Source organism: Sarcophilus harrisii, chromosome 1 (assembly GCF_902635505.1).
Source record: "Sarcophilus harrisii chromosome 1, mSarHar1.11, whole genome shotgun sequence".
Lineage (NCBI taxonomy): Eukaryota > Metazoa > Chordata > Mammalia > Dasyuromorphia > Dasyuridae > Sarcophilus > Sarcophilus harrisii.
Window position 1 is genome coordinate 17,454,568 of NC_045426.1, and position 266,493 is coordinate 17,721,060.

At 37.2% G+C, this 266,493-nt stretch overlaps 1 protein-coding gene and 1 pseudogene across 2 annotated transcripts; one reads left to right on the forward strand and one right to left on the reverse strand.

Moving 5' to 3' along the window:
• The first annotated feature begins 42,976 nt into the window (after window positions 1-42,976).
• On the forward strand, window positions 42,977-200,037 carry NPSR1 (neuropeptide S receptor 1). Of its 2 annotated transcripts, XM_003762318.2 has the most exons (9): window positions 42,977-43,126; window positions 59,926-60,058; window positions 162,723-162,826; window positions 167,385-167,478; window positions 169,665-169,866; window positions 185,113-185,189; window positions 190,124-190,210; window positions 196,131-196,311; window positions 197,528-200,037. In XM_003762318.2, the coding sequence occupies exons 1-9, from the start codon at window positions 42,977-42,979 to the stop codon at window positions 197,610-197,612; spliced, it is 1,113 nt and encodes a 370-aa protein (XP_003762366.1). In that variant the 3' UTR covers window positions 197,613-200,037. The 2 variants fall into 2 exon arrangements, with proteins under 2 accessions (XP_003762366.1, XP_012398985.1); XM_012543531.2 differs by lacking the exons at window positions 162,723-162,826; window positions 167,385-167,478.
• Window positions 200,038-257,387: 57,350 nt separating this feature from the next.
• Window positions 257,388-258,063, reverse strand: LOC100920706 (annotated as a pseudogene).
• Window positions 258,064-266,493: the final 8,430 nt, after the last annotated feature.

The window sequence follows — 266,493 nt, forward strand, 5'->3', positions numbered from 1 at the left end:
GAAATCTGGCTCTGTATGAATTATTCTCAATTCAAATGACATCTCTGCCTGGATTTAGAAAGAAGGAAAGAAGGAAAGAAGGAAAGAGGGAAGGAAGGAAGGAAGGAAGGAAGGACGGACAAGAAGGTCCAGTACAAAGTTTCGATGCCCCAACATGTGGGGAAAAGGGCACAGAAAATATTCAAAGGTAGGATTTGAACCCAGATTCTCTGACATTAAAGTCAGTCCTGTTTCCATTGTACCACACTGCCTCTTAATTGTTTGTTACCTAAGCTTTATGCTCATAAGAGAGATGAGAGACATGGATGCTAACCCTGCAAAGAAGACAAAGAAGGATTATTCATACAAGTGGAGGAAAACCAAGAGATTCTAGTTGGATGAACTTTGCCAAATATTGAAGAAAAAGAGATAAATGAGGACTTTTAGCAGCAAAGAACTCCCTGATGACCTTGGTGAAAGAAGGCACATTGAGATGGCTGGAGCAGAAGACAAAATACAAGGGGATGAAGACTGAATGGAGGATGAAAAACTGGAGACAATGAATACAGTCAGGTTTCCTAGAAGGATGAATATAAAAGGGAAGAGTGATATCACAGGGGCTTCTTTTTTAAAGAATAAAAATCTTGTCATATTTTAGACATCTGGGGAAGAGCCAGGAGCCAGGAAGGGTAAAGAAATATTGAAAACTAAGCAGGCAGAAGCGTTCATTTGTGGGGCATGTTTCTGGGGAAAATGAGACAATAGATGACCAAGGGCACAGATAAGTTGGGTGACATTGGCAAGAAGAAGGGCCACCTCTTCTGAAACTAGAGCAAGGAAGAGAGAATGGGAATGATCCTGTGGTTACCAGAGGCACTTAGAAATTTTTCCAATAAAAAAACAAACTTCTTTAATCAGAAGGAGGGAGGAATGATGGGGGCAAAGTTAGATGAGAAGATTTGGAACACATGTTGTGGAAAGTATGATAGCCATTACATCAGGAGTCAAAGTATTGGTGAGAACAGAGAGGACCTAATAGAGATTAGATCATTAAAAAGTTATACTAGTCCCTAGCCACACAGACGTGACTTTCTCTGATGGATTTCATCAGCATCAGTGATAAAGCAGAATTGGAGCTTGGGGGAAAAAAAAAAACAATTAACAGGGATGAGACAGAGGACCAGGGATCTTAGAATAGAAGGCTGTGAAATGTGGAGCTGCTCATCTCTAGAGTCAAGTTTTGAGGAGAAGGACATGAAGCTAAAGCAAGGATTTGAGAAAAGCAAGTCTGATGGAGTGACAGGAAATTGCAGGGAGGATAAATAATAGGTATTGGAGGGATAAGAAATGGGGAGCAAACAAAAGATAAAAGGATAAGAGGAACATCAGAGTTATTGATTGTAGAGTTAAACACTTGTGGAAGAGAACGAGATTCACCATATAACTGTCTCTGTGAGCAGCTAAGATGAAATGAAAGTATAGATCATGGGAATTGAGTAGGTCCTGAACTGAGATAGAAAGATATTTGAAACAACATTATGTAAAAGAAAGCAGATGGGTAAGTAGGGATGAGTAGAAGTATTATATATTTAGAAGCTATATTCATAGGAAAGCAGGGAGACCACTGGGGTGAAGGACAAAGAAAGCAAAAACGGAAGTGATTTAGTCATCAGAATATATTGCAGATAATCAGTACAAAATGCGAAACAAGATGATGAGTTCAGGAAACATCACAAGTGTGGCACAGAAACAGAATATGGTAATATGTGTGTGGCAGGGACTTTTTAAATCTACCTCTAATGTGATATCCACAATTACTACAGTAGATAATAAGATTACTCAATAAATGTGCTGAACTGTTATCCAGAAATCTTAGGAAATCTAATTAATTTTAATATTTCTTTGCAGAAAGTCTGAAATGGACTTTTCTCAAAGAATACTTATAAGCATTCTATTGAGATTTCTAAAATGTTTTGAACAAATTACACAGACTTGCTGACATTTATAAAATAAATCCTGTCAAAATATCTTTTTTAACAATTGTTGTTGGCTAATAACAAGCATGGGATGACCAATCATGATTATTAAAGATATCATATATTCCCTTTATAAAAGCAAAAGACCTTTTTAAGGTTTTTACATGAGTTTCTTATTTATTATTCTTGAAAAAACAGGAAGTTTTTTAACAGAATGTACATAACAGGATGCAGTGTGAACTTCACAATCTGTGCCCTTTTCTGTCAAATGCTTCACTTTAATTTTTTCTCTACCTATTTTGTGATTTTAAAAAACTACATAGTCAGTGGGAACAATAATACAGTTCACAGTCCCTGGGAACTGTAGACTAGGGCTCCAGATTTTATTTACTATTGATGAATCATTTTGGTCATGTCTGATTCAGTGACCTTATTTGGGGTTTTCTTGGCAAAGATACTGGAGATGTCTGTTATAACTATCTCCAACTCATTTTACAAATGAGGAAACTGAGGTCAGAATGTGACTTATTCAGAGTCAGATAACCAGAAAATAAGTTTTCCTAACTCTAAGTCCAACACTCTATCGACCCCACCACCTAGCTGCTTCCCACGCTATTTCCATTAACTTCTAAAAACCTATTAAAAAGCTGGTTTTATTGGCTATTTTTTATGCTCTAAGTTTTGCCTGAGTTTATTCTCATTTTCTCATTGTCTTTTTTTTAAAACAAGGATGATGATAAGCTAAAGAAAATCTAGAGAGAACAGCAACCAAGATGAAGGGATTTAAGTTCACACCTTATAAACAGCAGTTTAAGAAGCTAGAAATGATTACTATGGAGAAAATAAGAATCAGAGAAGAGAAGATAACTATCTTCAAAATCTCATGTGGTAAAGGGTATGGCCCAAGACAGGACTTCCCAGGACCTGTGGGAAGAAATTGCAAATGTAAGCGCCTTATAAAAGAAAACTTGCTAATAAATTAATTTTTAAAATTTTGAATGGCCTTCCTCAGGAAGCAATATGTTTTACCTCCTTACACATCTTCAAGAAATGAATGGTAAATGTCATTCTTTTCTAGCTATACGTTGAGCTGAATGGCTGCTGAAATCCTTGACAACACTGGAAATGAAATAATATTTGTAAAGCTTTTATTTAGCACAATGCCTAGCACCTAGTAGGGATTCAATAAATTTTTATTTCCTTCCCCTCCTCCACTTTTTGAAGTTCTGTGCAAACTTAAGAAAGATACTTAACCAAGACAAGCAAGTTTTATCCTTTGTAAAATGACAGATGAGACTGAAGAAACTGAGATTCATTTGAACTATAAAATCATGATTGTGATTGATGAAGATTGTGATATTGATGGCAATGGTAATTGGCAAAAATGGTGATAGTATGGTGGGGATAGGGAAGGAATGATGCTGACATCATTAAGGCAGATCCCAGCTCCCCAAAATACATTCTGAAGCTTATGACTTCTGTAGAAACAATCTCACTCCTCTTTAAATGATTTTCAAGAAACTTATGTTCCTTCTTAATTAGAAATTCATTGCTTGCCACCCTTCCCCTTTGTCTTTGAGATCTAGTACAATTCCTAAAGCTTTTAAGATGAAGGAAAGACACCAATATTTTGTGACATAGTCTGTGAATTGTTCTGATTCAGGGAAAATTCTCTCTAAAGATTTCCTTTTTTCTGAAAGCCTTATTGTCTGAGAACGAAAATCCTTTCCATAAAGGAAAGACAGTTCCTAACTCATTCATCATGAAGAGACAAAATACAAATACTGATTACTTAAATATAAAGCAAGTGCTCATTTTTAAAGTTGTATAAAGCAGACTAGGGTGCACAATGCTGATAATTGTTTCTAAAGAGAAAAGACACCAGTGAATGGATGAGCTCCCAGTTTCTCATTTTTGAGGGTTTTTTTAAACCCAAGTAAATAGCGAAATGGAAGCTGAATGTAAATCTTAAAAACATGGCTCATCAAAGAATAAGAAGATATAAGAACATGACAGTTAGTAATAACAATAAGAATTTACGGTTCTTCTAAGACAGAATATTGTCAGTGAAATGTGTTTTGATGATAAAAAGAACGTTAAGGAGGGCATCTGGATGCTGCAGTGGATAGAGCACCAGCCCTGATATCAGGAGGACCTGAATTTAAATCCAGCCTCAGATACTTAATACTTCCTAGCTGTGTGACCCTGAACAAGTTACTTAACCCCAATTGCGTCAACAACAGCAACAACAACAACAACAACAAACCAGAAAAGAACATCCACAAAGATATAGAGTTGGAACTTTGGAACCAACTAGTTTTGTTACTTAGACAAATAGCAACATATCTACTCCCATCATTTAGATGAGCTGAGAGTCATCAGGTCTTTAACCAATACTGGTTAACGTGGAAACGTCAACATCTGCCCTCTCACTGAATCTTAAGGTCCTCATAGTCTTAGCAATTTGCCAGTATCTATGTCCTTCAGACTTCCAGATACTAGCCAACATGCCCGAGGGAGTATTTTGGCCCTGATACTACTCTCAAAGGAATTAGGAACTTTTCCATCTGTCTTGAAACAGAACTCTCAAAAAATTATCTATTCCAATTAGAGTGTTAAGAAAAAACTATACTTCTATTTCTATTTTTCTCTCCAAGATCAGCATTTGTTTACACATGCATATAAATACCTTTTCCTTCATTCATTCCCCATAGAAATTTTAATATCTTGATTTCCTTTGAAGAGAATATATGAGGATTGATAGTTACACAAATAGCTTACAAGTCTTCCTTTAATATCTCATTAGTCTCATTTGAGACTACAATTCATCAAGTTGTGAAGGTTTCATGGAAAATCCTAATGGCAGACTGTGTCTACACTAAAAATCTTGTCCAGATATATAGAGAAAGGTTCATCAGTGGAAGGTTGGGAATTGACTAAAAAATTCTTTGACCACAGCAACACATATCAGTAAAAATAAAGAATATTTTCACTGCTATGCAATATTTGCCACTTCCATAATTAAGGGGTATCAAGTGGTGGAAATTGCTGTTTGCTCTTCATTCTCAAAGATGAAGAGGTCCATAACATCAGGGAGATGATGCCATGAGATGCAAGTGAATTGGATTGGAGGGAAGGAGGGCTATGCAAAGTCACCAGTCTCACTTTTTCCCTCCAGACTCATCTGGGTCAGTGACAAGATGTAGTGCTAAGTCACATGCTTACTGAATTTTTAGATGTGGACCATTTACAAACATATTTGTCTAACAGATTGCCATCAATTAGCAATAATTTATTCAGGACATATTATGTATCACTTGCTGTGTTGGATACTGAGGATACAAGGACAATGAATGAAAACCATATTCTAATGAGAGGAACAACGTAGATAAGTAAATTTATATGTGGAATATAAAGAGAGTAATCACAAAAATAATTAAACTCAAATTATTTTCAATGAACCCAAGATGGCCATGGCTACTAAAGCTTATTTTTAATGCTAGTTAAAAATCCTGGTGAGATTATAGGAATGCAAATCAAGAAACACAACCATCAAGTTAATATAATCTTTATGTCAGGGTTACATTTGGTTTCAATAAAATATGAAAAAACTCAGAATTCTCTTGAGAACCTGGGAAGTTTGGTTTTTTTTAAGGATCATCAACATTTAAGTTGACATCTTCTGGTCTTACAAAAACAGGTGTAAAGAAGAAAAAAGTATGAACTGAGCACTGAAGTCATTGAGGAACAAAGGAAAATATCCTGAGGTTCCATGGAAAATAATCAACAGGATTTTGTTAGGTGGCAAATTTAGATAGAAATTCAAAGGAAGATGATAAATTTATGAGTGATGATGGTAAATAGTAATATTGTAAATGGAAAGGGAGTCAAAGAATATTCTGAGTCCCCAACCATGAATGGGGCACCTGGAAGTATGACAAAAAGTATAACCAATACTGGAAAGGGTAATCAGGGAAGCTGTGCTATCAGGAGGCAGAGAAGTCTACGTGAGTTTCAGAAATTGGAAAAAGTGAAAAAATTGCAGTTTAAAATGAAAATAAGTTTATTAATTATGGAGAAGGCATCCCATAGGGAATGGTATAAAATAAGGCATATTTGGAAGGGAATATGAGGCAAAGTGGATTCAGGTGAATGAGAACAAGCAGCTGACAATGGGAAATGGGGGTTGTACAACTACCGGCAGGAGTGTGGAATCACTGGGATGGGGAGAATAGGAGAGGTGGGAGTATGTTATGCATTCAGTAATATGTAAAGACAAAGAATTTATAATAGTGGAGATAACAAATTAACAATTCCCTTTTCTAGATGGTATGGTCTTACTGGTATTATGAAAATGTTCAAATGGCATCTTGGAGTGCCATAGCCAGTCACTCCAAAAGGTCAGTCTAGACATCTCTAATTGAATGCAGAGAGAGATCGCCTTGCCACCACCTGGCCCAATTGCCTAAATTAGTATTCATAGAATCTGAATCAAGCACAGAAAGCTATCTTCTACTTGTCTCTGCTGCTAATGTTTATGAGAATGGAAGCCCTTCCCACCCTTAAATCGAGTTGAGCACACACATGGACTCTTTATATTCTTATCAGGATATCTGAAAGAAGGGACAAAAGTCAAAATAGGATCATTATGTTTCTGAGACCTGTTTTCAATGTGGTTCTATCCTCTAATCCACATTTGTGGCTCAAATACTCCCTAAATCTATATGATGTCTCAGTACTCATCACATAGCTTCAGTTGAGTTGTTCCACACTGACTCTCATGGATAATATACTGATATTGTATTCAATTCCAGGGCTCTCCCATCCCCTGTTCATCACTAACACTCTCTGTTATCCATGCCCAAGTGAACTCCTTTAGGCAGATATGCGGCACAGTAGACAGGTAGATGGCAGGGGGTACAGTGTACTCCACTTGAAATCAGAAAGCAGACTTCAGACACTAGCTGTGGGGTCCTAGATGAATTGTCTCTTTATTGATTTTAACTTCAGGTTCCTCAATTGCAAAAAGGGGCAGGGGGGGAGGAGGTGTATCTCCCAGGGGTGTTGTAAGGATAAAATGAAATACTATTTCTAAAGCACTTAGCAAATCTTAAAGTGCCAGATCAATGACAGTTCTTGTTATTATCATTAACATCCCAGCTTTTTCTTATCTACCAAGTCCTCTGAGCTAACCTCTCATGAGAAATCTTGAGATTTCACATGTATAATGGAAAGGTCAGAGTGGATGATCTCTCTGGTCCTTTCTAGTTCAAACTCTATGAACTAGAACTGATAAAAGGACAAAGGGCCAAAATAATCCACAAACCAAATGATTAGATTTTGGAAAACCAAAGTGTAACTGGATTTAGCTTCTAGATTATGTACAGTTAGAATTATCTAAAAAGAATTGTGTCATTTGAGGGGATTAAACACCAACAATATATAGCAAAACCTTGAAGTATTAAATTACTGTAACACCTGATTCAGCTCCTGCTGGAGCCGCCAGCCAGGCTTCCTGATGGCAGCACTTGTTGGAAACTTGTTTTTTTATAAACGAATTTTGTGTTTTCACATATCAACACATTTTGAAGGGATAAACAATATATTTCCACCAAATAAGTAACATTTTCTAAATATTCTTTAAAGTAATGCTTAAGTTTAATTTTTAGTAAAATAAAATTCAATTCAAGAAGGAAAAATCTTATTATCTCTAATTTAAACAAATTCATCATGGGATCATAGAGGGTAAGTTGAAAGGAATCTCAGGGACTAGTCTGACCCCATTATTTGACAAACCAGTAAACTGAGGCCCAGGATTGTTAAATGATTTAGGATCATAATATCATAGCCCTAGAGCAGGATACCTCACAGGTCATCTGCTCTGACACTCTTATTTTCCAGATGAAAAAATTAAGGCCTACCTACAGTTGATATGCATAAATTCATAATTGAGATTATGTAACCCAGACTAAGGCAATACCATTACCTACTGTATATTAACAGGGTTCAATACTTTAATTTAAAAATATTCTCAAGTGATGATCTTGCAGGTTGATACCCAAGCCAATAAAATGATGACAAATATCACAGTCAGATCAGTATTTCAAACATATTACCTTCTGTCCTACAAACATATTTCTGTATTACCTTCTACAAACATATTTCCTTCTGTCAGCCCATCTGTCCCGGAAAATGGCAGCAACAAAACTAGATTATTCCATAGCTTAAGCTACATTTAAGGAGTAAATATGGCACTTTCAGAAAGTTAACATCCATTCTGAAACCTGAGTTTTGATAGTAAATTATGTGTATGTAAGGGAATTCAAATACACAAGGAAAAGGCCCATAAGTACAGAAAGGTTGACCGATAGTTTTTTTATGAAGACCAAAAATAAAAAAATAAAAAATGGAAATAAAAGATTGGTTGGAAAGCTGAAAAACAAATGTGGTATATGGATGCAATAAAATATTATTGTACCATTTAAAATAAATAAAGAATTAAGAGAAACTTGGGAAGATAGAGAGCAACAGTGACTACAGTGCTGGGACCTGATACCAGTTTAAAGATTGACTCTGATACTTACTACCTGCATGATCACAGGAAAGTCACCTGATATTTTGTGCCTCAGCTTCCTTATATATAAAATGAAAGTGCTGTTTAGTGGCTTCCCAAGTCCCTTCCAGCTTGAATCCCATGTGTCTATGATTTTTGAACTGTTGTAAAAACAAACAGGAGGACTATTTATACAATGAGTACAACAATGAGAAGGAAAGCAACTTTGAAAAGCTTCTGAGGTCTGACCCATGTAGTGACTCACATTGACATCAGAACACTGACGTCAGCATTGCTGAACTATAAGTATGTAAGGAGGCATATATTATTAGCCAATGGATTGGTTTGCTTAATCTGATAATAATTCTTTGTTACTAGAGAGATTTGGGGGTAGAGGGATCATTGTCAAGTGGCAATAATATCAAAAAAATCAGTAAATGATCTATTTTTCAATAAATTACTGCTACATGGGATAGAAGAGAGAAAAAAATTTAAAAAAAAAAGATTCCTAGTGTACCAAGAAACAAGCGAGTCAATTATTACAAGTCATCTTTGCTCCTAAAAGGGATAAATGACCATTTCCAAAAGCCCTGACATAATTTTAGGAAATAACTTACTTGGTGACGGTACCTTATTAAAAAGAAAATAAATAGTGAGAGGCTCAGGGAGCTTAAACACACTTATTAATTACCCAGTGAAGACATTTCAATGTTTAATTGGGAATCATTTATATTAAGGTGATAACTCTTATGAAGATCTGTCAAAATGAAGCATAACATTTAAATAAATTCTCCACATTCCCTTTTCTTGGGTTCTGTGCTCAAAGCTCATTTGATACTCTGACGTCCATTTTTGTACTTACCTATCTTCTTATTCAACTCAAGAATAATCTCATTTTACATGACTTCTTTATCCCTCGGGCATCCTTATTATCTAAGTGCATCATGGAGTGACCAGTTAGGATTGCCTGCACTGTCAAACGGGATATATACTACACAACAGCTAGAACATAAACTTTCAGTAGAATAAGCCAAGCAACTAATTTATGTGAGTCTTGGGGGAAATAAGGTAAATAGTTCTCCAGGGTGGAACTGTTTAAAGTGGGAAATAAATCTGTGAGCTTGGAGTAAACATTATAATAAATCCTGAAGTGAACCCATTCCCCTCAGCAAGTATGGAATAAAGGCACTTAGCCATTAAGGCCTTGGCTAAGTCAAACAGAAGCACCGTCTATCAAATTACATACATTTCAGATGTCAGTGACTGTTCCTCAGGCTAACAGGTACAGCCTGCCCCTTGGAGGACAATAATTCTGGATCACTGAATGAAGCCAGATTAATGAACATAAAATCTCTCGAAGCGTCAACTTGGGAGAAAAATGTGGATGAATTTTTTTTTTTTGATTGGAAGTAGAAAACTGAACAACATTTACCAGATTTAAAAGGGAATTAAAATAGATACATTTGTCTTAACATAATTTTTACTAAAATATTATTTTATTGGTTTACAAATGCAAATATGAAATATGTGTTATCTGGTTCACTCATAAAATTATCATGTCTCACATGCTTTTGTGAGTTATAAACACCTAGTTGGGAATGGAAGGATAAATTTGTGAGATGGCATGTGTGTGTTTTATTACTTCTGGTGGCTGATAAAAACAACAACAAAAAATCTTCAGAAGAACTTTTTGTACAAAGTAAACCAATGCTAACAATATTAAAAAGGAAGCAATAACGTAGGAGAAAAATTTACATTCAAGGGTTCTGATAAAGAGCTCATTTCTAAAATATATAGACAATTAACTCAAATAAGAATAAAAGCCATTCTCCAACTGATAAATGGTCAAAGGATATGAAGAGTCAATTTTCAGATGAAGAAACTGAAACATTAGTAGTCATATGAAAAGGTGCTCTACATCACTAATGATCAGGGAAATGTAAATTAAGACAGCTCTGAGGTATCACTACACACCTCTCAGATTGCTAAGATGATAGTAAAAGATAATGGATATTGGAGGGGATGTGGGAAAACTGGGACACTGATACATTGCTGGTGGAACTGTGAACAGATACAGCCATTCTGGAGAACAATTTGGAGCTATGCTCAAAAAGTTATCAAACTGTGCATACCCTTTGATCCAGTAATATTACTCTTGGGCTTATATCCCAAAGAGATCTTAAAGAAGGGAAAAGGCCCCACATGTGGCAAAATGTTTGTGGGAGCCCTCGTTGTAATGAAAAGGAACTGGAAACTTGAGTGAATGCCCATCAGCTGGGGAATGGCTGGATAAGTTATGCTATATGAATGTTATGGTATATTATTGTTCTACAAGAAATGATCAGCAGGATGATTTCAGAGAATCCTAGAAAGACTTACATGAACTGATGCTGAGTGAAATGAGCAGAACTAGGAGATAATTATACACAGCAATAAGACTATATGATGATCAATTCTGATGGACGTGGTTCTTTCCAACAATGAGATGATTCAGGCCTGTTCCAATTGTTCAGTGATGGAGAGAGCCATATATACCCAGAGAGAGGACTATGAGAACTGAGTGTGGACCACAACATAGCATTTCCACTCTTTCTGTTATTGTTTGCTTGCATTTTAGTTTTCCTTCTCAGTTTTTTTTCTTTCTAGATCCGATTTTTCTTGTGCAGCAAGATAATGGTATAAATACATATAGATATCTTGGATTTAACATATATTTTAACATATTTAACGTGTATGGGACTACCAGCCATCTAGGGGAGGGGGTGGAGGGAAGGAGGGGAAAATTTGGAAGAGAAAGTTTTGCAAGAGTCAATGTTGAAAAATTACCCATGCATATGTATTGTAAATAAAAAGCTATAATAAAATAAAAAACATACATTTGAACACTTGCAGTCTAGGGGAGGGTATAGTGGAAAGGGAGGAATGCAATGCAGGGTTTTGTCGGAATGAATGTTGAAAATTATCCGGGTATATATTTTGAAAATAAAAAAGCTTCAATTTTTTAAAAAAGGAAATGGATTGAATTTGATCTTTGGATCTTTCTTGTAGATTGCCACATATATTCACAGGAATATGTTAATTCTTAATTAAAGTCAGATTAAAATTATAGCCTTGTCTCATTACAAGGAAATATAGGAAGTCCATTCTATAAATAAAGCTTCATTCAAAAGCTTTTAGTGAATAAATACAGTAAATAAGCAGATGACAAAGGCAGCTCTCCCCAAGAGTTAGCAAGACACAGCATAGAGCTAACAAAAAATAGACAATGAATTAAAGGCCTGTTTTTAAAGAAGGAAAGGAAAGAAAAAGATTGCTAGAATAAGCAACACAAATGGTGCCATATTTGTATATATGTCTGTTAATCAATGAGTATTTATTAAGCACCTATGGTGTGCCAAGCATAGATATCCAGGGAATAAAAATATGGCAAATAAAATGTTCCCTATTCTTTTTTTATTTTTAACCTTTTATTGGCATGTTTTATTTTTATTTTCCAAATATTTAGAAATTATTCCTACTTCCTGAAAATTTTCTTATAACAAAACAGAACAACTAAGTAAAATGAATAATGCACAGTGACCCTGCCTTAGCTTTGTACTGTTTAACAATTATGAACTCAAATAAAAGCATAGATGTTATGTTTATTCAAATGACAGTTAATGCAAAGCTGGGAGAGACAATTAACATACTGGCCAATAGAGGAACTTGATGGGAAAGAGCAGCAGCTAGAATCTAATAAGATGAAAAAATTAAAGAGAACATGAGGAAAAACATGTGGTTGGATATATTTTTTTTCCTATTGGGGGTAATTAATAGGGCTAAATGTAAAGTATTCAAAAATCAGCTTTTCAAGTAGTCAGGGTTAGACAGCAGTTGTTCTGATAAATATCTAGGGTTTTAATGGACATCGAGTTTGACCTCAATCAGCAGTTTTGTGTAGCAGCCAAAAGAAAACTTGATTGGATTTTAGCCTGGATGAAAAGAGGCAAAGTTTCCAGGAACATGAAGGTGATCATGACACTATTTTTTCCTACTAAGATCTCAATTGGAACACTATATTTTATTTCTGGAAACTTTGATTTCAGAGTGTCATTGAAATATATGGAGGACAACAAATTTGGCAAGAGCTTAAGTCCATATCTTAGTGACATCAACTGAAAAATGGAACCTTTAATAAAGTAATATGATAGTTGTCTTCAAGTCTTAAAAGGGCTGTTATATGAGGGAGTGGCCAGGCTTATTCGATTTGGCCCAAAAGGGTAGAATCAAGAGCAAACTTGGGCTTGATACCAGGAAAAATGGCCTAGAATATTGTGAGAAAAACCCAAGTCCAAATTTGTCCTCAGACATAATATCGGTGCAGCCCTGTAGAAGTCACTTAACTTATTTGCCTCAGTTTCTTTATCTATAAGATGAGAATGATAATAGCATCTACATTACAGAGTTGTTATGAGAATCAGATAAGGTAATTTGAATAATGCCTGGTACATATATAAATGTTAGTGATTGTTGTTTTGTTGTTATTATTATTATTATAATTGTCAAAAATAAATGAGCTGCCTTAAGAGGTGATGAATTCCACATCCTCTAAAGTCTTCAGCTTGAATCTGGTCAAGAACTTTTTTTTTTACTGATTTCAGACTTTACTTTTTTTTGCCTTTTTGTTAACAATCGATGTGTCATTTACCCTCTGTGGTCCTTCCCCACCACTTTTTTTTAATCATCTGTGATACATCAAATAAGGCTGAAAGTAGCTTAGCAATCCTATTTGCCAATTCTTTCTTTTTTAAAAGAACTCTTTATATATGTGATACTAGGCCTTTTAAATATGGATTGGACCACATGGTCACTGAGGTCCCTACCAACATAATTTCTGTGATTATAATTCTTTACTTTATCAGAAACATTTAAGAGCTAAGTTTTGAATATGTCTAAACCACTCACTGTCAATGTCATGATATACCTGACAAACTCTTATATAACTTTGGGCGTGGGGAGTGATAGTGTGAGGAATGAGGTAAATCCCTATTCTAGGACCTGTTAACCCTCTTTACTAGTGCACATAGAAACTATATATCCAGACTCTATAAGTGTCTTCTATTTATGCTTTCTTTGACCCTACACTCAATACAAGGGATATAGAAAAAGGAATTACCATGATTTTTCACTCCTACTTAATAATTTCTCTGATACTTTATTGGCTCTTCTTGGCTTCCATCAAGAGCTCAAAATATGAGGTGTCTGAGGCTAACTCACCTTCACTACCTCAGAAAGCAAGAAATGAGCCAAATAAAGAAAAATAAAAGCAAAAAAAGAGTGGAAAAAATCTGTATAGAAAAACTATAAGGGAGATGAAAGAATAAAGCAAGAAGAAAATCTAACAGAATTGCATCCATATTTAGCTTATGCAATGCAAGGAAGAAATTTTGTTGTCAATTTTTCCCCAGTATAATAATGTAAGCTTTTTGAGGAAGATTGTTTTATTTATTTTTTAATTTGTTCTTAGCCCTTGTATAGTTTGTACAGTTCAGGCTTAATAAATATTTGTTTACTTGGTGAAATAGTGTGGAGTGAAATAAAACAAAATAAATATAACAGAAGAAAGGAATAATTATGCAAAAACTGCTCAAAATGCCCTAATAAAGAATGGAATTTCTACAAGAAACCATAAAGTGGTTGAAAAGGTTAAATAAAATTATTGAAGAGAAACATATAGCTTTTGACAGAGAATATAGTTTGCATGTTTTTTAGAGCAAAGTCAGTAAATAGAAAAATTGGAGCAACATACATAGAAAAACAAGTTAAGAAATCAATAAAGCAATCTAATCCTTATAAAGAAAACAAAAATTCACATATCATTGTTCAGAAAATTGTAAAACACATTTGCCCACTACTGGAACTTAAGAACAATTTGTAAATCAACAGAATCTCAAAGGCACTAGTAGTAATGAATTTTACATTTGTTTCATTGAGAGATATAAATACCAAGGTCCAGAAGTTCTACATTATAGAAGTTGTTTATCCCTAGATTTGGAAGAGGACCAATGACATCATGGGGTGATGAATTAGATTATGATAGAGTTATACAAAGTTGTCAGCCTCAAACTCGAGTAGTAAAACAAAAGTCAAGATGAGTAACAATGCAAATGAGAATATATTACAAGTTGGCAGGATGTTCATTTACCAAGAAATATAGTCTGTATCCAGCAAGACTTCTAAACTTAAAAAAAATGAAAAGAAATCCTGGAATGTAATAATCAAACCAAAACAAACAAGAAAGAAAAATGGTTTGCATAGAATTTTTCCTGGGGTGTGTTCTTTTCCACTGAAAGAGGATCATAAAGTTTACAGTATTTGAGATATTTTATAATCCCCCTGGTAATTTTGTTGCTTTCTCCTGTTTCCACTTCTCAGAATTCTAGAAAAATTAAAACTATGCCCAGTTTTTCCTCACTCCAGAAGAACCCATTTCTGTGGCCTCTCACTTTCTCCAGGGGTTCTGGTGGGGTTAGAAAGCAGGATAAAAGGAATATAATGAGTTATAGATATGTAGTTTATTACATCCTTTTCTTTCTTTATTCTTTTCCTTTTTCTTTCCTTCCTTTCTTTTCTTTCTTCTTTCCTTCTGTCTCACCTATTCTATCATTATTTTAACATTTCTTTTCTTTTCTTATTCTTCCATTCATATTAGAATTAAGTATATCAACAAATATTTCTTTTTAAAATGTACTAAATGAGACAGGCGAAAGAAGCCCAACATTTTTTTTTCTTTTAGAATTGAGCAGGACATTATTTACAAAGCATCCTCTTAACACAGTCCTTGGCACATAGTAGGTGTTTAGAAGATGCTAATTTTCTCTACTATAATTCCTAAACATATATAGTATTTCTCTGTTTTATTTTTCTTTTCAAGAGCTAACCTGCTTGGGAAGAAAAGAAACTAAGTAGTAAGCTATAGAGTCAAATAAATTGCCAAGGCAACTGGAAGGAACATTATTATTCTGTCTTGTCTTACTCTTCATGAACACATTTGGGGTTTTCTTGGAAAAGACACTGGATTGATTTTCCCCAAGGAGAGTCTGTCCAAAATGCTAGACAGTTTCTTTTCACTCTTTTCATATTTTATAGATAGGAATGAAGCACTTTGTAAGTCCATTTGTAACTTTTCACTTTTGAAACTTAATTGGCATATTCTTATTTCAATCCCACATGCCTTAGATAATGTATTTTCTTATCTTTTATATATGTTGTTATTGATCATTTTACAAATGAAGTAACTGAAGCAAACAAGATTAAGTGACTTGCCCACATTCACACAGCTAAGTGTGTGAGGCCAGATCTGAATTCAAGAAGATGAGTTTTCTCTATCCATTGTGCCACTTAGTTGTCCTGGAAGAAACATTAGAGGTCATCGAATCCCATTTTCCTCATTCTAAGTATGAGAAAACTAAGCCACAGAGAGCTAAAGATTTCTTTTTATCTGGTCCAAATCTAGTCCAAATCCAGTGGATTAAAGCCAACAGCAATTAAATAACTTGCATAGTAAGTGTCTTAATCCTGATTTAAGTCAGATCTTTCTAACTCCAGGTTCAAAGTATATAAGAGTTTAAGGAGGATGAGTACCTCTGGTATGAGAACTTGCTGAGCCCTTTTCAGAACTATTCATCCATCTTTGGTATCTGTCTGGCACTTGACTCATACCTGTGACTCCAAAAAGCTACATCACATGCAGTAGTTATGCCCCAGTGAGCCATTTTGCACATAGGCTTAATCAGATTATAACCAACAGATCTCAAACCTGTTGGTGAGTTGGGAGTGTCTACCTTGTGCATATGAAGACTTCCCCAGGAAGAATAGGAGGATGACAACAATTTATTTGAGCAGCCATGAAGTTGGATGAGACAAAGGCTGTCAAGTAATTAGAGGATAGTCAAACATGGAAGGTATAGAGGTCATCCATTGCATCCTGACTCATCAATTATTTTGACTTTTGTTTTACCACTAGACTTCAATGACACTGAAAGAAAAAGTAAGTCTGGAGTCTCCTTAAATCCAGTTTACTTATGAATCGACATCACCCTGTGATCTCATCGGTCCTCTTTGAAAACAAAGGAGAGAAACAACAAAAAGTCCAAATCCCTCATTTTGTGGGTAAGAAAAATGAAACTGAGGTCATGATGTAGAGATTAACAGAACTGAAATAATAGCCATAATATAGTAAGCATTTATATGACACTTTGTAGGATGCAAAATACTTTACAAATATCACTTGTATTTCACAACATCCCTAGGGAATAAATGCTAAAATTATATAGATGAGGAAACTGAATTGGGCAGTTTAGTGATCACCCCAGGGTCACACAGTTAAAACGTGTCTGAGGCAGAATTTAATCTCAGATGAAGGAGGAAGAGGAAGAGAGAAGAAAGAGGATGTCTTATTATCATAATCATTTATTTAGAGCTCTTTGAAGTTTAGCAAGAGCCTATGCATATTATTTTATTTGTTCCTCACAAGAATGCTATGAGGCAAGTGCTATTATTATCCTGGTTTTTACAAATGAATAAAGTAAGGCTGAAAGGGATTATATGATTTGCTCAAGATCTCATACTTCATTTCTAAGATGGGGTTTCATTATTTTTATGGTTTTCTATACTGAGTGGGGTTTGCCTGTACTAAGTAACTGTCCACTCACTATGATGAAAAAAGGATTCTTGTTCCAGTACAATCTGGACTGACTGATTTCTGGGATTCCTCACAAATCTAAGAATTTGTGATTCTGTGGTCAGAAAATTGTTTATCACAATTCAACAGACTTGAGTTAGCTTGTGATGACTTTTGAGCTTTTCTTTGGATTGAGTTAGTTTACGATGAGCCTTGAACTTTCCTTTGGATTGAGAGTGCTAAATCCCTACTCCACCTCTCTTTTTCAATTAATGCCTTCTATTCAATAAATTGCCATGGTCATTTCTATGCTAACACTCTTATAATTCAATAGCCACCCAGTTTTTGATAGTAATAATGATAATTCCTTATTTTAATGTACTTCTGGCAGTACTAGAGTGATCAGGATTCAAATTCCCTTCGGTCTTATCTTGTACATATCCATGATTTTCCATAAAGAGTATATCCAAAATTCTAGACAGCTTTCTTTCAGTCTTTTCAAATTTTATAAATAGGAAGGAACCATTTGGTCTGTCCATTTGTCAGCTTCCACTTTTGAAAGCTGCATAGTATATTCTTATTATCAATCCCAAATGTCTTTGATAATGTCTTTGCTTACTTTCTCCTATATGTCATTATTTATCATATATTGCCTTATATGATGTATCTAGAAAACTACCAATTCCCAGAAAACATCAGTTGTCTCCCATTGCCTTTCTGGGAAAGTTCAAATTAATTTACCTGGTACTCACAGTCCTCCACAATCTTTATTTACATCATATTTACAGTTAGGGACTAGTTTGGGGAGCAAATTAAACTAGGTGCTACCTTGTGTAGGAGTATTTCTGTGTATATATTGCTGATGTAAGTCATGTGTAGTCCACAATGGTTTGTCCAAATGTGACTCACAATAAGGCAGGAATAAATCTCTCTAGTCTCCTCTACCTATTCTATCCAAAAAATACTTGGCCAGGAAGGAAGTGGATTTTGGTACCATATGGCAGGCTACCCTACTTTTTTCAAAGAGGAGGTACTGGGCTAGAATTCATATGTGTGTGTGTGCAATGTATCCAGACATACAAATGTACACAAATGTCTATATACACATATACACACACACACACACACATATATATATATATATATATATATATATATATCCATGTGTGTGATTTGAATTTAGGTGTGTATACATTATATATATGTATGTATACACATACATACCTATGTATATTTGCATATCAAATCCCTGAGTGATGTTACTGTAGGTGACATAATTTTTAGGTGTAAGCTGAGCTCCTGACTACTATCTCTTTTTTTGCTGAGGTAATTGGGGCTAAGTGACTTTCCCAGAATTACACAGCAAGGATGTGTTAAGTGTCTGAGATCAGATTTGAACTTGGGTCCTCCTGACTTCGGGGCTGGTGTTCTATCCACTGCACCACCTAGCTGCCCCCTGACTACTACCTCTTAATGGGGAAAAATACCCCTAAACTATAAGGCTTGATTCTCTTTTCACCAAAAACCAGTTACACAAAGATAATATTACTCAAACCCAAAGTTAATAGCAAACAAGAATAAGAGTAACCGTACAGATGAGACTATGCCAGACAATATACAGAGTGAATGAGTTATTCTAATTGGAGTGAGATATCTTATTCAAACAAAATATACAACCCCAGACTTCGCCAAAAGAGGAAATTACCTAAAATCTCTAGTAAAGTAAGCTATGGATAGAGACAAGATTGAAGTGCTAGCTCCCCTGCATATCGAATCTTCTTTTCACACAGAGTATGATGGAAACAGTGAATAGTATTTTGAGAACATTGACTTCAAGAGGGAAGTCCTTCAATTGACCTTTATAAAGAATGTTGATGATCCCAAGAAAACCTTTAAGGAAGTAATTCAAAAAACAGGTTATCATGTTTGAAGGAATTGTTCCTATCTGCCCATTCTGCCTGCAAAGTCGTCATATGCTTAAGATAGACACTCCCTGACTCACATTCATGGGTTGGCCATAAAATGATGATTTTGTCATCCGCCCCCCTTTAGGCCACAATAACCCATAAAAAAGCAAAGAATAATATAATAGTTCTTTGACTACTTCACCCCTTCCACTTTCATAGTGATGGTGGCAGAGTGGTAGATAATAATTTATAAAATAATTCGATAATAATTTATAAAATGATATGATTTTGTGTGTTTCTCTCTATTAGTTGCAGTTCCCAAAAGATGATGCAAAGCAAAATTTTTAGGGGTAAGGAAATAAAACTCCTGCTACACTAGAGCTCGATTATACTCAGTCTACATTATGATACCCAATTCTGGATGCCACATTTCAATAAAGACATTAGTATGCTGGAAAACATTCAGAGTAGGGATACCAGAATTGTGAAGGGCATTATAGAAATACAAAACAAAGGGGGCTCTAAGTGAAAATAATCATTAATGACTGGAATTGTGAGGGAAAGCTTTGGGGAAGAGATTGTATTTAAAGTTGCAACCTGTCCTGAAGGACAGATTTTAATTCAACTAAAGAAGAGCATGGAGGGTATTCTGGGAACATTGGAACAAATAAGTGATTTACATAAATGCTGGGAGTTTAGAGAAGAATGATAATTGTATATTCCTGAAGGAATCCAGATTTTGTTCTCATGTAGTGCAGAAGTGGGCAGATCCATTACCAAGGTATATCCATGACAGATGAGGTTGAGCCAAGTCAGTGATTCTACTGATCCATGAATTAAAGGATGCTATCACTTCCTCAGTTTACAAAACATCCATAGCTCTTCTTCCTGGGGGAAACCAAAATTTAGGTAATATTGAACACTCACTGCCTTCCTTTCTTAATAGAAGGAAGCAGTGTGATATAGTGGGAAGGATACCAGATTTGTAGTTAAGAAAAGCTGTTTGGATCCTGGCTTAGCCACTTATGTCATGTATGACTTTGGATAAGTCATTTTGCCTCATCTACAAAGTGATAACTTTAGGCTAAAAAAACCTCTAAGGTCCTTTTGATTTCTAAATCTTTGATTCTATAAAATAGGAGAGCCATGAAGGACTGCAAGTTGCTTTTTTATTTCATCATCTGCCATGGCTCGTTGACCCATCATCATGGGTCATGTCTAGTCTCAAGACAAGATAATAATCTCACAGATTTAGAGACAGAGTTTATGGCAGAAGCTAATTAGAATAATGCTGTCCTTAAAGGAAATGGAAATTGAGGCCAGAAGAGGCTCTGCTTTTTACAAGATCACCAAGCCATCAGAAGAACCAAAATTCAACTTCATTCTTGGATACCTTCTCTCCCTGTGGCTTCTATTACACTTTTCTCTCCTGGTTCTTGTACCTATCTGGTTCCTCCATTTCATTCTCCTTTGCAGGCTCATTCTTCACTCCCCCTTGCATCAGTGCTCTTTGATCTGAGGTCTCTCTTTGCTCTCTATTCTCTTCTTAGAGTATCTCCTGACCAACTTTAAGTAATAAAAGATGCCAAGCATACAGTGATTTAAGGTTTCCAAAGTACTTGAAATGTGTTATCTTCTGACAACTGGATGATACGATGAAGGCAGACAGGTTAAACCAGATGGAGGATAAATGATGGGCCTCAAACCCATGAGGGGGTGTCTATCTTAAGCCCATGAAGACTTCACAGGCAGAATGGGCCAATAGGAACAATTTGTTCAAACAGCCGTGGAGGCAGCTAAAGAAGAAACTATGAGCAAGCCTCCAGCTGAGTCAGGTATTGAAGATGCCAAAGCCATCCACGGCATCCTGAGCCATCGCCAGCTATCTTAATTTTTTCTTGTCACTGGTCTTTGATGACTCTGAAAGAGTGAGGTTGATGACTTTAAGCAATTCTGCCTTGATTAAATCCAAAGCACATGACTAATGTTCATTGAGTTGTAATACTTTAAAATGAGGTTGTACTCTGAGGTACCACTACACACCTGTCAGATTGGCTAGGATGACAGGAAAAGATAATGCTGAATGTTGGAGGGGATGTGGGAAAACTAGGACACTGATACATCGTTGGTAGAATTGTGAAAGGATTCAACTATTCTAGAGAACAATTAGGAACTATACTCAATAAGTTATCAAATTGTGCATAGCCTTTGATCCAGCAGTGTTACTGCTGGGCTTATATCCCAAAGAGATTTTAAAGAACAGAAAGGGACCTGTATGTACAAGAATGTTTGTGGCAGCTTTTTGTAGTGACAATTGGAGAATGGCTGAATAAGTTATGGTATATGAATGTTATGGGATATTATTATTCTGTAAATAGCGACCAGCAGGATGATTTCAGAGAGGCTTGGAGAAACCTACATGAACTGATGCTGAGTGAAATGAGCAGAACCAGGAGATCATTATATATTTCATCAACGAGACTATATGAAGAACAATTCTGATGGACGTGGCCATCTTCAGCAATGAGAGGATCCAAATCAGTTCCAATGGATCAGTGATGAACAGAACCAGCTCCACCCAGAGAAAGAACACTGGGAAATGAGTGTGAATCACAACATAGCATTTGCACTCTTTCTGTTATTGTTTACTTGCAATTCTGTTTTTCTTCCCAGATTATTTTTACTTTCTTTCTAAATCCAGTTTCTTTGTGTGCAACAAGATAACGTTATAAATATGTATATATATATATATATATATATATGTGTGTGTGTGTGTGTGTATTGTATTTAACATATACTTTAACACGTTTAACATGTATAGGACTGTCTGCAATCTAGGGGAGGGGGGTAGAAGGAAGGAAGAGAAAAGTTGGAACAAAAGTTTTTGCAAGGGTCAATGTTGAAAAATTACCCATGCATATGTTTTGTCAAGAAAAAACTAAAAGTATAATAATAATAACAAGATTGTATTAGTCATTGTGGTGGGGGGAGGGGTCTCAGAGATAGTTTGTAATTGTAAATTTGCAAATACATACTATCCTAAACAATGAGTTAACTGTTTTCTAGTGAAAGGTAAAGCTGAAGAGTAGGAAATTTTAGACTCCCTGGTAATCACAAAGAACATGACACTCAGCCTTCTCCCCTGAGATGGACAGTCCCAAATCACTGGGGTGAATGGATGGAGATTGTCAGTGTTACCCAGCTGCTCAAACTCCTTTGAAATGATTTCAAACTCCAATCTAGCTAAATCATTTTCTTTTATTTTTTAATCATTCCTCACAATCCTATGTAGGCTTCGGATGCTCTGGGCATTAGTATTCATAAAACATATTTTGATATGACAGAATTTTATATTTTATATAAATTTGATATTTATTTTTCTTCACTGCCCTTTTATGCATTTTCTGATTATGCCATTTAGAATCTAAATTGGTGGACTGGTTCCCTGTGCATCAACATTGTTTTCTTTAGGCAACTTCTTTTTCTCCACTTAGGGATTGTTTCCACTGCGCTTTCAGAATTTCTTTTTTGAGAGTTTTACCATTTGTTCTCACTTTCCTTGGAGAATTTTAGACTATGGGATGCTACTTGCCCTTTCTTTGAGCACTTTGCTATCTGCCCTCCTAGACATTTAGTATACCTTATACTCTGCCCTGCTTATCCTTTCATCTATCACAAAATCTAAGATAAGAGTTCTCATTTTCCCCAAGTTTTCCATCATTCTATCCCACTGAGATTCAGGACCATAGTAATGTTTCACCTCATTAGTTTCTCTACATTTTGAAGTATAAGACTCTTTCTTGGGCTACTTCCCAACACACACAGGCTGAATCCCTAGAGGATGACAACTACTTTGTATTCTAGGAATACCTTTGTGGATGACTACCTTACTATTTTAAGTCACAAGCTCCTACATGTATACTTCCCATTAAAGTCATCCTATATCTAACTTTGAGCAGTTATCCACTAATATAGTAAGAAGTTAGTACAGTAAATCATTATCTCATAAACCAGGAGCTATGATTTATTAATTCTCTGTAAGTGCCTATTAAGTGATTTCATTTTATTTTCCCACAAATTACAAATCATCATAAATATATGATACTTATATCACATTTTGACATTTGTACGGCATTTTACAAATTTCATCTAACTTGAATCTCCCGACTATTCCAAGGTTGATTATTGTTATTGTCGTCTAGTCATTTGAGTCATATTGAGTCATGTGTGACTCCATTTGGTGTTTTCTTGTCCTTTTCTTCTCCAGCTCATTTTGCATATGAAAAACTCAATCAAACAGGATTAAGTGACTTGTTCCCTCAATCACATAGTCACTAAGTGTCTGAGGTCACCTAGATGATTCTATAAATATTCTTGCTTCTTGTTAAAAGTTGAAAAAACTCAAGGTTAGAGAAATTCACTTAGGGTATTCACTTAGGGTACTATGCTAAGGGAAAATTTGAACCCAGATCCTTGTGGCTACAAGTCTAGTGTCTTCTCTATTCTGTCACAGTGCTAAGAAGTTCCTTCCAGCTTTGAAATGGCTGATTCTGTTTTCTAACTCTTGGTCACAAAATAGTTGAGAGCTATTTTTTTTCTCTTTCATTAATTCTAAGGTTCTCTGAACCGATAAATTAGTCACAGTTAAGTGTCTATTGGACTATATAAGCCTCAGGGGAATGGGACAACAATTGTTGAAAGCCTTTAGAAAAAAAAATTTTTTAAGTGTTATCAAAGTCTGTAGTTAATAAGTCCTTCAGTTATACAATAAAAGTATATTGTAAAAATCATTATTACTTAAAAACATTCCCTCTGTCCTATGCAACAATTTAATGAGAAAGAAGTCCTATCTCTTCAGACCCAAGCGGACCTATACAATAGGCACCCTTGCCAAGTCCATTCCCCTGATCAATCTGGGAATTATAGAACAGTAGCTATGTTTCATCCACCACAGCTGGGCTTCTGGAGATTTTCTACCGGGTCTTCACCAACAGTTTCTTCCATGTCTCATATCTGAAGTACCTATATTGTTAAATGGCAAGACAGGATCTATGGCAATGTGGCCCTGGACCACTGAGCCAGCCATGAAGTATGGTTGCTCTCACTGCAAATCCAGTGGGGTGGAAAATTCATTTTCCCCAAGCTGCTACTGGATTTGGAGCTAAAACAGGCTGCCACAAGAAGAGAAAGAAACAAAAATAATATCAACCTTCCCTAGATGACAATTCAGCAAGAACTTATTCTGGATGAATAGCAATGTTAAGGATGCCCCCTAAGAACCAGCTATGCAGATATCTCAAGCATAATACTTCTCTTGGAACAAATGCTCTGAGTCCAAGTTGTGAAGTGGTAAACCGAACATGTGGCTACAAACAATTACTTCTTTCCCTTTCTCTACAATTAATCTCCCATGATGCCCCTTCATATTCCTAGATGCTCAATTTACTAATGTAAATTACAGGGGAGAGAGTACTGGACTTGGAGTGAAGACTCTACTTCCAATCTGACCTCAGCAGCCCTGGATAGGTTAGCTTTTCAGCCTTTCATCTATAAAATGGAAATAATAACAGTATTTAATCCAAAGGGTTGTTGTGGGGATCAAAAGAGGTGACAAGTGTAAAGTGCTTAAAATACAGTATAATTCAGAGCTATTACAATTTGGAGTCAGGAAAGTCCCTCAAGAAAGAGATCACTACTGAGCACAGAGCTTTGTCATGGTCATCCAGGGGAAAGTAGGAAATGATCCTGCAAAGGAGTCTGAAGAGGAGGAGCTAGACAGATAGGAAAACCGAGAGACAGCAATGCCATAAAAGCCACAGGAAGAGAAAGTCTCCAAGAAAAATGAAGTTGAACAACAATACTATATGATGATCAGTTCTCATGGATGTGACTCTCTTCACCAATGAGATGATCCAAACCAATTACATTTGTTCAGTAATGAAGAGAACCAGCTATACCCAGAGAGAGAACTATGGGAAATTAGCATGAACCCCAACATAGCATTTCTACTCTTTCTGTTATTGTTTGCTTGCATTTTTGTTTTTCTTCTAAGGTTTTTTTTTTCTTTCTTTCTAGATCAGATTTTTCTTGTGCAGCAAGACAACTGTATAAATATGTACACATATATTGTATTTAACATATACTTTAAGGTATTTAACATGTATTGGATGACCTGCCATCTAGGGAAGAGGGTGGGAGTAAGGAGGGGAAATTTGGAAAAGAAGGTTTTGCAAGGGTCAATCTTTTTGGTTTGTTTATTATAGCTTTTTATTTACAAGATATATGCATGGGTGATTTTACAGCATTGACAATTACAAAACCTTTTGTTCCAACTTTTTCCCCTCCTTCCCCCCACCCTCTCCCCCAGATGGCAGGTTGACCAATACATGTAAAATATGTTAAAGTATAAGTTAAATACAATATATGTATACATGTCCATACAGTTATTTAGCTGTACAAAAAGAATCAGACTTTGAAATAGTGTACAATTAACCTGTGAAGGAAATCAAAAATGCAGGTGCACAAAAATAGAAGGATTGAGAATTCTATGTAGTGGTTCACACTCATTTCCCAGAGTTCTTTCCCTGGGTGTAGCTGGTTCAATTCATTACTGCTCTATTGGAACTAGTTTGGTTCATCTCATTGCTGGAGATGGCCACGTCCATCAGAATTGATCATCATATAGTATTGTTGTTGAAGTATACAATGATCTCCTGCCTGGTCCTGCTCATTTCACTCAGCATCAGTTCATGTAAGTCTCTCCAGGCCTTTCTGAAATCCTCCTGCTGGTCATTTTTTACAGAGCAATAATATTCCATAATATTCATATACCACAATTTATTCAGCCATTCTCCAATTGATGGGCATTCACTCAGTTTCCAATTTCTGGCCACTACAAAGAGACCTGCCACAAACATTCTGCAAGGGTCAATGTTGAAAAACTACTCATGCGTATGTTTTCTAAATAAAAAATTAAAATAAAAAATAAATGAATTTAAAAATTAAAAAGAAAAAGAGAAAAATGAAGTTGAATCTTGCTTCTTTTGATCTCTTGGTGACATTAGGCAAAATTTTAACTTCTCTAGTCCTCAATTTCCTTTTATGTAAAGAAGGATGTTGTATTTCATGGCCTCCATGAATGTCCTTTTACTTCACAGAACCAAAATTTTTAAAATGGAGTGAACCTTGGAGGTCATTTAGTTTAAATCTATCACTTTATAGATATAGTAATGTGATTTACCCAGAATCACACATGAGGTTAAGAGAATGAGGTAGGATTCACATCCTCTTAGCCCAAATCCACTCCTTTTACCCTGTACCACACTGCTTCCTTCTTTGAGATGGTGACATAAAGAAAGGCATTGAGTGTTCAGAATAACATGATTTTTGGACAAAAGGACTAACAGAAGAAGCAGGGATGTTTTGCTAACTTGAAGCTTTGGCGAAATTACCCACATAATTGAACTCACAGATACATGGTAGAATTTATGTGCAATTTGTGTTGATGTGTATGAGAATAAAAGTGGAATTGTCAGTTTGTTGTCAAACAAAAAGTAGCACAGGGGATTTCTTCTGCCCTTAATGATGATTGAGTTAGCCTCATTCAGCACTGTTGCAGCCTAGTGGAATAGTCTTGCTATAGTCTGTCTGATCAATTTTGTGCTATGGAAATTAAATGAACCCCAAAATCAAATTTACTGAAGAACACACAATTATGTCCCTCTTCTAAATTCTCATTGTTTATCTAAAAACCTCACTTTTCAATCAATCATTTTTCGGTATTCATTTGATTTTTTCAATCATTATATTGTTACCACACTTTATTGTCATGTCTCCTCAACTATATTGTAAGTTCCCTAGGCTATCCTTCTATGGATTCTCCAAGCCCCTGCAGCTTGTTTTACTGTACCTTGTACCTAGCAACCGTTCAATAACTGCTTGAAGATTGATTTTCTGTTTACAGCAATAGTGCGTTGCAATTCAAAACAACAATTATTTATTGAGTGCCTATAGTGTGAGCTGCATTGCAGGGGACAAAAATAAAATTTAAAGCATAGACTCTGTCTTAATTGGAATTTAAAGACAGAAAATGCCATAGTCAGAGAATCTCTGAATCAGATTCATCCTCAGAGACCACTTAGTCCTACTAATACCTAAACAAGGATCCCCTCTCCAACCCATCCAACAATGTTCAAACTAGATCATACAGACTTTGTACATACAAGTGAGGGCAAGATCACTCTCTCAAGATAGTCCTTTTCCTTTTAGATCACTCAAATTATTGGAAGAAGGTTTTTTTTGGTCTAAATTTGATGTTTTACAACTTTCATCCATATTGCTAGTAATACTGCTGAAAGCCAATAATATTCTACAAAAATAGATATCATTTGAATTCCTCATGATAGCCTACCAAGTATTTGAAAACATCTTTCATGCCCCTCACCTTGAGCCTTTTCTTCTGTAGATGGAACATCTCTAATTCTTTCAGGTAACTGATATATGATAAGAGTGAAGCCCTTCATTATCCTAATATACCTACTCTGATCCCTGTTTTCTTATTATTTTTTCCTTATTCATTTTTAGGATTCATTTCAAAAATAATTTGAATTTCAATTCCATTTAAAGTAACTACTGATAGTATAAAATATTTAGGAATCTAAAAATAATTTGAATTTCAAATTCTTTTCTTTCCTTCCAACTCTATCCTACCCATTGTGAAGGCAAGGAATGTGATATCAGTAATGCACATAAAATCATACAAAATTTTTTGCATATTAGCCACACTGCAAAATAAAAGGCAAGAAAAATTATGCTTCAATCTGCATTTGAACTCCATCACTTTGTTCTCTGGAGGTGGATAGCATTTTTCATCTTAAGTCTTTTTTAATTCTCTGGAATCATTGTATTTCTGAGAATTGCAGTCATTCCTAGTTAATCATCTTTACAACTTTGCATTACTATGTGTAATATTCTGGTTCTTCTCACTTTACTTTGCATCAATTTATATATTTTTCCAGGTTTTTCTGAAACCCTAATTTCTTATACTACAACATACTGCATCACAATCACAGATCACAATGTGTTAAGCCATTCTCCAATTTTTGAGCCATTTTTCAAATTCCAATTCTTTGTTATCACAAAAAAGAGTTATCATAAATATTTTTACACATAGTTATTTTTCCTTTTTTGATCTATTAGGGATACAGGCCTAATAGTGTTATTGTTGAGTTCTCAGAGAATATGCACAATTTGATTGCTTTATGTGCACAGTTTCAAATTGCTTTCCGGAATGGTTGAATCAGTTCACAATTCCAACAGCCATGCATTAGTGTCTCAATTTTTCCACATTCCTACTGAAATTTATCCCTTCCTTCTTCTGTCATATTAGCCAATATTATAAGCATAACACAGAACTTCAGAGCTGTTTTCATTTGCATTTCTTTCATCATTAGTAATTTAGAGCATTTTATGTCACTATAGATGGCTTGGATTTCTTCTTCTAAAAACTGAAACTTCATCAACTTTGATCATTTATAAATTGGGGACTGAGTTCATTCTCATAACCTTTACTAAGTTTTCTATATATTTGAGATATCAGAGAAACTTGTAAAAAAATTTCCACTTTGTGCTTTCTTTCTAATCTTGACTGAAAAGGTTTTGTTTGTGACAAAACTTTTAAGTTTCATGTAAACAAAATACTCTATTTTACTTCACATGATCTTCTCTGTTTCTTGTTTGAACAAAAATCTTCCCTTAACCATAGCTCTGATAAATTTTCCATGATCTCTCAATTTGCTTATCTTATCATCCTTTATTTTTATTTCTGTACCAAATCTGACTTTATCTAGGTATACAATGTGAGATGTTGACCTGTATCTAGTTTTTGCCAAACTGTTTTCTGGTTTTCTGAGCAATTTTTGTCAAATAATGAGCTATTGTTCCAAGTGTCTGGATTTGAGGGGTTGTCAAATACTAGATTACTTTAGGCATTTACTACTGTGCATTGTGTAATTAATCTATTCCACTTACCCACTACTATACTTCTTAGCTGGTACCAGATTGTTTTGATACATGGTATTTGAATTTGAGATATGGTACTAGTAGGCCACTTTCCTTCGATTCCCTAGATATCCTTTACCTTTTTTCCCAAATGAATTTTGAAATTTTTTTTTTTTGCTCTATAAAATAATTTTAGTAGTTTGATTTGTAGGGTATTGATTAAGTAATTTCAGTAGAATTGTCATTTTTATTATATTAGTTCCGTTTATCTGTGAATAATTAATAGCTCATTCATATTCATATATTTCCTGAGTTTGTCTTGGCAATAAGACTTCTAGATATTTTAAATTGTCTAAGTTATTTTAATGGATTTTCTCATTCTCTTTTTTTATGCTCAACTTTGTTTGTAATGTACAGAAATGCTGATGATTTATGTGAGTTTATTTTATATCCTGTAACTCTGATAATATTAATTCTTTCAACTAGTTTTTTGGTTGATTCTTTAGGATTCTTTACATATACCATTATAGCGTTTGCAAAGAGTGATAGTGGTGTTTTCTCATTTTCTATTCTAATTCATTCAATTTCTTTTTCTTCTCTTATTGCTATAGCTAGAATTCCAGACATGTATTCAATAATAGTGGTGATTATTGGTATTTGTGCTGGAAAGGCTTTTAACTTATCTCCATTACAGATAACTCTTGCTGATGGTTGTAAATAGCCACTACTCATCATTTTCATAAAAGATTTAAAGGGGCAAAGTCAGAGAGAAGCCAGAAAATTCCTTGAGCTCCCTTCAATTTCTCTTGGCAATACATTAAATCTATTCCCTTAAAGAATTCTGGAGTAACAGAATCCACAGGAGGATGGAGTGAAACAATTTTCCAACAAAAGATAACTTAGAAGGACTTCAGGAAAGGTACTTCTCACGAGTAAAAATGAGGGGAACCCAGTATTGATAGTGTCTGGCTAGACAGAGGAAAACTAATAGCCACATCACAGATCAGCAATGTGGGCCACACAACCCTAGCTTAGCAGGACAGCCTTGAGACCTTCAGTTTCACCTCAGCAGACAAATTGCACAATTCCAGAAATCAAGGTACAATAGGCATGACTGTTCTGGGCCTTTTTAGAGCAGCAAGCAAGTCAACAATTCCAGAGGCCACAACACTGAAAGTCATGACCAGAACCACAGCATCCAATGCGAAAATTTTGGGACAGTGCCCCATGTGCCCTGGGAGTAGATGTCAATTTTTTTAAATTAGCAAAAAACAAACAAAAAAAGTCCTGACCATTGAAAATTATTATGGTGAAAAGGAATACAAAAATTCGGAAGAGGACAACAATTTGAAAATGTCTACATGCAAAGCCTCAAAGGGGAATATGAATTGGTCTCAGTCCCAAAAAGTATTCTTGGAAGAGCTCAAAACTTTTAAAAATCAAGTAACAGAGGTAGAAGAAAAGTTAAGAAAAGAAATGAAAGTAATGTGTGAGAATTCTTTTTTTAAAAAAGTTAATAGCTTGGAAAAGGAAGCACAAGAATTGACTCAAGAAAATAATGCCTTAAAAATTAGAACTAACCAAACAGAAAAGGAGATACAAAAGCTACCTGAAGAAAATAATTCCCTAAAAATTAAAATTGGAAAAGTGAGAGCTAATGGTTCTATAAGACATCAAAAGTCAGTCAAACAAAATCAAAAGAATGAAAATGAAAGATAATATAAAATCCTCTTTAGAAAAACAATGGACCTAGAAAATAAAGCCAGGAGAGAGAAATTAAGGATTATTGGATTATCTGAAAGCCATGATCAAAAAAAGGAGCCTAAACAGGATCAAGTAAAATTTTTCTGATGTCTTAGAACTAGAAAGTAAAATAGTCAGTGAAAGAATCTACTGAACATCTTCTCAAAAAGATATCAAAATGAAAACTCTGAGGAAAATTGGAGCAAAATTCCAGAACTGTCATGTCAAGGAGATAATTCTGTAAGCAACCACAAATAATTCAAATACCAAGGAGCTACAATAAAATTATACAGGATTTAGCAATTTCTATATTAAAAGATCAAAGGGGTTAAAATATGATATTTTGGAAGACAATGGAGCTTTACAAAACACTGATGAGGAAAAACAGGGTGAAAAGGAAGGGAGAGAGAGAAAAAATAAACAGGGGGAAATAGAACAGAAGGAAATACACAATTATCCTAAGAGTGAATGTGAATGGGATAAAGTGGAAGCAGATCACAGAGTAGATTATAAAACAGAACCCTACAATATCTTTTTTATAACATATTGCTTATATCATATATGTTTACAAGAAGCATATTTGAAGCAGAGAGACGCATACACAGAGTAAAAGTTAAAAGGTTGGAGCAAAAACTATTATGCTTCAGCTGATGTAAAAAAAAAAAAAGCAAGAATATCAATCCTTATATCAAAGGGGAAAAAAGCAAAAATAGATCTAGTTAAAAGAGACAAAGAAAGAAATTACATCTTACTTTTTTAAAAAGCACTATAAACAATGAAGTAATATCAATACTAAACATAGATGCATCAAGTGGTACAGAATCCAAATTCTTGAAAAAGTTAAGTGAATTATGGGAAGAAATAGAAAGCAAAAGTATATTAATGGAAGAACTTAAGCTCTCCCTCTCAGAACTAGATAAATCTAACCACAAAATAAGAAAAAAGTTAAGGAGGTGAATAGAATTTTAGAAAAGTTAGATATGATCAACCTCTGAAGAAAAATTGAATGGGGATGGAAAACAATATATCTTTCTCTCAGGGGTACATGGCACTTGCACACAAAAAATTCACTATATATCATAGCATAAAAACCTCACAGTCAAATACAGAAAGGCAAAAATGTTAAAAACAACCTTTTCAGATTATGATGCAATAAAAATTACATGTAACAAATGACTATGGAAATATTGAATAACAAATAACTGGAAACTAATTCTAAAGAATGAGTGTATAAAACAACACATCATAGAAGCAGTCATTTCATCAAGGGAATAAGGTAAGAGTATGTGATGCAGGCAAAGCTTTTATTATGTGAAATTTTATATCTGTAATTGCTTACATGAATAAAATAGAGAAAGATTAGATAAGATTTGGGTATGCAACTAAAGAAAAAACAGAAAAATTCCCAATTAAATACCATATTAGAAACTAAAAAAAAAAATCAAAGGAAGAATTAATAAAATTGAAAGTAAGAAAACCATTCAAGTAATAAATAAAACCAAAAACTGGTTTATTAAAAACACAATAAAATCATTAAAATTTAAGAAGAAGAAAATAAAATAAATAGTATCAAAATGAAAAGAGTTAATTCAACACCAATGAAGCAGAAATTGAAAAATATTTCCCTCAACTGTATATTTATCAATCCATCAATCTAACTGAAATGGATGAATATTTACAAAATTATAAATTGCCCATTTTAACAGAACTTAAAATAAAATGATTAAATAATTACATTTTATTTTTATTATTTAATCTGTATTCACACATAATCATTTCTTCTCTGGGTATGGATAGGACTTTTCATCATAAGTCCTTCAGAATAGTCATGGCTCATTGTACTGCTGACAATAACAAAATCATTTACAGCTGGTCATCCCAGAACATTGCTATTACTTTGTATACAGTATAGTTCACTTTACTTGAGTTTATGGAGGACTTTCTAGGGTTTTTTTTTTCCTGAGAGCATCCTGATCATCATTTCCCATAGAACAATAATATTCCATGACAATCACATAGCACAATTTATTGAGTGACTCCTCAATTAATGGTCATTTCCTCAATTTCCTTTTTTTTTGTCCTGAGAACAAGAGTTGTTACAAATATTTTTGTACATGCAGACCCTTTTCCTTTTCTTTAATGACTCCATTTTAGTAAAAAGAAATTGAACAAACCATCAACACATTCCCTAAGAACAAATTCTTCTGAGCCAGATGAATGGACAAGTGAATTCTACTAAATATTTAAGAGCAAAACGATTTGGAAAAATAGATGTAAGAAGCAATTCTACTAAATTCAATATATCATACAGATGCGGTGCTGATACCTAAACCAGGAAAAGCCAAAAAAAAGAAAGAAAATTATAGGCCAATTTCTCTAATGTATATTGATGCAAAAATTTCAAAATATTAGCAGAGATTACAGCAATTTATCCCCAGAATAATATATTATGCTCAGAAGAATTTATACCAGGAATGCAAGTTTGGTTCAGTATTGGGAAAACTATTAGCATAAGTCACATATCTCAATAGATGCAGAAAAAGCTTTTGACAAAATACAGTACCTGGTCCTATTAAAAACACTAAGGAGCACAGGAATAAATTGGGTTTTCCTTAATATGATAAGCAAATTATCTAAAGAAATCAACAAGCATTATATGTAATGGGGAGAAACTAGAAGCCTTTCCAATAAGATCAGGGTGAAACAAAGATATCCATTATTACCATTATCATTCAATGTTGTACTACAAATGTTAGCTTTTGCAATAAAAGAAGAGAGACAAATCAAAGGAATTTGAATGGATAATGAGGAAATATAATTATCACTCTTTGCAGATGATATGATAGTATACTTAGAGAATTCTAGAAAATCAATTTTAAAACTCCTTGAAATAATTAACAACTTTAGTAGTCACAGATATAAAATAAATCCACATAAATCATCAGCATTTCTATCTATTACCAACAAGACCAGAAACAAGAGTAAAAAGAGAAATTTCATTTAAAATAGCTGTAGACAATATAAATTAAGAATCTGCAGGAATTATATGAATGTAATTACAAAACATGTTGCACACAAATAAAATAGAATTTAAACAATTGGAAAAGTATTAATTGTTTATGGGTAGGTTAAAATAAAATAATAAAAAGGACAATTCTATCTAAATTAATTTACTTATTCAGTGCCATTCTTGCTTTCAATTTTATCTTATCTCTCCTTTGATTTTCAGGATTTTTAATTGAATGCCAAATCCATCAATATATTAATTTAAGCATTTAAAGATATACATTTCCCCCTAAACATAGTTTTGGTTGCATCCTACAAATTTTGGCGTGTTGTCTCATTGTTATTATTCTCTTTAATGAAAACATTGATTTTTTTTTGGTGGTTTGTTGTTTACCTCATTCATTCTTTAGGATTAGTTTCTAATTTAGTTCCTTATTAGTTTTGTTCTCTTTCAATGAGTAATTTTATTGAGAATCATTTTTTATGTTATGATCTAAAAATGCTATATTTAATCTTTCTGCTACTCTGCATTTGGCTGTGAGGTTTTTCTACCCCAATACTTGTTCAATTTTTCTGTTGCTGCCATGTGCCACTGAAAAAAATAACATACTCCTTTCTATTTTCATTTATTTTTCTTCAGCAATGAAGAGGTAAAAGTTAAGGTCCCCACTGGTAGAGTTTTTCTTATTTCATTCTATAATTAATTTTATTTTTCTTTAAAGAATTTGACTGTCCTTTCATTTGGCACATGTATATTTAATTACTTTCTTGTCTAACATACCTTTAATTGTTGTTATTCAATTGTTTCAATTTTGGTGACTCCAACTCTTGGTGGCTCCATTTGTTGTTTTCTAACAACCATTTCCTCCTCCAGTTCATTTTATAGACAAGGAAAGTGAAGCAAACAGAGGTAAGTAACTTGTCTAACTCAGGAAGAGGAGCCATCTTAACTCCATGTCCAGTACTCTATCCATTGAACCTCCTAGTTGCCTCATGTAGTGTCACTGATTATCTCATTTAATTATGTCTATTTGTACTTTTTCTTTGTCTGAGATCACAATTGCTTTCTGTCTTTTTTTTTCCATCTCAGTTGAAGCACAATAGATTGTCTTCCAGGATCTTATTTTATCTCTGTGTGTGTCTTTCTGTTCCAAATGTGTCCGTTGTAAACAACATTGTCGAATTTTGGTTTCTAATTCATTCTGCTACCCTCTTCTGTTTCATAGGCAAGTTTATCATATCCTCATTCACATGTTGATTATTAATTATGTATTTTTTAAATTTTTTTTATTTAATAGCCTTTTATTTACAGGATATATACATGGGTAACTTTACAGCATTAACAATTGCCAAACCTCTTGTTCCAATTTTTCACCTCTTACCCCCCCACCCCCTCCCCTAGATGGCAGGATGACCAGTAGATGTTAAATATATTAAAATATAAATTAGATACACAATAAGTATACATGACCAAAACGTTATTTTGCTGTACAAAAAGAATCAGACTCTGAAATATTGTACAATTAGCTTGTGAAGGAAATCAAAAATGCAGGTGTGCATAAATATAGGGATTGGGAATTCAATGTAATGGTTTTTAGTACTCTGGGAGATGACTATTAATTATGTATTTTCCTCAATCCTATTTTCCTTTGGTTATTCTTTCCTTTTCTGTTTATTCTGTCCCTTCTCAAAAGTTTTTTTTTTGCTTTTTACCACAACCTTTCTTAATTTTCCCTCCCTTCTATCAACACTTCCTCTCTCCTCTATCACTGGACCAATTGTTAGGAGAGTCAGGTTCAGTCATTATCTGCCACATATACCCTTATTTCGTCTTCCATTGTAAAAGCTCTTCCTTATGCATCTCTTTAATGTAAGAGAATTTCCTTCATTCTTCCTCTTTCTTCCCCTTCTCTCAATCATCCTTATTTCTTATTCCCTCATCTTTTTTTTAATCATCCTGTCATAGTTAACTTAAATATCTAAACTGCTGTTTAGATAGATACATAGATATGCCTTCAAACAACCTTAATAATGATAAAGTTCTTAGGAGTAATAAGTATCATATTCCCATATACGGATGTATACAGCTCAAGCTTATTGAGTTACTTTTGATTTCTCTTCAATATTTATCTTTTTATGTCTTTCTTGAGTCTTCTTGCATTTGAAATACAAATTTTCTATTCAGCTCTGGTCTTCTCATTAGAAATGCTTGAAAGTGCTCTATTTCATTAAATATCCACTTTGTATTCAGTTTTGCTGGAGAGCTGGCACTTGCTGGTAATCCTAGTTTCTTTGGCTTCCAGAATATAATATTCCAAGCCTTGCAACTCGAATATAAAAGCTGCTAAATCTTGTGTTATCTTTCTCATTGTTTCTTTCTGGATGCCTGTAATATTTTCTCCTTGAGGGGAGGGAGAATTCTGGAATTTGTCTATAATATTCCGGGAGTTTTCATTTGGGGATCTTTTTCAGGAGGTGATCAGTGGAATTTTTCAATCTATTTTACCTTCTAAATCTAACAAATCTAGAAAGTTGTCTTAATTTCTTTTCTTTTTACCTTCTTCTTAGTTATTTATTTATAACAAATACAAAATAGAAAAATAGGAAGAGAAAGATGATCCAGAAAAAGAAAAAAACACATTGAAACACATTGTCATGTACACAGCAGAACACAGGGGGAAATTCAAAATAGCAAATACAATAAAAGACATATTTAGAACTGTTGATCTTTTCTTTGTTTCCTTGCATATTTTCATTTGTTCTTTGCTGTGCACTTTTTACTTGATTCTTTTTTTCCCTTTTCCTTTCCCTAATCTTCCCCGAGTAGGCTACAGTTAAGCATGGGCATATTTATAAACACATAAATATATTGGTGCTTAACACATTTATACATATACATATGCACATACATCTAATACAATATTAATATGCCAAATATATAATGTAGATTTCTCTCTTGCTAGAATCTTTTTAAAGTTTGACTTTGTCTGAGATCAATGATTACCTACTTCTACTTTTTTTTCCTAATAAATTCTACTCCAGGTCATTGTTATTGTTTGCATATATCTCCTATTTCCTATTCCTGCTAATTCTTCTATTTTACTTCTATCCCTTAACTTGCATTGCTATTACTTAACCTCCTTGTTTTGTTGTTTCTGGGTTTCATAACTTCACTAGTTTCTGCTGGCCCAATTCTAATTTTGAAAGAGTCAAAACTCAAATTCAAAACTCTGAATCTCCTATTTCAGTTGATTGGCTTTCTTATGATAATCTTTTTGTTTTTCTTGAATTGTTACTTATTTTTTAGTTTTTCCTCAATCTTTTTCATTTGATTTTTAAAGTATTTTTTTTTAGTTCTGTGAATTATTTTTGGGTACATTAAACACTACTTTTAGGAGGTAGGAGATACTTTTGTTTGAATATTCTCCTCCAAAAATGAACCTCAGTGTTCCCTTTTCCCATAGTAACTTTCTATGACAGTTCTTTCTCCTTTGCCTGCTTATTTTTTAAAAAGAGCTTTTTATTGTAATCACCTCTAGTATTCTGGGGAGGGGTAGATCATGTCTCTGCCTTCAATTCAGTTCCCCCCTCTGTTCTGAAATCCTAAACCAAGAACTCTTTCCTCCTGTAAATGTCTGCAGCCAGCAGCTACTCTGACTCAGTGCTTCTGCAATCACCTGGTGTGTACTGGTTCCTTCTTACCCAGACTTCATTTCAACAAAACATCTGGCTCATTCTAGCCAAGGTTCCTTTAACCTTCGCAGACTCAGGCCCCTGACTTCCCACACTGACTGAAAGATGAAAGTTCCTGCCATTTAGATTGATACTACCTCCAAACCTAGCTAGCCCCAAGGTTCCCCACTAGCTATTTCAATGAAGCTACCCTGGAGGTGTTTACACTTCACATTAGCCAAACTGTATCCAAAGTTTTTCTTTAGATCTGGTGGTTCCAGGAAGGCTACTACTCCGATTCAAATCTTATTTCTTTTTTCACAAATCTACATTCACCTTCAGGTACATTTTTGTTTTATTTGTAGGAAAAATCTGGAGAGCTTATAGTTTTCTGACCTACTCTGCCATCCTTCTAGAATCTTCTGCTTAATAATTTCTAGAAAAATGATGTCTAGACTCTTTTGAATCATGGCTTTCAGGTATTCCAATAATTCTTAAGTTATCTGTCCTTGATATATTTTCCATGTTGTTTTTCCAATAAAATATTTCATATTTTCTTCCATTTTTCATATTTTAATTTTGTGTGATTGCTTCTTGATGTCTGATGGAATCATTAACTTACACTTATTTAATTCTAATTTTGAAGGAATTATTTTCTTCAGTAAAGTTATATACTTCTCTTTCCATTTGGCCATATCTTCTTTTTAAGAAATTCTTCTCTTCAGTGAATTTTTGTGCTGTTTTTACCATTTGGTCAATTCTGTTTTTAAGGTGTTATTTTCTTCTGTGTTTTGTGGTTCTTTTACTGAGCTGTTGATTTCTTTTCATGATTTTCTTGCATCATCCTCAATTCCTCCCAACTTTCTTCTATCTCTCTTATTTCATTTTTAACATCCTTTTGGATTTCTTCTAGAAATTCTTGCCATTCTTGTGTCCAATTAACATTTTTCTTTCAGAGTTTGCTTGCAGCTATCTTTACATCCATGTCTTCTAAGTTTTTGTCTTGATCTTCCACATCACAAGTAGTAGCTTTTATTGTCAAGTTCAGGTTCCCTTTTTGTTGTTGTTGTTGTTGTTGTTGTTGTTGTTGTTGTTGTTGTTGTTGTTGTTGTTGTTGTTGTTTCAACAAATTATTTCCTTTTAACTTTTTGTTAAAGTTGGGCTTTTGGGATAGAGGGAGTATTGCCCCAAGTTTCAAGTTTTTCACGCTGATGATTTCAGAGCTAATTCTATGTGTCTGTAAATTTTCAATGCTTATAATTTGGCGTGATCTAAAGGGAGGTGTGGTCATTTCTCTCCTGGTCTTGCTTTGATCTTTACCCAGAAGAGGTTCTAGCTTCCTTATTACCACAATGACCAGTGCTCTTCTTCACCCTAGAACTGCAATCCAAAACTGCCAATAGGCAATGTAGGCCCTGCACCCAGAAGCATTAAATGGTCTCTTATAATCTTTTTCTGACCAGTTGTTAATTCTCCTTTCCAACTGTGAGCTGAGAGAGCCTGATATTGCTGCTGCTGTTGCAGATGATCCCAGTATGAGCTACACTATAGCCAGACCTAGATCCCAGGTCACAGATCTCTACTGCCAATGTCCTAATTTATCTTAAGATGGAAAAATGTCTGACCTCACCTTTTGCTCTTCTTTCTGTCCAAAATCTCATTTCAGGGAAATAATGGGAAAGTTCAGTTAATTTGTATACTACCATCTTCCTGTGAATATTAATATAGTTAGGATTAATACTAATGATATACTAATGTTCTTGCTGCGAAAGTCATGTAATGTACTTAATGAGAGTGCTGGGCTTGTAGACACAAAAAACTGAGTTCAAATCAGACTTCAAGACATTTACTAGTTTGTGACTCTGTGGAAGACATTTACGCTGTTTACCTCAGTTTCCTTATCTGTAAGCTGAGATGGAGAAGAAAATGGCAAAGTACTTCACTATTTTTGCCAAGAAAACCCCAAATTGATTCATGAAGAGTCAGACATGATTGAAACAACTGTACAGTAACAATAACAGCAATATCCTTCCTACACTGTAACAACCACAAATGAACATTATACTTTTTCCAAGGAAACTTTCCAAATACAGTAAATTGTTATCTCTCTGGCCCTAGAAACTCCTTCTGGATATTAATCTAATCTTTTTTTAACAAATTGTTATCCTTCAATGGATGAAGGGAAAGCAAAAGATACCATTAGAAGAATATATTAAGTCATTCAGTTAGAAGATGAAAATGAATGCTGAAGTAAGAAATAGGCCATAAGACTACCAGAAAGGCATAGCAGAACACTTTGGAGGAAATTCAGTTATTTATACATCTTATAGAGCTCTTCCTATGCTAAAAGCAGAGTAGCTGATAAACTTTTTACATGCCTCAATGAAAATGTAAGTCATCAAAAAGTGAAGAAAATAACATGAGAAATGCAATTCTGACGTGATGCTAACCAATGAGGAAGGAAGGGAATCAAACTTTATTAAGCACCTGCTACAGGCCAGGTATTGTGCTAAGGATTTTAGAAATATTATCTAATTTAAAGCTCATAATAACTGTGGAAGGTAGATGCTACTATTTTCCCTTTTACACCTGAAAAAACTGAGGAAGACAGAGATCTAGTTATCTACCCAGGATCACAAAGTAGGTGTCACTGCATGTTACACAATCAACTCTGAGAGAAAAAAAGGAGAACAGAAAGGCAACCTTCAGTTTTTCCTACACACATAAAATTGTGATTCTTTACACAAATGTATATTGTTTCTTATTTTGGTTTGGTTTGGTCTTACATTATACTTATGCTTTACCCTGTGTTTCCACAAAGTTAATAGTCATCATTCAGCCATTTCAGTCATGTCCTGTTCTGCATGACCTCATTTTGGGTCTTCTTGGCAAAGATATTACAGTGCTTTGCCATTTTCTTCTCCAGTTTTTTTTACAGATGAGGAACTGAGGCAAAGAGATTTAAATGACTTGCCCAGGGTCACATAGCTAGTAAGTATCTGAGCTCAGATTTGAATTTACAACAATGAATCCTGACTCTAGTCCCAGAACTCTATCCACTGCACCATCTAGCTGCCCAAGGAGTTAAGCACCTATATTCAATCTGTAGGCTGAGATGAGGTTATAGATACTCTTGTGTCTGAATGATAATATTGATATTTTCATATTATATTAATACATAATTAATGATATAATATACATATAATATAATTAATAACAAAATACAATAATCATATAATTAATAATGTAATATGATGATATAATTAATATTAATAATATTAATTGGAGAACACATTGTTTAAACGCCTACTATTTACAGAGTCCTCCCTGTGCCTACCATTAAAGGGCAAAGTTTGGCTAACAGTCAGGCCATATTTGATAGGAGCGTACACTCTCATAGACTGCGAGGTCTCCTCCAGAGATGACTCACACATAGTGTCACAAGTACAGCAGCCTTTGGGCTAAGGTGGAAGGTATCAATTGAGATTATCTAAAGAAGATTCCTGGAAGGGAGCATTTAAGCTATTTTTGAAGGCTTGAAAGTTCATCAGATTAAGGGAAGAAAAGGAGAACAATTTATGCCCAAGGTACAGCATGAACAAAAACACAGTGCTGTGAGGGCTCAGGACTTCGAATTGGGTGCAGTTTGGTAAGAGTGTGAAACATGTAGAGGGAGTAATGCAAGATTATGTTGGAAAAACAGAGTCGCAATGAGTTGTAAAGGCCTTAAATGCCAAGTAAAAAGTTGGAATTTGACTCAAGAATAAAATTGAAGCAGAGTTGTATGGTCTGATTATAGAAATAAAAACTGATCGTGATCACACTGATCTAGAAGTTATATTTTAAGATAGTACAGGATGGAGATAGGAAGGCCTATGATATCGTATTTGGGCCTAATCTACATACTTTTCACTGGTCCATTAGCCCAAAGAAGCTGTCTTTTTCAAGAGAGATCAATCCTTGCTCTTTCAGTTAGTCTTACAGAGTTGCCTGAGGCATAGAGAGCTTATGTGGCTTGTCTGGGATCCCAGTCAGGAAAGTCTTAATCTCATGGCTTTCTGGCTCCCAAGCCACATGTCTATGCATGAAGCTATGTTGCTCTTCAAAGTGAGAAGAATTCATGCATTATGGTCCTGTTTGCAATGAGACTATTAAGATTTTGGCTCAAGGTCAGCAAATTCTTCCAAATCATGAGAGTAAAGTGGAATAAGCTGCCTCTAGAAGTAATGAGCTCCCTGTCATGAGGGTTTGAAAGCAAAGGTTGCATGACAGTGATTGAATGTGATGTGGAAGGATCTGTTCAGATGACTGGCTTCTGACTGGCTTCTTATTTCATAAGACCATGGATTAAACCTAGAAGGAATCTCAGATGCCTAGAGTATTTCCCTCATTTTACACATGGGGAAACTGGGGATGAAGTGACTTGGCCAGGATTACACAGGCTTTGAACTCAGACTCTCTGATTCCAAATCCTAAATTTCTTCTCATACTATGTAATTCATTCTGAATTCTGAATTAAGACCTTTAAAGTTCTCTAGGGCCTTTAAGGTAAAAGCCAGGCTGATCTAGGGCAGCCAGATGGTATAATTGATAGAATCCCAGGTCTGACATCATGAGTTCAAATCATACACTTATCAGCTATGTGATTCTGGGAAGGTCACTTCAGCCTGTGTGCCTCAATTTCCTCACCTGTAATATGAGCTGGTGGAGGAAATGGCAAACCACTCCAATATCTTTGAAGAGAAGATCCCAAAAGGGGTCAGAATGAGTCAGCCATGTCTAAAATGATTGAACAACAATAGACTGAATCATAACTATCCAAAAACCCCCCCTCAAAAAAAAACACCTGTGCTGGCTATTCATGGATTTGTGACATCTCAGATCAAGGTCTAACACCGGGCAGCACTCAGATCCCAGCTCAAAGAAATACATGATTTGAAGGGTTTAAGGCAGCCAGTGATCCTTATTCCTTCCAAAGCCCCAATTCTGATGATATCTATAATTGGAAAACTTGAGGAGGGACAGGGACCACACGGCAGAAAGCAGAGAAATGATCCTAGACATTTCCTAGAAGAGAGATCTGTACCTTGTCATGTCCAAAGTACCCGGGTGAATGAGGGCTGAAAGTACTGTCTGAGATGAGAGGACCAGGGGAAGAAGGGAGTGGGTGGTAGAAGAGCTGGGATTCTAAAGAACTAGGGGCTCTGCTGGCAGGAGGAGCACATCAGCCCCCAATTCTGTGGCATCAGAAGCCCCCTCAATGAGGAGGTAGGTGCCAGAGGAAAGCTTTCTCTCCAGCTCTGTCTCTGCTCACTCATCTCTGCTCAAGCCCTGTGGCTGCCTCTGGTACACACTGGAGACAACGCGAGCTGGAACGTGCTGATGTGCTCTTCGGGAGAAAGCCAGGCAGAGCTGACCTTGGTCCTGACCAACTGCAAGCCAGTAGGGACAGGGGCGTTCGTAGGGGTTCTCCTGCAAGATGCAAGTCAATGCCACAGAGGGCAGCGGGGCTGCCAATGGGACCATGGATCCGCTGGATTCCAACCCCTTGGAAACTTGTTCAGAGACTGTGACCTATCCTGAAGTGCTGGAGGAAGAGGAGTGGGGTTCCTTCTACTACTCCTTTAAGGTAAGTGAGCTGCTTTTCCATCTGAAGAAGATGAAGAATCTTTATGCTCATCTGACACTGTCTTTTGAGAGTAATTCACAGCACAAAGAAAATGATTAAATGTTTAGCAAAGGCTTCTCAAGTCCCAGCCACCCTAAAATTCAGAAATTAGACAGGGCATTTCCAAAGCTCAGGGACCTGCAGGGCTTAAATAGTAGAGAGGAACCTGTAGTTTCACCCACTGTGAAACTCACTTTCACTCACCCTGGGTTCCTGTGAGTACAGACAGGCAGGCTTGCACTCTTGTCCCACTGTTAAAGTCAATTGAGAGTCAACTTGGGAACTGATCTCTTTACATCCTCTTCTTTCTTCAAACACACAAAATATGTTTTTTTTTTCCTTTCTTTTGTAGTAGTGCTCTGCATGTCATCCTTAATGAGGGAATTGTGTTTTCCTAAATTTTAAATTGGGATGAAGGAGATGGGAGGCTTAGTTTCAGTAAAAAGAGGGATGAAAGGGCAAGGGTAGACCTTTGAGTTCAGTGCTACTTTTTTTAGATCTTTAATTAAGCCTCTGTTGTGATGCTTTGGGGTCATGGCTTTGACTGGGAAGTCTGAGAGTCAGCACAAGGCAGAGAGCTCTGGCACTAGCTGCCCCGCTTGAGAGTTGAGTGACATGGGGCAAGTCACTGCAACTCTCCTAATTCTAGTTTTTGACCTAAAAGATGGGATTATTATACCTGCCTTATTCAGACAGCTATGTGAGGCTCAAGGTGCAAATGAACATGAAAACCTTCTGCAAAGTGACAAAGTTCTATAGGGGAAAAGTATCATATTATAAAGGATGTCAGGGTGCTACATGTGGCCTCTCAGGGGTGTCTGTGTGTTAAATACCTGAAAATAGCTCCCCATGTGCCTTGCATATGGACACTCCTTTATTGAACTGGGCTGAATAGATACTGACAAAACAAATCTTCTCCACCATGAGTTCTATTGTCAATAGAAAACATCTTCTCCATGTGACTCACAGGTAAACATCACAAACTTCAGAGCATGTCTCTCTCTTCTCTTTCTTTCCATCTCTCTCTCTGTCTGAATCTGTTTCTCTGTGTGTGCCTTTCTGTCTTTCTATTTCTCTCTGTGTCTCTGTGTGTCTGTCTTTCTCTGTCTCTCTCTGTATCTCTCTGCCTTTCTCTGTTTCTCTGTGTGTCTTCTCACTTTCTCCGTGTCTGTCTGTTTGTCTCTGTCACTCTCTTTCACTCTCTTAATCCATCAGCCTCTGAAGAGATTGTGAAACACCACAGAATCACAGATCTCAAACTAAAAAGAGCTTCAGAAGCTCTCTAGTCCAATCTTCCTTTGACAGACAAAGAAACTGAGACTTGGGGAGGAACAGGTTGTTGTCCAAAGTCACTATGAAATCATAGGAGCAGGGAATCTGGAAGTCATCCAACATGACAGAGGTCATCCAGTCCAATTAACTCATTATACAAATAGGGAAACTGAGACTTTGAAGAGGCAGAATGACTTGGACAAAATCACATAACTAACAAGTGTCTGAAACAGGATCTGAAATCCTATTTTCCTGACTCTGAGGCCAGCCTTGAGTTCGCTATCCCAGTCTGCCCATTATAATTGTCATTTTCTTCTCCAACAAAGTGGAGGTGGGGGTGAGAAGAAGGAAGGGAGATGCTTTCAAAGAAATTTAGAAGCTTTGGATTCCCCAGCCTTCTGGAAAGAACTTTTAAATATCTATTTGATATCTTTTGTGAGATGTTGAGTTTGTATCATATTTACTCTGTACTTCAAGGTGAATTTCTTCCTCTTAGACTCAGCTCACAATCCTCCCCAGGCCCTCCCCAGGGAAGGAGAAACTGTGAGATTCAAACAGCTTTCTCTATAATGATTCATGAATATGAAGGGGGCCACTTGGAAGCACCCCCCGGCTTTGGAGTATCTCAGTGCACACACATGAGCATCTGGCAGCTGCCTCTGGGAAAGGCAATGAGAATTCCAATCTTGGTTTGTTGCCTTATCCTGGTAACTGAGTAATTGTGTCATTAAGACAATCGCTGATTACAAATGATGAGCTTCTGGTTCAGACACGAGGAGCCATGCAACCTGTAAGCAGATTTCTGGCCCACCCCTTTTCCCTCTCCCCCCAGAGAAGCTGCCAGTGCAGAATCCCCCATGATATTTATGGAACATGATAGCCAACAGAACGAAGAGAGACTGGCCATTGTAAATGCAACATTAATGAAGGAGAAATCAGGCCCTCTGAGAGCCATGCAATAATCACTCTGAATGTAAAATCCTATTTCCCTGTTTCTAGAAAATGAAAATAATGTTGGAGAGGAGGGGGTGGGCTTTAATATCAGAATAAACCAGCAAACGCCTGCTGGCTTTTCCTGTGGGCATAATCTCTGAAATCACTCACATAAACCTGACCCTCTTCCCACCTCTTCCCCAAGTGCAGGAGTTTTTGCTCCAAAATAATGAGGTGGGAGGAGGGACAGAACACATCTGACCACTTGGATGCTGAGCCCACATTAATCTTTAAAATTAGTGTCCTTGATTACTAAAAAGCTCCATGGCTACCTGAGAATTACACAGAAATCAGAGTGGCAGGAGATGTGGTGGTAAGATAGATTTAGATGGCCCCACATTTTTTTCTGTCCTTTTTTAAGGAAAAAATTTCCCCCCCCAGATCCCTTAAAAAGTGAAGAATGATGCTGGAGACTCTGGGCCCATATTTGAATCTTTTTTTTAATGTAGATTCGAAGTAGTCTTTCACCATGCCTTTCACTGAACCACCCTATAGGACCAGCAATGAGACTTTCTGCTTTATTAAAGAATTGGGGATAACAAGCTTTGGGTTGGTTTCTCATTCTCAGAAACTTAGCAAAGAGGCCTACTGGAATACATCTCAGTCAGTCTTTTTCAGTTCTGTCTTCTGTGAGAATCTCAGGAGGATGGGTGCTGTCCTTTAGCCTTGTCTTTGGGTTCAAATGATCAATCATCTTCGTGAAGAGGGTGACCTTCCACCTCCCATTGCCACACTCTTGCCTCATCTTTAAGGAACTAGGAAGAGAAAGGTTGGTGAGAGAAATTGGACAATTGCTTTACTTAGGGGAATCATAGAAGACCCTGTGGTCCTAGTGATGCTGAAAAAATGATTTATGAATCTTACATAATATAGTTTGGATAATGTGGCTCATGTATAAGTGAAAAAGAGAAAAAGAATAAAGTTCCAAGAAGGATTTGGGGGAGATTTAAGCCTCATTTTGGAAGGACCAGGCAGTTTATGTAGTTCTAGCTTATTTCCTCAAAGCCAATGATGGTGAAATGTGTCAGTATGAGAATCCTGATACTTGCCCATTCCTTGGACGTTCCTTCTCAGCACTAAACAGCTTCATTTCCCACTGGCCAAACCTTGAGTTGCAATTTTTTTTCATGAAATAAGCAATTCCAAGGGTAACAAGAAGGTGGCAGAAATACTAAGGGGGCAGTAATCGAGTACTGCTTTGGGATTTAACCCTTCATCTTTGGCAGAACAAGAAAAATGTATTCCATTTCCCACAAAGGGCTTTGAAGGTTGTGACAAAGATGAGAAATAATTTTTAATGTTCCAAACAAGGCAGTGCCCTATTCTTCTTCCCTAGATCACTCAGGGAAGCAGACAGCTGAAGCCCCCATGGTCTCCCTGGGAAACCGGGGGCTGATGGTTCAAAAAAAAGGAAAATCAGTGCATCCCAGGAAGCAGGAAAGGGATTAGGTGAGGAAGTCTTTCCTTTGATTTCTTTTCACCATGAAGAAGGAACACATGAGGAGAAAAATGCACAAGTAAATGAATATAGTTATCCCCACAAGGAGCAATCACAGAAAGCAGATTGAAACACAAAACAGAAAGTCCCTCCCACTGTTCAAATATTCTAATCTTACTTGGGAATATCTTTGGCTGTTTTAAAAACTACCTTTGAATTTAGGGATTTTTACCATTTCCCATAAAGAAGCTTGAGGGAAACAGGAAAAAGTGGACATGGAGCCCTAGATTCATCTTTGTTCAAGCCAAGAGAGAGGTCTTCTGTAGAGGAAGGTAGTAGTGTACTACAGACTATTAATAAGTGGTGCAGTGAGATGCAGAAGACCAAAGTTCAAATATCACCCAGGTTATTTTTTAAATGTCATCCTGGACAAGTCACTTTACTTCTCTGAGACTCAGTTTCCCTAACTATAAAATGAAGGTTTCAACTAAATAATTTAAATCTTTCTTCTAGCTCTTAATCTATGAACCTTTTCTTTCTAAACAAGTAAGAACATTACTTGTTAACGTGAATAGAGGTTACCAGTTATATCTATAACTCATTCTCCTGACTTTAGGATTTGAAATAACCTTGGAAAATTCACAAAATTATAAGTTTGCAGTTGGAAGGTACTTTAGGTACTAATTTTACCCTGTTATTTTATTTGTGGGGCAAACAAGTCCCTGAAGTAATTAGCCAGCAATTTCCCTTCCATGGCTCTTTGTGGTTTCTTCGGTGACTCTCCAATCTGTACATGTTTTGATAATTGGGCAGAAACTCCAGACAAATCTAAGCCCAGTCTTACCTCCTACCTCTTCTTTATCCCCTCAATTATCCCCTAAGCCCAAATGGGGTTCTTTGACCTGGAATACACTACCCTGAGGACTCTTGAGGGCATGGTGATCCATTTGGGCACAGATATGGGAATCTTTTCCCACAGCTTCACCCAAGCACATTCTCCTGAACCATGGATCAGAAAGTAGATCATTTCCAATGACTTACGAACAGGTCTGAGAGGTAGCACTGGGTTGTGGATAAGGGGTTGAATTAAGAAGATATGATTCCAAAACTATGTCCAAGACAAATTAGTTGTATGATTCGAGGAAAGGCATTTAAATTCTCAATATTTTAGGTCACTCTCTAAAATGAGAAAGTGATGTTTTGCTTTGATTCAGGTAGATCCTATAATAATGAAATTGCTGGTCTCAAAAACAAAATTGGGGGGGGGAGAGAGAAGGCATCTTCTCATTCTTTATGGAATTTGAGAACTAGAAGGACCCTTGGAAGCAAAGAAATATATTTTCTTGGTAATTAATCATTTTATTAATAATCTAGCATTTTATTAATGAAAATATCAGTGACATTTTTAGATGCCAAAACTCAATTATAGAGGTGGGGTCACAGTTTAGAAAAGTGATTTTTCCTGGTCATGTTAGGTTGACACATAATGATAGGTGGATCTATTTTAATGAGGAACTGGAAAGTTAGCATCCTATCACTCTTGGAGAAAGTGACTACCTCTACCCAAGGACCACCCACAACCTTTAATAACTGCAACAGAGGATCTACCCCTAACTTGAGTGGGACACAATGGGTAGGAATTTCTTTCAGAATAAAAGTCTGATGAGATGAAATATCAATACCCATCAGCCCAATCCTTGAGAGATTGGACTTCAGACCAAAAACTAGGACAGGGAAAAAACGTTTGAATTTCCTCCAATTTTAATAATTTAGTATTAACATTAGACATAATCATTTTCCTCAGTACCAAGAGAGAACCTACTACCTTCCAAAGCAGTGCAAATCATTTGTGTACCATTTCTAATTGTGCAGATTTTTTTTCTGGAATCAAACCTAAATTCTCTTCTTTGTGATTTCTACCCATTTCTACTGACTTTTCTCTTTAGGAGAAATCTAAAAGAAATTGTCGTGGGTGGTATCAGTTCAGTTGTGTGATTTCCCCCCAGGATTCTGCACAAGGAATAGGAATGGAAAATTTAGGTGGGATAAAGGGAAGAACATTTGTATTGGGGAACAATAGAAATTCATTATCAGGAGGATAAGGGATTCAACAGCTTCAGAAAATGAAACATTTAAATTGTCAATCATAAGATCCAGGCTTAGAGGAAGTTCTGTGTGAGTGAGTCATTAAAGAGAATGTGAAAGATAGAGATAGAAGTTTGTGGTCAGGGACCAACAACCACCACATGACCGGTGCAGTGTGGAAACTAGGGGAGAATGGAAAAGTCCAGGAAATTGAGAATGACAGCAGCAGCAGAAATAAGACATCCATTTGGGACGAGCTAAATCACAACACAATGCCCAAGAGAAGCCCAAGCTAGGAATAGTGCCAAACAGGGAACTGGGGCCAGAATGAGTATGTTGATGACATCACCAAATGACAACAGCTGGGATGCAAGGAAACAAAGAAGATGATAGATAGAATTTGAAAGAGTTTAAAAGAGCCAATTGGTAAATATTCAATATAAACATTTATTTACATCTTGGAAATCAGCAAATACTACAAATCAGGGCTTGGTTTAGTGTTAATTGTCTAATCTTAATAGTAGAAAAATATTAATAAAGCAGATTAGATTGTGTATATTGTATATGTACTTTTTGTAGAGCCAGTTATTTAAAATTTTCCAGCACATACTAGTCAGCATTTCAGTGCCCTCTAATCTTTATGGAGAGAAGAAATCTAACTCTCCTTGTAAGCTTTATTTGTTTTCTCCACTCTTTAAGTTATACTGACATAAGAATCAGGAAGTGAAGTATCAAATTAAAATATTAGTTTATGTAATTGTTTGCTTCCTGAGATGTTGGCCTTGAGTTATTGAAGAAATATTCATTTCTACTTCTTGGCATGGGCAATGGGAGAGATTCTATATGAAAATGGCTCTATTTATGGACCCATAACTTTGGGGAAAAGGCAGGGTCTCTTTAATCTTAGGATTAAATAAGTTCTCAAAATACCATGTCCTCTATCTGCCTTGCAAAGGACCTATGGGTCAAGTTCAATAACCTTAGGCAGTACCTCTGCTAAATGATGGCAAATCTGAATAATGGCTCACAGGAGATCTCTAAGCAGAGTCAAGATGGCAAAGTAGAAACAATTCATCTGAACTCTTCCAAAATTCCCCTCAAAACAACTTGAAAATAATGTCTCAAATCAAGGCTTTGAGGAAGTGTAAACAAAAGGTCCAGGTGAGCCAATTTTCTAGCCCAAGGCAGCCTAGGGCAGGAGCAGGAAAAGTCTGTCTTACAGATTGGTGGAGGGCCTGAAGTACAGTTCATGCAGAGATAAGTTGCAACAGTGGAAGCAGCAGTTTGGGGAGCTCTTAGTCCAGAGACAACATAATGTGGGGTCTAACAAGTGATTAAAAGGAGATTACAGGGGATCTTTTGCTGGCACCAGGTGCAGGACCCTATTGCATTACCCATACACTGTTTCAGGTTGCAGTCCCACCACAAAGCAGAGCACCAGTGCTTGCAGCTTCAGGGAAGCAGGGACTCTGGTGACAATTCAATGGCAGAGAAGAGTGCTTGTGGTTGCTTATAAGGGAGCAGGAGACCCGGTATTAGATTTAAGGCAGAAAGGAGCACTTATCTTTGCAGCTGCAGGAGACCTAGTCGTAATTCTAGGGTCAAGAGCTCTAGAGCTTACAGCTGCAGGAATCAGAGGACTTGGTCACAGTTCCAAGGTCAGAAAGAGAATTAGCTCTTGCAGCTGCAGAGGAACAAAGTCCTTTCCTCAGTAAAGGCCAGGGCACAAGCCAATGACCACCCTTCTCCTCAGATCACAGCACAATGAAAGTACTAAAAACCTTGAGATCCCCAAACTATCTCTGAGAAGAGCAGCATGAAAAATGTGAAGGACAGTGCCCCTGCACCCCCAGAGCATAGCCCAACTGGAATATAAAATTAAAAATCAAGAAATAGACAAAAAACAAGAAAACTTTTTTTTGGTCCAGATGAATGATTTAATTAATGTGAGTAACTCTCAGATGAAGAATTTCCCTCTACTAACACAGGAATTATTATTACTACTTTCTTCCTTCTTTCCTTCCTTCCTTCCTTCCTTCCATCCTTCTTTCATTCTTTCCTTCCTTCCTTCTTTTATTCCTTTCTTCCTTTCTTCTTTCCTTCCCTCCATCTCTCTCTCCCTCCTTCCCTTCTTTCTTCCTTCTTTCTTTCCCTCCTTTTCTTCCTTCCTTCTTTATCCTTTCTTTCTTAACTTCTTTCTTTCTCAATTAAGTACCAGAATGGATAGAGCACTAACCTGGAGTCAAAAAGATAAGTTGAAATCCAGCCTCAGATACTCACTAGTTTTATATTTCTAGGCAACTTATTTCACTTCTTTCAGCCTCAATTTCCTCATCTGTAAAATGTGAATAATGATAGCACCTACTTACCCTAGGTAGGGTTATGGTGAAGGATAAATGAGATATTCAAATACTTAGCATAGTGTTTGGTATATAGTAGGTGTTTAATAAAGCAGTTTTCCCCTTCCTTTTCAAATTGCATTAGCTCAACCTTCTCAGAATAACGTTTTTAAATGTATAAAATAAAATACATAAAATTACAAAGGAAGCCAAAGGTTTGTAAAAATAAAGTGGTATCGTTTCTATCCAAATTCACAACCCCCTTGAAACCTAACTACAAATCCCTACACATACCCCCTGAAATCTATCTACAGGGTATCTGTGCATTCTAAGATAAAAATCACTATTCTAAAGCATGATTTCACTTCCTTTTTATGTTTTGAGTATTTTTTTACATTCACATTAATTTAGCTTTTGAGTTATGAGCTGTCTCTTTCCAACCCTTCCAGCTCCACATTAGAAAAGGCCAATATTTGATTTAGATATATATAAGTAGAGCCATATAATACAGATTTCCATATATCAATTCTTTTTGGAGGTAGATGGCATTTTCCTTCTGAAGTCCTTTCTGGATGATTTGAATGATCATTTTACTTAAAATATCTTAGTCATTTACATTTACTCTTTGAACAATGTCCCTCTTACTGTATACAACATTCTTGGTTCAGCTCATTTCATTCTGCATTATTTTATACAAACCTATTCTTTTTTTTTTTTCTAAAATCAACCTCACCATTTCTTAAAGCACAGTAGTATCTCATCACAATCATATACCACAACTTGTTGGGCCATTCCCCAATTGATGATCATTGCTTCACTTTTCAATTCTTTGTCACCATATAAAGAGCTGCTATAAAAATTTTAGGACATAAGTTCTTTTCCTTTCCCCCTGATCATCTTGGGAAACTGTTTCTGGGTCAAAAAGTATATAGTTTTATAACTCTTTGAGCATAACTCCAACTTGCTCTCCAAAATGATTCAATTGCTTCAACAATTCTACCAACAGCATATTAGTGCCCCGATCTGTCTACACTCCTGCCAACATTAATCTTTTTCTTCTTTTATAATTTTAGCCAGTCTGATAGGTTTGAGATGATAGGTATGAGATGAGAGTTGTGTTCATTTGCATTTCTCTAATCAAAAATGATTTAGAACATTTTTTCATATGAGTTTCATGTAATTTTCCCTTCAATAATTTTAGATGAAGTTTGTGGGTGGGTAGCATCTGTTAAGTGTCAAATTATAAATTCACTCAGAAAAACAAGCTAATGGCCGAAGAAAATTTGTACAACACTTATTGACAATTTCATTTTACTGGAAGCAAGTGAGGCTCCTCTGTATAGCACTTTTCAGAATAACAGCAATAATAATAATAACAATGATTATAGCACCAAGATTATAAGTCTATGAATTAAGGTTGTAAAGAGAATAATAAGATGTACTTTTCCCTTTTAGGTTGTTGCTTGTGTGGGCCCCAATAAAAGGCAATAAATGTTCTCTACTGTGGAAACTTTGTTGACTTTATAAAAACAAAAACAGCTTGAGGTAGATTTTGGAGTTAGATCTGGAATCAGTTAGCTCATACTCTCAAAACAAGCCCTGGAGTTCTAGAATGTACATCTGACAACTTACATCAGCTTTGTATACTGCTTGCTACCACTGGTAAATTAATTACTTTGGTGAGGAAGAAGCACAGTGACCTTTAGATTATTGGTAGTGTACAATATATACAGTGCTGACAACTGTAATCAGAAAACAAGACAAAACGAAAAAATACAAAACAGAATGAATAAGGATGGTGATCAAACTTGGTTCTGGAGAAAATTTTAGATTATACAGACTCTTTTGCGGGGTGGGAAACAATGACAGTAGAATGTTGTATTTATTGTTGCATAGGATTGACATCATAAATGGTTTTGTTCAATTACTTTCATTTTTCTCTTTTTAATATCTTTGTCATAAAGATGTTTCACATGGTAGGAGATGAGGGAGGGATATATTCAGAAACAAAGGTAAAAAACAAGAGATCAATAAAATATGGTTTAAAATGATTTAATGTTATAAATGAGAAACTTCCCCAATGACATATTCTGATGCTTTATTGTACAATGGAAGTGACTCTTGGTTCTCAAAAGCTCTGCTGGGAAAACACAGACTATATTGAATCCTGTTGAGTTGCGGAGGTGGGATCTGTACCCTAACCTCAATGAATATAATTGTCAGTCCATAAAGTTTTACTGCATACTTCTATTTGCTGGGCAGTGTACTGGAGATTCAAACTAAGAAAAAAGACATTCCCTATCCTTGAGAAGTTCACAGTCTAATAATTATGTTTTTTTTAAAAAAAGCTACAATCAGGATAAATATAAAGTAAGCCACAGAGGAAAGGTACTGGAATTAAGAGATATTGGAGAAGGTTTTTTGTAGAAGATGGGATTTGTTATGGTACTTGAAGGAAACTAGAAAAGCCAAAAAGTAGAGAAGTGAAAGGAGAGCATTTCAGATTTGGGAGACAGACAGAGAAATTGTCCAGAGTTAGGTGATAAATTGTCTTATTCAAGGAACAAGAAAGCTGCTGTGACAGAGGATATGTGATATTATTAAATGTACATGAAAGGTAATACATAGCAAAATATTATTAAATATAATCATTTATAAACCATGATATAGTTTTAAATTCTTAAACACCATAGTTCATGCCTTGTGATCTATTCACGAAGTGAGAAACTCTTTAGGTGAAGAACATCAGCTTTTGGTTGATTGGCTGTCCATATAAGCTAACCATATTGCTGGGCATTTCCAATAGGTGGATGAATTTCAGTGAAACTTTCTAGTGGTGGAAGAATTTGAGGCATAATTTATGCAACCATGGCTCAATCATTTATTTAAGTTAAAATCTTTGTTTGTTTATGTTTTGATGCCTAACTGGAAGATTCTAATGATTCCAGGCTTCTATGATGGAGAGAGTTTTGGTGATTCTAGATCCAAAGAGATCACTGAAGGAAAAATAAGAGAATCTTGAAGATAGAAGAATATGTTAAGGTTTATTTGATCCTAGATTTAGAGCTGAAAGGGAACTCAATGGCCATTGAGACCAGCTCCTTCTATAGGTAAAGAAATGGAGGCAGAGAAATTTAAATGACTCTCCCAGGATCCCACAGCTAACAAATGTTTAAGGTGGGACTTGAATCCAGGCCTTCTGCATTCCAAAATCCATGCTTTCTCCACTACATCCAACTGTCTGTCCTCTGCCTAGCCTGTTTCCTTCCCCATCATGAACCCTACGGGATTTCTATAATCCCCACTTTAATATCTCCAGTAACAAGACACTCCCCAAAACAACCCATTCTCTTTCTGGCTACTGATGATTCAGTGATTCAGAATATTTTCCTTTTGTTAAACTAATGGCTTAATCCCTCTAAGTTTCTGCTATCAGTCCCAGCACTTCTTCCCCCTTCCCCCAGATCAAGGAAAGCAGAATAAATTTAATCCTGTATTCACAGAGTAAGTGGCTTGTCCCACTCCCTATCCCCCAGGATTCTCTTTTCCCAGCTAAAATGTCATAGTGTAGTAGAAAGAGTTTTAGTCTGGAGTCAGAGATTCTGGCTTCATATCTTACCTTTGCTGTTTCTTACTTGTGTGATGATCAGCAATTTACTTGACCTTTCTGGGTCTCAGTTCCTCCTCTGTACAATGAAGGAATAGAAGTAGTGTCTGAGGTACTTTCTAGTTCTAGATCTCTGATCCTAGGATCACTGGCAGCTTTGTGGCTAACTGGACAGAGTACTGAGCCTCAAGTCAATGAGACTTGAGTTCAAATCCAGATCCAGTCACTGGTGGCTGTGTGATCCTGGGCAAGTACTTAGCCTCTTTTTCCTCAATTTCCTCGTATGTTAAATAGGAATGATAATAATAATAGCATCTACTACCTACAGTTGTCATGATCAAATGACATGATATTTGTGAAGCTCTTTGAAAACCTTTAAAGCTCCATATAAATGCTAGTTATTATTACCTATGAGATCCACATCTTTTAATATTTCCCTCACATTGTACTGTAATAAATAAATACATAAAATTCAAGAATGAGTCAGAAAAACCTAGGTTTGAATATTGTGTTGTCTGATATTTATTAGTTACATAGCTATAAATATCTGGATTGATTCTCAATTTCATTTCTTCTAAGATGATGATGATGATGGAGATGATAGTGGTGATGGTAATGATGAAGATGAAGATGATGATGTCATCTGTAGGCCCTACTACACAGGCTTGTTGTGAGGCTCAGAAGTATATAAAGTATTTTGCAAACTTGAGTAACTTAGGAAAATATTAGCTATTGGTAGCAAGCACTTCCTGGTTTTCCCTGGTCACCCTCTTTGGGGAGAAGGCTTTGACAGGGTCATGATTGACAGTGAAACCTGAGTTTCAAGGAAAGATCCAGTGCTTTTCAGGACAGCTCTATAATGGAATTTTAACATCAAAATAAAGACTGAAAATGAGATTCTCCTTGCTCCGGTGAAACTTCAGCCTTTCACTAATAATCTGCACAGGATGCAAATGAATGAGTCTCATAATCCCTTGTCTCTGAAAGAAATTGAACCTATCTAAAAGAAAGTAAGCTGAGAATAATAAGAGTTTTAATAAAATCTTAGCACAGGACCTACAGTACTGGTGCTGAGCTGCTTCAAGCTACTGGCAAATCCCATCTAGAAAATCAGTTAGGAGAAATATTTCATAACTATTTCTTCCAATCTAGTCTGAAAAATAAATTGAAGAGGTCATTGAGTGTCCTCCTTTAGACATAGCCCTAGAAATAGAGCCTCTGGTTTCCAACTATGACAAATCATGCTAACACAGGAAGATGAAGTCATTCAGTAAAGAAGCCTGTTTAATTCTTTTCAGCATCCTCAAGAACCTTTGTTCTCTTAGTGCAAAATAAATTCCATTTCAACAGATTTCAAGCCATTTTTCCAATTCCTTGATTTAAACTAGAATGTAGTTGTATTAAATGCCCCCCCAAGAAATGGGGGTAGAACTTCAACATCTTGGGTATATATCATGATCCTAAAAAGATTTGCTACAATGGTCTAGAGCAGTGGTTCTCAAACTTTTGTTTTCAGTATCTTTATCCTATTAAAAATGATTGAGGATCTCTCCAAAGCGGTTTTGTTTATCTGGGTTATATTTATAGACATTTACCACATTGGAAATAAAAACTATTTTTGAATTTGTAGACCCTCTAAAAGGGTTTCAGAGATCCCCAGGATTCTCTAGACCATACTTTGAGAACCACTGGTCTAGAGTCAAGCAGGCAACATGGATTGCACAGGCCTTGGGATGGCATAGCATCTTTTGAGAGTCCTGAGATGATCATAGAATTGGAGCTTTAAGACCAAAAAAGAAATGGATCTTAGACACAATATCGATCAACCCCGTCACTTTATGTATGAGGAAACTAAGAACTAGGAAAGAGAAATAACTTAGCTATTTTGAGGCAAAGTCAGACTTTACATAGAGTTCCTACAATGTCAAGTCTAGTCTAACCCATTTGGTACCAAAGAGCACTCTAATGGTAATTAACAATTCTGGTTCATAGTAAACCATTGCTCTGGGTCTGGTGAAAGTTTAGTTTTTATTCAAAAGTCAGAAAGCCAGCTGTCCTGGCTTATGGGCTGCCCCCGACTGCAGAGGTGAAAGTCAGAAGCCTCTCTGGCTTCAAAGGGGTCCTCTTTGGCTCTGGTGCACATCAACAATTAGAGTTGGGTCAGGAGATGCAGGGGCAGCCTTCCTTGAAAATCCAGGCTTGTGCCTTGGCAAGGTAAGGATTTGGATGGCCTGCTATAGGGAGATTATCCAGTACCAACAATGCAAGAAGGCCTTTGATGCATTTATATATTCCAGCATCCCCAAACAAAAATAACTCAGGGTCTGCCTTAGCTAAGAGCCAGAATTCAGTGGGTCTGATGTAAAGGAATGAAAACAACAGCCTGTCTTCCATATTACTTATCCATCAAGTCCTGAGACCTGGATTTATGAGCAGTCTGTCCCTTTTCCCCCACAGAGCAAATGCTAGCACAGACTCTCTCTCAAGTTCCTAAGAATTTGGCCTTCTCCATAGTATAAGAAATGTGAACAGCCTCCATCTCAAAAGAAGCTCAGAGAGGCCTATTCAACTAAAATGGATATTGGCTCCCTGATGATATGAGCTCTCTCAAGGACAGTACAAGTAGGCTGGCTGACCTGCCAAAGGCTTTCCTAGTTTGCTTTCCTTTTCCTAAAAGATGAAGCAATAAACATTGATGTTCCTTTTATGAAACACTCCATCTCCCAATGTACGTCTCCCAACGTTTTACCTTTCCACTGATTATTCCCAGTACCTCGAATGATTGGGCTTTCCTGGTTTCTTTTAACATTGCTCAAATCCATCTGCTGTCTAAAGCCTTTCTCTTCCCTCTTGTTCCCTTCTCACCCCCATATCTTCTTTTAGAAATAATAGAAATCATAATAATAACAGTATTTATATGAATACACACATATACACACATATATGTATTATATGTATATAGATGTTATAACATATATAATATGTATATACACAAAGCATTGTATATCTATTTTCTTATTTGACATCTTGATAGGTGAAGAAGTGTTATTCTTTACCCCATTTTACAGATGAGAAAATTGAAGCTGACAGAGATTAAATTTTACACAGTGCATATACATACATAGTGGTTTCCATCCGGTTACCTCCATGGGAATGGGAGCTGCTTGAGGTCAGGGACCATATTTTTGCCTATCTTTATGCATTTTGGATAGTGTTTGACACATAGTAAACACTTAACAAATGCATGTTGATTTGCTGATTTAGACCTAATTGCTATTTGTGGAAAAACTCCACACTAAATGGTCTGCAAAATCCAAACAAAATTCTGGAATTCCAGATTAGATTTTCAAATCCATTAAACAGAATTTGATATATTCAAAATGGCTTCAAGCATATTTAATAGAATTCTGACAGAAGGATAAGAAAAGATTATACTAAAATCAGCAAACATTCATTAAGCACCTACTACATGCACTGTGCTGAACACTGGGGATTCCGGGGAAAGGACCTGACTTTAAGAAGCTCACCTTCTAGTAGTGGGAGGTAACAGAGAGAGAATATAGTATATATATATATATATATATATATATATATATATATATATTTTCTTTCTGCTTCAATTATTTCTTCTGTAAATTGGAGTTTCGAGTTTCACTTCTAGGTATATATCAGATGCATAACATGGAGCAATAATAACAATTACCATCATAATAATAACAATGTAGTAACTTTGGTGCTGTTGTGGAGTCATTTTAGATTCTGCATGACCCCATTTGGTGTTTGTCTTGACAAAGATACCAAAACTTGACTTGCCATTTCTTTCTCCAGCTCCTTTTACACTGAGATAAACAGGATTAAGTGACTAGTCCAGGGTCACCCAGCTAGTGCCTAAGGCCTTATTTAAACTCAGAAGAGATGTCTTTCAGATTATTGGTAGAGTACCCCCTACCTGCTTCATGTGGGACTTACTAAGCAGTCAAAAATTTGCTAAGCAATATACATACTTTATCTTAATGAAATCTCATAAAATCTCTGTGTAGTAGGCATTAGATTAATTACTACCCATGTTTTTTACATTTTAGGACACTTGGATTTAGAAATGTTAAATGATTTGCTCATATTCACTTGGCTAGCAAATGTCAGAGGCAGGATTTAAATCCAGAACTTGTTAATTCCAAGTTTTCTTGAGAAGAGGGGTTATGCCTTATGCATCTTTATTTCTTTTCTCGTACCTAGCACATAATCATGAAACTGGTATTTAATAAAGAACTATTGAGTCTAATAATAATAATTAGTATACTAATGATAATATTTGAGTTTTATAAATATCTATTGAGTCTAATAATAATAATAATCAAGTCTAATAATAATAATAATAACAACAACAACATTTGAGTTTAATATATAGCTACTGAGTAAATGGCTGAATGGATAACCATTGTGCAGTAGAGAAGATTCTGGAATTGAACTGGAATCCTGGGTTAAAATCTAAGTTATACCTCTGATTTCCTATATGATCTAGGGCCAGTTACTCAATCTCTTTACGTCTCTATTTTCTCACATGTAAATAAAATGAATGGGAATAAAAAATTAAAAAAGCATTGTAAGTACTTCCTATGGGCCAAATGTAAAGGCTGGACCAGATGATCACTAAAGCCCCTCTGGTTTGAATTTTATAATTAATCACAGAATATAACTATAGTACCAGCATTTTGGTGGAATATTTAAAGGGGCATATTTTGGAAGCACATAAGGCTGAAACCACATCTTAGAAAAAATACTGTGGTTCAAATATATTCCAAATGAACCAATACTGCTATTAATTGAATCCATCTGTTTTCTTGGTAATGAGAAGGGTTTTTTCAAGTTCTATGGTTCCATTGCAAACACATATTCTGCCTCTTTTTTGTCATAAGTGGCTGAGGATCTTCTCACCACTCAGCCTTAAATAAGGATTGCCTCATCTGTATTCAATTTCTCTTCTGTCCATGGGTTCATTCACCTCTTCCTGGTGTGTTTCTTACAGACAGAGCAGCTGGTAACCCTTTGGATCCTCTTTGTCTTCACCATTGCGGGGAATGCTTTCGTGCTGTTCTCTACCTGGAAGAGGAAGAGGAAGTCACGAATGACCTTTTTTGTGACCCAGTTAGCAATCGCAGGTGAGCCATTGAGAGGGTGGGAGTGGAGAAATACTGGATGGGATATCCCACTGATTCCCCACTTCATCTTATCTGTACCAATGGAGGAAGACATGGCACAAATGACCCAAGATAGTACATAATGCAAAAGTCATTTTCGTTCCATTTAAACTCCCTTTCCTGGTCCTCAATAATCCAAGTTCAACTTGTCCAACTTTGTTTTACACGATCTTTCATGTGAATTATTCACATGAATTAATTTACACTGAATTATTCATCCTTCTCTATTCTCTCCAGCTGTTAATATCCCCTTTCAACTGCCTGCTGTTTCTGTTCTCTCCCTGATCAAACATTCTTGTTCCTTTCACTCCCTACCATGTGCTATACTTATTTGTATCTAAAATATATTATCCCAGTAGAAAATATGTCTTGAAGACAAAAAGTAGGCAATTGCCTCCTCACTTCCACCACTTAGAATCCCTTGTTTCCTTCAAAATTCTATCTACTTCCATTCAGGGGTTCTTAACCTTTTTGGCATGACATGTTCCTGTCCCCCTTTGGCAGTTTGCAGAAGCCTGTGGTTGACTTCTCAGAATAATGTTTGTAAATCCATAAAATAAAATCTGTTAAATTGGAATAAAAATATATTTTTCCTTATCCAATTTCACAGACTCCCTAAAATCTACTCCTGGACTTCTTGGGAGCTCAAGTACCCCAAGTTAAGAACTCGGCACTACATTAAAGCTTCAGAAAAGATGTGTGCCGGGACTCACAAGGATTGTGAGAGTTTCACTATTCACACCATGAAATTTCGTACCAGTCTCTCTCAGGAGTTTCCCATAAAGCAGTTCTCTGTATTAATTAAATTACATGCCCAGTCCCTAGCTCCTTTTAAAATGATTACCATTAAGGCATTGGCATATAAATGGACTGTACTATCCCTTTGTTAATGAGTTGTCTACTCAGAATTCAAAGAGAAACAGCAAGTCTGTGCAATAATTACTGAGATTGAGTGTGACTCAACCAAGTTCCAAGATAAATGATTAATTCTTTTGACTATGACAAACTGTTGTATATTTGAGAAACATGGACACCAGAACTATTGTATATTTATGAGAGATATGAAATATAGAGGGTTATAAACTGATTATAATATAATTAATCATAAGCTAAGATGAAGTCACTTAGAGAGATTCAAAAGACTAAAATTAGGAAGAGAAAGTATACACTCCAGAACTGCATCAGCTATGCTTAAAGCTGAAAGTGACATATGCTACAACTGCTGTTAAGGAGTAAGTATCTTATCAGAGGAACAGTTGAGAAGGAAAGAAAACACTCGGTGGGCTAATTGGTTTGACTAAGATGCCCAATGAGGTATTACTCAAGTACATCACGGATCAATTTAGATTAGCAATGGAAGCATTTATTCAACCCAGAAGATGTATTCATCAAGGAACCTTTATGGACAGTTTCTGAGACAGAAAGGACACCAAAGTTTTCAATTCCAGAATTTGAATTATCTTAATAGGTTTTCCTCTCCTGACTGCTTCATTGGCAAGTTTCTAAAAAGTGTGTCTGCTCTCTTCTTAGATACTGAGCACATTCGTGGGAGATTGTGGCCCAGGATTGTGTGTAGATTGTGATGGTTTTATTTTTCATGCATTTGTTTTAATATATGAGCAGCTATCATAATATGATTATTTCTTTTGCCCTGTTGCTAAGTAAATGTTTATTTAAAAAAAAATCTAAAAGTATCACTATGGTGAATGACTGCTTGTATAAATAAAAATTCATTATTGGGGGCTGAAGAGCAAGAGTAATGATTTAGGTAAGTGGATTCGCCAAAAAATAGGGTTATCTCTAGACCCTAAGAAAATTCAGTATAGCCATGTGATGATGGTTATTCTCTAGGAACCAAGATCTGCCAGTGTGATGACATGTTGGAGTGAATGAGCTAACTGAGAGAATAAATAAATGTTCACGTGCCAGTGTAGAAGTTAGAGGTGGTACAATGCGAATGGCATCCCCATCCCATTACATAAATATGAACATTAACATACACTTTAAAATCAATTAGCTTACAATCTAATGAGGGGATATGATTTACGTTGACAAAGTGAGATATCAAAATTTACAAAAAATGTGTAAAAATAAATGCAATTCTTAATCTCAAACAGCTCACAGTCTAAATAAAAGGAAGACAACATGCAGACAATTATGAACTAGAGAGATATATACAGGGTGCATTGAAGGCAATCCCAGAGGAAGGCTTACAATTTAATGGGGAAATATGATTGAAAACAAAAAATATTTATGACAGTGAGATCTCAAAAGGACAGAGATAAGATTTAAAGAAAATAAGAATGGAAATATTCAGCTAGTAAATTAGCCTTTATTAAGCAAATTTTTCAAGAACTGTGCTAGGCACTGGGAATACAAAAAAAGTGCAAAAATAAATACAGTCCTTAATCTCAAATAGCTCACAGACAACATGCAGACAATTATGAACCAGAAAGATATGTATGAAGTAAATTGAAGGTAATCTCAGAGGAAGGGCACTAAGATTAAGGAGGAAAAGGACTTTGTGTGAAAAGTGAGGTTTTGGCTGAGACTCAAAAGACATTAGGACAGCCACGAGGGGGACATGAGGAGGGAGAGCATTTTGACCATGAAAAAAGAGTCCCCTATTCCAGAAACAACAGGGAGCCGAGTATCAATAGGACAAAGAGTATGTAAAAAGGCATAGGATATAAAAAGACTGGAAAAATAGGAAGGGCATAAGTTATGAATGACTTTTCAAATCCAATAAAGGATTTTATAGTTGATTTTACAGATGATTGGCAGCTAATGGACTTTAATAAATAAGGATGACAAAATAAGATGAGTTAAATTTGGGGAAATCAAATTGACATGGGAGTGAAAGATGGTGGCCAAGTGGAAGATCTGAAGCAGAGAGATCAACTAGAAATCTAATGCAATAGTCCAAGCAAGAGATGATAGGGGTCTGCAGTAGGGTTGTAAAAGTGACAGAGGAGATATGTACAAGGGGACATATACAAGAAATACTATGAACATAGAAATGACATGAATTAAGCACTGATTAGATATAGTGGGTGAGAGTGAGAATTTATATCTAAGCAGTGAGATCAGGTGCTTTGGAGGATGGAAATATTATCTAAACAAACAGTGGAGGGCTTAGAGGAGGGAAGGATAACAAATTCAGTTTGGGGTATTTTGAGTTTAAGTGTCTTTAACAATACATTCGTAGATGGGTAGTAGAAAGTTGGAGATGGGAGACTGGAGTTTTAGAGAAGTTCTCAGCAAGTAGATTTGAGAATCATCTTCATAGAGATGAAATAGAGAGATGGTACAAAAAAGGGAGAAGACCAACCAGGACAGATCCCTACAATGTTTAGAGGGAATGAACTTAATGGAGATCCATCAAAGAGTTAGAAGAGTAATGAGATATGCAGAGGGAGAAACAAGATAGAGTAGTACCTCAAACATTTAGAAAGAAGAGAGTATCAAAGAAAAAAGGTTGATTGAGAGGATCGAGGAGTACAGAAAGGGCAAGAAAGCAAGCAATAGATATCCAGAAACAATTGAATAATATAAAAAATTGAACAATAGAAAATCAGAAATGATGGAAAGGGGACAATCTGCTGGAAAAGATCAAATCATGTTTGCTTATAGAGAGGTTTGCTTTGGAAAGGAGAAATCCACATATTCATGTAAAACAGGTGAAGGAGAATATAATGACAGAAGGCATCTGAGTGTTGAGTGATAAGATGAGTTGAGATTACGAAGGATAAGAAGATGGATCTCTCTTAAATGACCTCAAATTTTCCAATTAAATATGAAGCAAAGTTATTATTGAAGTGAGTGAAGGGACAGAGAGACAGACACACAGACAGATGACAGGCAGAGAGAGAGACAGAGAGACAGACAAACAGAAGAGAGAGGGGGAGGGAGGGAGAGAAGGAAAGAGAGAAGGAGGGAGGAAGGATGGATGAAAGGAAAAGAGAAAGAGAGAAAGGAAGAGACTCACAGAGAAAGATATAGATATATCAAATGTGTATATCTCTAAAAGAGATATACACACACCTTAGAGATGTACATAGAGATAGATCTGAGAGATGAGAGATACAGATATTCCTATTTAAATTAGTTATTCTTGGTTAATTGATACTGAGTTTGGTTGTTCCTTCCAGCTGAAGAAGCATACAGGATGTAATACTTTCTAAAATTGTTTTTCCAGTGCCTTACCTATACCTGACAGATGGTAGTCGTTTAATCATTATTCGTTTAATTGAGCCAAATTGAATTGATAGAAGACAGAGGACTTAATGGGAACAGGACTGCTTTTCTCTCTAAAGTAACCAGTGACCTCTTAACTGTCATATCTGATGGTCTTTTCTCAGCCCTAATTCCTTTCAACTTCTGCTCTTTCTGTGATATTCATTACTCTCTCTTCCTGGGTATTATTTCCTCTCTGGTGTTGCAGAATATTATTCTCTCCTGGCTTACCTGCTGTCCTTATGACTATATCTTCTCATTTCCTTTATTGGCTCATCATGTTCCCTCCAAATGTGAATATTTCCCAGGGTTTTGTCCCAAACTCTCTTCTCTTCCCCCTCCATAATATTAGGTAAATGGACGTTAAGGGACCCATGGTTAAATTTCACATAAACTTGGTTGAGGGAACATCTGTAACATTTGCTCAAAATTTTTTTTTCTTTCATTTAGAAATATTCTGAGAAGGGGTGCATAGCCTTTGCCATATTTCCATAGGGGTCCACAACACACACAAAAATTGCCTCTACTTTTTCTTCTCTCTTTCCCCCCTCTTCCCTGCTCTGTCTCTCTGTCTGTCTGTCTGTGTCTCTATCTCTCTCTGTGTCCATCCATCTCGGTTTCTCTATCTCTCTGTCTCTATTTCTGTCTCTCACTATGTTTCTGCTTCTCTGTCTGTCTCTCTCTCTTTCTGTCTCTGTCTCTCCCTCCCTCTCTCCCTCCCCCCCTCCTCATTTCCTCAGAGTTTAACAACCATCTCTATACAGATGACTCCAAGATCTATCCCCTAATACCTACCCCTAAATCAACAATTGCTTTAAGAATGTTTCAAATTGTATGTACCACAGACATCTTAAAATCAACACATCTAGTATTGAACTTATTATCTTTACCCTTCAACTCTCTGCTCTTCTAAGATACAACCATATTTCCAATGTCTCGGGTTCATAATCTCAACATTTTCCTCAATTCTGTACTCTTTCCCAAGCCAAAGATTCAAATCTTTGCCATAGCTTGCATTTTTCCCTCCCATTTGTCACAATGAATTCTTCCTCTCTCATCTGATCATCTTTTACATAGATTATATCAACAGCTTCCTTACTGGTCTCCCTGCCTTGTCTCCCTCCCAGTTCCATTCCATTCTACACACCATTGTCAAACTCATTGTTCTTAGCAGAAGAACTGGCTCCCCAACTCAAATAACTCCAATGGCAACCTCTTTACTATAGAATAATATACAAATTATCCTGCATAGGACCATAGACTGGTCCTAACCTGTTTCTCCAATCTTAGTGGATGCTACTTCTTCTTTCCCATCTACTACCCAGTCACACCAGCCCTCTCCATGTTCCTTATTCATAACACTACATTTCTTGTCTCTAAACCTTTGTATTGGCTATTTTCTGTCCCTACATTATACTTCCTTCTTACCTCTGCCTCACAGAGACTTTTTATTTTTTTTAAGTATACAATTGTTGGTGCAATGGATCGAAGGTGGACACACATCTGTTATCAGGCACTTACTGACTGTGTTACCTGGGCCAGTCCCTTAGCATTTCTTTGCCTCAGTTCCTTCAGTTGTAAAATGGGGACAATAATAGTATTTATTTTCTATGCTTGTTATAAGGATAAAATGAGATGATATTTTGTAAAACACTTAGCACATTGCCTGGCACATAGTAGGTGCTATATAAGTACTTTATTCCTCTCTCTTCTCTTTAGATATAGCCCAGGCACCATCATGTGCATGAAGGTTTTCCCAACTGGCAATGCTGTCCTTCTTATACTATTTAATATTATAAACTTTGTTTTCTTAAAAATATTTTTTTTATTTTTAACATTCTTTTCTTTTAAATTTTGAGTTTCAAGTTCTCTTCCTCTCCATCCTTTCCTTGTGCTCTAAGAAGGCAAACAATATAGTATCAATTATACATGTGAAATCATACAAAATGTATGTACATATTGGCCATATTACAAAAAAATAAAGTGAGAAAATTTTCTCTCAGTTTACACTAACTTCATCAGCTCTCTCTTAGACATGGATAATATTTTTTTTAAATCATGAGTTCTTTGGAATTGTCTTGGATCATTGTATTGATCAGAATAGCTAAGTCTTTCACAGTTGATCATCATCACAACTTTGCTGTTACTGTGTACAATGATCTCCAGGTTCCTCTCACTTCATTTTGCATCAGTTCACATAAGGCTTGCCATTTCCCCCCTGAAACTTCCCCCATAACGTTTATGGCATAATAGTACTCCCTCACAATCACATGCCACAACTTGTTCAGTCATTTCCAAATTGATGCACATCCCCTTGATTTCTGATTCTCTGTTATCACAAGAGCTTCATATCTTCAAATATTTTTCTTCATATAGTTTTTTTTTCCTTTTTCAATGATCTGTTTGGGATACATTTGTAGTGGTATTGATGGATCACAGAGTATGTTTTATGGCCCCCTGAACATAGAATGCTCAGACTAGTTCACTATTCTACCAACAATTCATTAATATACATATTCTCTCTTATCCCCTCCGGCATTTGTACTTCTGATAGATATGAGGTGGTATTCAGATTTGTCATAGTTGGAATTTCTTTAATTAGAGAACTTTTTTCTTACAACTGTAGGTAGTTTTTATTTTCTGAAAAACACTTGTTCATATCCTTTTACCATTTACCAGTTGGAGAGTGGCTCCTATTTTATAAATTTGACTCAATTCTCTGTATATTGATAAATAAGGTCTTTATCATACAATTTGCTGTAAAAATTTTTATATTACTTTTTCTTCTAACATACCTTTTAATAAAATATAGCTACATTGATAACCTCTTTTAATTAGGTATATTTTTGCTTTTTCTTTGTCTGAGATCATAGTTGCTATCTTTTCCTTTTTTTACCTCAACTGCATCATATTAGATTCTACTGTAACCCTTTATTTTAACTGTCTCTGTCTTTATGAATCAAGTGGGTCTCTTGAAACCAATATATTATTGAATTTTTGTTTTTAATACATTCTACTATCCATTTCCATTTTATGTGGAATTCATCTATTCATTAAATATCCCCCTTGAAGGATTAATCTTCTTTTCATAATACTTTGTATCACTCTTATTCTTTTCCAACTTCCCCCCACAATTCTTATCTCTTTCCCTAACTCTTCCAAGAATTCTTGTTGGGCTTGGGTCCAATTTGCATTTTTTCTTTGAGACTTTGGTCACTTTTTCATTGTCTTCTGTATTTGTATCCTGGTCTTCCATGCCACTGTACAGTGTTCAAGGAAGAGCAGCATTTCTGGCGTAAGATAATGGTTAGTACTAATGCTATTTATGGTAGTGGTAGCAGTAGGAGTAAGTAGTAGGAATAGGATATTTTTGAATTGTATTTGAGGGACTTAAAATTTAGATGATTTCATTAGGGTCTCAGATTTCTTTCCAAAAAAGATGGAAGAAGACTTTCAGCTCTTAATAACTTCTTTTTCATTCCATTGCCCCAATTCCTACTTATTTCCAAAATTAGTTTTCTTACTCTTTTCATTCATTCATTTCATAGTAACTATGAAACTGCAAAAATAAGGAAAATTGTCAAGACCTCCCACTAGCTGAGTGAACCAATTAGGTGACATAGTACTGTAATTGAGCCTGGAAATAAAGAGAAAATATTAATATCAGCTACCAGAAAATGTGGAACCTAAATCAGAACATCTTAAGGCAGGGGAAAATTTTAGAGGTCTTATTCTTAGTCATTTTAATACAATAAAATGAATTTTAAATAATTAGAAAATTTATCAAAAGTAAGAAAAAGCTGAAAGCAAACTTACAAATAAAAGGGAGAAGACCACGAGCATTTATTTATTAAGTCCTTATTTTTTACCAAGCATCATGTTAAATGCTTTGCAGATATTATCTCATTTGATTCTCATAACAATTTTGGAAAGGTATTATTATTATCCCCCATTTTATAGTTGAGGAAACTGGGACAGATAAAAGTTAGGTGTTTTGTCCAGAGACCCATAGCCAGTAGCTGTCTTAAGCCAGATTTGAACTCTGGCTGTCATGACCAACTTTTCAATTCCAACTTCAAAATCACAAAAATTAAGAATTGAAAAGGACTTCAGTGGCAATCTAGTCTATTCCCATTCTATTCTAAAAAACTTCATGCTATAATATATTCAACAAGTGGCCATCCACTATGCCCATAAAGATCTTCAAAGAGGTGATCTGCTCCATTTGAGGAAGGCTCTGATTCTTGGGGAGTTTCTTTCTGACATTCAGCTAAAATGTACCTCTATTCATTCAGTCCCTCTTCTTCATGACAAACAACTAAAGATTACCATCACATGCCTCTGAATCATATCTTCTCTAGAGCAAACATCCCTAGTTTTGTCAACTTATAGATACATCTGGGATCTCATCTAGGTGGATAACCATTCCAGTAAGACAGATGAAGGGCAATCCATGGCTTTTCATTCTATTTGATTCTTCTCTGTGTTCTCACAGATTTGGGACAACCAATTTCATCATATGGGTTTGCCAGGTGATAACATGACAAGGGGGTCTTCTTTTCAGTTATATTCTATCAAGAAGATGTTGATAAAACACTCCATTGGTTAACTCTTCCTCTTGCACATGGTCAACCTGTCTTATTGTTTATTGTATGTGTCTCTGATGATAATCTTTTCTATCCTTTGCATTTGGATTTGGATTTGCATTTGTGGGAGTTTAGTCACAACATCTGTATAACTCCATTACCCATTTTTTGATTGATGGTTTCAAATCCTTGGAGGGCATATTGCTTCATGACTCACAGCCATGACATATTACCAGAAGAATATTTGGGCTAATTTAAAGATTGATACTATATCCCTAAGAAAAATAATTATATCCTCATCCTCTTAATCCTCTCTTTTTCTCTCTTTGTCTCTCTGTGTGTGTCTCTTTCTCACTTTCTCTCTGTCTCTGTCTCTTTGACTCTGTCTCTCTGTCTCTGTGTATGTGTCTCTCTCTTTCTCTTTCTTCCTTTCCTTCCCTCCTTTCTTCTCTTCCTACCTTCCTTTCTCTCCCCCTTTGTCTTCCTCTTAGTTTCTTGAGGTTAAGTACTATTTTTGCCTCTTTTTGTATAACCCAGTGCTTAACCAAACAGAACATTCATATTATCAAATACAGAAAAATCTCCCATTTCACTGGAATTTATTAAGGTTGGGGGGTGTTGACATGATTATATCTGCACATTAGGAAAATCACTTTAATGGTTGAATGGGGGACAAATTGGAGTGGGGGGAGACGTGTGTCTGGCAGACTGTCCAACAGGCTATTGTAACAATCCAGAAATGAGATGATGGGGACCTGCACTAAAGTAGTGACAATGTCAGAAAAGAAAAGGAAGCACTTTCTAAAAATACTGCAGTAATGAAACAGGCCTTAATAATAACTTGGATATAGAAAGATAGATAGGTAAGCCTAAGAGACTTGGAAGATAGTGTTGACCTCTACAGTAATGAGAAAAGTAGAAGTTGGGAGAGTGTTATGGGGGAAAGGTAATGCATTCCTTTTGAGCAAATTGAGTTTAAGATATTCTGGATGGTCAATTCAGTTTATCTGAAAGGCTGTAAGATATACCAAATTGGAGGTCAGAAGAGAGATTGGGATGAGAGGTAGATATGATGAATAGATCCAAAAATATAAATAAGAATGACTAGATGGAGAATGAAAAAGTTAATTTGACCAATCTCAGGAAAATAAATCTGTGAAGCCATTAATGAGACTACTAATGAGATGACTTTTAGTCTAGTGCTGGATCTCGAGGAATTATTGCATCCTCTGATCTGGGTGTAAGGTTTTATAGCTTACAAACAACAGATAAAACACTGACTCATAAAACAGAGCACCAAAGAACACATACTCCCTCCTCATCACCACCTGGGGTCCAGTCTTGCTTGAGTTGTGGAAAATGAACCTGTATATGTAAATACAATACAGAAAAAAATATCTCCATATAGCATTAGTACCACCATTATCAGTGCTTTGATACTGTTAAGCTTATATAATGAAGTAGAACAAAGAAACTGAAGCTCCTTACAAATGCACTAATCTAGTATGAATATACCTTAGGTAATTTCCCATTTACCACTCATGGTTGGTGAGATAAGGATAAATACAGGAGGTGGTACAATTTTTTTTGTCACCAATGGTTACACTCTTGGTACCTGCCTATTTCTCTCTATTCGTTCTCCCCTCTATTGTAGGAAGGCCTCTACTCTGACTAATCTACCTCTAGTGTAGAAGATGAAAATCATTATTATCAGACAGATTAATAAGAGATTTTCCCTCAAATGGTCAAAAAATGTAAACCCTATATTTCATACAGTGTTGCTAAATATAGAAGAAAATGGCTTGTTACACAATACTTCCTTGTGGCAGACATGATTTTGATTGCCAACATAAAAAATAAGGATCAAAAAGTGAATGAATTAATATCAGAATCAGTGAAAAATTTTGCTAAAATGCAGGCAAATAGAATATAACCATAAACTTAATATTTAAATGAGTCTTTTATTTCACTGACGCATATAGTCTCTGTATCAATCAAGGTTGCAATGCTAGGACAAAGGATTTAGAGTTCAAGAGGATCTAGGAAATCATTTAGTTTAACCCATTCTCTTTTCAGATCATAGAGACCCCCCAAAAAAAATTAAACAATTTGCCCAATGTTTCAGATGAAGTAGGTGGTAAAGCCTATATTTGTACACAATTCCTCTGTCTCTGATTCCAATATTGCCTTATTATACCACTCTCTTAGCAATCTTATTAGTTTTATGCTTTAACTGAGATAATATATGCAAGATGCTTTTTAAATCTGAAAGTTCTATATATAAATGTTAACAATGACAATAACTGTCTCATGGGTAGGTCATGCATGATTGTAACTCATAAATTCTTTAGAGAGTCTACATTGTGTTGGGCCTTGGACTAAAATGTAGTAGAGTCTACTCAAGATTTCTTATTCTGGGTAACTGTTAATTTTCTTGCATAAATTCTCCCTAGAGGAGCCACATATTGCTTCTTCCTTGGAGCATTTTAATATTTTATGGATACTGCTGCAATAATTAAGTTGTCCATATGTTGCCCCTTGCTCTTGAAAGGTAAATAATCTATCTCATTTTCCAGCTATGAGTCCTTGATATTCTCAAAAATACAGTGGAAAGAGTATTGTTTTTAGAGAAAAGTCTCTTCAATCTGTGGTCTATACAACTCTAGACAACTCTGACTAGGTTTCAGGAGAGCTTGAAGGGAAAAGAAATTTTAATTATCACTAATCTATTCTCATCATGTAAAGTGAAATATGAAAATTCTATTCCATTCACTTTGAACATATCATTATGAACCAGGATTTTCAATACTTGTAACCATCAAAACAAAAACATTGAAACTGATTGGGCATCAAACCTGATTGGTACGTTGCCTTGTTAAAGACCATCCTTCACTTTAATATTCTTATCAAGCTAAATAGCAACTATGATTTGTTTTTAATAATAACATCTAAGTTTAACTTATGGATATGTTTAAAAATATTTCTTGCTATGCAATATTAATAAAGAAGCACATATATGCAAGAAATTCAGATTTTATATCTTAATAACTATTTAAATACAAGTGACTTTCTTTATAATCCCATGTATTTTATTTTATATATTTAAAAACATAACAAGGGAGCTACAAGATTTCCCAGAATGTAAAAGAACCCATAATGTATAAAAAGGCAAAGAATCTTCACTGTAGAGTTATTAGAATAAGATTCACCTCCTGATAGCAACAGGCACTATCTGTATAACCCTGGGAAATTTTTCATTCTCCCTTGGCATTGGTTTCCCCATCTGTAAAATGAAGATGCTGAATTAGATGGTCTTTGGGATGCCTTCCAGATTTAAAGTTATAGTCATATTGTCTAACTATTTGATACCAGTGATTCTACATAAGTCATCGTTGGCAATATGTTGTAACTTATTTGTATGCAGGGCATCTCTATATCAGAACTATTGATATATCCCATCTATCTGTTATCCTACATACTTGAAAAATGATTGATCAACCTCTTTTTCCAGTCTATATGTCCAGTGATTCAGGGATCTTATCAATATGGATCCTCTGGATACAAATGACAATGGATCCTCATCTTTTCATCCTACATAAAGTTCTTGGTCATCTCCTTCATAATCTTTAAATGGAAACTCTTTATTACCTTTCCAGTCTCCTTAGATTTATCTCCCTTTTATGTACACTTATATCTTTCATTACTGAATTTCCTTTTATTTCTTCAACACCTTATTCTTTTTTGGCTTTGTTCTTTCTTATTGGCTGTCCCCATGCTTGAAATGCTGTCCATCAACTTAACTTCCCTAGCTTCCTTTTAGACTCAGCTCAAACTCCACTTTATGCAAGAAACTTTATCTTCAACTGAGTAACAACTAGAAATTCTGAAAACTAAAGAAGAGGTTAATAAAATTAAAAGCAAAAAGACTACTGAATTAATAGATAAAAACAAAAGCTGGAATTTAAAAAAAGGAAATCAAATAAATAGTTAATCTTATTTTTTTAAAAGAGGAGAAAACTAAATTGCTTATATTAAAAAAGGAAAAAAGGAAAATGCATAGCAATTGAGGAGGAAATAAAGAAATAATCAGAATGTTTTTGCCTAATTATAGGCTTTAAAAACTCACAACTTAGAGAAAATATTTGCAAAGATATAAAATACCTATGTTAGCAAATATATATATAGATTATTTAAATAGCTAAAATAGATTAACAATAATAAGATGGATTATTTAAATAAATAAAAAAATAAACTAACAATAAATGAAATCACAAAACAAAAATATTTCCATTACCAAATATTCTTAACAGAACATATATGTTAATTTCTAAATATCTTATTAGTAATTTAAATAGAATATCAATATGTAATATTAGATAGAATGCTAGAAAACGAATAAACAAGGTTAAGTTATGTTAGAAATATAAAATTTGTTCAAGATAAGGAAGAGCATGAATATAATAAAACATCAATTATGTGAATAATAAAAATCATATGATTGTATCCATATATGTCTAAATTTTTTTACAAAAACCTATTCTAATTTCTCTTTAAAACTATAGAAAACATAGAAATATTGGACCTTACACTAATATGGTGAATAACATTTACCTAAATTTTAAAGTAAACATTATGTATAACAGAAGAAATAGTCCTATACAATAAGATCAAAGGTAAAGCAAGGTTGCACATTATGACAACTGCTGTTTAATTTAATATCAAAAATGTTTACTATCACTGTGAGATGGAAAGAAAAAAATTGAGAGAATAAACTTGGATGAGGAAAAATATGACATTTTGCATATGGCAATGATGATGTATTTAGAGAACCCTAGAGAGTCGATTAAAATTAATTGAAATCATAATCTATGAAAAAGTTACAGAATATAAAATAAATCCACATATATCATTAGCATTCATATATAACAAACAAATCATGCTAGAAAGATCCAGAAACAAAATTCCATTCAAAATAACTACAGAAACTATAACATCTTTGGGACTGTAACTATCAAGTTTCCTCCAGGGCCCACGTAAGTCCAGCTATAAAACATTTGCAGAAATAAAGAGAGACCTAAGTAATTAGAGAAATATTAATTATTCATAATTATGTCAATCCAACATAATAAAATAACATTATTACTAAAATAAATTTACTTATTCAGTGTTAAGCAATAAAATCACCAAAGAAATATATTATAGAGCTAAAAAAAAAACAATTAACTGAATTATCATGAAGGAACACAAGATCAAGAATCTCAGTGGTAATGAGAAAAAAAAGAGTGAGAAGGAGGGGGATCTATCAGTCTCAAATATGAAGCTATTACTATTAAGCAGTAATCATGAAAATGATTTGATTTTGTTTTGTTATTTTTAAGGGGGTAGATACGTGAAATAAATTAGGTACAAAATATGAAAACAGAAATAAACACAATAATATAATGTTTGATAAGCTCAAAAACCCCAATGTAACTTACCGAAAGACTCATTATAAAATCTACTGGGCAAACTGAATGGCAGTTTGTCAGAAATTAGGCTTAAACAAATATCTCACACCATCACTAAAACAAAGTTTAAATGGATATATGACATAATGAAAGATCACATCATAAATTAAAAGCACAGGGAAGAAATTGTTTTTTTAAGATGTATGGATACATGAAAAACGAATAACAAAATCCCACAAAATAGAATAGACAATTTTATATTAAAGTTAAACATTTCTGAATAAACAAATCTAATGTAGTGAAAATTAGACAGGAGAAAAGTATCTGTAGAAAATCTTTACAACATTCTTTCTTAACAAAGGTCTCATTTCCAAGATACAAATTGACTTGATTCAAATTTATAACTATATACTTTTCCTAAAAAGATATAATCAAAAGATATGAATGGGAAGTTACCAATAAAAGAAATCTAAACTTAAGGATTACATGAAAAAAATATGAACTAAATCACTAATAATTAGAGAAATGAAATATTACAGTGGATCTCTACTCATACCTAACAGACTAGCAAAAATAAGAAAAGGACAAATTTGATAGATGCTGTGGAAAAACAGGCACATAGGGCACTCCTGGTAGGGCTGTGCATTGATCCAGCCATTCTGGAAGGCAATTTGGAACTATGCCCAGAAAGTTACTAAACTGTTTATAGACTTTGATCTAGCTATAACACTATAATTCTTTCTTACTCACAAAGAAATCAAAGAAAGAGGAAAACATGTACAAAAATATTTATAGAAGCTCTTTTCATTGGAGTCAAAACAAAGGAGGGGAGAGTATTCTATTGGAGAATTGTCTATCAATTTTATACATACCTATATATAATATATATCAATCAAATATTAGTAAACCATAAGAAAGGATTATATAAAACTGGGAAGAAGTCTTAAATCTATTGAAGATTAAAGTGAGTAAAACTAGTAAAAATATTAATGCATAGATAATTACATTATAGAGAAAAGGAACTTTGAAAGACTTTAGACCACTGATCAATGCAATGATAAACTTAACGTCCAAAAGAATGAAAATAGATCATGACACTCACCTCTGACCAGAAGAGTTATGAATTTAAAATGTAGAAAGTAACCTCCTTTTTCACATATGACTAATATGGGAATTTGTTTTTGCCAGACTATGCAGCTATGTATTGAAGATTTTTTTTAATTTGATTGATTATAGGAAAGGGCAATAGAAGAAACAGATTATTTTTTTAAAAAATAACAACAAAGGATACACCTTTATGATAAGCACAAAGATTACTAAGAAGATAATAGCAGTTCATCACCAATTGGTTAGAGCAGATAAATGTAGAAGAGAAAGTCTGCACATAATTTGATTTTCAACAAACCAAGCCAACTTTTGTATTTGCAATACAGTAACTTGAATGAAAGGCTGACAAAGGTACAATATAGATTGGAAAATATACCTCAGTTATAAGAAACACAAGAAGCAAACTTTTACAAGTGACCTGATGTGGAGAAGAACAAATCACACCAGAGCCACAGGACTGCACCAGATATTTCTAGAGGAAGGGAGATATCTATTTTTTTTCCCTTTGTAACTTTTATCTGCCAAAGGCCTACTTATCAAAGGGGTTTATCCTCTTTGATTTTTGTCAATGTTATCAAAGGGGATTTCCTACTTTGATTTTTGTCAAACATCATCATTATTCCTTTTCCTTTTTTATCTCCTCTCATAAGTTCCAAGAAACTCTTGATGAAGTGAAACAGATGGCCAATGACTATCCTTTTTAATTTAATAAAGTGTTGACCTTGTTAATAACACAATTAAATTGCCCCCCAAAAGAAATACAAGAGGCAAAAATCTTATAAAGTATGCAAAAGTTTCAAACTTCCATGTCCTTTAAGAGATGGAAGACACTATTAATTAGTCCTAACCATCACCAAAAATGAAATTAGCTACATCATAGACAAGAAATATTTCATAATTGATGTGGGAGGTATTTCCAAAAATACTAAATGCAATTAGACCATTATCTATTCATAGCAAACATAAAATCACGACCAAATTAGACAAAACAATGAAAAGGAGATGCTCATACCACATGTAACTACAACAAATTGAACATGACATTCAAAGTATCTGTTAGCACTGAAAAAATGAGAAGTAAAACAGGATAAATATGTGGATTTTGATCATTACTACTTTTCAAATAAAAGGAAATGTAAAATTGCTGCCGTGATAAAAGGACAAAAGGCAAGAAAGCTTTTTAGTCAGCAAACGTATAATCTCCTTGCCAAGTAGAGAGGTTAGAGCATCCAAGGACAATGACTGTTTCTATAATACAATAAATTTCTTTTTGAGAACCATAACTTTTTTTAACTTATGGAATAAAACAATCACTTCCATAACAACAAAACTTCCATAAAAGATGACTGGACACAAAACTGCAAATCTATCATGTGTAACTTGCTACTTCTTTTAAATACATAATAAAGTTGACATGTATACTTTTTTTCTTTTTGGAAATAGGAGGAAATAACTCCCCCACCCTAAAGAGGGCTACCATTAGACATAAATAGATGCATATATATAAATATATTTATATAAATACATATTTCTATCCATTTATATATGTGTATATATAGAGAGAGAGACATATCTATATAGAGAGACATATCTGTAAATATGTATAGATAAGGTATAAATATATATATAAGAATATATAGGCAATATATATGCATATATATGTATATATAATTATTCAGTTATTTATATTTATTATTTCTTTCTCTGGATGCAAGTAATATCTCTCTTCATATTCCATTTATAGTTAATCTGAGTATTTTTAATAGTATGACATTCATTTGAAGTCAAACTATTGCTTTTATTGTGTATAATATTCTCTTGGTTCTGTTCATTTTACTCTTCATTATTTCATTTTAAGTCATTCCATGTTTTTCTAAGATCACTGAGTTCATTATTTCTAACACACTCATAAAATATCCCAGAAAAAGATGGTAGAAGGCTACAAGAACTGCCATCTAAAAAAACAGTAAAACTCAGTGGAGGGGTAGATAAGTTTACAGAAAGTTTGGCACAAGACCCAGTGAAGCTCTGTTATTCCAAGAACACATAGATGAAATTAGAAGGACCCTGAATAGATGGCTAAGTAAATGGACTTGTCAACTTTTCAACAGTGACCTAGTTTCATCATGAATAACAGTTGAACCAGTGCTCTATTCATTTCAGTATCTGATGTGCTATGAGGATATAGCAATGGGACTTAAGAAGTCAAGTAATGTGATTGGAGATGTCCAAGTATGATATAACTTTATGTTTGAATGGAGAGAATTTTGAAAGCACTGATACAAAGTATATTTTACTAAATTCTGTAGATTGGCTTGGATTAGATTGATTGATGTCTTATGCAGCATCCAGATGGAAAAGGGATTTTTTATATGTCTATGCAGAGATAATTATTACAGAAGTTAAGTAATAACTGGACAAATGAGTAAATATTCCCTACCCATTTTTAGATTCATTCAATACAGTAAAAATGTCAGTGCCTCCCAAATTAACTCACAGATGAAATGCAATAGCAATCAAAATTCCAACAGGCAAATTGATAGCATTAGGGAAAGCCATTAAGTTTAATATGGAATTAATTAAAATGAACAGGAAAGCATCTCAATGGGATCCATAAAAAAAATTAATGAAAAACTTGACCTGCCAGTTCTGAAAATATATTACAAAACAAATAATCATAACAACTCCCTGTTACTGGGGGGGGGGGGGAAGAGATCAGTGGTAACAATGAGTTATAGAAAATAGAGCACTGAACTCACAGAAAGATCTGGGTGCTAACTGCACTTCAAACATTTTTAGTTATATGACCCTGAGCATTTGGTCTGAGACTCAGTTTCCTCATCTGCAAAATGACCTTTATCCAATTTCTCATAATTTCATGGACATGGCCCCGAGTTCTCAACCCAGCTCTTGTAGGTCTCACCACTTGAAAAGGCTTTGGATATGAAAATGGATAATGTATAATACATCCTCCTTTGTAAAATAGGGATAATAGTACTCATCTCCTAGGGTTGCTGTGAAGATAAGATAATATTTATAAAGCATATTGTAAACCTCAAAGTGTCATTTAAATCTTAGCTATTGTTGTTTCTATCATTGTTCATTTCTCCCTTTGACTCTCCTTTCAAATCTAGTGGGTTGTCAAATCTTATCGATCCTTTCTCCAAGGCATCTCTTATATCTGTCCCCTTCTCTTCACATACTCAGCCAAAACCCTCCTTCAGGCTTTTATTACCTCTCTCCTGAGCTACAGCTATAGCCTTCTAATTGGTCTTCTTGTCTCAGGTCTCTGGTCTCTCCCCATTCCAATCCATCCTCTAATTAGCTGCCTCGGTATTTTTCTTAAAGTAAGATTTAACTATGTCACCATTACCACCACCCCCAATAAACTGAGATGACTCCCTGTTGTCTCCAGGATGAGATAAGTATTTTGTTCACCTTTAAAGGATTTCATAACATTCTCCCTTGTATCCTTCTAGTCTTGTTACTTTTCACACACTCAAGGATCAGTCAAAATGGCTTATTTGCTGTTCCTCACACAAAGTAATACATCTCTTTTGTGATGACTATCCTCCATGACTAAAATACTGTCCTTTGCTTGTCTCTTGGATTTCTTGGCTACCTTTGGAAGTTCAGTTCAAGCACCACTCCCTCCAGCTGCATTCCCATCTTCTCTGTATGGATATGTACACACACACACAACCACACACACACACACTATATATATATATATATATATATATATATATATATATATATATATATATATATATATCTGTATATGTATATTTCCCAGTTTCCTAAACTTAGAGTTAAGAATATAAGACATTGGGATCTTGTAACTGAATGTAGGAGTTGTGAAATTATTATTTGTTATCAGTAAATGTTTGATTTATATTTTACATACATAAATACGAGGGTCACATAAAAATTTCTCAGGCAAAAAAGGGGCATGAATGGAAAAAGTTTAAGAAATCCTGATATATATATGTACATATATATAATATTTATAATACATATGCACACATATGTGTGTGCACATATAGATATATATGTGTATATAATAAAAGTATATATACATACACATCTATATATAATATGTATATAATAAAATATACATATATATACAAAAGTATGAAAAAAAGCAAAAATATTGCTCTCAAAAAGCTTACAGTTTAATTGAGAAGACAACATGTATATAAATCTATATGTATGTACAAATACATAAATCAACAAAAATAGAAACAATAGCTAAGATGTAAATGACATTTTAAGATTTGTACTATGCTTTATAAATACTATCTTGTTATCCTCACAGCAACCCTGAGAGCTGGATGCTATCATCCCCATTTTACACAGGAGCAAACTGAAGCTGAGAAAGGTTAAATGATTTGCCCAGGGTCATATAGCTAGGGAATGTCTGAGGCAGGATTTGAATTCTGATCTTCTTGATCTCAAGTCATTCTGTCAAATTTTTCTAAAAATAAAAATATTCAACCTTTCCAAGACTCAAAAAGGCCCTCTTTATACATAATAATCATAGGTGTTTTATTTCTAATAGCAAGCATACTAGGACTAGTGCCAATATCTTCTAGGAAGGATATTGATGAACATGGAGAATATATGTGAGAAAACTGGGTAATTGAATAAACCTATGTTGTTTATCCTGGACAAAAAAAAAGCTAATGTAGATATGATCACTTTCTTCATGTATATAAAGTGCTTCTATGTGATAGAGGGATTAGATATATCCCGTGTGGTCCCAGAGGAGCAAAGGATGAAAGGTTATTGTGACCATATTTACTTTAGTCTAAGGGGGGGAACAACTTCCTTAGAATTCAAGTGAATGATCTGCCTTGAGAACTAGTGAATTCCCCATTTGAAGAGGTCTACGGTTTGAATGACTATCTAGTTAAGTCCCTTGTAGATAAGATTCTCATTTCAGTAGAGTTCAAAGTTGATGACCTCTGAGGTTCCTTCTCTTGATCACTACATCAGTCAGAAAACTTCCTGGCATAAAGTCATTCTCTTGGCCTGCACAAGGAAGGTTTCAACTTACTGAAAAGCATCTATCTATAAAACCTCTTGCTCCCATTTCTTGCCCTTGGTGTCCTTTTCTATTCTTGCAATGGATCTATGCCCCTGATGGATGGACACAATCAACTGTCACTGATTAAACAGAGTGGAAGGTCAGTTTAAATAAATAAAAAGGCTGAATCAGTGAATGTTGCTTAAAGAACTACAGTTCTGTTACAGTCAAGTATTTATAATAATTGTAATGAGGCTAATAACCATTGAAGAATCAAGTGCTTTGGGGAAATTACTTCAATTAAAAGATAAGAATAATTTGTAATTAGACTATCATTGCAAGTAAATAGATGCTCCAAAAGTACTGAAGGGTTCTTGAAACAATTTGTCCCTCAAGCATTTTAATACATTTTCCTCTGAAATCTTGTTTACACTCATTTATTTTGTTTTTTAAAAAGACACTTCTTTTCATAGAGGAACTAGGAATGCATTTTTTTATCTTATTTTTGCTAATCCCTCTGGTTTTTCTAAAACTTTCCTTTCCCAAACCATTCCTGCCTCACCCCCTATTCGGTGACACATTTCAAGAGATAAATTTCAAAAGAGACTCATTGTAAATTTTCAGAAATCAAACAAGTGACATGAGATCACTTTGAAAATACTGAAGCTACACTTAAATTTTCCATGAGAAAATCTTTTAAGGAACTTTAAAAAATAATCTCCTCTGATTTTAACAGCAACTAGGGGATGTAAGTGTTGTTATTATTATTATTATTATTCCCATTTTCCAGATAAAGAAATCTGGGCAATGAGAAATTAAGTGGCTTCCCCAGGGACATACAACTAATAAGTATCTAAGAGTGGATTCAAATTTAGGTATTTTTCAGTAAAAGTCTAGATTCTTATCAATTGTACCACATAGTTGCCTCTTCAGTCCAGTAGAAAATGAAATAATGAACTAGGTATAGGACTAGTTGAGTGATCATATTATTTTAACTCCTTCCCAGTACTCTCAACCACTAATAGTTCACTGATGCCTGACATTTCAACCTTGAAAATTAATTTGACTTGAAGCGCCAATTCCCATATAAAAGTACAAATAGCTTTGGTTCTAAGTATGAATTTATCAGACACTGTCCTGTGACATGGCTTTGCTAGATATCAGAAAGAAGTGTTTATGGAGGCCTTAAGTCCCTAAGGGAGGAGAATCAATCCGTTAATAAATATTTATTAAACACTTAATGTCTTCCAGGAGTTATGCTAAGTGCTAAGAATACAAATACTTTTTTTTCAAAAAATACAGTTTCTGACCTCAAAAACTGTATAATATAATGGGAACAACTAAAAAGGTTGGGGGAAGGTAGGAAAGGTAACCAAATTGGGACATGGTGAAAGGCAGAGAAGTCCCAATGAAATGCAGCCACGTAGGGAAAGAAATGTTTTCACTTGGATTCTTTCCTTAAATGGAGTTTGGAAAATTCATGACTCTACCTTTCAATCAGAGGGACTAAGGGTTGAGATGAAGTAGAGTCCCAAGGTTGATGGAACCTTGCAGGATCAGGGGTGGGAAAGGTTGACCCCAAAATAGAGACATAAAAGAGGATGCTATAGATGGCCTAAAGCAAATACTCCTCATATTTCTCATTCCCTACCAGTTGAGAGGAACACATACTCCATTGTCCAAAGCCTATGTTGGCTACTTAGAAATATAATCCAGAGGGAAGCAATTCAATTCTATAAGTCTCAATTTCTTCATCTGCAAAAATGGAATCCTGGACTTGATGACCCTGAGGAGATCTTAAGAGCTATAACTGACTCCTTTAAAGCATCCCAATATTTCCCCCTAGTTGGGTAAAATGAGCAGCAACTTTTCCACCAAATATCTATCTTTTGAGAAATTTCTCCCTAAATTACATTATTTCAGAGGAAGAATTACCTGTTAAATAGCACAAGCTGTTTTCCAAATCTGAGACCTTGTCAGCTCTGTGATATTTTTTTTGGGGGGGGAGATTAGAATTTGTCCTGTTTATTACAGAAGAGCAGTAGAGTGGAACAGAGCTCCCATGTCCTTTTCTCAGGACCCTGGCTCCTCCCACAAAACCTTTGGCCCTTTGTTCAGATGATGCACCATCACATTCATAAACATCTGTGAGACAAAGATTTCAGTTGAAAATGGAAATGGGGAAATGAGTGGTGTGAGCTAATAGACTGTTTTGTGTACAGAAATCTGCAATCCGGGAGATTCTTGAGCACCAGTGTCTAGAAAAGGAATCATTTTGGAAACGTGTAACATTTGGTTCCTTGATGATAAGACAATAAGCATCTTTAGGAATGTTAGTGCTCCTTTTGCTTCTTCTCTTGGATGAATATTTTTCTGTGGTTCTGTCCAAGTCAGTTCAAAAGAGCCTCCAGCTTGTTGACTCAGACTCTATGATTGATTGTTCAGGGCATATAGATGTTTTCCTTTTTTAACTTTTCATTCATTGATCTAGCTATTTCTCTCCCACACAGTTCAGTCCTATGACTGAGACAGTGTTAGCCTAATAATCACTTCCCTACAGACCAGTCTCCTCCTGCATTGCATTTGCTTTTTAAAACCTTATTCTCTCCCTCCCTCCCTCCTTCCTTTCCTTTGTCTCTCTCTCCTCTCTCTCTCTCCTCTCTCTCTTCCCTTATCTCTCTTTGTGTATCTCATTCTGTGTCTTTGTATGTGTCTTTGTCTCTGTCTCTATCTCTTTTCTTTCTCCGCATCTCTCTCAACTTCTCCCTTTCTCTCTCTCTCTCTCTCCCATGATTTTCCTCTCACCTCTTCTCTACCTTTTCTCCACCTCCCCCCAGACACTCTTTTCCTCCATGATCCAGATCCAGACTTCTGGTCCAATCTAATGACCATCAGAATTATTTAAAAATCATACAAGATATTATATGTAAAGTATTTTGTACTTTAAGGAAATGCATATTTATGTATATATGCATATGTATCCTTAATATTGTAATTCTTACTATTCTCATCTTCTTGTCCATGTAATTTGGCTAAAGATTAAGGGAAAGTCATTCTCTTACGATTGCTCTTTTCTATATAATGTTTGGTAATAGAATTCTACACAGAGGAATAAATTTTTATCCTTTCTCTCTTATCATGAGAGACAATTCAGAGTAGTAGATAGAGAACTGACCTCCAAACCTAGGAAACCTAGCAATCTCCATGCAGAAAGAAGATTATAGGGACTGAATGTGGATCACAACATAGTGTTTGCACCTTTTTGTTGCTGCTTGCTTACTTTTTTTCTTTCTTTCTCATTTTTCCCTTTTGATCTGATTTTCTTGTGCAGCATGATAAATGTGGAAATATGTAGAGAAGAATTGAATATATTTAATAAATATTAGATTGCTTGCTGTTTAGGAGAGGGGATATAAAGAAGGGAGGGAAAAAAACTTGGAGCACTGGGTTTTACAGGAGTGCATGTTGAAAACTATCTTTGAATGTATTTTGAAAATAAAAAGTTACTATTTTTTTTAAAGTGCTTAAAGAGTACAATTTGCCAAATGCAAAAGAAAGTATAAAAGTTAATCAAGGAAAACTACATCTTAAAAGTTAATTTGGGGCAAATAAAAGCTAAGGATTCCGTGAGACATCAAGAATTCATCAAATAAATTCAAAAGAATAAAAAAATTAAAATTAATATAAAATACTTCTTGGGAAAGACAACTGACCTGAAAAATAGAACCAGGAAAGAATATCAGAATCATTGGACTAGTTGAAAGCCGTAATCAAAAGGAGGACCTGAATCTTTCAAGAAATTATCAAGGAGCAGAATCTAATGTGCAAGAGCTGAATTAAGAGAAAAAGAGTCAGGGGTAGCAATTCTGATCTCAGACAAAGCAAAAGAAAAAATATATACCTAATTTAAAAAAATAAGGAAAGAAACCACCAAATGGTATAGCATCTTAATTCTTAAAGGGAGAGTTAAGTAAGTTGCATAAAATAGACAGCAAAACTATATCAGTGGGAGACCTTAACTGTTCCCTCTGAGAACTTGATTAATCCAATCAAAAGATAAACAAGAAAAAAAAAAAAACTAAGGAGGAAAATAGAATATTAGAAAAGTCAAATATGGGAGACCTTTAGAGAAAACTGAAGAAAAACAAAAAGGAATATACTTTTCTTTCAACAACCCATGACACCTACATAAAAATAGACCATGTAATAGAGCATAAAACCCCCAAAATCAAAAGCCAAAAGGCAGCAATATTAAATATATTCTTTTTAGATCACAATGAGTAAAAATGTAATTCAACAAAGGACTCTGAAATGATAATTAAAAATTAATTTAAACTAAATAATCTAATCCTAAAGAATAAGTGAATAAAATAAAAATCAGAAGAACAATTATTTAATGAATTTAATTGTTTAATAAAAATAATTTCACTAAAGAGAATGATGACAATGAGAAAACCCACAAAAATTTATAGAATGCAGTCGAACCAGTACTAGAGAGAAAATTGATTTTTCTAAATTCTTACATCAAGATAAATTCTTACAGAAATAGAAAAGAGCAGATCAATAAATTAAGCATGCAACTAAAAATAAACATGAAAAAAATTTTTAAAACCCCCAATTGAATACCAAATTGGAAATCCTGAAATTCAAAGATGAGATTAATAAGACTGAAAAAAAAACTATTAAGCTAATAAAAAAAAGACCTACAAGCTTGTTTATGAAAAAAAAAATAGGTAAAACATTTGTTAATTTGATTTAAAAAAATAGACAATGTCCAGTGTAAAAAAATTAAAAGGTGAAATTGCCACCAATGAGAAAGAATTTAAAATAATCATTAGGAAATATTTTGCCCAATTATATATTAATAAATATAACTATATGTGCAAAATGATAAACATTTATGAAAATATAAATTCCATAGATGAACAGTTCAGGAAATAGAGACTTTAAATAATACCATCTTACAAAAAGACTTTAAACAAGCCATTAAAAAACTAACCAGATAAAAATCTCTAGATACCAGTTAGGTTCATGAGTAAATTTTATGAAACATTTTAAAAACAATTATTTCAATACTTTATAAACTATTTGGGAAAATAGATAAAGATACAAAACAACAAAACTCTATTTATGATATGAATATGGCACTGATTCCTAAACCATGAAGAGCTAAAACTGAGAAAGAAAATTATAGACTAATCTCCCTAATGAATATCGATGCAAAAATTTTGAAGAAAATACTAACAAGATAGTTATAGCAATATATCACAAGATTTATACTCTATAACCAGGTGAAATTTATATCAAAAATGAAAGGTTGATGCAATATTAGGAAAGTCATCAACACAATTGACCATATCAGTAAGAAAACCAAAAGAAATCATATAATTATTTCAATAGATGCTGAAAAAGCTTTTTACAAAATATAGTACCTATTCCTATTAAATATACTAGAGAGCATGGGATTATGAGAGCATTCCATCAGCAAGAATCATTTGTAATGGGGATAACCTAGAAGCCTTCCCAACAAGAACAGGGATGAAATACAAATGCCCATTATCACCACTATTGGGCAATATAGTACTAAAAATGTTAGCTATAACAATGAGAAGAAATTGAGGAATTAGAACAGGTGATAATGAAATAAAACTACCATTATCTGCAGATGATATGATGGTATACTTAGAGAAAGCTAGAGTATCAACTAAAAAATTACCTGAAATAATGAGCAACTTTAGAAAAGTGGCAGGATATGAGATAAACCCACATAAAGATTAGCATTTTTTTCGCATGACCAACAAAGCCCAGCAATATGAAATCAAAAAATAAATGCCACTTCAAATAAGTGAAAGATCAGGAATATCAAGGAAATTAATGGAAAAATACAAAGAAAGGTGGCTTAGTAATACCAGATCTCAGATTATTGTAATAATCATAAAAACTATCTGATACTGACTAAGAAATAGAGTGACAGATAAGCACAATAGATTTTGTATAAATGACACAGTATTTGAGAACAAAAGTAATCCAATGTTTGATAAACCCAAAGATTACAGCTTTAGGGATAAAACTTGCACTATTTGACAAAAACTGCTGGGAAAACTATAAAACAATAAAACATTAATTACATGTAGACCAACATCTCAAACAGCGCACTTTTCTATTTTTGGTCTATTTTTCTCTGGCTCTTTATTACACGTGATTCTTATTGTATCATGATAAGAAAAGGGTGCATTTACTATTTATGCTTTTCTACATTTGATTTTGAAGTTTTATGCCATATTATGTGATCATAATTTTTTTATAGGTTCCATGAATTGTGGATAAAAAGTATACTCTTTTCTGTCTTCATTTAATTTTCTCCAAAGATCTATCATATCTAACTTTTCTAAAATTCTATTTACCTCCTTAACTTTGCTCTTATTTATTTTGTGGTTCGCTTTATCTACTTCTGATGGAGCAATATTAAGAACCCCCATGAGTATAGTTTTGCTGTCTATTTCTTCTTGCAACTCTCAACTTCTCCTCTAGGAATTTGGATATTATACTACTTGGTGTATATATGTTTAGCACTGATAATAACTTCATTATCTACAGCACTGTTATCAAAATGTAGTTTCCTTCCTTATCTCTTTTAATTAGATATATTTTTGCTTTTATTTGATTTGAAAGCAGGATGGCTACCCCTGTTTTATTTTTTTTTTATTTCAGCTTAATCATAATAGATTCTTTACCTTTACTCTGTATGTACCTCTCTATTTCAAATGTATTTCTTGGGGGGGGGGGGGGAGAAGCCAAGATGGTGGAGAGGAAACAATTTCACCTTTGTCCTAAAAGCAGATTTCAATTTTTTAAATGAGCAAAAAAGCAAAAAGAACTCTGGAATAGATAGTTTTTTTATGGAGAAAGAGAAGAACAGATTTCAAACCCTAAGGATACTAAAAGCAGATTATTTCCAGACAAAGCCCCAAAGGATGATATAGATTGGTCCCCATCTCACAAGGCAATCTTGGAAGAATTCAAAAAGGATCTTAAGATAGTTAGAAGGGAAATTTGGAAAGAAAAAGAACTTCACAAGAGGGTTTGGAAAGAGAAACACAGAAATTCTCCGAGGGAAACTCCCTACAAAATAGATTTGACAAAAGGGAAAAAGAAAACAAATTCCTGGAAACCATAATATTTGAAATGGGGAAAAAACCCCATAGAACAACAAAAAACTCATTTAAAAAATCCAATTGTCCAAATAAAAAAAGACTTAAAAAGTAACTGAAGAAAATAATTCACTAAAAATTAGAACTGAACAAATGGAAATGAATGACTCAACGAGACATCAAGAATCAGTCAAGCAAAACCAAAACAAGAAAAAAAAAAGGAAAAAAAGAAAAGAAAAGAATAAAGAAAAAATAGAAGTGAATATAAAATACCTCCTTGGAAAAACAACTAACCTGGAAAAATCAATCTAGGAGAGATTGGACTTCCTGAAAAACATGATTTAAAAAAGAGCCTAGATATTATTTTATAAGAAATCATCAAGGAAAACTGCCCTGATGTCCTAGAATCAGAAGGCCAAATAGCCACTGAAAGAATTCACTATCACCTCCTGAAAGAGACCCCAAAATGGAAACTCCAAGGACTATTGTGCCTAAGTTTCAGAACTATCAGTCCAAAGAAAAAAATATTGCAAGCAGCCAGAAAGAAAAAAATTCAAATATTGAGGAGTCACAATCAGGATTATCCAGGAGCTAGAAGCTTTCAACTTAAATGATCAAAGGACTTGAAATGAGATATTCTGAAAAGTGAAAAAAAACTTGGAATTCAGCCAAGAATAAATTATCCAACTACATTGAGAATTATTTTTCAGGGAAGAAAAGAAACATTCGGTGATACGAGTGAATTTCAGTTATTTCTGATGAAAATACCAGAGTTCAACAAAAAATTCCATGTCCAAATGTAGAACTGAAGAGAAGCATAAAAACATAAAAGGAAAAGAACTCATGAAAATCATATCTCCGTTATGGGTATATATAGAGAGTGCATGTATAATTTAATTTTAATGTGATAATATAAAAAAGAAATTAGAGGTAGAAAGGGGATTGTACTGGAAAAAGAGAAAAATGGAGCTAAAATGAGAGAAATTACATTTCATGAAGAGGCAAAGAACTATTATATTTGAAGGAAAGAAGAGAGGGAGATGAACATTGTGTGAATCTTACTCTCATCATATTTGGCTCAAAGAGAGAATGTCAGACACATTTAGGTTCACAGAAAAACTTTTCTCGCCTTACAGAGAAGTGAAAGGGGAAAGGGGAAAAGAAAGGGAGAGGCTAATAGAAGAAAAAACAGAAGTAGTAGAAGAAAGGTATAAGAAAGGAGGAGGAGTTATAATGGGGGAGGGCTGCTTTAGGAAAGTGGTCAAAAGCAAAATACTGGGGAAGAGGGAAAGGAAAAAAGGAAAGAGAAAAGCATAATGTGGGGTAAATACAGATTTAGTCATATTAACTGTGAATGGGAATGGAATGAACTTTCCCATAAAACACAAGACGATAGCAGACTGGATTAAAAGCCAAAATCCTACAATATGTTGTTTACAAGAAACACATTTAAAGCAGAGTGATATATACAGAGTAAAGGTAAAAAGCTGGAGCAGAATCTATTATGCTTCAGGTGAAGTAAAAAAAGTAGGGGTAGAAATGCTGATCTCAGATCAAGCAAAAGCAAATATAGATCTAATTAAAAGAGATAAGGAAGAAAAATAAAGGTTACCATAGAAAATGAAGCAATATCAAAACTGTATATATAATGCAGTTTATATATAATATATATATATATATATATATATATATATATATATATATACACCAAGTGGTGTAGCATCTAAATTCCTAAAGAAGTTAAGAGAGATGCAAGAATAAATAGACAGAAAAACTGTACTAGTGGAGAAATTCAACCTTTCTCTCTCAGAACTAGAAAAATTGAACCACAAAATAAATAAAAAAGAAGAAGGTAAATAGAATTTTAAAAAAATTTAGGTATGATAGATCTTAGGAGAAAATTGAAGAGAGATAGAAAGGAGTACTTTTTCTCAATGGTTCATGAAACCTATATAATAATTAAACACATATTAGGGCATAAAGATCTCAAAATCAAATGCAGAAGGACAGAAATAGTAAATGTATTTTTCAAATTAGGATAAATTAAAACTATATTCAATAAAAGATCAGGGAAAAATAAAACAAAAATAAATTGGAAACTAAATAATCTAATCCTAAAGAATGAGTGGGTGAAACAGCAAATTGTAGACGCAATCAATAATTTCTTCCAAGAGAATCACAATAATGAGACAACGTAACAAAATTTTTTGGATGTTGCCAAAGCGGTTGTTAGGGGAAATTTTATATATCTATATGCTTACTTGCATAAAACAGAAAAAGAGAAAGTCAATAAATTTGGCTTGCAATTAAAAAGGCTGGAAAAAAAACAAATTAAAAACCCCCAATTAAATACCAAATTTGAAATTCTAAAAATAAAAGGGGAGATTAATAAAATTGAAAGTAAGAAAACTATTGAATTAACAAATAAGACTAAGAGTTGATTTTTATGAAAAAAAAAACAACAAAATAGATAAGCCTTTAGATCTTTAGATAATTTGATTAGAAAGAGGAAAGAGGAAAATCAAATTGTTAGTCTTAAAAAATGAAGAGGAAATTAGAGCAATAATTAGGAGTTATTTTGCCCAACTTTATGTCAATAAATTTGATAATCTAAGTGAAATGGAGGAATACTTACAAAAATATAGATTGCCCACATTAACAGAAGATGAAATAAACTACTAAAATAGTCCCATTTTACAAAAAGAAATAGAACAAGCTATTAATCAACTCCCTAAGAAAAAATCTCCAGGGCCAGATGGATTTACATATGAATGCTATCAAATATTAAAAATTAATTAATTCAAATACTATACAAAGGTTTTTTTTTTTAATGGGGAAAGAAGGACTCCTACCAAATTCCTTTTATGACATGGTACAGATACCTAAACCAGGTAGAATGAAAACAGGGAAAGAAAATTATGGATCAATTCCCCTAACGAATATTGACACAAAAATTTTAAATAAAATATTATTAATGAGATTACAGAAAGTCATCTCCAGGAGAAAACACTATGACCAAGTAGGATTTATACCAAGAATGCAGAGCCGGTTCAATATTAGGAAAACTATTAGCATAATTGATGTTATCAATAACCAAACTAACAAAAACCATGATTATCTCAATAGATACAGAAAAGGTATTTGATAAAATCCAACACCCATTCCTATTAAAATATTAGAGCTTATAGGAATAAATTGACTTTTCCTTAAAATTATCAGTAGCATCTATTTAAAACTATCAACAAGCATCATATGTAATGGAGATAATCTTTACAACAAGTGATTCTGATTCTGATAGGCCTCATTTCTCAAATATATAGAGAATGGAGCTATGTTTATAATGCAACCCATTCCCCAATAGATAAATGGTCAAAGTGTACCAACAAGCAGTTTTCAAATGAAAAAATCAAAGCTTTCAGTAGGCATATTATGGAGTGCTCTAAATTTTGATTAGATAAATATAAATTAAAATAACTTTGACATACCACCTCACATCCATCATATTGGCCAATATGACAAAAAAAAAAAAGAAACTGATAAATTTTGAAAGGATGTGAAAAAATTGAAACACTAATGTACTGTTGGTGGCATTGTCAACTGATCCAACCATTCTGGAGAACAGTTTGAAACTATGTCCAAAAAGCAACCAACCTATCGACCTATGCATACCCTTTGACCCATCAATACCACTTCTATGTATGTATCCCAAGAGGTCATTAAGAAATAGAAAGGATCTATAAGCATAATCATATATAATAGCCCTTTTATGGTGAATTGGAAATTGAGGGTTATGCCTATCATTTGGGAATAGCTGGACAAGTTAAGGTATATAAGTGTAATGCAATGCTATTGTACTAAAAATAATGAATAGGAAGATTTCAGAAAAGGCCTGGAAATGTTTGTATGAACTGTTGCAAAGTTAAATGAGCAGAACCAGGACAATTTTATATATACTATCAAATATTGTGCAATGAGCAATTATATTTGACTTAGCTCTTCTCAGCAATACAATGATTCTTGAATCAAATACAAAGGACTTACAAAGGAAAAATCTTATCTATAACTAGATAAAGAACTGATGATGGACTTGGAATACAGCTTAAAACATTTTAATTACTTTATTCTTTCTCGTGTTTTTTTTTTTCTTTTTATCTGTTTCTTCTTTTACAAGTATTACAGAAATGCATTTTACATAATAGCACAAGTATAAACTTGTCAAACTGTCTACCATCTTGGAGAGGGGGAAATTTGGAACTCAAAATCTTGTAAAAATGAATGCTAAAAATATATGTAACTGGAGAAGAAAATAAAGTATTATTAGAAATGTTCTTAAGTCTTTTATGAATTGTTGTTATGTGGTAATAATCACATAATAGGCAGGCCCTAGTTAGATTTGTGATAATGTCCTGGATCCAGCTTGGCCTGGTAGTTGGAATATTATGAGGACTATATATAGTGTAAGGAATTTTTCTTCTGTCAAAACATTTTTTGTCCAGCCAGCTTTTTGGCCAGCTTCTGGTATGTAATTCTAGCTGCCAGGTCAAGTCTTGCAAACATGTCAGATGCTAAATTTTTGTTGACTACAGTAATGTTGGTCATTTTCTAGCATTTCCTTGCAGAATCCAACTTGATCATTGCAGGCTTCTTAAGGGTAACCTATTGGTAATTTCTAGTGATGATGACTTGAGATATCATAAATCTGTTTGTATAAGCAAATTTACAGGACTGAGTGATTTATCCCTTAAGAGCTTTTGTTTGGGGATCAAAGAATGAAAGCTCCTATATTGTATTTTACTGGGAATCGTCAAAAGACACAGACATCAAGGACACATGATAAAAAGCCAGACTCAAGACTAAGTGCAGTTACTGTCAGGCCCAGAGAAATGAAGCAAGTTGCTTACCATCTCCGAGGGAAACAGTGGCCAACCTGGGATTTGGTGACTCTGGATTCTCATTCAGTCCAGTTTTCTTTCCAGTATACTCTGTTTAGGAAAGAGGTGTGGTCCAGTCAGAGGGTGTCCTTACTGTCCAAGAACTTCATGATTAAATGCAGATATAGATATAGATAGATAGATAGATATCACTCCACCATAATTCCGTCACTTCGTTCCCTGCCTCCACTCAAGCTATCACAACAGCCTATTAATTTCATCTCTGCATCACCTCTAGAAGGTATCCTTTTCTCTCCTCTGAGACTGCCACCATTCTAGTGCAGTCCAGTATTGCCTTGTATCTGGACTATTGCAATAGATTGCTGGTGGGTCTACCTACTTCAAGGCTCTTTCCATTGCAATCCAGCTTGCAATTCAAAGTGATTCCCCCAAAATGCAAGTCCAACTATGTCATTTCCCCCTCCATGCTCAATAAATTCCAGTGGCTCCCCATGTGCCTCCAGGATCAAATGCAAAATGTTCTGTTTGGCTTTCAAATCCTTTCATAACATTATTCGATCTTTTTTTTCAATTGTATCTAACTCCCAGTGACCCCATTGGAGGTTTTCTTAGCAAGGATATTGGAATGGTTTGTTATTTCCTTCTTTAGTTCATTTTATAGATGATGAAACTGAGGCAAACAGAGTTAAGTGACTTGCCCAGATTTACACAGCTAATAAGTGTCTTGAGAATGGATTTGAAATCATGAATAAGAGCCTTCATTGTTCCAAATCCAATCACCTAGCTATGTAGGTCCCTTCACAATTTAACTCCCTCTTAGCTTCTAGTCTTCTTCAAGCTTCCTTAGTCCCTAAAACATAATCTTTGATTCAGTGATAATGACCTTCTGGACATTTAACAAACAAGACACTCCATCTCTGAGCTCTGGACATTTGTTTCTGACTTTTTCTGCTGACTAGAATTCAAATCTCTTTTACATCAATTATTGACTCCTCTGGCTTCTTTTAAGTCCCAAATAGAACCTCACCTTGTATAGAAAGACTTCCCCAAACCCTCTTAATTCTAGTGTCTTCTCTCTCTTCATTATTTCCTATTTATCCTAAACATAGCTTGTTTGTGCATATTTGTTTGCATGCTGTCTCCCCCATTAAGTCACAATCCATTAAAAAATGCATTGACAAAAACTATGCATGTAGAATAAAGCATGTACAAATAATAATATACAGATTCTCCTGATAAAATTAGTCAGAGATAAAGAAGACAGGGTTACATAAAGGTGGATGGGGAGTAGAATCAAATTAGCTATCATGTCAGAGTGAATGTCTCTGAATTTTAAAGGCTCTAAATATGAGTGAAGATTAATGTTGATTCCCAAGTCTCTAGGGAGTTCTAACATCCTGCCACCTTTTAATTTCACAATATCCATAATGCCCCTCCAGAAATAATATTCTTTTCAAGCATATATTTATTTTTAATTAAAATTCACTTAATTTTGAAACTATAGAGATAATTGGCAACACAGGGTGAATCACAGAGCCAGGGAATGAAATCACAAAAGGAGAGGTGCATGATAAGCTATTTTTAATATCTCTTTTTAATTGAGAGAATGCTTTATACCTTCAAATGCCTGCCAATTAAGTTAGCCTTGCTACAATGCTAGGATTCTCTATGGCAAGTTGAATTAATTACCCTTTGGGGAAAATTCTATGACTTAATAATTTGCATAGCTGGTTCCTTACCTAGTCAATGTTATATACTCACTTGCTCTCATAGAAGTTTCCAATAACTTTTGAGTATTATTAATGCCCCATTGATACTCTTTTTTTTCCTGGAAAGTGGTTACCTGGGGCTCAGCTCTGTGCCATTCAGTGACAGGACTGCCCTCATCATTTCCAACCTGCTCATATTGCCAGATAGAAAAATATCAGAACCCTGAGCTGCACACATTCTCTAGAGTTGAAACCTATCCCTACCTAATCTGGTCTTTGCATATTACAAAAAATAAAGACTCATTAAGGAGGAAAACTCAATGTCCTGTGGAATTACCCCCAGTCTACCAACAAAAACTACCAGGGATAAACCCTGCCCACAAATCATCTTTGCTGACTTTCAATCCTGCTACATTTTCTTTCCCCTTCTCCCACTATCACTCCAAGCACAACATAAATACTCTGCTGACATTTTCTTCCTTCCTCTTAATGTACTTTTTGGGACTTTACCCACAAATACACAGACCAGATCTCGTTGATTATTCCAAACAACTAGAATAGCTGCCTAGATAGTCTTTCATAACCAGGATGGTAATTAATGATTGAGGGACTCTACCTCTTCACACAACTGTCTAGCTTCCTCCAATTTTTTTTCCTTAGCCCACAGACAAAAAAGGAAGGCAATAAATCTCACAATCAAATGCAACATGTATTTACTTCCCTATCTCCATGGCTCACATTAGATTTATTAAATTGGGATAGTTCAGTTCCTGGATCTATAAAGAAAGTGGTCAGGAAAATGAGAAAGGGAAATTTTTACTCCCAAAGAGCAAAAGAGGGGAAATGTCTCCTGCCCAAAAATCAAGTACTTTTTTTTTTTGGTGTTTCTCTACCTGCTGATTACTGTAACTGTAGTTGTAGGTTACTATAGTTAATGATTCTGATAATAATAATAGCCTTCTATATTATCTCATTTTATCCTCACAAAATTCGAAGATAGGTGCTATTACTGTCCCTTTTTATAAATGAAGAAACTGAGACACAGAGAGGTTAAATGACTTGTTCAAAACCAAAACACTGATAAGAATCTAAACAGGATTCTTACCCAGGACTTAATTTCAAGAGTAGTGACTTATCCCAGAACTATTTCCTACTGAACCCCATCAAACAAGATAGAGGTTAAATAACTTTTGCAGGGTCACACAGATAGAGATAATTTCTTTTTAAATAACTGTATCAGTTCTATTATAAAACCGTCGATATGTTACGATATGTTATTTTATTCTAATCCTCTATACAGTGTTTCAACAAATAGTAGGACTTAATGACTGTTTTTGAATTGTCAAAATCTCTCAGGCAATTCATTTATTTTATTTTTTTTGTTAGATTAATTATTTAGGATAGGGTGGCTTAGTCCTCATTTAAGTTTGTACATTTGTTTATATATCCCTTTATTATTCTTAATTTTATTGCTAAATTTATAACACGTGTTTAATATTCCTTCCCTTCTGTATTTGTCTATGAATTCTTTTTATCCTCACATCATGATTTTTTTGTTCAGGTACTATGTGATTCTGAAACATAAATATATTCTTTGTGATACCTATGGAATAATCACCAGAAGTCTACCAACTCATATTTTTCCATTTCCTGCAGATTTGTTTTTCTTCTTTTATCTTTCCATTAAATTTGTTGAATTCTAAAGGAGAAAAATTAAGAATCTTGTGCAATTGTTACCTTGCTATGTACAGTTTTCCATTATCTTTAAATCCTTAGATAGTATGTCCTTTAGTCCATATATTTAATATTAATAATGGGTTTTTTGAAAGGAAGTCTAGTGTAGTTGATAAAGGAATGGTCTTAATAGCTGGATAGATCCAAGTACAAGTCCTACTAGTAAATGCTGTGTTCTATTATGACCAAACCTGATGCTACAGATAAGAAACTTAATATTTTATTCCTCTTGAAATGAAATTTTAATGTGATTTAATTAGATATTTCAAGAAGTGATTTTACCCAATGTATCTGGAAAAGCAAGCATTTTTAACATTTTTTTCAATTATATGTATAAACAATTTTAAACATTTGATTTTTAATTTTGCATTCCAAATCCTTTCCCTTTTTCTCTTCCCAACCCCATTATTTAAAAGGCAATAAATTTTATATAGACTACACATGTGGAGTCATGTAAAACATTTTCAATGTTAGCCATCATGCATAAGAAACAGAAAAAAAGGAGGAAGAGAAGGACAAAGAAGAGGAAAAGGGAGAGTTTAAAAAATATACCTCAATCTACATTCAAACTCCAACAGTTTCTTCTGTGGAAACAGATAGCTTTTTTTCATTATAAGTTCTCCAATATTGCCTTGGATCATTGTATTGCTGCAAATAGCTAAGTTATTCACAATCAATCCTCATATATTGCTGCTACTGTGTGCAATGTTCTTTCTTACTTCACTTCATGTAAGTTTTTCTAGTTTTTTTTAAACCTCCCTCATCATTTCTTTATACCATAGTAGTATTGTATAACAATCATAAACTATAACTCTTTCAGCTATAACTTATTCAACTATTTCAGCTATTCAGTTAGTGAATGTAACCCTCAATTTCCAATTCTTTGCCACTACAAAAAGAGCTATTATAATTATTTTTGTACTTATAGGTCCTTTTCCTTTTCTCAATCTCTTTGGGATACAAGCCTAGCAGCATTATTGTTGGATCAGAAGACAGCCCTTTGAAAGTAGTTCCAAATTGCTTTTGAGAATGGTTGGATCTGTTTACAATTCTATCAAGAATACATGTTGTTAAAAAATAAAAAGAAACAAAAAATAAAAAGAACAGATGCTATTGTTATTGTTATTGTCATTGTCATCATTGCCATTTAGTCATTTGTCAATTATGTTTGACTCTTTGTGATCCCATTTGGGGTTTTCTTGGCAGAGATCCTGAACTGGTTTGTCTGAGACAAATAGGGTTGGGTGAGTTGTCCAGAGTCACACAGCTAGTAAATGTCTGAGGGAATATTTTAACTTACAAAGATGAATTTTCCTAGTTCTGGGTCTGGAACTCTATCCAGTGTGTCATCGAGATGCCAATAATGCATCAGTGTCCCAATTTTTCCACATCCCTTGCACCATTTGTCATTTTCCTTATCTGTAAACTTAACCATCTTATAGGTACAAAGCGGAACCTCAGAGTTGTTTGAATTTGCATTTCTCTAATCAATAGAGATGTAGAGCACTTTTTCATATAACTGTAGACTAGTCGATATCTATTAGACAATATTTGGAAAACTGCCTGTTTATATCCTTTGACCATTTGTCAATTGTGGAATAACTTTTATTCTTATAAATTTGACTTGGTCCTTGAGAGTTGAGGACTACATAAGAGAAACTTGATCTAAAATTTTCTCAATTTTCTGTTTTTCTTTTAATGTTGACTGTATTGGTTTTGTTTATTTTAAAATTTTAAGGTATTCAAAATTATCCATTTTATATTCTATAATATTCCCTATTTCTTATTAGGTCATAGATTCTTTCCTTATGCATTAATCTGATATAAGATACACCATGCTCCCTTAATTTGCTGATAATATCACAATTCATGTCTAAATCATGAACCCATATTCCCTAATCTTTGTATACATTGTGAGGTGTTAGCTGATACTTAGTTTTTGCCATACTGTTTTCTAATTCTCCCAGCAATTTTTGTCAAATAGTGAATTTTTATCCCAAAATTTTAGATCTTTGGATTTGTCAAACACTAGCTTATTAGGATCATTTACTACTATCTCTTCCATTAGGATATCACTCTATTTTTAGTCAGTACAAGATTCTTTTGATGATTACTGCTTTGTAATATAATTTACCGTCTGGTACAATGAGGCCTTCCTTCATTTTTTTTTAAAGTGATGCCCTTGATATTCTTGAACTTTTGTATTTCCAGATGAATTTTATTATTTTTTCTAGCTTTATAAAATAATATTTGGTGGTTTGATTAATAGAGCACTAAATAAGTAAATTAATTTAGGTAGAATTATAATTTTTATTATATTGGGTTGGCCCAACCATGAACAATTGATATTTCTCCAATTATTTAGACTTCCTTTATTTAATAGAAAAGTATTTATAGTGTGTTCATATAGTTTGGGGGGTATTGTTTTAGAATGCCATGTATTTTATATCGTCCTCAGTTATTTTAAATAGAATTTTAATTTCTATCTCTTGATGATGAACTTCACTGGTAACATGTAGAAATAAATGCTAATGATTATTCAGATTTGATTTTGTAAATATTTATTCACTTCACTTAGATCATCAGATTTATTGGCATACAATTGAGCATAATAGCTCTGAATTATTGATTAATTTCCTTTTAATTGGTGTTAAATTAATTCTCATTTTAAAGCAGAGCCATGATAATTCACCTTTCTAGTAACAGTAATTAGGATTTTCTGATAAGACACAACAGGCACTAACTTTTCCAGTAAAGAAAATGTTGGAGTTCTCCAAACCCTGCTCTCAAAATTATCTCCCAACCCCAGTTGACAGGATTGTCCAAATTAGAGCCCAATTGTTTAGGATGTAGTTGCAGGAGCTGTATTCTTTGACCAATTGGTTTCATCCAAAGTGAACTCAGTAAAAGATGCTCTTTCAAGCTATAATAGGCTACAATTCTGCTCTATCCTTTTTCTAATTTTTCTAGTTACAGAAATTTTCATAGCTTCAGATAATTAAATAAAGTCCCTCTATCCATCATATTTTTAGACTACAAAACACAATAGTTACTCTAAAGCTACAGACTGGGTTTAATAATGTTCTCCCCTAGATTGCATTACCAGAGTTCTCTTTCATTCTTGATCCAAGTCCTGCTGGACAGGGTTAGGGAGATGATTAAATAACACAATGTATGTAAAACACAGTAACCAGTACTGCAAAATATTAGCCACTAGTCACAAATCAAAGACATATCTCTTTTTGATTCACAAGAACAGATTTGTAAATCAATATTATCATTTAAAACTTGTACACATTATATTAGTACCAATCAATTCAAAGAGAAAATTAAGCTCTCTCTAACCATTAAGTCCTATGATCATTAAGAATCTAACTAGGGTGGGGAAATCTGAGTTTTTCCACAGGTTGCCAAAATTTAAAGGATATTAATTTCAGTTTCAGTCTTTCAAATAAGTCTGCTGAATGTATATATATACATATTTATATGTATATTTATATATAAGTATATAATATTTATATCTGTATATAAACATATATGTATTATGTTTGTGTATAAACATACACACATACATGCATGCATGCATACACACATATGTGTGTATTTGTATAAATAAAAGTAGAAAACTAACATATGATTTCACTCCCTCCTCATGAGAGTTCTTGTATACCACCTGCCACTGAAATGGAATGAGGTCTCTTTTTGAGTTGCTTGCAAAAAGCAATTCTAGTATCTTCTCTTCTGATAATATGCTATCATTGTGAAGGATACAAGAAAAGCATATGACTCAGAGACACAATGAAGGCTCTTAAAATCTCATTAAGAAGACAATAGATTCATAAAAAATAATTAAGTAAACAATATTTCAGCATGTAATCAAGAGGCTAGATAATCAGTTAAATGTTATAAGCATATGAAAAGAAAGAGATGAAGATAAACCTAGATCTGAATAAAGATCCATAGAGAAGACAAGATTTGATTGAGTCCAAAATGATAAGTTGCAGATCTTTGGAGAGAAAAAATAATAGGAAAGTTTCCATGTGAAGGAAACAGCAGGAACAATGACTTGCTGTTGGGAAGACATAGTTCCCAAAAGACTGCTCTTTCCCAAGGAACAGTCAACAGAGTTTGCTTGACTCCGTTGAAGTTATGATTTGGTCTCATTCATGAACCAAGATTCTGGAGAGAGTGAGGAAGCTTGTCCAGCTGCAATAGAGATATTAAGGGAGACAAGTGGATAAATTGAAAGGGAAGGCAAAATTGAAAAGGTAGAGCGTAGTCCTATGGGATAAATGCTACCAGATTCTATAGTAATTAGGATCATAAATTTGGAGGTTATCCAGTTCAATCTCTTCATCTTACAAAGAAGGAAAATGAAACTTAGTGAGGTTAAGTGACTTTTGACTTTCCATAAGCCACACAGGCATTAAAAGTCAAACTTGGCATTTGAACCCAAGCCTTCTGTCTTTAGAGCTAATGTTCTCTCCTCTGTGCTATCTAGTTTTACTTCAGCTTTCTCACTTTGAGCAGCTACAAAGAGCTCTGGAAGTCCAAGCCCAGTTCCTCCTTCCCTTTGCTCTTCCCCTTTGTCTATTATCAAGTAAGGTAACATGTCAAAAGCACTCTGTTTATGCATTTAAAAAATTATTCTGAAAAGGAGTCCATAGTCTTCATCAGAGTATCTGCCAGAAGGCTCTCTCTCTCCTTCTTACTTTCTCTCCCTTCCTATCACAAAGAGAGAGAGAGAGAGAGAGAGAGAGAGAGAGAGAGAGAGAGAAAGAAAGAAAGAAAGAAAGAAAGAAAGAAAGAAAGAAAGAAAGAAAGAAAGAAAGAAAGAAAGAAAGAAAGAAAGAAAGAAAGAAAGAAAGAAAGAAAGGGAAAGAGGGAGAGAGGGAGGGAGGAATTAAGAATCCATAGCAAGAAAGAAAGAAAGAAAGAAAGAAAGGAAGGAAGGGAGGGAGAGAGGGAGGGAGGAATTAAGAATTGAAAGAAAGAAAGAAAGAAAGAAAGAAAGAAAGAAAGAAAGAAAGAAAGAAAGAAAGAAAAAGGAAGGAAGGAAGGAAGGAAGGAAGGAAGGAAGGAAGGAAGGAAGGAAGGAAGGAAGGTAGGTAGGTAGGAATTAAGAATCCATAGCTCAATTAGTAAACTCCCTCAACCCAGGCAGCTCCCCAGCTACATTGCAACTTAGAGTCTTAGAGAATAGTCTGGGGATTATAGAGAGTTTCAATGACATTCTTAAGGTCACACATCTAGTATACATCAGAAGTGAGATTTGAACCCTTTTTCACAATGATTGCAATGTTCCATCCGCTACACTATATGGCTACTTCACTTATTGGTTCTCCCTCATGAAAGGTAGATTCTCATTCACTTGGACTAGGCAGCTGCTGAGATCTCTCCCAGTTCTAAGCTTTTGAAAAGAGCCATACCTGACACAGTAACTTCTTAACTGATGCTTATTGAATGAGTGAGTTTTGTGATTCTATAAAATTATTGCAAATTGCAAACTAATGGGGCCCATAGTAATGAAGTTTTGCTCTCAATTATGAGACACACAGACACACATAAGCCTAATGAGATTGCCCCAGAACCAAGCAGCTTAATCTCCTGTGGAGCCCAGGTGAGTGACCTTCTTAACTGGAGACACTTCAGTCTTGAATAATGAGCCCTGATGTGTGTCCAGATTTTTAAAAGTGGCAAACTCCTTTATGTTCATCACATCTTTTAGAAATAAAGAAAAGAGTAATTACTCTGAAGTCAAAGGAACTAGGTTACTGTCTTGCTTTGCATGTTTGCCACTCATGTGGCCTGAATAAGTCAATTAATTTCCCTGGATCTCAATTTCCTCATCTGTAAAATCAAGGAGTTTGAGCTAGTTGGCCTCTCAGGTCTTTCCTGGCTGTAGATCCATGATCTCGTGATTTAACTTATAATATGAAGTGGTTGGACAAAATGGTCTCTGAATTGCTTTCTACATCTAGATTATGATCCTATGTATGACCCAAAGCAAGTAAATCACTTAATCTTGACAGATTTCAGTTTCCTCATCTACAAAATGAAGGTTTGGGACCAGAGGTCCCTTCTGCCTCTAGATGTGAAATCCTGTGCTTATAGGGCCCAGGAAGGCCATTTGAGAAAAGCGAACTTCACTTCCCCTCTTTGTTCAGACCATCATAAAGCAAAAGTTACAAGAATAGCTTCTCCTAGACAATGTCTGAAGGAACAAAGGTGACACACATCAAGACCTTGCTCAATGGAGGTGACAGTTGGAAGAAATTTATTCATTTTTATGAAGTAAAAGCAAGAACAGATTGTAAAAATGCTCTTTTTCCAAATGAAAGCTACCTTTGGCAGAAATGGGGGTGTTTATTATGGGAAAACTTCCAAAGACAGAACAAATCTCAGCAGGTTTCTCTGCAAAAGAAAGTCATTTCTGAGGACCTTCCAAAAAATGATAGAAAATTTTGTTGAGTAAAACAAGTGAGAAAAATAGGACTTCCTGAGCCATTAATCCAATGAGAAAAAGGGGAAAGATGTGTGAGCATACCACATCTCCTAAAATGTCCTTATTCTTACAGTCAGAGATTTAGAGCTAGAAGGATCCTGAGAAGTCATCCAATTCAACTGCCTCATTTGGCCAAGAGTGGTTGACTCCAATTGGCTTTCTCTTTGTTCTTCCGAAATGAGAAGCCATTGCTTGTGTTTACAATGAATAGCTATCTCTTGCTCTTCCTCTACATCATAGAAGCAAAGGAGACTGAGAATAAGAAGTCAGGTAGGAGGAGAATATGAAGGGAGCAGTGTCATAAAAACCTAGAGAGAAGAATACATAAATGACTTGCCCAGTATCAGGGAGCCAATGTGTGCCATCTCTAGCCACCATAATGGTGGTATAAAACAAAAAGCTGGCAGTACTTGAGGGTGCTGCCCAAACCAAATTAAAATGGTACTAGGAAATATTTGACAAATAAATAAAAATAAAGCATATATGATGTTTATATGTGGTTTTCAAAGTTAATATATAGTTATCAGTGATTCTTTTGATTTATTGGTTCCCATTTCTATTGGAGGTTGACACCACCACACTATACAACTTTGCTGTTTAATTGTTTCAGTCATGTCTGATTCTTTGTGATCTCAATTGGGATTTTCTTGAAAAAGATACTGAAACTATTTGGCATTTCCTTCTCCAGCTCATTTTACAAATGAGGAAATTGAGGCAAATAGGTTTGAGTGGCTTGCTTGGGTCACACAGCTATTAATAGTATGTGACAAGATCTGTGCTCTTGTCTTCCCTATTTCAAATCCAGATGCCTTTACATTTATAATCTACAGTAATTCAGAGGAGACAATACACAAAAAGAGGAACAATATTAAAACTGACGTCTTCATGTCTCTACACAAATATGTGGGCTGTAAAATGACAAATAATAACAGGCTGTTCCTCATGCTTGGAATGTACTCCCTCTTTATCTCCTACTCTCAGAGGGCGTTTCCTTAGAAACTCAGCTCAATTCCATATCCTCCAGGAGGCCCTTTCTGATACATCCAGCTGCTAGTGCACCTTCCCAATTATCCTAGATTTAGGTATTCTTAAAAATATTTCCTGCATATGTTTTCTTGCATATTGTATGTTGTCTCCTTAAGGGAACATGTCTCATGAGGGCAAAACCTATTTCTTTTTGGTTTCCATATTCCTGATGCCTAACAAGGTGCCTCACACATGATGTGAAAATCATAAATACCTTTTATGATCCTATATATGAAAGCCTTGAATGCCAGAAATTTGCCAGAAATTGATTGAGTTATAGAAGATAGGGAGGACTGAGTAGATTTCAAAGAATTTAGATTAAGAATTCAGAAGGAAGGAAGGAAGGAAGGAAGGAAGGAAGGAAGAAGGAAGGAAGGAAGGAAGGAAGGAAGGAAGGAAAGAAGGAAGGAAGGAAGGAAGGAGAAAGGGAAGGAGGGAGGGAGAGAAGAAGGAAGAGAGGGAAGAAGGAAGGAATGGAGGGAGGGAGAGAAGAAGGAAAGAATGGAGGGAGAGAGGGAGGGAGAAAGGAAGGGAAGGAGAGAGGGAGGAAAGAAAACAAAAGACAGAGGGGAGGAGGGAGGGGGAGAGAGAGAAGAAAGGAAAGAGAGAAGGAGAGAGGGAGGGAAGAAGGGAAAGAAAGAAGGAGGAAGGGAGGGGGGAAAAGGAAGATGATTTACAAAGAATCAGGGTCCAAGAAAAATGAGGAGATAGTAGATTGGCATTTAACTGACTTCCATGAATTCAAATCATCAGGTATAGGCAAACTCCATTCTAATGTATTGCCTGGCAGATGTGATTGTGGAGGTGCTGTCCATAATCTTGGAAAAATTATGGTGACTGGGAGAGGGATCCTAGTAAAAGAGCTGAGCTGATGTCTCGATTTTCAAAGAGAGAAGAGTGGCATGACAAATTCTTGGGAAAAATTCAAGAACATAGCAGATATTTTAAAATGTTGATTGATTATAAGTACTTAGAAAGAGAAAGATTATCACAAAGAGCCCAAATGGTTTTATAAAGGTCATACCAGCCTACTGCCATTTCCTTTTGTGACAAATAGACAAGGAAAATGAGAAAGACATAATTTCCCCAAGTTTCTGCTAGACATGTGGCAGAATCACTCACTCACAGTGGGTTTTCTTATGGAGGAGTAGAAATGGAATGATTCTTGGGTGGATCCCAAGCTGATTGAATGAAGAAGCTTTATCAGTCATTTACACCTAGGTAGGGATGAGATCCTTAGGTTCTTCCCTAAGAATAATTTAAATTTTGATCAGCTGGGGACAGGGTAGATAATTTGACTGGACTGAGTGTTTGAGAGAAAACAGAGACATCCAAGAAAAAATTATAAAAAATGGGAAGCTAGAGGAACAAATAACAAAATATGTCTCTTGCCAAGAATGGTAATGGAACAGACACTGGCTCTAGAGTTAGAGATCTCAGTTCAAATCATGCCTCTGACATTTATTGGGGATGTGACTTTTAAACTCTCATGATTTCAGTTTCTTATTTGTGAAATGAGTTAATTGAAGCAAATGGTCTCCAAGATCCTTTCCAGCCTTGATTCTTCTATCTTCTTCACTGCCCACAATAACACTAAAATCCCTCAGGGATCCATAGTATTCAGTGAAACAGCAAAACCGTACATTTGTGGAAGAATCCAACTTGGTAACTCTGCTTTCAAAATTACATCAGTAACTGGAACATTATAATAATAAAGGGATTCAAAAGTTCTTCACTGGATAATAAATCATCAAGGTGTGGAATATGACAGGCATGGTAATTAGGGAAAAGATTTTAGTGAAGATTCATTTTGCACTCACCATTAAAATGTTGCTGAACATTCTTAATAGACATCCTCTTATTCCAACAAAGGGACCTGATTGCATTTATTTGAAAATTGGCACACCCACCCTGATCAGGGGGCCAATTAAAGAGCATTAATGGGTATGCATTTGCATTAACACTGGACTGAACACAAAGACAGCTATCTAAAAAATATGCTAGCATCCCATTTCAATCTAGTGTTTTTCAGAGGTAACAAAAGGCCCTGAACATTCTTAATCAAGCCTCATTAATGGTCACTAATTCAAGAAAACTAATGACTATGGTGAATCCAATCCAATAAACACATATTGAGTGACTGATATATGTGTGCACACTTATATGTGCGTGTAATCTAGCCTAGGGTAGAATGGATGTAGGAAGACAAGACAATAATATGAATTAGTGGAAAGAATGTAGTAGTTAAACTGTCAGGAACCACACAAAAAGTATATTTTAGGGGTCTGATGTTCTAAGCCATAGCACTTAGCATAGTGCCTGTGACAAGGCAAACATTTAATCAATCAACCAATAAACATTTACTAAACACCTTCTATGTACCAATGGGCAGTTATGGGGTACAGTGGATAGAGTACTGATCTCAGAAAGATTCTGATTTTTGAGTTCAAATCTGGCCTCATTCACCTATAAACTGTGGAATCCTGGGAAAGTAACTATATGCCTCAAATCTTCATCTATAAAATGAACTGGGGAAGGAACCTGGTTACATAGGTATAGATATACAAATAGGTATACAAATCATTTATTCTTAGTAAAATATAATTTCATGACCCACCTCATTCAGTTATGAGACCCCATATAGTGTTTTGAACCATAGTTTAAGAGGCTAAAATAGAAGGACTTGAGAACATAATCATTGAATCAAGCCAATATTTCATCAGGCCCAGAATGGTTTTTTAATATGAGGCAGTGATAGAAAGTATAATAGCTAGCAACATTTAATCAACAATTCAAGTCTCCTCAAATTAATGAACATTTATTAAGTCCCTACTATGTGCCAGACACTAGGAATTCATGTATATACAAATTATTCATTTATGGGACCACAAAGAGAGGTCAAAAATAGTCCCTTCTCTCAAGAAGTTCAAAGGCTAATGGGAGAGACAATATGCCAAGAATTATATTTAGCTTAAAAAAAACCAAATGAGTCTTGAAGAGTTGAACCCTAGTGAAAATGACTGAACAATAACATGTGCCAGGCCCTGGGCATATGATTTAGCACAAAGCAAACTTGTAACCAATCAATCAATAAACATTTACTAAGCACCTACTATGCACCAAGCACTGTGCTAAGCATTAGGGATACAAAGAGGCAAAAGGTCTTCAAGGAGGTTACAATCTACTAGAGGAGACAACATGAAAGCTGTATAGATAGATAGATAGATAAAGCAGGCTACCTATAGGATAAATAAAAACTAATTAATGGAGGAAAGGCACTAGAATTTTGTTGATTGCCCAATGACTAGGCAATAGGCTCTCCAGGAGCTTATCTTCCAATGGGGGACTTGTAATTGTATACTATCTGGGGGGCTCACTTGCTATGTGACCCTGAGAAACATTGTGACCTCTCAAAGACCCAGTTTACTCATCTGTAAAATCACAAACAATCCTAACATCCTTCCAAGCCAGGGCTTTGTGAAGCTGCACTGACACATAGAGATGCAAAGTCTTCAGCAACCTTATCACTCTCTATGTGTCTGCTATATGTTCCTTCTTCACCTTTACCTCCTGGAATCCCTTGCTATCTTCAAAGCTCAGATCAAGGATGTGAATCTTCTTACTTGAGATTTTTCTGACCCCACCTCCCACCCCCAGGAGTAGTGCCTCTTTCCACCAAATAACTTTGTATTTAGCTTACAAATATTTTATAAATACCCACAGAATAGAATGTCAGCTTTTTGAGGATATATATGTCTTCATTTCATTTTCATTTTTATTCCCCCATCAGCATAGTGCCTGACACATAAACAAAGGCCCATTGATTTCTTGAGTGATATATACTTTTATGCAGGTATGTTGTCTCTCCCAAATAGAAGGGAAGTTCCTTGAGCACAGGGACTATTTCAGTTGTAATTAAAGGAAAATAAAATATTAAGGAAATAGTTTTAAGAAACAAACTCCTTTAATACCTGACCCCCTCCTATCTTTCCATTCTTCTTACATCATCTGTAAGAACATTTATGAATCTTTGTCTCTCTGACTTGAGGCTCGATGTTCTATCCCCTATCTAGCTGCCTCAACAAAGCTATATATAATTCTTTGCATATCATCTCTCCCATTAGCCTTTGAACTCCTTGAGAACAGAAACTATTTTTGGCCTTTCTTTGTAGTCCCATAATTTGTCTATACATGAATTCATAGAGCCTGGTACATAGTAGGGGCTTAATAAATGTTCATTAATTGGAGGAAACTTGAATTGTTGATTAAGTGATGTCAGCTATTATAATTGTTATCACTACCTCATATTAAAAAAGCTGTTTTGGGCCTGATGAAATACTGCCTTGGTATTTGGTATTATTGGTATTATTGGTATTGGTATTATTATGTTCTCAAATTTTTCTATTCCATTTTCTTAAATTGTGATTCAAAACACCATATGGTGTCTCATAACTAAATGTGAGGGGTCATGAAATTATAATTTATTATGAGTAATTGTATAAATAGGTATACAATTACTTATAATAAATTATAATATATGTATTTTATATATATTTACCCAGGGTCACATAGAAATTGCCTGAGCAAAAAGAAATCATGGGTGGAAAAAAGTTTAAGAAGCTCTAGCTTATATGATTTGACAGCTCTGTCCCAACTAGAGAGAGGGTAGCTAATACATGTTTTCATTTTATTTTGGTAGATGATATCTTGGAATGGGTTTCACTATCCAACTTCATTTTTACATATGATAAAACTGACACCAAGAGAAGTGGCTTCCTAAAATCACATAGGAAATAGATGGTACAGTTGATATTAGAACTCAGGTCCCCAGGTTTCAAAATTCAATACATTTTCTGATGCACCAACTGTCTCTTAATGAATTTCATTCTCTCAATTATATTTATGCAAATATTGTACCAAAGCTACTGCTCATTATCCTGAGCTAAGATCAATGTTTGGTGGGGTTTTTTTCCCACAACAGATCTCAGGCAGGGGAATTTTGAGTTCCAAATGAAATACAGTCAGAGATCTTGCCCCCCAATTCATCTGGGCATTTTCACGTGTTCTGCTTAATCAGCTTCTTCCTTGACAGAAAGGTATTTGTTACTCACCCTAACCCAGCATTAACTGAAAGGGAGAATCCTTCTTTGATGAAACAATTAACTTTGTCCCTTAGGATGGTACAGATCAGCAAGTATATAGGTAAATCCAAGCCCAGGTTTAGATTTCTTTATTTTATGTTAACCAGTAGAGAGCAAGATAGGGGACCCAAGTTGATGTGGAGAGAGAGGGACAGAATGGATATTCAGATCCTGCTGGGAGAATTTCATTATATTATTGGAGGCACGGTTAGCTCTGAAAACATCCAACACACTTGTGCTGAAATAGAAATACAGAACCTTATTTCTCTCTGGGCCAATGTGTGGCAGATGCAGTTGATCCAGGAGGGAGCTTAGCTAACCCCAGGCTTCCAGGCAGAGATGCTGAGGTTTGGTTCTCAACAAATTATCCATTTCTCCATTGCTTTGTGTTTCCTCCTTCCAAGATGTAATGATGACCTTGATCTGGATAGCTCTATGCAGGAAGGTGGTTTGGTAAATTATGAGTTGGACTTGGGAGGTTTGGTAAAATGTGTGTTAGACTTGGGAGCAGGTCTGGCTCAGATACTTCCGTATCCCCATGGGGGGGAGCAACATTTCTCAGACTGTTTTATCATCTGTAAAATGGGAATATTAATAGGACCTACCTCCCAGGAAGGTTTTGAGGATGAAGTGAGATATTTGTAAAGCACATTGCAAATCTTAAAATACTTTGTACATGCTAGCCAAAACAGAAATTATTTGGAAGCTGCAATATTGATTTAAATCTGGTAGCTTTCTTCCCCCTCAAAGATTGTGCAAAGCTTGAACATGACCTATAATCACATTTTTCAGAAAAATCCCAGAATATGGAAAGAGCATAGAAACCATCTGATCCAGCCTGGACTGACCAAGAATCTTTTTGCATGATACAGTTCTTTTCAAGTCTTGCTTGAAGACTTTCAGTCAGTAAGAATGCATTACCTCCCCCCCAAAAAAAAAACCATTTAATTTTTGGGCAGTTCCCATCATCGTTATTTTTTTCCTCTCTAGCATTTAACTCTTGGCAACTCAAAATTTTACTCTAGGGAACCTGCATAAGAGCGCCATGGCATAGATTTAGACAAATAAATGACCTCAGATTCAATTGAATCCAACATCCTCATATTCCTGATGAAATTGAAGTAATTTGCCCAACAGACAATGATGAAAAAAGTAATGATAAAGATAAATATTTCAGTTGAGATCTTCAAACAAAGGATAGATAATCTCTTATCAAATGTATTATCCTGGTGATTTTTTAAAGGCATAAACCAACTAGATAGTCAATGAGATTTTAAATATATATAGAGAGAGAGATCATAAATTTAGAATTAGATAAATAGATCATAAGCTAGATCAAATAGATCATAAATTTAGAGATCATAAATTTCAGAGGCCATTAGGCCTAATATTCTTATTTTCCAAATGACCTTTGTTTGGTTTCTTTTGCTATATAAACCATCTATGTCATATAAACCATCTATGTCACAGCCTCTAACTCTGGGTGTCTCCCCAGATTCTTCACTGTTTCCTTTTCTTCTTTCTATATACTTTTTCCATTATTGATTTCATCAAACTTCATGGTACCTCTATTCAAATGATTCCCAGAACTATATATCTAGCTCTAATTTCTGTCATGAGAGATCCCACATCATCAAATTTCTATTGCACATTTCAATCTAAATGGCCCATAGTTATCTCCACATTCAACCTGACTAATAATGAGCTCATTGTTATAAATTCATTCCTTTTCCTAATTCTGATGAGGGAATTATCATTTTTCTATTTGCTCAGAATTCTAACCCTAGAATATTTTTTAATTCCTCTCTCTCTCTCTCTCTCTCTCTCTCTCTCTCTCTCTTTTATATATATATATATATATATATATATATATATAATTGTTCAGTTATATCATTTCTATCTAATATGTGTATGTGTGTATGCATATCATATCTACATTCTTTCCACTCACTCAGTAATCACTCTAGTTCAAGTCCTCATAAATTCTCTCCTAGATTATTGCAACAGCCCCCTAATTGTGTTCTTAGTCTCTAGTTTCATCATTTGTAAATTCTGGGCTAGCTCCCTGGAGACCTCAGGATCAGCCAGAGTCAGGATAAGCAAAAAGTTCTTGGTCTTTAGGGGGAGAAGTGAAGGAGATGGACAAAATTGCCACAAGTTCTCCACCAACCTCCCTTCTCCTGGTCCTGCTGCAAAGTGAATCTGGCTTCTCTCACACCATCCTCTAATCCCTCCTACGATTATGTAGGAAACCTTCATAAGAGCACCATGGCATAGATTTAGACAGAGAAATGACCTCAGATTACACTGAATCCAACATCCTCATATTCCTGATGAGGAAACTGAAGTAATTTGCCCAACAGACAATGATGAAAAAAGTAATGATAAATATAAATATTTCAGTTGAGATTTTCAAACAAAGAATAAATAATCTCTTATCAAATGTATTATCCTGGTTATCCATTGAACCAGCACAGAACACTGAGAAGGACCAGTTTCCCAAACATATGCTAATAGTCCTTGTCCAATAGATAATTAGCCTTAAGTGTTCGGTTGTCTAATTCAAGCACACCTTTTAAGACTTTCTGTCTTTTATAATCATTCACAAAGATGCCAAAATTGTTCACATCAGTTTCCTGACAAATAATTATTAAAGACTAGTACCTTTAAGATAAAATGCAAACTCCTCAGCTGAGCATCCAGAGTCTAGCTTCCACTTACCACCTTTTGTTATTTGTTTCATGTTATTCCCCCTTTGTGTGCTCTGTGTTCTAACTAAACCAGCCTACTTGCAGATTTTTTTCTAAACTTGACATCACATTTTCTATCTTTATGCCTTTGCATAGGTGTCCCACACATTTAGCATGTGTTCCTTTTAACCTTAGAAGTCACCTCTTGGAATCTCTAATTTCCTTCAAGATCCCCATCCATGTTAGGAAGTCTATTATGATTCTCCTCATCATTAGGACTTTCTCCTTACTCTTCAAATAATGATGCACAAGCAAATCTCATCAGAAAGAAAGAAAGAAAGAAAGAAAGAAAGAAAGAAAGAAAGAAAGAAAGAAAGAAAAAGGAAGGAAGGAAGGAAGGAAGGAAGGAAGGAAGGAAGGAAGGAAGGAAGAAAGGAAGGAAGGAAGGAAGGAAAAAGGAAAGAAGGAAGGAAAGAAAAGGAAAAAAGGAAGGAAAGAAAGAAGGAAAGAAGGAAGAAAGGAAGGAAGGAAGGAAAAAAGAAAGAAAGAATGAAAGAAAGGAAGGAAGGAAGGAAGGAAGGAAGGAAGGAAGGAAGGAAGGAAGGAAGGAAGGAAGGAAGAAAGAAAGAAAGAAAGAAAGAAAGAAAGAAAGAAAGAAAGAAAGAAAGAAAGAAAGAAAGAAAGAAAGAAAGAAAGAAAGAAAGAAGAAAGAAAAGAATCTAAATGTGTTGAAGGAAGCCATTGGTTTCTTATTTTCCTCTGCTTTCTCAGCACCAGGGACAGCGCTTTGTATGCATTTGTAGAAGCTTAAGAAGCACTTACTTGAGTCCCTTGGAAATCATTGCTCTCTCCTGTCATGTACCTCTTGAGGTGCTAGGGGGCACAGCAGAGAGAGCACTGGGCTTGTGTCATATCAATAAACCTCTGCCTGTCTCAGTTTTGTTATCTGTAAAATTTAGTGATGACAGCGCCTACTTCTTATGATTATTGAGAGGATCAATGAATAATGTTGCTGAAGCACTTAGCACAACGATTATTAGCACATTATTAGGCACCATATGAATACTAGTTATTTTTACTCTTATTGTGGACACCAAAAAGGAGAGAAAGGAGAGGAAAGAGAAAAAACAGGAGTTTATTTCATGCATAGCCTTGGGGCAATGGCTAGGTCAGAAGAGGTTTGATTTCCCAGAGTCTGAGGCTGCAATCAGAAAAGGCTGAGGGGACAGAAGCACACCCTAAGCAAATACCTCTTGCAATTGTTTCCCTGCCATCAGAGACCCCAAGGAGGACAGCCAGAGGTCCTAGGGACTCATGCTACTCATTCTTCTCCAAAATGTCCCTCAGCAAAGTCAACCCTTTTGTAATCAGCTGTTCTGTTCCTCCCTGACTGCAGTAGAGCCCCACAAGAAGTCTGATGCTCTGATTTGGGGGAGGGTATACCCAGAGGCCCCTAACAATTTAAACTGTACAAAAGTGGAATGGGCTGTCTGGGGAAGTAGAGGTTTGGGCCTCAATTGGGTTTTCTAAGCAGAGGCTAAAGAACCACTCAGAAAAAATTGCACACAAAATCAATGAATTTCGGATATGACAGGGGTCTCAGCTGCCACTAAGTCCAAGTTATATGTGACCATGAATTCAATGATTTTGTGAATCAGTATGCATTACATCCTAATCTTCTGAATGATTAATCTATATTCCACTCCCAGGATACCAGGATTCCTGGGGGTATGTACTATCATTTTAAATGTTTTATTGCTGTTTTAAATGTTATTATTAAATAATTATGTAGAAACAAGTTATGAACAGGATAAATGATATGTAATTAACAGATAAAAAATGTCAGAATTAAGTATTGAGAAAGCCTTCCTGTAGGTGGGATCTTAGCTAGGACCTAAGGGAAGCCAAGAGAGCCAAGAGGTAGAGATGAGGAGGAGAGTCTTATAGACATGGGAGACTGCTAGTGATGTACAGAGTTTAGAGATGGAGTGTTTTGTTCAAAGAGGTCAGTGTCATTAGATCATACATAGTGAGAAGGGGTAATTTTTAAAAATGTTTTATTATTTAAATACTTAATTTTAAATGTTTTATTTGTTTTCATTTGAAATTCAATTTAATATAATTACTTAATAAATGTATTTTCTCTCTCTTCCACTAACCCTACTAGGAAAGGAAAGAAAAAGAAAAAGAAAATCTTTGGAACAAATATGCATCATCAAACAAAATGCCTTTTGTTTTTCCATCTCAGTCGTTCCGGGTTATAGTCTCTTTTCCCTCTCACTCACCCCTGAACTAAATTTTCCTTTGAAACAAATAAAATCTGTCAGAAATAACCAATACAAAAATTGAGTTAGACAATATGTACAACATGTGTACAACAATCTCCTAGCTCTCTGCCAAGAGGGAAAAAAGATATTATTTCACTGCCTGTTTTCCAAGACAATGATTGGTCATTGAAATTTTTCAGAGGTCAGGAACTAAAAAGAATTCAGTTTCTTGTTAGTTTTCTTTCCATGAGCATCATTTCATCATGGGTATATTATTCTCCTGGTTCTGACTTATTTTGCATGTCTCTTGGATCAGTTCAAATAAGTCTTCCCGTGCTTTTCTGAATCTGTGGGTATCTTTTTTTAAAAAAGCAATTGTCTGAATGGATGATCATTCTCTTTATGGAGTCAGAGTAGCAACATCCAAAGTGTCTGCAAGGGGAAATAGAGATGTTTCAATACAAGAGGAGGCAGGACATTCCCTCCCTTTACATCTGGATGAATATGTTTGACATAATTCCTTCAAAGGATTTTCCCTCCTGCTTTCTTGTTAGAAGAATAGAGCCAGTACCTTGGAATACTAAATAACTTCAGGCCTTTAGGGAAACAGCAGGACTACTAGAAAAGAGCTTGCCCTAAGGAGGAAGATGGCCTTCCCTAGAAATGACAGTGAATCCTTTAATAGCATTTAAGAAACATCAGAAATGACACAAATTAAAAGAAAATTTATTTTAAAAACCTTAGCAATGTTGTGATAGTTATAATTGTTCAACTGATTCAGTCATGTCTGACTTTTTGTGATCCCATTTGGGTATTTCTTGGCAATAATGCTAGAGTAGTTAGCTATTTTTCCCTCAGATGAGGAAATGGAGGCAAATAGGGTTAACCAATTTGCCCAGGGTCAGGCACCTAATAAGTGTCTGAGGCCATATTTTAACTCATCAAGATGAGTCTTTCTGACTTCAGGTCTGGCACTAGGGGGCACTTAGCTGCCCACCATCATTATGGTATCATATACGTGTGGTAAAAGCATCATGGAATAGAAGAGGGAGGGCCAGTCTCACAGACAGGAAAATCTGGGCTCAAATCCTGCCTTTGACTCATACTGGCAAGTCACTTGATGGATGTCTCAGAAATAAAGGTAATTCTCTAAGACAAGGATTCTGAAACTGAGGTCTGTGGACCCAGGGATACATTTCAATGATCTGTGACCCTGGATTAAGGGGGAAATACATCTTTAATTTCACTAATCTAATAGAAATTTGTAGTTTTCTTCAATTATTTGAAAATGGTAATCTAACAAAGAGTCTTGACACTTGATATGACAAAGAAAAATTAAGAATCTCTAGTCAAAATCTATAAGTTACAGATAAACTACTAAAGTGCATCAGTGGAGAGACTTTACATTCTGGAATTTCCCCTATACTATTGGAACCACAGAGATAAACAAATATAAATTATTGGGTGGGAAGGGGTCTTCTTTTTAATGGGAAAAGAGGCAAACAGACCAGGATTTCTAAGGACAAAATTGTAAACTAGGGTGTGCCCAAGCAATGAGCATGTCATTTGACCTCTGCTTGCCTTGGTTTTCCCATCTGTAAGATTGAGATGATAGCATTTTCACTCTCATGAGATTGTATCATTACAAGCTGAAAATGTTAAAACTATTGTAATGCCAGAGAAATTGAGGCAAGACAGAGATTGGTTTTTAATCTTTTTAATGTGGAGAGTTTTTTTGTTGTTGTTTTTTAGGCTAGCCAATCCAATGGAAGTCATGTTTTAAAAAAAAATCATTCAACACTGAGGAACGAGGCAGGGAAGTTTTATAGCTAACTAGGGTTTTCAAACAGAATAACCTGAATATACAATTTTATAGGGGAAATAAAAGCAGATAAGGGGGATGAGGATACTGGGTAAGCAGACAAACCATAATTCCAGAAAAGGATCATAACTTAATCCTGACAGTATAAGGGTCAAGATAAGAAAGTCAAGGGAAGGAGACAGCAAAGTGAGGGGCAATACTAAGAGAGGGGAATTATCCTAGCAAGGATCAAGATAATGTACGTGTAGTTTATGATACACTGGAATGTAAAGTGGCCAGAGCTTCAAGGTTTTTCCTAACTCAATTCTCCCAGTCCTAATGGCAAGGAAGCTGGGGAGAGGGGGGTGGCCATAATAATTTTATGATCCGAAGAATTGAATTTACATCTTACATCAGACACTGGCCAACTGGCCAGGTTGGCTCTTTGACCCAGGCCATGTCATTTAACATTTAATATTGAGGGCATGACAATTCAAGGAATAACACTATTAACATCATTAGAGGCTATCACCGCAGATAAATAATAATAATAATAATAATAATGCTTATATAGGGCTTTAAGACTTCCAAAAGATTTTACAAATACTATCTCATTTTATCCTCAAAAGAACCCTTGAATTAGAATGCTATTATTATATTTTACATTTTGCGAATAAGGAAACTGAGACAAATAGAGGCCAAATGCTTTGCCCATGATCACTTATTAAGTGCCTATTATATGCCAGGTATTGTAGTAAGCAGTAAGGGTACAAAGAATGCCCGAAGATAATTTTTGAGGAGCTTACAATCTATGACATGCAAATAACTGTATAGAAATAAGTTATAGACAAAATAAATAAAATGTAATTGACAGACAGAATGTGTCAGAATTAAGAGGAATGGAAAAGACTTCCTGTAGAAGGTGGGATTTTAGGTGGCTAGTGCCCTAGCCTGCCCTAGAGGAAGACCTAGCAAAGGAAACTGAAAAGGGGCAGTCAGATCTATAAAGGGAGAACCAGGAGAGAGTAATGTCATGAAGAACTAGAAAGAAGTATGTCCAGGAAAAGAGAGTGATCAACAGAACCAAGAGGTCCTAAAAGATGAAGGTTGAGAAAGTGCCATTGGATCTGGTTATTAAGAGATTATTAGTCATTTTAGCAAGAGTAGTTTTGATTGGGCAATAAAATCAGATTGTAGAGAGCTAAAAATAGTCCAGAGAAGAGGAAGTAGAGAAACTTTGTATAGATGATTTGCTCAAGGAGCTAGTTTTAAAAAGCAGAAGAAATATGAGAGGAGAGTCAGCAAGGATGAATGTTCCAAGTGAGAACACATCTGTAGGGCAGTAGGGAAATAGCCAGTGGGTAGGAAGAGACCAAAGATAAGTGAGAAAATAGGGAATAATAATAAGAATCTGAGCTCAGATGTGAACTCAGAGCTTCCTATTACCTAAGTGTCTGACAATATGGCGCCTATGCCTCAGGCCAACCCCCTTTCCTGGAATGTACTCCCCCATCCTTATCTCCCTCATCCCAAATACTTTTCTTCCTTCCCCTCAGTCTGACCCACTGGAAGCAGAGCTGGCCATGACATCTGAAGAGTTGAATTTACATCTTACATCAGACACTGGCTAACTGGCCAGTTTGGCTCTTTGACCTAAGGCATGTCATTTAATATCACAGTGAGTCCAGTTCCTTTATCCATATATAAATGGCAATATTCATTGTACCTACCTCACAGGGTGAGGATCGAGCGAGATAATAGGTGTAAGGACTATGAAAATTGTAGAGAACATCAATGCTAGCTGCTATTATTGTTGGTATTGCTGCTACTATTGGGTAACATTTTGGACCATAACTCCATTGTGCTAAGACAAAATATTCCCTTGGAGGTCAGGATCTCTCTTTTTCCAAGACAGCTAACTGAGTTGCCCCTTATAGAAGTCCTGAGTTACATTACTAAATCCTTGCACAATGAAACTTTTCCTGTTGGCAGCCTACTTTTCTCCCTGTTGTGTAGTTTGTATAGACATATTTAAAGAGAATTGAAAATGACTTTAGCAGGTCAACCTGGAACTTACATCAGGTCTCTAATGAATTGGATTTGGCCACTGAAATGTTTCTGCTAAAGCTATTCACATATATAATAGATCTTTATTCAAGCACATTACTATAAAAATCTTGTACCTTTTAGATGATGTTTTTGAGCATCATCTAAACCATTTGGAATCAAATTATTAAATGAAATAGAAAAGCATCGTTGGCCTTTTAGCACTACAAAGAACTGGGCTGCCATCTCAGAAGGATCTCTCAGTGCATGTATTGTATTTGAGAAACATCTTTCTCCTTGAAATACCAAGAGAAAAATAGAATCACCCAGAAAAAGGGAAAATAGCTCAATTATTATTACTCGACCACTCCCAAACTACCTTGTATTCATTTCCTATGTATTCTGACTATCTTAGATGATCCCTGTAAATGTTATCTCTTCTAGCATAATGCAGGCTCCTAGAGGTTTTATAGCAAGCAAACACCAATCAAATGGAACAGGGGCTACAGCATGGGACCTGAAGCCAAGAAGATCTGAGTTCAGTCCTGATGTCAGATATTTACTAGCTGCATGATTTTGGCCAGGTCACTTAACCTCTGCCTCAGTTTCTTGAAATATAAAATGGAAATAATGATAGCATATATTTCCCAAGATTGTTGTGAGAATCCAATGACTTAACATTTGTAAAGTTGTCAGCCCCAGTACATGTAAATGATATAATTATTATCTTCATCTTTGTAACAACTAGCACCTAGCATAGCATATAACACATAATAGAAATTTGCTAAATGCTTGCTGTTTTTATGATGTTTTGAAAAGGAGTTCTACTTTGGACAAATTGAATTTGCCATTTATGAGGGTCATCATGGCATCGTGGACAGAGAGCCAGGAACATCTGACGCATACAGGGAGTAAGACTCTAAACAAGTCACTTAATAACCTAGTGTTCTGGGCAACTCTGAAAGATCATTAACTGTGGGAGGTGCTAGTCTGCATTGGTCTATGGAGTCTGCTCACTTGGCAGTTCTCTAAACTGGTGAAATAAGACCCAGTCCTCCTCCTTGTCCCAAAGTTTGCACACCAAGTTGGTAGTGGGCAATGTAATTCAGGAAAGAGATGAGAGCTAAAGATATTGATTCAGCATGAATTAGATAGAGCACCCTGTGTAGGAAGAAAGGACAAGAGCCCAGTACAGAGCTTTGAAGGATGTCTGTAGTTAAAGGGTAGAAATGGGTAATGAGCCCCCAAAGGAGAATGAGAAGGAGGGATCAGAGAAAGAGGAAGAGAAACAGAAGAGAGCTGGTCAAAAAAAAAAGAGATCATCTAGTGGGAGAGGCTGGTTAACAATATCAAAAGCTACAAAAAAAATCAAGAAGAATGAGGAGTACGTAAAAATCATCAGATTTAGCAATTGGGATACATTTGATTACTTTGGAAAGAGCTGTTTCAATCAAGTGTGAAAGTCAAAAGGTATAATGTGTAATGGAAATGCATGTTTTATTCCATCAATTGAAAATAAAATAAATAAAAATAACAAGCTTTAACTCCTCATCCAAGACTATCAAAAGAGCAGTAAATGGGGGAAATGTAGGGGAGTTTTAAGAAATAAATAAGGGAGAAGAGGAAGCTCACACTGGATGATCACAATTCTCTTAGTAAAAGAGGAAGCAAGGTCTTCTGCTATACATTCTCTGATTTCTATTCCTCCTGCTCCAATAAAGAATGCTCTTCCTCCTCACGTAATGATCTGATCTGCAATTCTCTAATGAAATATTATATAATATCATATATTATCATTATCATATTTATCTCTTACCCTGCTTCTAGATTGTAACTTCCATGAGGGCAAAGACTAGTCCTATCCAAATATCTGTCTCCTCTAAGGCTCACCATGGTTCTAAATCCAATGAGTAATTAAAAAAAATGTTTAGATGAAATGTCAAATGGATGATTTGAGGGAGGGGAATTTCAGGGGAGATGGAATCAGGTCAGGACACTAAGAAATTATGCTATTCCCATAATCACACAGCTATAAATCAGAGCCAAAACCTGAATTCAGGTGTTCCTAACACCAATGTTCATCTCTCTTCAATATGATGCACTGCCTCTTGAAGAAATGATTAACTATGGAGGAATAGAGAGGCCTGGTAAGAAGGACATTAGTACTCAATCAAGACTAGACCACTGAGAGTTAGAAGAAGGAAGGAAGGAAGGAAGGAAGGAAGGAAGGAAGGAAGGAAGGAAGGAAGGAAGGAAAGAAGAAGAAAGAAAGAAAGAAAGAAAGAAAGAAAGAAAGAAAGAAAGAAAGAAAGAAAGAAAGAAAGAAAGAAAGAAAGAAAGAAGAAAGAAAGAAAGAAAGAAAGAAAGAAAGAAAGAAAAAAGAAAGAAAGAAAGAAGAAAAGAAAAAAAAAGAAAAGAAAAAAAAAGGAATCTTTCTTCCACTTGAGGACCACAAGCTCCAAGCTCCCAGGGTTGCTTGACACTCTCCTGCCTAGCAATAATCAGAGTTGACCTTTGGAGAGGATACAGTAAAGGCTTCCCCAGGGAATCTCTCCAAAATATCATATGGAAAACAAGTGCTTGTGTTAAAATAAGAAGCTTCATCAAGATGACAAAGATTTGCCCTGGGCATTTAATCCTGCTGAATTTGCATGGAGTGTGTCCTTTGCAGTAAGGAGTAGAAGAAAAGCAAAAATTCCAAAGGAGTCGAGATTCCAAACACGTTGCTGACCTACCTCCAGCAAATATTTTCAGGAATAGTAATTCATTGCCTCTGGTCATAGGACACAGCTGTTTTTCTGGTCTGGGGAAAATTCAATCACCTCAATGAAATTCTTCATCAAATTTTTTTTGCAATTGATCTGATGCTGTGAGAGGTGCTTTGCAACAAAGCTTTTGTGGGCTGCTGTGAAGATATATGATTCATTGGACTGACCCAAAGACCTCACCTAATCCCATATTGAAAAGTTAGCCTTTTTCCCAACTCAGGGAATAATTTCTATCAAATATATTCCAATGGTTTTCTGAGTCTATGATTGGGACAATGATGATAATAAAAGCACTGACTATTAGGGTTTTGTGAGATTCCAATGAGATCAGAGACTTTCAACTGCCACATAAAATGTCAGCCATCACCAGCAGCAGCAACATTATCTGACATCAGTGAGTGAAAAGCGCCCACTCTTCCTTTCTTCCATTGTCCTCACCAAGCCTCTTGGATCTTAGTCTTCACTAGGTTCTTTGTAAATATTAATGTGTGCTGAGTCTCTAAGGTTTTCAGTTACTTAGACAATTATTATGTCTTCTCTATAATGACCTCCACTTAATCTCAATGGAGACACTTCATGGTTCTTGGACAGTCAAAGAGTCCATGATATCCTCCCCTAGACTGCCAGTCCTCTGATTTCCACCCATAGGGCCATCATACAGGAGTCATTCCTTGTGGCGATTTGACCTTTCAATAGGTACTATAAGGCACTGCATCATCCATTTTCCACTTCCTCACAATTGAAAGCTACTGAAGACACTGAGAAAAAAAAAGTTGCCACCACTAAAGTCCCTTGTCCACTCTTCAATGGTTCAATATGAGAAAGAAGCCCGATTTTAAAAACATTAGATAAGATTCATTATCATTTATATTGTGGATCCTGGAACCTTTCATCTGACTTTGATATCTTCCTAAAGTGGAATATTATTAAAATCAGGGACTAAATCCTTTTTTTCCCCATTTGTACGACCAGCATTTATCATGAATTTTAAACACTATAAGCATTTGATAATTTTATAAATTTCATATATTTTCTACAAAATGAGGTGTTTTACCAAAATTATCCCTAAGCTCTCTCTAACTTTAACTTTATATTACCAATTAAAAAATTAAACAGAGCCAATGAGGGAAACTTTGAAATATGTTGACAAATGTGAATGAGATGAGTTAATATATTAAAAGTTGAATAGCCCCTTTAATAACCCTAGAGAAAGAATTTGTTGAGAAGAAAATTCATTACTGAATCTTTCCTCAATCCTGAGCCTTGATTGCCTTTGTTCATTAGTTGAGTAGAGCAAAATTGAGATCAATGAATAAATACCACTTTACATAGTGGCATCTCTATTGGTGGACTTTGAAGATGTCCTTGCCTTTATAATGGTGCATCTAAAAAGCAAATAATCCAAGAAATGAGAAGAGGATCAAGGGAAGGCAAGGAGAAAGAGAAAACAAAGTAAAGTAATTAAGGAAAAGGAAGTAGAGCTAAGAACCAGGAGTATTTAGATTGTCTTCCAAGTTACCCATCTTTCTATTTTTATATCACTCATCAAAGAGAAACCCACTGCTTAGAGCCTTAAAAATTCTGTAGGGGTAAATTCAATTCCAAATTCAATTAAATCCTCATCTTTCCTCCAAACAGAGATTTGAAATGATGTTATGAGCAAATTATTTGCTATTATTCCTCTAGTCTTTTGAATAAGATAATTCTTATTCAATTAATTCAATTCTTATGAATAAGACATTTCATTATTACTTATTTTGAAGATATAAAAATGAAAATCCTCCACAAAAGAATGAAAAAATAAAAGGTCTAACTATTAATCTCTGCTAACAAAATGGAATCTCAAATTCTTGGACAATAGCTTATCTTTACGTCCCTCAAGCTTTCCCAACATTCCTATCCTCATGAATACCCAAGAAAAATAGAAATGGCTACAAGTCACACTTTTATAGACCTAAAGTTCTGCAAACCACAATATTCACAACCACACAAGGTAAGTGGTGCACCATTTATAATTTTGCTTCTTTTGCAAATAAAGAAATTGAGGCTCTAAAAGGTTATAGAACTTACCAGGACTAGACATCTAATAAATGTAATAGATTGGAATCAAAACCAGACCATAGAATCATGGAATACTAGGATTGGAAAAGACCTCACTAATCAAGTAGCCTAGGAGTTGCCAACTTGGCGCTCATGTATGAATTTCAGAAGTGAGGTATAATGAGTTTATTTTTTTAACATTTGGGTGATTGTATTGTATTTAACATAAGTATTTCCCTCTGTAATTCTATCCATTTTCTTTTAATTTTTTAAAATTTGTTCTGAGAACAGACCCACAAACTTCAACAGACTGCCCAAATAAGGTGAAGAAACCCTGTTCTAGATTAATCATTTTAATTTTAATTAATAAAATTACTATCCTTATTCTAATTACTTAAAAATGTCCTCTCTACAATCTAACTAAGAAGCAATCATCCAGGCTTTGCTTGAAGACTTTAAGTGAATAAAAATACCCCACTTCTTTGATCAAACCACTCAGTTTGGGCTTATTCAGAGTGGTAGAAAAGTTTCCTTTTGTCAAGTTTGAACTGGCCTCTTTTCAATTTTTACCTCTTGATCATAGTTCTGCCTTCTAGGGCAAAACAAATCCACTCCCTGTTTCCAGCTGATTACCCATCACATGCTTGAATAAATCTATCAGGTTCTCTCTAAGTCTTCCTTCTCCTTACACTCCTAATTTCTTCAACCAGTCCTCGTGGCCTGAACTGAAGGTTCTTCCTCATGCTGGTTGTCCTTCCTTTGAACATTCTCCTGCTTGTGAATGTCCTTCCTGATACATGATTCCCAGAAGAGAATACACTGTTCTGAGATGAACAACCCACTATGCCATCCTGAAGCTCAAAAAGGAACAATGAAAAATAGAAAAGTAGAACATATCTCCACTCCCTAAGATACGGATCTGTAATTGTTTCGTATTCTTCTCAGAAGCTTCTATTGCTGTGCTGACTCCCCCCTCCCCTTCCTTGTTCTTTAATATTTCATAGTCTGCGGTGAATCAGCTCTCCTAGGCTACTGAATACTCAGAAGGGGGTTTGTGAAAAGTGGCTTTCTGAATAAGTTTATCTCACACACTCAAAAAGTGGCATTGCCATCATTAAATAGAGATGACTCAAAACATTTGAGAGCAAGGGATTGCCTCTGGAAGATATGTCCTGCCACTCTTTTACATAGGTAGAAGTCCAGGTTCAAAATGAATCCACTTCATCATGAGCCATCGCAAAACATCCAGCAGCAGGGATAGAGGCTGGGTCAACATTATAGTTTGTAGTCACGTTTCTCTCGCCAGGCAGAAACTCTCATGACAGCAGGAAGCAGTGAAGTGATTAGAATTAGTGTTCCCAAAGCCAAGCATCCACTCCCTCTAGGCTGGGCCACAGCAGTATCTTCTATCCTTATATCCCTATTCATACCATCCAGTAGGCTTAGAAAATATCGGGGTTTCTTTCCACAGAATGCTCTAATTCACAGATTCAGAACCAAAGACAGTTCTTATCACCTTGAGGAAGTTTTAATGAGAGGAACAGGATGTATATGTGCGTGTATATGTATACATATGTATGTACTTAAATGAAGGACAAGAGAACAGAATATATAAGAAGATACCATCATATTTTTAAGTTTGCATGATGTAAGATATAAGGATTTTATAGTAATATTTTGTAAGTTTGTATAAATTTTCTACAGATCACTTCTTAGGAACGTAGCTTTATTGGCCTTTCACACAAAAAGCAGAATTGGATAGTTCCAAATCCAGTTGCTCACTGTTATCCAAGGCCCTACTTACTCATTCATCAGAGGAGCTCAAGGAAAAATTATGAGCTAAGTCCATTTTCTCCCTGATTTCCTCCTTACCTTCTCTGTTTCTTTTTGTTTAGTACTACCAATCCTTCCCTTAGTTCCTACAGGTTCCTCATTACAGCTTTCAGTCAATAAGACCCATTATGAAAGCTGGAATGGAGTACCAGAAAGCAATTGGGACTTTTGAGTCAAAAGACTCACAGATGGAATCCTGCCTTAGAAATGTGCTAGCTACATAATCATAGGCAAGTCGCAAAACTTCTCTTTTCCTCTTCTGCAGGATGGCAATAATACTGGCACAAAATTCCTTATGGGGTTGTTGGGAGGAAGTATTTCACAGGCTTCAAGAACTCAATAAATGTGAGCTTTTATCCTTCCTTATTTTTAGCCACCTTCCCTGCCTTTTCTAAAGGACTGAATTTGCCAGTCCTTCAGAGAGGTAGCTAGGTGACTCAGAATAGAGAATTGGGCCTGGCATCAGGAAAGCCTGGGTTCAAATTTGGCCTGAGAAACTTAATAACTCTATTTGTCTTAATCCAGGAGAGTAAAATGGCAAACCACTGCAGTATATTTGCCAATAAAACTCCCTTGAGTCAAACATAACTGAAAAACAACAAGGAGGGCTGCCTTTGAGAGGTAACAAAGAGTGTCCATCCTATAGATCTTTGTTCAAGGTAATATGATGCCTTAGGCCAATAAAAACTCAGATATCTCATAAGATTAATAATCAACAGATTTGACAGGAATTTGAAATGCTCAGAAATCATAGAGTTGAGTCTTAGGGATAGTGGGAGTTTCAAATACACACACACACACACACACACACACACACACACACATACTGATGTAAAGTCATGGGAAAGGTAGACAAGATACAGGTCCTACCTTCTAAGATCTCTCAGTAAAATCAGGTGACTATATGAAAATGGAAGTTGCCTTAGTAAAATGAGCACTAGCTTTAGAATCAGATGACTTGGCTCCAATGGTTTCTTATTTGGAGCAGGGTCACAAAAATCTAGCATCCATATTCAAAACTCCATAGATAGTGGGATAATTAGGGGTCTAAATTATCACAGTCATCGACTGGTACCTTTAGTGAATAAGTTCCAGTTACCATAAGGTTTCAAATTCAGATCTTAGTTTTCAGCGAGGAAATCTCCTGAAGGTAATAATGTTGGTATAAACAGCTAGGCTGGATATTGAACAGAGACTTTGCCTTTCTCATGACTCTGAGCAGTGACAGTCAAGACAGAAGGACAGCAGAAAAAAAGAGTCAAACCATCGATGATTTTATTTATATTAAAAGAGCAGTAAACATAAGGAACCTAATAAGCAAATGAAATTATGTGCTTACTGCCCAATTCAATTCTGAAATGAAGCAGATATAATGGCATGGGTTTTGAGCAGGGACTCATGTCTAACACAATGAAGCAAATTACTATTATCCAAGAGGAAAGAAAATGTGTCTGGGCCTTGATTCAGAATAAAATTAGCTCACATTTTCTATGTGGATTTTCTGGAGGTATCAGTCAGAACCTCTTTACCTTTCTGGCAAACCAGAAAAAAATGAAGCTGTTTGCATCAAGGCAAGCTTCTTTTAGGACTGTTAAATCAGTCATGGAGCAGAATTCCATTGTGTTCCTCATTTATATAATATTTGAGTAGCTGGTCCCCCTGTACTGTCTCTTTCCCTGGCATTTTCACTACCTCTGCCGGGGATATATTTTCTTTCTGCTCTTTATTCTCCACCATCAGGGTCAGCCTTAAATGAAGCTGTAGTATGGATCTAAGCACAAATTTGACCTGATTTGGAAGTCACTAAAAAGAATCCCTCAATCCCATATTTAGGTATATAGTCTGGTATTAAAAACACCAGGCTGAAAAATAAGAAAAATGGGATTGAATTTCAACCCTGCCACTATCCATATAACATAGGATAAGTAATTTAATCACTCTATGCCTCAGTTTCCTCCAGGCTTTAGAGTTGGAATGAAAGAATTAGAACAAGTAATCATAAAGAACTACTGAAATTCTATTCCTCCATTCCATTTCATCCTGTAGTATCCCATGTCATTCAATCCATCCTAACGCAACCTAATCTAACCTGCTATTCTATTCTGTCATTATATTTCACATCCTTTTCTTTAATTGTTTCATTCCATTATCTCCTCTCATTATTTTCTGTTCCATCCCAGTCTAATCTATCTGACCTGATTTTATTCTATTCTATCCTAATTAATTCTAATCTGATCTCTTCTAATACAGTTTATTTCTATTCTATCCTTTCCTATGGAATTCTATATTCTATTCTATCTTATCTTTTTCTACAATATTAGATTCTATACTATCCTGTTCCATCCCATTCTATCCTACTCACACCAGGCAATGTGGTTTTGTGGATAGAGGGCCAGCATCGAAACCATAAAGGCCGGGATCAATTTGCGATGCTGGCCATGTGACTCTGGATAAGCCACCTAAATTTTCAGTGCTTTGTGTCAGTGCCAATCAGTCTCTGTATCTGTATTCATCAGAATTTGTCAGAGGTGTCAAATTCAAATAGAAACAGATCTCTTCAGGCTGCATGTTGACTTAGAGGATAAGACAGGAGACAGAGGCCTGGATTCACTGGTAACTTAGTCTCTAAAGCTAACGTGTTCTTATGGATAGAGACTGGACTTATGTTTTCACTGATATAGGAAACTCCCCAGTAAGGAAATTCTCTTAGAATAATGAAAGGTTATATGATTTACTGAGGGTAAAATAAGCAGCAAGTGTCACAAACCAGACTGAAACCTAGGCATTCCTGATTCCATTATGGACTACAAACATGGCCCTCAGAGTTAAAGAATCCCCAGTCCTACTGTACTCTGCCCCATAATACATCACACAAAATATTGGAAGCATATTATGAACAAAGTCTTTGGTCTTAAAAAAATAAAATGGAAGGACTTGAAGTAATGGTGAAATGCCCTGTTTGACTGGAGAGTGGGATGAGGTTGATGTAGGCTGAAGACTGAAAATGGTTTTCATTGTCAAGTCAAGGATTTGAGACTTAATTTGGCAGGCAAATGTACAACAGAAGAACAAATTTAACGTACTAGTCTGTAGCAGATGAACTCCCCTCCCAGAAATGACTGGTCTGTTTATTTGTTCCATCCTCCAACCCCAAAGCAACAGAAATGTTTTATACTTCCTGATTGTTCCTTCACTTTGTTATTCTGCCTGACATTTCAATTAAGGTCGGCTGGTTTAGTAAGCCACCTTTTTATAAGTGAAGCCTTAGGAATTGCTATTGTTGTTTCAAAGAATCAGAGGGATATCAGTCATTCGTACCTTGGGGGGATGCTGGTTAATCAGCTTTCTTTCCTACTAAGACTACTTAAAATCACCTCTACTAAGAGAATGAGAAATTTTATGCTTTTGATGATGACGGGAAGACTTTAATAGAATGTCACAATGTAGAAGGAAGTGAAAATGACACGTTAGTTCAGCACTAGGTATCACTGGATCTTAAGAAAGGGGAAATTAAAAGGAAAATCTTCTGAAAAGTCAATAAAGTTTGTGTTCAATAATCCCAGACTTCTAGCTCTGTGCCCTTTGACTCATTCCTTCAGCAAGACCCCAAATCCTATTGATTCACCTCCTGGTCCTAAACCTGATGCCACAGTACAAGGCCCATTGAATCCTGCACTTTACTTACTTCCAGGAGAATGTTAAACTATTAAACTCAAGAATTTTTTTCCTTTTTGTATTTTTATTCCCAGTGCTAAGCACAAAGCCAAACTTCTAAGATTTAAGAAATCCTTGCCCTTCTAGGTTCACCCTCCTTCTCTCCTCTCCTTCTCTAAAAATAAACTCTACCATTTCCTCTCATCTTCTCTTCTTACATCTTCTCTACAATCTGGCTTCCAACTTTATCTGAATGCCAAATTTGAATGCCTCCAAATTATCAGTAATCTCTAAATTGTCAAACCCAATGACCTATTCTTGGCCCCATCATCCTTCTTCACTTCTTTTTAGTAAAACATAACTGAACTCCGTCCAGATACCAGAGCTTTTTAAAGTGTTTATGAATCTACTCTCTCATGGTTCTCTTCTTTTCTGACTTCTGACCATGACTTCTATTTACTTTGTCTTAAGGTTTTGCCCTGGATCATCTTCTCTTTTTGTTCTATATTGTCTCACTTGGTAAAATCATCAGGCCATGTGTTAAAATTATTGTCTCTAGACAGATAATTCTGAGATTTAGGTGGTCAGTACCGGGCTACTGAGCCTTTGAGCTCCAGTTGTATATTATCAACTGCCTTTTAGACAACTGCATCACCATGCTGGATATGCAGGACATCATGTTGGATGTCCTGTAGGCATTGCATGTTTAATATATCTAAAACAGAACTCATTATTTTCCTGAAAAACCCTGCTCTCATCAAGTCTTTATTACTGTTGAGGTCACCACCATTCTCCCTAGGCTCAAAACTTAGATGTCATCTTTGATTGCTCAAGCTCATTTATCTAATCTGTTGCCAAATATTGTCATTTCTACCTTGATAACCTCCCTAAAATATGTTTTCTTTTATCCATTCACAAAGAATCTGCTTTTCAGCATGTCTGTTCTCATGATCTTTCTCCTGGACCATTGCGACAAACCTTTAAATTGATCTCTCTGCCTTAGGGAGATTTTCCACTCAACTGAAGCATTTTCCTGCAGAATAAGTCTGCCCCCATATATAATCAGTAAAGTTCCAATTATTTCATATTACTCAGAGAAAAAATATAAAATCTTCTGTCATTTAAAGCCTTCATAGACTGATGATTTTCTACCTTTCCAGTATTCTTACTCATTATGGCTCTCCACACATGCTAAAATCTAGCAATTACTGGCCCAGTTACTCTTCTTCAGAGATGATCATGCACTTTCTCTCTCTGAAATTGGCTGTCTCATGCCTTAAAGTACTCTTCCTCCTCACCCTTATCTCTTCCCAATACCAAATCTCTTCCAGTTTTATCTGAAATCTCTGGTCTTCTAGGAGACTATTCCTGATGCTTCCATCTTGTAAAACCTTGCTCTCTGAGATTACCTTCCATATAACCTTCATATCTTGTATTTACTTGGTTATTTCTGTGCTGTCTTCTCCACTAGTATATAAGATCTATGATAGCAAGGACAGTTTCTGCCTTTGTTTCCTCATCACTAAACACAGGACCTGGCACAAAGTAGGTATGTATTAACTTCTTCTTGCCTTGACTTGAATGAATCATCAAAAAAAAAAGAGATGATGAGGATAATGACGTTGCTGTTGTTGATTCTTCATGATCCTATTTGGAGGTTTTCATGGCAAAGATGTGGGAATGGTTTGCCATTTCCTTCTCCAGCACAATTTTTATAAATGTGGAAGTAAGGCAAACAGATTTAAACCACTTGCCCAGGGTCATAGACTAGTTAAGTGTCTGATGTTGGATTTGAACTTAGGATGAAGGATCTTCCTGATTCCAAGCCCAGTGTTCTATCCATTGACCTACCTAGCTATCCTAGATAGGTGAATAATTAGATAAGTGGATGAATGTAAAGCTGGAGAGGTTCATCCTGCCCACCTCTTCCTGAGATCCCTTCCCCAGAATTCATTTGCTTGCACCTCTTAGAATGGTGTAAAATAGCATTGGGCCCCTTTGTCTTTTTGAAGAAAATGGAGTTCAGTACCTCCTTTCTGTCTAAACTCAGGCAGCAAAGGGAAGAACAGAGCCTATTTTATGTGAATGGATGATGTCAATACCATATAAATTTCACAACCTTCCTGACTCTGGTGCAGGATAATTTGCAATTTCAGGGATGGTAATAAATTAGCCAAAGTGTTGAAGGACTCTTAAGTTTCTGAAAAAAACAAAGCTCTATAAATTCAATCTGCCATTGTTAGTAATTTACATTTAGTATCCCTCCCTCAAAGTCCTCTTCAGACTCAGATGCCTCTTTATGATGGAGCAGTGACTTCAGGTTCTAGAGAGTCCAGGCCAGTGACATGCAAGCTTTTATGAGGAAAGCTTTAAGGGATGTCTTGGTGATGGGATGCACACTCATTTAGAGATGATATATCTCTCCAAACCATGGCCCAGCCAATCCAACAACAAGCATTTATTGTTGCTCCAAATACTGTTCTGGGTGATGAAGATGCATCAAAAAAAAATGAACCAGTCTCTCCTCTCAATGAGTGGAAGACAATGTGTAAATAAACACAGAGAGAATATACAAAATGAATACAAAGCAGTTTATCAAGGGAAATTGTTGGAATTGAGGTATCATGAAATTATACCCCTAGTAATAAAGGGATCTGTTGAGTTCTACCATAATGAAGAAGATAGCATTGCACAGATAATAAACGGAGGTTTAATTGAAGATGGTTTGGTTATCACTGAATTTTACAAAGTAGCTGGAATATCAGATAGAGAATTTGCCTAAAATTCAGGAAGATGTGAATTCAAATTCTACCTCTAATAGGTGCTGGCTATATGATTCTGAGGAAATCATTTAAACTATTTGTGGTAGATGGGGTTTCTATATCAAGAGTTCACTGTACAAATGAAATCATAAGTCTGAAAAAGTAGCAAAACTTATTACCAATTCCATTATTTCTAAAGGCCACCAAGTAAATCCTAGATAAGTGTAGGACCAGCAAATTTGGTACACAAGAAATAAATTAACTTTGACTAGAGCAGAACTTTCTAAACTTTATGCACTTCCAATCCCTTTTAAACAATTCCAAGTATATAAGTATACAAATTAGATATACAAATCAAACATTTGCTGACAATGTCATGACCTCTACATTTAATTATATGACCCTATATGGGTTGTAACCCATAGTTTGAAAAGCTTTTGGACTAGAGGACCTGCCAATTTCCCCTTTCTGATGAAAGACTAATTCCAATCTTTCCATTTCCCATTGAGGGTAGTGTTTGTTCATATAAAAGACTTCTTTGAGTGCCCCAATTTCTTTGCATCAATTTTCAGAACATTTTTCTTTGACAAATTGATCAAGACCTTGTGAGATATTCAGAAAAGGCAGTGATTATGTTCCCAATTTTCAGATATGGCATTTCTCCTTTTCATCCTCTTAGGACCCAGTAACATTTCACTCTAAAAAGAAAAACTCATTGTTGCAAAGATACTGGCTAAAATGGTGGTTGCAAAGTACACATGAAAGAATGGTGACCTTACAATGCAAAAGAAGAAATATCTCTTTGGCAAAACCAATTTTGCTTTCTCTTCAAGAACCTGGTTCCATCAACAATCCTCTCTTCCTAGCATGTCTTTTCAATATCTCTGACTTCAATCTCTCAATCTCTACTGATTTCTTCCCCTTTGCATAAAATGGGAGCAGGTTTGATCTATCTTAAATTTAAAATAAAATGCCTTTCTTATAGCCCTTCTATTCTTTAACCTTGATCTAGACCCCAGTTTCTTAAATTATGGGTCACAACCCCATATTCTCATAATTGAATGTTAGGGGCACGAATTTATGATTTTTTTATCAGTAAATGTTTGATTAAACTATTTTATGAACCCCACAACCTGGAAGTTACATAAAAAATTCTCAGGCATAGAGTGTTTGTGAGTAGACAAAGTTTAAGAAGTCTTTCCATGAGAGACTTACATCAACTGATGCTGAGTGAAATGAGCAGGACCAGGAGATCGTTATATACTTCAACAACAATACTATAGGATGATCAATTCTGATGAACGTGGCTTTCTTCAACAAGGAGATGAACCAAATCAGTTCCATTTGTTCAATAATGAATAGAACTAGCTACACCCAAAGAAACAACTCTGGGAAATGAGTGTGAACCACTACATAGCATTTCCACTCCCTCTGTTTTTGTCTACCTGCATTTTTTATTTCCTTCTCAGGTTAATTTTACCTTATTTCAAAGTTTGATTCTTCTAGTGCAACAAAATAATTGTATGGATATATATACATATATTGTATTTAATATATACTTTAACATAAAAAGAAGTCTTTCCATGAAGAAGTGGACACAACAACAGAATCAAGTATCTCAGTGTATCTCAACTTACTTTTTAATGGTGATGGGTCACCTCCAATTTATAGCAGCAGGAACTAGAATAAGGAAGCCAAAATCAGCCATAATCCCAAATCAAGACTCATTGATGACTTCTTAACTGAGCCTAGGTGTTGTCTGTCCCTGGTTCAAGTCTTAATTTAGTCCTTCCCTATTAACTCCAGTCCTTTAAATCACAGTATGGACCACAATATCCTTCAAGCTATATTACTGTCCTTATCCTTCCCTACCAACTCCACAACCACAATTTATCATCTTTTATATTTGCTTCTCAACACTTTCCAGTTTGGTTTCTGTCTCCAGCTCTATGTAAACTTATCTTTCCAAGTTTATAATTACTCCAATTGCTATATTCATCAGCCTTAATAAATTCATTCCTTATCCTCCTTGACTTCTTTGCAATTTGGTCACTCCTGACTCTCCCTTCTCTCCTTGTTTTTGACATTTCCCCCTATGATAGATCTTGTTGAGAGGAGACATTCATTTTTGTAGCCCTGGAAAGGCTAACACAGGGGCTGGTAGTCAATAGATTCTCAACAAAATATATTGAATTGTATTGCTTTGAAAAGAACAAGGTTAAATGTTACTTCTTTCAGTTAAGTAATAGAACAAGGTACCTCTCCTCCCTTGACAAATACAAGAGAGGCTCCACATTTTATAGCTACCTACCACTGTGGGATCTCAACTACGTTTGTCCTTCCTTGTCAATGTCCCATATTTCAAAATGCCCCAGGCCTTAAGCTACCCATTAAAACTTGCTTAGCTGGCTTCCTAGTCTCTCAAGGAATTGCTTTCCAAAGTGATGGTAGATTCTTAGTTTCATTTGCATCTCCTTTTCTCTTTTTCTTTCTATATGGAAATGTTCTTGTTCTGATAGCTGCGAGGTTAATAATAACAATATTTATTTAAAAATAAAAATAAAGAGAATGCATCACATTTCATATGTTCTATTGTAAACAATCCAGCAACGTGGTTAGGTTGAGAGAAATTTCATTTAAAATATGTGTTAGGTAGAGTTGATATAAAAATGCAGATATTACAATATATATGTATAGATGGGTATTCAAATATGGATATGTGTATAGTAAAATAGGGTAGAGTCAAGATAGAATTCAGTTGGACAAACAGAAATAGCTGCTAGCATGCCTGGAGCTAAAGTATTTTTATTTATTTTTTATTTATTCTAAACTTGAAAAATATCAATAATTGTGAACATTTCCCATACAAAGAAATAAAGAACAGGAGTGAATATGAAACCATGAACCTTCACATACAGGACTGGGTATTTTTCTTTTGGAGGGATATAATCAAAAACAAGGGTCAAAGAAATGCAGCAATCAGGATAAGCTGTGAATTAATTATTAAAATGAATTAACATATAATCAGAAAAGAGGCACAGTGGATAATGTGCTGGACCTGGAGTCAAGAACACCTGAGTTTAAATCCAGCCTCAGATACTTACTAGATGTGTTAACCTGGACAAGTCACTTAATCATGTTTGTGTCAGTTTCCTTATTTATAAAATGAGTGGGAATATGAAACAGCAAACCACCGCAGCATTTTTGCCAAGAAAATCCCAAAAGCCATCACTAAGAGTCAGACATGATTGAAAAAGATGAAAGAAAAACAACATAATCAGGAGGAGAATACATGCTTGGGCTTTGATAACCCCAGTAGAATTCATAGCTGGAAAAGCAGATAGGTAAGGCTGTCTGAAACTGAATGTGGCATAAGTGCAATGGACAGCTCCCAGTGCAGCTGGTTCCATGGTTCAAAGCAGTTTCTAATTCTAATTCTACTCCAGTTCTTAACAATGATCTTAGATCTCTTGAGATTTTTTTATGGATATGAAAATCCTTAAGTTGAAAGGGCTGAGTTGAACCATGCGATGAAAAAGTAATGATTCAATATTACTTTGAATAATATTAGCTTTGAAAGTCATCTGTGGTGTAATAGAAAATTAGGCTTGAAATCAGGAAGAGTTTATTTCAAGACTCACCTTTAACATAAAACGAATGTGTGACCCTGGGCAAGTCATTAACCTCTCAGCCCCTTCCGCAATTCCCCCTAAATTTCTCTAAGATTATAAATTGCAGAGCAGATATTGATTTGTATCAGTAGGTGAAGCTTCCTCCCTGAAAGATTCCCACACAGATTGAATCAAAGATTCAGGACAAAAAATAATCAACTTGAATCTAACAGATTTCCCCAAGGATCTCTCCTTAGCTTTATGCTGTTCAGTGCTTTTATTAATTACTTGGATGAACATGGATAGAATGCTTGCTAAATTTACAAGCCACATGGAGCTAAGAGGAGATGGAGGAGCAACACTCCTTACAATGAGAATTATATTTATTTTGTGCTTTAACATTTGCAAAGTACTTTCATGCACATTGCCTCTAATCATCCTGGGAGTCCTGGAAGGTGTATGCTGCAAATATTTACCACATTCTACAGCTGAGAAAACAGGCTCAGAGTGTTTAGGTGAATGGTTCACAATCATCCGGCTAATCAGTATTTTCAATTCAAGACCAGAGTTCAGATGACAGAGACAGGGTCCTATATCCACACCTCCACACAAGCCACTTCCCATGCCTGAAACATATTCTCTCTTTACCTGCACTCCCAGAATTCTTTTCTTCCTTTAAGGTTCAGCTCAAAAACACTTCCTCTAAGAAATCTAGTCTCCCAGTAGTTAATGCTTTCTCCCACAAAGTAAGTGCTCAATAAATGTTTGTTTACTATTAACTGATTTCCAATTATTATGAGTCATCATATATACCTGTCATCATATATCTCAAGAAAAGGTAAACTTCTTAAAGACAGAAACTTTCCCTTTTCTCTGGGCACTCTAGCCCAGTGCCTAGCACAATGGCTGGTACATACATAGTGGAAATACAAAAAGTATTTGTTTGACTGAATTTTTTCTATAGCATACAACTATTATTCTCTCCCAAATTATTCCACTGAACTTCTCTCATTAAGCTAAAAAAACACTTATTAAAAGAGGAGAAATCATGACCACTTTCGCAATATGAACTCAAAGTCTATGTAAACTTTGTTCAATGAAAGCAATCTTGAAAGTCCACTGTGAGTTGAGTTATTTGCCCTTGTGCTGGCATAGGAAGGGAAGATTGTGACATCTTAGGTCATTTTTAGTTTCCTGGGTGAAGAAAATATGAGATCCTCATGCACTCAGTATTTTATTGTATGGATATATATGTGTGAATGTGCATATATGTGTGTGAGAGACAGACAGACGGAAAGAGGGAGAAAGACACACAGAGATATAGACAGAGATTATTTTTCCTCATTACCTAACAACTCCCTGGGTAGGTCAGGGAAGACAGATCCCCCTTTCCCCTAGAGAAACTTCAGAGCAAGCAGTTTTTAAATGGACAAGACCATTTCCTTGAATAGAAGCTATTGCTTTTATTTATTGGGGGAAATTTAAGAAAGGGAACACTAGTGGCATTTGTGACACATTAAGCCTAATTGAAAGGACCTTTCTGGGAAGAGGCTATTTGTAAAGTGGAGGGCTCTAATGAGAATTAACCCGATTAGTGTTTACCTAATTCATCAATAATGACTAAGGTGGAGGGCATCTCTTTGGGATTAATAAAGAGTCAAGAGAGTTGATGGATTAGACCATTAAACCCAAATTGGGGCGAGGGGAGTTAATTTCCAGCAATGGCTCAGTGCCAAGCTGATAGAGCTTGCTAAAAGGAGACCCGAGAACACAGATGTAAGAATTTTCTCCTTTGAGATGCCATTTTAATTGCCACCTAAGTACATGACATTGGCTAGAAATGGGAACTCAGCCAGCTTGTGAAATTGCTCCAATTCAATCTTAATATTTCATCCCATTTGGAATGTCCTCTGGTGCATTGATGTAAACAGAAAAAAGTGGGTGTCTTTGCTGTGACCAGGAATAGCTTGCTGTGTGACCTCCATCTAATGGAGAAATGAAAGGAGTCTAGATAAACTAGCATTTGAAAATATTATTAGTAAGACTTTCAAATCGCTCCCCACAGAGCAAATACTTCTTTCCCCACAATGCCTTTATGGAAAAAGCTGGATTATTCTTCAAAGTGTCTTCAAGCCATAGATGCAGTTACTACTAAAGCAACTTAAGCAAAGTGGGAGGCCTTAAGGGATCACAAAATGAATTAATAGGATGCTACCAGAAATTATCACTTAAGAAATGCTCATTTAGCTCACTTTCCATATTGTTCCCCTTGGCCCCAGCACCCTCTAGGAGCAGCCAGAAAACTCACCTAATAACCTTCCATGGAGAAGGCTACAATATTAGGCAGGAAGCCTGGTCTTAGACAATGATACACACATTCTGGCCATGAGGAACCAGAGCCAAGCCAAGAAGAAGACAAGATTGAGCAGGAAAGTGAAAATGAGAAAAAGGCACAAAGTATGCTTAAGTTGCAGAAATATGCCTACAGAATGAAGGAATGACAAGATAATTGTGACCCTTGGGATGTGTATATCACTTTAACATTTTATAGTACTTTAAAGCTTGAACATGTTTTGGGTTCTGGAAAGTAATGTGGCAGAGAAAAATGAGGTTCCACTATAGAGTCAATGGAGCTAGGTTTCAAAATTCCTGAAACTCAGAGATGACTGATTCTCACTCTCTCTCTCTCTCTCTCTCTCTCTCTCTCACACACACACACACACACACACACACACACACACACATGTACACATACATAAATACCATACACACACAAAGACCCTTCCAGTCTTCTTAACACTTTATACTCCTCCTCGTATTGTAAGTGAAGGTCTCCTTGCTGTTCCTTCCCACTCTGAGCATCTTCATTGGCCAGCCCTCATTCCTGGAATGCTCCCTCTCTTCATCTCTAACTCCAGATTCCATCTTCCTTCCAGTTCCAGCCCGAGGCCTACCTTTCTCATACCTTTGAACTGTCAATTCCCATTGATTGTGCATGTAGCTTGGCTGTATATAGTTCTTTGCCTATAGTCTTCCCACAAGATTCTCAAAAGAATTGATTATGTATTGTGTGCTTTTCTTTGTATAATGTTTGCTGACTGACTATTCTGATACTACCTATAAAACTCTGAGGAAAATATTTAATTTCTTGAATCCTTAGTTTTATTTTTTTTTAGTGAAAGGATCACTCTAGATGGTCTTTGATGTTCTTCCCATTTCTACGTCTATGATTTCTATATTCATTATTTCATTTGAGCATCACAGCAGTCCCATAAGGAAAGGAACAACTATTATTGTGCCCATTCCATAAAAAATTGAAGTTGAGAGATGTTAAATGATTTCTCATGGTCACATGAGCTAATGAGTATCAGAAGCAGGATGTGAATACAGATGGTCCTACCACCAAGGCCAACACTCTATGTTGAAATAGGCTACCGTGGTCTAAGATCAGATAAAAGTCTAAGGAATCAAGTGTAAAATATTTAGGCTTATAAACCAACCCATTTCCCAATTTGCCTCACTTTCATGGAGATTTTACATCAGTGGTTATGAGCCTAACCCTATTCTGTTGCTCAATCCTTGACCTTGCCCATGACCTTAAGCCATGGACAGCTTCTATAACCCTGAATATCTCCCACATCCAAAATAACTGAATTCCAACAAGCAAGAGTGGTCACTCAAAAGCCACAGGCAGAAATAAATTGCTCAGGACCTGTTATTCAGCTCATCATCTAGCAACTCTGCAAAAGGCAAACAGCAGGCATTTGAGGAAGCAGCTTGCCTTTAGCACATGCCATCACTAGAATGAACAAGCCCTATATGGATTTCATTCTTTCCTTATATAGACCTAGTATATTTCATTTAGTCAAGGGACCCAGGTAGGGAAAAGTTGGTACCATTTATACCACATTAAACCTGGGCGGGAAATGTTATTTGTGAAGAAAATTGGTATTAAAAAAGTACTAGTTTAATGAACATTAATTAACAAAATCTGGTGAAAACACATTTGCCTAGTGTCTTCAAAAATGAATACAAATTAATTCAAACTAAGAGGTTGGGGAGGATGAAAAATATCTACATATAGCCATCAAGATAGCACAGGTATGAGCTATAATGAAACAAGATGAGGAGTTAAGATTCCCAAATATAATAGGAGAAACAAATAAACAAACAAAAATCAAGAAGAGGAGCAGTAGTAAAGTCCATGCCTTCAAATGTCTAGACAGAAATATCCAAAGTTTTAGCTGCAAAAAATAGAAAAATGAGAACTCAGTTCAAAAGAGTGAATCTGATCTCCTGAAATTCTCTTAAAAAGGCCAAGATCACCCACTGCCTCCTAGGTCATGATCAGTCAGTTTGACATTTTTCCTTCCTTTGGACTTTAATGACTCTGCAGGAAGAATGTGGCTGATAATTTTTATGCAGCTCTGCCTCATATAAATCCAATTCAAGCAAAAGTCAAGACATCGCCCTCATAATACCATTGGTTCTCTTTCAGAATGAAATATGAACAACAACAATGGCAACAGCAACGACAACAAATTTTGGTGGGGTGAAATTCATCACTGTATGGCTATGTTTTATTTAAAAGAAATAGGATAGACACAAGTGGACTGACATTGTATATCATTATACATTGGGAAATTCAGGAAGAAAAGCAGAACATAGCAATGGATGCTTTGGCAAAAACTAATGAAGAAACAAAAACCCTTCCTTTTAACTACTCTTACTTACCTTGCCTTCAGAGATATCATTCTTGCCTACTTCTGTTGTCCACTCCTGTACCCATCCTTATTATTTCCATAAAGAGAGTATTTCCCCAATGCTCTTTCACCTCCTTCTCTCTCCCTTTTATGTTCTCTCCATTGGAAGTCTGCCATGGTTTCAACTACACTCTAGGCAAAGGACAGCTTTATCAATGTCTCCAATCCTAGTCTCTCATAAGATCCATACCTTTATTTTCAATTACTCCAATAACATTTTATCTACTTTAACTTACAACAAAATGGTCTATTTTTCCCTATTGAATTGGCAGAATAAACCAGTTGTTTCCATATCAGATAGACCTGTGCAACTTTGAAGTATGTCAGAAATTAAGCCCAGCCCAAGTAGCTCATGCCTGAACACATTTGGAATTCATTTTAGGATCCAAGGCTCCAAGGAAATCTATACTAATCAGTTCTTAAGAGAACTGTTTTGGGAGATCTGAGGAAGACAGTAAATGGAATCAGAGAAAGATTCAATGAGGAAATGGTATTTTAGCTGCAATTTAGGAAATGGTGAGAAATTTCAAAAGGGAAAGAGACTAAAGAGAATGAATAACCATTTAAGGAAGAGTATAATGTATGCCAGGTATCAAAGACTTGTCCAGTTGGGATAGAGCATTAAGTACGGGAAAAAATGACATGAAATTACTGGAAACATTAAATATTATCAGATTTGGAAGAATTTTTAATGGCTAGCAAAGGAATTTGAATTTTTGATATTTAATAGGGAAATTAAAGTTCTTATTTTTTTTACTCTACTTTAGAGCCACTTCCATCTCACCCACTATTTTCAGTCATTTCTACTACTTCCCCCATACATCCACCCTCATCCTTGCTTTCCAGTTCCTCTTTCATGTTGTCTTCTCTCAGCCATCCACCCCCACACACACATATTATAACTCCTTTAAGACAGGACTTGTTTTGTTTCCTTTTATTTCTATGCTTGGTGCTTAGTCACTGGCATGTGGTAAATGCTCTGTAAATTTATCTATCATCTGTCTATCTACCTATCTATTTATCAATCTAACTATATTTGTTTGTCTATCTATTGATTAATCTGCTTAACAGAGTGGAGGCAAAATTATATTTCTAAAGGTTTGAAGGGACCGTGGAGATAATCTTGTCTAACTCTAAAAGGTTATAAATGAGAAAATTGATTCCCAGAGAAATGAAGTACTTTCCCATAATCCTGCAAGTAATAAATATAATTATAGTAATATTTATATATGTATGATAATATGAATTTTATCATTATAAATATTATATAGTTTTCAAAAGCAGGTCATTTTGGTGCTAAGCCTAAAACTACTCTTTCCATAACATAATTCTGTCTCTTGACTGGAGCTACAAATAAACAAGATTATTCTGGTTGAAAAGGAAGTATAAATGTAGCAGAGATAGGGAATATAAAAGAGGTTTATTCTTTCCTAAGGGATCACAATGTAACCATCCAGGAACTATTAGTTAATAGACACCATTTCAGTCAAACTGTCTTATTCACTATTCCTTGGTTCACTCTCACAAAACTCTTCCAAATAACCATAAATTACACAGAGAATCAGAAAGTATATAAAATATACTATAGTATATAGCATCATATAAACAGCAAAGAAGACTAGGTATGATAAAATCTTGCTTCTGTTAATTTACTTGTGCTCCCCTGCTCTCAGTTTTCTAACCAGTAAAGGAGACTTTTCCCATATTGTCTTTGAGCTCCCTTGCCAGTCTCTGTCTTATGTCTCTATTCTGCCCTTTTTCCATGTTTTTATTTCCCTGGTATTGATATAGGAGAATGAATTATAAAAAGTTGGAGTTTTTCATCTTGATTATTAAGCCTTTGCCATGCACTTTTTGTTCCTTCACTCCTGTTGGCTACCGTATGGGGAGCTGTTTTTATCCAATATATAATTGATGATTTCATAAACCTAATAACATGTTTAACCATTCAAAAAGATCATTTTCCTTTTAATGAGAATAGCCAAAACTAAACCATAGCTCCTTCACTATATTGAAGGTACTCTCTAGAAAGAGTCTAATTCAATAGATAAAAGTTTGCTTTAGGGAGGAAATAAATATCTCAAGAACAAACTACAATCTCCAAAAATATTCTTAGAACTAGAGAACTAAGGTTTTGTTGTATCCTATTACTTTTTCCTTTGAGAAAATATAAAAAGCCATATTCAATATAGAAAATATACTTGGGGGGTGGAGTCAAGCTAACGAGAGCAGACATGTATAAATGTGAACTCTATGAGCTTCCCTCAAATTAGCAGCAGATTAAGCCTCTGAACTGATTTTGGAGTGATGGAACCCACAAATATTTAGAGTACAACAAATTTCCAGAAGAAGATACTTTGAGAGAACTTAAAAAAGGTCTGTTTCAACCAGAAAGGGGGAGAGGCTGCCAAGCCCAGACCACAGCAAAGGGAGCCCAGAACAGGGAGCCAAGGTGAGGAGCCAGGGCATTGTATATCCCACATCAGAGAATCTCCTATGAGGCTCTTAAGGCTATTCTCTCCGGATTGCAAACTGTGGCTCAGTAGATTGGCTGGGAGACATCCAAAGCAAATTACAAAAGGTAAAAAGGTAAATTGTGAGCCACTGAGTCCTGGAAGAATGCATGACATGGCCACATATTCCAAGCACTGGTAGTCAATCAACAGAAATGCCCTGGGGAAAAATAAAGTGTCTGTTCCCTCTTTGCTTTAAAAGCATATCTCCAACTTTAAAAAAAAAAGAGCAAAAAAATCAAAAAGAATTTTGACAATGGACAGCTTTTATGGAGAAAGAGAAGAACAGACCTCAAACTCTGAGGATCCTAAAGGCAACTCAACTGTAGATGAAACCCCAAAGAGTGATGCAAGTTGGTCCCCATTCCACAAGGCTCTCTTGGAAGAATTCAAAAAGGCTCTTAAAAGATATTTGGAAGAAAAATGGGGAAAGGAAATGAGATCTTTACAAGAGCATATAGAAAAGAAAACCAGAAATTATCCAAAGAAAACTTCTTAAATAATATACTTGATGAGATGGAAAAGCATATAACTCCTTAAAAACAGATATGAAAAAGAAACCAATTCACTAAAAAACAAATTCTGTAAAATAGAAAAAAATACAATGAACAAAACACTTCATATAAAAGTTGAATTGGCCAAATGCAAAAGGAGATTTAAAAAATCTAACTGAAGAAAATAATTCATTAAAAATTAGGATTGAATAAATATAAGTGAATGACTCAATGAGACTTCAAGAATCAAACAAAACCAAAAAATGAAAAAATAGAAGAAAATGTAAGATACCTCATTGGAAAAACAACTGACCTGGAAAATAGGTTTAGGAGAGACAATCTAAGAATTATTGGACTTCCTGAAAACCATGATAAAAAAAAAAGAGCATAGACATCATCTTTCAGGAAATCATCAAGGATAACTGCCCAGACATCCTTGAACCAGAGGGTAAAATAACCATTGAAAGAATTCAACAATCACCTTCTGAAAGAGACTCCAGAATGAAGGAACATCATAGCTAAATTTCAGAATTATCAAATCAAGGAGAAAATATTGCAAGCAGCCAGAAGAAAACAGTTTAAATATTGAGGTGCCACAATCAGGATTACCAAGGACCTAGCAGCTTACACTTTAAATGAGCTAAGGGCATGAAATCTGATATTCAAAAAGGCAAAGGAACTTATATTACAGCCAACAATCAATTATCCAGCAAAACTGAGCATCATCTTTCCGGGAAAAAGATGGACATTCAATGAAACAGGTGAATTTCATCTATTTCCAATGAAAAGACCAAAGCTGAATAGAAAATTTGATTTTCAACTACAGAACTCTGTGATGACCACGTATTTTAAAATCAGTCGGAGTCAGGAATTGAGGTTAAGGGAAAATCTTCAATCTTTATTCTTTTTGAGGTGAAGGGGAATTGTGATAGCAATATGGGCAGCTGCAACAGGACCCAGCCAGCAGAGGTGAAAGGGGATCATGATAGCAATGTGAGTAGTTGCCCCTCTGCCTCCACCCACCAAAATCGTCATTTCCTATACAACACATCAGGACTTGCACAAAGAGTGGGCAGGGGCCATTCTTTCTCCAAGCATATATACATATATATATATATATATATATATATATATATTAATAAAGTATGGTCCAATTACTATTTAGCCTCACGTGCTTGGGACCTTGGAGCATCAATTCGAACTTTAGTCCATTACAGTACTCAAGAGAAGCATAAAAAGGTAAAAAAAAGAAAAAAATTACCTTTCTTTTAAAAGCTGAAAAGCTTATATCCCTATATGGGAAGATGAAATGTTTAACTCTTGCTTAGATGGATGCAGAAGATGCAGGTATAATTTGATTTTATTGTGATGATTTAAAAAAGAAATTAGGGCAGGAAAAGTGATATTATTGGAAGAAGAGGAAAATGGAATTAAAATAGGGTAAATTGCATCTGATAAGGAGGCAAAAAAGACCTATTGCAATTGAGGGAAAGAGGGGAGGGAGATGAGCATTATTCAAATCTTACTCTCATCAGATTTGGCTCAAAGAGAGAATATCAGATACATTTAGCTTCACAGAGAATCTTGTTTCACCCTATAGGGAAGTAGAAGGGGAAAAGGGAAAGGAAGAGGGAAGACTAATAAAAAGGAGAAGAGAAATAGAAGGGGAAAGGTAAAAGATTTGAACTCCAGTCTCCCAACTCTGCCTTCAGCACTCTTCACTGCATAGTCTTTTCCTCCAGAATTCTTTCTTAATTCTCCCATGGAGGGATAATGAATCATTGCTGAAAGACCTTCAGGAAAGTGAACCTGCCATTTTCCAAGACAGCTCATTTGACTTTTAAATAGCACTCCTGTAATTATGTACTTTATTTATCTTTATCTTTATTATATTTCATCTTATTAGATAGAATCTATTATTCTAAGCTTGTCAGATGTTTTTGAATCTTGATCTTTTCTTTCCGTGTGTTTCCTCTCCCTCCCAACTTCATACTATCTGAAAATTTCTTAAGTTTGCCATATATGCTTTTAGCCGTATCATTATGGACAGAAATATTAAATAGTTCACTGCCAACGACTTATCACTGAACACTACAGTTGAAAATTTCTGACCACTTTTTGAATCTGGTCATTCGTTCAGTCCCAAATTTACTTAAGTTCATTATCATTAAACCAATAGTCTTCTATTTTTCCACATATATAGCATATCAAATTTCTTGCCAAAATTGCACCATTCAATTATATCCTCAGCCTACCACTGGTCTATCACTTTACAGTAACACAAAAAAATAGGTTAGCTTGGCCCTAGTTTTGGAACATGAACTCTTCTCAATAAAGCCATGTTAGAGTTTGATGATTGTTGTGAAAGACATTCTGTCTTTAAGAGCTTCTTTCATAAGGAATAATTAATGATGAAAAAGACAGAAAATATTTTTGTATAAAGGGAAACACATATTTATTCTCAAAGATCTTCTGTATCACCACTGTTATGAACATTTTGATATTTAATATGAATAGAAAAAGAACTTTGTTTTAATATGAACTGATAAAATATGTACATGAAGAAACAGCTTTCAGATGAGAATTGGACAGCTTTGGAGAGAAAATAATCTGTGGTACAGATTTGAGGACTCAGATCGTTAATAATGTAGAATGATGTCTTACTTGTGTTGGAAGAATTTGATGTTATAAAGAGAAAGAGGGTGAAAGCATTTTATTTATTGGAAACTATAGAAATATGAATCTAATGAAGCACAGTTTTAAGGAAACCTAAGAAAAAGATGGGGAAGCTCAGTGATTCAGTGCACAGAGTACTGAGCCTGAAATGAGGAAGACTCATCTTCATGAGTTAAAAACTGGCTTCTGATACGTACTCACTGTGAGACTCTGGGCAAGGCACTTAGACTAGTTTATCTCAGTTTCCTTATCTGTAAAATGAACTGGAGAAAAAAATGGGAAACCCCTTCAGTATCTGTAATGGGCCAGAACTCTGGAGAAATATACTTAGATAAGGATTCGTACAAGGTGTTAACTCAGTGGAATTGATAAGACAATGATTATCTTAGTTAAGCATAATAGTTCTCTAGTTCAATACATGTACTTAGTACTTAATATAGTTCTACAAGATTCACACCTACGATGATGTAATTATGATAGCGTATATAAGTTGGAACAAACTCAACCAGAGAGATTCATTCCATCTCATACCACCATGGTGGCTGGCCTGTTCTCCTGCTTCCCCTATTGAAATCAAAGCCAGTCTGAAGGGCCCCCAGAAAGCTAGCCAAGCCCCAGACAAGTAGACAATAAAGAATTTGGACTTTATGCTTGGCTATTCTCGTAGTGATTATTCTGCTGAAACAAAGGCTGGTCCAAAAGACCTCCAGAAAACTAACTGGAACACTACAAGTATCTGCCCAAAAAATCCACCCAAAAGAGTCACAAATAGCCATCATTTTTCATCTCAGGCCAGAATTAAAAAGTAGAAAGAAACTATGTAGATATTGGGGTGAAGACAAGCTAGAATTGAGGCCCTGAGCATTCCACTCCTTAGGAACTGAAAGAAGACTAAAAGAGTATGTTCAACTGGTTATAAAACTAAGTATACCCTTTGATATACTAATATCAGTTAGGTCTGTCTCCCACAGAGATTTTTAATAAGTGAAAAGGACATATTTGTACAAAAAAATTTTAGCAGCTCTTTTTGTGGTGGCTAAGAATTTGAAATTAAGGGGATATCCATCAGTTGGGGAATGACTGAACAAATTGTTGCATAATTATAATGGAATATCATTGTGCTGTAAAAAATAACAATCAGGATGATTTCAGAAAAATAACTGGAAAGACATACATGAACCGGTACAAACTGAAGTAAACAGAACCAAGAGAATAATGTAAAAGCAATATTGTCAAATGAAGAGCCATAAACGACTTAGCTATTCTCTTCAACACAATGTTCCAAAACATTCCAAAGAACTTATAATGAAAAAGGCTATCGATTTCCAGAGAAATAATTGAGGTATCTGAATATAGACCAAAAACATACTATTTTTCACTTTTTGAGCATTCTTACACAAAATGACTATTATGGAAATATTTTACATGATTACATATGCATAGCCTATAATCAGATCTCTTAATGTCTCAGGGAGGGAGGAAGTGAGAAAAGAATAGAATTTGGAACTAAAAACTTTTTAAAATTGTTTTTACATGTAATTGGAGAAAAACAAAGCATTATTTAAAAATTTTTTTAAAAGTAGAGTAAAAATGGGTAGCAAGTCAGGAAGCACGGTAGCAGGGGAAAAAAGGGCATCTCTGAACTGCTGGCTATAGAAAAAGGTGAAATCTGGCAGCTCTTCTTCCCAATATCCAGTTATGGGTCACAAATCAAGATTGGAGAAGAGCAGTCATGAGCATTATCTTAGCTGTGTAATAAGCAAGGAACTAATTTTGGTATTATGTGGCTCTCATTCCAAAAGTAGAATAATGTTTCTGTTTTATTTAGTCTCTCCAGCCTGGCTTATAAGCTTTCAGTTGGATAACCACCACATGATTCCCAAAGGAAAGCTGTCAATTCAGTCACTTTAAACCTTCTTAGCTTCCCAAGAGGCTAATAATGACTGAGACCAGCAACAATCTACTGAAACTCTCGACCAAGGACAAACTGCCAAATGCAAACCTGAATCAAGAATTTGCAGAGCTTGGATCCAAATGACACTACTTTGGGAACACTGAACAATTTCAGGTCCCCAGGCTAAGCTATAAGTGTAAGTATAAGTATAAGTAGCCAAAGTATAGCAGAGGTTAAAAACTCAGGTTGAACATTTACCTCCCTCCCAGAGGTGTGCAGCACTCTAAGATATATTCCAAAGTCAAGGAGTGATATAAAAAATAAGTAAACAAAAAAACCACTACAAAGAGATATGCAGTAGAAAAGCTCAAAATACAAAGATGGTAACTCAAAAACATTTACAAGCATAACCTTGAAAAATGCAGCTTGGACACAAGTCCAACAATTCCTAGAAAAGTTAAAGAGTTTTTGAAAAAGCTTAAAATTATTAAAAAAAAAAAAAAAAAACAAATGAAAGTTCTAGTTGGAAAAATCGGATAACAAGCAAAGATCTGAAAAGAGTTTGGACATAAAAGGTATTAAATAGTATCAAAGAAAATAATTCTAGGGCAAAACTGAATAAATTGCATGTCTTTTATATAATTATTTTTCAAAATTTTAAATACAGCTCCTTTATAGGACTGTCCACTCTTCAGTATTCATTCATCATTACCATTCTTTATCCCCATATTCTCTAAATATCTTTTTAATGTCTAGATTATGTAATTAATTGACTCTGTATTCAAAAGCTCTGATGTATCAAATATTGGTCAACTGGTTCCTTATATGCTTTATTTTTAGTGAATTTATTGGTACATGCGAAAACTTGATCTAAACTGTTCTCTGATGTAACCCAAGCAGTTTCCCTGAACATGAATCTCCCCTAAATCACAACAGAAAAAGTCATCTATACCTTGACAATCCTCAGTAATGAAAATTCTACTACTTACAAATAATCATTCTACTACCTTTATAAATAGAAAATTTACCATGAATATGCCTTATATATAAAAGATACTTTTTATCTCTTTGTTTTCAACTATGTAGAGTTTCCCTTAATATTTTAAGAAATAATTAACAGTACTCCAATTCCCTGAAGTCAACAGGGCCACTTCTACAGATAGCCTACCCAAATAAAAATATCTCAGAGGAATCTAAGAGAAGGGGAGGTGAACTCACTGCAATGGGGCCAAAGTCTTTTTGTCTTGAACCATTTGGGAAATCTGAGGAAGCCTATGCATACTTTCTCAGAGTAATGTATTTAAACACATTTATCAATATATTTTAAAAACCAAATTCATGGACCCTTGGTTAAAAAACCTGTGTTTCAAAGAATACAGGATACTGTGTCAGGAAGATCACAGGAAATGATTTGCCTTCATTTCTGGATTGCCCACTTTATAACCTATTATTATTTGGAGCAAGAAACTTCATTTTTCTGGGCCTTACTTTTCTCTTCTAAAAATGGATATAATAATCCTTTTTGCAGTATTACAAAATTTACTTAATTTTTCATATTGTTATTAGGAAATAATTCACCATGTGGTTAACAGCATAATATTTTCATTATTGAATTTCTAGAATTGTTGAAGGAACTGCCTTTGTCCATATTCACGAGGGAATTATGATCTTATGATCAACTGAAAGGGTAACGTAAAAGGAGAAAATGGAAGAGAAATGAAAGTTGTGGACAAGGACATCTACCTATCTAAAAATGAACATTAATCTCTCTAAAATTGGGGTTTTATATAGAAAAAAAGATTCTGAGGTATTGTTAATCAATTAATTAATTATGCTAGTCGGTAATCAATAAATTGATGGTCAGTTTACTTCTCCCAATTAACAAACATGTCATGAGGGACTCTGAAAAATCTTAAATCATGTCCATAGCTTCTGACAGAGAACTCCCCTGACAAATGAAACTCAATCCCGATTGGTAGAGGTAATTAATTAATGAGAAGGCAAAATAAAATCTTCAGTTCTTCTTGCTGAGGACCTAGCTTAATTGTGAAACTCAGAAGCCTCAAGGTATTTGGACAGAGAAAATCCATGGAGACCTCTCTGGCTAGTTTTTACCTTCATGAGCTTCAGATTGCACTAAAAATGAAATGGAGAGTCTGAAGGACAATCTAATGGGAAGATCAAGCAGAGGACAACCCAGACTGGATTTTGTTCATACTCCAAATATAAATTTGACTTCCCAGTTAGCTGTCAATCTAATCAATGATCCTTCGAGGTTAGAAGTAATCATACCACTCAGTCATGCCCTTCAGAGACTGACCTTTTCAGGAAAGGGTTTTTTAATTGTTTATTTATTAAAACTATTTTATTTTCAAAATATATGCATTGACCCTTGCAAAATCTTACATTTCAAATTTTCCCTTCCTTCCCCCCAATCCCTCCCCTAGATGTCAAGTAATCAAATATATGTTAAACACATTAAAAATATATGTTAAATTTAATATATGTATACATATTTACACAATTATCTTGTTGCACAAGAAAAATCAGATAAAAAAAATGAGAAAGAAAACAAAATGCAAGCAATCAATAACAAAAAGAGTAAAAATGCTATCATTTCCCACAGTCTCTCTCTGGGAGTAGATGGCTCTCTTCATCACAAGATCATTGGAACTGGCCTCAATCATCTCATTGTTAGAAAGAGTCATGTTCATCAGAACTGATCATTGTATAACCTTCTTGTTGCCGTGCATAATGATTTCCTGGTTCTGATCACTTCACTCAGCATCAGTGCATATAAGTCTCTCTAGGCCTCTCTAAAATCATCCTGCTGATTGCTTCTTACAGAACAATAATATTCCACAACATTCATATACCATAACTCATTCAGCCATTCTCCAACTGATGGGCATCCACTCAGTTTCCAGTTTCTTGCCACTACAAAAAGGGCTGCCACAAACATTTCTGCACATGTGGGTCCCTTCAGGAGAGGGATCTTAATGAAAACAGGAGAAAAAAAGATGGATCACAAATTAATTTATTATTAATATAATAGTATAATATTAATTTCACTCATTTCTTTTCACCCAATTATAAGCCACCCTCCCTCCCACTCCTGATTCTTATAATTTCTTGCCTAAACTATCAAAATAGTCTCCTAATTGATCTCCAAGATTTCTCTTTCTCCTCTCTCCAATCTATTCTCCATCTGGCTATCAAATAAACTTCTACTTCACACATAGAAATTATGTTTGTGGAATTTAATCTTGAAGCAAGACAACTCTAGTTCTGGAAAGGAAAGAGTTGATATGAGTCATTGTGGATGATCATTGTCCAACTAATTACTTTCCTTCTTTCATTTTCAGTGTTTTCCTATTTACGAAGACCCCTAGGGTTAAAGCTAGTTATATACTTTCCAAACATCAATCTCTTTCAAAAATTCCAATTAATATGAACAAACCATCCTATCTAGAATTCTGAATACAAATTGTCTCTGTTACCTGATTGTCAGTTCTTATTATTGTCATTTATCTGAAAGAAGTGTTGTGAGACAAAGCAAAAGCCTTTAGAAAGAAAAGCAGATGTATTCTTTCCTAATTTCATTATAAAGCAATGCCTTCAAAAAGGCACATATGCCCCTGCCAAAATCCAGCAGGCAACTGAAAATATCTATTCCATTAAATTCAACCTTGAATTGGAGGGAGTAATTGTAGCTCTAAATTGAACTGGGTTATCCAGACCACCCATTTTCTCTACCAATTATCTATTTAAAGCTCTTTGAAAGAAGAGGTACCCACATCTCCCCCACCAATTATCTGTACATGAAAATGCATGCGCACTAAATGAGATTCACCATGATCTTCCCACAGGAATTTGTAATAATATTGGGAAAAGGGAAAGATCCTTAAAGGAATTCTCAATCTTCATGCTCCCCAGAAATAGTTAATGAGACTATCACACCCCCAATCTGTCAGAAGTCAGTATTCTTTCCACCTAGGGATTTTTTTTTCAAAGTAGTCAATAGAGAACCTGAGTTGTTGAATCCCACTAGATAAACCCATCATTTTGCTCCAGAGAAGTGTATTTAATGAAAATTATTGAGCATGTAGACAAAATCTCAGACTTAGAGAGCCCTCAGAGACAATCTATTCTTTCTTATACTCTAAAAAGAATACCCTTTACAACATACCAGTGAACAGTCATCTAGACTCTCCTTGAAATCCTCCAGGGAAGAAGAATCCATCACCTTCCAAGCAAGAAAGCCAATTCTACTTTGAGACTTATCCCATGATTAGGAAGGGTTGTTGCTTTTTGGGGGGCCAGGGGGGAGTTTCTAATACTGAGCCTAAATGTGTTTTTTTTCTATTTCTACCCTTTGCTTCTGATTCATTCTTCTGTAAACAAACAGAACAATCCTAATCCTTAAATATTATATTTATTTAAAAACATAAAAGACAGCTATCATGTTCCTTTTAAGCTTCTCCAAGGTAAACCTCCCCAATTATTTCAACTGACCCTCATTTCGCAAGGACTTGAATTGCTTCACAATCCCAGTGGTGCTCCTCTGTACATTGACCAATTTATCCATCTCCTTTCTAATGTTTCAGTCCCAGAATTAAGCACAAAACTACATTATTATCTGACATTAGAAAGTGCAGAAAAGCTATTTTACCTAATATCTAAAATAAGGCCTTCCTTATTCCTGGAAGCTATGTTTATATTAATGAAACTCAAGATTGCAAAAGGTTGCTTATTTTTTATTAGTATAGCATATATTTGACTCATATAAAACTTGTAGTCCCCTAAAACTCCCAATCTGTTTCAAACTAATTGCTCTCCAGTCATGCTTTTCAATTCATACTTGTGAAGTTCATTTTTTCAATCTAGGCAAGGCTCAAAAAGTACTGATCAAGTTGGCAGGTAGATAGGTTAACTACTGCAATGGAAGCCATAAAGATCCAAGTTTGAATCCTTCCTTAGATACTTAGAAGCCACATAACAGCAAAACACAATTTCTGTCAAGCTTGGTTTCCTTATTTGTAAAAGGAGAATAATAATAATTTCTACCTCACAGGGTTGTTCTAAGAATCAAAAGAGATGCTATATATGAAACATATAAACTATATAGAACTATATAACTATATATAGTTATATATATATATAACACAATTATCTTGCTGACACTATAAAGAACTATATAAATACTAATAGCTGTAAGTCTTTATATAGCCCTTTAATATTAACTAAGCATTTTATATGGGTTATCCCATTTAATCCTTATAATGCCCCATAAATGAGGTGCTATTATTATCTCTGTTTTACAGGTAAGAGAAACAAAATTATTTGCCTCAAATCACACATCTTATGAGTGTCTTTTGGAGAATTTGAACTCATCTTCTCAAAACCAAGTCTAGCACTCCATTGTACCAACTAGCTACCCCATTAGGCTAAGCCGGAGACAAAGAATAATATTAATAGAAGCAGAAACTTGGTGGTTGAAGACTGTCAGAAGTGATGATGCAACCATCTGAGACTGATAATATCTGCTTGAGTCTTCTTAAAATCTCCCTCCCTCCCTGCTGGCCTGCTTTTGAGCTAAAGGTATTGCTGAGATAGCCTTGTCTCTGTCCTGATCTGATCTATATACTTTTCTATCACTCAGATTAGAAGCTTCTGAGAAAAGGAAACTATCATTTTTTATGTTCACATTCTTAACACCTAGTCTAGGTTCTTACATACTGGAAAACAATAAATATTTGCTGAATCAAACTTCATTGAATCAAGTCAAACTGAACTGAATAAAATAAATCAAGAAGACAATCGTGATTTTCCTTTGTTATGGCTCTGCCACTTATTAGCTATGTGACTATTGACAAGTCAGTTAAACTGAATTTCAATTTCTTCATCTGTAGAATGGGAGGGACATGCTACATATCCTCTAAGGCCCCCTTCCAGCTTTATGATCCTATTATTTTTATGGTCTCCCTTAGGGCTCACTATAGATACTTGTGGCATAGCTGACCAGGGTAAGGATGTTTATAATCTGACTATATAGATGAATAATAACTAGTCCTTACATAATCAAACTCATTGCATTAGACTCAATAGCTTCATGCTCAACTAAGTTAAATCACTGATCATCTCAATAAAATCCTCTTTCTATGGGATTTCCTAAATGACAAATCCAGGACCAGAGAAATATTAGATAACCTGCAGTCATTTTTTTAAGAGGCAGCTCCCTACTGTGTATGAAGCACAAGGAAGGGTCTCTTCTGTCCTTAAAAAATGTCCTTTTAGGAGAAATTACATTTACAAGGGACATTCTTTCTTTACACAATTTGCTTACCTTCAGGAAATCAACAAACATTTACTAATTACCTATTCTTGTTCATGAGCCAAATAAGTTCCTTAGAGATTACATTTAAAATTTAAATTCTCCAAGGCAGGGATAATTTATAATTTAGGCGCAATTAGGCATAATTCCAATATAAATGATTAATATCAGAAATTTTAAGAGAAAAAGGGAGAAAAGATAAAAGGTATTAGATACCTGAAGAGCAGATAGGCAGGAGGAGGAGGGATATTGATGAAGGTATTCATAAATGCATTATTATATTTCAAGTACTGACATGTGGAAGATGGATTAGGCTTGGTTTTTTGTTTGTTTGGTTGGTTGGTTGGGTTTGTTTTTGCTACAAGGGTAAGAGGAAATTTCCTAGCAATTCAAACCAAGAATTTAATGGGCTTTCTCAGGAGATGCTTAGGTAGATAGACAGACAGACAGGTAGATAGTGTAGTATTTTTTAAATGTTTGAGAGACATAATTTCTGGGTAATTTAATCACTTTATTAATAAGGGCAGAGCACATTAATAAAAGAATGGTCATTTGACCATTTTTCTTAGACCAAAGATCCCTAATGGCAATTGATTCATACTTTGTATGGTCTTGGAAGATTGGTGGGTTGTATTATAATTGAGGGTGAGCTATATTACAATGAGGGTCTTGGGGTAGTTTGAGTCATCCAAATCTTGATCAAAGACACTCATCAATTCCCATACACTTGTATCATCATTTTTGACAGTTCTCAACTACTATATCTTTGGTTCTATTAATCTCCTCCTCCTCCTATTCCTCTTCCTCTTCCTGCTTCACCTAATGAGGCAACTAGGGGATACAATGGTTAGAGTGTTAAACTTGGAATTAATATGTTGAGTTCAAATCTCTCCTCTACCACTCAAAAAATGTATGATCTGAGGCATGTCATTTTGTTTCTCTTATCTGTAAAACAGAGATAATAATAGCACATCTTTTATGGGGCTTTATAAGAATTAAATGAGATAATACATATAAAGTGCTAAATAAACATTAAAAGGTCACATTAAGGCTAACAGCTATTATCATCTATATAATTCTTTATAGTTTGCAATATGTTTCAAATAGATCATCTTCTTTGATACTTACAACAGCCCTATGAGGTAGAAATTATTAATGTAAGAGTTCAAATCATATAAAAGAGATAAAATAAAAATTGGGAGAAGAAATGAGAATCATAAAAGAGAATTATGAAAGAAGAGTTAGCAGTTTGGAAAACTGCTTAAAAATTAAAATTGGCCAAGGAGAAAAGAGATACAAAAATCCACTGAGGAAAACAACTCCTTAAAGACCAATTGGAAAAGAAAGCACAAAGGCTAATTGAGGAAAACAATGTCTTAAAAGTTATAACTAGCTAAGTGGAAGTTTATGACTATGTCAAACATCAAACATCAAAATAAAATCATGGGGAAAAAAAGCTATTGACCTGGAATATGGAACCAGGAGAGACAATATCAGAATAATTGGACTATATGAAAAGCATAATTAGAAGGAGGACTTGGACCGGAAAAACTGTTTTAATTTCCTGGAACCAGAGGGCAAAATAGGCATTGAAAGAATTTACCAATACTTCAGGAAAGAGATTCGAAAACAAAAACCCCAAGGAACATTATAGCCAAATTTAAGAACTATCAAGTCAAGGAAAAATACCATAAGTGCCCAGAAAGAAACAATTCAAATATTTCCACAGCCACAATCAGGACTACAAAGCACTTGGCAGCTGCAACATTAAAGGATCAGAGATCATGGAATATGACATTTCAGAAGGCAAAGGAGCTTGGAATACAACCAAGAATCACTTACCTGGCAAAATTAAGCATAATGCATGATGGGGAGAAGGTCATTCAATGAAATAAGAGAATTTTAAACTTTCATAAGAAAACCAGAACTAAATCAAAAAATTGACCTCCAATATGAAGACCCAAGAAATGCATAAATAGGTAAAAATATCAATATTAAATATATAATGTACCAAATGGTGTAGCATCCAAATTCTTAAAGGAGAAGTTAAATAAGTTACAAGTAGAAATAGAAGCAAAAGTAAAATGAGCAGAATCAGGAAATCACTGTATATGACAAGATTATACAATGATCAATTCTTATGGATGTGGCTCTTTTCAACAATGAGATGATTCAGGCCAATTCCAATGATCTTGTGATGAAAAGAGCCATCTACACCCAGAGAGAAGACTCTGGGAACTGAAGGTGGAGCACAACATAGCATTTTCACTCTTTTCACTCTTTTTGTTGTTGTTTACTTGCATTTTGTTTTCTTTCTCATTTTTTAGCTGATTTTTCTTGTACAGCAAGCTAATTGTATAAATATGTATGTATATATTGTATTTAACCTATATTTTTCACATATTTAACATATGTTGGATTGCTTGCCATCTAGAGGAGGGGGTAGGGGAAAGTAGGGGAAATTTTGGATCACAAGGTTTTGCAAGCATCAAAGTTGAAAATTTATCCATGCATATATTTTGAAAATAAAAGGCTTTAGGGGCAACTAGGTGGTTCAGTGGATAGAGCACCAGCCCTGAAATCAGGAGGACCTGAGTTCAAATCTGGCCTCAGATACTTAACACTTCCTAGCTGTGTGACCCTGGGCAAGTCCCTTAACCCCGACTGTGAAAGAAAGAAAGAAAGAAAGAAAGAAGAAAGAAAGAAAAGAGTTTATCTCTCAGATCTATGGGAAGAAATGTTCATGACCCAACAATAGATAGAGGGCATTATATAATGCAAAACAGTTTTGATTATATGAAAATAAAAAGCTATTGTACAAACAAAATCAATGCAACCAAGTTTAGAAGGAAATCAGAAATCTAGGAAACAATCTTTATAATAAGTATCTCTGATAATGTCCTCATTTCTCAAATATATAAAAGAGTCAAATTTATAAGAATGAAAATCATTCCCCATTGGTCAAAGGATATGAATAGGCAGTTTCCCAATGCAGAAAACCAAGCTCTCCACAAGTCTATAAAAAATACTCTAAATCATTTCTGATTAGAGAAATGTAATTTTTTAAAATTCTAAAATATCACTTCACATCTGTCAGATTAGCCAATATAACCACTAAAATGAATGATTAATATTGGAGAAGATTTGGGCAAATTGGGATACTTGTGCATTGTTGGTGCAGTTGTGAAATGATCCAATCATTCTGAAGAACAATTTAGAACTATGCCCAAAAGGTAACCAATCTGTGTATACCCTTTGAACCAGCAATACTGCAACAAAATTTGTATTTCAAAGAGGTCATAAAAAGGGGGAAAGGACCTACATTGAAAAAGTCTTTATATTAACCCTTTTCTGTAGTGACAAAGCACTGGAAATTGAGGGTTATGCCCATCGATTGGTGAATGGCTGAACAAACTGTGGTATATGTATGTAATGGGATTATTATGCATAAGAGCAGGCAGATTTCATAAAATTTTGGAAATGCTTGTACAAATTGTTGCAAAATGAAACGAGCAGAACCAGGAAAACATTCTACACAGTATCAACAACACTGTGTGATGATCAACTAAAATTGATGCAACTCTTCTCAGCAACTACTAAGACAAATACAAGGAAATTGCTATCCAGTCAGATGGACTCTGAATATGGATTGAAGTATATTTTTCCACTTACTTTTTTCTTTCTTTCTTTTTATTTTGATCTGTTTCTTCTTTCACAACTATATTAATATGGAAATATGTTTTACATAATAGTACATGTATAAACTGTATCTAACTGCCTATTATCTTTGGAAGTGGGGAGAGGAGGAAGGGAAGGAGAAAAATTGGAACTCAAAATTTTGTAAAAATGATTACTAAAATTTTTCTTGATGTGTAACTGAGGAAAAATCAAATGCTATTGAATTCAAGTCAGAAAAGATGAATGGTCAATAGATGATTGCTATGGGCCATTCCCTGTGTTAAGCACTAGAAATAAAATAGAAGAGAGCAATACAATATTTGCCATCAAAGAGCTTACATTTGAATGAGGAAAGACAGCACATAAAAGAGAATCTTGAAGTAGAGGAGGATATCCTAGATAGTGTCATGTAAATAAGATTGAAGAAAATTTGGGGGCGTCAGAGACCTAGGCAGGATATAGCAAAAAACCTCACTTATCTAAAATAGGAGAGTGAGGGTTAAAGTCCAACTTTCTTCTGGAGAAGATTGATAAGTAGGGCTCGAGTGAGGTTGTTAAGGACAATTATTGCATTGGTACAATTGTATTAAATAGCCTGTAGGATTTCTTTTAAATTAAAATTTTGGAGAATTATAGGAAAAATAGAAGGTAGGCTCCTTGAAGACAGGCCTTTCCAAATTTATTTTGCTCTAGTTCTGATACAAACAATACCATCCCACAGATTAGATGCATAACATTCAATATGGTACAGAGCTAAATTATGAAACTCACAGCTGGCTTCCAAAATTCTGAAATGTAACTCAGACTAGATTAAAATGCATTTGAGAAATGTTTGATAAAATAAATAAAAATACAACACAGATAATGTTAATTTATGTTATTCTAAAATAATATGGCAGGGATCCTTTCTAATTGAGTTTGATACCACTAGGAGATTAAGTAAAATGGCATTCCCTCCTTTAACCTTACTTCACAATTGTACGCAACTCAACTCACTCTAGTGCCTCAGTTTTTACATATGTACAACTTAAATGAACAGATTACTTGATTGCTAAGGTCCCATCCAGATCTAACAGTTTGTGTCTAAGAGATTAGATTGATTCACTTTTTCCATTCTTCTAGTCATAGAAGGAGAAAATCTTGGAGGTAGGATGATAGATCAATCAATAATGTAATCCTCATTAGCTACCTGAAGTCCAGAGTGATTAATAAGCTTCGATGATAAAATACAAGAACTTCCTGCCTTCCCTTTGGTTCCCATGGCTACAGTAGTATTTGGTTGTGACTACCTTTTATTTCTTCTTGTTAAAAGCTAACCGCCCAGAAGAAGAATATAATTCTCTTTGAAAAAAATATAAAAGGCTCCCTTTGGCAGGGAAGGAAGGCAGGAAACATTCCTTTTATGATGGAACCTGACCACTCACTTTTAACAGGAACTCTTGGCAGCCTAATCAAATCAAAGTGGCAAACCAGTTCTTTTCTTCCATCTCAGAGTGTGCTGATAGCAACCCAGAGTTCATTTTACTGGCACAGAAGGTCATCTGCCTTCTAACACATCTCCACTATTTATGTACTAGGCCACATGGCTTTCTTCCTTGAGGCTGAGGAGCAAAAAATCAAAAAGGACTTTGTTGACAAGAAGCCCAAAGTCACAATGATGCTACTATCTTTTGGAAGAGAAAATACTTTGTGGGAAATTGTTTTAGTCCAAGTTGAAAGTCCCTTTATAAGTCAACCTATATTTAATCATTTTTTCTTTGGCCAGTATCCAGGCAAGCCAGCAGGAGGTTCTTAGTCACAGCACAGATCATCAACCAGGACCCTTTGACCTTAACTCAGCAGACCATTGATACAACAGGCTAGTTGTGAGACCTCCAGGCCCAGCACAGAAGACTAATTGCAAACCATGGGATCCCAACACAACAAGCACCACTGGACCAGGGCAAGCAAGCCACAAGCACTTAAAGCCCAATGTGGAAAGCCAGTAACCAGGCCCTTAACTTCTAGCATAAGAAACTTAGAGTGATGCTTTCTGTTTCCCAAGATCAGAAGTCAACTTTAAAAGTCATGAAATAATAGGCTTTTCAAAAGAGTAAGAAATGGAAAAGAGCCCTGATCACTGGAAGCTATATGATGATAGGGAAGATTAAAACACAAACTCAGAAGAGGACAACATTATCAAAATGCCTACTTGTGAAGCCTCAAAGGGGAATATGAATTGATATCAAGCTCAAAATGTCCTTTTAGAAGAGCTCAAAAAGGTTTCTAAAAATCAAGTAATAGAAGTTAAGAAAATTGGGGAAAGAAATAAAAGTATACAAAGGAATCGTGAAAAAAAAATTTTAAAGTTAACAGCTTGGAAAATACAAAACAAAAAATGACTGAACAAAACAGCTCTTTAATAAATTGGTTTTTTTCCTTCTCATTGTTTTTCCTTTTTCCCTTTTTGTTCCAGTCTTCTTCCACAACAAAATGACTAATTTGGAAATGTGTTTAATATAATTGTATATACAATATGTGTATATACAATATTGTATATACAAATGTGTATAAACACATTTACACACACACACACACACACACACACATACATATACATACATATATACAACAAGCAATCTGATAGAGGTTTTATAGAGAGAGAGAGATAAACCCTCTATCAGATTGCTTGCTGTCTTAGGGACCAGTGAGGGAAAGGAGAGAGGAAGATAATTTTAGAGCTCAAAATCTCACAAAGATGAATGTTGAAAATTGTCTTCATATATCATTAGAAAAAATAAAATACTATTTAGGTTTTTTTTAAATCTGCCATTCCCCAAGAATAGAAGAAAGTACAGGTATTAATGGTTAGTGAATTCTTACTAAGGGGAATATGACAGTTATACACTGAACTCATCTGATGTACATCTTAATAGTGATCAAATTTAACATAATCATAACTCTCTACATATCTACCAATGGTAGAAAGCAAGTTTATCAAAAAGAACTTAGGAAGCAGGACTAATGATCTTGAAGTCCTGTTTAGAATAGGAGCACAGATGGCAGTTATATCCCAGTTACCTAAATTCTAAAGTTTGCTCCAACAAGGCAAATTTTGGATCATTCCTCCTTGCCTATCCTATGCTGCTTTTGTCTATACCGTACCATCCATTCAACCCATTTGAAGGTTAAAAAGTAACCTGTTAAGAAGATGAATCTAAAAATGGTGTTTTAACTTCTGGAACAGATTAAAATTTAACAATAATGGTTTCTTTGCCAAGGACACAATGACAGGAAATGGTCAAATGTATTTATCTGAAGTCATACAAGTTTGATCAAGAGCACCATGAAATGAAATGGGTGAAGATGGTTTTATATATATATATATATATATATATATATATATATATATATATATATATATATATATATATTCCAAGTTAGATAACATAGGAAAATGAATCCACAAGTAGAAAGAACTAGTAATTCACAAGAGAACTCTAATGTGGGATTGCAACATTGATTCTTTTTCATAAACTCTCTCACAAATATGGCCTATTTCATTGTGTCCTTGACACTTAACACAGTATCCAGCACAATCAATGACTGGGCAATGTTTAGACTGAATAGCTTTTGAGGATACAACTTCAGTACTGAAAGTTTATAATTTTATATTCTATGTTTTGTAAAAAAAAAAAACCATAGGAACATAGACTCATCAGTTAGAAGGAAATTTAGAAATTATCTAGTCCAGTCTCTTCATTTAAGACATTAATAAATAAAAGCTCAGAGGAATTTGGTGATTTACTTAATACTACACAAGGATTTAAGGAAAGAGATGAATTTCAATCCTAGAGCCTCATTCAAAATCCATTGTTGTTGTCATTGTACCTTAAAGTCTCTCATGGAGGGACAATACTAATGGATCTGAGAAACAGGAGAGCAGGGTTGTAGTCCCCATTTTGCCATTAACATGCTATGTGGATTCCATCTACTTATTTCATTTGTTTGAGCCCAATTTCTTCTTTTTTAAAAACAGACTTTGAAAAATGATTATTTTTATGTTCCATATAGTTCTAACATTCAGTGACTATATACTACTCCTTCTTCCATGCCTCAATATATCTGGCTCATTATTCATCCTTTCTTCTTTCCCTCTTGTCTCAGAAAGAGAGATTCTCTTATTTCCAAGACTAATGCCTTTCCATAATCCATTAATCCCTTTGCTCATTCATTTCCAGTGAGGAAGAAAAGGGTGATGTGTTTAAGAGACTGTTTTGAATACACAAAGAGCTCATTTAGCATCTGAAATTTTTAAGACATATATAGAACATAAAGAAAAAAATACCTGCAAAACTATATAATAATAGATGACTACAAAATAATGGCACGGTCCTGCAAGATTACTGTCAAAAGAGTGTCCAAAATCCAAGTTATCTGAAGTTGACAATGAATTCTAAGAACATGAAAAAGAGCTTTAAAAGTTTGATACCACATTGATACTCTTTAGAGATTTGGAATTACAAAGAAAATGTAGAAATGAAAGGATAGTGGTATTTCTTGACTTTAAATTACATTACAGAAGAGTTTGATATTGATTAAAAGAATAAATGAAAATAAAACAGACTAGGGAAAATAATTAGAAACAATGTAATTCATTAATTGTGTTGGATAAGTTTGAGAATGTAAACTGTTTAGTGAAGAGCTCATTCGTCAATAAAAATGACTGGGAAAACTGGGAAGTAACATGGAAGAAATCAGGTTTAGACCAATATACATGTAAAATAAACTCAAAGTGAATATTGAAAGTCAGACTATTTTAAAATGTGAAGAGAACCAAAAATAATGCTTTTTAACATCTAAGGTAAAGAGTATAATTCTTAATCAAAACAGGGTTGCAGGCAAACACAAAAAATAAAATAAATAATTTTCATAAACTAAAACTGGAAAGCTTTTGAATTAATGTAATCAATGCAACTAGGTCAAGAAGCAGAACTATTGATTGGAAAAATATTTGCATAGAATATATCTGCTAAGTATCTGATATTTAAGCTACAGAGAATGAATTAAAATACCTAAGATCAAGAGCCATTTTCCTAAGGTATAAATGGTTAAAGCACAGATTAATTTCCAAGAGGAATTATAAACCTTTAACAACTATACGCTACAAATCACAATTAAGATAAATAAATATCCATCAAAACAATTAGAGGTTTCACTTTATAGCCAGAAAATTTACAGAATAAAAGATGGAACTGGTTGATTTTGGAGGGATCATAGAAGACAGTGCAATAATAGAATTTTAGGAGGTCTGTGAATTTCTCCATCCATTTTAGAATGCAATTTGAAGTTATGATCAGAAAGAGATCAAAATATTCATGATCTTTGACAGAGAGGTCCCACTGGTAGGCATATCCATAAAGAGAACAGATTAAAGGGTTTTATATGCAACAAAGATATTCATAGTAGCACTTCTCTAGCAATTAAGAACTGGATACAAAGTAAGTTTGGGAATGGCTAAATCAATTATGACCCATAAACAATAACAGGATTTTACTATATTGTAAGAAACATAAAATATGAAGGATTTAGAGATGCGTAGGGACATTTCTATAAGTTGATTCAGAGTAAAGTAATGAAAGAAAGCAAATGGAAAGAAAACAGCAAAACCGAGCCCTCCATCATTACAATGGCCAAATAGTCTCAAAGACAAGATGAGAACAATGCTTCTCTCTCTCCTTTGTGTTGAGGACTATGCATTGAATTTTGCTTATACTTTTGGTTTCTGTTGATATAGTTGAGTAATTCATCTGAATTGATTTTTTCTTTTTCTTTTTTAGTCATTGTTGCAATAGATGGCTCACTGGGGAGAAAAGTGGGGAGGAACATGTTCAAAAATGAAAGTAATGTCAAAGCTCACTATCTCAACAGAAATAATTTTAAATAATCATAAAAGCTAAATTGGGGGCAAAATAGGACCAAAGAAAGGATTGGCCCCACCAATGTTAAGGGAAAATGGGATTTGGATAAAAAGCAGAGAAAAGGGTATAGAGTAGGTAACAGTAAGAAGGAAAAAAGCTTTCCTAGACAAGAATACTAAGAACTCCAGGGTCCCCAAGATGCAGCAAATCAATAAGCACTTTGGCCTCCTATGTGATAGGCACTGTAAAGTGTCCTACAATAATCCATAACCACTGATACACACAAATATATGTTTGGAAAATATTAACCATTTAGTAATTGTGTATTTTTGCTTCAGATTCTTTTACAGGGCTCATCAACATAATGACGGATATTATTTGGCGATTCACAGGAGATTTCATGGCACCAGATTTCGTGTGTCGGGTGATCCGCTACTTACAGGTATACAGATAAATCAAATTGAGAGATAGAATCTGTCTTTTGTATCTTTAAATGCACAGTAAGAGAGCTATGAAAGGGAATTTAAATGTATTACTACAATTCATCAAACTTTTCAAAGCATTTCTATGAATTCAAGAAACTGACATTCTAACTAAAGGATTTGTACTTTGGATACATCCTGATGGGGTAAAACAAGAGATTCACAGAATCATAGATCATAATTGAAATGTACACCAGAACACCATCCCTTGCAATTGTTGTCATATGGGAAAATATATATATGAATATATGTGTATGTGTTGTATGTGTGTAGTATATATTACACATTTATATACACACTAATGTATATCACATTTATAATTATAAAATTAATATACATGTATCTATATATAAGCACATATCTACCTATACTTATTATACATATGTGTATTTATATGTGCATACACATATATGTGTATATAAAATACAAATTTTATGTTCACAATCGTATATATTAGTACATATTTAACATGTCATACATAGTGCATATATCATTACAATTTATGTATCATTTATATATTATATTATTATAATATATAATATGATATAAAGTTTATATCATATACACATCTATAAATATATATAATATGCATTACATGCATATGTATTTTATATCTAGGTGTGTGTATATAATGTATCTTATATGTATATGTATAAATGCATGTACATACACTGTTTATACATATGTAAAAACCCTTCACTAGCAAATATAAGCTCCTTGAAGGCAGGATTTATCTTTGTAATTTCTATACCCAATGTTTAGCAAAGTAATCAAATAATTAATCAATAAACATTTATTAAGCAACTACTCAAGTTCCATACACTTTTCTAAGCACTGAGTATCTAGCATATAATAAGCATTTAATAAATGATTTTTCCATTCTTTCATCCATTTCCTAATGAACAATACTCAACATTCCCGACAAGGGGATTATCCAGACTTTGCATGAAAATCTCTAGCAAGAAAGGAACGAGGAGCAGGGAGGTCTTGCCTCACAATTCAGAACTTTTCATTTTGAATTGCTTTACCAGAAATGTTTTCCTTATTTGAAATCAAAATTTGTCACTTTACAATTTCTGACTCTTTTTACTACATCTGGAGTGAAGTATACAAAGTCTATTAATTACCTTTTCCAATTAACAGCCTTTCAAACATTTGAAAACACTCGTTATGTTCCTCCCAATTCTCCAGGTTAATCTGCCCAAATTCTTTTAACCTAAAGTCATCTACTATGTACTTGATTCCCTTCATCATGCTGGTTGTCTTACTTTGATTATTTTCTAGCTTATCCATGTCCAAGTTAAAGGTGGTGCTCAAAATGGAAGACAATACTAGCTCAAGATAGAGTTTAACCAAGACTCAATCAACTACATTTATTAAGCAAATACTATGTTCTAGGAACTGTATAAAGTCTTAGGACAAAAAGAAAAGGGGAAACAGTTTCTGTTTTCAAGGAATTCAGAGGCTAGTGAACTAGAGAACAAACATAAAGAATGTTGAGCAAACATTTCAAATGTAGGCCTAAAAACTATAACAGAGAATTTGGAATAGTAATTAAGAGATAGCAATGTAGTCAACTCTCAGTTAGCCATGCCAATGGGGAAGAAAGAAAATCCAAAACCAAAAAGAAATTAGATATGTGGCTTTAGAATGCAAGGAGGTATATCTTCACAATCTGAATAATTTACTACTTTCTGCGCCTCATTCCATACCACCTTCTCCACCCCCTAACTCCCACCCAGACATGATCTTCCATAGAAGTTTCATGAATGGACTTAGGTGAGTGTTTGCTAAAACAATGGAGGCTGAGGGCAGAGCCAAAATGGTGGAAGAGTCAACAAGGGAATTGATGGGAAAAAAAATGTGAAATAAGATGGCCTAGCAGAATGAGATTTCAAAGTACATTTGTCATTACTATTTGGTCATATAATGTCATGTCTAATTTTATTATCCTTTTGGGGAGTTTCTTTGCAAAGAGACTGGAGTAGTTTGGCATTCCCATCTTCAACTCATTTTTACAGATGAGGAAACTGAGGCAAACAGGGTTAAGTGATTTTTTCATGACACTAATGTTTAAGCCTGGATCTGAACTTGGTTTTCCCTGCCCTCAGACATGGTCCAGACTGTACCACCTAACTTCCCTTAAACTATATTACAAAGGGCTGTTGGCCAAAAAATAAAATGGAGTGTTACAATACATAGTAATAAATGACCATAGCAATCAATCTGGTATTTGATAAACATCCATGCTTTAGGGGCAATCATTCACCATTTGAAAAAAATTTTCTGAGAAAACTAGAAAGCAATTTGAGAGAGACTAGATGTAAACCAACATGTCACTCCATTCACCAAGATAAGGTCAAAAATGAGTACATGATTTAGACATAAATAGTATCATAAGCAAAATAGGTGGGCATGAAATTGTATCTGTTTAATCTTATTTATGATCAAAAAAGAGAAAGGATCCTAAGAAATGAGAGAGAGTCAATCCCTAGTTGATAAATGGTCAAAAAATATGAATTTCAAAACAAATCAAAGCTATCTACAGTCATATGAAAAAAGCTCTGAATCACTATTAGAGAATTGCAGATCACAACAATTCTGAGGTACCATTTTATATCTATGAGATTGGTTAACATAATAGAAAATGAAAATGACATTCTCCAATGGATATGGAAAAATTGGGACACTATTGCTCTTTTGGTAGAATTATGAACTGGATCAACCAGAGAATTTAGAACTATAACCAAAGGACTATAAAACTGTGCTTACATTTGACCCAGAATAGTACTGTCAGGTCTATATCCCAAAGAAATCAAAGAAAAAAGAAAAAGACCTATTTGTACAAAGATATTTAAAATAGCTCTTTTTGTGATGGCACAAAAATGGAATTGAGGGAATGTGCATCAATTTGGGAATGACTGACCAAGTTGTGCTATATTCTGGTGGAATACTATTGTGCTATAAAAAATAATGAGGATAGTTTCAGAAAAGTCTAGGAAACTTATATGAACTGTCAAAGTGAGATGAACAGACAGCAAAATTTTAAGAATGATCATTTAGGAAAAATTTAGCTATACTGATCAGTACAGTGACTCAACATAATCCCAAAAGATCATGATGAAAAAAAATATCTACCTCCAGAGCAATAATTGGTCTGAGGGCAGAATCATGCATAATTTATTTTGCTTTACTTTTCTTTTTGCAACGTGACAAACATGAAATTATATTTTGCATGTATAATTGATATTATATTGTTTGTATTCTCATTGACTGAGAGGAGAAAAAGGAGAGAATTCAAGTTAAAAATTTAATGAATATTAAAAATAATTAAGACCCACTTCTTACCCCAATATTCATAACTTCTATAATCTGTCTCTCCAGCCATACTTAATGATACTCCCTTTCTTGTACTCTACTCCTGCCAAACTGCATAATCAGCCATTCCTCAGATTCATCATCCATCTCCCACACTACATTGTTTTGGTTGCTTTCCTTTTAGTCAAATTGAAACAACATTGAAACTATGAAGTTAACCAAAAAAAATTATCTTTCGCTAACTCACAACCTTTCTGAGCTTCAGTTTCCTCATCTATAAAGTACAAGAAAGGAAGATGAGATGGTCTTTAAAGATTCTTCCATCTCTAAATCTATCATCTTAAAAGAGACTGTTTTCCTTGGGAAATTGACAAAACAGATCCTCTGATCACAGGATATTGTATGTACTATTTGTTTTATTATAAATGTATATCTAACAATGCAGAGTCAACTTCAGCTGTGGAATACTATTCTAAGGTAGAGCAGGGGGAGAACCTGGTTGTTAAACATTTCCCAGAACATTCCTATATTACTCTATAAACATGTTTTCTGTTTGGTAGTAATGTAATAAAAGACTCCAGAAATGACTTCATTACCAGACATTGACAACAATAATAGCATCAATAGTAATAGCCAGCACTTACAGATTCTATATTGCATGGATGTTGTGGGTTTCACACAAGATCATGGATGTAAAGCATTCTCAGTGACTTCATGAAGTCACTTTAGTCTAGAAGCTGAAGAGCAGGTGCTTATGTGGATCAATATGAGCTGCTGCTTTATCTTTCATTCCCTGTACCATTGTAAGCACAGGGTCACAATTCTGATTGAAATAATAATAATAAAACATAGGCTTCACTGTGACTGAGAATATTAGCTTCAACTGTGAAGGGCTTCCAGTTAAATATGTCCTATAACTACAGAGATCAGTACAAAAGAAGGGACCCTTGTAGGGGACCCAAGAGAATGAATCACTCAAGATTGCTAGAACTAATTGTCACTATACCACCCCCACTTCTGTGTCCTGATACATAGATATCATCCATCCCAGATCTTCCAGCACATTGTATCTGGAGTAATAGGCATTCTATCTCATAGTGAAGTACCTCAGCTTCCAATCATCATCAGACATACTTTTTGCCAGAAATCCTTCTTTTCACCCTAAATATTGAAACATTTCCTCTCCTTTTTTTGCTATAGGTAGTGCTCCTATATGCCTCAACCTATGTCCTGGTGTCACTCAGTATTGACCGGTACCATGCCATAGTCTACCCTATGAAGATCCTTCAAGGAGGTGAGTTGGTTTGTTTTTGCTAAAATGTGGTCAATAGAATGAGTCATTAGACACTCTTTGGAGAGGGGACGATATGGTAGAGTGAAAAGAATGATGTATTTAAAGTTTAGGAATCTATATGTATATCTGGCCTCTGATACTTTTCCCCTGTCTTCTAAGGGCAAGTTGGGGTCTCAGTTTCTTTTTATGTAAAATAAGGAGGTTGGGACTATTTTTAGCTTTTTAGCTCTGATTGACTCTATGATGAAATTTCTGGCTGAATCATCCCCAAAACATATTAAATCTATAAACTGGATCCATTTGATAATGGAGGAAGGGTGAGGTGAAGGAGAAGAGTCCAGTATCTTGGCAAGACCTGAAATTAAAGGTTAAAATTCAAGATTTAGGCCCACCAGAGGTACAGAAGACTTTCTCAACAAAACATTTGGACAGATCAAAACAGAAAATTTGACAGCTGCTAACATGGAGAATGATGGATTTTGAAAAACTATTCATGTTTCTGAGCCTTACCCATCCTATATGATTATCTTTTCTAAGTCATTCAACTCACCAAAGGTTGTAGAGGAAAATAAGGCAAATACAAAATAGTCCCCTGCTATGAGCTATTTATTAGGTATCTAGGAAAGCAATACTAAGGTTAAAATGGTTTCAAAACATTTTCAAAGAAATATACCAGTTTGATATGATCCCAAGTGCTGTCAAGATTTTGAAAAAAAAGACAATAGTCTTTTTATTTTTTATTAAAGGTGAGTTGGGTTAATTTGGGGGGGATGCTTATTGGAAGATATATATTTAAAGCTTTTAAAGTATCAAAACACATGAATTAATAAAGGAGAAATGGAGAACTTTTAGATACCAAGAATGTTATCTATGGGGGCAAGAGTGTGATTTAACTGGAAAAAGCATTATCTCTGAAGTCAGAGGACCTGATGTCCTTTCCTTTATTTCTAATTGTACAAGCCTTTGAGATCAGAGGGACATAGGTTATCTAATACAACCCCAGTATTTCTAAAGGAGGAAATTGAAGTCCAGGGAGTTTCAATGACTTGCTCATTGAGCATTAGAGGAAAGATCTGAATTTAGGCTTTCTAAATCTCTACACTCTGTCACATTGCTTTCTAAAAGACAGCAAGGAAAGTAATCATTAACTTCTAGAACAGTGGACCTGCAAGAAACCCTGGAAATTATCAAGCCGAATTCTGGCTATAATAGGGGATCTTTGCTGGAAGTTAATGGAGAATAAATTGGAAATATTGCTTTGGTGAATATTATTGATGGTGATTGTTTAGGAATTGTGGGTATTAAGCATGACTTGGTAGCTAGCACACAACACAGTCACTTCGAAAGACCTGACTTTCCTACAGATATGCTAATGATTTGATTAGTTTTCATAAAAAAAATTGAAAGCCAAAGTCCAACAAAAGAGGTCAAATATTCCAAACAAATCAGTATATCTGTCCACTACATACAATAGACATTAAACTTAACAAAGCAAGTCATTTCAAGATGCATTGGTTAATTGCCTACTGTGGGCTAAACATTATACCACAAGAATCTCATGAAATTATCTCTATGTGAGTCCTTCATCCAATGATTCAGATTAATTCCTTTGCTTTGCCCAACATTCATACATCTGTTCCTACCTAATTGCTTCACGGAGTTCACTCAACATTCTAGGAGCCTTTCTGGAGTTCTCTTAACCTTTCAAGGAAACCAATTCATCATCTAGAAGCATGTTGCAAAGCACATGTTACATTTGGACTTCAAAGGTCTAGGTTTAAATCCCAGCTCTACTATTTAAGCCCGATATGACCTCAGGCAAGATACTTAATCTCTCAAAGTCTGGGTTTCTTCATAGGACCAGATAAATTTTGAAGTCCCTTCCAGCTCTAAAGCTATATTCCAGTGATCAATCAGTGGTTATCCCTTGTTCTCACTAAATGACTAGTCCATCTTCCCTTTTGGTCATATATTTCTTTATTGGTATCTGTTGAAGAAACACTGGAGATACAAAGATTTAAAAATGGCAAAGGTCCCTGAGAATCTTATTTTATATATTTTTCCTGTATATTCTAAATTTACAAACTTTTAATTTACAGAATTTTTTATAAGGAAAGGGAGCGTAAGGTGTGAAGCCAGTGACCCACATATTATTCACTGACTGATTCTTTGATTTTCTTAAACAGAAAAACAAGCAAAAGTCCTGATTTTTGTTGCCTGGAGTCTCTCTTTCCTGTTTTCCATTCCCACCCTGATCATCTTTGGGAAAAGAAAACTAGACAATGGAGAAGTGCAATGCTGGGCCCTGTGGCCTGATGATTCCTACTGGATCCCATACATGACCATTGTGGCTTTCCTGGTGTACTTCATTCCTCTGATCATTATTAGGTAAGAGTCATGTCCAGACTACCACAAGCATTTGTGGCCACTTTCTCAGACATGGCTACATAGAGAAAGTAACCACCAATCAGCACTGTGCAGGGTGCTATAGGAGGTTCAGAAGAAATATGTCAGTGGTTTTGCAGCAACAGTGCATGTTATTAAAAGAAATTTAAAGTTTGAAAAACCGGGCTCCCTATATTTAAGAACTTTAGATTCTTGTACAGATGCTATAGAATCATATATGAGCACACATTAAAGACACCAAGCACAGAAAGATGGAATAAATTTGATGTTACATTCCTTTGAACTGTGAAGGAAAGGCTTAAGGGGGTGGATATACTTGAGACTCACCTTAAATCCCATTTTCTGCAGAAGGCCTTATCTACAATTTATCACTTCTAGTGGGAAAAATCCTCCCAAGATTATTGTCTATTAACATTGGAGCTATATAGAATTATTTTCATATTGTCTTCTCCAATAAAAGGTGAGTTCTTTGAAGGGTGCATGTCTTTTCCTTCATTTGTATCCCCACTGTTTACAGTGTGTCTGGTACATGGTAAGTGATTAATAAATGCCTTCTTAGTGATTTTGCAGACTAAATGAGATTTGGAGTCAAAGTGGAATCAGAAATGGTTTGATGTTAATTTGGATGAAATATGAGTGAACCAAGGATCTATACTTGAATAATCTGTACTTTTTTTATCCTCATCATTGACTTTGGTAAAGGCAGAAAAGTCATGATTATCAAGTATCCAAACGGTCCTAAGAGAGGATGGAAAGTGAACACAATTTGGATGGGAGAGTCAAGGACTTGACAAGATTTAACACTAGGCTGAATCTAAAGTGAAACTTAACATGGGCACAAAGGCATAAGTTTCCTAAGTCCAAAGTAGAGAAGGCATATTAGGCTACAGCTTATATGAAAAAAAAAAGCTGAAGGTTTTGGTGAGCTCAATACAATTCAACGGTGTGATGTGGAAGTTCAAAACACTAATGAGATCTTCAGATATAGAACTTTTGGAAATGAGCAATATTGGCCCTGGTCAGACCTCAGCTGGAGAATTGTACTCAGTTCTGAGAATCCTGGGTTAAAAGGGCCATTGATAACCTAGAAAATAGCCAAAATAAGGAAACTGGAATGGTGAATGTTTTCAAGGTCACAAGGATCAGTTGGAAGCAACTGGGGTACTTCTTCAGGAGAAAGAAAATAACTGCAAAAATTTGAAAGGCTATAAATCTGAAAGTAAAATCAATCAATCACAATTACTAGGCATCTACAATTTGCTAAGAATTGTATTAGACAATAGAGATACAAAGACAATAATGGGACAAACTCTAGCCATAAGGAACATACATTCTATTGGGGAAGAGAAAATATGTACACAGATGGACAGATGTATACACACACAAAGAGAGAAAGACACATACAGACACACACACACGTGTGTATTTCTGTTTGTGAAGAATAAATGTACAATAAATACATTACTGTGAAGCCACTAACATTTCCTGAGATCAGGAAAGGCTTTAAGTAGATGAAGCTTGACTTAAATCTTAAAGGAAGTAAAGATTCCACTGGGCGGAGATGGAATAAGTCTTTATCTAATGCCTATTATGTACCAGGAACTGTGCAAAGTGCTTTTACAAATACCATCTCCTTTGATCCTCACAACCTTGGGAGAGAGACACTATGTGTGGAGGGTGGGAAGTGGTTGTGAGATGGAACAAATGGATGACTGGCAAATATTAGGCTTATTTGATCTGACCCTAGAAACCAGGACTGGAACAATGGGGAAACTATAAAAGAGAAAATGTAGTTTCAATGTCAGGGGAAACCTCCTAACCATTAGAGCTGTACAAAATATGAGTGGCTTTGAAGGGTAAAGAGCTGTCCCTCATAGAACGAGGCTTTAATTTTATGTTGGATGACCATTTGTCATGTATGTTGTAGTGGACACCTGGGGTAGGGGATGCATTGGTCTAGAATACTACTGAGGCCCCTTGTAACTCTGAAATCCTGTCTCTCTGGGTTTTTAAAAAGGGAACAAATCTTAGAAAATATTTTTTTCTAAATTAAGAAAAATATGGATCACATTTTTAAATTAAATAGAAAGTAAAAATTCTATTAAAGTATAAAAATTGAGGCTGAAGAGTGCACAGAATGTTGATAGAACAGTGCATGAGCTCGCTCAACTAGCACGAAGAAGGTACATCAGGGACTAGTGCAGTCTGTGAATCCTCAAAGACTGGCATGGCTCTTGGCACTAATGGGAGCTTAAGAACCACTTTCTGTACATCACTGCCACACTTACTTTCCTAATGACCTAGTAACTGACTCCCTACTGACTCAATCTGTAACTGCCAGTCTCTGCATTTTCTGAGGCTCTACACTATCCCTCACCTAGAAGGTCCTGCTCTGCTCAGGGCAGCATTATCTTTGATGATTCTGAATCCATTCATTAGCCATACTTTGTCTTCGTTTCTGGCTCAGTACCCTGGACAGCGGCAGTTCTATCTACCCTTCTAACATTGCAACTGGCTGGGACTAGAATCAGCTTTAATCCCAGGTTTAGAACAGGCTGACAGGGGCTCCCTTGGCCACAGCCCAAGACTGTGGAATAACTATCAACCTTTTAGCTGCTCATATCTTGCCAACTTTGCTGAGTATAATTTACTGTTGAGCAGATGTTGTAGTTTGGTGCAGAAGGTGTGGGAGCCCTGGAGGAGGGGGAATTCTTTCTGTTGTCAATGCAGAAAACCTTTCATGAGTGCCATTCTTGGAGTACTACTGAAAGATAAGACCTTGAAGAAAACAGGCAGCAGAGGCAGCAAAACTCGGGTTTGTTTTGTGTGATCACTCTCCCTCTTAAAAGTCACAGAAATCTTAGTGCTTTTCCTCCTATATACTATTGTGTCCTAGTGTGGAGAGTAGGGATCCCAACCAAGTCAGTTCCCCTTTAAATGGCATTTTAACACTCAAAGCACACATGAATCATGCATCTACATATTATATATAAATACATATTCACACAAATACATGCACACCTGTATGTCTAATATAAACATAAACGTAGCCATATATTCTGACTTGTTTCCTCTCTTTCCACCATCCCAGATGGACTAAGATAGCACTGGATTTGTATCTCCCAAAATTTCAGTCAAGCAATAAGCACTAATTAAACATCTATTTTCATTGTCTTTGTATCCTCAAAGAGGGTAAAGAAATTTAACCATTTATTAAACACTTACTGTATGCCAGACACCGTGTAAGACTTTATAGATGATATCTCATTTTACTCTCACAACAATATTGTGAGGTAGGAACTATTATGATCTTGTTTTCTATGTCAGTGACTTACCCAGGTCCATGCAACTCTTCAGAATCTGAGGCAGGATATAAATTTGAATTTTCCTGATTCTAGACCTAGCACTCTATCCACTGTGGGAAGGGAAGGGAAGGGAAGGGAAAAGAGAAGGGAAGGGAAAAGGGAAGGGAAGGGAAAAGGGAAGGGAAGGGAAAAGGGAAGGGAAGGGAGAAGGGAAGGGAAGGGAGAAGGGAAGGGAAGGGAGAAGGGAAGGGAAGGGAGGGAGGAGGATAACAACAACTTAACAACTAGTACTTATGTGAAGGCATCTAGGGTGGATAGAACACCAGACCTGGAATCAGGCAGTTCTAAGTTCAACTCTGGCCTTAGACACATCTCAACTGTGTGATCCTGGGCAATTAACTTCATCCTGTTTGCCTCAATTTCCTCATTTGCAAAATGAGCTGAAAAAGGAAATAGTGAATAACTCCAGTATCTTTACCAAGAAAACCCGAAGCTGGACAACAAAAAAGTGGATACATTATTCCATTTTATTCTCACAACACTCCTGGGAGGTAGGAGCTGTTTTACATTTTACAGATGAGAAAACTGAGGCAAACAAAGACTTGCTACAGAAGTAGGAAGTATTCCTGATTCCAAATCCACTGTGCCACCTAGAGCCTTACCACAATGCCTAGTTCATGATAATTGCTTGACCAATCCTTTTTCAGTCATTCCTGTTCTATGCCGGCATAAATGCTAGAAAAAGTGAAATAAGAGTCCCTGCCCTCAGGGAGATTACACTCTACTGGAACAGATACTAAAAGGTCTGTATATGTGTCTACACCAAAACAGTGTAAGATCATTGTGAAGGGAAGGCCCTGACCTCTGAGAGATCAAAAACAGTTGGTGCTCATTTGACTGATACTGAGATAGGGATTTTGTGTGTATGTGCATACATGCCCACACATGGACACTGCACCATAACGTATACATGTCACATTCACTCTGTTTAAATCCCTGGGCTGAAGGAGATGGCGGAATCACTTTTGGCTTGGTCTGCCTTGTGTTTTACTTTCCCTATTGCTTCTGTTTGCTTCCTTTCCTCCCTAGTCTTCTTAGTCCTCATTTAATACAACACAGCCTGGTTTGGTTTGGTTTGGTTTAAAATCACAAATCGATGCCATCTGACAAGCTTGCTTTTCTTCCCCCGCCCCTTATTAATTCTCAATTGTTGGCCAGAGGTAGCTCATACCTCAACTGCTGCCTCCCCAGGATCCAAGCGGTGGGAGAATGAGAAATCAATTAGGTACCAAGAAAAACGGCCAAGACTGAAGTCAAGCAATTACACCGGTATTCACTCCAGAAGTAATTAAAGAGCTCTGCCAAGGAGATTCAGGAGAAACTGGGGGATGGAGGTGACCCAGAAAAACAACTCATTACCATTATTGTGCATGAATGGATGGAGGGCACGTGGGACTAGCTGCTTAGTTTCCCCTGAGAAGCAAGAAAGTGATCAATCGGAAAAGTTTGCTGAAAATAGCTCCGTCGCCCCAGGTCTGATTCTAACGTCAATGGATTGAGTAACTTTCAAGACAAAAATCATAAACTCATCCACGGGAGCCTGGGATTGTGTGAGTCATCTTCATGTACAAATGATCACCAAATCCTGACAGGTGATATCTACCTAAAGATTCAAGAATCACAGATCTTGAACCAGAAGAGATCCTAGAGATTTTGAAGTCCAACTCTGTGTCTAAGAGCACAGCAGCATTTGAACCCAGATCTCCCATGCAAAATCCAGGCTTCTTTCCACCCACAACTAGAGCAACTAAAAATATATCCATAAAGTTATCTTTTGAGGTCCAATATCTTCATGACATGGAGGGTATCATGTGTTCTCAAAGACTAGAACAGTGGAATATAAGCTGGTACATATCTCACAATCAGAGAAGGCTTAAAATCAAGGCCTATTGTGTGCCTCTTCTGAGGACTTGCCAGCTAAAGGGACAGAAATTTCCCCCCCTTAAAGTTGGTCTCCAGGGAAGGAAGTATGGATGGGCTGCAATCTTCATCAGAGAGAGTGGTCTCTTGCAGAGTGTAAGAACAACTTTAACTAAGCTGTGCCAAAGGAGACTTATGATCTGTGACCTAGAGTAATGATTCTCAAATTTTTGTTCTCAGCATCTCTTTATACTCTTAAAAATTATTGAGTATCTGTCCAGAGAGTTTTTATTTAGATTATATTTATGGAATACATATGTATGTATATAGATATATTATATATATATAGATTAGATTAGAATATATTCTATATATATATATATATAGAATATAAAATTTCTATATATATAGAATATATAGATTAGATTAGATTAGATTAAAAATACAAATAACTTGTAGACTCTCCAAAAGAGTTTCAAGAGCTCTAGAATTGTCTGCCCCTCTCTTTGAGAACCAATGCTTTAGGGGAGGATGGGGAAACAATGAAATCTGTAATTTTCTTAAGTTTCAAAGACTAAAAGAACAAATAAACATCAAAATAGCTTCATCACAATTCTACACAATCATTAATAATAATAAAAGCAGCTAATATTTATATAATAGTTGAAGGTTTGTGAAGTACTTTATACATATTTTATTCTTACAATGGCCCTGGAGAATGGGTGCTATTCCCATTTTACAGATGAGAAAACTAAGGCAGACAGAGAGATCAAGCAACTTGCCTAAAATCACAGCTAACAAGTGTGTGGAGCAAGCTCCAAACTCAAGTCTGACTGATTCCAAGTCCGGCATTGTGTCTCCTGCATCACCTTGTATCTCCTTTCAAATCCTTTATGGAGGTGCTAATGAGCAATAAAATGTCCAGAAGATTTGTATCTTCTTAAAAGAAGTGGAAGGAAGGAATAATGGGGGATCTGATGAGATGTGATTGATCACAATCAAGTTGTAGAATCTTGTCAAATTTTAGAGCACTATACAAATGTATAGAAAGCATTGAATATATGAATAATTGAATGAAGAATCAATGAATGAATGAATGAATGAATAAATGAAACAACATTTAGTGAGTGTCTGCTATGGGCACAACTTTGTGCTAAACCCTAAAGAGAAGAAAAGCAAAAACAGTCTCCTCTGCTAGAGGACCCCACATACTCATGGAAGAGGTAAATCATGCAAGAGGCCCCATGGTCCCAAGCAGATGGTCAGGCCTCGTCTTTATTGCCATTTTCCCCGATAAAATCGTTTTCGGTTTCTGGTGTTGAAGGTTTGAAGGTGCCAAAGCCTTGGTCAGTGACAACGCTCTTTGGGGATTCTTCACTAGTTGGAAAGTTTCTGGGCTGCATCTCCATAAGGTTTGTGTTCCAGGATGATGGCTGGAGGGGCTGAGCAGGAAGCAGAGGTGGTGGTCTGGCAGCTGCTGGCACCCCAAGGCTCTTACCCATTGATGGCAGTTAGTCAGTTGCTATTGCTGCTAGTAAAGCTGATCTCCTCCTCAAAGATCACTAAGGTGTCTGGTCTGAAAATGGGCAGGGTCAGTGGTCTGGAGAGCACCCCCATTCCCAAAGGTTCTTGGGCTTGGGGTCCTGAAGGTTATTACCACTGGTGTCTGAGAGGATGGACTGATGGCAACAGTTCGACACAAGTCACTTCCTGTCTCTCTCAGTTGATCCAGCTTGCCTACCCCATAGATGGCAATGACTGATCCCTCCCCATAGAAGCCGCTTCTCCAAAGCATGTCAGGGTGGGGGTGGGGGAGGAGGAGAGGGTCTAGGAGTAGAATCGATCATTTGAATGGGGGAGGGGATAGTGCTTCTTTCAAGACTAATGGACTTAACAGTCAGTGGGTGGCAGTTGACTGGCTGTTGGTGCTGATGGAGGCAAGGAAGGTGAGCCTCTTCTCCAAAGGCCAGATCGGAGGGAGATCGAGAAGGGCTTCTGTCCACTTCCTTCTCGCATCCAAACTTTCTTGAATTCTCTGAGACATTTTGCAAAACCAAAGAAGGGCAGGCAAGTCCTAGGGGATTTGTGGTGTCTTCCTAAGTGAGGTGTACCCCCACTTCCTTTATCATCACAGGTTAAAGACTTTCCTTTTGGTATTTTCTTCTCTTTTCCAAATGTCTTCCAGAAGCTTCAGAAGGAAACCCTCCTTTGAGCTTTTATAGATGGTTGCCTTGTTTACAGTATCTACTTTCTCTTCATTTTTTGCATCCCAGAGCTGGGTCCCAGATCCAGGGCTTATTCTAAAAAAGGTACGTGCAGAAGAGGGGAGAAAATATCAAAGAATTGGTCACCTACAACATCCTGAAAATGGGCCATAGCTGTGCTCATGGCCTCAGCTTGCAAGGTTCTGAGGTCAGGTTGAAAGAAAAGCATCTTAACAAGAATGTCCAGGTGATCAGGTCTCAATAGAAACCCTTGTCTGGAAGGCCACGTGAGCTTTTATTGATAATTGGTTCAAACTCTATAGTTGTTTTTCTTATCAGTTCCCAAAAGGGACAGTAGGGAATAGTAGACAGGCCATTAGGTTTGGGTTTATTTTTAATACTTTTTGTATTCTGAACATGTTGGGTATTACAGGATCAGGTAGAAAGTCTGAGGACTAGATGATCTTAAAGATCATGTTCAGGTCATGATTTCTAACAAAGATTTCTCCAACACAACTAGAATTCTGAAAAGAAACTAAAGGGCAGATGAGGAAAAGTACAAGAGACTCCAATTCTGCCTTCAGGGAGATTACAGTCTAGAGGGAACCACCTCTATATTCTTTGGGATAGGAGTAGAACTTATTTCTTAGATCCCTTTCTTGGCACCAAAGCATTGGCTTCTCAGTCTGGTCCAGCCTACACCTGAAAAAGAATCCCCTCTACCACACGCCTGCCGGGCATGTGGGCCACTGGCCCTTGCTCCATGACAATCCGCTAAGAGGTACCCTCTCCCCTAGGCTCTAGAGATGGATGGTGGCAATCTCATCAAACAGAATGGAAAAGACAGAGGACAGGGATTGCTTCTTCTTTGTCTTTGTATCCCCAGTGGCCAGCTCAGTCGGAGGCGCACAGTAGGTACTTGGGAATTGATTGGTTGAGACCTCTCTTGCTCAGGGAGTTTTTCCTGACATCAACACCAATCTGCTACTTTGTGGCTTCCAAACTTCATTACTCCAGTCATTGCCTTCACTGGCCAAGCAGAACAAGTCCTCCAGTAGCCCTTTCTACAGATGAAGATAGCTCTGCTGTCCCCCGGGGGGGAAACAGCCCCAGTTCCTTCAGTGGATCCTCACATGGCAAGAACTTATTAATACAAATATTAATTATACTTTGATCGACTTCTCCTGGATGCTCGCCAGCTTAACAAGATACCCAGAAACAAAGCTGATATTCCTAGTACAACTGAGCAGATTCTCATCTGCAGGAGGACTACAGCCTCACAGTTTCCAAGTTGGAAAGGACCTTAGAGGCCATTTAGTCCAACCCATGAACAAAAAGGAATCCTCCTTATAACTGACCTGATGAATGGTCATCCAATGAAATCCTCCACAGAGGAGAACCCACTACCTCTCCAGGAAAGCCATCTTGAATGGTGAAGAAGTTTATGGAGCCTAAATAGGCCTCTTTTCAACCTCTACCATTGTTTCTGGTTCTGACCTGGAGGAGGGGGGAGGAGAAGAAATCTTAACCCTTTCAGATACTTGAAGGCAGCCATTATGTCCCCCTTGAGTCTTTTCTTCTCCAGGCTAAACATGACCAGTTTCTCCAGCCGGGGATCATATGCCACAGACTCAAGATATTGCTCTAACTTGATTGCCCACCTTTGGATCTTCTCCAGCCCATTGGTGTCCTTTATGACCTATGGTGGTCACAACTAGACATTCCACTTTGGCCAAGATTTGACAAGGTCATTGGGCAGCGCGACTATCACTTCACTGTTCTAGAACAATGTCCTTCCTACTGCAGCCCCTCGATGGCCCTTCCACCTTTGGAAGGAAACAATTTGACTAAGGTAAGTCAGCAAGTGATTATTTGCTCTGTTCTCGATAGAAAAAGAATTCTACTGTCACTACTACTGCTACTACTACTACCAACACTATTACTACCACCACCACTACTACTACTAGTACCACAACCACTATTTCCATTACCATAACTACTACTACTACTACTATTGTGGCTGCTGCTACCAACCCCACTACCACTGCTATTACTACTACAACTACTACTACTACTACTACTGGTACTACTGCTACCACTACCACTCCCATTACTACTACTAATACTACTACTGCTACCACCACCACTACCACTGTTACTACTACTAACTACTATTACTACTATTTTTACTACTACTACTACTACTGAATGATAATAATAACAATCATAATCTCTAACAATTATATAGCACCTCCTATTGCAAGCCCTTGTGTTTTATGGGTATTATCACCTTTGATAATTAACAAATTCTTGCCCAATTGGAGTGCTTGAAAAATTCTTGGGATCACAGGCGTCCCATAGACCAGAGGTTTTTTGACCTTTTCTTAGAAGATGAAGGGGAGTTTTTGTTCACTATCAATTCCCTATGATATGACAGCTGGTCCCTAGAGCCAGAATAGTAGAGATGGAGCAGCCAGCTGCCAAACTCTCCCATGGCCCATTCCCTTTTGGACGTTCTTCTGTATTAACAGGATATGGCCCATTATGTCCTGCCTCTGTACATTTATCCCAGTTGCCAAGGTCTAATTTGGCTTCTCTCTTCTCTAGATAAGAGAAAACCTGAGTGAGGAGAGAATGGAAAAATTCTGGGGAAAAATGTTTTGTTCTGTTTTTTTTATCACTCCCACAATGAAAAAACTATTTGTTTCCACCCACTCCAGCACACATGAAAAGATTTTCGGTTACCTTTTCATTCTTTAAAGAAGCATGAATAACATTTTTGTGAATAGACATTGACGTGGAAAGGATGCAGAGAACAGAACCTTAGCCTCTGAGTAAAGAGATTTTGTCAGCTCCTGGTTCTGCCAATTAATGTCCACGTGATGTGGCACTCCAAGTATCTGCACCTCAGCTGCTTCCTCCACTGAAGAGAGATCTGACTTGGCAGTCAGAGGACCGGGTCACAGTCTTGCCTTCTATGTTTCCTATTTCTGTGATCTTACACAAACCACTAGGCTTCAGTTCCTTTATCTGTAGAATGAAGGATGTCTTCTGCAGAACCTGCCAGCTCCAAACGTCTTGTTTGGGGAAGCAGCAGAGGATAGTGGGAAGGTTTTAAACCCTCCTTTATCAGTTCTTAGCTGTGGGACTTAGAACAGGTGATCATTTGAACTCAGTTTCCTCACCTGTGAAATGAGGGAATTTGAACTAGCTGACATCTGAGGCTCCTCTGTCCTCAGTTCTATGAACCCAAAAGCTGCCATGTCGCTACTTGACCTTAAGTTTCCCAAAAGTTGTACAAATAGCCCAAAAGAATTGTCTGTAAAATTGTAGGTCTCCCTCAATGGATAGGCAGGAGAGTGGATCTCACTTTAGCTATTGCTATTGCACAATGCACATGGCCCTCCAGGGAGCACCTTCTGTGTTCCAAAGAGAACGAAGGGCAGCCTTAATACCTTCTTTGGGGTTCCTCATTGTGACTTTGACCTCCTAGTTGACAGAAGCATTTCCATCCTGTTGACCAGCTCTCACAAATCTCCATCCAGCCAAACTTGGCAAAAGCATCTCTTTTCAAAAGACTGAAAAGGGACAACTTGTTGCCAGCTTTTCTCCTGAGACTTCAGGCAAAGAGAAAAATCTAAAATGTGAAATCTGGCCAAGGTCCCTTCCAGCTTTCTAATGGTGGATACTTCTCAGATCTGTGACCTACAAATCTTCAAAGAAGGTGAAAGAAAGCCAATTTACTTACTGGAACAGAAACATTTAAATTCATTTGCATAATGTGACATCTGCAAGAACTATCTTCAATGCCTAGAGTGCCTCCCCTTCTCTTCTACTTCTTAGGAGCCTACATTTCCCTCCCAGTTCAGACCCTTCCGTGAGGCCCTTCCCAACTCCACCACCTGTTCATGCCTCCTTGTTCCCTATGATCTGTGATCATCCTTGTTCATACCTTTTAATCATATCTGACTCTTCGTGAACCTTCTTGGGATTTTCTTGGCAAATACTAGAATGATTTGTCATTTCTCTCTCCAGCTCACTTTACAGATGAATAAACTGAGGCAAACAGGGTTAAGTGACTTTTCCAGGATCTTATAGCTAGCAAGTGTCTGAGGCCACATTTGAATTATGATTACTTTGCTTTATTTTTTGGCAGTACAACAGTGCAACAAAAACTGGCCTCTCTTTTTTTTTTTTTTTAAGCTGAATAATTTTATTTTTTTATTGGATTTTATTTTATTTTATTTTATTTTTTATTTAATAGCCTTTTATTTACAGGATATATACATGGGTAACTTTACAGCATTAACAATTGCCAAACCTCTTGTTCCAATTTTTCATCTCTTACCCCCCCACCCCCTCCCCTAAATGGCAGGATGACCAGTAGATGTTAAATATATTAAAATATAACTTAGATACACAATAAGTATACATGACCAAAACATTATTTTGCTGTACAAAAAGAATCAGACTCTGAATTATTGTACAATTAGCTTGTGAAGGAAATCAAAAATGCAGGTGTGCATAAATATAGGGATTGGGAATTCAATGTAATGGTTTTTAGTCATCTCCCAGAGTTCTTTTTCTGGGTATAGCTAGTTCAGTTCATTACTGCTCCATTAGAAATGATTTGGTTGATCTCGTTGCTGAGGATGGCCTGATCCATCAGAATTGGTCATCATCTAGTATTGTTGTTGAAGTATATAATGATCTCCTGGTCCTGCTCATTTCACTCAGCATCAGTTCGTGTAAGTCTCTCCAGGCCTTTCTGAAATCATCCTGTTGGTCATTTCTTACAGAACAGTAATATTCCATAATTTTCATATACCACAATTTATTCAGCCATTCTCCAACTGATGGACATCCATTCAGTTTCCAGTTTCTAGCCACTACAAAAAGGGCTGAAAAACTGGCCTCTCTTATCCAGAATTGGATTCAACTGCTTCCTCTGGTACTCCTCATTGTCCATGTGGCCCTGGGCCCTTCACCTCTACTTGCTCTAGACAGCTCTTTAGGGCTATGAGTTACAGAGAAGAAACCCCACTGAAGTGATTGTGAAGATTTCCTACATTAAGGGAGTCATGGATCCAATCCTGACCCCTCTATTGTGTGTACCTTTTTAGGTGTAAATATAGTTTCTTTCCCTAGAATATAAGCTCCTCCACAGGAAGGACTGTTTCATTTTTGCATTTGTCCCTTCCACTCCAACTTAGAAACCAGAACCCAGAGGGCGCAATAAATGCTTTTGATTATTTGGCTGACCACAGGATCCTGGATTAGAATAGAAAGGACTTTGGGGCCATTAAATCTTAACACCATATTTTAAAGAGGAGGAAACTGAGGCAGAGAGAAGTTAGGTGACTTTCTCAGCATCTGAGTAAGTATCGGAACCAGCTCCATAACATGTTTTTAAATCTAAGGCAGTGCTCTACCTAATATTGCATATAGCCTCAATTAATCAATAGGTTGTAGGAGCATAACTCATAAAAGGCAAAATCCCTAGAATAAGAATAATCTTCATACTCCCAAGTTTTTGTGTAGTAGGGACAAAATGATTTACAAATTACCCATTGTCCCTCAGATAGAGATATTCTTAATACAAAAGCAGCATCCTGAAGACATGAAAAATCCCCTGATGTAAGGAGGATGAAGGTGGAGAAAATGCCAGTGCCTTTGTTCTTTAAGAGCTAGAAGATAACTTTCTAAATAATTTGCTTCAATTTTCCCCAATCACAGTTAAAATGGGGAAAGAACTTATCTAGGATCACATATGTAGCTGGTAACTCAGGCAGGATTGGAATCCAGGTCCTCTGCCTCTCAAATCATCCAAAAGGATCCCCCAATCAATAGGCCCAAACTTGATATGCAACTTTATATAGGAAGGGGACTCTGCATGATTTTAGTTATAAACTACATGGACCTTGAAGACCCTGCAGGGTAAGAAGAACATTAACCAAGTTCTTGCTCTTCTGTACTGAACTTCAGTCTTCAAAAATTCTGGGGCTTCACTAGGTGCATCTGCTCTCCATCAGTGCAGTTCACATGCCTTAAACAGCCTTTGTGAGTTTTTTTGGTCAATAAGGCCATACTATAGGAAAGGCTGACTCCTGAAAGCTGGACTTTTAAAAAGCACTAGACCAACAATGTCTAGACATCATAAATGGGCAATCCATTCCCAAGCCCATACAAAAAAACTTCCCCGAAAGATAGTATTTGCCAGACACATGTCCTTTGCCCAAATGAGCCAATGAAACCATTTCCTTTTCAAATCATGGGGAATTTGGGTGAATCCAATGATTTTAAATCACCCAAGATAATCAACAATGACTATGCCATTTATCCAAAAGACTCTTGGGATAGGGAAAGCAGGAGAAGAGAGAGGAAATGAGAAGGAAGGCAAAGGGTAAAAAAAGAGCAGTAGAATCATGAATTGGCAAAGTCTCAGGTTGGAAGCTGCCTTGCAAAGCATCGTTGGTATTTTATAGGCCATGGAGTCCAACCTCTTATTTCACTCTTGAGGAAACTGAGAAAAAGTCCCGAATCACCGGGAAGTGTTTGAGGCAGGATTTGAACTCAGTTCTTCCTCCAGTGCTATTCGCAACATCCAATGACCTTATACTTATTGGTGAACATAAACCCTGAGGTCGTCACATAGGAATTGTCTTCCCACACCCTCTTGGTCTATATACATAATTCTTACTCAACTTAGTGGGTGTATGGTACAATCTGACCACACACAAACTGTACTGCCCCACTGATTCTGGGTAAAATTTCTGCTTCATTCTTGAGAGACCCTAGTACCTACTGGGTTGATAAGCATACTATCAATAGAATGTTGGTATTCAAAAGTTGCACTTTGACTTTCATGGAAAACCTGGTACCAGCCTTAATTCTGTAACTCCTGAAGTGATCCGGCTCTCTCCTACTAGTCAGATCTTGGCTCCACACACTGTTGGCTGCAATTTTCAAAGGTTCATTAGGGCTAGAAGGCTGGGACTGGAATCAGAGGGCTAGGACATGTAGCTTGGATTTCCTCTTAATTACCTCTGTGTCCTTGGGCAGCCCGTTGATTTTTTCTAGGCCTCAGTTTCCCTGTATGCAAAAAGAATAGACAGCCCCAAAGAGGCCAAGACCAGACAACCTGGTCCTTTCTGACTTGACAGTCCTGGGATCTTCCACTCAGTATGTCTAGGGATCCTGTCCTCAGCCTTGAAGACTGATGTGAAGGTCACAAGCCCAGTCCCAGCTGAAGATTGTCTCTTCCCTTGAGATGTGACCCAAGTGGGAGCACTGGAAAGGGTCAAACCAGCAGCTGAGGGGAGGCTCTGTTTAAAGCCCCTGGCGCCCTCCCAGAGAAAGGGAATGGCAACTCAGAAGCCCAGCCTTTGATAAAGCCGTGCATTGAGGCTGCTCAGTCTTTAGAAACTGTCAGCATCTGGTCAGCTCCAGGTAATTAGCCACTGCTGTAGGCCCACTGCCCTTCCACCAATTAGAACCATCATGAGGTGGGGAAGGAGGTCAGAGAAATGGTGCAAGAAGTTAGACACCTCACTGAAAACACTTGGAGAAACTCACTTTGTTTTGTTCCTCTATCTCTGCTTCTCTGTGTTTCTGTGTGTCTATCTCTATTTTTCTGTGCCTCTGTCTCTGTTTTTCCTCTCTCTGTCCTTCCCTCCCTCCTTTCTCTGTCTGTTTCTGTCTGTCTGTCTCTCTCACTCTCGCTCTCTCTCTATGTATGTGTTTGTGTGTCTGTCTGTCTCTCTCTCTCTCTCTCTCTCTCTCTCTCTCTCTCTCCCCAGTGTTATTTACTTCATTGTGATTCGAACCATCTGGATTAAGAGCAAAACCCATGATAAGATCATCTCCAATTGCTCTGGTAAGTCTCCAGTCCTGCTTCCACATTCTGAATTCTGAATTTGTTTTACTACTTTGACAAAAGTTTTCCTCCTTAAATGTGGGACATTGGGGATCTCTAAGGTCACAGACTCTTTGGCTGCTTTCTTTAGAGAGGCACAGTAGGAAGGTTTGGCTTCAAATCTTGCCTCCCACATTAGCAGAAGACCTGGCAAGTCTTCTATCTTCTCAGGACTCTGGACAGCTCTCAAGGTCTTTAAATCACAATAAGAGCTAATCTCCTGGATGTTCCTCCATCTGGAGGTCCTTGGAAATCAATGAGATCACATCTCCCCATTGGTAAGCATGACCCACAGAGTTCAGCCAAGGAAAGAAACCTTGGGATGGAAACAAATGAACAAACTTTAAAAACCATCACACGCTTAAGAGGATCTGTTACTAGATTTTTCAATGCTTTGTTTGGACCCACAGAACAAAAAATTAAATAGGGCCCCCATCTCAATCACACCTACTGCATAGTGTAAGGCATTCCCAAACCCTCTCTCTGCTCTGCCTTGGTACAGAGTTTGGTCAATGGAGATGAAGCAGTGAAAGCCATCACAGTCTCTGCTCTTCCACCACTGGCTCCTGTTCCCATAAGGCAATATACCTTGAGATTAAAGGCTGTAAGAACCTTTAAAACATTGCACTGGGTGGCAGCCAGCATGGAATTCTACCATTTCTCACCAACTGCATGACCTCTCCTTAAGAATGGAGACTTTTGAAGAACTTCAAAAGAGAAATTATAAAGAAACCAATGCTTTCTAATCCCCAGAGAGCCAACTTAATCTCATAATATAGTGATTAAGAGTGTTAAATCCCTTCCTTTCCTTATTTCCTAATTGCCTTCCTTTCCTTCCTTTTTTCCTTCCTTCCTTCCTTCCCTCTTCTTTCCTTCCCTCCTTCGTCTCTGGGTCATTGATGGCTGAGAGTGAGCATAAATAGCAATCATTTCTGGTTTGGCGTCAGAAACCCTGAGGGTCTTCCACTTCCAGATTGACTTTACTTTTTGGACTAGATAAAAAAGCCATTCTTTGTCTCACTTCTAACTTAATCCTTAATGAGGATGGGCATTTCCTCAGTCAAACTGAGACCTGGGAAAGACCACCTTAAAATGCTCAGGTTTCCCCTGCATCCAGTTTTCTTTCCAATCATCTTGCTCTATAATTTGCCATTGGACCCAGATGGCTCTGGAGGAGAAAGTAAGGCAGGTCTCCCTCACTTAAATCCAATTCACTTGCATGTCATGGTATCACCTCCTTGACATCATGGTGGTCTTTGAAAATGAAGGATGAACAACAAACAAATGGACAAGTCATTGCTTTTAAATTTTTTCCAGAAAGGATAAGTAAATGATTGCTCAGGACCGTTCAGCTAGAAATTCTCTGGGGCAAGAATTGACCCCCCCCCAAGATTGCCACATTGTATCCTCTTATGTCCCACTATGTCCTGCTGAAACCATGTTACCGGCTTGGGAATCACACCTGAATGCAACCAGAAGGGAAGGAGCACTTGTGCTGCCGGTATCTCTCCCATTGGCTCAGTTTCTAGTCAGACTCCATTGGATTTCCCATGTTGAGCAGCCCCTTCTTTAAAGAGGAGCCAGGAACATGTGACAGTTTAGGGTCTTGAGTTGCCAAGGCCAGCTGGCCACATGGAAAAGCAGCTCTGGCTTAGTCAGCTCTGAGACTAAGTTTTCCACCAGGAGGCCAGTGCCCAGGTAGCCTTTGGACCTTCGGGGCAGCTAATGCATTCTGACAGCTGCTTTGACCGCTGATCAAGCAGCTCAGTCCCCACAAGGAGAGGAAATAATCCCTTTACTCTCCCAATAATGGAGAGCTGCTGCTTTAGGATTCTCTGTCTTATAAAGAAATTTCTTCCAATGGCAAAAGCCTTTCTTTCTCGGCAGGGATTCTGATGAATGGGCTCTTCAGAGATTTCAGGGCCAGCTCAAGGGACAGGTATCTGATGAAATCAGCCCCAGTTTTGATGTGGAAAGAGATGGCAGTTTTCATTTTAAGCGGATTTTAATCCACCCCTGTCGTTTTAGTAAATCCACCCTAAAAGACAAACTAAGCTACAAGAAATCTCAGGGCTTAGGAATTCACCTGCTCTCCCGGGCTGGCCATAGCAGAGCCTCCCAAGAAAGCAGGAGCCTTCCTACCACCAAGGGGAAGATAATGACATTTTTCTGAGCTTTTTTTTGTTACCCTGCACGGGTAACAATTGTGTTCCTCTGGCATTGTGTGGTGATCAGCCACAACTTTTTACCTTTTTGTACCCTAGATTTTGGGGCTGTGGTTTGTCACCTATGAATCCTTTCTCTTAATCATGGTTTAAATGCATAAAATGAAATACATGGAATTAGAAAGGGAACTGATTAGATTGAAATACAGTGATCAAAATATATTTTTAAAAGTCAAGTTCAGAACCCCTACAAAGTATTTTTTTTTCATTTCACCCAGACAGTTGTTAGTCCTTCACTCACCCTGGTTAGTCAGAGAGAAAGCAGGTCTGCTACATGTTTATAAAGAAATTCGGCTTACCTTCAAATCAACAAATGAAGATTCTGCAAGCAGGGACTCTGCTGAACAATCCAGATCACAAATGAACACTAAAGAGAATCCCAAAACCCAGAGAGATTTATTGCTTGTGATCATCCAGTGAGTAAATGCTGGAGGCAGGAATGGAACCCAGGTCTCCTAGATTCAAAGTCTTCCATCTCCCACTTCCCTGAGGCTTTCCCTGATCTTCCCCCAGATGCTAGTGACCTTCCATAAAATTACCATATATTTAGATAGTTGATTTAAAGGCAAGAGGCTGTGAAATTGGAAACACTTTGGTTTCATTTATATCCCATCTCAGTCACGTCCAGACTCTGTGACTCTGGGCAAGTCACTCATCCTCTCAGTGACCCAGATGACATTAAGTTTTTATTTTTACTAAGGCAACTTGGCTTAAGTGACTTGCCCAGGGTCACACAGGAGGTATTATGTCTGAAGCCAAATTTGAATTTGGGTCCTCTTGACTTCAGGGCTGGTGCTCTATCCATTGCCCCAACTAGCTGCCCCATAAAACTATTTCAGAAAGAGAACCTACCTGGCCTGATGTAGAGAGGTTCCTCACCCAGGAGTGTATGATTGAAATGATAGGTTAAATCCCTCTCCTATTTACTGAGGTGTATGTATATGCATATGCATATATGTGTGCATGTATACATATTTATGTACATACCCCACATTTCATATAAATACGTATAAAATTCAGAAACACTTATTTTAGACATGTTCATATATGTCCCAGTTTCCCCTCTTGATGGCAGGAAAAATTTTAGTTTTATCTTTGTTCCCCAAAACAAAGCCCAGTATTCAGTAGGAGCTTAATAAATGCTGGTTGCATTGAGTTTAGCTGGTTGTAACTACTTGGCTCATGGAATCTTCATAATTATCTTTTGATATGAGTAATACAAATATTGTCTTCATTTTACAAATGAAGTAAAAAATGAAAAAAAAATGAAGTTCCTGTCATGAACTCCATGTGTTTGTTCCCAGGAGCATTTGCCATTCCAATGCCAGCTGCTCCAATGCTACAATGGCAGCCTTTGTCAAGTGACAAAGTGAGACTTTGCTGGAGGGGAAGACTCTCAACACTCTGCATCATCTTCATTTGAATCAATGGGCAAACAGAACTTTTATTAAGAGCCAATTGATGTAGCTTTGCAACACATGCTTGGTGCTTCATAATTTATTAAATTTAGTTCAGTTCAGCAATCACTTATGAAGTGCCTGCTTGGGACCCAGAACTGAACCAGATGCTAAGGATCAAAAGGGGAAAAACTATTGGAAGGAAAAAACTTAACCAAAAAAAAAAAAAAAACCTGACCTCAAAGAACTTAAATTCTACTAAGGCGAGAAAACATGTACACAGAGAAGCAAATAGAAAATAAATAGAAATTGAGTTATTATAGGAAGTTTATTGAGTCGTTTGTCACATCCAACAACATGTACACAGACAAATGGAAAATAAATAGAAAAAAAATCTGAGTAATTATAGGGGGCTCATTGTTGAATGGGTTCAGTCATGTCCAACAACATGTACACAAGACAAACAAAAAATAAACTCAGTAGTTGTAGGGGGCTTATTGTTGTATCCAACTCTTCTGACCCCATTTGGAGATTTCTTGGCAAAGATCGTTGAGTGAGGGATTTAGCTCCCAGAGAAGTGGGAGATGGAAGACTTTGAATCTAGTGAGCCATTTTTTCTGCAGCCCATTTTATATCACAGAGATGTTTACCCTGAAACAGGGTTTAGTGACCTGTCCAAGATTGATGTCTGAGGCGGCACTTGAACCTCACAAAGATGAGGCAGTCTTAACTAATTTCAGGTCCATCACTCCATGCACCGTGAGGCTTAGTAGCCCCAGCTATAAGAGATATCACAAGTGGAAGTGTCAGTAAAAGGGGCTCCTGGGAAGTGACTTATATTAGAAGAGGCCAAGGGAAGGAGATAGAACAATCTTGGTGTGGGGTACAACCTGAGTGAATGAAAGGAGATGGGAGATGCACTTGTGTTCAGGAAACCTCAAATTGGCCAGTTGGACTGGAAGGTTAAATATTGGGGCAGGGCGGAGGGGACGATCTATCCAGAGGGGCAGCTTTTGGAGGCTTTCAAGTACCAACTGAAGCTGTGATCAGAAGCCACTAAGGGTTGTGGAGCAGACCACTAACGTGGTTATAATGTGGTTTAGGATGATGAACTCAGTACCTGGGGGTGGAGAGGAAGGATATTGAACTGATGTTAAACAAACTGAACCAGAAGAGTTGTCCCCATGGATCTAGATTTAACCCATTGACCTGTCAGATCCTGAGACTTATTTCATCTCAAGTTTGATTTCCTCTTTCCCCCTCTCCTATCCAGAGAAAAAAATATGTTCCCGCTACAACCGAGGACTCATCTCAAGAGCAAAAATCAAAGCCATCAAGTATAGCATCGTTATCATTTTTGGTAAGTAAACCACCTGAGGGCTTTGGAGACCTATGGTGGCGGGTCCGTTTTTTAGTCATAATATAATTCGTCATGATCCCATTTGGGGTTTTCTCAGCCAAGATAATGAAGTAGTTTGCTGTTTTCTTATCCAGTTCATTTTACAGATGAGGAAACTAAGGCAGACAGGGTAAACTAAGGCAGACAGGGTTAAGTGCCTGGTCCAGGGTCCCCCCAGCTGGGAAGTGTCTGGATTTGAACTTGGTCTTCCTGACTTAAGACCCTGCACTCTACCCATCACATAGAAGCTCAAATTTGGGACCTACTTTATGTAAATTTCAATGGTAAAGATGGAGGGAAGAGAGCTACTGATGAAGAATGGCATACAAGGGAGCACAAAGCTTTCTGTAGAAATGAAGAGAAATTATCAGAACATATTCTCCATGAATATTTTAGTAAACATTTTACTGGGAAGTATTTTTTAAGATTAGGAGAGCAAAGAATCCTTTGTTTAAATTCTTAATACATGGTTAGATTTTTAGAGATTATCCTGGTAGAATATTATTCCCATTAACTAGCACTGAGTGCTTACTGTTCAATTCTGGGAATCCATTGGCAAGCAGGCAGAAAGGCATTCCCCATTATCCTAATGGGAAAAGACATCACATAAAAGGTAGGTGCCCAAACTGGGGAGGAAGGAAGGCAGGATGGGGATAAGGGATGAAATCCCTGAGCAGGAGCAGAGTAGACATAGTCCAGGGGGGTGAGTCCAGAGGACAGGAAGACCCTAAAATGGTGATCTGGGAAAAAACTAGCCAATCCAGGAGGCCATGGGGCTTGCCAGAATGAGGAGTCTAGAATGGGTGGAGGGAGTTTCCAAGGTACAGAGGGTTCTGGGACATGGCCCAGTGGGAAGAGAGCTGCAACTGCATCCTGGAAAATCTCAAATTCCCCCCCTGATAGTCTTTCCTAGCACATTAAGTCTTAAATTTAGCTTCTTGGGAACCTGTTTGATGAAGTATTGCCCAGGGCCACCCAGCCAGTGCCCATCTTCCCAGCTTCCCACTATCCATGTCCCCAATTCTCTTTTTTTTCATGTTTCTAATCCTATTCCACCTTTCCTCCTCCTCATCCCCACTCCTGTACTTACTTCCCTTCCAAAAGGACATAAAGATTGTCATTGCCAATAAAGCCCGAAATTAGGTATAGATCCTGAGCACTGCCATGGGGCTGGGAGGCATGGGCAGTGCTTCCTCCCAAGCTGGCAGGCCCCTCACTTCTGCTCTTCAACCATGCTCCAGTCTCTGGGGCCTGATACCTGAGCAGGTAGTACTGTCCTTGGCTATAGGATCCTCTGGGCCCCAGCCCCCTTCCCTTCGTGCTAACTCGTGACTTCTTACTCAAGTGGGAAGTTCCTCCTTATGGTTCTGACTGAAAACTCGAGCCCCAACTATGTGTAAATAGCCAAGCCAGGCTTTTTGAATATGGAGAGTTGGTGCTCTCTTTCCTAATGTAAGAATAACATGGAAGGAGCCAGGATTCCATACCTGGAGGGCCAAGAGATGAGGGGAAGGGAAGCAGGACTCCAAATGGGGTGGGGGGAGCACTCCAGGACCCTCTTTTCTACCTATGTCAGTTATTCTCCATCTTTATTGGGTTTTTAGAGCACTTGGATCCTAGAGACTCCCAGCATGCTCCCCTCCTAGCATTAGACCCTTTTCAGCCTCAAAAGACAATGGGTAAATGTTGACTTGACCATACAGTGGAGAGGGGAGGAGTCTGGGAAAAGTGATGCCAAAGGAGGCAAAACAGAAAAGAGGTGGAAAAACATGACCCAATTCTAAAAGCTGATCTGAAGGAGCAAACATTTATATTCTTCCAAGGTTTCAAGGCTTTTTATCAGAGGTCCCTGCAGCATATAAAAGGCTTTCTCTCCTAGACAGTGGCAGACCTGGATACAGCTTCCCTGGGAATTGAGTTAGAAATGCACAGACTTCTAAATACTCCCATCGCAGAGCTGGAAAGGGATCCTGAAGGCCCTGACCCTTTAGTCAGAAAACAAGGCTGGGGGTGGGCAGAGGACAACACAGCTTGGACGTTTCTAAGCCAATAGTAAGCCGCGTGTGTAGAATGACACTGCACCTCACATTTAAACAAAGATTTAAGGTGTGTGGTGGGCTTTGCCACCAAGAACCCTATGAACAGCTATTGCATCAATAAGAACCCCATTTTATAGATGAGGAAACCAAGGGTCAGAGACAAAGGAACTCAGCCAAGGTCCCAAATGGTAGCAGAGCCATCCCTTGATCCTGACTCAAGGAGGAATCAATCCATCCCTGAAAAAGCATCAAGCCAGCCAAACCTGTCACCCCTACCTAGAGAGGCTGTGACTGGTAAGCTCCAGAGTGCTGAGAATCAGTAAGACTAATGCAGGTTGGATACATGCCCCAAAGTCTGGGACCAACATGGCCAATCCTCAAGAACCTCAATATGGGGTTATTTAATGGGTGATGGGTCCAGGTTAGAAACAGAGAAGCTTGCAATTGCTGACTGATTGATCCTGGGGGAGTCAAGGAGGCCCAGTCTAAACCAAATAGTTCTTACCTTTCAGCCACTTAAATTCTTAACAAAGAGATCATATGGCCACATGAGCTAGATCAGAGACAGATGAATACACATGTATATGCACACACAATACACACAGGCACATGCACACCAAAGAGAATCTGGGATGAGTAAGAGGGAAGCAGACACTTTGGGAGTCGGAGAATTAGAAGGTGCCTTGGGAACCACGCAGTCCCAGGCCTTTCACTTCAGAGAGGAGGTACTTGGAGTCCCAGGAAGGTTAAATGGTGTGTCTGAGGTCCTGCGGCTGGGTAGGTACATGTCAGAGCCACAAGTGAAGCATCAATTTTGACTCCAAATCCAGTTGTGGTTCCAGGAAAACACAACCACTTCATGATGTGAAGAGGGTTTGTTATTTGATTCTATTTTGCACGGTCTGAGGGAAAAGTACAATATGCCACAGAAAGAAAAAAGTGTAAAGGAGACATCCTTCTGAGAGCAGACAATCTGATGTACAAATCTCATCTGCTTTTCAAGGTGAATGGTGGAAGTTGCCTGAGTCCCAGAAAGATCACTGCAAACAGTTCTTAAACTGGAAATCAGGCAAGCATTGGGCCTGGGGATAGGCTCTTAATCAGTTACTATGAGATCAGGTGGGGGTTGTACCAAAATCCAAGGGGCTGAGACAAAGGGAAAAAGCAACTATAGGAAAGTTAAGGCCAGTAGGTCAGCACTAGACCAGAAGGCAGGTGACAGAAAGACCTGAGGACTTGATTTGTCCCATGTGCTCTTTACTGGTGGTTGGTTTGAAAGTTAGGCCCACCACAGGCCCAACCCTGTGGTGAGACACTGTCATGAACAGGACTGAGGTCCACCATGCTCTTTCTGACTCAGTTACATCAATATGCCCTTAACCCAGAAGGATGTCAAAGATCTTTGCCTGTTGACTTATTCCAAAGCAGTTAAATGCCAGCTCATGTTCCCTTGCTTTAATCAACAAAGGAAATTGAAATGTAAAAAATACACCATTTTCCTCTCTCCCTCCTTCCCTCCTCCTCCTTTCTTTCTCTTTCTTCTCTCTCTCTCTCTCTCTCTCTCTCTCTCTCTCTCTCTCACACACACACACACACACACACACACACACACACACTGCAATGTCATGAGTATTTAAAGCACTTTGACTTCCATAGCACTTTGGACAATGAAAACTGAGGAGCCTTTAAGAAGGCAGGACTTCATGTCCTAAAAGCATTCACCAGCCTGGGAACAACAAGCACACTGGCAAAAAAACAACTTGCCAGTATCCTGAAAGTCCTGATTCTGTGATCCTGTTTCTTACCCCCACATACACACTTGCACATTATATCAACAATCTGAAAGTTGAAATAATTTTTCTCTGTGGAGCTTTTCTTCTGAGACTCCAGAAGAGCTTGATCATTTTACTTAAAGCTGTATTATATGTGTATCCCACGTTGATCTAACCCTAGGATTATAACTAAGGTGGGACAATCAGGTTTTGACCCAGAGTACTGAAATTTAGCTCTTATAGTGCTTGCAACCTTTCACCAGTTTCAAAACAACTGAGCCTAGCACCCACTTAATAAGGAAATTGGTGTCTGAACCCCAAATGAGTTCTGCACAGATCTGATCCTCCCAAATATGCATAAATAGAAACACGATTAAACCAAGCCTCATTAATTCTGAATACCTGAGAGTCAGAAGCAGTAAGATTATCTTAAATCTAGTGAAAAGTCTAAATAACAAATGTTATTTACATAGATCACTGAGCCTGATAGAGCTACTTACTCTCCAATCATACTGAGAGGCCAATTCCTGCTTTCCTGTCCTATGCAGCTCTTTTCCACTGCTTCCCATAAATGGGACACGAGTTTATGCTGGTCTCTCTCTTGTCACTGCATAGATATCAGTGGAACATATGGGTTGTCCATCTGCTGTCCCTAGCTCTCATTGTGTTAAATATTATTGGGTTTTTTAAAAAATTCATGTGTTTTTATTTTGTTCAAGCTTGTAATCAGGGGGAGAAAGTTTCTGCCCAGTGGAAAATTTTAGGGAGTTGCTTTATGGATAGGTAGTCTGTATTTATATCTAAGATATCATTTGCTTAGAAAGGCTTGAGATTTGTTAAAAACACACACACACAATTTTAATCTTCATAGGAAAGGCCCTTGAGGATTTGAATGGAGGTGAGGAAACTTGTAGCTGTATTATGTTTTAAATGAGGATGTGTACTCTTATTTTACTCTTGTGGAGAGATTGGTTTTAAGCTCCTTAACAATCAAAGGCTTCAAGTTAGCACATTTACAGAAAACAAATGCTTCCCCATACTTTGTTCCAGTCAAACCCACTACCTTGTTCTTTTTCCAAAGCCCTTCATTTCTCAACATCCACACCTTTGTACCACGCCAGTTCTGCCACTTACTACCTTAGTGACTTAGGCAAGTCTCATTTCCTCAGTTTCCTCCTCTGTGAAAAGAGGGGATTGGACTGGGTTACTTCTCAGCTCCCTTCCACTCAAGGCTGGGATGATATACCACTTCACTCACTGGTTTGTGGAATCCATAACTGTCTCCAAAGCTGGGCCACGTTGCTACTTCCTACTCAAGCCCTTTCAGACACAAATTCCCTCTGCCTCCAAAATAACCAGTATCCATAACCTATACATACATATACACACACGAATGTATGTGTGTGTTGTGTCTAGATACATTTGTGTATGTTTTGTTTCCATAATATACAAGCTCCCCAAGAACAGAGACTATTTGGCCACCGTCTTTGGCCATCACTTCCTAGCATGATGTGACAATTGCTTTAATATGTACAATGTGTAATTGCTTTAATACTCACTGATGGATTGAATGATTTGTACCCAGAATATTTGTGTTCAGATGCCCAATTCTGCCATTTACTACTTTTGTAATTTAGGTCTCATTTCCTGAATTTCCTACCTTGTGAAAGGAGGGGATTACACTGGGTGACTCCTAAGCCCCCCTCCACTCCAAATCTGTTATTTATGGAGACTTGCTTGTCCAAACATGAGGAATTAAATCCTCAATTCCTTTCATATCTCGGAATCGTACTTGTCCTCTGACAAGTTCAGTTCTTGGCAAATTTTTACTAATGGGGTCTGATTAGTTTCAGAACCTGGGCTCAAAAGCCCAAGGCATACTTCATGCTAGAGAAAAGATTGACCATATAGATCATTGCAAAGTTTCTGAATGAATTGGTCGTCCACAGGAAGGACCCTTTCGAGAAGGTGAGGCCATATCCAGGCCATGAACTAAAGAGAGTCTGGCTGGGGATCTGCAAGCCAATTTTAAACATTCATCCCATTTTTGCCACTTCTCTTTCTTTTCAGCGTTTGTGATCTGCTGGAGTCCTTACTTCCTCTTTGATATTCTGGACAACTTCAGCCTCCTCCCCAAGACTAAAGAGCGTTTCTATGCCTCTGTGATCATCCAAAACCTGCCAGTCCTGAACAGTGCCATCAACCCCCTCATCTTCTGCCTCTTCAATAACAGCCTCTGTCACCCGTGCAGGTCAGACAATGGTACCTTGGCTTGCTGGGCCCTTCATTTGGCGGCTTCAACCCTATCATTAGCCTTATTGGAGCTCCCTGTGTGATTAGGGCATCCCCATTTTACAAATAAGGAAACCCAGGCTCAGAGATAAGTGACTACCTCCAAGTCACTCTGAATAAGGGGCAGAACCAAGGATTGGAACCACCTGCGTACCTACAACTCCTGTCTACAAGGACTTCCCATCAAAGATGCTGCTCCTGGCCCTCTGGTTACCGAGAAACTAGGAGTTGAGGGGGAATGTAAAGGAAGACTAGATTTAGATTAAAGCTCTGTGTTCAAAACTCTGCTCTCCAAAGCTCAGCTCAAGTACTATCTTTCTGAGTGAGGTCTATTTGACTCCCATAGCTGCCAGGGACTCTGAATTTCTATCTATACTCATGTACTGTAAAATGTAAGCCTCTTGTAGTCATAAGAGAGTCTTGGTTTTAAAAGACCTTAGAATTCATCATATCCAATTGCCTTGTTTTACAAATGGGGAAACTGAGGCTCAGAGAGAGAGCTTGGGATCCCATATCTGGGATAAGAATCAAACCCAAAACTTCTAACTTGACCCCAAGGACCTCAGCCTTTATATTATCCCTAAGCTAAGAGAGAGCTAGCTATTGGGACAGGATGTGGCTAAATAAATCTCCAGCCTCTGGTTTGAGAAAGGAAAGAGAATGTGGTGACAGACCAGGTTGAGGTACATAAGAAAGGTCTGAGATTGATGCTAGATGGAGCCCTTCCAAAATCAAAGTCCTTTGAGGGCCAAGGACTGTCTGATTCGGGTCACCATCTCCACTGCATAACCTAATGCCCTGCATATAGTAAGTGCTTACCGAATGAAGGAATGAGTGAATGAATGAATTTGTGTCTTCTCGATCATGCCACATCTCTCCGGGCCTCCGTTATCCTGTAGAATCAGACTATCTAGGATTAAAGCCCATCTTCCGCCTTTACTGCCTCTGTGACTGACCTCGGACAGGTTAATTTACTTCCTGATGACTCAAGTCTGCTCCTCTGTACAATGAGGCAGTTGCACTAGAGTAGGGTCTCTTGAGGCTTTTCCAGTCTGAGAGGGGGTTGAATTTGGTGACCTCTGAAATCTCTTCCATCTCTAAATGTGTGATTTTAGTATTCTCTGTCTGTCCCACAGATAAAATTCGTGTCTATTTTCTCACTTTACTTTCTCCAGGGAAAGAAAAAATATTCGAGGGACTTTCCAAGAAAAAACAGAGAGGTATGAGATGCACATCAGGCCCAAGCCAGAATTCATTTAGCAAGAAGCCTGAGGGGAGAAACGGGGCTCAGTCAGGCAAACTGGCCATTTCCCTCATCAGAAGCCCAGGAGCCCTCCACCATCCCTCCCATCATGCAAAAGAAGATGCATGTCTCCAATGTGAAACAGCCTGGCTGGATCGACAAGGCTTGTATTCAAATGTGGCTCTGTGGCCCGGTTGCCAGTATGAGGCAGCACAATTCCTGGAAGTCACAGGAAAAAGAGCCAGACTTCCTCCCATTCTGAGGAACCCTTTAATTGGCCTTTCGGCCATCATACTTCCCCTTCAACCGATCAGGGGCAGGGCAGAAAGGAGAGAAGAAAGGTGGAAAAGTTGGAAAGATGAAGCAAAAAAGGGAAGAAGCCAGGCTGGAAATCAAGTGGGGTTTGAGCAGTTCGTTATTTTATGAGACCTCAACAACCATCTTTCAACAGCCATGGCCTAAGAATGGTTGATCTAAATGAAAGCCTTGATTCGTTTACATCGAAGGATTGTCAATCTCATCTCCTAGATAACCTTGGCTTGGAGCTACAAGGCAAAAGCCGTAATAACTTGTTCTGCCGGCCGTTGATGTTGGAAAGGAGCAGGACTTTGAACTAAGGACCTAGGACCATGCCCATGGGCAACTAAGAATTAAGCCTGTACTTGCCAGGGGAAAAGAGCAAAAAAGTCAGAGAGGATTGTGGGAAAGGAGTCTCAGGGTTGGTATAAAAAGGCAATTGGACCTTGCCAGAGCTGGAAAAGAAGCAGATTTCAGAGTGTGTCTCTCACCATCCCCATTCTCCAGAAGGAGCACTCCCACTGCTTTGGGTTCCTTCTCCCAATGTCTGAGGGAAGCTTTCCCTTAGCCTCTGACTGAGCTGCCTGGCTCCCTGTCAGCACTTCCTCCTCCGGGACCTTCTCTCCCAAAGCCCACGCTTCTTTCTGCCGTACGTTGCTTGTCAACCCTTGTTGTACCCATCCAGAGATTTGCTCTCATCACCCTGATCCAAGTGGGACATGGTTAAGTATTGGGGAAGAGTTGTTTAATCCCTTATTGTCAGATTCCTTCCCTCCAAGGAAATGGAGCAAACACGGCTCGGTTATGTATAGATCTCCACCTACGGGCACAAGGACCAGCTTTTATTTTTAGCGTTGCACGAATTCCTGACATTAAAGTGTCCTTGGCACAAGCCTCCTCCCCAGCATTCAGCACTTAAATCTTCTCCTCATGCTGCCGTGAGACTGGAGTCATTAAAATGTTGGACATATTTTAATAGCACTCTGGACCTTATTACGGCATCAGCCCCAGGGTGCCCTATTTAAGGTCACGGTGCCATTTCTACCACGAGCTCCTCTTGTCGCATCTGTGCACAGGGGAAAAACAACCCCTTCGTCTAAAATTGGAGTCATCAGCCACCATCTGCCCAGTGGGGTTTTGCTAAATTTGAAAAATCTGAGGCTAGTTTTCAGTTTTTCCAACTCATGGAGACCAGTTGGATGGACTTGGGTGACCCCACTGGCGTGGAGTAGCTTTTGTTTATTAATGAGCACTGCCCACCCTCAGACTGGAGATCATGGCTCTCCATAACAGATGCACAGAGGCTTTTTCAAAACCTTTGCAGGAATCCGGGCCAATTAACAATCAAGGTCTGGAACCGTACCGGGGACTGGCAAGTCCGAGACGTGCTTGTTCTGCCTTCACCCCGAGCGCAGAAGTCCCCCAGCTCAGCAAAGTTCCCACTGCAAATGGCCTTTCCTGCCTACCTCGGTGATGGGTGGGCTCTGCGAGTCAGTGAGTCTTCTGGAGCGTGTTGCCTGCCACAGATAAAGTCGACCATTGTTACAGTTGCTGTTCCTAAAACACTATAGCGGCTATCGCTACGGAGCAAGGAGTGGTGAACAAGACAAGCGCACGGGATTCTATGATAAACTGCCTGGTTAAAATGGACTTTGTGGAGTCCCAGATTGTGGAAGTCTACTTTGTTTGATGAACTAATGGGGGAAATAGCCGCATGTAAGAGCCCAGCCTTGGGACTCCATCAAGCTAGATCCCAACCACCTTAAGGCTTAGTGGTTCATCTGATCATATTTTAATAGGGGAAGGGACCCTAGACTCATTTTTTTCCAGTGTGGAAATTGAAGCTTGGTCACATGGGAAATAATGGAAGAGTTGGGTGATGGACCCAGCGGTGCCCACCCCAAACTCAAGGTTCTTCCCACAGTGTCGTTCTGCAGTGTGTAAATCATAAAGCTATTCAAGGGGTGGAGAGGGATGGTGATTTTCTTGTGGTGTGTCAGGTCATACAGTGCCAGAAAAGGACCAGAACCCTGGTCATCCCAACTCTTAAGTCTAGCATTTGACCCGATACATTGCGCAGTATTTTTTAACTTGTACTTGCAAGCTTAATCTGTTTAATCTATTAATAAAGAGCAATTCTCTGCAGGTTCTAGTGTTCAAGAGTAACCTGAGAAATAAGAAATGGGACTTGTCAGGCAATATCAGAAGTTGGGACGGAACCTAGCTTCCAGGAAAGCTTTCTCCCCACTACCCCACCCTGCCTCTTGCCAAAATAATAATGGAAATGCTTTGAATTTTAATTTAGGAGAAGACACCAATTCCTCTGCTGTTCACCAGCTGTAGCCAGTCACGTAGCCTCTCTTGGGGCCAGTTGCCTCATCTGTGAATTAAAGGTATTGCCACCTCTATCTAAAACCAGAGGTTAGACTGAGATCTTTTTAGTTCTCAGCACTAAGATTTATAATTTCATTGGCTAAAGATGTCTTGAAAATGAGACTCTTGAGATCTTTTCTGAAGATCTTGTTCCAATTACTTTACATTCTGTTACCATTCAGTTCAATCTACTAAAGCTCTATTTAGCACCTGCTGTGTCCACATGGATGAGTAGCTACAAATGTCAAAGAGAAAGCTAACAGTTGGCATATTCAAGAAAAGCTTTCTGCAACCAGTGGTACCCAAGCTCAACCTTGCAGGAAGCTCGGGACTGTAACCATGGCCCTGAGGTGTCACGGTAAGCTGGAAAACAATGTGCCAAACGCTGTCTTGCCCATCCATGGGATGGTCTCTGAGATAAGGTTATAATTATATCTTGAAGATACTTTTGAGTCTTCAGAGAAAATGAGTGTCAAATTGGGCAGTGTCCCAAAAGGAAGGTTGGAAGAGAGTGGAAGTGGGAGTGAAGTACAAGGCTCTTGAGCAATATTAAGACGCTGACCTCCTGCATCCAGCATTCAAACAAGGCTTTCACAACAGCTCCTAATTTCAAAGCTAGAACATTCATCTAACAAAGCAAATGGATTGGAGTCAAGTTCACAAAAACACATGCTTTGTTTTCAGAGAAGCAAATTACAGGAGAATGGAAAAATCTATTCCGTTTATCAGGCTATGTTAGACATAATTTAATTGAATTTTAGTTTTGCCAATGCCCCACACTTATTTTCCCCAAAAAATACCTTTAATTTGTGGTTATTTAAGGGGAAAGACATCCTAAAAAATAGAGCCTTGAAGCGCTTGACAAGTTATTTTGATCAATTTTATTACTCAAATATTTTGAACAATTTGTCTTTAAATTATTCCAGATCTTTTAGGCTATCTCTGGGGTACAGTGGCAGAAGGACTACACTTGGATTTAGATTCAAATCTAGCCTGCCTCTGTTTTCTCATCTGTAAAATGGGAGTAATAACTTCCACATAAAGTGCAATGCTCTCACCTCTGACAGCCCAGTTAGGTGAAGCCAAGCAAGCATCAAACTCTTCTGGAGCAGAAAGACACTTGACTTTCAATGTGAGACTTGGCAGGGTTTGTGACCTATAAAAATTACCTTGAAGAACCAGAGGTCATCTCTACCACAGTGAGGTACCCAAAGAGAAGTTTAGTGGAAGAATTCATGTTGTGCACATATAACATATGTACTACACAGATACACTCCATACACATATTGCACATACACCCATATACAGACATTATATGTAATCATCTATATCACAGATACCTATATACACATATTGCAGATAACTACACATCACACCTGTATACACACCTATATAGACATTACATATATCCACCTACATCACACAAATACCTATAAACACATTGTGTAGATCCACCTATATGCAATCACACAGATAACACCGATTACATAGATGCAAGTTTGTTGTGAGGCTCCAAAGTCGAGTGCTTTTCAAAGCTTAAAATATTATGCAAATGTCAGTGATTGTTATGGAAACTCCCTTCAGTGATGCAGGTAGCCATCCCCACTCCTTTGTCCTGTGGGACTGCTGTCCATGTCCTGTGCAGGATCCCCTACCCACACCCGACATGTTCCTCTGGTGGTTCTTTCACACAGCTTCGGATTGGTCTCTCCCTCCCTCTGTTACACCCAAGGCGCCAGCGGTGCTGGGCCACCGGCTGCTGCCACCCACCAGACACCTTCCTGCAGTGACTTGGGTCATCTACAATTCGTCATTCTTCCGAGATGACGTCACACAATCTGCGACCATCTGGCACCTTCCATAAGCAACCTCCTTTGCTAAATTAAAATCCAGACTGTCTTGAGATTTCTTTCAGAATGGCCCCATTGCTCTAGGACGTTCATCGCCATCAAATCACAAGCTGATGGAGAGGAAATAAACAGATTGGGGAAGAAGCTCCAACAATCGTTCATTGCATGAGAATAAAAAACGAATGAAATAGGGACCTGAAGAGACAGCGCCATTCAAATGAGAAATGACAGTTCAGATTTCATTAAAGCCACAGTCACTCAAAAGCATTGCATAGGCTTCTGCTAACAAGTTCCTTCCCTAGGTTAGTGAATGAAGCCAGATGGGGTGGGCGACACAGGCCATCGGGCCGCCAGTGATCCTGAGTCTGGTGACTCGGGCTCCAGATCTGGGAGCTGCTGGGAGTGAGCCACTGGGCATCTACATTGAGCTCAGCAGTCAGCGGAGGAGAACCTTGGGAGGGAGGGGAATGAATCAGCCCAGATGGTGACTGGACTACGTCCACATTTTGTGCTGATTGGCCAAACCCAACCCTGACCTTCCAAGTGGGGCAAAGTAGGGAGACCCAGGCTTATTACCACTCAAGTTTCAAAGAAATGGGAGAAAGTGTTGGATTTGGGGTTGGGTGGGGTTTTGCTATTTTACTCTTTGACAAGTCATTGAACCTCTCTAAATCTCAAGTTCTTATTACATCAAGAGGTGGATCCCTTCTAAGTCCCAGAATCCCATGATTCTGAAGACTGATGATGAAACTGACTGACTTAGCAACCCCAGGACCTACGCCCAAGATGGAATTCACTGTTGGTGAATCTGCTCTCTTCTCTGCCATTGTTGTCATTGCCTTTTTCTCTTTTCTTCCTCCTCCTTTCTCTTCCTCCTCTTTTCTTCCTTCTTCCTTCCTCATCTTCCTCCTTCCCTTCTTCACTCATTAAAATGGAGCCCCTAATCACTGTTTGCCAAGTGTACCGTGGACAAAGAGAAGCACAGTGATAAAGGTCATAGTTTGACAGAAAAACAGATTTAGAGCTAGTAGGAACCTTACAATCCTTCTAGTCCAAATTCCCTCATTCAACAGAGGATAAAGTTGAGACTGGGTCCCCTGGGTGAGTGTCAGAATCAGGATTCAAACCCAGGCCCAAATCCAGTATTCTTAACCCCTGTGCCAAACAGCCTCTTGAAAAGATTGAGGAAGGAGCAGAGCTTGGGACAGCCACAGCAATATTCAGAACAAGTGAAAAATTCAAGAAATTAATAGTGTATACACTCACTCTATTTCCTCCCTGGTGTGTCGTCCAACCTTGAATCTGCTGCCGTTTCTCTGACCTGTCTTCCCCAAAGCCAGGCTATCTATTAAGACCATATGATTCTCTTAGCCACAATCCTTCCCCACCCCACCCACCTGCCTTCAATGATTTGTTGAGCACACTCAACAAATTGGCTAAGAGCCAATCTCAAAAGAACATTCAATGGAAGGTGGGGAAAACTAGGCATAAACTAACCATGGAAAATGATTCATCGTCATTAATTTACAGATCAGATGGCCCCCGCTTTGTCAGCAAGGAGAGAGGCCGGGATTAGGGATCTGATAAAGTGGGTGTTTTACACAAGCCTGTCTAGGAGTGAGTTTGCAGACATTCATGCTATCTCATGATAGGTGATTGTTAAATTTTCCTTGTGAGCATTGTACCTCAGAAATCAACAAATATTAAAAAAATGTGTTTTGCTGTTTTGCTGGTGATAGACGTAGCAAAGTGGCTTAACAGATAAAGTTCTGGACCTGAAATTGGGAAGACCTGAATTCAAAGCCAGTCTCACACACTTACTTGTGTGACCCTGGGCAAGTCACTTCAATAAACATTTATTGAGTACCTATTATGTGCCAAGCACCATGTGGACAATAACCCTACTATGTACCAGGCATATGAGTAAAGTGAATAATAACCCTCCCTCTCAGGTTATTATGAGGATCATACAAGTTATAAAACACTTACCACAATGCCTGGCACATAGTAGGTACTGTTCCCCTTTTCCTCTGATGGAGAAAATACAGCAGATTAAATTTAAAAGTAAGCGGCATATGCAATTTTTTTCAGTGAGTCAATTTTTAAACATTTACTACCATAGTTCCAAGTGGACGCCAGTGGGTTTCCTCCTCTGACGTTGTTGCCAATTATCAGGGTGGTATGAGAAATGGGCATTTCAAGCATGAATTGGAAGTTCCAGACACAAAAGATAGCAGAGAAGAGTAAAGGGGGACAGGTAGGAACGGGTGTCTAAAATAAGCTTCATTTCTCAGGGGCTCTCCCTAAGAGGACCGTTTTGTTTCTATCACATATGGGCAAGACATATTATCTCTCAGAGTCGTTTCCTCAATAAAATGACACAAAAAGACCTGTTTATAGCATCCCCACGAGTGGTCTCTCATGGTTCCTTGTATGTGATCCCGTGTGTTGTGTACATAGATAGAGCTGTGGCTCCTCATTCAAAGGAAAGACTCCCAAGAAGAAATGGAGAGAGAGAGGGTTCAGGAGACAAGGACGGGCTTGGAAGAGAGCCCGCAGAGCCCCAGGCATGTAAGGAGGAATGGCACCACAACATGCCCCTTGCCTCTCTGTGCCTGTACCCCAGACACCCCTGAGCACCGACTTCTTGAGCAAAATCGTGCTGTCATTAAGCTGAGATTCCTCTTGTTTTCCAGTTGAACTCCTGCCTCTTGTGTATCCTTCTGCCTAAACTGATCTGTATCATCTCTCTACTTACTGAATCACTGCCTGCTTCAATAAATATGTTTGCTTGCTATGAATTCTTGTCTTTTCTCAGGGAAAGAGAAGCCGGCCTGAGCAGGAGGAAGCTCTTACCAGCCAGGGTGGGACAAATTTCCCGAGCCAAGTCACCAAAAAGTGTCAGTTTTGCCCTCAACCCCCAAAACCATCATATCTGGTGAATACAAATATCTGGCATGAAACAGATATAATTTTAGCCCTCTATTCCCCTTGAAGAGCAAAAAAAGAAGAAAGGAAATGATCACCTAGTCACAGCCATCCTTAGTCTCCACAAGAGGAACTCCGGTCTCTGCAGAAATGGCATCTGGTATCCCACATCAGAGAACCTTGCTCCCACTCCCAGGGCCCTTGGGAGCCAGTGTAAATTTCTACATGAATTGTTGTAAGGCTCAAGTGAAAAAATATTATGTGTCATACCTGCATCGCTATGGAAACAAGACTGACTTTTATTGGCTGGATTGTTTTCCCGGAGAGCTTCTGGGAGGAAGAGGCAGAAAATGACCACAAACGGCCATTTTCCCTGATTGTTACCTTGTGGAGGAGGAACTGGGTCCCTTTCTCCTTCCTCCGGATTCTTATTCTCAGACTTGGAGACTTTAGAGCAGGTTCCTATCGACCCTTGAGCCCCACCTGGATGAGACTTGGAGGAGAGAGGAAGGACCCGTCTTTTCCCTCATTTGCCTACTGAGAGTGACTTGTATCTCCCTTAAACTGGCAGGTGATTTCCTTTCCCTTCACAAGAAAGCTGAGCTCAGGGGAAGTAGCTAAATTGGCCTCTATAATCAGCAGCTCTGACTGATTCTGATCTGAACTATTCACCTACCATTAGTCACTGGCCTTTCCTTTCTATAGTTTCCTTCCCCATTAAATATATAAAAAGAAAATCTGGCAGCCACTAATCCTTGTTAAATGTCTAATGCCTGGAGAGTTAGAGATTTGATGGAAGGCTTGGATCTGGGAAGAAGGAAAAGCCTTCCCAGCCTCTGTCAGAGGGTCAGAAAGTAATTCTGTTCCAAAGTCACAAAGGTGATGGAGGCGTAGATCAGGATAGACACCCCCCACCAAGAGCCAGCGTTTATCCAAAAACAGGCGAGTCTAAAACAGAAAAACAAATGAAAGAAATATAATTGGAGCCCTGGACCTAGTAGAGATAAGGCCTTGAAAAGGAGAAGTAGGAAAAAATAAGGAAAGGGGAATCAGCATTATTTTATTATTATCTTACCCTTAGATTCTTTACAGGGGAAGACCCTTCCCTTTCTATTAAACCTAATATATGAAAGGAGGGAAGTTATAGCAATACGTGAGATTTCCCCCATAAAATGCTTCTCCCCTTTCCTCTCCATTTGTTAAACAATCTGCTTTCTGTCATATATAAAGCATTTTGCAAAGCTGATAGCCATTCCCTAATATGTTATGAATGATTATAATTTGAAAAATATGGCAAAGATAGTCATGGCTGGGAAGGCTTCCCAAGAGAGGCAGAAGGGGACCTCTAAAGGACAAGGTGTTATTTGGGAGATGGGTGATCGAGGGGAGGGCTGGTGTTCCAGACAAGAGGTCCAGCAGACAGAATAAGCAAAGGTAGAGAGATGGGACAGAAAGAAGAAATTTCTCCCCTTCAAAGGCAAGGAGAGACCAGAAGGCAGCTGATCCAGGGTCAGGGGACCAGAATTCTTATTCTGCTTCTAACTCTTGCTATGTGGATGACCTCATTCCTGCCCTCTGGCCTGGAGCACTCATAGGTTAATGACTTGCCAAGGGCACCCAGCCAGAAAATGCTCAAGACAGAATTTGAAACACTGGTTTCCCCTGACTGCATTAAAATTCCCATCTACCCCCTTGTTTCTCAGGTCAGCTTTCTTTCCTTGCTATCAGATCTCTCCTCCTTTATTAAAACAAATAAACTCTCTCCATCCTACTGGTTTACTCCAAATTCAGTTGAATTCCTTCCAGACCCAACCCCACTTTTTTTGTTCCTCATATCCCTTCAAACCAGGTTTATCTATTCTATCACTGGGAATTCCCTCAAGATAATGTCAATTCCCAGATGACTCATAATAGTCATAATTATTATTATTGGTAGTTATTGTTGTTGTTATCCAGGATGCAGCATAGGATAGGATAATGGGTTAAGAACCAAGCTGAGAATCACAGTGACCTAAGTTGAGTCTTTCTCAAGCCTTGGTCCACCTCAGCTGGGTGACCCCTGGGCAGGTGACAAGCTTTCAGTGCTTCCCCAAACAACCCTCTCAGGTGATGAATTGCTGGATGGCTCAGAAAAGGGAGTTTCCTGATCAAGAGAGGGGACAGTAATGAAATCACGAATCCAGTCTAAGTAATAATAACAGCTCTCGATGTAACTAGGAAGGAACGGAGGCAAGCTTTGAACTCCTGCAGCCTCGCTATTCAGCCCTGGGTTTCAATAGCTAAAGGCCTAAATCTGAAATGTCATTACTATGAGCTACTATGAAGGAGTGCTCACACTCCAGGCCCTTGAGAAACCCTGGCACTGGCTTTGGCTGCCACGAACAGCTCATTAGAGAAGGGAGGCAGGTGCTGAGCCTTCAGATCTGGCACTAGCTAGTCCTTCAAAGGCCGGTTGGTGGCTGGCCGCAGGATTATGGGGAAGGTGCTCCCGCCACAAGCCTGTGAAATCCCAGTCATTACCATCTTGAATGTGTCCACCTGAGGTCCAGGAGCCTGCCCAGGAGCTCTTGGCCGCCCTCTTCCTGATTACGAGGGGATACAGATGTAGTGAGACTTCACTTCGCCGGCACTTAGCAGAAAAGAAGGATCTATTTATTAGGTGTTTGGAACAAGAGACTGATTATTCTTTTAGGAAAGTTACCACAAGGGCAATTTCTGCAGGATGGTGACTGGTCCCTGTTCTATTTCTATCCAGATCCATCCAAAGGGATGAAAATAATGATAACGATGCTGCTGATGATAATGTTTTGCATCTATAACAAATTCTCACAACCTCTGAACTATCTGGAATGGAAAGTTCCTAAAATAGACACAAAATTGAAGAAATCAAAACCACATGGGAACAGAAAGAGATACATGTCATCTTAGTCATCCTTTTGCTACTGGAACTGTACCAAAGATGTTTTCAGTGAATCCTTAGAAGATAAGCTCATCTCCAAATACTCTTATTCAACTACAGAAAAGAGCAATCAATATATTTAATTCAGCAATAGTCCATTAAACACAAAAGACTAATGGCAGCATATTGACTTGACCTGGGATCATTCTTAACTCGACAGAATATCAAGGATGAAGACAACAATATCAGTAATAATAATAATAATAATAATAACTGAATTGTATATTAAACTATAGAGCATTTCTTATAAGGCTTAATTGCCCTTCTTCAAGGATACACTGGGAAAAGGGAGAGGAAGAATGGGGGAAATTATTTCATATTAAAGAGGGGTGCAAGGAGAAGTTTTTATAGTAAAGTGAAAAAGAGTGAGATGGAACCTCACTCTTAATACACACTCAATTGAGTAAGAAAATATAACGATCATCTGGAAAGTAGGATGGTAAAGCAAGGAGAAAAAGGGATGGAAGGGGACTAATAAAAGAAAGGGCAGATTAAGGAAGGTAATAATCAGGAGCAAAACAGACTTTTGAGGAGGGACAAAGAAGGAGAAGGATTAACAGAAGAAAATAGGATGGAGAAAAATATACAACTAGCATTCGTAACTGTGAATGTGAATGGAATGAATTCACCTATAAAACAGAAGTGGATAGCCAAATAAATAAGGAACGAACCCAATGATGTATTGTTTCCAAGAGACATATTTGAAACAGTAGGACACAGACAGAATTGAGATAAATCTTAAAAGAATCTATTATGTCTCAGCTGAAATGAAAAAGATGGGGTAGCAATCTTGATCTCAAAGAGAAAGCAAAAATAGACCTAATTAAAAGAGATTCTCAAGGAAACTGCATTTTGCTAAAAGATATCAAAGACCATGAAGTGACAAAAATTTTACAAGTTTTTCTGACCTCATTTGTCAAATATACAGGAAACTGACCCAGATTTATAAAAATAGGAATCCTTCCCCATTTGATAAATGATCAAAGGATATGAACAGGCAATTTTCAGAAGAAATGAAAGCTACTATAGTCATGTAAAAAGCTCTCTAAATCACTATTGATTAAAGAAATTCAAGCTAAAACAACCCTAGAGCACTACCTTACACTGATCAGATTTGCTGACATGACACAAACAGAAAATGACAAAAGGGGGAGTATTTGTGGGAAAATAAGGATGATAATCTATATTGGTGGAATTGTAAATGTTCCAACTTTTCTAGAGAATAATTTGGAATTACACCCCAAAGTCTATAAAACAATACACACCTTGACCCAGAAATACAACCACTAGGTCTATATCCCAAAGAGATCAAAGGAAAAGGAAAAGTACCTACTTGTACAAAAATATTTATGGCAATTCTTTTTTGTAGTTGCAAAGAACTGGAAATTGAGGAAATGCCCATCAATTAAAGAACGGCTAAACAAACTATGGTATATGATTGTGATGGAATACTGTTGTAGTATAAAAAATGATCCCAGAAAAACCTGGCAAGACTTTTCAGAACTGATGCAAAGAGAAGTGAACAGAACCAGAATAGTAAAAGCAATGCTACATGATCAACTGTGAGATTTAGCTATAACCACCAATGCAATGTTCTAAGACTCCTAATGAAAAATGCTATTCTTCTTCAGAGAGAAAACTGATGAATTCTGAATACAAATTGAAATATAATTTCTCATTTTCCTCATTTTTCTTTCTTTTTTTGCAACACAGCTAATATAGAAATACGTTTTGCATGATTTCACATGAATAATTAATATCATATTGCTTGCCCTCTCAGTGGGTGGGGAAAGGACTGGAGGAAGGAAAAGAATTTGGAACTCAAAAAATATTTTTAAGTGTTAATAAATTTAAGAAAATGTCCTTCCTGGTAAGGGTTGAAAGTAATAAGAATCTTTAAAAGAGTAAAATGTCTTTAAGACTCAACTAAATATATTCCTAATAATTTAGGAAATGGAAGGGATATTTTGGATGCCCAATATGGCATCTATCCTAACTACATCATAATGAAGGATTATCTTTTCTGACAGCTTATAAGGCTTATCACCCTGATTACAGAGCATGTAACACTATAATATATTTTGTATATTATTATCTCACTGAGCCTTATAACCAGCCTACTCTGAGTCTTCATATACCTAATTAATATATGAAAAAACTGAGGCTCATCATGATGAATCAAGTTGCCCATGGTTACATATCCAGTCAATGTCATAGAGAAGATGGATTCAAATCCAAATCTCTCCTAAATCTGCTTCTAGTGCACTCTTCATTACTGAATAACATCACAAGATTTCCATGCATTGGAATGGATTATAAGATCCCAATATAAGAGTGACAGTAGGGGACTGGATTCAATCACCCCATCTTGATGAAAGTGATTAGAACAAGGTAATTCTCACTTATTAAAGCAACCTTTCAACTGAAGGCTTTAGACTAAGTGCGAAAAAGTCCCCGAACAATTTAATTTTGAAAGCTTTGAAGCTGTTGAATGGAATAGAGTGACATTGCCCAGTATGTAAGACTGGTCAAGGGGACTCGGTCATCCACTGTGGTGCTAGTTCTCAATGGCACTTGGAAGCTTAGTGGTAGAAACCTTATGGATAAGCACCAAAGGAGGAGGGAGAGCCTCTTGGCTTCCCATCCCAACCCCTGTTCTTGACCAGAAGGGAACACTGGGAACTTTGAAGAATCAAAAGATTTGGGGACATCAAAGCCACAGTCCTAGCTCCAATTATCACAGGGGAAATGGCCACAGGAGATTGATACAATAATATCATAAACTTAGAGCCAAAAAGGTTCTTAGAACCTTAGAAATCATTGAATATAAACACCCTCAGTTTCCGGAAGAGGAACAAGAACTGAGAAAGGCTGAATGAAAACCCAGGGTCAGCCAGGACACATGCAGCAGAGCAAGGGCTCCCATTCAAAACTGAGGCAGTCAGTTTCCCCCTTCCCTTTCCTAAGAGAACTTGCAGAGGATGGCTTCTTTGCAAAACATCAAAGAAAGACAACAGAACAGTCAGAACAGCAGTATTGCACAAGGAGAGCAGAAAGACAAAGGTGGGGGGAGAGGAAAATGAGACTACAGAAATGTCAGTGTCTGTAGAACTGAGTCATAGCTAAAGAACTGGCATAAGACTCAGCAAAACCAGATTATCGAGATAGTTTATGCACAAATAAATACAGCCATAATGCTTCTAATGTGCCTTTATCCTCTTCTAATATTGTGTGAATGAGTTCCTATTCTGTGTTATCTACATCCCCAGCAACCCTCATTCTTTCCAAGTCATGGGTTGATGAAGGCTTAACCTTACTCCCTGCTAGGGCATTTTCCCTTGAAAAGGGGGACTCCAAGAGAGCACAATGCCTTCAGGTTTTAGAAAAGTGCCTTGCTAACACCAGGCAGCGAGGCAAAAAATCAGGCATCTAGGGGCCCTGCCTGGCCCACAATCACAGCTCACAGAGAAACTTCCTTCCTTGCCAACACACAAGTCCAGATGTGGGGGGCTCAAGATGGTGGAGAGAAGCCAGGAAGTTTCCCAAGCTCTCCCGAGTTTCCCTCAGAAACAACATTAAATCAAGCCTGTAAAAGAATCCTGAAGCAAAAGAATCTACAAAAGATGATAGGAAACCATTTTTTAGTCCAAGATAACTTAGGACTTCAGGAAAGGTGTGTCTCACTTAGGTAAAAGGGAACCTCCCATACTCCAGGAAGAGAGCTCAGCTTTTTAAAATGAGAAAAAAAAAAAAAAAAGCCCCGGCCATAGAAAGGTACTATTGCAATAGGGAAAACCAAAATAACTGATCTGGAAAAGAGATCCAAAAGAGATAATTTAAGAATTATTGGACTAACCAAAAGCCACGATCAGAGGTTTTGGTGGAAGTTAACTTTGATATGATGATAAAAAAAATTAATTAAGGCATGAAAAAAAGGATTGTACTAGGAGAAGAAGAAATGGGGTAAATCATATCATATGAAGAGCCATGAAAGCTCTATTATTGTAGAAGGAAAGAAGGGAGGGTGTGAGCACTGTTTGAACCTTACTCTTATCAGATTTGGCTCAAAGAGAGAATAAACACTCACTTAGTTGTGTAGAGAAATCTATCTTACTCTATAGGGCAAAGAAAAGGAAGGAGTAAGTAGGAGGGGGAAGATAAGGAAGATAGGGATGATAGAAGGGAGAGCAAATTGAGGGAGGCAATAATCAGAATCAAAATGCTGGTGAGGAAAGAGGGTGAAAAGTGAGAGAAAAGTATAAAATGAGGAAAAATACACTGGAGGGAAATACATTGATAGCAAACTGTGGATATGAATGGAATGAGCTCTCTCATAAAATGAAAGTGAATTGCAGAGTGTATTAAAAACCAAAACCCTACAATATGTTGTTTATAAAAATGCATTTGAAGCAAAGAGACACCTACAGAGTAAAGGTTAAAAGCTGGAGCAAAATGTATTATGCTTCAACTGAAGCTTAAAAAAAAAGCAGGGGATAACACTCCTCAAATAAAGGAAATTTTATCTGAGCTAAAAATTGTTCAGATAAAGCAAAAATTAAAAATAGATCTAATTAAAAAGAGACAAGGAAGGAAATTTCATCTGGCTAAATGGTACCATAGATGATAAAATAATATCAATACTAAATCTATGTGTACTAAGTGGAATAGCATCCAGATTCTGGAAGCTTTAGAGAGCTTCTAAAGAAGAAGTGAGTTACAGGAAAAAATAACAAAACTATAGTATTGTGGGACCTCAATGCCCCCCCATATACACACACAGAACTCAATAAATCTAACCACAAAATAAATGAGAAAGGAGTTAAAGAGGTGAAAAGAATTTTAGAAAAATTAGATAAGATAGACCTCTGGAGAATATTGAATGGGGATAGAAAGGAATATACTTTTTACTCAGTGGTATATATAATACCCACACAAAAACTGATCATGTATTAAGGCATAAGAACCTTACTAGTGCAGAAAGTTAGAAATATTAAATGGGCACTTTTCATTTCATGACACAATAAAAATTACATGTAATAAAGGGCCATGGGAACATAGATTAAAAATTCATTGGAAACTGAATAATCTAATCCCAAAGAGTGAATAATGATGATCAATTCTGATGGACGTGGCTCTCTTAAACAATGAGATTATCCAAATTAGCTTCAATTGTTCAGTAATGAAGAGAACCAGCTACACCCAGTGAAAGAACTATGGGAAATGAGTGTGGACCACACATGGCATTTCTACTCCTTCTGTTATTGTCTACTTACATTTTTGTTTTCCTTCTCAGGTTATTTTTACCTTCTTTCTAAATCCAATCTTTCCTGTACAACAAGATAACTGTATAAATATGTATACATATATTGTATTTAACATATATTTTAACATATTTAACATATATGGGACTACCTGCCATCTAGGAGAGGGGATGGGGGGAAGGAGGGGAAAAGTTGGAACAGAAGGTTTTGCAAGGGTCAATGTTGAAAAATTACCCATGCATTTGTTTATAAATAAAGCTATAACAAAAACAAAAACAAAAAGAATAAATAGCTATGAGGGTAAAATTACTTATTGGTCAAGTCACTTGTTCCATGAACCTCAGTTTTCTCTCCTATAAAACAAGACGGTTGGACTAAGATGGCTTATAAATTTTTTTCTGGCTTTAAACCTATAATCCCATAACCATTTATTCCCTTCATAAAATCATTTACATTACTTCCACTTTGCATATCGCCATGGGCAAAATATACTATTATAGCTTGTTTACAACATATTTTCCTCCTCTCACCTTCCGGACAACCCAAATTTTTAGAGAGCTTAATATTCTATGACTCACCAAGTATATAACAAGGAGTATACATGTATTAAAAGTAGCATAGGTATTTGAATACATTTAGTACTCTTGATACCAATGCACAGTTTCAAAACCAGTGACAAATCAACCCATTGTAACCATTATGTTTAGTTCTGGGACCTGTTCACTCTCCACTTGCTATATCTCTGTTAGACCCAGCAGCTAATGGACTATCCATTCAACCATGTTTCATAATTTGGGCAACGTTCCTCAATCCACTTTTCATTTTCTTTTGTGGATGATCCGGTCACTCTTTTTAAAATTGATTTCTCTAAAGGTGCTCCTGAAATATTCTGAGTGCTAATGAAATGACTGCAATGACTTCTACAAATAGAAATGTGTGAAGGATCTCACCATATTTAATGAATCCCTCTTTAATATGGGCTATAATCAGGAGATGCTCTATGACAGGATGGAATACTCCTGGAAATTTCATTTTTCTCTGTTTAAAAAAAAAAGCACAATAAGTCCAGCCGGCACTGTCCACAGCAATATGATCTTTAAAAACACAAACTCTCTCATCTGCCAAACTCCCCCAGCCCTCAAACTATTGAACAGCTAAGAAGGTGGCAAATAGTCAAGTGAACAAGGATTTATTAGATGCCTGGTGTGTCGGCCTAAATTGGGAAGACAAAGAAAGATCAAAACCAGAGCCTGCTCTCAAGAATCTCATGGTCTAATGAGAGATAACATTGCATGGAATAAATTAGAAGTGATCTTAGAGGAATGGCATTAATATTGTGGGGAACTGGGAAGGACTTACAGCAGAAGGCAGGATTTTAATTGAGATCTAAAGGGCAAGTCAGGAGAGAGATAAGGAGGGGGAGAACTATAGGCATCTCTGTCAGCTGGTGAAAGAGCTTGTAGGCCTGAGATAAAGTGTCTTGTGAGTGTAATAGAGAAGTGAGTGTCACTGGATCACAGGGAGGGAAGGGAGTTGTAAGAACTCTGGGAAGGTAGAAAGGAGCCTGATTATGAAGGAACAAAGAGGATGTTTACATTTGATCCTGGAGGTGACAGAGAGAGAGAGACTGGAATTTATTGAAGGGTGTGGGGAGATATCAGAGAGTCAGACCTGCATGTTAGGAAGACTGGATGGTGCTTGGATGATGGACTGAAGTGTGTGTGTGTGTGTGTGTGTGTGTGTGTGTGTGTGAGAGAGAGAGGGGGGGGGAGAGAGGAAGGGAGGAGGGAGAGAGGGAGAAAGGGAGGGAGGGAGAGAGAGAAAGAGAGACACAGAGACAGAGACAGAGACAGAGACAGAGACAGACAGACAGACACAGAGACAGAGAGACCAACCATAAAGTCCTACATAGTACCAACTTCATCTTCAAAGGAGAGAATATGAAAACCAGAAAAAAAATTAATCTGAATAAGATGAGCACAGTCTCCATAGCACTTTTAGGTTTGCAAATCCTTTGCAAGTATTATCTCATTTGACTCTCAGAGTAACCTAACACTCCCATTTTACAGATGAGAAAGCTGAGGCCCTTGGCATTTAACTAAAGGTACTAAATGTTTATGCCAGTATTCAAACCAAAGTCATAGATTTAGAGCTGGTAGAGACTTCAAAGACCATTGAATCCAATCTCCCGATTTTACAGTCAAAGAAACTAAGCCCAGAGCAGGGAAGTGACGTACACAGAAATAAGTGGAATCTCACTGAATTTGCCCATCAGCACAGATACCGTAGCCAGGTACTGGACACTGCACTGGGTCCAGAGTTGAATAAAAGGAGATCCTAAGAGCCCCCAGGCTTTAACACCTGTCCTTTAACCCATCTCTGAAAGCCTCTGACCCTTGCCAGCTGCCCGCAGATGGGTTCCACTACTCCTTGTCTTCCTCAGTGAGAATGACAGGAGTGTCTTCTCTCCACATCTCACACTCAGCCCTTCGCTTAGCACACAGTTAGCCTGGAGAAAGGTTCCTCATTTGTTCATCCCATTTGGGAGAAGTCGAGGTGTCTCCAGAGAAGCCAGGCTGTTCAAGACCCCCAAAGTCCATCTTCGTCACGTTGTTTTCCTCCTGCTGATGACACACGGCCCTGAATCATGGGAAGACAAATGAATACTGAAAGCATAATACAGTCTGTTATCAGCAGTGATTTACATGAAAGAAATACTCGAAGTCATCAAATCCTTGCATAATTGAAAAGGGAGGAGGGCTGGTCCTGGAGGGAAAGGGAGGGACAAGAGTCGACCCCCCCCCTCTCCTAAATGAGATACTTGTGATAGCTCATCCCATCACTTCACATCACATCTTATTGTTATAAAAAGATCCAGAGAAAAATGGCGTCCAACACACTGCATGAATCCTTTATGGAGAATCTATTGAAAGAAATAGAAAATAATGATTCTGCCTCAGGAGAAATGGTTATTTGTATAGGTTGATGGCCCTCTCCGACTTGGGAAAGGCAGCCTGACTTATCAGGTACCTAAAGAAATAAAGAGACCTTGATCTAAAAATCTGAAAGGTCAGTAGCTAATTGTTGTTGTTTGTCCTTTGTCCTCGAAGATGGCCGTGACCTCAGGGAGGTGATGCTGACACGCCGGTGACTTGGATTGAAGGGAGGGAGGCCGGGCAAAATCACCTGCCTCACTTTCCCCTCCAAAGCCATCAGGCTCCAGCAGCCAGAAGAGACTCTTAGTCGCTGGTGGGCGCTTCACAGTTAGTGGCTGACTGGGCAACTCTAGGCAAGTCACATACTGTAAGTCATCCCCAGTCGCCTCTTCTCAAACCATCTATAGTGTACTAGACGTTCCTTCCAGTTCTAGATCCTGGATCTGTATAAATGTCAGTTATCAATTTTTATTACTTCTTGAGCCTTAAAGCATATTCTATCGCATTCTGATAAAAGGCGAGCTCCTAAGCTGGGCAGTTAAAGACTTTTCATGGTCAGGGTTCAGCGTGGCTTCTACAGGCTACTTATAACTCACCCCACTGGGTGGGCTTTATATTTCAGTCAAACTAGTCTCTCTGTTGTTTTTAGTACATGAAAGGCCATCTCCTACCTCCATGCGATCACAGTGACTGTCTTTAGAGCCTAAAGTGCTTCCTTCATGACCACCACCCCATCCTGAAATTACTTAACATTCTGTTTTGTACATTTTTTATATACACACATATATATGTAAACATATGGGTATATATTTAATTTACTTACTCCATACGTCTGCCACTAACTCACCTGCCTAAAATAAATTCCTTAAGAAGAACTGCTGATAGTCTCCAAAAAAAACCCTGGAAAAATTCAAATGAACTGGTGCAAAGTAAAGTCAGCAGAACCCGGAGAACATGGTACACAGTAAGAGCAACATTGTCATGATGAGCAAATGTAAAAGATTAAGCGACTCTAAGCAAGACAGTGATTCAAAACAATTCCAAAAGACTCATGATGAAAAATTCTATCTCCAGAGAGAACCAATGAACCCTGAGAGTGGATTGAAGCTGACGTTTTTACTTTATTTTTATTGTTTTATTTTATGTTTTCTTTTGCAACATGGCTAATATGAAAATGTTTTGCATGATTTCACATGTATAATCTATATCAAATTGTTTGCTTTTTCCAGGAGAAGGGAAGGATGGGAAGGAGGCAGAGAATTTGGAAATCAACATTTTTTGAAATGATTGTTAAAAATGTATCTGTAAGTAGAAAATACTTAAAATAAATAAAAATTATTTTTAAATTTTTAATTAATTATTTAAATTTAATTAAAAAGAGGAGGTGGAGGAGGACCGCTTCGTTTTCACATTTCCAACCCAGCACAATGCCTGGCACATAGCAAGTGCCTCGTAGTCACTTTCCCCTCCTTTTTCCTTATGATGAACGAAGGGAGTTTTGAAAAACTCAAAAGTCCTACGGACAAAGAATGCAAATTATCTCCTTTTCCGCAGTCCAAACCAGGGTTTTGTTGAAACCCAAGTTGAAGTGTTTCCAGAACACAGAGCGGATATGAAAGGCCTTGACATTAATATGCTTCGGGATACAATCTTCCTCTTATCTCCACAACCTTTTTTTTCTTGTGGTGTAGCATATACTACAGAGCTTCCAAAAACCCACTGTAAATACTGGAAGGATTTTCAAATACAACCGAGGAAAGAGCTGTTTATCTTAGCTACTGAAATGCAGCCACTCCAGGCCAAGGCCAGTCCTGGGTAAACTTGAGGCAAGTCAGCAAAGACAAAGTTCACAGTCCTTGGATTTCCTCCTTCTGAGCCAAACCCTGCTTGTCTCTGCTCCCCGGAGAGCCCAGAGCTCCTGGGGTACCAGGCTGTGAGATTCAGCTTACCGGCCCATTTTGGCAGATTTCCATTCATGAGCCTCCCCCTATGTGGGATATCCTCAAGATTCTACCAGGCCTTTTCTCTGCTCTTTCCATGTGTCTCTGTCTCTGTCTCTATTTCTCTGTGTGTCTGTATTACTCTATGTTTCTGTCTCTCTCTGTCTCTCTGTCTCTGTCTCTCTCTCTCTCTCTCTCTCTTTCTCTTTGATCTCTCTCTCTGTCTCTCTCTCTCTCTCTCTCTCTCTCTGTCTCTCTCTGTCTCTCTCTCTCTGTCTCTCTCTCTGTCTCTCTCTCTCTCTCTCTCTCTCTCTCTCTCTCTCTCTCTCTCTCATCAGCTCATGGGCTCCACTTCCATCACTATGGTGATGACTGCAGGTGTCAAACACAAATAGAAACAGGGGCTTAGGGTTAATCTGTCCATAAGGATCCTGTCAGGCTGAATAGTGATTAAATTTTAAAATGGAACGTCAGATGTGTTTGTTGTATTCTCATTTATTTAGTTCAGTATTTCCCAAATCCACTTTAGCGCGGTTCTGGGACTTCCGGAAGCAAGTTGGATCCATGAGCCTTGTCCTGAGCTTGGAGGCAGCTGGGCCTGACTTCCAATGTCCCATAAACATTAGCTGTGTGACTGCAAGCCGTTCCGTCTCTGCCCACCCCAGTTTCCTCAACTGTAAAATAGGCTATCGTAACAGCCTCAATACTTGTTTGTGAGGATTAAATGAGGCAGTATTAGTAAAAGCACTAAACTCAATTGCTGGCACATAGTAGGCCTTTCCTCATTCTCTCACCCCCTGGAAATTGCCTTGTAGCCCATTTTGTGTTCAATTATCTGTCCCTGTATTGGCCACCCTGGTAGAATAACGTTTCTTGAGGGCGGGACTGCTGTGTGTTTGGTTTTGTGTCCCCAAAGATTGGAGAACTGGGGCCTGATATTTTCCTACATAGTGGGAAGAATCATAGATCTACAGGTGGGAATATTACACCTCATTTTACAAAAGAAATATCGAAAACTCAGGGAAGAGAATGTTCAAGATCATTATTGAATCTTGTGACAACAACTATGAAGAATAGAAAGACACAGGGAAAGATAGAACATGGTCGATTAAAGATGAGAATACACATCTTGATTATGAATATATCCAGAATGATGGGAAGAAAAACCTAAAAATAAACCTAAAAATACTAAATCACAAGAGATTTGGGAGGACATACAGAGAAAATAAGTGGCTATTATTTTCATTCAAGCATATGATTTTTGGTTTCTTAAAATGTAAATAGTTTAAAATATTTGGTTTTCTTTGTTCTTTTTTTCATCTTTCACCTTTCCCAGGCCTCAGTTTCCCCAGTTGTATAATAACAGGGTTGTACTAGATCAGAGCTTCTTAAAGTTTTTCCACTCGTGATCCCTTTTTAACCAAGAAATTTTTACATGACCCAGGGCATACAGGAATAGAAAATATGTGTACAAATGCAACATTTAGTGATAAGAAATCATAATTTACCGACCCCCATATTTAGTTACACAACCCCACATAGGGGTACAACCCATAGCTTAAGAAGCTGAGGAAACTAGGCTACCAGAGGCGCTCTCTCTCTCTCTCTCTCTCTCTCTCTCTCTCTTTCTCTCTCTCTCTCTCTTTTTCATTCTCTTTCTTCCCCTCTCCCTTCTTCTCTTCCTCCCCTTCTCCCTCTTGTCTGTCTGTCTGTCTGTTTCTCTGTCTTTCTCCCTCTCCCTCTCCTCCTCCCTTCCCCCTTCCTCTCCTCCTCCACTTCTTCCTCTCTGTTTCTCTCTTTCTTTCCCTCTCCCTCCATTTCTCTTCTCCCTTTCCTTTCCCCCCTTCCCCTTCCTCTTCTCTTCCCCTTCTCCCTCTTTTCTGTCTCTCTCCCTTCCTCCCTCCCTTTCCCCAATCTCACACACACACACACACACACACACACACACACACACACACACACTTCATTGATGCCTTCTGGGTTCACATTACTAACATTCCCAGATCACTCCCACTTCCTGAGGGGTTTCTTGTAACCAAGTAAAACATTTAAATAAAATTAATAATACAGTGACCTCATCCAAAAGTACATGTAGCACTTCCCATGATGTAGTACTCTCCATTGCCCCAGTTTTTAAAATGAACAGAAATCTATGTACTTCCTGTCCATTCCACTCTCCGCCCCATTAAAAAAGGAAAATAAAATTGTTGTAACAAACATATGTCGTCAAGCAAAACAAAATTCCCCAATACATGTTGCAAACATTGCACATGTTTAATATACATTTCCATATATATAACACATATACAGACACACATGTATACATTCACATTTATATGTAATATATGTGGGAAGGTAATTTCATATATAGATTTAGAGTACAGCATGATTATATACATGTACATTATATGATTATGCATGTAATCATTACATATTATATATACAATATATATTATGTATATACATAAATATTATATACATTATTAGTACAATATTATATTATATATATGTGTGTGTACACATTAAATGATTATACATATATATAATCATTTTGCACCCTAAATTTATTACCTCTTTGTAAAAATAATCTATTTGACTATCTGGAACCATGAATCGTCATTGCATTGATCGTAGCTTACAGCTTTTAAAGATATTTGTCCTCATACAATCGTGGTATAACATTGTCCTGGTTTTGCTCATTTCATCCTTCAATAGTTGATAAAAATCCTCGAATCTATTTTTTTACATTATTGATGTTACAATATGAATTATTCTTCTCATTTTACTCTGCATTAGGGCATCCAACCCTTTCCAAGTATTTCTTCATTTCCTAGAGCATAATCATCCATCCTATTCCTTTACCATAACTAATTCACTAATTCCTCGATTGTGAGACGTCCTCTTGGTTCCAGTCTTTGCAACTACAAAAAAAAAAAGAGCTGTTAGAAATATTTTTGTGCCCTGAGGACCTTTCCTCTTTCTTTGATTTCTCTGAAATGAAGGCCTAGCGACGGTATAGCTGAGTCAAAGGACACGCGTTGTTCAATAACTTTTTGTCATCATTTCAAATGGTTTTCCAGAATCATTGAACCCATTCACAGCTCTACCAGCAAAACCAATGAACCTATTTCTCTACAAACCCTCCAACATTTATCTTGTTCCTTTTTTGTCATCTTCACCCCTCAGACAGGTGTTAGGTTGAATCTCGGAATTGCTTTAATTTGCATTTCTCTAATTAGTTATGTTTTGGAACTTTTTTTTTTTTTCCCAGATACTTATAAATAGCAAGATTTTCTTCCTTGGACAGCAAACTGACTATTCACATCTTTAGACCACGTATAAATTGGTGAATGAATCTTTTTATTTATCTTAGAAATTCAACCTTTATCAGAGAAACTTGATGCAAAGATGATCCCATCGTTATCCCAAAGATTATTTCCTTTTAAATCTTAGATTATTATATTTGCTTATGCAAATTTTATATTTATAATATTTATATTTGCTTTTAATTTTATATAATCAAATTAACCTTTTTATCTTCCATGATCTCTTCTATCCCTTCTTTGGTCATAAACTTCTCTCCTACATATAGATTTGACAGGCACTTTTCCCCATATTTCTCTATTTTTGGTCTAGTCGCAGGGGTGCTTAAGCTTTTTAAATAGGGGGCCAATTCACTGTCCCTCAGACTTGGAGGGCCAGACTATAGTAAAAACAAAACCTTTGTTTTGTGGGCCTTTAAATAAAGAAACTTCATAGCCCTGGGTGAGGGGGATAAACACCCTCAGCCACCGCATCTGGCCCATGGGCCATAGTATGAGGACCCCTGGGACTCTAGAAGACCTAGATTCAAATTCCATCTCTGAAACATTCTGGTTGGGTGATCTTGGTGATCAGGGACATAAACTCTCAGCAATGCCCTAAGCAATTCTGTAAGACTAAATTTATACTGACAAAATGACTTTCCCGGGTGTATGAAATGCCAGATCTGGCCCCCAAAAGGAAGAGAAAAGACACCTGTCTAAACTAAAATTACCCAGTGGATCTGTGATCACACTGATGCGGGCATTCCCCAAAACAACACAACATTGTAACTGGCTCATTCTGGGCTATTCCTGTCCATTCTTCCCAATATTTTTGGCTCTAGCACTGTAGACTTTCTCCCTTTTTCTCCTGGCCAGTCAATATTCACAGAACGCTCCCTTTGATGGTAGGAGGGGCCAAGCTCTACAGCGTAATGAATTCTGGTTCTGGAGAAGCTGGATCCAAAGCCTCCCCTGATGCTTCCCTGTGTGATCTGAGAGAACTCCCCATCTCTTTAGCACCATTTGCTTAATCTATAAATGAGGTTAAACAAAATGGCAACTCCGAGGTCCCTTCTGACACCAGAGCCGGGATGCAGTGCATGCCGAATCGAGCCCTTTGTACCATGGATAGTTACATTTATTTTCTCTGTTTCATCATCATGTTTTCTGGATGGAATCCTCCTCGTTTTCCATTAACAGCTGTGCTGTGCTGGTAATAAATGTGAATTTGGAATTATTCCAAGAACATGTGCTTTATGAAATCGTGACTGAGACCAAGTTTGTCTTAGGTGCCTCTTATCCGGGGTCCCTCTCTCCCTATATTCTGTGATCTCTCATTCTTCTTCCTAAAGTAGCCCGGGTGGATGCATGGTAATGGCTTGCATTTTATAGCCATTAGGGTCACAGAGGAGATTTAAGATGCATTATCATCTTTGGTCCTCACAGCCTTTCCCACATTGGCCCAATTGAGGGCTGGAGAAGTGCCAATCTTGCATTTGAACACCCAGGCTTGGTCTTCTAACCCCATTTGGGAGCAGGCACAAGGGCAGGCTTTATGCAGATGAGTCAGCTCCAGCTCTCACAGCTGCTGGCACTTACCCCTGCTTACCACATCCCAAAGTGGCATTCAGAATCACTTAGGAACTTGTGTGAGATGACAGCTTCAAAGACCATGAGAGGCAGCTGAGCAATTGTGGGCTTCTTTCCAGCCTCATCCCCTTAACATATAGTTTTGAGCCTGATTGAGAACAAAGGCCTTTGTGACCTTAAACAAACCCTCCCATCTCTGGATCTTACTCATCAATATGGTTCTCAAGCCTTTTGAATCATAAAACTCTCTCAGAATAATGTTTTTAAATGCATGGAATAAAACTCGGAGGATTACAAAAGAAAAGATCATCAAAATGTAAAAAAAAAATTTTAAAGTTCCTAACATGCCCGTTACAATCTCTCCAGGATTTCAAGTTCCCTTCCATCTCTAACATTCAGTAAGATATGAAAAACCAAAGCTCTTCAAAAGGAAAAAAATAAACCTATTAATCACTTACACTCTACTGTGAGTGGAGGGTTCTGGACATGGCACTGTCTTCCTGAAGGGAGAAGATCAGACATTGAGAGTGGCTTGTCACGGTGGCCAACTCCAGGATTTTACTTCAGATTGGGACTGGAGAAAAGGAAGCAAGAAAAAGGAAGCTTGTTTATGGGATGGTGGAGAAGTTCAACATTTGACTTAGTTGCCTTACTTGCAGCCACAGAAAAGCTTAATCAATATAATCATTGCTTAGAAGGATCGTGGGAGGTGCCCAAGTTACTTGACTTGGGTTCTGAATTTAAATTACTCTATATTAGCCGCCATGCATTGGCAATGCCTTCTCAGAAAGAACTTGTATCAAAGACCACTTAGATATCACATCACAGTAAAGCAAAATGGCGGATCTACTGAATGGGGAAACATGCATTCATTAGCACAGGAAGAACCAAATTACATCTTTATCTCAGAGTCTTGATTGCACCTCCACCATGTACCGACTCTTGGTCACAGGCCATTAACAAAAACAGGATCTGAGAGGAAACCCCGCGGCCCAAGTGCCAGGTCCACTGTCTGGAAAAACAGTTCTCACTGAGTTTCAGACACCAGTTCTATGACTGAGCAAACTCTGCCTTCTTCAGTTTCTTCAACTGTAAAATGGAGTAATAATATGGCATCTAAGTCTGAGGGACACTGTGAGGGCAAAATGAGATAACCTCTGGAAAACATTTTTCACACCTTAAAGCACTATATAAACGCTGGCTGGTAGCATCAGAATTATTAATGTTGAACTGCATTGGGTCTTGTAGTCCATCTAGTTCAACAGTCTTTTTATAGATGAGAAAACTGAGACCCAAGATAATTAAATGCGGTTTTTAAGCTATCTTCTTTTAATTTTTAATTTTTACTCATTTTAAACTATATAAAAAAAGGTGAAAGAGAAAGAGAGAAAGAGAGAGAGAGAGAGAGAGAGAGAAAGAGAGAGAGAGAGAGAGGAAGCATCCTCATATACATAAAAAGAAGATTCAATATAAAACCATGAATTTCCATTTCACAATGTTTACTTTTCAAAAAACTATGTATTAAAAACTGCACATTATTTTCAAAGATTCTCTGCTTTTCTGAAGTTCCTGTAAGTTTTTTTTGGTTCTCTGCTGTGCACCTTTTATTTTGTTTTCCTCCCTCTCTCCCCACCCAGCCCTAGAGAAAGCCAATGGTTAAAAATGTCTTGCCAAGGATTTCACAAGTTGTAATCATCAGAAAAAGATTTCACTCTCCAGGTCCTCCGATTGAAGATTCCAGGTTTGTTTTTATAGATGAATATAGAAAGAAGTTCTGTCCTAATATTTAGGTTGCACTGCTGTTCCCCTTACGAATCAGAGAATTGTTGAGAGAGGTCAAGATTCATCTGGGTCACCTTGAAGGTCACACAGCTAGTGTCTGAGATTGGATTTAAACTCAGATCTTCTCCCTGGCGACAGCTCTCTGTATTTTAGGTTGTCTCAACTGCACCTCAGAAATCAGCAGTCTCTATAAATCAGGACTTGATTTATTGTTTTATAAATTACCTAGAATTTAAAAAGTGTTACTACAGCAGATTAAGCTCCAAGCGTGTTTGTACATATCCACTACCTAAAGCCCAGTTGTTGTTAAACCTCCACCAGCACACTCCAGTCATTGCTCCATAACACTGCTTGCCCTGCAGGATTATAGTGGAAGATGCCAGGAATACAGTCCTCCCTGGCCTGCAGACCCAGCACAATGGTAGCCGGTATTTACTTCTTGCCTTAAGGTTTGCAAAGTATTTTATTACCATTATCTCACTTGAGCACCCCCCCCAGGGCTAAATGGAGAGCTCACCAGTATTCTCAGATATTAAAATATTTTAAAAGGCCATGGGAAAAAGGCAAAATCCTTTTTTGCAGATAACTAAGGACCAATTTAAAAAAATGTCATGATAATATTTCAATAGCTTGGGAAGCACTAACGTACCCAAAGGCTTGTTATTAAGGTGGAAGACAATAAAAATATTTGTTCAGCTACATTAGCCAAAAAATAATAATGATGATGGTGTATGATTCAATTTAATGAAACTAGCATTCATTGTCTGCTATTTATAAGATCCTGTGTTGCATGTTAAGGATTGAAGACAAAACACTTCCTGCCCTCAAAGATCTTTTATTGAATGGGAGAACAAGGAAAGGAGTCAAGGTAAATTCTTGGTTTGATCTTAATGATATCTTAATTCTTTAATGATTAGAAGAAGTAATAAGGAAAACTATTATTCCTAACCTAATTCTGAACAAGGATGGAATGGTTGCTGATATACAAATTGTTGTGCCACGGTTCCCTTTAATTACTCTGCCTCAGTTTCCCTAATGGTCCTGCCTCAGTTTCCCTAAATTGTTCTGCCTCAGATTCCCTGAATTGTTCTGCCTCAACCCCCCAGGTTGTAACACCCCCTTTCCTGACCATTAGGACTGAGATAATTAGGGCTGTGGAGATCTAGCCACTCTGATATTCCAAAAGATAAGACTCCAGATGTCCTATCTCTTCTATCTCTAATTGGTATCCTCTTCTATCTCTAAGTCCAGACTTCCTGGTTCTAGTTTGACTATCTCCTTTATTCCCAATTTGTAAGAATTTATAGTCCTACCTCCCAACCTGTCAGAACCAGATTGATGGTCCCTTCTTGAAGATTCCCACTCACCAAAGTTTGGACTCCACTCCTACCCCCACCTTTGTTTCTACCTGAGCTTAGAGCCATATATATTTCATGGGAAACTCATATTGGCTGCTGGATGCTTTGAGATGAAAGTCTGATTCAGCCCTGAGACCAAAAATAGATCCTTTTGGTCCCAGAAAATCTCTCCCTCTCGGAAATCCAAACAAAATATTAAAAACTCCTTAATCTCTCTCTTGCCTCAGTTTCTCTGACATTACAAGATAAAGGGATCCTTGGTGAAGTGACCATTTCATGTAAGAACTCATGATGAAGGAAGAAAAAGACAAATACATCCCAATAAGCACCTCAACTTTGGAGAGAGCAGATTTGGAAGAGTTCAGGAAAAGAGTTCAGAGCTCAACTATCAGGGACTAAAATCTCTAGAGAAAGTCAATAAAAGAGAGATGAAAAGTCCCTAAGAAGAATTTCTGAAGATGTACATAACAAAAAGATAGAAGATATGATAATTTAAAGATAGAAGATATGATAATATATATTTATGTGTATTTATTCGTATATGTGCATTTATGTATGCATGTATATACATATATATGTCATATACATACACAAATATGTGTGTATAGATAGGGATAAAGATAAAGACAGAGACAGAAATAGAGCTATAGATAGAACTATAGATAGAGCTAGAGCTAGAGCTAGAGCTAGAGCTAGAGCTAGAGCTAGAAATAGAGATAGAGATAGAGATAGAGATAGAGATAGAGATAGAGATAGAGATAGAAGTAAACCCATGGCAGCTGACAGAATCAACAAAAAAGAAAGTAAAGAAAGAGAGCTCAGGATAGATTCTCCTTCAGGGCTATTCTTAGGCGAGTAGGAGGAGGATTCCAAGGGAGAATAGTACCAAGAGAATTGCCTAGAAAGAGAGTTTGGTCTACAACAGTGGGGTCCACCAATTGATACATAAGGACCCCTATGGACACATACTGACTTAGTGTTAAAATGTAATGTGATCTCTGCTTTATTGTATTTTTATTTCTTTGTTAAATATTTCCCAATTTCCCCACTCAGCAGTATTGTGGATCCACGATGTGATATGAAGCAGAAAACTACAAAAAGAAAAATAAAAAAGATACATCGGACAAAGCAATTTAGAGATCATTGACAATGTTGAAGAGAGTAGGTTCAGTTGGGTGGTGCTGTGTGAAGTCTCATTACAAGGTTGAAAAGTGAGTCGAAGGAGATGACAGGGAGACAGTTGGTACTAGTTTTTCCTGGCAGATTGGCTACAAAGGGAAGGGAGCACATGGAGCTATACCTAGATAGGAAGGATGGAACGGTCCAATTGAGGGCTTTAAAAGAATGAGGGAGGTCAGAGCCAACTATAGCTACCATTCTTTAGGTCAATGAGCTTTGCTTCAACTTTTCATAAAATTCTAGAATGTATTTTTAAGTGGGTCATTATTGACCATCTAGAAAAAGAAAGCACTGACTATATAAGAGTCAGCAGGGTTCAGCAAGTCAGAATAATCTCATTTCTTTTATTTTGACAAGGTTAATAAACTGATTGCAAGCTAATACTGTTAAGAGAGTTTATTTGGATGTCACATAAACCTTGTTCCCCTTTTGGACAAGATGGGAAGAAGTGGACTAAGTTGGTTAATTGACTGAAGCAAAAGTGTAGTCATTAATGGGTCGATGTCAACATGGAGGGAAGTGTCCTGGAGAATCCTCCAGGGATTAGTCATTATTTTTTTGCTGTTTAACATTTTTGACAAAAATCATGATAAAAGTATTATCTTCCTTTTGTTTTCTTCTCATTGCCCTCTTCTTGGGGATCTCCTTTTCTTTTGTACACATTTATAAGCATTGTGAACTTGATACAATTATTAGAATTACTCTGAAGCTATGGGAGCTTTAAATTATAATAAATTCCTTTATTCATTCATTCATTCACTGAGGCATTAGACTTATTCTGCTCATCCCCAGAGCAAAATAGGAAGTTGCAGAGACATAGATTCAGTATAACCTGAGGAAAGTGCTCTATAAAAGGATAATAGTTGCCTTCAGACTTAGTGGGTCCTCCCTCACTAGAGAGCTCCAAGCAAGGAAAGGACCATACAAGCAAGGCTGTCTGGCTATACATAGAGAACTGGAAATTTCCTGTCAAAGGAGGTTTCTCAACAGGAGGTGGATGATTCATCTTATGGATGTAAAGAAGATTCATGCCTCAGATATGGGTTGAATTCTTCTATTCCAGTTCAGTTAGACTAAGGTTAAAAAGAAATCTATTGCCCATCCTTAAAGAGCTCAAGTGACTATTTTTTCATGACCCTCAAAGTGCAAAGAGATGCACTGATGTTACATATAAATATCTAAGACATACCCATTCTGAGTCCCAGCTTTCAGTTCTGATCCTGGAATAGCTAAGGCAAAATAAAAGATTCCATAGAGCCCTTGGCCAATCCTCCAAGTGTATATTGTTTCAATAAACAATTATTCAGACACATTGAATACTCAAACCCTATTAATATTCTAATCATAAGTAAACCAGAAAAAGGTAGGAGTGCACAGCTGGCTTGGTGCAATTCCTTTGGTGTCTGATGGCTACATCTTGGATTCCTCAAGGACCCTGGCTGTTTTGGCTTAAAAGTTGCTTCCATGACTTGGAGGCGTAAGGATGGGGAAAATACTCTAACCTGTGCTCATCACTATACTCATCAGTCTACTGACCAACTACCTCAAGGTCAACATAAATGAATCTGAATCACCATCAGAAGCAGAAGTTTCTAAACCTCTCAGCCTAGAGACACCAAAGCAACCAAAGGTCTATGGCAACAGGGAGGGAGTCCAGCAGGCATGTCAGTGCAGTCCCAGAAAAGTAGGACCTCTGAATCTGCAACAGCACTGGCAGTTTCTGGACCTCAGCCCAGAGATGCCAAAGATGTCTTAGAAGATCTGAAGAAAAGGTTTGCCAGCGGGGCGAGAGAAACCAAAAACCAAAGTGTGGGCAGTGGTAGCCCACTTGTGGCAGCTTCCAGAGACCTCGGCTTCCAGGCAGCTTTATTAGCACTGATGCTTTAGCACACTAGATCTTACATCTACAATGGGTGGAGACACTCATAACAGCTCCAGGGTAGAAAGAAGGCTGGTGATCAGATTCCTAGAAGATCTCTGAGAAAAGCTGCACAAAGCTCTTGAAGCTTGGGAAAATGCACCTTCCACCCTGGAAACAGAGTCCTACTCTAACAAAGAGTTAAAAGCTGAGTTACTAGGCTAGGAAAATGAACTGACAGCCATAGAAAGTTACTATGGTGACAAGGAAGATCAAAACACACTCACAAGTAGATAACAAAGTCAGAGTTCCTACATCTGAAGTCTCCAAAAAAATTATGAATTGCTCTCAGGCTATGGAAGAGCTTAAAAGGGGTTGTGAAAGCCAAGTAAGAGAGATAAAAGAAAAAATTAGAAAAAGAACTGAGGTGTACAAAAGGAAAAATGAAAAGCTATTAAGGCAAAGAATGCCTTAAAAATCAAAATTGGCCAAATGAGAAAGGAAGTACAAAAGCTCACTGAGGAAAATAATTCCTTAAAAAGTAGAATTGATCAAAGGGAAGCTAATGACTTTATGAGGAATCAAGAAACAATAAAGCAAAATAAAAAGTGAAATAGTTCATTGGAAAAAACAACTGATATGATCCAGGGGAGATAATTTTAAAATTATTGGTCCTCCTGAAAGTCATGCTCAAAAAAAAAAAGCCTGGATATCATCTTTCAAGAAATTATTAAGGAAAACTGTTCTTGTGCTCTAGAACCAGAGGGTAAAATAGAGATTGAGAGAATCTACTGATCACCTCCTAAAAGAGATTCCAAAATGAAAACTCCCAAGAATATCACAGCCAAATTCCAGAATTCCCATGTCAGGGAGAAAATATGGCAAGCATCCAAAAGGAAATAATTCACATATAGGAGCCACAGTCAGGATAACATAAGATTTAGCAGTTTCTATATTAAAGAACCAGAAGGCTTGGAATATGATATTCCAGAGAGCAGTAGAACTAGGATTACAATCTAAAATAACCTTCCCAGAAAAACTGAGTATAATCCTTCAGGAGGAAAGGTGAACATTAAATGAAATAGAGGATTCATCATTCATGATGAATAGACCAAAGCTTAATAGAATATTTAATTTTCAAATATAGGACTCAGGAGAAGCATAAGGAAATAATCAGAAAAGTGATATGATACAGAACTTTCAATAAAGTTTATCTGTTTACATTCCCAAATGAGAGGATGATACTAGTAACTCATTAGAATTTTCTTATTGTTATGGAAGTTAGGAGTATATATAAGGAGATGGCATAGGTATGAGTTTAATATCAAGGGATAATACCTTTAAAATATGAAATTAAAGAATAAGAAAGGAATGTACTTAGAGAAAGGGAAAGGGAGAGGTGGAATAGTGAAAATTATGTGCCATAAAAACAGGCAAGAAAAAACTTTTATAGCAGAGAGAAGGAGGAAGAAGAGGAAGGAGAAAGGCAATGAGAGAATCTTACTCTCATCAGAATTGGCTCAAAGAGGAAATAACATATACACTCCCCATGGGTATAGAATCTATCTTACCCTGAAAGAAAGAAGGAAGGGAATGGGAAATGGGAAGTGGGGAGGGGAGGATGATCAAAGAGAGGGCTTATTGGGGGAGGGAATGACCAATAGCAAAAAAGTTTTGAGGACAGACAAGGTGAAAGAAAAGGGAAAATAGAATAAATGGGGGAATACAGTTAGCAATGGTAACTGTAAAAAAGAATTTTGATGAAGGTTGCTCTGATAAGGCCTCATTTCTTAAACATAGAGGGAACTAAGTCAAATTTATTAAAAAATAAGAACCATGCTTCAATTGATAAATTATCAAAAGATGTGATCTGTGCCGAGAGGGTTATAAATTCATATTTATCCTTAACCTAACCATACCACTGCTAGGCATGAATCCCAAAAGAAATTTTTTTAAAAAGGCAAAGGACCTATATAAACAAAAATATTTATAGCAGCTCTCTTCTGAGGGCAAAATTGGAAATAGGAGTGCCCATCAATTATTGAGAGATGGCTGAATGAATTGTGATATGTGATTATGATGGAATATTATTGTCCTATGGGAAATGATGAGCAAGATGTTCTCAGGAAAAAACTTGAAAATTTCTCCATGAACTCAAGCAACTTGAAATGTACTATATGCAAAGAAATAGTAATGTTCTGGGTTGATCAGCTGTAAATGACTGTTATTCTCAGTAGTACAATGATTCATGACTACTCTGAAGTTCTTATGATGAAACATCCTATTCAAACATAGAGAAAGAACTGATAGTGTCTGAATACAGAATGAAGCATTCTCTCTCTCTCTCTCTCTCTCTCTCTCTCTCTCTCTCTCTCTCTCTCCTCTCTCTGTCTCTTTCTCTCTTCTCTCTCTGTCTCTCTCTGTCTCTGTGTTTTTTTATTTTATTTTTTACTTTATTTTTCTTGAGATTATTTTTTAGAGTGGGAGATCTATGTTTTCTTTCACACCAGGACTCTTATGGAAATGCTTTGCACAATTTTCTGAGGTTTCTTAATGGGAGTTGGAGGTGCTAATAAGGGACAGAAACTGGGACTCAAAAGTTTTTAAAACAATTGTGAAAAAATTGTTTTAAATGTAATTGGAGGGAAAAGTTAAATAACTTAAATAAAAAGAAATGCCCAGGAAAATACATTTAATGAAAAATAAAAGAATTATTTCACTAGAGGAAAAACAGAATTTATAATAATATTCCTTAAATAAATAACCAGCTTCTTAAGAATATATTAAATAAGATTTGGTTTTTTTCTGCCAACTATGATACCTACTTAATCCAGCTATCAGGCTGGAAGGATCAGAGAGAATAAAGTAAGTGCTAGTAGTTTGGAGCAAGGACAATCTTTGGTGCTTATCGATTCAAGAATTGGGGGTAAAGCAAATTGGGGGTAAAGCAAAGCATAACAGTGCCCAGCTCAAGAAAGATATTCTGGCATATGCTGGGTGGATAACACATGGAAGCAAAGGGTAGAGAGGGACTATGATAAAATGGGAGAAAGCTCCGGGAATCTCATCATCATAATTCTGCCATTAATTCATGGAGTTACCTTATCTCCATATTTTAGCTTTTTTCCCCATATCTGCTTCCACATCTCAATAATTTGGAAACAACTATTTTTAAAGTCTCATTGGGTGGTTTTTTATGGTTGTATAAATAAAAATAATTCTTTGGTCTACATGCTATGTGACTGAGGCACACTCAGAAGCACTCCTCCCCCAGATCCATTCCTTATTCACAAGATGTTGCCATCATTCCTCAGCTGCTTTCTTACTTTGGAAGATTTCTCTACATTCACCCTGTTCCCTCCTCTTCCCATTATTTTTTTATGGGAGGAAGTACCCAAAGAAGTTATTCATCTTTCTTCTCCAAGATCTGACAATCTGAACTTCACCACCATCTCCTCATAAGGACAGGGCCTTTTCTTCTTTACCCTTCTCTTCAGTTATTTTTTATGTGTTGTCCTCCTTCATTAGAATACAAGCTTCTTGAGGACAGGCACTCTTTTTGTTTGTATTTGTATCCCTAAAACTTAGTCTTTAATCCTTTGCAAATAATAAGTGCTTAATAGATGATTATTGAGTTGAATTGACCTTTTTTTCACTATCTTCCATGTCTGATTTGAAAAAGAAAAGTTTACTTTGTGGATGCCCATTCCTGGACTATTAGATTAGAGGTCATCCCAAAAGGGCTCTAGGAGGGCATTTAATTCAAATCCTTCATTTTACAGATGAAGAAACAAAAGCTTATGGAGTTTAAATGACCTTGTTCAAGGTCAGACAATAAGCATCAAAGGTTTGATTTGAACCCAGATTCCATGATTCCAAAGCCAATGCTCTTTGTACTATGATGCCTCCTGAGTATTGACTGTCCCATGATACTGTACTGATAATTTGGGCACAGGGAACCTGGCACAGCACAAACATTTTCTACTGATATTGCTTCACTTTTGTCACTTACTTTTGGAAGAAATAATTTCTGTTGGAGTAATAAGATTTATTTGGGAAATCTATAATAAGCATGTAGTTCAAATAACAGAAGTAGGCAGCTTCAGCTGAAGAACTCAGGCTTGTCACAGCTAAAGGAGAAGAAGAGGGACTCTCCAGTGACCATTATTGAAGAACGAAGACAGAAAAAGAAAGCCTTTGGCTCCACTGACAGCTCTCCCATTTTCCACCTTCAATTTGCAGGTTTCAGGGAAGCCAATTACAAGTCTGTTCAGACTGTGTCAAGTAGACAGGACAGATTCTGGGCCCTGGGACTGCTAGACGTGGAAGCACAGAGTCTGGGGCTGAATGACAGTCTCTGCAACTTACTTGATGGATGATCTAGGAAAAATCACTTACCCTCTGCAGGTCTCAATTTCTGCACCTCACTTTCCAATGTGGCAGGAGCAATGTTGATTGTAGTTGTGAGGTTTGTGTATGTCAAAGAGATATGGGGTATAACAATAGTAATAGGGGCCAGAGAGAGAATTCTAAGATAAGAAAATATGAACAAGAATTTGAATAAGATAACCCTGCCAGAAATGGGCATTGATAATTAAAGGAACCTAGAAAACTGTTTGTAGAAAAGGTTTAAGGAGGAAAAATGAGATGAATTGATCCATAATGGAGAAGTTGAATGGAGTCTTAGAAAAGTCTTGAGAATGGGAAGTAACTTAGGAAAAGTAAATGGGAAATCATTCGTATGCCCAAGAAAAGTTGAGGCTAGTTCAGATCAACTTCTATAAGTTAGAGACTTAAAAGAGCATTAGAACTGGGGAGCCAGGAGGTGACTGCCTGAAACAGGAATTAATGTAAAGTCGGGAACAAGATCTCAACCTGGAGATATCAGTCAGAAAGAACTCAATGACCATGTTGGGAGGAGAGACAGAGATGAAGACAGAGACAGAGTCACACATAGAGAGAGGGGTAGGAAGGTGGGAGAGAGAGACAAAGACAGACACACAGAGAAAAAGACAGAAAGGAGGAGAGAAGAGAGAGAGAGAGAGAGAGAGAGAGAGAGAGAGAGAGAGCGCCCTAATATAGAGAAAATGGGAAAAAAAAAACAATGCCTTCATGAAATGAGAAAATCCCAGTTGGAGTGTCAAGGCAGGTCAACCTGGATTTAATAGCTGTACTTCTCAGTTTCTCAGCTATATGATGTGTTAGTTTTGTAAGGCACTTTTCCATTCTAGACAGCTGGCTGAGTATGGGTTGTACAGACATTTAACATATGAATGGGACTTTGGAATAAAGAACAGTGGAAAGTCAATAGTCTCAATGTCATGGTCTGAATCCTTGGGCTGACCATCACATGCAGCAATCAATTAATTAATCTATCAACATTTATATCAATCAAAGAATTTACTAAACATTGGCACCAAGTTCTGTGCTAGGCACTGGGAATACAAAGAAAATAATGAAATGGTCCCTGAATGCAAGGAGCTCAAATTCTACTGGAGAGATATATAAATCAGCAAATACAAAATATACTGAGGCAAAACTCATCAGAGTAAGAATTCCCAGGAAACATACCTCTAATATATTGTGCTCTGAGTACACATAACCAAAGACTTCTCTGGGAAGCCTACCAAGCTAGAAAGGGGCTTTGTAGATAACCAACAGAAAAGGCCACTCCTTCTGGCCTGCTTTTCTTACTTCATTCATAGGATGTGGTTGGAGTTTCATTAATATGCTAGACTGGAAGTGCCTGGTGAGTTCAGGAGTTGGACAGCTCCCTTCGAGTCAACCTATACTAATAGGGAAGATTTGGTATCAGTTTGAAGGTCTTTCAAAAAACGTCTTCATTTCTTAGCTTAAAAAAGGAGTGATTTTAGAAGTGGTTCTTTTGTTTATAAGACTGGCCGTTCTCAAGCACAGAATTCATTTCCAGTTTTTTTTTTTCCCTGAATAACTACAAAGTCCGAATGAATTAAATATTTTAAATGAATTAAATAAATTAAGGACATTTTGCTCTATTATATTGCATCAACTAACTCTATTTTTAGGGTCTATCAGAACTCTTATATTTTTTCACAGCTGCCTTCCACTGTTGGATGCTGGTATAACTTTAGCTTTTTCTTAAATGGGAGAGCAAATCCCAAGGGTCTTTCAACTGCTCCAATATCCAAAAATAGATTTGGGGGGAACAAAGCCCTAATCTTCATGATGAGGTCAGCGTAGCAGTTCCTAGTTCAAAATAAACATGTGACAAACTCACAATGGCCATTCTCTTTGCCAAAAGGTAGATTTATTTAGGGGAAGCAGTTACAGACAAAATGAAGAGATAAAATAGGCACTGGGAGTGATAAATATGAAATAGGTTTGAGAGAGCAATATAGAGTTATCAAGGAAAGGACTTTGGAAGAATCCATTAAAGGAATATGCCATAAGGCCTGAATATGCACCATTGACTGGCAAGTAGCAGTTATCTATAGTAAGGGAAAAGGTGCCATTAAAGGGAAAACACTGTAAGGGAGAAATAGTACCTTACAGTAGGCTTAATCCTGAAAAGAACTTAGGAAAGATCTTCATCATAAACAGATCTTTTATAGGGGAAATATAACCTTGAGGGTTTCTCAGAGGAGGAGGGGAAGTACTAGCGAAGAATTTAGTAGCTCAGAGGGAGGGATCAGGGAGGAGGCAGATGGAAAGCACCTGGCAGACCAGGTCCCAGACCTGTCTAAAGCTATGTTAATCAGTTTCTCAAAGGTTGTTTAAAGATGCCCAGAGGTTTGAAGGGACAGACAACAGAAGCTGATCTTACCATCACTCTGGATAAACAGGAGAGTCTGGGACTTGATTATGCCTGATAATAATCAGATGGGCTTCTTCCTGATGTCATTCTACATCATTCAGGGAGCTTGAATTGTGCTCCTCAATTCCTTAATGATTCCAAATTGCCTGATGCCTTCTCGACTTCCTTTATTCTCTCTTACTCTTTTCTTTTTTTTTCAAAAGAAAAGTGGGGGGGTTCACAAATGCAAAAACAACTCCTCAACTTATGGAGGATCCAAATATTTGAAGGGTTAATTATCATGTGGGAGAGGGATTAGGCCTATTTCACTCAATCCAAATGTTAATGCCATAAGAGCAATGAATGGACATTGCAAAAAGTCAAAGTTAGACTTAAAATTGGTAAATTTTTCCCCATAATAATAAAAGTATAGCAGACTGTAATCCATGACCACTTGCCAGTTTGCCTGGAGAAGAAACACTCATTCAGGTGTCATTCAAAATAGATGGCCTCTGGGGTCTTTCTTACTCAGAGAATGTATGACTGTGATTTGAGCACAGAATGAACCCTTAAATTCCAAGAAGACTTGAGTTTCCAACAGCACATTAAAATAGCCTTGGATCCCTGCTGTGACTTCATTAACAGCATAACCAATTGTGATTGCTTATCCATATTCTTTTTTATAACTTGCATATTCCTCCTGAATTGAATCTACAACCTTCTTGGCAGGAAAAAGAATCAGCCATTTTTGTTTGATGAGCAAGTTCCAGTCATCCAGAAATCATGGCATCAGCTCTTCCAGAATCTTCCCCTGAGCTACAATTCTATTAGTAGATGTTCTTTCACTTTCAACAGCCTTGTGTACTCCAAATCTTTTCTTCAGAAGTGGTTCCAGTATCTCATTGGTACTGACATATTCTCTGATTCCAGGAGTTTCCCATCGGTTCTTTGGGAATTTCTAAATTTCATATTGATAGGACAGAGGTCTCCAAGTATGGAGAGATACCTTTTATTTTTTTCAGGAAAAAAATACTTTTATCTATTTTTTTCTCACTGTAACCCAGAAGGACAGTTGCTTGGTAAAGTGGAGGATGTGGGATCACAATTTATTGAGAGTGTGATCTTGGGTAAGTCACGTAACCCCTATAGCCCTCAGTTTCTTCACTTGTAAAGAGGTGATGCTGAATTAGATAGCTTTTAAATTCTCTTCTAATTGTAATTACAAATCAAGGAGGACTTATGAAGTGTCATTATTCTTTATGTATTATGCTGCAGACTAGCAATTCAAGGATAAAAGTCTCTGCGTTTTAGGCGCTCTCTTGCCTTCCCTTCTGTCTATGGTTCCTAACTGGCTTTCTGAAATTAATGTTGTTTCTAAAGAGAAATGTTCTCATGGGTGAGGACCCTTTCTTCTGGAACTCATTCATCGCACTTTTTATTCCAACTAATGCAACAGATGGAGTATCTTATTTGTCCTTTATGGTGACCTTCACATCATGCAACATAAATGAAAGCTTGATGAAAATATCAAATCTGTTTACTCTCTTGGGTTCTGCTTTGGTTTGCCAGGATAAATGAGGCTCACCTCCCTCTGTCTCCTCCACTCTCAACACATCACTTAACACCAGTCTCCTCAGCGCTGCCCCCATTACTGCCAGACTCTCATCAAAGGCCCACTTTTCCAATTGCCAGGAGATTTCTCTGCATTTCATTCAGTTTTCTGCCTCACCCCCATGTCTCTTCCTTTTCTTTTTTCTTTTCACTTTCCTTTTTCCTCTTCACTCAAACAGGCAACATGATTGTGTTATCTTCAGGGGACAAGGATAATTACCCATAGAGATGAGCAGGAGGCTTATATGATGGTGGAGAGATGTGGAAAAGACAACTCCAATTCCTTTTTTTCTCTTGTCACATCCAAAACAAGAGTGAGATTGCTGGTTCTTTGTTGAAGGATTCTTGAGTTTAGAGGGTCCTGATTGTATTCATATTGACAATAACAGAAAGAAATAACTGAATTTAACACTCTAGTTAGTTTAAATATCCTTGTGGCTACACCCTCCAGATGAAGGGATCAAAATGCCCCCTTTCTTGATTTAATCCCAAGACTCTCTACTCGTAAGTGCTATTGGGGGAGGGAGGAAAGGAGATCAGTGTCATTGGGATTCTATTTCTACACATGGATACTTGTGGTCCAGAGTTTTTACTGCCTTTAAAAGTCAATTTGAGGGATCTTTATGCTTTTTACCTGAGTTACTAATTATGGTGCTACTATTTCTGGGAAGCCAGTAATCTCAGTGTTGTCACTGGTTCTTAAAGAGCCCTAGAAGAATACAGCCTTTGACTAATAACATGACAGAAACAAGGAACCTGGTAGCACTTGCAAAGTGGATAGTTAATGTGGAAACCTCCTCCTCCTCAATGCTGGATCCAAATGTTTATTGATAATTTTTTAAACTAGTTCCAATCCAAATATGATAACTGCAAACTATGGGATTTAGTGGCCTCCAAGGTCCCATCCAGCTACACATTTATGGTCCCATGACACTAAGAAACTTTAGTGACAGCCTAGTCTGTTAGAGCACTAGTCTTGGGATTGGGAAGATCTGAGTTCAGCTAGCCTTTGAATCATTTTAGAATATATCCTTCAGCAAATCATTCTCAGTGCCCCAGAAATCTCTAAGATTTGCTTTGAATTTCTGAATACTTATCTATCTACATTGATAGAGTTTCCTTTCTGAATATTCCATTTATCATCAGATTTATAGGTCTAGTTCAGAAGAAAAGGAAAAATCATACTCTTAGAATGATCCACATAAAATATTTAATATAGTAAAAAATGGATGACAGACTACAAGAGATCGTATTAAATGCATTCTAATGGTGTGCATCCACATTGACGAAGCACAAATGAGTAGCTATTGAGAAGTAATTAAAAAATAAGATGTTCAAAAGTGCACAGATGTCATAATTAAAAGAAAAATACCTTCTCAATAATTGAAAGTGCTAATGCAAAGGTTTGTTTTATCGTGAGTAAAACCAAATTAATCACTTTCAGTCTTTTCAAGGATAGCCTTTCTTCTAAGTAAATTCAATTCACCAAAAGTCAATGTTTTGAAATTTATTAACCTTCCAGGACTCAAAATTTTGTTCTAGGTTGGTCTGTTTGGGAAGCAGCAGGAGTTGGAAGTGGTGTTAATATACATGGGCAGAGGAGTAGAGGTATATCTCTTTATTTAGAGTAGATCATTGTGCCTTTAATTTCATCTTCTGCAATTAAAACTGGCTCTGTCCTTTCCTTCTGTTTTTGGTAATCTCTTGAGAAGCTGAAAGTGATCCTGAAGTTAATTGCATCAGGCGCCCTGATAATATGAGGGACTTACCTCACGACATGAGAAATGGGAAAGAAGGGAGGGCGAGTAGGGGAACAATTTAGAATATACAAAAGACTTATTGGGAGGATTGGATTCTGCCTAGACCCTGGGGAAGGAAACAAATCAGAGTAGTTTACCTTTCAACTTTACCTGGAATGATAAATATGGACAACTTACAGTAAATGTTCCATGAACTTGGTCTTTCTTTACTTGGTTCATTCATGTCCAATTCTTCATGACCCAATTTAGGGTTTACTTGGCAAAGACACTGTAGTTTGCCAGTTTCCTTTTCTGGCTCATATTTCTTCAACTATCTATCTATTGCATCACTCTACATACTCTACAGGATTCTGTTTTCTGCATTACCTGAAATCTGGATAGATAATACATACATATAGATAGATATTGAGATATAGAGTTAGATATTTGGATAACTATTTCAGTATAATTTGTTTCTTTCACAATATTATGTATTTTATTTTATGCATTTAAAATATTATCCTAAAATGGGGTCTGTAAACTTCGCCAGATTACCAAAAGTGCTCCATGGCAGCAAAAATATTTTTTAAAAAATCCTTTCTTAGAGAAATCCAAGCAAGAGTGAGGTTCCCTATGCTCAAAGGACTATAAAATTGTGTATGCCCTTTGATCCAGCAATATCACTACTGGGTCTGTATTCCAAAGAGATCACAAAAGAGAGAAAAGTCTCATGTTCAAAAGTGTTTGTAGCAGCTCTTTCTATGATGGCAAGAACTGGAAATTGAGTGGCTGCCCATCAGTTGGAGAATGGCTGAATAAATTATGGTATATAAAGGTAATGGAATATTATTGTTCTGTAAGAAATGAGCAGGCTGATTTCAGAAAAACCTGGCGAGACTTAAATGAACTGATGCTGAGTGAAGAGAGCAGAACCAAGAGAAGATTGTACGTAGTAACAGTAAGATCATGTGATGATCAACTGTAATAGACTTGGCTCTACTCAGCAATATCATGATTCGAGATAATTCCAATAGACTTGGGATGGTAGATGCCATTCACATCCGGAGAAATATGGAAACTGATTGTGGAATAAAACATAATATTTTCACCTTTTTCATTTGTCTATTTTTTTCTTTCTCATGGTTTTTTCCCCTTTTGGTCTTATTTTTTGTACAACATGACAAATATGGAAATATGTTTAAAAGGACTGTAAATGTTTGACCTATATCAGATTGCCCACTGTCTTGGGAAGGGAGGAGATGAGGGGGGGAGGGAGAAAAAAATTGAAACAAAATCTTACACAAATGAACACTTGGAAACTACAAATAAAATAATACTGAGGGGGGAAAAAAAAGACTGAGGTTCCCGGAGCTGACTCAGGTAAACCTTAGTCTGGTAGGCTAGGGCTATGAGAACCAGGAAACTTAAGGGAAAATCCTAAATAGTCCAAAGATATTGCAGTGTCTGAAAGCACTGGACAGTTCCACATGGTTCAGACCTTGACTATTTTATTCTGAAAGAAATGTAATCCTCTTAGTGGGAGGAGGCAAGTATGAAAGGGAACTAGAACCAAGCTGAACCGAGGACAGTAACAAAGAAGTAGTGAGAAAGCATCTGAGATGAAGCTGGAGACAGAGCAACAAGGTGGAGGAGCAGCCAAGTCATGCTACAATTAGGAGAAAACAGAAGGCCTTGCCTCTAACCTGAACCTCACCGGGGCACCATCCAGAATGGCTCTGTAAGTCATCGTACTTAGCAATTGTACAGATAAGATGGTCCAGGTCTCTGGGGGAGGCACCTGAATGTCATCACATAATGAACGGTCCAGTAGAATGGAGGCAGTTCTTGAATTTCCAGGGGACCTCTGACTTTCCCTTTGCTTTTGGCTCCAACCAAGGGAGGACCACAAATCAAAATGATCATCTAAGTCTCTGTGGGAAATAATAAAGGACCATAAAAAGAGGAGGGGAAGAAGGTTTCTCTGCTATGTGTTTTGTGGCCAAAATCAAATGAAAGAACATTAGAACATGAATGAATAAGGGTGAGCTTATAACTTCCTTTGAAGCGATGATATACAGTGGTGTTGCCAAGTGTTACCTTGATGAAGGTAAACAAAATTACAAAAAGAAAAAAAAAAACCTCTCCCTTTGGAGAATGGGAGGCACTGATATTCCCAGGTGAGAAAGATGCTATAAAAATGAAAAGTGAGCGTCCTGTCCAGTGAGAAGAATATTAATAATTTTACATTTATCAAGTCAGATGACATTTTTATATCATTGGAGAAAGATTCTACAAGATAAAGAGACTTTAATATCTTGGGGGGGGAAGCGGAGCCAGATAGTTTGATGTCATATCATACATCAGATAATCATTAATAAGATGTTTTTGTTTGATTCCCTCTTAACTTGGGAGAAATGCTTAGTTCTTTTGGGGAAATAATAATGGGCTTAAGGCAAGGCAGGACCATGATGGATTTAAACCGTCTCCCTGAAAAATGCCACATGAGACATAAATTGTTCTTGACATTACTCTGAGGGCATGTCTTTAAATAGTGAACAGTTTTCATATGGACAGCAATTACTCTAGCATTCTCATTATTTTTGAAGGGTCCTTTTTCGCTGTTAACTTAACTTTGACGGACACCATCTATCTCATCCTTCTCTCCCCTTTGATTGGTGGGCTGAAGGGTTGAACGCCAAACTCCTCCTAATATCTTTCTGTATGGAGGGCTGATGTTGGATTTTGCAGACCGCTCTGCTCTTCATCTGGTGCTCTGCCAGGTTTCAACTCCATGGAACAAGAAGCCCCCACATCACGTTCTCGCTGCTTTCCTTCCTCCCTTTTGTATCGTCTCCCTGTCCTCACCTTAGATTGTAAGATCCCTCTTTTTATTGTTTGTGTTCCTGGCACTTTGTACCATCGATAGGATCGATAGGAGGCAATAAATGCTAATTGTCTCAGATTGGTCTGACAGAACATGTATTTGCAATACACGAGCAAGTCTTGAACCAAGCACTGAGTCAAAGATTTTGTTATCATCTAGAGAGCATAGATGCTAAAGCACTTTGGGATGGCTTGTTTAATAATTCCTGAATTAAATATAAGTTGTTCTTTATACTCTTAAAACTTTTGGTCACACTTTCCCCCCTCTCCTTAGCCAATATTCTGTTTTCTTGTCAAGTGTTTGCAGACTTTGTTGTAATCCAAGCTGGAAATGCTTCATATTTAAAGTCCATATTCACATAATTGGTCTACATTTGGAGGGAGCATTGTTGTTCTCATCTTATGGTAGCAAATATGGGACGCCTTCTGTTCAGAAACATGGGATGACTCCATTTAATACAATGACCAATCCCGGCTGCGGAGAACCAAAGATGAAGCAGTCTACTAACCTCCTGAGTGAGGGATGTTGAATTCAATGTGCCAAATGAGACTGATATTTTTGACCATAGCAGATCTATAGATAGATTTTCTTTGAGTGTGCTTATTTATTATAAGGTTTGTGTTTATCTTTTTTTTTATTTGAGAGGGAAATTTGGGGAAGTATTTGGAATTAGAATTAGAATTGGAAGCTAACAATTGCATTGTTAAAAGAAGAAGAAAGAAGAAGGAGGAGGAAGAGGAGGAGGAGGAGGAGGAGGAGGAGGAGGAAGAAGAGGAAGAGGAGGAGGAGGAGGAGGAGAAGAAGAAGAAAAAGAAGAAGAAGAGAAGAAGAAGGAGAAGAAGGAGAAGAAGGAGAAGAAGGAGAAGAAGGAGAAGAAGGAGAAGAAGGAGAAGAAGGAGAAGAAGGAGAAGAAGGAGAAGAAGGAGAAGAAGAAGAAGAAGAAGAAGAAGAAGAAGAAGAAGAAGAAGAAGAAGAAGAAGAAGAAGAAGAAGAAGAAGAAGAAGAAGAAGAAGAAGAAGAAGAAGGAGAAGAAGAAGAAGGAGAAGAAGGAGAAGAAGGAGAAGAAGGAGAAGAAGGAGAAGAAGGAGAAGAAGGAGAAGAAGGAGAAGAAGGAGAAGAAGGAGAAAGAAGAAGAAGAAGAAGAAGAAGAAGAAGAAGAAGAAGAAGAAGAAGAAGAAGAAGAAGAAGAAGAAGAAGAAGAAGAAGAAGAAGAAGAAGAAGAAGAAGAAGAGACAGCTAGGTGGTGCAGTGGATAGAGCACCAGCCCTGAAGTCAGGAGGACCTGAGTTCAAATCTAGTCTAGAAACTTAATACTTTCTGGCTGTGTGACTGTGGGCAAGTCACTTAACCCCAATTACTTCAGCAAAAAGAAATAGAAGAATCCATATTTGTCATAAAGACTATTTTTCAGAGAACTTGTAGAAGTCAAGTGCTCAAATGAAAATCAAAAGGACTAATACAAGGACAGTCTCAAGGTCTTTCCAAAGAACTTTAGAATCGATTGTGAGGGGAGGGAGACACTGGTATATGACCACCCAGCATGGCTTTGCCCTCATCAAAGAAAGAAAAGAAAAGAAAAATTGCAGTCGTTCAAAAGAAATGCGAGATGCACAAATTTCGAGACAAACCCACTGCCAATGTTCACACAGACCATTTGTACCCAATCTGCGGTAGAGCCCATGGAACTCACCTTGGTCTGTTTGGCCACAGCTGGAAGCATCGCACGTCGACCCCAACATGAGGATGTTGTTTTGGTCCTCTTCAGGTCGGAACAAGTTACCGTAACTTTTATTAGTATTGCTTCTGGCCCACAAACTTTCCTTAGCTAAGGGTATAATGTAATTATTAAATCCCTTTGCTAGACAACCCAAGGAAGTTCAAAAGCTTTTCATGTTCAAAGGTGACTTCTCCTTGAAACTGGCAGGAGTTTGGGGCCAGTGAGCCTCCCACTGCATCAAAGCCTCTCGCGAGCTTCCCTCAGTGGCCTCCACAGGTTCAGACGGGCAGGCCCTCAGAGGCTCTGCCGAGCGGCGACGCGTTGGCTCCGGACCACTCAGCTTCTCGCTGGGCAGAGGCTCAGCCCGGCGGCGGGATTGGCTCCCCACCCAGACTTCTGTGCCAGCTGATTGAAAGAGAAGGAGGCAGTGCCTGAGTGACTTTGATCTAGGATCCCCTCTGTAACCCAGAAGCACAAATTTAGAGCCGGGAGGGACATGAAAGGTGGCCCAGGTCAAACCATCAGACACTGACACACGTGGCCACCCCTCCACTGCTCACAGACATCTCCCCGTGGAGGAAGTTTCCTCTCCCCATCTCAGGCAGCTCTCGTTGGACCAAAATCATCTCCAAATGGGCTTTTCCCCTGGTTCTGCCCTCTTGGTCCACCTGAATACCCAGCAATGCTCTTCCACAGGCAGCCCTTTAAGCAATTGCCGATAATAGCTCTTCTCTTTCAGGCAGAGTGACTGATCTTAATATGACCTAATCTCAAGGTTCTTCCCCATCCCAGGAGAATCTCCTGAATTCTCCCCAGCTTTCCTCTGTCCCATTTTTTGATCTTGGTTAATGGGCAGAGCAGAAGACAAGCACAAATAATTCTTATAATGGCTAGAAAGCCAGGATGTACCCGTTTAAATCTCCTGGTGTGAGACCCTGGGTCAGTCACTTAAACTCTCCCAGCCTCAGTTTCCTCATCTGTCACGTGAGCAGGTTCAGTATGGCATAGGGGCAAGAGAGCCAGTCTCAGAATCGGGAGGACCTGAGTATGAGTCTCATCCTGACACAGACCCGCGGTGTGACTCCGCTCACACTTTCTCCCTCCCCTTTTTATCCTTCCAGGGTTCTCCACATAAGGTCTCTCCTAGGTCTCTTTATTTAAAGAATTATGTTTACATCTCAACAGAATTAACTTTTTTTGTGATCCAATTATTTTATTTTATGCATTAAAAAACATGAGTCCAAGACAAGGGCCATAGGTTTCACCACACGGCTGCCAAAGAGATCCAGGATACAGAGGAGACTCAAAATACCAGTTGTAAACCATGCTGGTAGAGACTTTCCTCATCTGAGAGTTCTCCGTGTCAATCAATAATAATAATAAACAATTAACAATCATATAACACTCATGTGCCAGGCACTGTCCCCATTTCACAGATGAGGAAACTGAGGCAGACAGGGCTTAAGTGGCTTGCTCATGGTCACATGGTAAGGGTCTGAAGCTGAATTTGAATTCAGGTCGTCCTGATGCCAGGCCCTATGGCATCTGGCTCCTTCAATGAGGTTCAGCACTTTCCCTCCAACATCCAGGGAACTCTCTACTAGGTTCCACTCCATGTCCCATATTATCCTCTCTGCCATAACCCCCAGCAAAACAAGAATATTGCATTGGGCAGAGACCTTGGGAATCATCCCATCTCACAGATGAAGTAACTGAGGTCTGGGCAGGTAAACAGCGCGAACTCAGGCTTGATTAATTCTTTTTGGTGATTATCCAGACTAAAGAAAGTGAAGAAGAAAATGTTAATAATATTAAACAGAAAAATGGCATGGTAGAATTCCCACCACCACCAAAAGCTGGTTGTTAAACACTTACTAGCAGCTCCACTGCTGCCCTCAGCTAAGTGTCATGTAAGGCAAGTAGGGGTGGAAATACCTTTGAGCTAGGAGCCCCGAACTCTTCAATCACCCCCTGGAGAGTGGCTGCTAACAGAATTCACTAGTTGTGTGATCCTGGCCAAGTCAACTAAGATTCCTGTGCCTCAGTTTCCTCATCTATAAAATGGGAGTAATGCTAGGGCCAATTTCACAAGGCTGATGTGAGAAAAACAACTAACACAGATGATAAGATGAAGAGAGAGACAGAATCTGAACCCAAGCCCTGTGGTTTCCTGTCAATTCCTATGTTCATAATTATTTTTGACACCACAGATGGAGTATAGGAAGCCTCATCTCCCTGACTTCAAATCTGGCCTCAAAGATTTCCTGGCTGTGTGACTGGGCAGGTCCCTTCCCCCTGTTTGCCTCAGTTTCCTCATCTGTAAAATAATCTGGAGAAGGAAAAGGCAAACCACTGAAATATGGCACCAAGAAACCCCCCAAATGGGGATACAAAGAGTCAGATGGGATTGAAAGAACAAACACTCTGATTTCACTAGACTAGATCCCTTACTCTCCTCCCCATGAATCACAGAGCCATGTTGGTCCTTTGGCTAAAACGCTGCATAATTTGAGTTCTGAGGTCCTCTGGACCTTTGATTGGAGGCCAGAAGTCCCACGGTCACCCAGAGCAAACCCAGGGTGCCCTGCCTCTGGACAAAGGGCAACGGAGGCTCCGTGGTCTGTCAGCAGCAGCCCCCTCCTCCCCTCGTGGGCAGCAGTAAAGTTCTGTTATCTTCGCCCTGCTTCCGGTCTCTATCAGAACCACCTTCTGGATCACAGCTAAGAGAGAGCTAAAGCCAGTCCACACAATAAATAAGCCTCAGCATCGGGTTTCCCTCCAGAGCCTTCTGGATACCCAGTCTCCCCTCTCTCCCATCTGACCACAATTCCACCCAGCGGCCATTCCCATTGACCCTGAACGCCTACGTGGCACCTAGAGCAGCGATCCTACCCCTCTTCGTCCCAAATCTGAGTCAGAAAACGGGCGATGGGAGGCTCAACGGCCCCTCCGGAGAAACTGCTCCCCACCCTTCGGAAGGCAAGCCTCGCCATCCCCAGCAAATTGCCTTTTGATTTTATGACGCTTTAATTTGTTTCCTTGAGATGTCTAGAGAGAGCAGACCCGGTAACAAAAGCTCTCTGTGATGGTAGCAAACATTGAGGCTGGAATAATTATCAGGGAGATTGTAAAGGGAATGCCTAATCACTCGGAACTGAAAAGAAGCTCAGCGTGAACAACCCCGAGAAGAAGCAGAAAGCGGCAAAAACAGCTGTCGGCTGGAAGCAGATGCGTCTGTTCCACGTTCAAGTTCAGTGAGTGATAGAGGGCAAAGGAGGGGGGGAGACTGCGTCTCCCTGTCTGTCTCCTGCTGATCTCCTCAAGGAGAATGGAGCCGAAACACTCTCAGACACCAGCCTGGACTGGCCCAGCCATTCCCCTTTGGGGCCCAGCTTCCACATTTGGGAAATGATGGGGTTCGTGGGTCCCTTTCTGCTCTAACAGTCTCTAGGGGGGTCATGGGTCCCTTTCAGCTCTAACAGTCTCTGGGGGGTTCAAGGGTCCCTTTCGGTTCTAACAGTCTCTAGGGAGGTCATGGGTCCCTTTCTGCTCTAACACGCTCTGGTTTTAAGGAACTGCTCTTGGTGAATGAAGTACCATCTTCCTGGAGTTCCAATCTAACCTTGGACCCTTCCCAGCTGTGTGACCCTCAGCAGGTCACTTAACTCAGTCTCAGTTCCCTCATCTGTAAAATGAACTGAAGGAAATGGCAAATCACTTCAGTATCTCTGCCAAGAGAACCCCAAATGGGTCGTGAGGAGTTGGACAAAACTGAAATGACCAAACAACTCCAAGGAATTATCGTGAACCTTAAACAAAGCAGTTCTCCCAAGAGCCAGTTTCAGTGGTGTGCTGATAAATGCTTAACAATGGGCTTCCAAGGGGAAAACATGTCTACAATATTAAATTTAATAGGAATTGTTGGCTTTTATTCCATCACTTTTTCGAGTCTATTCAATTGAAGAAAAAAGAAGAATAAATCAAGTCCTGATTTGTGATATTTTCTGACTTCTCACGAATAAATGCTCACACTGAAATTTTAACAATGGGTTCTTGAAAGCCAGTAAGAGCCATCCAGGCCATCCCTGCTTAGATCTCTGGATGTTTGACTCCATCTTAGACAACTAGGTTGTACAATCACAGTCTGGTCACTTTTTGAGCTTCACTTTTCTCATCTGCAAAATGGGAATAATAATGACCATAGAGCCTTTTATAATATTGGTGTGAGAATCAAACAGAACTAGGTAACAGTGAATATAGTGATGGGCTCGGAGTCTGAAAGACCTGAGTTCAAATTCTACCCAAGACACTAGTTGTATGATCCTGGTCAAGTCATCTAAGATTTCTGTGCCTCAGTTTCCTATAGGGAATAATGCGAGGGCCAATGTCACACGGCTGATATAAGGAAGGCTGCCTATCATCATTATGATCAGTATAAAGCGTTTTGGCAACATTAAGAGCTAGAGATAGAGAGGATCGTGGAATTTAACCTCTTCTCTTTCTATCTTGGAAAAGAGGCCTAGGGAGGCCTGACTTTCCCAAGATAATTAGCACAGATACTAAGATGAAGAGATAGAATCTGAATGCAAGTCCCATGGTTTCTATAAATGTCACTTCATATATTACTAATTACTATTATGCTTAAAGGGTACTTTTCAGTTCATTGTTTTTTAATTCATTGTCCATTATCTGAAGTTTAAAACCTGCAAATCTCTATTAAAATGTAAATACTTATGGAGTCGGGAAATATTTAGACTGATATAATACAGACCCAAACAATTTACTGGGAGGGAAGGAACACCAGGGGTTTTGTCCCCCTTAATAAGATTTTCCCGAATTACATGGAAAGACAGTTTTTAATATTCATTTTTAAGGTTTTGAGTTCTAAATTTTTCTCCCATCTTTCTTTCTTTCTCCCTCCCCAATACAGCAAGCAATTTGATATACGTTACACACGTAAAATCATATTAATCATATTTCCACATTAGTTTGTTGTGAAAAAAAGAATCAGAACAAAAGGGGAAAGTCACCAGAAAGAAAAAATAAAATATAAAAATGAAAACAGTGTGATGCATTCAGCCTCCCATAGTTCTTTCTCTGGATGTGGATGGCATTCTCCATCACGAGTCCCTTGGAATCGCCTTCCATCCATCTATTGTAGTTGACCATCGCACAATGCTCTTACTGTGTCCGATGTTCTGGTTCTGCTCCCTTCATTAATTCATGTAAGTCCTTCCAGGTTTTTCTGAAAACCACCTGTTCATCATTTCTTATCGCACCATAGTATTCTATTACAGCCACGTGCCACAATTTGTTCAGTCGTTCCCACAATTTCCAATTCTCTGCCTCCACAAAAATGCTGCTATAAATATTTATGTACATGGAAACGCTCTCCCCTTTTTTATGATTTCTCCGGGATACGGTCCTAGGAGTTGTATTGCTGAGTCAAAGGATAAACCTTCAAAGGATATGCAGTTTTATAGCCCTTAGGGAATAGTTCCAAAGTGCTCTCCAGAATGGCTGGTCCACAACTCCACCAACAATATATTAGTGAGGAACAGAAGGGTTTTAATGCTGGTGAGGGGGCGGAGCTGGTGAGAACGGACAGAACAGAAGGGTCCTGAAGACCTGCCATCTGGGCAGCATCCACCAAAGAGATCAAAGCTTCCTAAAATCCTATGATTTAGAGAAGGGGGATACATCTTCAAGTCCAGCCTTGTCTTGTACAGAATAGGAAACTGAGTCACAGGGAAACAAAGTGATTTTCCCAGGATTGTTATAGATATACTAAATAGCAGAGCCAAGATCCTCACTCAGATTTTCTGACTCTAAACTCTTCCCGTGACACCAGGTGTCATCAAAAACATTTAAGGCAAAGGGAAGGAAACACGTTTTTGTTAAGAGCCTACAATGTTCTAGGCACTGGGGTAAGAAATTTCCAAAATCACTTTATAATTCCAGCCTTTAGTAATGTTACTCAAGTCATTTCTTCTGCACTCATAGCATATAATCACTTTAAAAAGGCAGAAATTCACTGTCAAATAATAATATCTGGCATTCATGTAGTGCTTTAAGTTTGCAAAATTCTTCACGTAGATTATCTCATTTTACCATAATCCCAACAGCCCCGAAAGCCAGTGCTATCATCTTGTTGTTACAGACAAAGGGATTTGCTGAAGGGTCACATAACTAGGAGGTGTTTGAGACCACATTTGGCCTCAGACTCAGCCAGGATGCAGATGGGGAGGGTCTGGAGGTCCAGGGAAGGGATACCTACTTCCCATTTTTACCCAGGGCCAGTCCTGTAAGACTTCATCCGTGAAGCCGCGAGCTCTCGGGTGCAAAGCTGCTCCCATTCTCAGCCAGGATCACGGCTCCCTTCCTCGGTCTGGCAGGGCTCTTACAGGAAGAATGTACATTCTGGATGCCCCCCACCCCCATCCCATAGATCAGATGTTCTTTCTTTTTCGAAATCCCATTATAAGAGGAAAAAAATGTCAAACAGACATTTGGGCTCAGATGGCAGCATTTGCAGATTCGCACACGATTTGGAATGGGAAAGAGGTTTCATTTCCAAGACAATAAAAGCAGTAAGAGCAGCTAAATGCTCCAGATGAAATTCTGTTGTGCCGGAATATGAGATTATACAAATGTCACACATGCTATGGTTCCCATTTGGCCCGCATGTATACTGTCTCCATATAAAGACTAGAGTAAAGAGAAAAAATGATTGTTTATATCTCATTTAAAATCCCAGAATCCTAAGTGGAAAGAAGGCTTATCTAGTTCTTGGACAAGAACGGATCCTTACAGCATCCTCAAGAAGTCATTTTCCACACTTAGAATCCTCACCTTGGATGGTCAACTTCTTGTCCTGACATGGCACGCTCTATTGTGCTTACCTCTCATTGTTAACAAGTTATACCAACTGGCTACTCAGCAAGGTCCCTCCCTGGCTCCCAGGTGTCCCCTCTGGGCCCAAGCAGGACACAACTCATCCGACATCTGTCCCTGTGTATTAGAACCTGGAGCCAGAAAGTCTTGGTCCAAATCCTGGCTCCATCACTTTGTCCTTTAACTTTCCTACTGTTGTCTCCTAAACCATGAATGAGGAGGTTGAACTGGTGACCTTGAAGGTCCTTTACATCTCTCAGTCTATGACGTTAGGAAATCCAGGGAGAGAACACAGGTCACCCAGCCTCCTCTAACTGCACACTGGGAGATTTTAAAAGTAGAGGAACATTCCAAGTGCCAGGATATTCAGCTATGAAGGTGGCTTCTTGATTTTTCCAAACGGGAAGAGTCTCTGGGCATGTTTTGAGTTTTGTCCATTTGGATCAGTTTGAGACAACAGTACCCAAAACAATTTGGACATAAAAACACAAAGTAAATTGGTGGGAAACGTGATTTATTGGTCCAGATCATCAGAATATTTTCATCCTTCTCACAACACACACACACACACACACACACACACACACACACACTAGCGCTAATGACTCTAGTCATTCAGCCACGTGAAAGGTACACTCACGAATCCCATGTTCTTCACTCAAGGAGCTGCTTTAAAGGAAAGCCCCCTTAGATTAAGTTAGATTAAAGAGGGTTTAAACAGGGATCTATGTGAATTAATGTTTAATTAGGAAGGTGTCCAACTCTGATGTCTTTATGCTTCTTTAAATACTGCTATATTACATCATTTCTTAAGATCGCAAATTTTGGTAATTAGTCATGAGCAATTATGAAAACCAATAGAATTAGAAGCAAAAACTTTAATTTCTTAGCAAATATTAGTAATTGCTTTAGTATATTTGTAGCTTAGGAAAAAAATGGGAAAAAATAACATTTACTCTTTGTCAGTTTATCTTAGCTGTAGAATTTGGTCTGTTTTAATGTCTATGAGAGAAAAGACTAGATCTTGACTAAATTTTGTATCATCTCAAGAAGTTACTATAATATTGGGCAAACTAGAGCCAGTTGACAAATACTGAAGGAATGAAGAAAGGCTGGCTGGTTGACTTGCATAGAGAAAACCCAGAACTGCTGCTCCCCTCACAGCAGGTATACAAATTTCAGGCTTAATGAGGTATCCTGGGATAGGAGAAAAAAACATTGGACTTGAAATCAGGAGATGTAGGTTTAAACCCTAGCTCTGGAGCTTACTAGTGGATGAATTTGAATGAATGTTTTAAGCTGCAGCTTCCTCATTAATGAAATATTCATAATACTACTTGTGAGTAGCCCTTCAGGCTGACTCCCAATAGACAGGTCAAGTTTCCACAAGGCAGAATATTACTTACCTCATGACTTTTGGGGTAAAGCTGAGAGATTGTGGCTTCTAATGTCATCACCGCTCATGGTGGAATGCCGGAGAAACTGAGGCAAGACAGAGATTGGTTTTTCATTTTTAGTGTGGAGAGTTTTAGGCTAGCCGACCAGATGGGATTAATGTCCAACATCATTCCAGCCCTGAGGAACTGAGTCTGGGAACCGATAAGCCATCATTCCAGGAAAGGATCAAAATGTAATCCTGATAGGATAGGGGTCAAGATAAGAAGGTCTTAGGAGACAGGGAGGTGAGGGGCAATAAAACAAGGAGGGGGGATTATCCCAACAAGGATTGAGATAATGCATCTGGAGTTTAAAACACAATGAATGGTGTGTAAAATGGTCAGAGCTTCAAGGTTTTTCCTGACTCAATTCTCCCAATCATAATAGCAAGGAAGGGAAGCCATAATAATTTTTTTTTATTTAGGGAATAATAATGGGCCCCCTTCCAGAGTGCCCTACCAATATCAATCAACAAGTACTAACAATTAGCTTTTACAAAAGGGTATTTCCAAGAAGAAACAGCAAGAATAGGAGTTAAAATCTATTTTTAAAACTTCTCTCCTTTCCATATCCATCTTCAATCACCTCTATTACCTAATATCACTTCTACCTCTGGTGGACTCTACTATTGACCCAAGTTGCTGATGGAAACTCTCTGATAGCTCTGGTGGATCTCACAAATATACACATAATACCCAGCATCTAGTAGGGCTTAATTAATGTTTACTGCCTGACTACCTGATTACCCATTCGGCTGGAACCCCTCAACTAGCCTGACCTGCTGCCATAATAAGTGATTCCAAACTGGCTTGTTGCACTCCACCTAGGCAAAGAGTTGAGTTCTTTCTGCCAGCCGCCAGATAGTTCCTGTGTGATGTCATCTGCATTTATCCAAAAGACTAAATTGCTTCACTCCTCCTAAAGAACTTATTCTCACTTTGTTGAAAATTACCTCTTGCTGATTTGATGAATTCAGAGAAGTGACATAACATTTCTACTAATTGGGTTAGAAATTATAATCATGTCTCTGTTCAAGAAACTCCTTTGGCCCCATCTTGGTCTGGCCTCTAAAGCTCTTCACAATTAGGCCTTGGACTACTTTTCCCAGTTTGCTGAACAACTGGCTTATTTGCTATTCCTCAGATAAAATGTTCCACTTCCCATCTTCATGCCTTTCAAGGTCAGCCCCCATGGCTGGGAGGCACTCCCTTCTTGCTTCTGACCTTGATAAAAACACAGCTTAGTTTATGGCTTAACTTACATGCAACCACCTCCTACATAGACCTCTAAGCTTCTCTCCAGACACATGGAGTCTCTTCCCAGAAATTACTCTATTTATTTTACACTTATGTTTATTTATGTATTGTTCCTCCTCCTTCTCCAGTGGAAAACTGGAAGGGACTATTTCCTTTTTTTCTTAGTCTTGCTCCTACTTGGCGCATGGTAGCAAAGATTGCCCGAGTTCAAATCCGGCCTCAAAAATGTGTCACCTGCGTCACCCTGCATCATTATGTCACTTAACCTCTCAAATTCATTTTCCTCATCTTCAAGACAGGGATAATAAAACTTATCTCTCGGAGTTGTTGGGAGGATAACATCAGATATTTTAAAGGCTTTTTTTCCTTACCTTGAAAAGCCATATAAATGCTAGCTCTGATTCTAAGTGCTTGTTAAATTAAATTGTTTGTTGAATCTACCTTATAGAGTTGTTCTGAACAAAATGCTTTACAACCCTTAATGTATTATAAAAACGTGAGCTATTTTCATTATAAGACAAGAGGGTAATAATCTTTCTTTGTTTTGTCTCTGAAGCAATAATAAGCAGCATTTTCTCTCCCCTTTTCTCCTCCTTTCTGCTCCCATTCATTTCCTCTCTCCTTCCTCCCTCCTTCCACCTCCCATTTTTTTCTTTCTCCTTTTCCTTATCTCTCTTCCTCCCTGTTTCATTCTTTTTCTTTCTCTTCTTTCCCCTGCTCCCTCCCATTCCCTATATCCCTTCCCCTTCTTCCCTTCATGTTTCTCTCTTATTCTCTCTCTCATTATTTTTCTATTTAATAAGTCATCAGGGAGGGAAACCCTTCAGAAGAATGAACCTGCCATACTGGTCATCTGTCACTATCAGCAGATGGCTAACTAGGGGCAGTTGGATGGCACACTAGATAGAGCACAGGTCCTGGATTCAGGAGAACCCAAGTTCAAATCCAATCTCAGACACTTCACATATACTACCTGTGTGATCCTAGGCAAGTCATTTAACCTCAGTTGCCTCGCAAAAGAGAGAGAGAGAGACAGAGAGAGACAGAGAGAGACAGAGAGAGACAGAGAGAGAGAGAGAGAGAGAGAGAGAGAGAGAGAGAACAAAACAGGTAGAGAAATAGCAGCAATATCTGCCCCCTCCCACTCCTCTCCCAGTAAGATGTGAAGAGCCTTGTGATCCGAGCCCAGTAGAATGTAATCTCCTCAGGGGGAGGGCTGATTTTATTTTAGTTTCTGTCTCCCCAGGGATTGGTACAGTGCCTTAGCTATACTAGGTATTCAGATATCGATTGAACTGAATTATATCAGGGGGGGAAATTCTTCCCTATTTTACAACTGACAAACTATGGAACCAAAGAATATGGGAATTACTTTTGTCAGCTGTAAAATAGGGAAGAACATTTTCAATGAATAAATCTGAATTATGCCAGCATTTTTGTGCTTTTCGTTGATGTGGGTCCATCATAGAAGAAAACATCATTTCAAATAAAATAGACCCACAATGGCCATAAGCCAGCATCTCCATGGGTCCAATTCAGGTAGTTTCTTAGGATGCAAATGAGACATGTGCAACATATGCTCGCCTGGGTTATTTGTGTGTGTGGAATATATACATAGTGACTAAGTGAGTATAAATACGTCCGTTTATAGATAGTGATCGTGGCTGCCTACTCAGTGTGACTTCAGAGACGGTGAAAGGCAGGGGTGAAAGCAGCAGCAGGCAAGGTGGGCAGCTGTACAGGGCGCACCCCAAAAACAATAGATTTAATATAATTGGATAGCAGGATGGTTTATGTTTCTGTTCTCTATAGCACTCATGCATTTATTTTGTAGCATGTAGTAATTATGAAGGCTGAAAGCCTCCATAGAGAGTGCTATGTAAGAGTGCCCAAGGTACACCAGAGCCTTGTCCAAGCTTTGGTAAAAGGTCCCACTCATCCTCAAATCCCTCTCCCTCCAGTCAAAAATCTCAACTCTTAGGTAGAGCATGAGGTACAAACCCTGACCCCGAAGTGCTCATCACCCGTAAGATCTGGGGCAAGCATTTAACTTTTCTGTGCCTCAGTTTCCTCATCTGTAAAATGAGATAGTTGGACTCAATGGTCACTGAAGATTCGTTCAGGACTACATCTATGATCTTATGATTCTTAATGTATTCAGTAACAGCAATGGAGGCGTTGCCTCCATAAGGCCCCAATGATAATGATTAACATCTACAGCCTTGGAAAAATCCTCTGGTCCACATGAGCACCAGCTGTTGATCTCTTGGCTCCCTAATTAATGAGACACAAATAGATTTCCATGAGGGAGCGGGGGGATTTGTCAGCACTCTTTTAGGGAATTTGAGAGTTAGGGTTTTAGAGAGGAGATATGGGGGTACCAGCTTAGAGGGGCACAAAGATTAGGGACTGGGAAGGAGACATGTTGTTCATGATTTTTCCTATAGTTTAATGAAGCCTCAATGAAAAAGAAGGAGAAGAGATTAAATGGGCAGAACTCACTCAAATATGGCAGATCCAATGTAAACATTCACAGGTCTTCGTCTATAGAGAGATGGCAATGAATTTTCTAGCCTAAGGTGCAAGCAAAATCATGGATCCCAAAGCAATACAAACATGAAAGCGGAGGATTTTCCAAAACTTGCTAAAAGATTATTATAAACCCTCAGAGCCTGCAGTAATTAGTACAATGCAAATCTGCAACAATATTTCAAATTCAATTCGACACAAATGTAAAGTGCTTATCATACCCAGGAACTGTGATTGGCATCGAATATAGATTCAAAGACAAAAACAAAAGTTCTTACCTTTAAAAAACTTACATTTGGGTCTGTATTATTAGGTCTGTATCTCAATGAGATTATAAAAAAAAGGGAAAAGGATCCCTATATGCAAAAATATTTCTAGTACCTTTTTTGCAATGGCAAAGTATTGAGAATCAAGGGGATGCCCCCAAACTGGGTAATGGGTGAATTAGCTGGAGTATCTGAAGGTGATGGAGTACTATTGTCCAGTAAGAAATAATGAACAGGCAGATTTCAGAAAAACTTGGCAAGACTCATATGAACGGATGCAAAGTGAAAGGGGCAGAACCAGGAGAATATTGCACATTTTGTGATAATCAACTCTGCCTGATTCATCTTTTCTCAGCAACACAAGGAACTTAGATAAGTGCAAGTACAAAGGACTCACAAAAGAAAATGCCATCCACATCCCCATAAAGAGCTGATATGATAGACTCAATGCAGATGGAAGCATGTTTTTTCATTTCTGTGAGAAATGGATGGACATTTGGTTTCCACAGTTATGAGAATTAAATTGGAGAAGTGAAATTTAAATTAGAAAGCTGAAACTTATATGGACATCAAGGAATAATCAAGGGTGAAGGTTATCTTCTCCCACTAGAATGTAAGGTCCTTGGCGGCAGGGACTGATTTCTGTAATTAGGGGTGATGGCCTGAGATCTGAAAAGAAGCTTTTGTCCTTTGCCTTTAGCCCTCCTCACTTACCTTCCTCCTTCTGGAAGGGAAGCTCCTCGGGAGCAGGAACTGGCTATGTGATGAGGAGTGGAGATTCATGTCCTGTAACTTCAGTAACATCCAATTAATGGGGACTCAGGGGAGGGACTTGTGCTTCAGGAAAGGAAATGACATACCTGCCTTTGGAGTTTCAAAGGTGGATCTGCTCACCTAAGCATGTATTTTTGCAAGGATGTAAAATAAATCTTCCCTGCATTCAGCAGTGAGTCAGTGAAGTGCTTGGTCAGAGATTTTGTTTCTTACACTTTATTTTTTTTGTATTTGTTTTCTTTTTGTATCTTCTTTTACAGCTGTGACTAATATGGAAATGTTTTATATGCTACTACGTGTATAACCTATGTCAAATTACCTATCATTTAAAAAAAAAAGTTTCATTTCACTTTAATTTGCACTGTCATATTTATTTCATGACATAAACTTGTTTCTTCAGCTTCTTTTAAGATATCTTTTCCTTTTGAACAGTGTCCTCTTCTGGTTTAGTTTCAATAAGTATCATCTCAATGTGGCTTGATTTGAATGAGTAGATTTGACCAAGCCCTATAAGAATGATGTTGCATTTTGGGAGACAATAACATGGATATGCTCAATGATAAGAGAATCCTCTTCCAAACCTTCCAGTTCTGCATTACTCTCTGCATTTTTAAGCATATGCAGCAAGAACTCAGCTTTCTTATTGGGCCCCTGACCCTGTGTCCAACCCCACTGCTTAGCCTGAGCACACCTGCCAACTCTATCAGCAGAAGGGAACATATTGTTTCTTCAAGGTGACATCTTTCAAATACTTGGTAGCTTTTTGGAAATGCATGTTCTTGATAGATTGGGCTGTTTCACGGGTGTTCTTGAAGTGGACTCGGAGATCTGAGCCCCTTGATTTGCATGATTTTGTGGGGTTCTTTGGATCAAGGGAATACATCACCATTTTAAAGGATTATCTAGAAAACATCTCAAGGGAAGAATTTGCCTAATATTTTTGAAAGAATGAAGGAGAACAGAGTGAAGGAGGGAGAAAATTTGGAACTCAAATTTTGCAGAAATCAATGCTAAAAATTGTCTTGACATGTAGCTGGGGAAAATACTATTAGAGGAAAAGAATTTAAAAAGTTAAAAAAAAAAGAACAAATTTGTGGAGAGGTGTGGAGGATAATGAGAAATATATGAAAACATAGATTGACAGCAGATTCTGAAGGGCTTAAACATCAGAATAATCTGTATTTTATCCCAGAGGAAAAGGGGACACAATTGAGTTTCCCCAAGCAAAAGTGGGAAATGGATAGTCTATGCTTTAAGGATTGTCATTTGACATCTGTGTGAACAACTAAGTGAAGAGGAGAAAGGCTGGATGGAGAGTGACTAGAGGGCTACCTTAGTGGACCAGGTCAGAAAAGATGAGGATCTAAACTATTCGCCTCCAGGGTGTTACCAGGATCAAATTATATTTTAATATATCTACCCCAGTTTCTAATCATGCAGAAAGTTTTATGTATACTTTAAGAAGACTGGCTGGAGTCAGAGTCTTTTTCTAGTCCTGTCACCAATGAGCTGTGAGTCTGAAGAATCATCTTCATTCACTTCTGTGCTGTTAAGAAGAAATATTCCAAAAGAGGTCCAAATGCCAACTGGTGCCTATTACAACCATTAAGAGAATTTAAGGGCATAGAACACCAGCCCTGAAGTCAGGAAAACCTGAGTTCAAATCTGGTCTCAGACACTTAACACTTCCTAGCTGTGTGATCCTCACTTAACTCCAATTGCCTCAGCAAAAAAACAAAGTATTTAATAAACTGGGTAGGTACCTTTGTGATGCTAGGAATACTTAAACAAGGCTGCCAGCACATGATGATGACAAGAGTTGGCTCTGCATCACTGGGAATTTTTAGAAACTAATTAGTTTATTTTAATGATATTGATATTTATCTTGATACTTTTTGATTGAATATTAGAATTATGAGAGAAAAGGGGAATTTGGTAAAAGAAGGATCCCAGATTATAGTTATTTAGCCAAAGCTGGCAGAAAACGTAGTTTGAAGAGGGCCTAAGAATGATAATATCCCAACAAAGTGTTTCTGAGAAAAGGATGAAAATGAAAACTATCCAAATGGGATTAAGCTGGAAGGAGCATAAGCAGATACTTTCCTTTTGCTACCTGCTATGTGAAGTATCTAGCAATAAGATTGCAAGGTCAATTTTTCATATTTGGCATTTGTGCCTAATCCTGCCCAGTCATCCCGTGTACGTGACAAAAAGGACCATAAAAGAAAAGGATCCATAAAAACTATCACTGGTGGATAAACTCGGAAACGCCTTGCAGTATGGCTGATGAGATGGGGGCATCCTTGTCAAATACCGGCCCATTTAGAACTAAGAATATAGTCTTATTCCTAAACTTATATGTGTTCCTGTACCAGATCATACAGGTAAATTAATTGGGTTTCTGCATTATCACATAGAGTCATTTATTCATGGGAAAACTGAAGCTAGGTATCATAAAGATACTTTTAAAAAAGCAAACTGTGTTGTCAACATGAGTAAATTGCAGTACTTGAAAGGATCGATTGGGCTTTGTCAACGCTTCCAAAACCACTGGGACAGCTTTTTTAGCTTATTGTTTTGGGTGGTGTTGGTCCTTGATGAGGACCCTTGACATCATGAGGATGATGTCTCGACTTGTTCATGAATTAGATTTAAATGAGGCAGAGCTGCACAAAGTCAGCCTCACTTTTCCTCCCGAGTCATCGAAATATAGTGGCAAAACAAAAGTCAAAATGGCTGGTGATGGCCAGGGATGCAGTGGATAACTTTGGCCTTTTAAAATTAAAGTCTTTCCCAGGTCTCAGTTGGCCTGAAGCAACTCCCATTCAGTTGTCAGAATTGAGACAAATATGGCACACACGGCTTTCAACACTACATGAACCTTCTAAAAATTGTGAGTCTATGTCTAGAGAGAGACTGATAAATATCTTACGAGATCTATAATAAATATTTGTAGGTTTAAAATGAATTTGCTTATTTTCAATAAAAAAAACTAAAACTAAAAAAATCTTGAGAGATGCCCTTCTCCCACACCCTCATCCCTCTAGTAAAAAGCTTTTGGTGACCTACAGACACTGATTCAGTACTTCTCAACTGGAAATGTCGAGTATGACACCTACACACCTAAATAGCCAGATAAAATGCTAGGAAGAATTCCTCCTCAATGATTACGGTCTTCATAATTTGGATAACTCACATCATTGAGCTATTCCCAGTGTAAAAAGCACAGCCTTAGAATTATATTAGCTAATAACCAAATAGCCATCCTTAAGCAAAAACTTTTTATATTAAAAAAATTAATCTTCCCAAAAGACTTAAAGCTACAGAATAACTTAGATGAAATTACATAGGATTCAGATTTCTATACGACTATAAGTCATTTTCCAAAAACACATTATCTTGGTTTTTGCTTTTCTTGGGAGTTATAATTCTCATTGGTAAACAGCCTGTGTTGGGAGGTTAATAAATCCATGCATCTGAGCTTATTTTAGTAAATTAAAATATTCTTCTAAGACACTGAATTTGCATATGTCCCCAATCCTACTTTAAAATCCCTTAAAAGGAATTATGATCTATTGAAATTAGTGTTTTAAGATAACATAGAATTCTCTGTATTACTATCATTGATTTGAAAGTCATGTCAATGGCTTTATGCTAATTTCAAGTCATTCATGTTGGAGTTTAGAATAAATTCTAAATAAAGAAGCTATTACTTTGAAAAAACATTCAAAACATTCTCTTGATAGAAAGGAGAAAGCGTGCCTCCTTAATGCATTCTTTGCCTATCTTCAATGAGAAAACCTTTGACTAATATTTGCATTTCTAAATCCCAAGATATATATATATCTTAAAAAGTAAATGTGATAAAAGCCAAAAAAAAAAAAAAAAGGCCTTGTGTCATCTTTTCATATCAAAGTCTTTGTCAAGATGAGATCTAAAAAAAGTGGTTCCAATTATACTGAGAAAGGAAGGTCACAGAAATTTGATGTTTTAGAATTTCACATAATTCACAAATAATTGATTACTTCCATCACACATTTTTCTCTGCATAATGAAGTATGGAGATGATGATGAGTCAAATTTTTGAGAGATTTAAAAGTCACAGGGGGCGAAAGGGAATTTAGGAAAAAAAATTATTTAAAAGATGAAGCAATTGACTGCAAAGTCCTAGGTGAATATTAAAAGCTGACTTCCTTTTAAATGAGGGAGAAAAGTAATGGCAACTGTAACACACAACACTGGAAGATTAGGAGACATCCATGAAAAATATAGAGGTCAGAGAATTCACTGTAAAAAGTTACCTATCCAAACTTTTATACAAAGCACGCACCAATGTAAATAATTAGACCTAATTAGGGAGCACCTTGCTTCTAAGTGAATTCGTGGTGGAGAACCTGACACTGCTTCCTTTAGGGTTTGATAAAAAGGGTGTTTGCCATTGAAGGTGATAACAGAAAGACAGAAAGCAAAACTTGCTCAAGATCTCCTTTGCGAGAAGAGTAATAAAAATCAGGCATTTTGACAATGAAGCTAGATGCAATAATATAGCCACAAGAGCTGGAAATGAGAAAAATTTCTTTTAAGCCAAAATGAAGGACAAAGAAAATTTTGTGGCAACTTACAGAGACCATGTGATGTTAATGTTTGTATATATGCTCAACGTACAAATGAATCTCCATTAGAGGTATGTCTCCACTCATCAGTTTGTCTTGGAGAATAAAGTGCTCCTTAAGTACTTCAAGGAGGAAGCCAAGAAGAATCTTAGGCCTTGGAGATCCTGAAGCAGCGTCACAGGCGTGAAGGTGGAAGAATAGTGGAGAAGGAAAGAAAGATCAGTGAGTATTTGCCCTGTAATAAGTCTGGGGCACCACCTTCTGAGGCTCCAAAGAATGATGACACTCATCCCGAGACGGCACTATCAGAAGCCTGGGTTGGGAAGGGCCCCCTCAGTGGCCACCCAGGCCCGCTCATCACCGAATCAGAATCCCCGCCACAATGTTCTTGATAACTGGTCATCCTGCTTGAATGAGACAGGACCTGGCACATCCCACAGTAGCCCATTCTGGGACAGCTAGTCTCCTGACCCCAGGACCAGAGTGACCTCTTTGCGATTTGCTCCTCACGTTGTTTGACTCTCTAGGCCAAGTGATCCCTCTAGAAAAGGCAGAATGGGGCCCAAACTCAGAGGCAGAGTTTTAACTGAATACAAAAGATTTTCCAGAAAATATTGTTTGGATGGACTATGATCCCTCCCTCTCTCCTACCCCAGCCCATCTGGCCCAGCTTCCAGCAGGCATTTAAGGGTCAGGGCAAGCAGCTAGCGAAGGAAGCCCTTCAATCCATCCCAACCCTCTGGGCCATTTCCTCCTGCCCATCATCATGGTCCAAACCTCCTGAACTGCAAAGATTAAGTAGTGAGTCATCAGCGACATGGCTTCTAATAAGATGAGGTGCCATCTGTCCTGCTGCTGGGCTTCCTTGGCTTCCATGGAATTGTCATCCAAGCTGAAATGGCATTAGAAGGGCCACTTTCCATCTGGCGTGCAGCTTCATGTCATTTCCCTCAGTAAGGATGTAAGCTCCTCAAGAAGACAGAGTATTTCATCTTTCTATTTGTAGGCTTCATTTTTTTCCAATCAGGAAAGAAAGTGTTTGTATGATTTGTATATACACATATATGGGTGTATGTATACAAATGCATACATATGTCAGTATATATAGTGACGTGGATGATATGGACACATACATAGAATACAAAGGAACTCACTGAGGAAATAAACTGCTGTGGGAATGAGCGCTGATAGAAGGGACTTGGGTGCCGCTGCCTCTGTCATCCACCAACATGCTGGCTAGACTGGTCCTGGACAGGTAGTGAAAGCCAATCAGGGACGTGCATGTAGGTGGTTGAATTTCAAGCAACATTTGTGATTGAACTCTTCTTCAGGTGCTTTCTGGGTCACTTCTGACACAATGGAAGCTGAATGAATCATTCCTCATACAATATTTTGGAAATAGAAGGACTTCAAGGAGCCAGAGGGGGGAGATGGCTAGAATCCAGAAGAGACTAGATATGGAAAGTGCATAGAAACAAGGGGATAAAGTTGTGAGATTACCATAATTGATAGAAGACTTGGTCATGACTGTAAGGGCATTTTCCTAAAAGGGTGGGGAGCATGAACCTCTGCCAATGGTATCTGGCCTTGGAACCTCCTCTCTCCCCTAAGTCTCAGTGGAAATCCCACCTTCTATGAGAAGCCTTCTCCATTCCCCTTAATGTTTATGCCTTTTCCCCAATATCCCCAATTTCTACTGTGTACAGATGTAATGTTGCTTGTATATATAGTTGCATGTTGTCTCCCCCACGAGACTGTAAGCTCCTTTAGGATAGGGAGTTTCTCCCACCCCATTCTTTGTATTCCTGGCACTTAACACAGTCCCTGGCATACAGTAGGAGCTGAATAATTGCTAAACGACATGACTTGGGGAGAACTGTCTCCCGCTAAGAAACAACCATCTCCTCCCAAAGAGCTCACAGGCAAAAGGTAACAGACTGATGTCCAGTTGACTGGTTATGTGGCCAGCTGTCCTTCATTTACAAAGAGGATCGGTAACATCATGGGGTGGTGTCTTGACTTTGCACGGATTGGACCGAAATGAGACGGACTTGTACAAATTCATCAGCCTCACCCTTTCTTCCCAAGTCATCAAAGTCAAAAGAAGGAAGTGACTGATGAAGGCCAGGACAGAGGAGACAACTTGGGTATCTCCAATGTCTGACCAGGCTCTAAACACTTCCCAGAGCCTGCTTCGGCTGCCTTTGTGGCTGGTGAAACAAAGGGTCCTCATCCACCTATTCCACCAGAATAAGTCTTTACAGGCTGGGGCAGACATCCCCCTAATGGCTAAACCTTCCCAATGGAGGAAAGGAATTGGTTTTCAGGCGATTATGTGGACAGCGGGCACTGCTGAACAGAATCATTTCACAGACTACAAATTGTTTTGGTGGCCAAGCAGGAAGTGGGAAGCTTGGACAGTTTAACCAACTAGGATTTGTCTTTCATGATCTCACCCTTAAGTTCAATGATATTTGGGACATAAGGAATGCCCTTAGACTAGGCCTAATCTGTATCCAACGGTTCATTCAAACACCAAAAGTGGCAGTTGCTTCATATGATGGATTTCCATGTTCAGTGGCTCAAAACAGTAACAACAAAAAAGGAAGTTATGATTATTACTACCCAAGCTTTGGTAAGGGAAAGGGGGTTCCCAACATTATTCAATTAGGAAGATGATGGAAAAATTTCTAGAGTTCTTGGAAATCAGCAAGTAGATTCCTATGGTCTAGTAGTCATAATTACCTGGTTAAGTTTTTTGAACAATGTATCCTGGAGAATTGGCTTCTTGAGGAAAACCTCTGGAAGCAAATCAACTGAAGCTTGGAGAGTTAGGAATGAATCCATTGTGTGCATGGTCTGCAGCTTGCTGCATTTGCCAGACATACTGGGCAGTTGTTTGAAGAGTGGGAAACGTCACAGGTTTGGACATGTCATCTCCTTCTAAGTCAGTAAGGGAAGTGGGTTGAGGAGAGTGGCCCTTTGGTGGTGTCTGAGGTGTTAAATGGCCAGAAATACCTAATTTGAGATGTTCGTGGAAGAGCAGTTATTTGCAGGAGGTCAGATGAGGAAACGCCTCCATCTTCCTAAGTTATGAGAGTTGCCTCTGAGGAGCCACGCAGGGTTGGGAGAGCACAAGGCATATGAAGCAATCAGCTCCATGCGACCTATGACCCTGAACCAGAGAAACCAAGCTCTGTAGCAACATGAGTTAGAATGGAAGGTTTCTAAAAATATTCTAGAAATTATTAGTATTTTTCCAAAAGCAATTCAGAAATGTGTTTAGGGCCATTGCCTGGTTCTTATGCTTAAATATGGGCAGTATGTGGAGCCCCTTCTGTTTTTCTCTACTCCCTGCCAATAAGAAGAGACAAGAAATACCCTTTCCACCCCTCTCCCAGAGAGCAAAAGTGCCCAAATGCTTTCCCTTTTTGTACTCTTTCTAGTTTCAGAGGTTTCCACGCACAGATTTATGAGACTAGTTGCCTCGGCCTCAAAATGTCCAAGAAAAAATGGAAGCAAAAGAGAAAATTAGGAAACATACATGTTTTCACAATTTAAAATTTAACATACATAATACATGTAAACTATCATAAAATCCATAAAAATACAGTGCTGTGATACTTCCTCCCTAATACATCCATTCATTCTCTCTTGGATTTCATCAGCATATTTGATAAGGCCTATTGAGACCTTCAGTAGCCCAATTTGTTTCATCAATGGTAGGAGAGGGGAGAGAGGCAGAAAATATATTATTAGTTGTGTTTGCCCATCCTCACATCAAAGCAAGAAATAATCTTTAAAAATCCTAAAAATACATAAAATACTGAGCTTTAATACTGTTTATCATCATATAGTGAACATGTTACTACTCTATGTTACAGTAAAAAGAGATCTATCTACTAGATATGGCTATGGCTGATTGTACCATTTAACCATCTAGTTTACTATCTTTTAGCTTACAATATAATTAAAGCTGCTGGTGGAATTACATCAATAAATACTGTTACAAAAGTAAATATCTGAAAAGACATCCAGGACACTTTTTGCCAGCATGTGTAATAGTGACAATCTATATATAAATATATATATATATATATATATATATATATACACACGTATATATACGATGACATACATATATACATATATATATATATATATATATATATATATATATATATATATATATATACGAGTATACACAACAGTATTTTTATTGGTTGGTTTGTACAGAATCTCTTATCTATCTTAAATGTGAATTCACTGAACATTTCTATAGAGTTTGGAGTCAGAAAGATTCAGGATTTTTTGAAAGAAAAATGTGTTAAAAGACAGGGCAGATATTATAAAGGAACTACCACCTGCCAAGAGAATGCCATTCTAATTGATCCTTCCTAACAGCAAGGGGAAGAGTAGCCAAGAAACGAAAACTTAGGTGTCTCTATCTCCTTGCCTTTGGAGCCCAGAGAATGGGATTGGGACTGTCCTGTCCCTCTCCTTGACTCTCCCCAGCTCGGGGCCTCCTTGACTCTCCCCAATTTGGGGCCTCCTTGACTCCAGCTTAGGGTGTCTGAGGAGCCTCCTGAAGCTTTCTCCACTGGGCAGGCCCCCCTCAAAGGTGGCGCTCTGCTCTAAGGTGAAAGCTCAAAAGGAAAGCACAAATGTGGAGCCATTGTGTGGATGACTCGCGCCCACCCCGTGATCAGGTCACTCAGGTCAGTCACCCTGGCCCAGCCACACTAAGGCCATCTTGGGAGAATGAAGGACAACCATTAACTGATTTGGGT

Excerpts from the sequence above, each read along its gene's own strand:
- NPSR1 (XM_003762318.2), top strand. The coding sequence starts at position 42,977 with ATGCAAGTCAATGCCACAGAGGGCAGCGGGGCTGCCAATGGGACCATG. Across the intron at positions 60,059-162,722 it reads GACCCAGTTAGCAATCGCAG|ATTCTTTTACAGGGCTCATC; the intron begins GTGAGCCATTGA and ends TTTTTGCTTCAG. Across the intron at positions 190,211-196,130 it reads TAGCATCGTTATCATTTTTG|CGTTTGTGATCTGCTGGAGT; the intron begins GTAAGTAAACCA and ends CTTTCTTTTCAG.